Source organism: Microcebus murinus, chromosome 18 (genome assembly GCF_040939455.1).
Source record: "Microcebus murinus isolate Inina chromosome 18, M.murinus_Inina_mat1.0, whole genome shotgun sequence".
NCBI lineage: Eukaryota > Metazoa > Chordata > Mammalia > Primates > Cheirogaleidae > Microcebus > Microcebus murinus.
Window position 1 is genome coordinate 46,680,380 of NC_134121.1, and position 288,358 is coordinate 46,968,737.

Sequence of the window (288,358 nt, forward strand, 5' to 3'; positions counted from 1 at the left end):
CTGACCCCATCGCCAGCTCCCAGGACCCAGGGCCAATGGCTGGCCCCTCCAAGCTCCCAGCAACTACTGCTACTGGCCACACTGGTCTGTGGGGAAGATAGTTAGTTGGCAGAGCTCTGGAGGGTGCAAACCAGAGCTTGACTAGAAATTTCTACATTATCTCCAAGAATAGTATCAGGCTCATTCTAGCCCATCTCCCACCAAAGTCTTTCCCCCAAGACCCTGAGAGGGAGAGAACTCTCACAGCTCTTGTCATGTTTCTTAAGGAAATATTTATGCATCTGATGGTCCGATGACTGCCCCAGCAGATGGCAAGCTCCGTGCAGCCCAAACCCGGCCGTGTTTGCTCATCAGGGCTCACCTGGCAAGGGGCTGTGCACACAGTTGCTCAAGGAAAACGTGTTGAAGGAATGGACCATCCCACAGGCATATAGCACCTACTGTGTGCAGTGGTGGGGGTGGGTTATTGAGGAGGAAGGCAGGCTCCTTGAGGATGGCCCCATTCCTCCCCAACGCCTTGCTCACAGCAGGCACAGTGTTCGTGAGTGATGAGAAAAACAGAGACACCTTCCTGCCCTCAGAGCCCAGGTGAACAGGTTGGAGACAGAGGAGACCAAAGATGGCTCCCCTCGGGGAGCAATCAGGGTTCCCCTCCTCTCCTCTGCCAGCTTGTGTCCCACACACAGGGGAGTGGAAGGAAGACCCAGGAGCTCTGGCCCTGACCGAGAGAAACCACGGCAGCCACATACAGAGGTCTGGCTCCGCTTCCTCTGGCAACATCACCCCCAAGCCAGGGACTGGCCTTGGGTGAGAGCCCCAAAGGCCTCGGGCAGGCCAGCCTTGTCTAGGGGTGAGACTCAGAGCTCTGAGACAAAGGCAGAAGAAGAGGGGGGTTGAGGGGAGGAAGGTTGAACAAGAGAAAGAAAGGGAAGGAGAGAGCGGTGGTGCATGGATGGAGGGGTCGCCAAGCCCCAGGTGCCCCACGTGGCAGTGACATCCCGACAAGCTGCCAACCCCTGATCTCATCCCACTTGAGGGGCACAGTGTTATCTGAGAGGGAAACAGGAACCAGAGAGCAGAGCGGGACAGCGGGGGTGGGCGGGAGACCTAGGGGCCAAGTCTGTGCCACACGGGGACCCTGAGGAGCCCAGACAGGGTCAGTCAGTGGTCCTGCCTCCTCCCTCTGCCCCGCGCCTGCGGTTGAGGGGCTGCTGGTGCCAACCCCACTCTGGGTGCTGGGCGTTCAGGAGTCTTGGGGAGTTTAGGTGCTAGAGTAGGAAATGGACGACAGGCAAGTGAGCAGCTAGACGGACATATCTGATGTGTCGTGTGTGCGATATCAGGTCCCTGTCCAGGGCTATGCCGAGGGGTCAAGCTGAGTGAGAGGCCCTCACCCGGCAGGCGGGGGCAGCTGAGGGCTCTCGGAAGAGGAGAGTTTGAGGTGGGTCTCGGGCAGGGACATCAGACAATATTTTCCTGGATAAATCCTTCCAGAGAAGGAGGACCCTGTTAGCTGACACTGACTGGGGCAGAAGGAGAGACCCCAGAGAGAAGCTGATTCCTCAGCGCCGGAGAGGAGAAAGAAACCCAATATTTCTCGCTCGCCCTCCGCGGTCTGGCGTTGTGTCAGCGCGGGTCTCACTTAACGCTGACAGCTCCTGCGAGATGCACGGTGTCATCCCGTTCCCAGTGAAGCGAGGAGGCTCCCTGACGGCCGGCTGGCCACTGGTCCCCCTCCCTGTCGCCTTTCCTCCCTTCCAAAGGACGTTGACTCCAGGCGCTTCCCAAAGTGCTCTGGGCGACTGCAGCTCAGACAGGAGAAAGTACTGCGCCAGGGAGAAGCCCTCACGCGCCCACGGCGGCACCCGTGATCTCGGGGTGCAGGAAGGATTCGTGACGTTGCTCTGCTGTTCACAGCCTCCCTATCTCGCGGGAGGCTGCGGCTGCCCACAGGGTCCCCGCCTGGCGGTGCCGGGGTGCGAACCTGGGACCTTGCGTTGCCTCGGCCCGCCCGTCCTCCCCAGGGCTCCATCTGGGTGGGGAGGAAAGGGAGCCCCAGACCACGCGCGCCTTATCCCCAAATAAGCTCCAGGATTTCGAGGTAGCTTAAGAGCATTCACTCACGAGGACGCCTGCTTAACCAGGACCCGCAAAGATCCGGGCTGCTCCCCCACAACGCTGTGGGGCTCCGGGCGCCTAGAGGGGCCAGGGCCGGGCAGGGTCCCGGGTCGCACGCGGCTTCCTGCCTTGCTATCCGCACCGCCGCCAGGGGGCGCGCCGGGGCCGGGCACGGAGAGGCGCAGGCGCTGGGCAGACGCGGCGCGCACCTGCGCTCCGCTGTGCGTGATCACCATGTGCTGCTCACCTACCCTGCCCTCGGGCAGCGCGGGCCACGGGCTTCCTGCGTTTCCAGGACGCGGCCTGTACGCCCCGAACTGAGCGGGGCAGCTGAAAGCCATCTCGTCCCCTCAGCCCCTGCGCCCACCGCCTGCGCACTGGCGTCCAGCCTTCCAGTGGCCTCTAGGGAGCTCGCTGGGAGCCGTTCTGCCGCTCCTGTAGCTCTCAGGAGGAAGGGGAAAGCCCCCCTCTGCAGGACAGAGGCCTTGGAGCCCCCTGCACGCCCCCTTCGTACTGTCCTCCCCCGAGTCCGGTTGGTTTAGGCCTCTGGACCTTGCACTTGCTGTTTTCCCTCTGGCTCCGGACCTGGCAGCTCCCCGAATGTTTCAAACGAAAGAGAATCGCACAGTGCCTGGATTGGGAGATTTCCTCCTCCCTCCCCGTGACAGACGGGTAGCCCCATGAGGGCGGGCGGGACCGCCGCGGTATTCTTTGTCTACACCGTGTCTCGACGGGAGGTCTGGTGGTGCCGCTCCGAATACACAGTGGCCGACTGCGGTGCCCTGGGGGAGCGCACATCAAAGGGAACCTCAGAGCAGCTAGAAAGGTGGGGGTGGGTTAGGGCTGGGGTCTTCATCCAGGTCTGAGGTCCCCGATATTCACACACACCGCACAAAGTGCTTTCCACGTGCCACCCCTTTGCCCCGCCCCTTCCCTGGCCCTCGCCGCCTTCAGTGCCCTGTTCAAGCGACCGCCCTCGGGTTGAGCGCCCAGGCCTCCACCTGGCCCATCCTGGCCGGCGGTGGAGCGGATTTAACCCTTCCCCCACCAAGTACAACCTACCCTGGGGTTTGCGGTGCTGATGAAACAGGGTGTTTTCATTCGTGACTCTTGGTGCGGAGGTGCCCTCCCTGCCCAGGCAGAGACCATTCCTCTGTTCCCACCGACAGCGCAGGACCAGCAGGAGGAAGGAAATTAAACCTGTGTTGAAGGAAGGACACCTGGCGGGAGAGGAAAGGCTCAGGAATTCCCTCCTCTGGGAAGCTTTCAAGTGGGGAAAATCCCCACCCCCACCCCCATTCTCCAGGGGGCCATGTGGGGCCTCTGGCAGATCCCAGGCGGGTCCTCCTTGACTTCCCCAGAGCACAGGGCCAGCAAGCTCCGGATCCACAAAGGGCACCCTCCCACCCACTTATTTCCTGCCCCATGCACAGACCCAGGTCTCCTGATGTTCCAGGCTGCCTGGAGGAAGCATCCAGATACATGTGCCCCGTGGGGGAACGACCAGGCTTGACTACACCGTCCAGTACCACTGGCTGGGCATATCTCAGCCAGCCCATGTGGTCCCCACAGCCCTGGGGCTGGCCCCTGGGGAGACTCGAGTCCCTGAAATCTGTGGTCCACAACTCCTGGGCCATGGACCCAAACTGGTCCCAGGGCTGTTAGGGACTGGGCTGCAGAGCTCCGCTGCCCCCAAGCCATCTTCCCCCCATCTGTGGGAAAATTGTCTTCCATGGAAACTTAGGAAGAAGGGGAGGCTGCCCAGCAGGAGGTGAGGCGGGAGAGTGAGTGAAGCTTCATCTGCATCTGCAGCCGCTCCCCACCTCTCACATCACTGGCTGAGCTCTGGTCACCCCCCACCCCCCACCCTACTGTCTGTGGGAAAATTGACTTCCGTGAACCTGTCCCTGGTGCCAAAAAGGTTGAGGACCACTGCCTGAAATGACCCCGAGAAGCCATCGAGTCCAGGCCCCACTGCCCTACCACACTGAATCCACTGCAGTGTCTGGGTGGCCAGGGCAGGTAGCTGTCCTCGGCCCTTGGAAAGATGATTGTGGGGCTCTGGAACTCCCCAAGCTGCTGGGCAGGGTTTGAGCTCCAGAAGGCAATTCTGATGAGAAAACCACCCAGGAGGCCCATGGGTAGGACAGCACTCTGGGTAGGACCTAGCAGGCCTCCATCCATGATGGGGTGTGGGGTGGGGGGAATTCTACTTTTAGAGCCTTGGTTCTCAGCCAAGCCATTGCAATCCCTTTCCAGGTGGATCAGAAACAGGGTGCCCCAAACCAGCCCAGCAGGGCGTGGGGTCGTCTGTAGGGATCCCCATCTCCACAGCCACAGCCAGGTCCACTGCTCCAGCAGGTTCAGGATCTTTCTTTGCCTTGCAGCTCCTTGGCCCTCTCGGCCTCCCCCTGCCCCTTTCTTCCTCCTGCAGGTTGCTCGGGCTATTTCTCCTCACTTCTCCCCCCTTTCTCGGTTTCTGTCTCTCAGTGTCTCTGGCGGTCTCTCCCTTTCCTCCCCTTGCCTCCTCTCTTTCATGTCTCCCCCCACCCCACCCCCTCCAGTCGAGCACCGGGCTAGGAACGCGGCAGAAGCCGGTGACAAGCCCAGGCGGCTCTCCCGACCCTTGGTGCCCCCGGGGCCCGTTCCCCGCGCTTCCCGCGCCGGCAGCAGCCGCGTGCGGAGAGGGCTCGCGGGCCGCAGGGCCAGCGGTTCGAGCTGTGGGTACAGGCGGCACAGATCAAAGGCCAGGAATGTCTGGCCCCCTGGCGAGGGCCTTCCTCTAGCCGTGGCCCCCACCTAGCAGGGAGCCGCCGTTCCAGGCCTCGGCCGGACTCCGGTGGGCTCATTCTCAGACCCTTCTGCGTAGTTCCCTGAACAGCGGTCCTCGCCCCCCTTCACCTGCCTGGCTTCCTTCGCCCAGGCCAGGGCTGCTCCAGAGCCCCGGCGCCCCGGGTGGCCCGGGAGGGAAGCTGGGGGGAGACACACAGGTGACAGGGGGTGAGTGCCCCCCAAACCTGGCCACAATCTTGGTACCACTCGGGGCTGAGACCTAAATCCTGCGCTCTGGAGAGGAAGAGGAGAGAAAGAAATCCTATAGGGGCCTGAAAGGACCCTTTCCCTTTGCGGAGGGGTTGGGGTACTAGATGCATTTGGTGTCCGCACAAGGCGAGGGGTTTTAGCACCAAACCCCAGGTCGGAGCTCGCCATCAGCAGAAGGTCCCCTGGCCTCAGGCGGGAGAGTCGGCAGTGAGGGGTCCTGCGACAAGGTCCTCCGAGAACCTCAGCCAGGGCTTGCTGCGTTTCGCCAGCCCCAAATGGTTCAACCCCAAGATCCAAACGGGGCTGTGGGTGGTGCTTCTGACCCCGCCGAGGTCGGGCCTATACCCCGCGAGGAGGAGAAAGTGACCCGGCTCCGCGAGCAGGAAATGCAACTGGCCGCTGGTGTCAGTTGCAGGAAATGCAAAGGCAGCAGGAGGTCCCGATACCGATCTGATCCCTGACAAAAGACTCAAATGACACTCGGCTCTGTCCCTCGGCGCCGCCCGCGGCCAGACCTTCGAGCCTCCGCGGACTCTTCCGCGCGCCTCTCGGACACCCGGGAGGCGACCCCTGCGGCTGGGGCGAGGGCCGGCTCGCGGCGGGAGGCTGGACGCTGGGGGGGTTGCGTTTCCCAGCCCCTTGATCCTGACCTGCCCGAGAAGGGCTTCTGGAAACCTCCCTGTGGTGTCTCCTCTCGATTCCTCACGGGCCCACGTCCCAAGGGGTCGCGGTCCCCGGCAGAAAAGGAGCCACCCATGAATGCCACCCCGTCACTACGTGGACGCCCGGGTCAAAGCTTAACCCTGGCTGGCAGGGGCCGCGGCGGGCCCGGGCCGGCAGAGGGTCCAGCGTGCCGTGCGCCCCCAGGTCCGCACTGTGTCCGGGGCGCGGGCTTTGCCCAAGTTTGCTGGGCGATGCCCTTCCCGGAGCCCGAGTTGTGGGCCGGGCGGGAGGGGCGCGTGATTGACAGGCTGAACTACAGACTCATCTCTTACCTTAGGCCGCGGGCGCTGATTGGCTGCTCGCTGACATCCTCAAACCCGGCTGCTCCGCGCTGGCTCGGGAGGGGGGCGGCTGCGGGTGGAGGTGCGCTTCTGCCAAGCCCGAAAGTCATTTCCAATCTCAAGTGGACTTTGTTCCAACTATTGGGGGCGTCGCTCCCCCTCTTCATGGTCGCGGGCAAACTTCCTCCTCGGCGCCGCTTCTAATGGAGCCCCACCTGCTCGGGCTGCTCCTCGGCCTCCTGCTCGGTGGCACCAGGGTCCTCGCCGGCTACCCAATTTGGTGGTAAGACTCGCCTCTTGTCGGCCCGCGGCCCGATTTCTCGGCCGCGTCCGCGGAAGGTGGGGGACGCGGGCCGGGGGTGGGCTGCGGCAGGGCTGGGGCTCTTTTCTCCTTGCCTCCCTCCAGCCCCCCACCCGCCCACCCCTCCTGGATTTTCTGCTGGTGTCGCCTTCAGAATCCAACTCCTGGCTTCTCGGATAATCACCATTTTCCCTGCTTCCCGCTGCAGAGGCCGGAGGACTTTCCCGTCTCAGAAGGTCTCTTATTCTTAGACCCTAACCCTCCACCGTCCCAATCTGGAGGTCCCCAAAGACCCCCCATTTGCTGGCAGTTGGGTTTCTGGAAATCCAGCGCTGTCCCTGGGGCCCAGCCACTCCTCTTCTCCATTTTGGGGTCTTCATGGGCAAAATCATCCTGTTCCTTCATTGCCACCCACCTCTGCCTGCGCCTCCATCAAGAGATCTGCCCACAATAACCCCCTATGCCGTCATATTTCAGACCCCGGCGGCTTCGGGGGTCCTCCCAGGGCAGAGGGGGCTGTGGGGAGGGTTTCGTCAGATTCTCCCCATTCTGCTCTAGATTAATCTTGAGCCTCTCAAGTGAATATGGTATTTGCTGATCCGAGATGCCATTGAATTCGGCTTTGCTTCATTTCTTGCTTGCCCATCCTGGCGAAACGGGGGTTCCTTGAAAATGTAGTTGCTTAGGAGGGGTAGGCTTGTTGTTCTTTGACCAAAATCCCAATCCCCCATGTCACATTCGTTCCTTTTGGAAAACCGAGGACCGAGGAGAAAGGGAGAGGAGAATTCCGTCCCCGAGAAATGCGGATACAAAAGACATTTTAGTAACGAGGCTGGGAAGCCAGGCGCAGGGCTTGGGGGGCTGAGCACATGTGGGGGGATTGGGTGAGGGATCAGCAGCCCCTTGGGAGCCCAGCTCCAGGGAGCCCCCTTGTTTTCCAAGCGGCCCCATCGCCACTCCCCCGCCCTCCGCAGGTCCCAGGGCCAGAGGGGAAGACACACTGAAACCAGTTCTCTAAATTACACCCCGCCTCTCCCTGGTCTCCAGCCCCCTGCATTCTGGAAAACTTTAATTAAAGAATCTTCCCCTCCTGGATGGAGGAGAGCCTCGGCCTGGGGGTGGGAGGTGAGGAGGAAGAATTTGGGATCTGTGAGTAAGAAGTGTGGCTGTGGGCCCTGGACCGAAAGTCAGAGGGAAGTACCTACCCCGTCCTGCCTGCGGCCCCCACTCTGCCTGCCTCGCCGCCCCAGAGCCCAGGGGAGGGGGAGCAGAGCCAGCAAGAATTGGGGGCCACACCCCAAGAATTTCCTCCAGTGTTTTGGAGGTGGCGGCATTTTTGTCTGTGTGTTTGGAGGCCCCCGGGGAGACGGGGGCAGGGACGGGGCATGACCAAGGGTCTCTGTGCAGAGGGTGCTGGGAGCTGCTCCCAGGACAGGCCCCAAGGGGAAGCCTTTCTTCGGCCCTGCCCACCCTTCCCTGGGAGGTCAGGCTGGCCTGAGGCCTTGTTGTAAAGAAGTCCATTGGGTGGCAGGTGGCGGGTGGCGGGTGGCAGGGCAGCCCCGGATTTCGGGATGGGGGTTCTGCCAGCTGAGGGGTGGAGAAAGCTGCTGCTGAAACCAGTCCTGCCTCGCTGGCCGTTCCTGACCGTCTTCCCATTCCCGGGCCAAGGCCATGCTGGTTTTGCTTTTGCAGCGACCCTCACAGGGGTGTTGAGGGGTAGGAAGAAAAGGCTTGGAGCCCCGGGGGTGGCAGGGACCAAGGAAGAGAGACCAGGCTCCCCTGCCCTATGAATTGGAGGAGGGCGCTTCCTGGGGCAGTGCCGGTGGGTAGTGGGGGGTTCTGGTGTGAAATGGTGCCTTGGGGAGCCTCTAGATGAGGACCACCCAATAGGGAGAAACACTGGGAAAACCTGGAAGGTGGAGATGTTGGCCCTAACGTAAGGCTACACACATGGCTTGTTTGGGAATTGTGGCGGGGTGGGAGGTGGGGGACAGGGATGCTGCTTTGTCTGAGCTGAGGAGAGACGTGTGTGTGTGTGTGTGTGTGTGTGTGTGTGTCTGTGTGTGTGTGTGTGTGATGTGGGGGTGGGCAGGTCCAAGTGTGCCATGTGCGTGTCAGTGCCTGTGCCTGCCTATGTATGTGTGTGTTTTCTGGATCTGTGACCCTAAGAGGTGTCGTCTGCACACTGGTGTGTCTCCGTGTGCAGAAGTGTGTGTGCCTGCGACCGGGCAACTGTGGCTGCAAAACCATGTGGGTGTGCCCGGGCCACGGCTTAGGACGGGGTGTGCTGTGTCTTTGCATACAAGTGGCAGCAAGTGGCAGCTTCTGGGATGTGTGTCTGTGTGTGTGCGTGAGACAGAGACAGTCTAGAAGTATCTTAGCCCATGTAAAGGTCAGCGCTTGTGTCTGTTTGTGACGCCGGGCTTGACTGTGTTCATGACTGGGCATGTGAGTGTGTGTGTGTGTGTGTGCGTGCGCGTGCATGCCTTCGTGACAGTATTAGGGGAAAGCCCCACAGATGTCTTTGTGCGTGAACATCAGTGCTCATGGCCGTGACCTGATTGTGCCTGTGCGTGTGAGTGAGCCTCGTGCCCATGGCTGTGTGAGGGCTGTGTCCGGGTCTGCCTGTGATCCTGTCCCCGAGTGTCACTGGCCGTGGCTGGGCCGGTGGCTACATGTCTGTGGCCATGTCTGCAGACACGCGCCCGTGGGTGTGAGTGACCCTGAGCTGAGCGTCAGTGGGCAGCTGTGGTCCTGGAGGGAAGGTCAGGCAGGAAGCAAAGGGCTCACAAGGTGGCTGCAGGGAGCTCAGCTGACCTGGGATCCCAAGCTGAGGGGCGGGGGCAGAGCCTTCCTTGGCACCAGCTTGTCCTGTCTGCCTGGGGACTGTCGTCACTGGCTCTCCTCTCTGAGGTCGTTTTTCTTTGGTCTTGGAGTTGGGGTGGAGGTGAGTCACCTTCACGGGGCCAGGCTGGGCTGGGGCTGGAGAGTGGATGGGCCTCAGACTTCTGATCCCACTCTGGCCCCCAGGCAGTCAGAGTCCAGTGCTTTTAGCATCTGAGCCCATCCCAGCCCGCCCTCTTTGGCCCACCCAGCTCACACGTTCTCCAGGAGGGATTTACAGGGGGGACCTGGGGATTTACAGGGGGGACTCCTGTAGCCGGGGTTTCTGACCATGCCGCCCTCAAGGCGGGCACCTCCACCCCAGCAGCCTGCACTGGCCAGACGGCAGCCTCTGCTCCTGTGCTCCAGGGCCCCCAGCCAGGTAGTGGCAGAGCTGGGACAGGAAGCAGTGGCAGCAGCACTGATTTCTAGACCTCTCCTTGTCAGTCCAGATAGCTCTTGGTGGAGAAACTTGTCTTTCTTCTCCTTCTTGGGAGAAAAATGAACCTATCTTATTAGGGCCTAGCTCAGCACCCTAGTAGAAGGGGCCTGTGCTTGGGGCCAGAGCTCGCCCTACCTCTGTGTGACTGAGGACCAGGGACTCACCCACCTGGGCCAGGTTCCTCACCTTCACTCGGGGATCACCAGCTGGCCCTGCCTCACAGCGAGGGTGAAAGTGTTCTGCAGAGGACATGGGCAGGGAGCTGGGAAATAGGACACCTGAGTTCTCCGTCCACCATCCTGGGACCTATCCTCCCACTCAAGTGCCTGTCCTAAGCCCTGCCTCAGTTTCCCCATCTGTCAGGTGTCCTGCTGCTTCCCCCACCCACTCCCACCTCCTTTCAGAGGCTTGTGAACATGTTCAGTCAAACCCAGTGGGGTCAGTGGGCCGGGCCCAGGGAGGCACCTGGAGACTGCGGGGGAGGAAGGCCCCAGGCCAGGTGTTAACACTTGTAGCAGGCAGGAATTACAGCCGGCTGGGCTGGGGCTGGGGCTGGCTGGGGCTGGCGAGGAGCTGAGCTGGCTGGAGGCTGTTGATCCCACAGACAGACAGACAGACAGACAGATGGGCAGATACCAGAACGGATGGCCAGGCTTTCACCGGGTGGTCTCTCTTCCAGGGCAGCCCTTTCCCTGGGGGGAGTGTGGCGGGGAAATTAATCCAGGTCTCTGGGAAGTGAGTTAACAGCCCTCCCGCTCACTCCGCCCCCGTGATGGGTGGGGCTCGGGCGTCCAAGGGGAGCAGCATCTGTGGCTGATCTGTTGGTGTTCTTCTGACAGGATCGCATTCGCTTAAAGAGGAGAAAACAGGTCAAACGTTATAATAATTCCGGGAGCCTGAGCTGAGTTACGTCCTCCGAAGAACCTGCTTTCATGTGTGGGGGGAAGGCGTGGGGGAGGGGCAGCTGTCAGGGAAAGTCCTCCCAGGGTCGCAGAGCATTTTATCAACAGCTTTGGGGCCAAGAGGTGAGCGACAGATGGGTGGAGTCTATACATCATCCCCACCTCCACCCCAGGCATCCTGAGGGCTTCCGGTTTGGGATGTCTGCCCTGCAATTAATCCTGTCCTGGTGGGAAGACCTTTGGGGGGGTGGAGGGCCAAAGAGGCAGGAGCTGGACTTGGATGGCAAATCCTGCAGCAGGTACGTGCTGCAGCCTCCCCAGTGGCAAGCCCAGCCAGACCCTGCCAGTGCCCACATGCTGGCACTTGGGCGCATGCTCAGTCTCTGATGAAGGAGAAACTGAGGCCGACCAGAGAGGGCTCTGAGTGGAAATCTGCAAAGAAGAGACTCAGCCAAGCATCTCCCGTCCTGCTCACTGCGGAACTTAATGCTAATAAATGTCCCCAGCACTCAGGTAGATGTAAAATTGAGAAGGTAGCCTGGGAGCAGGGTGCAGGAAGGGAGCTAGGGCCTGGGGTTTTCTCCAAACTTGGTCTCTCCTCGGTCTGGGCAGGAGACAAGGGATGGGGCAGGAGAGGTGACTTTTGTCTGAGGAGGATGCGGCTCATAGACCCTTCTAGGGGGAGAGTAGGAAAAAGGAAGATTTTTCTGGCCTCAGAATATGTTGAGTCAGGGGGTGAGCCAGAGTCCTTCTAAAGTCACCAAGGAGGGAAAGACATTCTGTACCCCAGGCGCGGAGGAGGTATGGCTAACCCACCGCCACCTCCCCGAAGGGGAGGGCCATCCTGATAGCATGTCTGCACGTCCCTGCTAGCTGGTGTGTTGGGAAATGGTTAAAGCTGGGAGCGAGGACACCTGTGTCTGAGTTCTGAGTGTGCCACCGACCAGCTGTGTGACCTGAGATAAGTTCCTTTCCTTCTCTGGGCTTCATTTACCCTCACCACACTGAAGGGTCCCCTCTGCCTCTCAGAGTCTATGCCAGGGACTGATTCATTGCTGTGACGCAGGACGCTCCACAGCAGACACTCCGGGCCTGCCTTGGACAGTCCGCCTCGTCATTTCTGCAGCCCCATCTGACCTAGATCCCGAAGCTGCAGCCACACCTGCCTGCTCGCACTTCCACACCTCACCCCCAGACACTCGCGTTCCTCTGGAGTCAGGCCACTCGCATTCACACCTGGCTTTTCCACGTACTACCTGGGTAACTCAGGCCAAGTTAACCTCCCCAAGCCTCAGCTTCCCCATCTGTAAAATGGGCACAGTGATTGCCTCTACCTCGCAGGGTTGCTATGAAAAGTAAGCAAGTGAATACACATAGAGCTCTTAGAATATTCCTGGCATACAGGAAGCACTACATAAATGTTAGCTATCTTAACCCCTGTCTGCAAACTGTTGGCTCATTTAAGTATTGGATCCAAACTTGCCTCTTCCAAGAAGCCCTCCCAGATTGGCCCCACCTGGCTCTGTTTTCTCCTCATCTCCAGAGCCAGTTTGGCCCATAATGCTTGGCATTGGTGGCCAAGAGCCTGTGGCTTTATTCTTGAGTTGAAGGAGCCAGGCCAGGCTAAGCTAACTTCAGTTCTTGCCTGCCCAGGGGGGAGAGGGCGGAGTGGAGAGGGTTACTGCAGTGTCCCCTGAGCCTCTCCCCCTCCCAGAGTCTGCTGGACTCTTGCAGCCACTGCCATTCCCAGCTGGGCCCAGGAGGGGTGGGGGGCAGGCTCACCGGGGGCGTGGCACCAGGGCCGCCCGGAGCAGCCTGAGCAGAAGTTGCTCCTCTAGGAGCTGAGAGATGATTCAGAAGGTGATTTATAGACGGAAGGCAGAAAGCCTGGCTCCTGGCAGAGGCCTGCTGCTTAATTACATTCTTTGGGGGGTGGAGGTATGTGTGGGGAGGCGGCAGGGGAGAGGCTCTACCTCCTCCCCTCTGGGCCTTGTCCCTGTGGCTGTCCCAGCTCCAGCAGGGTCCTTTCTCCCGCTGCCAGGGAGGGAATTCCCTGTCCTCAGTGCGAGGCCAGGCCAGGGAGCGGAGAAGGTGGGAAGGAGGAGAGAGACGAGTCCCATCTCCTGTGACTCCTCCAAGGGAGTCATCTGGCTGGAGACTGGGCTGGAAAACGGGGCTGCTGGGACACATCACGCGGTCCTCTCCCTGCTTCTGGGCGAGGGAATGGCTAACCCCCCAGGAAGAGGGTTTCTAGAATCTTCTGAGTGTGGCAACTCCGCATGTTCCTTCCCTGCCCTCCCGCTGCCTCTGAGGGCCTGCCTTCAAGTTGGCTCCTTTTCTGTTGCTTGGTTCTCGTGGGCCACGGTGGCGAAACCCAGTCCTTCGGCGCTGGCAATCTGTTTGTCCTCTGCGAGCACAGTGGCCACCTGAGACCCACCGAGGTCCTGCGGGCGGGGTCAGCCGTGTGTGCTCATGTTAAACCAACATCTCAGGAGTCACCACGGTCCCACCGGCCACCTGTGCTGTTAACAACAGTCCTTGTGCTGTTGAGTCACGTGCCGTGTTGATACCGGCATTCCCTCTATGAACACTGACCCACCAGCAACCTGCTTGGTGACACCGCTCTAAGGCGTCCTAGTTCCGGTGCAGCCTGCACGGTGGCTCAGAAACGCAAATGCTTCACTGCTGTTCTCGGGGCTGGAAAGGTGTGGGGCGGCGGGGTGGAGTCGCCCAGGCCAACCGACAGCGTCTGTTTATCTGTTTGCAGCTTGGCTTGTACAGCCGGGAGGGGTTGGCAGGGGTCAGGATGGGGACACTAGACGGCTCTCTGGTTCCCCCTGAGGCGGGCCTTCTCAAAATGGCCTCATTATGTGTGCGGAGTGAATTCCAGAAATGTCAGGCACACCCGTTCAGCTAGGGGAAGGATGGGGACGCACACATGGGCTCTGGGACGTGAGTGCGCAGTGCGAGGGGATGGGAAGATTCTGGGCAGGGAGTTAGGGGATCGGAGACCTGGCTCTGCCACCAGCTGTGGTGGGACGTTAGGCAACTGCCATAACTGTTCTGGGCCTCGGTGAATAGGACAGTCAGAGGAGCTGCCGGCCAAGGACTGCTAGCTCCCAGATCTCAATCCCGTGGGCCGTGTTCTGTGTCCAGGTTACCTGGATATTTGGATTATCTGTACCTGGTGGGGGGCATCTACTGAGGCTGATCTCAGGGCAGGGTGGGAGGTGTAGAGCACTAACCTCTACACTCAAACAGCTGTGAGATTGTGGATGAGTCTGCAACCCCTGGGCCTCAGTTTTCTCATCTGCAAAATGGACAACGATCATAACACAGCCGCTTGCCCTGCCTACTTGCAGGGCTGTTCAGAGCTTCAGGTGGAATAATCTTTGTGAAAGCATTTTGAGAAGCAGCTGGTTCTTTCCAGAGATGTCACCTATTGTTGCTCATCCTAGGACAGGACTAAGATCCAGCCCTTACTCAGAGGTGCTAAGAATGGACCCAGTGGGGCCCTCCGAGCCTCTGAGCTTGAGGAGCTGGTATTTCCCATTGAAGAGTAAGAAATGGGACTGGACAGGGGACTTCTTGTTTTCAGCTCCTTCCTGGAGGGGTTGTGATGCCCAGTGGGCAGCGCCCAGGAGAGGGAGCAGAGGCCTGGGCTCTGAGGCGAGTGGCCATGGGGTATGCCCAGGTTCACAGCTCAGGGCGTGGGGCTTGGTGGTCCCCTGGGCCTGCTGCAGACATCAAAGGCCTGACCCCGGCTGAGCTAGACCCAGAGTGGGATTTCCAACCTGGGACACATGGTGGGAGATGTGGGTGGAGGTGAGGAGGGTGGGGAGCAGGGTCGGCAGTGAAGGGCTCTTCCGATGCCTGTGGTCATCAGGGAATCTTGGGGCCGGGGTAAGGCGTGGCAAACTGAGAGAGAGGCACAGGCCGTTCCATCTAGCTGGGCTGGGAAAACTGGGAGGACTGAATGTGTGTGCGTGCGTTGGTGAGGGGGATGGGAGCAACAGGACCAAAGGAACCTGCCCCTGGGCACAGAGTCCCACTTATCTGCCAGAGCCAGCTGGGCCAGCAAGGAAAACCAATCTCGCAGTGCCCATTAGGAATGCAAATAGGGGCTCATGACTCCAGTGAACACGCATCCCGCCTCCTGCCCGGCTCCACAACGTGGATTTCTGAGGGTGTCACTCCCTTGCTCTAAAACCTCCAGTGGCTCCCCGCTTCCTGTCTGGCACTGAGGCTCCCTCCTGGGATTTGGCCTCTACCCACCTATGCAGATGCACCTTACAACCCCCCTGGAGCCCTCCAACGTCCCACTTCAACGGGAACACGACCTCTGTACTTGGCCATTGAAGCACCTTCCACCTCCTCTCTGACTTTAAAAGGCAGCCCAGCCCGGTCCCTGTGGGCCAGGCTCAGTCTGCCCTGCTCAGCTCAGAACCCACTTGGCTAGGGTCATGTAGCTAACAGCCGTAAACAGGGGAGGGCCCTCAGAGGGTCTCCCGGGCGGAAGGGACCCTCGACCTGAGGAGGCTGCTGTCCCAGACGCTGAGACGAGCCTTGTCCCCACAGCACCAATTCCCCTAGGTTTCTTTTTTCCATCCCAGCTGTATTTGCAAATGTTTCCTTTTTGCGTACTATTTCTTCCTCCACAATCACCAGCTCACGCTATGCTTAGAAGTCCAAGGTAGTTTTAAGATTGCAGTTGGCAGGACTTGTTTCTCTACGCAGAAACGGGAATATGTGTGTTTGCCATGCACAGGTGCCTGCAATGGTGCAGGACGGCTCTGATCCATGTTCTGTTGGGCCCAGAGCCTTTTTCCTTCTACCACCGTTCAGGCTCCATTGTGAGCTTCTTCTTGGGGGTAAGAATTTACCTATTTGTGTTCTACCTTGCTCCCCAAAGGATGGTTTGAGGCAAGATTGCACCTGACCTTCAACTTGAAGGCTGCTGCTTTGGGTTTATTGACACCATGGATGAACCTCTGGGCGATCTTGCACTTGGGGACTCCATAAGTCACCAGGCTGTCTTCAAGCTGGGATTGTGCATTGCTGGCAGTGGTGGCCACGTGAGCATTTTGTTGCCCCTGGGATCGGAGGGTGACCTCCTGGGCCTCAGTTTTCTCACCTGTGAAACAGGAAGGAGACAGAGTAAATGACCTCAGATTACGTCCCGTTCTCAGCGTCACCATTCTACTTAGCCCTTTTTGCTTCTTTGCATCTGGTCTCTGTCGTACACGTGCCACAAAGCAATTGGGCAGAGTCCTCTTCTCGCCCAAGTCCAGTTCTTGTGTTTGCATCTCTGATACAGCCAAGTTGTCACTTGACTTGGACAATTCGACATCCAGCTTTATTTCTCCCCAAAGAACCAGCGTTGTTTTCTTCTTTCTGATAAAGTATGTTTGTCTTTATGTCCTGACTGTGAGGAAGCCCAGAGTCAAACTGGAAGCTCCATCCTCACACCTGTGCTGACCTGGACTTTTCTTCTCCTTTTACCTCCATCCCATGTTTCTGTTTTTATTTTGTTATTTAATCTGAAGGGTTTAGTGTCATAAGCTTCTGCAGAGCAGGCATGTTGGGTTCTCTGGGCCCGGACTGCACATAGTGGGTGCTTAGTAAATGTTTGTTGTCTTTGGAATAAACATTTGCTGTCAGGGCTTCACATTCTTTCTGGAACGAGGCAAGGCACACATGAATTAAAAAGCAAAATAAGTGTTGCCCTGGCAGGGAGTTGGCCCTGGCTGGATAGTTCTGAGTTGTGAAAACTGCAATCAGTTTCTTTCTGTCTATTGTCAGCTTTCTCCCCAGTCTCCAGGGAAGTCACTGTCTTTCTTTCTTCCATGATCTACTTCACTCCAAACCTGAAGTTGGTACCTCATCCTCCCCCTGGGGAGCTCTCTTGCTCCTGAGTGATGAGTGTGGCTTCCTCGTCCCCCAGCTCCCTTCACATCCGTTTCCTCCCGCTTCCCCGGGCCTTGGATGCCAGCGGTGCTGCTGCTGCCATTCTGCAGGTGACGGCAGGCCCAGGTGGCTCTGAGCCTCTCTCCAGCCGGGCTGCTCCCAGGCCCCAGCAGCCATCGTGACAACTACTGTCCCCATACAGCAGCCCGTGGGGAAGGGGGAAGTGGAGCAGAGGGTGGCCGGGCCCGAGACCACGCAGGACAATCCCCAGGGCCCCTCACTGCCAGCCAGGCCCTTCCATCGGCAAAACCCTAAGAGGGCCCTGGGTTGGCCTGGGAAGTGCCAAGCCTCCATCTGGGGATGGAGTGTCCAGGAGAAGCAGAGGGGAGTGGCCAGTGAGGGAGGCCAGGCCAGTCTCGCCCATGCAGCCAGCAAGGCATGCCCTCTCTCCGACCGCCTTCTCACCTCCTCGCTGCCCGAGGGCAGCAAGTCGAGGCTCACCCGCCAGCCCCTGGACTTCGGGGAAGAGAATGTCTAGCTCCAGACAGGTGGTCCTCCATCTGCATGGGGAGCCCAGGGCTTTACCCTGCACCAGGAAGGATGGATCTACGACCTCAGCAATGTCCTCGAAGCTATAGCAGCCCCACGGCATCAGCACCTTCATCCGCATTTTACCTGTGAGGAAACTGAGGCTCACAGAACCAAGCAAGTTTGGAGCTAGGACGCAGCTGGGCAGGTTTAGTGGCCAGCCAGTGACTCCTGCTTATGCCATGCCAGATGTCGTGTGCGCTGCGGAACAAAACACACGCATTAGCTCGTTCTCCCAGCAACCCTAGTAGGCAGATAGTCTTGTTATCCCCATTCCACAGGTGAGAAACTGAGGCCCTGAAACAGCCACTCCACTACCTGATGCTCCACAGCTGGAAAATCACAGCGCTAGAGTCATCACACAAACTGCCTGAAGCCAGGCCCACAGGGCTTCTCAGCCCTTCAGTGACACCACGGCACATCCCTGCCTGCCAGCAAGTCCCTCCTCGGGTCTGACTGCAGTCTTTCCTGACTTAGTCCAGGCCCAGATTCTCTTGTTTGGTCTCTGGGGACAGAAACATCACTGCAGATTTTCAGTTTGCTTTTGAGGACCAGGGTGGTTCTTTCTCTGAGCCTTCTCTAGAATATTCCCAGATGACCCAGCCTCTATGCCCTTTAACTACTTGTTCTTCGTCTTCTGGTCTCTTTTCAGCTTCTCTACATCTTTCCCAAGTCCTGTGACCCACAGAACTGCCTTCGGGCCAGGGAAAGTGAGGTCCTTCCCTCGGCTGTCCGGTTTGGAGGGTTTTCCTCTGGTGTCTCACCGCTGTGCCCTTCGCCCGGTGCACAGAGCCTGGGATCCAAGGGGTCGTACCCCTCTAGAGCCCACGCCCACCCGCCCAGACACGCTCTGGGGACTCAGGTCCTTGATGTCTCTTGCCCAGATGGCCATGAGCCTGCTTCTGGGCCATGTGGTCCTCTGCCTGGGGTTCACCCATCAGGGCAGGCCGCACTGCTCGTGGCAGAGGGAGGGCCAGGGGAGTCCATCTGCAGGGCCGGGCTGGAGCTGGGAGGGTGGGGTGTCAGCATGGGGTACAGTGGGGGTGAGCAGGCTGCAGCCTGGGGCTGGCTCCCCCGTGCCGCCGTGTTTAGTGTGAACTCCGTGGGCACCTAGACTTCCAGGTGGTGAGCGAGGTATTCTGCCAAGATAGGAGGGTAAAATGATTTTTTTTTTTTTACCTTTTTAATTGAAGTATAACATCTGCGTAGGAAAAAACGCCAACTGTTTTTCCTCGGCTCTCACCCCACAACAGTCAACACAGACGACTTCTGTGACCAAATCAATGTGAGTGGGCGGGTTTCCCCGCACACCGAGCAGGCAGTCGGTTCTGCAGCAGACACCAGCTAGGTGGCCTCCAGTCCAAGCCAGTTCTGACACTCTCTACCTGGAGATAGGGCCGGCTTTGGATGCCAAATGCAAGCCTGGGTGGTTTCACCTGTGCTCTGACCGGCTATAACCCACAGTTTCCGAGACCCCTTCCTTGGCTTCCATTAATCTGCTACAGCAGCTCACGGGACTCAGGGAAACACATTCACCAGTTTATTGTGAAGGATATTGCAAAGGACACAGATGAAGAGATGCGTGGGGCGAGGTAGGAGGAGGGGGTGTGGAGCCTCCCTGTCCTCCCCAGTGTGGGCATCACCGTCCAGGAACCTCCGTGTGTCCAGCTATCCGGGAGCTCTCGGAACCCTGTCCTTTTTATGGCGGCTTCACTACGTAGGCATGATTGATTAAGCCATTAGCCATTAGTGATCAACATAACCTTCAGCCCCTCTCCCGTCCCTGGAGGTTGGGGAGGTGGAGCTTCAAGTCCAACCCTCTAATGCTGCCTAAGTCTTTCTGGTGACCAGACCCCTCCTGAAGCTACCCAGGGGCTGCCGGCCACCTGTCAACTCACCAGCCCACAAAAAGACGTTAAGACCTCGAAGGCCAAATACGTATCTTACAATATCACAATCATGGCGGCCACTACCCAACTCGCACGCGTACAGCTCAACGAGCTGGGTTGAATATGTTACCTTTGACAGTTAACCTGACGTGGAACCTAAACAGCGGGCACAGGGCGGATGAGCCACCGTTCAGCAGTCTCAGCCCAGGCCCCAGAGACGTTGCAGCCAGGTCTGGGGACCAGGGTGGGAAACAGGTCCCAGGAGGGTCTGGCTACACGGGGTCGGGAGGAAGCCCTGTGTCCTCCATCTTTGCCGCATCGCCTTCCGTCCCTGCCCCCGCAGGCTGACTTCCTTCCACACCAGCGACACCGCCAACTCCGTCTCAGCTTGTGGGCTCTCTTGCCTTCAAGTCCCTTTTTGTTCAACGTGGAGCTTGTTTTATCCTTTCTCAGCCTCAAAGGCTCTTCCTTCTTGTTTGGTCAGTTTTGTCGTTTTTCGACAGTCTAGGCAGGAGAGCACTCAGACAGCGGATGTGACCGTGTTCTGCACCGGCTGGCCCCGCTGGGCCCCCAGCCCACCCCCTGCCACCCCGACCCCAGGCTCGCCGAGGCTGGTGAGAGAGAGTGTGGGGCTGGGGGGCAGCAGCAGTGGGCTCAGATGGCTCTGCCTTCACATCCGGTGACCTTAATCTCTCTGAGCCTCAGTTTCCTCTCTGTAAAATGGGTCACGGGGGCTGCTGTGAGGATTAAAGGATGTAACACATGTGAGGCTGACACAGGGTCCAGTGTCTACACAGCGAGTGATCTACACGCTTTGCCATCGTTAATCGTGTTTTGCGGTGTGTGTAGTTCTTGCGCTGCCTCACGTCCCCAAGCCCCTGGGCTTGCCCTGCCTTCCGTGCACTGACTGTGAAGTCCTGTCCAGTCCTCAGAGCCCAGTTCAGGCACCGCACCCCTGCTCAGCCTCCCCACGGCGCCCCGGCCCCGGCTAAGCCCCTTCCAGGCGCATCTGTGTCATGGAGGAGGCTGGGTGCCACCTGTGGGCAGGGCCGAGTCTCGATCACCTTTGAACCCCCGTCACCAAGCATAGCACGGGGGTCCTCAGGGCCAGGCAGTGGGAGGAAAGGACACTGCTGGGAGTCACTGCGCGGCCTCCGTGAGGCCCTCCCAGGAAGACCTACTGGCACTCGTCACGTATTTTCTCATAATCTCAGCTACCTCGTCACGTGCATTGTCTTGTGTTCCCGGGGCAGCCACCGAGGCAGGTTCTGCTTCCGAGGGCTTCAACAGGGAGCCTGAGCGCCCGCCTGAGGGCTGCAGGAGCATGGGCAGTGGCTCCGCTGAGCCCTCGGCTCACCAGTCGGCTCCTTCCCAGGCAAGCTGAGTGCAGGCTCGGCTGGTCCCCACTCTCTGGGACAGCAGAGAGTGCTCTGTGACCTCCCAGCGGGGCCAGCTCTGAGCTTCGAGCCTCAGTGCGGGGAGGCAGCATGGCGCGGCAGAAAGAGGGAGGCTCTGGGCCCGGACCGGCTGTGGCTCGAACCTCAGATGTGCCTCTCAATAGCTCTAGGACGTGGGTGGTTACTTAAAAATCTCCGAGTCTCGATTTCTTCCCTAAAAATTCTGATCTCAGGGCAGTTGTGAGGATGAAATGAAATAATACACAGAAACTGTGTTCAAAGTGAGTAATTAAGGATGTTCTGAAGGTCACTCCAACGGAGCTGGGGCTATAAAAATATTCTAGCCTGGGCCAGGCTTCTTTAGAACAGAAAGCTCTGAATTCCTCCCCGAACAGCAAAGGCCACACCAAGGGAAGATCACATACTCTCTATGTAGGTTCGTCCCAACTCATTCAGCTATCTGAAGAAAGAGGTGGGTGAGGGGCAGAAGTCTGTGACTCAGTGGGCCACGGGCAAGGCAGACTCTGGCCAGACCTTGTGTTCTGATGTCCTGTTCAGCCGGAATAGCCACACAGGCCTCCCGCTCTCTGGAAAGGAAGGGTACATCAGACGCGGCTGCCGTCAGACTGGGGTTCCCAGGGCTGATCCGTGTGGGCTTAATAAGGCTCTAGTGAGTGGGCTAGACACTGGCCATGTCAGCCCTGCTAAGCGAGTGGGTTTGGCTGGGGGTCCCGGAGGCCGGGGGGGATGCAGGCTGGCCGAGGGATGGCCGTCCCTGTGTACGCCCAGCCTTTAAGTGAGAGGGGTCTGCTAGACGAAGAGGAGGGACAAATGCCGTAGCCAGGAAGGGGTGGTGCGCCCATGGCTCGGCTGGCACAAACCTACCCAGATACCAGCTGCTCTCCTGCACACCGACACAAAATAGTTTTTGTTGTATAATACTTGGCACACGCCAGAGAGTAAACATAGCATATACATAGGGCATAACAACACGGTGAAAACCTGGGCCTCGCCACACCCCTGCAGGACTAGGCCATGACCGAAGCCGCCGCATCCATCCCTGGGCTCCTCCCCTCCCCTCCCCCATCTCCCTCCAGATGCGACCGTGTCCTGAATTTTATTCCACACCCAGTTTTGCATACTTATTCCATTACTTCAAAAGAATAATTTTCCCAAGTAAGAATGCCTAAACAATATATTTTTCATTCTGCTTCTATGTAGTGTTATAAAAATGGTGTTATACTGCATGCAGTCTTCCGTGATGTGCTTTGCTCCGTCTGTGTTATGTTTCTAAGTTCAGAACTGCTATTGGATCTTGCTGTGGTTCCCGCATTTTCAGGGCTGTATAATATAGTCCATCATTTGAATATACAATTTTTCTATTCTGTCTCCTGTCCGTGGATGCACCTGTCACGGTGCACAGGGAGAGTTGTTCAAGGAGGTGCCAACCTGGGAGTGGAACTTTGGTGGCAGGGTGCCCAAATGTCACGTTTTACAAGACGACGCCAAACTGTTTTCCAGAGAGGTTGTGCCCACTTGCATTCTCGTGCTTAAGTTGCTCTTCTCAAGGCCCACGGCCCTCCTTCCCCCCTGGGGCAAACCCACGCTGCCGACTCCACTCTCTCGGGCCTTCGCTGTCTTTCTGCTTGGACTCCTTTCGTCCCACCGGAAGACTCTTTTCCGTCACTTCTCTTCCTGGCCATGACCTTCCTGGGATTTGTCAAAATCCAGCTCAGAGCTGCCACCGTTCTGGGGGTTTCCCAGCCTCACTTTCACTCTCCCGGCCCTTCCCGACACCTTTGGGGGCAGAGCGGGAGTCAGAACCAGACCTCCTGCTGAGAAAGGCTTCTGGGGTCAAATACACTTAGAAATTCAAATGGCTGCTTGGAGCCTTTTGGTGTTTACTGTGCTCATTGGACTATTAGCAGCTCATTAGCATATTAGCTACACAGACAGGCCTGCCAGGGTGACCCCTTTTTCATTTGTTTAACTTGTTTTCCAAAGGTATTTAACCTCAGAGTCCCTTTTCCTCCAAAGTAGGAACTATTACCCATTTGGAAAACGTGATCTAGAAGATTCTCCTTCCTGTTTCATCTGTCAGTTTGTCCTGTGGTCTCATTTGTCTAAGCAACCAGACTGTGATTCCTCTGACGTCTTTTTAAATTATTCTGCGTGAACTAGTTCAATCCAGAGCACGCATTGTGGAGGGGCTTGAGTTGAACGAGTGAATGCACGCATATGTGAATGAATGAAGCAAGTGGCTGATCGGTCGGCCACCGCCCTGAATCCCCTCTCCTGTGAAGCAATCAGGAACCAGGGACTGGTCGGGCACAGGTGATCTTTGTGTCCAGGGACACTCGGGCTGTCTGGCCAGTGAATCACTCTCCCACTTTGGGCCTCTGTCACCCAGTGAGGCTGGAGCCCCCGCAGGGCAGGGACCAGGCCACACTTGCTTCTCTGTCCCCAGCTAGTGAATGAACACATGCATGATGGACCTCTCATCTAACCCTTCCAAGAAGGACAGGAGGGCATGTGGTCAAGTCTGCAGGCTCCGTAGCCACCCGGATGTGCCTGGGTAACCTTGGGCGATCTCTGCTTCAGTTTCTCCGTCCAAATGGCAGTGGTGATAACACACTTTCCCTACAGGGTTGTTGGGGGGGATTAACTGACTTAGTATTTGCAAAGCGCATAAACCACTGCTTGGGCCGCGATGGCATTGGTCTTCATCAGCACTATATGAATAGCAACCACCATTTATTGTGCACCTACTATGTGCCAGGGACTGTGATAAGAGCTTTATCCATATTATTTCAATTATTCTTTCCTATAGCCTCTTTGAAGTAGTTGATGTTTACATTTTTCCCAATTAGGAAGCTGAGTCCTCCCAGGGGGGCAGGTTAGTGGGTGGTAGCAATGAGATCAGGACTCAGACCGGCTGGATCACCAAGCTCTACTGCCAGCTCTGGTGTGGCCACTGATCTCATGGGAGTGGGCGGCTCCTTTGCCACTTCTCATTCATAGTTTCTCCACTGCCAACCTGATCAGTTGTTTTTGGCTTTTTTTTTGTTAGCCTCTGTTTATCCCAATGGATCCCTATGGAAATCCACAGCACTGCATGGTTGGCTTTGACGCGTGTGCACACACACGTGTGAGCGTGTGTGCGAGAGACAGAGGGTGTGAGCATGCAGGTGAATGAGAACGAGTTATCTGCAGGGACTGGGGCTTCCCAGCACCTTCATGACGGACCCAGGAAGACAAAGATGCTAAGGAGGGCTCAGTCGAGATGCCGCAGCAGAAGCATCAGCTCTGGGTCAGCAGTGCCGCAGGATGGCTGAGAGCTGCTGGGATTGGGCTGGGTGTTGTCGCCACAGCCCCTTGCACAGGGCCCTGGGTGCTGGGAAACGTTTGCAGGCAGGGCACCTGCAGTCACTTTTACCCAGGCGGGTTAGCTAGGCTGGAGACAGACAAATTCCTGAGGCCTGGCAGCCTGGACTGGGGGCTAGTTATAAAGGGTTGGGTACCACCCATGGCTTCTGGGGTGAGTATGCTGGAACCCTTTGCCCACATACCAGCTGCCTTCTCTGAGCCCGTAGACAGACCCCTCCATTCCTCCCCACCTGAGAGGTCACAGGCTCAGCTGTCCTCTTCCTTCCACAGTGGCCAGGGCTTTATTCTAGCACCATTCTGGCCACGCGAGATGTGGGTGTGGGGGCCTCACAGAGGGGATGAACGCGGTGGGGGAGAGTAGTTTGGGATGCACATTCCAGAGGCTGTTTATGGGGGAGCAGAGAAGCCTGGGAGCTTCCTTCCGGGAGGAAGCGGCTACTCCTTGAGCACCCGAGGACAGGACACGAGAGCCAAAGTGGTGGCTCAGAGGGATGAAGGGGAGGCAGGCAGGTCAGATTTCCCACCAGGCGTCACTGGCCAGGGACACCATGTGTGCAAGTGGGCTGGGAGCCTGGTGGGGGAAGGCAGAGATCTTTCTGGGCTGGAAAAAGGAGGGACTTCCCAGGATCCTATAGACTGACTGGTCTCTTGAAAGCTTGTCTAGTGTGTGTTAAGATGCTTGATTTTAGATCTTATCCTTTGCACAGTGGTACAGTGTGTTGGCCAAATTCTTTGGCCCCTTAGCTGCAAGGGATGGCCTTAGCTTTGTGCCCCGTACAATATGCAGGCTGGGCCGGGGAGCCCCATGGTGTCTTCCAGCTCTGCCAGGCCCCTGCCTGGGGGTCCAGCCTGCCCGGGGTCTGGGCTTCTTTCAGGCCCCCAGTGGTCCCCACCTCACTGCCTGTGGGGTCTACACTTACAGTGGGATCTCAGGCTCTCTTGGCCCCTTGGGTTTCAGTGTTCTATGTTACAACAGTGTCTCAGAGGTGCCCTTGCCCTTCCTTTTCTCTCAGGGCATAAAATCTGCCCGAGGGCACAATCCTTTGAGGTCTTGTGGATGATCCACCCCCGCCCTCTTCTCTGTCCTCCTTCACTTGGTCTTCCCATCTCCACCCACACAGTTTGGAGCTGGCTTGTTCCCTTGCTAATATCCTGCTGTCCCCGTGCACAGGTCTGCCTGGTAGATTTCACCCTCCTCCAGCCTAAGGACCTGGACAATGTTGGTTATTCCCCCACCGTTTCCAGTTCAGAGCAGGGCACACAGTAGGTGCTGAATTAATGCATTCTGCTGGAATGCACTGGTTGTTGCCCGAGGTTGAGATATGGACAGATGGCAAAATAGCAATGGTTTGGGGTTTGGGGTTGAGCCCCACCTCCACTTCCTGGCTGATGGTGTCCTGTCTGAGCCTCAGTTTCCTCATTTGCAAAGTGGAGACAGCATCTCCTCAGGCTGTCGAGAGGATTAATCGCAATGCTGTGTGGGGACATGCTTTGCGACTGGAAGGTGCGGGTGTGTCATCGACTCTGACCCCTCTTGGGAACTCGATGCCACGTTCATCCACATCTCCTGGGCGTGGTGTCTAGGGAGAGGTCTCGTTAACCTCCACCACCTCCAGTTCTCCGGTCACCTACACTCATGTGTCCGGTCTCACGCACAAACCCTCCCAGCCCTCAGAAGGAGGTCACCTCTTCCCTCGGGGATGCCTTGGGTGTGGGCCCGGCCTTGTCCACCGAGCAGTTGACCCCAGGTGCGGAAGATCCTGCCAACATTCAAAAGAGGCGAGGTGAGTGGGCAGGGCCTGGCGTCTGGCTTTACAGGTCTGGGTTGACTTTACGGGGCTGTTAAGGGGCTGTTAATCCGGTCAACAGCCAGAGTAGCAGGACAGACCTGAGCGTTTCCTTCCCCTCCCCCCGCCCTCCCCCGGCTCGCTCCCTACAGGCCTGTCCTCATGGATGTCCCCCCTATCAGCCCAGAGTCACCATTTCATAGCTGTGTGACCCCAGACAAGTTATTTAGCCTTTCTGAACCCAGCATCACCTGTCAAATTGGGTTCTTTGGCAAATTAAAGAATATATTCTATGTAAAGTGCTTTACATGGTACCTGGCACGTAGTCAGGGCTCAATTAATGTCAGCTATGATTATTAATAACAGCCATTCTCAGTGCCCCGGCCAGAGGGTCCCTCGCCGCCTTACCTATGGCAGTCAGTAAGTTAGCAGAGTCCTCAGACCTTCCTAACCCAAATAAATGTCCCCACCTTAGCGTATTCCCCCTGGGTGTGCGCCCGAGAACCCCTTCTCCTTTATTTCCTGTGCAGTGACTGTCCCCGCAGAGGTGCCCTCACTTCATCTCCCACCCGTGGTGACTCGGCACCCCCTCAGGCCTGGCGATCCCCAAGGGAACCTGAGCTGGGCTCATCTGCATCAACGTTGCCCCTTGTGTTGAACACACACCCCATTTGTAGAACAATTGGTAATTAGGATTTTTTTGACTTCAAATATTTGCTATTTCTGTGTATCTGTGTATTTGTGTGTGTGTGGGACAGAGAGAGAGAGGTTTCACCTTTTCTGCGCAGAGTGTTTCCCTGGGAAGAGGCGCCTACCTGCTTCTGTAGTGAACGTGAACAGGGCCCAGGACGGAACGTGCCGCGACTCTCTGTGCGGAGCGAGCGCTTGGGCAGGGACGCGCAGGCCCCAGCCTGGGTGGCCGGCGTTGTCCGCAGGGAGAGGAGGTGAGGGAGCGAGTGGGGCGGACCCTCCGAGAGCAGGGCAGGGCACAGGGGGCTCTGGAAAGTCAGAGGCCAGCAGGGAAAGCAAAGTCCTGGACAAAAAAACGTAGCCGTGGGCAAGAACCGAGAAAGGCGCGGAGGAAGGCCTCGCTCCCTTGAACCCCGAGAGTATCTGTTGGCATCAGCAGCTCTGCAGAGAGCACCTCCACCTCCTCGTGCGCCCCGCTGCAAGGCTAAGAAAACTGAACCGGGAAATCGGGAAGGAGGGAAAATAAGAGCAGGAAAAACCAGGGGACACGAGGACGGGGCAGGGCGGGGTCCCAGACAGCGCAGTAGGCTGCAGGAGGAAGGATTCCTTTTGAAATGTGCCTTTGATCTCGTCCCTTCCCGACGCGTGTGCGAGTGTGTTTTGGAAGGCACGGGAACAGGGCAGGGAGGCTGGCGTGAGGCGCCTGCTCCGTGTGTGTGGCGAGGGGCATGCCCGGACGCCGCGCCGCGCCGCTGGCTCGGAGCGCTTGGCTGCTGCAGCTGCGAACGCGGAGATGTGCTGGGAGGACGGGAGAGGGACGGTTGAGGGAGGACGTGGACACACCGGAGGTTACAAAAGCAGGGAGAGGCTGAGCCTGGCCATCTGGAAGGGCGGAGGGTGCTGGGAGCGGAGGAGGTGGGGCGGGGCAGAGCAGGGGCTGAGGAGGTCCAGCCATGGACCCGCAGCGTGGCCACGGCAGGTCTCCAAGCTTGTCTGCGACTTAGGGCAGCACTTCTCAACCTTACCTGCTCCTTAAAATCTTGGGAGGGAGGGAGGCTACCACAGAGGAGAGGGGGCACCCAGACCACTTAAATACACTGCTCTGGGGGCAGGTCCCAGGCATCATTATCTTTAAGCTCTGTGGGGACATTTACCACTTGGCCAGGGTGGAGAACCAGTGACCCACCTCTCCGAGTGCCGGAATATCCCATGATGCCCTGCACGGGTCTGCAGTAGACCCGGAACACAGCTCCTAACGGGCGCTGAGTAGGTGCTTGTCAACCCCAGGTGTCTGTGACAAGGAACCCCTTGGGCTGGAAGGACAGGAGGGAATGAGGGGCCCTGCAGAGGAATGGGTGGCCGGACTGGGGACTGAGGCAGCAGCCCTGGGGAAGGGGGAGCAAAGGAAGATGCTGAGGCTGGCTCTGGACCTCCTTGCCTGGGGGTGTGGAATGGGCTGGGAGGGCGGGGCTGCCAGCGCTTTGAACTTGGGTGGAGCCTCCCTAAATAGAGCGGGGAAGTCCAGGTGCTGGGCAGGGCTGTCTTCACCTGCGCGTCCTCAGCGCCGTGGGGGGACAAGGTGCAAAGAAGACCTCCTGGGAACGAGGTGGAAATACCCACCTTGAAAGGCAGGGAGCAGGATCATTGCCCTGAGCGCCTGGGCGTGGCCGCAGCGCCTCCCGCCGGGCCTGGCTCCAGCTCGAGTGCACCTGCGGGCACCGGTGTCCAGGCTGCGCTGTGGCCGGTCCGGGCTGGAGCCCTGGGTGGTATCCAGCATGCCCCAGCCTCGAGGTGCCCAGCTGCTGCCCACCGCTTCAACAGGCAAGACCCTACACACAGTTCAAGCCCTGCGTAGCTCTGTCCAGAAGTCCTTATAAGTTAGTTGGAGTTTTCGTTGTTGTTCCTTCAAAGTTTTATTATGAAAATTATTAATCAGAAAAATAGAAAAAAATAGCACAGTGCATATATATATGTATACATGACTCCTAGTGCAGCTGTTATTTTTTTTTTTTTAGCATTTTACCTGTTTCTTCCTCCCATACTATTTTGTTTTTGCTGAGCTATTTCAAAGTAAATTACAGTCTTCATGACCCCTACTTTCCCAAAATGTAAGGATGACCCCTAAGCGTACACCGTTATCACCAAACAAATTATTAATGCTACGTAATGACGGGGGGTTCTCCAGTTACCCTCAAATGCCCTCATGGCTACGGGTTTCAAACTAGTTCCCAGTTTTGATTACTATTGTCACTTAAGTTCCTTTTAATCCAAACCATCCCTCCTGACCCCCAACATGTCTAAAAACTGCCATTGGCTTTGGAAGAGTTCAGGCCATCGTCTTGCAGGGTGTCCCATACTCTGAGGGCGGCTAGTGGCTTCCCCATAGTGTCATTGGCTTTTTCTCAATTCCTGTGTCTCCTGACAACCGAAATTTGCCTCTTGAAGCTTGGTTAGATTCAGATTCAATATGTTTGGCCAGAGAACTTCGTAGGGGAGGTAGGGCCAAACTCATATTGTGTCAGCTGGTATCCTTCTATTGTCACACTTCTGGGGGACGTTTTTAATGACATTGTTTCCCAGACTCCTCCCCAGAGGGTCTGACCCACAGGGCTGGCGTTGGAGCCCAGGTGTCTGTATTGTTCAAAACCACCCTAAGTGACCGGCCCACCATGGGGCACAGCCTACGTCCCTGATCCTCGCAGCCAGCGGGACAATGGCAGTCCTCGGTGGTCCGAAGAGCACAGTGTGAGGCAGTAGGTGGGACAGCTGAGGCAGGTGAAGCCATCCATCTGGGTGGCATCTGGACACCCATAGGGGAGGAAGATGGGCCACCCTGGGGCAGCTCTGGGATCAGTTGGAGGTTGTCACAAGGCCAGGAGTGCCCCACACACTGTGCCAGCACAGGGCCTGGCCCAGTGTCAGCGCGTACTGAGTGGGGACACGCACTAGGCTGGGGGCTCTCTGAGGAGCCCAGGGGAGCTGCTCTAAGAGTGAGCTCCCAGCCGGGCAGCGCAGCTCTCTGTGTTCCCTACTGGGCTGCTTCTAAGATTCCAACAAAGGGTTTCCAGACTGCAGAGCTAGCAGCTGTGTAAAAAGGCCCAGGGAAGCAGCAGGACTGTCACCTGCCCCTGGCCGGTCCGCAGGGTCTGGGAGGGGAGAGGAGAATGACTGGGCACTGAGGTGGGGCCGCTCAGGGCAGCAAAAGGGGGCTGGGAGGTCCCAGAAGGGACACTATGTCTGTCAGTGAACCAGGTGCTTGGCTTAATGTATGCAAATGAGTGAAAGGATTCCTCCCTCAAAAACTCACTTTTAGTGGAGAAATAGCGAGTCAATGGACGATTCAAGTAAGTGCATTTAAGGTTACCCCTGAGGAATGTGTAAGAGCTGGGGATATGAACAGAGGGAAGAGTTTACACTGGAGACATTAAGAGGGGATTTTAAAAACAGACCTTGAGGGATGCATAGGAGTTGAAAGTGCACAAGAAGGCTGGGCAGGCTCTTGCTTGTCTTTTCCTGGAACTAGGCTTGAAGGGCAGAGCAGAGCGAGGACCCAGCAAAATCCTGCTTGAGAACCAGCAGACTTGGCTTCTCAGCATAGGCAACCTCGTTGCCCAATCTGTCTCTACTAAATATAGAAAAACGTTAGCCAGGTGCATGCCTGTAGTCCCAGCTGCTCCGGAGGCTGAGGCAGAAGGATCGCTTGAGCTCAGGAGTTTGAGGTTGCTGTGAGCTAGGCTGATGCACTCATTCTAGCCTGGGTAATAGAGTGAGTCTCTGTCTCAGAAAAAAAAAAATAATAAAAGGAGGCCTGGGCTGTGCTCTTTGCACCACTAACAACCAGTGGAGGAACCCGGGGCAAGTCACATTGCTCCTCTGGGCCTGTTTCCCCTGAGAAACTGGACTAGATGATGTCCAAGGTCCCATCCAGCTTTGACACTTTATGGCCTGATGTTGTGACGGAATAACACATTCACAGACCGATTCTCAAGCCTTTCCAGGGCAGCCTGTGCCCCGCCCGCCCTACTCCAATTAGCACGAGAACCTTCTCAGGCAGAGACTTTGATTGAACTTTGTTGAACATCTAGCTTGTACCCAATGAGCACCCCAGAGACACCTGGTCCTCCAGGGCTTCTGGAATGCTCAGCATCTCTGAGTTGGCGAGACTGGCCGTTTTGGAGGGACGTATAAGAGAAACACTCAAAACCTCTGGGCAGGAATATTGTGACCCAGGCAAGTCTTGGGGCCCCAATTGTCCCATCTGTAAAGAGCACGGCAACTGTCTGCCTGTCCGAAAGCAGAGGCGGGACCACAGCTTTTGGCTCCAAAGGGGTGGGACTCTACCTGAACACCTGCGAGGTCCCCTGGGCTCACCTGTGAGTTTCGACCTGCTTGGCAAAGTTGGGAAGATGGCTGGCTCTTGGCACATGTACTTGGGGCTGTCTCCCCTCTGTGGCCACCTGGAAACATGTGTGTACCTGTGGTCTTGGTGCCTGTCAGGGAAACCTTTTGGGGTCTAAAGAGTGAGGCCCTGCCCTTGCATCCCTCTGGAGACACCGGCGGGGCTCAGGCTGTCCCCTGCATGAAGGAAGGACTGCAGCTCTGTGGCATCCTCTGAGGGTGCCGGGCAGGCCATGGCTGCCGGACCCCTGCCTGCTGCCTGTCCCCTGACCCCTTCTCTCAGACCTCCTCCACCTGCTTCCTGCCCAGTCCCCACCCCGCGTTCCTCCCCAGGTCCCCCAGCCTGCTCCGTGCCCACCCCCAACTTGGCTGAAGAGGACAATCCCTCTCTCCCCCCCTCCTCCCCTTCTCCACTCTGATCAACTCCACTTTCCTGTAAAATGGAAAGAAAAAAAATAGAGAAAAAAAAAAAAAACCTTCACGCTCACAACACAACAAAAAACAGGTTTAAACATTTTACAGGTTTCAACATTTTTCAGGCCGCCTTGTCACATCTTATCAGATCAGCCAGAGCCGCAGGCCAGCACGGGGAGCTGCTTTGGAGAACAGAAGCTGAAACATTCCAGCCAAGGCTCTGCCCCGCCCTCCCTCCCTCCCTTCCCTTTGCTCCCAAAGAAACACCGCACGGGGCTCCCTGGGAGGGAGCACAGGCCACAGCTCCCCTCTGTCTGGGGTCTTGGTGACCCGTGGCTTTAAGCTTCTGCCCACATCCTGCCCTTCCTCCCGTGGCTGCCGGGAGCTGTGGTCCTGGGCTCTCGGGCGGTCCCTGGCAGGTGTGCCACCGCCTCTGAGGGCCCCGTTTGGCCCTGAAAGGAAAGAGGGGAGCTGCCAAAGTCTCACAGAATGTAGAAGTGGTCACTTGGCCAGCAGGGCCAGTGAGTCGTGTCAGAGTTTGGGGAGAGGGAGGTGAAGAGACTCCCCTGCACCCTGGCTCCGGTGGCCTGTCCTCAGGGTCGCCGCCCGCCGGGAAGGAATGTCGTTTTACTGTGGCTGCTTTCTTGGTGTGTGTGGGTTTCCCACCCGTGGTGGCACCGTGGCCTGGAACACCCCCTTCCTGGCAGATTCACCCCTAGACTGCCACCTTCCTCTTCCTGCCACGCTCACAGTGACCTTGGTGACACAGTTCAGGGTACCAGGTCCAGGAAGGGCTGGCCCAAGTCCTAAGGCCCAGATTCCAGCCAAGCCAACCTGGGGGACAGACCTGACCTCAGCTGGGTCCCAGGCGAGGAGGAGGAGCCGCCTTTGCAGCTCGTTGTGGGGGTAGACGGGTCAGAGCTGGCAGGTGCCACCGCATGTGGACAGAGAGGGTCTGCAGGTTTGGGATGCATGCCGGCCCTCACCAGCGAGGAGCGCAGTGGGAGAGGCAAGAGCAGGGGCGGGAAGGGCGCGACCCAGTCTGTCCAGGCACATCCGCGTCCGCACGGACCTCCTGGGACGTGGGAAACAAGCCAGTCCAGAGCAACTGGCCACGTCTGCTGGGCCGGAGGTGGGGTTTCAGGAGAGCCCTCCCCACCTTGTGGCCTGGGGCTCTAGCCCCCTGGTGCCCTTCCTCTGCAGGTGGCACCACCACTCCCACTGCCAGGCATCTAGTTTCGCTCAGCCACCCCAGAGAGCTCACGAGATGGGGCCCAAAGTCCCACTCAGCTCTTAGCTCCCAGAAAAGGTCCCCACACTGAACTTATGGCTTCTGTCTTTCCCGAGGGGCTCCAGCTCTGTCTGGACGTGGTGCCTGGAGGTCTCACCCGCCCCACAAACTTCCCTGTCCTTGTTTCCAAAGTGGCTTCCGCTCACGCTCCCGTTCTCGGTGGGCACCACCTCCACCTCCTTGGTCATGCCCAGCCAAACCCAGGCTCCGCTTTCCTCCTTCCTCTTGTTTCTCGTGTGACCACGCAGCTGCTGGGCCTTATGTGCGGCTTCCTCTCTGTTCCTGAAGCGACTGTCCTGAGGTGGCCCGAGGGCCCGTGCACTGCCACGGACCCCCGCTGACCTGGGCGGGTGGTTCTTGGCCAGCTGCCCAACAGGCTCTCAGCAGACTGAGGAGACCTGGCTGCAGTGTGCGCCAGGCCCCAGACCCTCCGAGGCACGAGTGTCACACTCAGCCTCCCAACTGCTTTCCCAGCCCGTGGTCTCTAGCGCCCGCCCCTTGTCCCATTCCGCACATGGCCCACAGGGCAACATTCCAGAGCCCAGCTCAGGAAGCCCAAATAGAACCTGACACCATGGGCCCCTTTCTGGCCACCTCCCCTCCTCTGCTCCCCAGCACGGCCCCTAGACCCTGGCTGGGGTGGACCGGCTGTTGTTCCCTCTCCCACCTCCTTGCCTGGGCTGTCCCCTGCCACCCAGCTCCACCCGAGGGCACCCAGCCATCGTCCCCAGCTCAGCAGGATGGCAGGGCCTGCTCCCCTCACTCCAGGCTGTTGCTCTGGGCCTGGCGGTTACTCAGGCTGTAAGGGACAAGTGCCGCGCCGCGGGACCAGCTCTCACTCATTCAAGGCGCCTGCAGTACCCGGACCTAGTAGGTGCTTGAGAGATGCCTGTTGGTGGGTTGCTGACCGCAGCTTCCGGTCTGGGTGCTCCTGGGTGTGGCTTCATTCATCTCCACACTCCCGCACCTGGAACCCGCCAGACTGAGGGTCGTGCTGTCACTCAGTAAGTGTGTGTTGAGTGAATAGGCAACGGATGACTTTGTTTACCAAGGGAAGACTTTAACCTGCTCCTCCCGACTCCACACTCTTGCGGCCTCTCTGGGCCCCAGTCTGGGCGCCTGGGGCTACGTCAAGACGGGGGACCCAGCAGGAGCCCCTCCAGTGTGGGGAGCTCTCCTCCCTCACCCTTCTTTCCTGCACGCGAACTAGGGTGCTCCCAACCCCTGCGGGAGATGCAGGAGGGCCATGTGGCCCGTCCGTGCCTGGAGAGAGGATGAGCCGGCGACTACTGGGCACAGCCCAGACACAGCCCCGCTTCTGATGGGAGGCAAAAGGCCCCACCAGGGCTGGAGGCGCCCTCCGTGCACCACAGGACAAGGCTGCATGTGAGCCCTTTTGGACTCAGAAGGAGCTTCCTAGCCTTGGCCCGGCACCCAGGCGCTGGGAAGGGCATAGACCTGTGCTCGGCACTCACAGGGCCCACATGCGCCAGGGAGGACGACAGACAGTCAGGGAGAGCGGTGGCTTCTGAGTCTCCAGCCTGTTCCTCCTCTGCGTTGTCCCAAGGCCCCGCCAGGCTCCCCTGTGGGCGGCAGTGATCACCTCGCCGCTCTGGGGTGGACTCCTGGGAAGCTCCCAGGTGGGTGCGTCAGAGCCCACCGGGCCCGGCCCCTTCCCCACGCCATTGGGCACACGCCTGCACCTGTGGGCCCCTCCCCTGACATCCGCCAGCCCTAAATGGCCTCTTGACCCTGGAAAGATAGTGGCCTTGAGATCCAAGGCCAATGTGTGGTTCTTTACTTCCTGCTCATTCTTCAAGCCTTCTGGAAGTTTCCATCTTCTATATTCTTCTGGAAGTTTCCATCTTCCATCTTCTTCTGGAAGTTTCCATCCTGCCCCAGGCCAGGATGGAGCCCCTCTGGACCCAGGGGCAGGTCTGGCCTCTGCCCAGTACTGCCCAGAAGCCAGCAGGTGGAGCACCTAGCAGCGGGCTGTTGTGGGGTTCGCAGAAACACTGCGGTCACTGCCCCAGGAGGGGAGAGACACGGAGGAGGCCTCCGCCTCCCTCCCCGCTCCCGCCCGCTAGCTCCCATGTCAGTCATTTAAGACAGCTGTCCCCGACCTTTTGGGCACCAGGGACCAGTTTCATGGAAGATGATTCTTCCACAGGCCGGGGGCGAGGGGCAAGGGGGGCGTGGGGCGCTCAGACGGGGATGCGAGCGATGGGAGTGGCTCACTCGCCCGACCCTCAGCTCCTGCTGTGCGGCCAGTTCCTAACGGGCCATGGACCGGCAGCCGGCGGCCCGGGCAGACTTTAAGTCTTTGGATCAGATGTTAAGGTGCCCTCTCTCTGGGGCTGGCAGAGGCGGCGAGGCCTTGCCATGCGGAAAGGTGAGGACAGGGGGCCTGTGACTCTAAGAAAGGCGTGACCGGGGGAGGCTTGGCCCTGGGAGGAGGACGGGAGCCCTGGAGCCTCTATCTGGGCTGCGGCCCTGAGGTCCACACTCCGTGTCCAGCCTCAGAGAAGCTTCTGAGAACACACACTTCCCCAGGATGAGAACACACACCCCAGGTTAGGGGCCTGGAGGCAGTGGAAGGCGGCATCCTCCCAGGGTAGGTGCTACGGTGCAGGGAAAAGAGCCCTGGTGGTGAATGAGAGCCCTGGGTTCTACTCCCACTTTCCTGCCAGTCGGCTGTGTGACCCGGGAAAATGACAAACCCTCTCTGGGCCTCGGTCTTCCCACGTAGTAGAGGAAGGGATTAGACCAGACGACTGGCTCTCGAATAGCACCCTGCAGAGGGGCTCTCGGTAGGGGCCAAGTCGAGAGGAAAGTTAAGGGATGGGGGGTCCAGGTGGCCCCTACCCCCCGTTTATTTTGCTATTTTAACCATTTTTAAGTGTGCCATTCAGTGGCACTAAGTGCATTCCAATGCTGTGCAGCCGCCACCAGTATCTGTTTTCATCGTGCCCCAGCGGAACCTCTGGCCCTATTAAGCAGTAACTCCTCACTCCCCCCTTCCAGAACCCCTGTAAGCTCTGCTGCCTTCTCCCCCTATGAATTTACCCGCTCTAGAGACCCATGCAAGTAGCATCATATAGCACTTGTCCTTTTGTGCCTCGCTTATTTCACCGAGCATGTTTTCAAGGCGCATCTATGTTGTAGCATGTATCAGAATTTCACTGCTTTTTAAGGCTGAGTAACATTCCATCTCATGGATGTTCCACGTCTTGTTCATCCATTCTTTTGTCGATGGACACTTGGGTTGTTTCCACCTTTTGGCAGTTGTGAATAGTGCTGTCATTAACACTGGCGTGTACAAGTGTCTGTCGCATTCCCCATTTTTAATTCTTTTGGGTGTGTAACCAGGAGTGGAATTGTTGGATTCTAGAGTAATTCTACTTTTAACTTTTTGAGGAACAGGTCCCTCTTTTTATCTGTTTTATATTCAAGGGAGAGGAGGGAGGCTGTGTATGATTCCGTTTGGAAATAATGGCTAACAAATAAGAGACGTCCTGAACCGGATGACCCTGTGGCCCTTCTAATCTCTAATATCCCATAATGTCACGAGGTTCCCAGGTAAAAAATATGGGCAAGTTTGGGTGCAGGGGCAGTCCCCCGGTCTGGTGCAGGGCTGTAAACCCTGGGTCATTCAGGCAAGCGGGGGTTGGTGGTGCGGTGGGCCCCCCTGCAGCGTGGGCCACTTCCTCAGCAGGGGCTCGGCCATCGCTGCGTGGAGGGCAGAGTCTGTGGGTCAACAGCGCCAGATCAGACCAGGCAGGATGTACCACATGGGGCACTTTTTGTGTCTCGCCATGTTATGTGCGTCAGTCAATTCAGCATTGGTTAGAAATCTTCTCTGCCTTGGTCTACCCCGAAGGCCCACCCTCGGCGCTGTGGCCTCAGATGGTGCTGGCGGGTTGGGGTACACAGCGGGGGTAGAGGTGGGGGTCGGATGGGGCCCTGCGCGGTCTTTAAGTCTGGCCTGCCTGGAGAGGGATTTCACCCTGAGAGGTCAGCACCGAGCTTTCCAGGAGCGCTGCCCACCCTCCTGGCTGCCCCGCCTGTCTGCGGCCCGGCCGGGCAGTGGGCGACTGGGGTGGAGGATGAGCTGTCTTCAGGGGGAGGGTGGCAGGGCCCTGGGGCAGGCAGGGCCGGGAGCTGGGTATAAATAGCCCTGGCCCAGCTGCCAGGGCCTGGCTGGGCCCTCCGCCCTCCCCCTCACCAGCTGCTGGTGCCAGGCAGCGCCCTAGCCCCCTTGGGAGCCCGGCTGCCGTCTCGGATCCTAAACGTAGGAACTTCCTCCGCGGAACCGAGGAGTCTTGTCCTGTGTGGAGGTGGAACCTCCGGATGCCTGGAGGCCTGGCCAGCGAGGGGGCATCAGACTGGCCTCTGGGAGCGGTCCTTCATTCCTGCCCTTGGCCTCGGGATCGGCACATGCCTACCACGCGCCCGGCCCTTTGGAAGGCCACTGTGCTGGTGTGTGTGTGTGTGTGTGTGTGTGTGTGTGTGTGTGTGTGTGCACGTGCTGGGGGCGGGGGCTGGGAAACGGTGGGAGGCGACACAACCTTACACCAGCAGGGCCAGATGGAATTGGGAACAAATCAGTTTGGCACTTTGCGATCAGGTTTGAATGAGGTACGGGAAGAATATATAGAGAGAGGTGACTTCTGTCTGGGAGCTCACGAAGTCTTCGGAATGCTGGCGACCCAAGAGTCAGGTGTATGCAGGGGTTGGCGCGGGGAGGTGCTCAGGTGGACGGCACGAGGGGCAGAACGCCCTGCAGGCGAGGCCCATCTAAGCAGAGCTCTCGCGCCTCGGCACAAAGAATTGAGGAGAAGGAGCCCACTGTGTTGCCCGTCCCAGGGGAGCGTGTACTTCGATAACGGGGACAAGGAGTGGTGAGTGAAATGAATGTGTCTGTGACGGTGGAATTTCGGGCACGGCAGTGTGTGGGCAGGGGGCCGGGTGGGGGGCAGGGCAGCTTCCCTGCAGAGATCAATCCACGGCCACAGCCTCATTAGCCCCAACACCAGCCCATGGAGCTGAGCGCCATCCCCAGAGGCCCTTGCTAATTGCCGACAGGAGCATCCTGGGAATGTCCTTTGCCCTCTGCGTTATCTTGAACCCTCAGCCAGATCCCAAATGTCTTCGTTTAGCCATAAGGATGGAGCTCTGATCCAGGCATCCTTGCCAGTGTTGCATGGGAAGGGGACAATTCTGATGTGTCCTAGCACATCAGGGATGGGAGGATGAGAGGAATGAGGTTGTTAACAAGGCAGGGGACAAAGATGGCCCTTTTGGGTGCTGGAGATAGCACCCAAATGCATGGTAACCATGACAACCACCATTTATCAAGGGCTTCCCATGGTGATGGCTTATATCACTCATTCTTCCTATTATGTCCATGAGACAGATGAAGAAACAGGCATGAAGAGGTTAAGCAAACCCTTGAGACCAGCAGCTAGGAAATGGCAGAGTTGGGTGAGACCATGGCACCCTGGCTGCCAGGTGCACAGTTGGCTGGACCTGGGCAACAGGGAGGAGACAGGGTTTGGTGGGAGGATGGGAAGAACTCACCAGCTGTGAGGCTGGGAAGCTGTCCTCAGAGGACATCACACGTGGGAGTCAGACAAACCCAGGGTTTGAATTCTGGCTCAGCCACTCCCTTGCATGAGTCACCCAACTTCTCTGTGCCTTGGTTTCCTCATTAAAACAGGGATGACAAGGCCCACCTTGCAGGGTGTGAGGATTAAATGAGATGCTATATGGGAGAGGCTGCAGCTGCACAGCAGGAGGGACCCAGTGGCACCTCCTTCCTGGAGATGTCTGGGAGCCTCTGCAGCCACCAAGCCGTGCCAGCCGGTGCCCAGGGCTCAGGCGCTCTGCTGTGCTGGGGAGACTCCCCGGGACCTCTGGGAGGAACTGATGAAACCAGGGAGCAGGGAGCCCCTTGGAGAGTCGGGGCGAGGTGCGGCCTCACTGCGAGTGGAAATGGAGAGCCAGCGGGCCCTCCCGACTCCTCAGCCCCCCTTCCCTGCAGTAGGAGGCGCCAACCCGCCCTGGGTCTGGCTGTGTGGCCTTGGGCAAGTAGCTCCTCTGGGCGGGCCTCTGCTTTTCCATCTGTATAATGGGCTTTGTGCTCTCTTAGGGCTCCTTTTGTGAGTTCTGCTCCTGGTCTAGGGCTCAGCCTCCAGCTTAGCTTGAGGGTGCCCAGGCCTACGGAGGTGCGACAGGTGTAAAGCAAAGGCTGGGAGAGGGTGAGGACAGAGGGGAAGAGAAGCAATGAGAGGGCAGGGGAAGGGGCAGGGGAAGGGCCCGAAGTGCCTCTCACTCTGGCCTCTGCTCACTGCCCCCTGTCCCAGCTATCCCATATGGGACTTTGGTTCCTAAACACCAGAGGCGGGAGTGGGGCCGGCCTGGGCTTCTTCTGAAGTGGGCCTTGCCCAGCCAGGATGGTGCTATGCCGAGTTGTCTACACGGAACCCTGCTCGGTTTCCCTCTGCAGTGGGTGCAGGGCTGCCGGGGCTGCTGGCAGGACAGGGCAGGGCCGCACGTGTGGGTCACGGGCATGGGGAGGGCAGCCTGAGCCCTGGGAGAGGCTCAGCTCTGCCGCTTTGCAGCCCCGCAGGCGGGGGCAGGTGACTTAGCTTCCTGGCCTCAGTTTCCTCACCTAGGAAATGGGACTGTGGCGATGATAATGAAGTTGCTACCTCACAGATCTGCATGACCACATGAGGTAACAGACACAAGCACCCAGAACTGTGCCCAGCGCATGGTGGGCCCACAATAAATGATGGGTATTTTATTACTACTGTAACTCACACCTGTGAACAGGGCAGGGGCAGTGCCATGGGTGCCACGTACCCACCAGGGCTCTGGGCTCAGCGGTTCCCGCACCCAGGAGCGAAGGCTCAGTGCTGAAGCCCAGGGTGCAGCTGGGCCAGGCCTCAAGCGCTGCTTCCCTTCCCCACGCGGGGACCCAGGTGGGCACTGCCCAGAAGGCAGGGTGGCCGCGGTTTGCCACATGGCCTGGGCAGAGTCATGGCCTGGGTTTCAATGAGCAACTCCTTAGCAGCTCTGTGGTCTGGGTGGGTTAATCAACATGCAAGTCTAAGCCACCTGCAGAACGGGGCTCTAATAATGACCCTACTGTGTGCTATGGTTGTTATTAATATAAAGATTAAATGAGGCAAATGCAAGGAAAGGGCCAGCCCGGTGCCTGGCACAGAGGAAGTCAGTAACTAGGCATTAGCAATGATAAGTCAGAACTTCCGGCTGCTCCTTTCTTCTCTTTAAAAGGACTCGTGCTTAAGATCTGGAAATGTCTCCTAAATATTACCACCCAAACTCTCCAACCTGGTTCCCCAATCCTTCCCCCCAAAATAAATAAACAAGTGGAAAATGTGGGGCTGCTCCTCCCGCTGACAACTGAGCTGAGAGACAGCCCGGGGTGGATGTCCAGAGAGCTCTGTCCCTTGGAATCTCTGTGCGTTGGCCAAGGCCAACAGCAAGCTCAAGTGTGAGCAAGTGTGCCGGGGAGCATGCGCTGATCTCCCACTGATCTGGGAGAGCCTTGGTCAAGCTAACTTACTCTCCAAACCTCAGCTTCCTCCTCTGGGAGATAGTGATGTTCTACATGTTCAAGAATTGATCAGAAATGTTCCTTATAACAAAGTGCCAGGCACATGGTAAGAGCTGATAAATGGCAGATGCTTGGTTCATCCCTGTGTCCAGCCCAGAAGCTTTTGTGTGCCTGACCCACCCCTGGGGTCTCTCCTGGATCCTCTTTCCAAGAATTCTGTCCATAACGTGTCGTGGGGGACTTGACCTAGGCCAGTGCCAGAAGCAAAGCCTTGGTCAGTGTTGGCTACAAAGGGAGAGGAGATGGGTCCCCATGTGCTCCTTCCAGCTCACCCTGCTCCTGACACAGGGCTGATTGCAACTAGCCTTGAAGCCCACTGAGACCCATGGATCATTTTCTCAGCTTTTTCTGGAAAATGTCATTTCTGCTGTTCCTGTGCTTAGGAGAAGGAAAGGAAAAGTCCTGATTCCTGCAGCACCCTGGTTTCCTAGTATTTTAAACTCTTCTCCCATATCCGTACAAGAGCATTCCTCCTGTTGACTCTCTAAAATCTGAGAGAGGGTGACAGGACATTGCTTGAAACATGAAGGGCAGAAGAATGGGGTGACTTTGACCAAAGTCACATGGTGCTGGGTGGTGGGAGTGAGATCTGAGCTCTTTTCCCTCTTGATCCTGAGCTAAACTTTTCTTGAAACAAAGCCAAGCTTCAATCTCAGGTGAGAGAAGAGGTGGGGCTCTAGAAACTTCTAGAGAACTGCAAAGATGGTCGTGGAGGCCCTGGCGGACAGAGGACCTGGTGCTAGCCATCTATTCCTTGAGGAGACATGGGAGATATGGGAGGCTCTGGGCGGGGCTGGCAGCATCTGGGGAAGAGGCTGAGGCACTGCCACAGGTGGGGTGTGTGTGTGTGTGCGTGCAAACATGCACACATGCAAGGGCAAGCTCCCTGCTGGGACTGATGCTTCTCTGCTTTTTCTGAGTTGGGGCCAGGGTCAAACCAGCCTCTGCTGCCTTCCTCCCTGGAGATTTGGGTTTCTTCCCATGAGTCACTGGAAGTCTCCATATGCCCCAGAATCTGGAACTACCTAGGAAATTGCCCAGTCAACCCCTTTAATGCCCATCAGAGAAACTGGACCCAGAGCCTGGAAGTGACATGATCTCTGCCCTAAATACCATCTTTCCAGTCCAGGGTTCTTTTCATGGCATTGCATTGCCCCCAAGTGTCCCCAGGAGAAGTTTCCGCTGGTCCCATCCCCCTATAAGCTAGACAGGCCTGGTCAGAGGGCTGACTTGCCTGAATCGGAGCTCTGCACGTTGAGGGGCAGTGTGCTCCCGAGGTCAAAGGCCAGTGTTCAGGTGCCAGCGTTCCTCCCCCTACCCCTGAGGACTCACGGAGAAGGGACGGTGCCCATGGTGGCTGAGTGCTTTGTGCATGCTGTACCACTGCTTTCTGTCTGCCTGCAGGTCTCTGGCCCTGGGCCAGCAGTACACATCTCTGGGCTCACAGCCCCTGCTCTGCGGCTCCATCCCAGGCCTGGTCCCCAAGCAACTGCGATTCTGCCGCAATTACATCGAGATCATGCCCAGCGTGGCCGAGGGCGTGAAGCTGGGCATCCAGGAGTGCCAGCACCAGTTCCGGGGTCGCCGCTGGAACTGCACCACCATAGATGACAGCCTGGCCATCTTTGGGCCCGTCCTTGACAAAGGTACTACCCCTGGGCTGGGCGGGGAAAGGGTGTCACAACCCTGTGCCCTAACACCCCAGCTCTGTGTCCAGGGTCCCCCTGGGAGGGCGATAAAGGTGGTCATGACCACAGGAGAGGCCTCCATGAAAAGTAGGTTGGGTCCCTCTTCGGACAGACCCAGGTTGTCACCATGGCTGCCACACCTTCCCAGGTGCTGCTGGGGCCTGGACAGCCGGAGATGCTCCAGGGTCCTGAGATCTGAGGGCAGGCACCAAGGAGACCACAGCCTTCCTTCCTGGTGGCTCTAGGCTCTGATGCGGCCATTTATGACATTTTCCCAACGCTGTTAAGTGCTATGCAAATAGTGCTTGGGAGCAGGGGTGGGGACATTGTCACCCCTAGGTCCCTCCCATATGTAATGTCCTCAGGAGGTGAGGAAGCGGCCTGGCTTCCAGAGGTTTCTGTTGGTCCCCATGCCCTGTAAGCTGGAGATGCCCACAAATTGAGGCACCAGTGGGGCACTCACCTCTGGGTAACTTCCCAGCCGTCTGGCAACCTGGGAGTCTAACTGGCTGTGCCTCAAGGGATTGGGAGTCACACAATTTGACCTTGAACGTAGAGGGAGGATGAGCGGGGCAAATGCTCCCAAGAAAGGGACTTGGGCTCATGGGTACTGGTTTGAAGATGAGCAACTCTGCAGAGTGTCAGTGCCCAGGAGTTTAATGACCCTAGCTGGGCTGGCTCCAGCTGCAGCTTTGCCACCCAGGCCGCCCAGCCTGGCCCTCCCTCCTCTTAGAAGAGGGGCTGTGGGCAGGGGCAGCAGTGACGGCCAGAAAGAACAGGGAGCTGAGAGCCAGCTGGAGGGTGGGGCACAGAGTTGGGGGATGAGCTGACACCCCCATTTTAGAGTGCAACCCCTATTTACCTGAGCCTCAGGTGCACAGGGTCTGGCCAACCGACAGCCAAAATGCGGGCTATTGTCGTGGGACAGGAGGGTAATTAGCAAATCAATGGATGATGATTCTGTTTACGCTTCCATTACCAAAGCTAATTATTCCTTGTTGACATAAAAGGTTTGGCCTCTTAATTGGGGCCAAGTGGCGGCGGTTTGCATTTCAAACCTGATCTCGTCGGTGTGTCAGTCTCACCGCTTTCCGGTGCCCCACCTCGGGCCGGCAGCGCTTAATCCTGCAGCCGTGCGTCTAGACGCGCTCCCCGCAGCGAGACTCGCCTTCGCACCGCAGCGGGAGCCGGGCCTTTGAGCGCCTTACCCCCGCTCCCGGTGCTTAACGTGCAGCTCGCCGCCGCGGCTCCCGGCACACGCCCTCAGCCCTACATTGCGAGAGGGCAGGTCTGTGTGGCGGGCGCGGTGCGTCAGAGGCTTTGGGGGAATTTGCGGACAGCCGCGGAGCGAGTGTCCCGCGCGGACACACACGCGCCCCAGTGCCCGGTGCGCAGAGCCGGGGCGCTGATCCCGGGTTCGAACCCAGCTTCAGGCCCACGTCCGCACTCCGCCGCGGGCCGGTCCCCGCACCCCGCTGTGTGGGCGGCCCGGGGTTAATCTCTGCCCTCCGCTTGGAGCCCCGGGTGGCGGGGAACAGTCGGTCTGTTCCGGGGCTGCGTCTCCTCCCGCAGGGCGCAGAGGACGGGCCCGCGGCGGCTGCCACCGGCTGGGCGCTCGCACTGCCCGGCGGGCCGGGGGCGCGGGGGTCGGCGGCCGGAAAGGGAGAGCCGCGACGGCGGGGCGCAGGCGGCGGCGCGGCGGGCCCGAGGCCGCTTCCCCGGGCGGGGCGGGGGCGGGCGGCCCGTCGCGGCTCCGGCGGCTTGAAAAGGGCCCAGCGCCGCCCCCCACCGCGCGGCCCGGCCCCGCGCCCGCTGCGGCCGCCGCGCCATTCACACGCCCTCTGGCCATTCGGCGCGGCGCGGGGGCGGGGGGCGCCGCTTCAATGGGGATTTCGCGGCCCGGCGCCGGGGCTGGGGGCGCGGCCCGGCCGCGGGAGCCGCCCGTTGCTACGCGGTGGCGGCCGGCCCGGCGGCCCGGGCCCGGCGGCCGCATTATGCGGGTAATGCGGTGTGACACCGCGCGAACAAAGGCGGATTGACCGGCCCAGCGGGCCCCGCCGGACGGGGACCGGCACAGCGGGGCTGTCAGCGCCGCTCCCAGGCTAATCCCCGCCCCGCCCCCGCCGCCCCCGCGTCCCCGGGGCTGGGAACCGAGCGCAGCCCGCGGCCAGGGCGCCGCCGCCACCGCGAGAGGCCGCGCGCCGGCCGGAAGCGAGGGGCGCCCGCCCTGCGAGCTCGCCCGCCGCCCCGCTCCCGCCGGGCGCGAGGGCCGGAGGGGCTGGAACTGGGCGACGGGAGCGCAGCGGCGGGGAGCCCAGGCCGGGATCGAACCGTCGGCCGGGGCAGCGCAGGCTCCAGTGCGCGGGCGGTGCAAGTGGATGGCCCCTCTGCAGGTGGCCCATGAGGGCGCTGGGACCCCAAGAGAGGCAGCCAAAGCTACCAGGGGTTCCCGGGCTTGCTTGTCCGCGGAGCTGTGTGTGATCTCCCTGGGCGCTCAGGACGCGGACATAGCCCAGGAAAGGAGGCGGGAGCCCTGGCTTCCACGCCAGCCCTGCGTCTTGCAACCTGAGCAAGGTGGCAAGTCACCTCCTGGCTCCAGGGTCGACCCCAGGAGGAGAGAGATGGTTGGACTGCAGATCTTGCAGGCCTTTGCCTCCCTAATCGTCAATGTCTGTTATCTATACAATGGGCCTACAGTGAAACTCTCCACCTCCGCGGGTTAAGGGGACGAAATGGAGCTCGCACTGGGGCACACGCAGGGTTCAAAGGTGGTTATCACTGTAATGAGGTGGGACAGCCCTGGGAATCTCCCCTTCCCCTTCCATGGACCCTGGGGCAGAACCAGAGGAACTGCCCTGTGTCTTCACCCTTCTGGGAGGGGCTTGGCATCCTCAGTCCAAAACCCCTTGCTGGGTGGAAGGCCAGGAGAATGCGGAGGGGGAGACTGAGGCACAGGCCATTGTCCTCCTGGTCAGGAACCCTGGAGGCAGGGAGAGGCTGTATCCCTTTTACAAAGAGGGTCTTGAGGCTCAGAAAAGGAAAGCGTCTGCCCAAGTGCATCCAGATGGGAAATAAGTGGAGGGGAGGGGAGGGCCTGTGTTGAGGTCCCTGGAGCTTGGGAAGGTGGAGGGCAGGGGGCCTGGGGCCAGGAAGCAGCTGTGGCTACCTTATCTCTGTAGCCTCCTGCTAGAGCTAGCAGTTGAGGCGCTGGGCTAACTAGTTAGCGGCCTGGGCCTCAGTTTGCTCGTCTGTAAAGTGGGGATACCCACCAGAGTCTGGACCAGTCGAAGTGCCTTGGGAGGACACCATGGTTCTTCCCTAGCCTCCTCCTGCCGTCTGGGGAGGTCGAGTCAGGACAGGTGCGTCCCAGGCCGATGCCTGAGCACTGCCCCCCATTCCCTCCCCTCAGCCACCCGGGAGTCAGCCTTCGTGCACGCCATCGCCTCTGCCGGCGTGGCCTTCGCTGTGACGCGCTCCTGTGCCGAGGGCACTTCCACCATCTGCGGCTGCGACTCGCACCATAAGGGGCCTCCCGGCGAAGGCTGGAAGTGGGGCGGCTGCAGCGAGGACGCCGACTTCGGGGTGCTGGTGTCCCGGGAGTTTGCAGACGCGCGTGAGAACAGGCCGGACGCGCGCTCGGCCATGAACAAGCACAACAACGAGGCGGGTCGCACGGTGAGCCGGCTGCCCTCGTCCGGGTGGAAAACTTTCTGGGAGCCCTCCGGGGACCCTTTGCCTGAGCGTCGCCCTGCCCCTCCTGGGCTGGCCTCACCTGGTCCCCCACCTCCCTCCTGGCAGCCCTGTGCATCCTGGGCTCCCACCCACACCCCACAGTCACCCCTTCTGTCCACCCTCTTTCCTCCTTGGGCTGTTGCTGCTCTGAGCCGGGGATGAGTGTGCCTGGGAATGTGGCCCCCATGGGATCAGGCCCCTGCCTGCCCATCCTAGGCACTTCGGCTGGCTGTGTAGGGCTGTGAAGTGCCCAGGGCCTGGCTTTGAATTCAGCTTCCACCCCTTCCTTTGGGTAAAAGACCTAGGACAAGTCACTTAAGCTCCCAGCCTGTTTCCCCATCTGTTAAACAGGGATAGCCTATTTCCTAGGGCTTTGGGAAATGGCCACGGTACAATGTCTGCCCGTGCTCCCGGTGTGAAGGGGAGGGGCGCAATGGTACCTAGCAGTTCTCCTGGTGTAGAGGAGGTGCAGTGAAGGCGGCGGGAAGAGGGGGTGGGGAAGGGGAGGGTCAGTCTGGGGGCCAGCCACTGTTCCTCTTCCCCAGACCATCCTGGACCACATGCACCTCAAATGCAAGTGCCATGGGCTGTCGGGCAGCTGCGAGGTGAAGACCTGCTGGTGGGCCCAGCCTGACTTCCGCGCCATCGGTGACTTCCTCAAGGACAAGTACGACAGTGCCTCGGAGATGGTGGTGGAGAAGCACCGGGAGTCCCGAGGCTGGGTGGAGACCCTCCGGGCCAAGTATGCGCTCTTCAAGCCACCCACCGAGAGGGACCTGGTCTACTATGAGAACTCCCCCAACTTTTGTGAGCCCAACCCTGAGACGGGCTCTTTTGGCACAAGGGACCGGACTTGCAATGTCACCTCCCATGGCATCGATGGCTGCGATCTGCTCTGCTGTGGCCGAGGCCACAACACGAGGACGGAGAAGCGGAAGGAGAAATGCCACTGCATCTTCCACTGGTGCTGCTACGTCAGCTGCCAGGAGTGCATCCGCATCTACGACGTGCACACCTGCAAGTAGCAAGACAGGTAGGGCTCGGGTGGGGAGGCTGGGGAGCCCTGGTGCAGGGCCCTGGGTTCGTCTCCTCATTTTGATGACCCTGTTCTATTTCTGCACTATCCAAGACACACAAGTTTCCACAGGCAAAATAGGAAGCCAGGATTTCCCAAGCTTCAGTGGGCACGGTCCTGGGGCAGAGACGTGGTGGATTTCACAAAGCCTAGGTGATAGCCAAGCGTGTGCACAGAAGCTGTAAGCAATCGATTAAAATGCTTATATAAGTCAGCTCACGATGAGCCAGATCAAATTATTGCACGACCACTAGCTATCATTGGAACCAGAAGAGGGACACTGTGGGGTTGGAAACTGGGAGATCTGACATCTGGTCCCAACTTGGTCCCTAACTTCCTATTGTTTCACTTCTCTGGGCCTCAGTTTTCTTACTGTAAAATGAGGGGCTTTAAAAATAACTGAAATAGTAAGGTAAAAGTCTCTTCTACCCCCAGGGCAGAGTCGTTTTGCACTGACCTTGACCTTAGAGGGCAAGTTTTCGCACAAGCATGAATCCTGCCAAGCTCAGAGGGTGGGTGGGGGGAAGCGGCGCATAAGCCCATATCCCGGCAGATCTGAAGCTGGGGTGGAGTGGGGATCGCTCTCACCGCGTTTATGGATGCTGTTGGGGAGGAGGAGGGGTTCAAGTTCAGAGTGACTGTGATGAGTAATGAGGGATCAAAGGCTGGTGGATTATGTTCTCAAGCTTCCCAGAGGTGGCCTGCGTGGGAGGCACAGCGCACGGGTCCTTGGATCCTAGGACCCCAGGACAGGTTGGCGTTGGTGTGGAGTGGTCCCGGAGCCCCGGGTGGAAGGTTCCTATGGCCGATGTGCCGTTTCTCTTTTTTCTGTCCCCTGAGAAGGAACATAGTATGTCGTGGCATGAGTGTGGGTTTTGGAATGAGGCCTTGCCCCGGTCCAGCTCCTGCCACTTGCCAACCGTGTGACCCAGACAAGACATTCCTCATAGACCTCTTTCTTCATCTGTCATCCTTCCCAGAGGGGCTGTGAGGAACAAGTGGGGACAGGGCTTGGGTCATTGAGGAGCACTTGCCTGCTGGGTCCCTGCTGGCTGGGGCAGAGTTAGGGGACAGCAGCCTGTGACAGGGAGAGCACCCTATTTAGTGATGCAGTTCCACACGGGGCACCCGGGAGCTAGTGGTGCCTGTCTGTGCTGTAGAGGACTGGGGGTGGGACAGGACCCTCTGAGGCACGGGCGGTACCTGACGTTGTGGGAATAGCTCTTGTTGAGGGGCAGCTCACCCCGCACATCTGGGAAGCCCCTGGGTGCAGCTCAAGTTATGCCCTGGCAGGCACGGTCCGGAAAAGTAGCAGGAGGCAGCACCTCTCAGTGGCGTCTGGAAGAAAGCCGTGTGGGCGGTGGGACGAGGACAGAGGTGAGTTCCGGCTCCACCATGCGCCAGCCGTCTAACCATGGACGCCTGGTTTCCTCGCCTGTCCAGCAGAACTTTATGAAGCTCGAGTCAGCTAGCAGACAGGGATGCTTCTCTGCACACAGACTAACAGGGAGCGTGTGAATACCATCAGAGTCATGACATAGGATAGTCACTGTGCAAAGAAACAGCACCATCACTTAGTTTCATTTACTGCTTTTCAAAATGGTAGAAGAAAAGTCAGCGAATAAGAGACCTCACAGGCGCACTGTGCAGCGTCGGGTGGCAGGAATGTTTGAAGACCACGGTGGCCTCCTTCCTCTGATGTTCACTATGGCCAGAGGCTACACGGTGTCCCCACTACCAAATGGGACAAAGCCCTGGCGATTTTGAGAGGGGGCCGTGTGGGGACAGCAGAGTTTAAAACATGAACTCGGGGCAGGGCCTAGAGGGCCGTCTGTCTCTCCTGCCCACTGCACAGGCGGGGGGGACCCTGCGTTAGTGGCTGGGGCCCAGGTCTCTGCCTCCAGAAGGCCCCAAATGTTCATCCTGTGGAGGCCACAGCGGCAGCCAAGCCCCACCAGTGGCTCCAGGGGACAGGGGGTCACAGATACAGAGCCCTGCATCCCTGCCCGGCACCTCCCCTCGTGGGCCCCTGTGGGCAGCTGAGATCAGCCAAGGGGGGCAGTGAGGTGCTGGGGTTGGCCCTCCTTGTTCAGAAAATCCACCCCAAACCATGTGCTAACCACCGATCCTGGGAAAAAAATGATACTCTCCAGCGATTTTTCTACCCATTTCTGAAATGGACAACTGATGTTTTTTTCTGACAATCTTATGTAAAGCATTACGTAGACATGGGTTCAAGATGCCACATCCAGGTAGTTCATAGTCCCCAAGCCCCTCCCGTGCTCCCTCTGGAGCCCAAACTCTGGGATGAGTGGCGAATGCTCTCCCAGTGCGGTCCCCTTTTGATGAGTAGTCAACTTGCTGCGAGACCCCAAGCAGGCTCCGAGCCCTGGTTTCCACCTTTGTGAACTGGGGGTAAGAACCACATCCCTAGCAGCGTTGTCCCAGGGACTTTAGACGGTGCACGTGGAGAGCCCGGCATGGGGCCCAAGGGCTCGTGGATCGGCAGGGGACATTCCTGGGCCACGCAGAGCTGACCTCCAGGAGCGGCTGTCCCCAAGCTTGCTGCCTGCTCTGGCACCATAAGCCAAGGATTGTCTGAGACCTAGTTACTTCTTCCTGTCCTTACATCCATGCTGACACTGCAGGCAAGACGGGAGCCAAGACACAAGCTGGCAGGGACTGCAGGGAACGGAGCCTCTAGCTCTTCTCTTGGCTGCCCCGTCAGTTTTGGCAGTGCAGGCAGGAGAGAGAAGGTGCCCTCCACGCCCTCGGGGGAGAGCCACTGTCAAATGGCTTTAGGCCACAGGAGGGGCAGAGAGTCCTGCATGGGTCCTACAGGTGTGGGAAAAACACCTTTTCTATCGAGTATAGCTTTTGTCCAGTGTCTCTGGCTAACCATTGATCAGTACCTTAGCACTGGCATCTGCAGCCACCAGATTCGTTCCTCGTCACTCCCGTTTTGTGAGCATGGGGAGCCGGAAGGGTTCTGGACAGGAGTCAAGTGTCCTGGGTGGCCCCGCTGCATCTGTCACTGACTTGCCGGGGGGCTTGGGCATGCTTGCGTCTTGCTGAGCCTCAGTGTCTGCCTGTGTGAAGTAGTCTTACCTTGGCCCTGCCAGCTCCCAGAGGACTGGAGTTGTGGGAACCCCTGCGAGATCGCCTCGTGCCTCAAATCCGTGGTCAGGGGGAACCATACAAACGGAGAAAATGGACACGTTGGTGCTTGGACGGGAAGGAGTTATTCATAATTAATTAAGTAGACTTTCTCCCGTTTGGACAGTTCATTATCAAGCTATTTGGTGCGATACAAAGACACAGTGTGTGCCGGGCACGAGCCCAGCACAGCAGTGACTGAAGTTGGGGACTGGGCCCTGGGACTGGCCGGCTGTCCCCCAGTCTCTGTGCCAGGTGGATTCCCGCACTGAGGCAGGTACCTGCTGCTGGGCTCCCTCTCAGCTAGAAGTGGGGGAGGCAGGATCGGGAGGACTCGACAGCCCTACTGTTTCTGTGGATCACGTGACCTCCCTCAAAGGCAGGCCCCAAAGTGCAGGAGAGGGTGTGGAGAAGCCACCAGCACCCTCATCACTTCTAAGCGCAAGAGAAATGTTGAGATCTGCTGGCAGCCTCTGGTCTTCGAACCCCAATGGGTGTCCTCTCTGGGGAAGGAACTTGCTCAGCCTCAGTTTCTAATTCTTCCTATTTATTTTCCCCAAGGGCGCTGGGAAGGGGTGAAGCGTGTGGCTGGGCAGAGTCAGTCCCATGGAAAGCAGGACCTGGAGCCGGGCTCAGCCCTCAGCGTCGGGCAGCAAGGAATACGGACTGTCGCCAGCTGCGTGTGGTAAAGGACCCGGACCCAGCCCACCCGTGACAGGGAGCGTCTCCTCCCTCTCTCTCATCTTACGTTTCTCACCCTCCTCTGGCTGGTGTGTGGCTTTTAAAGAATGGGGCTTTCTTTTTAGTTCTCTAGGGTCTGATAGGAACAGACCTGAGGCTTATCTTTGCACATGTTAAAGAAAATAAAAATGAAAAAAAAAATTCTACTCCAACAGAACAGGCTGGGCTGATGTGAGCTCTCGGCCTGGCGGTAACGACGTCAGCGTGGGCAAGACTTCGCCTCCAAACTGCTTCTTATGGTGACATTCCAGGACGCTTGTGAGGTGGGAGTTGGGAAGTAGGACGCACCCCTGCCGTCTCCTTTTCTCTGTCTACTCCCGTTCCAATCTGATATACTTTCACATTCTGATAAAAGCCATAGGTTTAGCCAGGATGAAGTGGTAGGGAGGTCCACGGCAGTTGTTAGAGTAGGATTTTGAGTTTTGAAGAACTAGCGGCGCAGGGTGGCCTGGTAAGCTGTTTGAAGAGCAGCTGTGTGTTCTTCTCAGTCCCATTCTCTCTATAACCCTGTTCTGCACGAGAGGCAGTCAGATCTCAAACTCTTTTCCTACCATTCTCAGTTTCCGCCGCTAATGCAGTTCCTTTTTTTTTTTTTGTAGTGGACGTTGTAAATAGGTTATGTATGGGGGCAAGTCTTCTCCAGCTCAAATAGCTTCCTAGAGAAAGAAGCGGTATCTTTGGAAGGGGCCATTCAATCCCTCCCAGCCCTGCTCACCTGCAGTCTCCATAAAAGCCACTCCAGGTAGAGCAGCTGGACTCTAGGTCACCTTAGTATAAACTAGACAAAGGGTCAGTGAGAGTCTATTCCTGAAATTTCAATTTTGTGACTAGCAGATGGGGAGGGTGGAAACGACCCCTTCGTGTCCTCTCTGGTAGGGACACGTCTCCCTGCACCCTTTCCCCTCTCGGGCCTATGTGAGCAAACAGAAACGCCACGTTCTTCACCCCAGCTCTTCCCACCCTCGCCTGCATGCTGGGATAGCATCGACCCACGCTGTTACCAAGCGTCTGGATTAGCGTTCAGAGCGGGGCAAGCAGTCACTGCTCCCGTGGGTTAAGCATCTCTCGGCCGAGCGCCCCTTGCTGTGCCTGGTCCTGTCCCATGTGCTAGAGAGCTAGCAGAGTGGAGGTGAATGGCTTTGGCGGTACCAACTGATCCAACAGCTCTGTCTCAAGGAGAATCAGAAGGAAGAGATGCAGCAGGGGAACAAAGCAGAACAAAGATTTTTCTTTTTCTCCCTTCTCTCGGTGTCTACCTAACCCCGACCTAAGATACCGGGTCAGCGATCTCCCGGCTTGTGTAGGCAGGCTTGCCAAGACGGCCGCCCCAAGCCTGCCTGCAGTCTCGAATCTGCCGGCCAGAGGCTCTGCTAAAGATTCACATCCCACCTGCTCTAGAGTCCGAAATGCCCCTCCCATCTCACCTTAGACTGCAGAGTTTTCAGTCATTTCCACTGGATAATGCTTGCTTTAAGTGAGAATACTTCAGCAGAATGGATACAAATTTTCAAAAGAGTCTTTTCATATCTATGTATTCTATATTAAAAGTGATAAAGTCATGTTTCTGGGGCGTATTCAAGTAGCTGACAAGTAATTAATAATAGTACATGAGTGCATTGTAATTATTCTCGCCGTAGTCAGGTAATAGTATCCAACAGAAATTTCCTACCAACCTGCTGTATCCAAAGTTTTGTAAAAAGTTGTAGAAGTTGTTGATCTTTTTGATTTTATATTCAAAAAGTCTCTTTTTATAAATATTATTTATTATACAATGTATATACCTTTGAGTTAACTAAGATTATATATTATATAAATATATATATATTTGGAGAAAATATATTTCATCATGCAGTTTTTTTCTGTTAAGTCATTAAAGAGAAGGTAAATGAACATAAAATGGATACATTGTACAATGTGTGGAGTTTCCAGATTAATGCTCAGGAAGTCAAGAATATCTGATTCTGAATTGGGCGGCCTCAGCTAATTAAATGACCAAATTAAGGTCATTTCCTTTGTTCCCTATACAAGATCGTCTGAGATGTCATGGACAGTGGGTCTGATCTACTACAGGACTTTCTTATAGGCTTAGTTTGCTCTAAGTCAACTTCTAACAAGGAATTTCCAACCTGGGCAGTAATTCATTTCACAGACTCAAGCATATTCAATGTACAAACTAATGTCATAGGCACTTCTCAAAGATATGACCCCAGGCCAGCTGACGGGGGGGTAGGGGGGGTAGCATTGCCTTAATCCCCTCCTCACTACATGTTTGCAACTCCAGTTATTGGGAAAATAGGATTTTCTCTATTGAAAATGAAACTTGACCAAAAATGGTCTATCCCCTGCTAGCTCCACTTTGAAAGCTAAGCTATAGAGAGGTGGGTTAGTTTCCAAGAAGACATGGTGTGCCCTGGGCTCTGGGTTGTCGGGAACAAGTGCCATTTGAAGTTGTAGAGTGGTCTGGGCAGAAAGGACCTACAAGTGGGCATGCTCTGGGGACTACCACTTCAAAAAGGATCACCTGGAGCACCAGAAGTTATGCCTTCTTAACAATGACATGCTATAACTCAGTTATATGATAGTAGACAACCCTTTGGTTTTCAGACCTACAAAAAACGTCACCTTAACTTTATCTGGCACGATGTTTCAGAAAACAGCTAAAATGTTTTTTCTTTTTCTTTTTTTTTTTTTTTGAGACATAGTCTCGCTTTGTTGCCCAGGCTAGAGTGAGTGCCGTGGCGTCAGCCTAGCTCACAGCCACCTCAAACTCCTGGGCTCAAGCTATCCTGCTGCCTCAGTCTCCCGAGTAGCTGGGACTACAGGCATGCACCACCATGCTCGGCTAATTTTTTCTATATATATTAGTTGGCCAATTAATTTCTTTCTATTTATAGTAGAGAGGGGGTCTCGCTCTTGCTCAGGCTGGTTTCGAGCTCCTGACCTCGAGCAATCCGCCCGCCTCGGCCTCCCAGAGTACTAGGATTATGGGTGTGAGCCACCGCGCCCGGCCTAAAATGTTTTTTCTTTCTCTTTCTCCTGATCTACCTCCTATTAGGAATAAATCTTATCCACCTCACTACACAGAAAAATGGTAACAGGAAAATAGAGCAGTATGCCTCGTGTGGTGGAGATGGGCTGCCTTGTGATCCGTTGAGACCTTTAACCTTAGATTAGGAATGGCCACTAGATGTCCATGAACTTCATTTTGCTCATGATATGTCTTTATTTAGCCTGTAAAAAGCTTAAGCCACAAAAACTGTTATGTTTCTGTAATTCAAGGAATGGACATGTAAGGTATACCAATCTCTTCCATAGCCCACAGTGCCGGGCATCTTTTACTTCACTTTTACATAAAGCTAATACAGGTTGAGTAGCCCTTATCTGAAATGCCTGGAACCAGAAGTAATCTGTATTTCAATTTTTTTCTGGATTTTGAAATATTTGCACATACATAGTGAGGAATCTTATGGATGGGGATCCAAGTCTAAACACAGAATTCATTTATTTTTCATACATACCTTACATACATAGCCTGTGGTCATTTTATGTTATATTTTTAATAATTTTGTGCACAAAGTTTTGACTGCATTTAGACTTCCATCCATCACATGAGGTTTCCACTTTATAGCATTACGTTGGCGCTCAGAAAGTTTTGGATTTTGGAGCATTTCTGATTTTAGATTTTTCAGGTTAGGATGCTCAATCTGTCCTCATCTATCCCAGCATCCTGAGTCCCTTTTATTTTTAACCTATAAGATTACCAACTAGTTAAGTGGTCCTTATTCACACTTATGAAGGCTATTTGTAATCCTATGAATAACCATACTCTGAGATTAAAGAGAATGCAGTTTATAGCTGTGCTTGAACATTTAGTTTCCCCATAAGCATGGCTGGTGTGCGCAAGAGTGAAGTCAACTGAACAAACGTATGGCTGCTACACTATCATTGTTTCTCCTACCTTAACAGAGAATTTTCTAGGAGACAAAAAATTACCTTACATCACTCTTATACTCATGAGATAACCGGTTGGGTGGAGACTGTATGCTGGGAAAATTTTAAACATGAGCCCTCCTTGCAAATTCTGTCTTCACCTACTCGTGTTTCTGGCCGATCACAGACACCATCTCCTCCATCTTAGGGCCACGGTGTCCGTGCAGCACACACCCTCTGTGGGCTCATCTCCAGGACCGTCTCAGGACAGCTTGTCAGCTGATGAGACACTCTAGATCATTTTGCAATAACTTCTGAAATTTACATGCTTTTTTGAACTCTCACACACACACCTTTCCCAGTCATTTCTTTGAAGAGGCTATGGACCAAGTTGCCAGGCAAGGAAAATGAAATCCTGCTTTTACCTTCTGTGTTTGGGCTGGGGTGGTTGTTTATAGCTGAATCACTGCTTCAACACGTCTGTTCATCAGGTTTTGACTATTAAACATACTTCAATCTACTCTGTGATTTTGTGACTTGTTGCTGAAACTTTATTAAAGGGGAAGTTGTTCGTTGTAATTTTTAGGATATGAAAAGACAGCCTTAAAGGAAAACATATCTCAGACTTTAACCACAACTATACACTTTTTCTGTTACATTAAAAAAAAGTGTCTCAGTGAAAATACATAAATTTAGTAAGGATAACTTTTTTTTTTTTTTTTTTTTTTTTGAGACAGAGTCTTGCTCTGTTGCCTGGACTAGAGTGCCATGGCAGCAACCTCAGACTCCTGGGCTCAAGCAATCCTCCTTCCTCTGCCTCTCGAGTAGCTGGGACTATTGGTGTGCACCACCACGCCTAATTTTTTATATTTTTTGTCGCCTGTCTCATTTTTCTATTTTTAGTAGAGACGGGGTCTCTCTCTTGCTCAGACTGGTCATGAACTCCTGACCTCAAGTGATCCTTCTCCCTCAGCCTCCCAGAGTGCTAGGATTATAGGCGTGAGCCATTGCGCCCAGCCAAAATAACCTCCTCCTTTTGAGGTTTTGATTACAAAAAAATAGCCAGTTAACAGTTCATCCACAGATGAAGACATCTGTGGCAGCAGTTAGTTGGAGCTTCCTCATAATCTCATAGTCTACTGCCCAGTACCTTCTCCAGGCTATGTGGGGTTCAGGTTAGCCTACCCTTCCCCACATAGTCTTGCTAATTTTCTGGGCTGCCTCTCATCCTAACCTGAGCCAATACTAAAGATCAGGGTTTAGGCTAAGAGATCCGATAGCTCAGAAAAATGCAAAACAATATGAAGGATACCAAAATGAACCACAGGAAGAAAACTCACTGAGAGTATTTAAGTTCCTTGGTTTGTACCTTTCATAGAAGGGAGTAATTCTAATTGAGAACCAACTTTGCTTTTTAGTTTATTACTCACCTTGTTTGTGGCTTTGGTACCTCAGTTTTTTAATAAGGCAAAAGAAGTATAAAGCATGAAGATTCTTGTGAATTAACTTTGATATGCTAATGATGTTTTTCATTTTAAATAACTATACTTTCTAAATAATTAAGAGATTTTAAAATATATAATCCATCCCCTTATGCAAGTTATAACAAAACAGGAGGGGTTTCTTTTCTGAGCCCTCTTCTTCCTACATTCCTATCAGTTATATATGTTGGTTTGTACAAAACAACTGGGCTACAGAATGTTTTCAAGTATATTTACTCTTTATTGCATTCCTTCATTTGAATTAAACAATATAATATTTATTTATACTTTTCAATATAGTTTTGGACAAAACACAAAGACATTAACCTCATTTAACAAGAGACGAAAGTTAATACAATGTGTGCTGCTTTCACGGGAGGAGGAATCAGGATACTGGCCACCAGGAATCACAGAATCTCACAAGAGAATCCACTTCTTAAAAAGCCACAAAATAAGCTAGGGAAGAAAACTCAAGACAAAATAGATATGACATACAAGTCTCTACCGAAAGCACATAGTTAGCAAGATTTGGAGATGATTTGCCTTTTACCCTGGGGACAAATGACAAAGCCACACCTAAGGGCCACTATGCCCACAAGCCTTGTAGGTGGTGTGTGGTGTAAGCACCTCAGGGTGGCTTCTGAATGCTTGTCCTCAAACTTGAAGCAGCAACAGAGAGAGAGAGAGAGAGGCATGCTCCGCGAGTCTCATCACCAAACATGATGACCTAATTAAATCCCTTCTAAGTCAGTTATGAGACAATTCACCCTCAAAAGGACTCAACGAGTTCTTCTTCCCCTTGGAAGAAGCCTGTGGAAGGTAAAGGAAGTATGTTCACGTACTGGAATGGACAGTAAAGAATTGAGGGGAGAGGGCTAGAAAATGGCTTATTTTTCTGGAGAATAGTGTTTTATTTAGATACTAGATAGTACAGATAATTTAAAATAAAGGAAGAATAAATTCCAAGTAAGTCATTAAGCCAAGGAAAAAAGCAGTGATACTAATAAGCTTTTAATATTATACTAAGGAACTGACCCACTTAGAGTTGGACACTAATTAGTGCCGAGAGGCTTGTAAATTACTTTGTTTTAATAACTCTTTTCTGTTTAGGGGTGTACACTTTTCCATACCTTTCATATGTTTTTAACATCTACCAAGAAGCAATAATTAGCATATCCCTTACCACAGAGCAAATTAGTTACTTTAAGGGGAAGTCACAGCCAACACAGTAATAATCTGACTTTCTATTAAGAAAGATCTCCTAATTGCAACTTGGAAACATCTCTGAAAATGATTGAGAACAGCATCTTAGATATTCAAAACCCTGTTTCTTCAGGCAAAGATAACAACCAGTTTTGTGGGAGAACCTTTACCAAATACCCAACTACCTTTAGTGTTAGCTCAGGACAGCTGTAAGAGGATCCCTGTGTCCCACACCTTGATTCACTGCTCCTGGCTTGTGTGCAGAAAGTTGACCTTATAGGCCAAGTGTTGTCCTGCAACATTCATTACATTTATTGAGAGTGTTCGGATGGTGAGGGTGGAGGTGGCAGAGAGCTGAAACTGTGTAGTGTTCACAAGTACAGGATGCTTTCCACATGGAGACTGAGTAAGAAGGAATCGTCTTAGCTTGCATGGAAAGGTAAGCACAGCATTCTAAAGCAAATTGACACCTTCCACGAAACACTAGAATATCTCAGTAAGCATAAGGAAGGGAGTTTTATTGCACTAATCATGCAGAGCAAGCCTGTGTTGAAGGTAGAAGACGTTCCACTTAGTCCAGTCTCGTGAGAAAGATGAGTGAAGATCCCAGGCCATCTTCAACTTGGTCACTTCCCTGGGTCACTGTGTGTTGCAAACAGTCCATTTTCAATCAAAGTCAAGGGGGCTACTGCAAAAGAAATACCCAAAACACACAAAAAAACCCAGATGAGGGTCTGCAAAAAGTCATTCAGCACAAAATCACTAAAAGCTTCTTAACTGTTTTCTCTACATTTTCTACTATTTGCTATTAGATGAGCACTTCACAAAAGAAAATGATCACAGCCCCATGCATGTAGAAGAAGGTTCCAATGTATATGTACCCTCAAGATTTTCCCGCATTGTGGCAAGGAAGGTTTGTGAAGCAGGACAGGGAAAGCAAACCAACAGTACAACCACCTTCCTTGCTTGGTCTCTCAGACCTACAACACAGCAAAGAACTCTAATAAGTGGAAGCAAAGTCATCTAAGAAAGAAACCATCAAATTTATACACATGATATAGCAACTCTTAGAATAGGCATGTGGTTTGGTTGAGGGTCTTTTTTTTTTTTTTTTTTTTTTTTTTGAGACAGAGTCTCGCTTTGTTGTCCAGGCTAGAGTGAGTGCCGTGGCGTCAGCCTAGCTCACAGCAACCTCAAACTCCTGGGCTCGAGTGATCCTTCTGCCTCAGCCTCCCAAGTAGCTGGGACTACAGGCATGTGCCACTATGCCCGGCTAATTTTTTATATATATATATCAGTTGGCCAATTGATTTCTTTCTATTTATAGTAGAGACAGGGTCTCGCTCAGGCTGGTTTTGAACTCCTGACCTTGAGCAATCCACCCGCCTCGGCCTCCCAAGAGCTAGGATTACAGGCGTGAGCCACAGCGCCCGGCCTGGTTGAGGGTCTTAAGTGTTGTATGTACTTACGCTCCTTCTTCTCTTAAGAGGGCCAAAAATTTTCTCACGCGGTATTCAGGATCCATCTAAATGCATGAGAAGAAATAAAGAAGATGGTTAATGGTACCTTCTAACGACTGGGCTCTTACTTCATACCAAGGAAAGGCTTGGTTTCACACTTCCATCCGTGCTCTGCTGAGTCACAGGAAGGTGTTACCTGCTCCTTGACCATATCAAAGCAGATGACATCACTCAGGAGGGGTGAATAGGATTGCCTAGCATGGAGAGTCACTGTGCACTGTGTTCCAAATGACCCAAGCCAGCTGGTCATGACAGGCACCTTGGCTGAGTGCACCCTGAGCTGGTGCCTGTGTGCAGATGCATAGTGCACCTGGGTGACTGGATGGGGGGCCACTCATAGGGGTGCAAATGACATCCTATTCATCTAAGGCGTAAAAGTATATAAAAGTCAGACCAAATCTGAAGAAACCACATTGAGGTTATTAAACAACTAAACAAAAGCTTATTAACTCTACATAACCAACAATGTAGCTTTTCTGAGATTCAGTATCCCTTGTATAATTTCTTCTTTGCAATTAATAAAAAAGTTGTGCTTAAACTATTATTCAAAAATGAGGAGTACTGCTGACTCCTCTGGCATAATCTCTGGATAATTTGTGTCTCCTGTGACTGAGAATATGCCACGAGTCTAAGCTAAGGTGGTGGAGCTTTGTTTCAGGTGCTTGGTTCAGGTCGTTATTATTAATGATCTCTACTGGTTTTCATTTTCTATTCATATTTATACTAATTTGTTAAAATATATTTTATTCTGCTTGGTCCACCAGAGATGTGAAGTTACCTAGAAAACGATCATTAAAAACATCATTAATTCCTGAAGATGAATTTTTGTTATAAGCAACACACCTAATTTTTAAAATATGTTTCAGGGCAGGAGTCTGTTTCCTGGGAGGGAACTCCCTGCCCTCCAGGAAGAGCTTTCAAATGTTCAGTGCAGCTGAAGGTAAATGTGCAATCAGATTCCCCCTCTGACCACTTTTTTTTTTTTTTAAAGACCTCTTCTATTCCAGAAAAACATTGAACAGAAGTTTCAAATGTATCAAAGTTAAGAGGTCAGACTACAAAGGACTAAGAAAAAGTGTGAATAGTTAACAAAAGAAACATTTTTCCTCTTTGGGAATAGAATTACATATGAATCAATTGTCAAGTTCTTTAAAAAAAAAAAAAAAGGAACTGGCTAGGGCTCAGTTGTAGTCAGTACTTGCAGTTCTTTGCCCATTAAATATATTTAATATGTGTGAGCAACGACTTACTGACTTGCCTGTAGCTATGGAATTAAAAGTCAAGAGAAAGGGAGGAAAAAAGTAATCTAGATAAATGACTTTATTCCCTCAGGTGACATCCAGTCAGAGCAGATCCTCGCACTGTGCAAGTTTTAACAGAATCATGTGTAGTGAACAGAGAGGTGACATGACTTACATTCTGCTAAACTACATGCCTCTTCGCCGAGGCTCCGTCTCTCTAAGGCAGATCTAAAGGGAATTCACTCAGCTGCACGAAATCCATTTGACATGAAGGGGTTCAAACTCAGAGGCCTATGAAGTGTCAGTCGCTGAAGATTAGGCCTGAGTGCCCCACTCTCACTTTCTACCCCACATACATAAGAAGCATTAACTTGATCACTGACCTGCAGGCATCAAAGGAGGAGGAAGGCATGGAGGTTGGGGAGAAAAACCCACATAGTTTCTTCTATGCAATTATTAAAAAAAATTGTGCTGTAACTAAAAAAAACAAGAGTAGAGTTGACTATCTGACAGATTTATCTTTTTTCAAGGAAAGAGCCAATACACCTGTATTTGCACCTTTACCAAGAATAAGCCTAAGCAAAGTGATTAGTCTACAAATTTAATTTATTGTTCAAAATGGAAAAGAAATAAATTGACTTAAAACCAGTCCATCTGAATATTCAGTAGATTAAACTTTAATGTTTCTGAAAACCACAAAAATTTTATTTTAAAATATATTTACCCCAAAAGATTAAAAAGCATTCACATCATGCTTGCAATCTGTTACTGATCCAAGAGCCTATTTCAGATGTAACTATGAAACTTAAACTTCCCCTCTGCCGCTCACTGTTCACACTGACAGAAAGGCAGGACTGATCAGTAATACATGGTGCTTAAAATAGAACCAGTCTGTCCATTTAGGACCAGGGATGGACCTATTCATTCATCCACCAAAAGTCTGCAGAGCACCCTACCATGCGTCAGCTCTCTTCTAACTGCTGTGGATTCAACAGTGAGTGAGAGCCAATGTCTCTGAACCCATAGGGCTTGATAGGGAGACATTTATTGTCCAAACTAGTATGTCAGATAAGGACAAGACAACACAGGATGAGCACATGGAGGGGTGGGGTTCCCAAAAGAGTAAAGGTAAATTGCCAGTAGATGTGAGAAAGTCCCAAAGAAGTTTCATCTGTCTTTGCCCAGGCAGCAGCCTGAGGCTCAGTTTTCTATATTATCCTGGATGCTTCAACCCTAAAGTAGTTTGCATGAAATCTCTAGGAGCCCAGGTAGGGAAAAATATACAGGCCCCAAGTCTAGTCTGTACAACTCAACTAACTTGTCTCCAAGACCCCTTTTGATCTGTGTGCCATAGCTTACTGACCTCTGCTGCACACTGTCCCTTCTCCATCACTCACTGGCTGCGTGATCTTGGATAGCTCACTGACAACCTGTGGGACACACAGTACACTCACTTCTAAAACAAGGGACACCAGAACAATTGCTCTTAGAGGTCCTTTCTAGTACTAAGATTGAGTGACTCCTTAAAACTAAAAGTTAATTTTATAATCTTTTCTTCTATTTTTGAATTTTAAGAACTGGAAAAGTTATCAATAAGTTATTGTTTGATCTCAGAGGCAGGCTACTAATACCAACCAGAGTTTGGAAATTATACAAAAAAGGCCTGGCATAGTGGCTCACACCTGTAATCTTAGCACTTTGGGAGGTGGAGGCAGGAGGATTGCCTGAGGCCATGAGTTTGAGACTGGCCTGAGTAACAAAGCCAGACCCTGTCTCTACAAAAAATAAAAAAAATTTTAAAAAGGGAAATAATACAAAAACTATTAAAACTTTGGCAAAGGAAATATTAAAACTTCTTGGTGTATCATGAAGCTTCTTTCTGTGTCTGAATCATACAGAGAAGGAAGCACCTTACCTGCAGGGACATCTCGATCAACATTAGTAACTTCTTGATTCCTATCCAGACCTTCTTCCCTTTGACTTGCTGTGCAATTGTGGTGCGTTCCTTATCCTTGAAGTTGCCCAAAAGCTACAAAAACAATGAGAATGAAAGCACTTTTACACTAAGTACATTAATATTCGTTAATTCTCACATTTACCCTTAAAAGAACAGTGAGAACTACCTGACTGTTCGAGCTGACAGGATTCTCTCTCTCCTATTTTAAAACCCAGTCTGACCTTCCTAAACTCATTAAGTGCAATCATGGAGTGAAAACTGGTATCTTAAACCCTGTTTTCCTATGGACCTCCATTATAACTTAGAGATAAATTTGCTGGGAAGAAAAATAGCTCCAATCCATAATAAACATAAGTAAAAATTTTTAACATTCCTTTCTAGGAACAATCTGTATATGTCAAGGCAAACTAAATTTAATTCTCTGACCCAACCCTGGTGTAAAAGCTGCCTAAACACGTAACCTGGATATATTTATCATATAGATAACTTCTATTTTGTTGGGAGCACACACCAACTTTATGGGTCTTGAAGACTTTAAGAGGCCTTACTGACTCTACCACTGCTGAACAACTCACTACATGATACTTTCCAACAGATCTCATCATGTCATTCATGTACACTAATGTTAATAAATATTTCAATGAAGAACATATTTTTCTAAAAATTGTTACCTTCCAAAAACGTAAGAAAACATTTCTATATTATAAACTTGTTAGTAAGATTCCTTCTATTTCTATAGCTTTTTTGAAGTTTCTGAGGATTTCTCATTGCTCCAATTTATTAAATTCAAGGATATGAGCTGAAAGCCACTATGGATGAGTGATTTTTCTATACTGTGATTACCTCACCCCTGCCCCCCCACCCATCCAAGTTTCTGGTCCATGTAATCTATGTGCTTTACTCATGCTGGGTACAGAGCAATTCATTCTTGGCAGTTTGTATGGTACCTATACCTAAGAATGGGAAATTAATTCAATGTCACTTATGATCATCTTCCTCTTTTAATTCTTGAAAGCAGATGGAGGTATAGGTTGAGCATCCCTAATCTGAAAATCCAAAATCTAAAATGCTCCAAAATCCAAAACCTTTTAAGCACCAACGTGACACTCAAAGTAAATGCTCTTTGGAGCATTTCAGATTTCAGATTTATGAATTACGGATAATATAATGGAATATTGCATTATACTTACATGTATAATACAATATTCCAAAAAAAAAAAAAAAATCTAAAATTCGAAACACTTCTGGTCCCAGGCATTTCGGATGAGCTATACTCAACTTCTAATATCCCAGGGTTCCATGTTCTAGGTTAACACAGAAACCAAACACCAGGTGCAACAGCTGTGGGACCCCTTAGCACTATTTCCGCCTCAACTCCTTTCTTATAAACAGTGTGCAATCCACGGACTCATCTTCACCTCCAAAGCTTCCAGTAGCTGCTCTCCTGTGGCAATGTTGGGCACGTGGATGGTGGTGCTGAAAGCGTTAAGCATTTCCATCTCCTGAAGAACATCTTTGCGGCTGGTGGTCCCAATGATAAGAAGCTTGCGGCCCTGATCACAGGAAGAAAACGTGTTAAAAAACACAGAAAGAGACTAATTAGGAAACTAGAGTAAGCCTGAACAAAATGCATAAAATCCATTTATTATCACAGAAATGCAAATGATTAGGCAAAAGAGAAGAAAAAAAATTCTAGAATTTCCTCATGAAAATCTAAAAAAAGGTACCAACGTAATTCAGAAAGTGGTAACATCTGAACAACTCCTTCTCATTTACATCAATAAAACAATGGATTAGTAAATCAGGGAGAGACACAAACCAAAGAGAAAGATATTGACGTGGATGTCTGTAATTCCCTCCTCAGAGTCAACATGGCACTTGTATGGTGGGAATTGGGGGAAAAAAGAGAAATGAGTGGAAAGTTGTATTGGCTTAGCAAGGCTTTAATATGCCTTCTAAAAAGAAGGAACAGGGTAATAATAGTTTACATTTATGCAACATTTAACTGTGAAAGGCGTAGGCTAAGTGCTTTACATAAGTCTCATTTAATATTTTTAAATTTCATTTTTATTTTTAACCCTCCAAAATATAAAAAATGTATAAAAACCATACCAGGCTTATGTTGCCATTCCCAATTCCCTCTCTCCAGAGACAACCATTTTCAACTCTTAGCTTTTCTTCTTGTATTAATATTTACTTATTTATCTTTAAATAACAAGAATACACTACTATTTTCAGATTTTTATTTTCAGCTTTAAATATTATTTACTGACTTCATACTATGGAAGATTTAGTATTAATTTTGGACTACCCCTCAACCAAATGCCCCCCTTCTCATCCTTCCAACATTGTTATTTCATAGTCTTTAGTTAAATCTATATTCAGTACTTATTATGATTATGTAAATATGATTTACAGCTAAGCCATATAGAGTATGATTAAATTTCCTTTCTTGGGCAACATTTTGTTTTTATTGGAGTTAATAATTGCCTTTTCCCCCTTTGCTTAGTTTACCAGCTACTTATCAAGAGTTCATCCCCTAACAAACACTGTGAGTCTCCATTCAGTATGTTCAAACACATTTGAAATTGTGTTATTTTCTTGAAGACATTCCCCTCCTGGAGTCCTCTGTCCTCATAGTTCAATCTGAACTGATTGCTTTCTAGGCTTGCAGCACAGCTGGCTGTAGTTCTAGAATTTTCCTCTCTCCTCTGTTAGATCCTCTGTATGCTTGCTTTCCTTTTTCTTAATTTATACCTTTTTGTGGTACATATACCCAGAAGCTTCCTGAGAAAGGGTGTAAGGGGGGAGTAAACTTTTAAAGACCTTACATGTCTGGAAATGCCTTTATTCTGCCCTTAATATTGTACCTTCTATCTTATACTTAATAGTTTGACCAAGTATAGAAAATAAGGTTAGAAATAATTTTTCTCTCACAATTTAGAAAGTGCTGGTCTATTGTCTTTTAATTTTTAGTACTGCTAGCCAGAAAAAAATCAATGTCTGATCTCTGACCCTTTGTTTCTAACTTGTTTTTTTTAATTTTTAATTTTTTTTCTTGCTATGTTGCCCAGATAACTGGAAAATTCCAATCATTCAGTTCTAGGGAATATCTTGGATTATTTCCTTGAGATTTCCTCCCATTCATCTCTTCTATGTCTTCCACCAGGAACCTTCAAGAGTTGGTTACTGTTCCTCTAGAACTAATCTTCTATTATAATTTTCTTACTTTTTTGCTCCTAGTTTTTATTTCTTTCTCTTTTATTTATTTATTTATTTTTTGAGACAGAGTCTCACTTTGTTGCCTAGGCTAGAGTGAGTGCCGTGGCGTCAGCCTCGCTCACAGCAACCTCAAACTCCTGGGCTCAAGCAATCCTCCTGCCTCAGCCTCCCAAGTAGCTGGGACTACAGGCATGCGCCACCATGCCTGGCTAATTTTTTGTATACATATTTTTAGTTGGCCAATTAATTTCTTTCTATGTATAGTAGAGACGGGGTCCCGCTCTTGCTCAGGCTGGTTTCGAACTCCTGACCTTGAGCGATCCTCCCGCCTCGGCCTCCCAGAGTGCTAGGATTACAGGCGTGAGCCACCGCGCCCGGCCCTATTTTTTTCTCTTTTTAATACTTTTTGGGTTAGCATCAACTTTATCTTCCAGCCTTTATATTAAATTATTTTTTATTTCTGAGAGCTCTTTCTTATTTTCTGAATATTTTCTTTTATAAACATATCCTATTATACTTTATGAATATAATATATTAATTTAGATTTCTTTGAATATTATAGATTAAAGAAAATGTTTTCTTCTGTTCCCCGCTCTGTCTCTGCTTCCTCTGAGTTCCTTTCTTCCTATTATTTTATTTATTTATTTTTTGAGACAAAGTCTCGCTTTGTTACCCAGGCTAGAGTGAGTGCCATGGCATCAGCCTAGCTCACAGCAACCTCAAACTCCTGGGCTCAAGCAATCCTTCTGCCTCAGCCTCCCGAGTGGCTGGGACTACAGGCATGCGCCACCATGCCCGGCTAATTTTTTCTATATATTTTTAGTTGGCCAATTAATTTCTTTCTATTTATAGTAGAGACGGGGTCTCGCTCTTGCTCAGGCTGGTTTTGAACTCTTGACCTCGAGCAATCCGCCTGCCTCGGCCTCCCAGAGTGCTAGGATTACAGGCGTGAGCCACCGCGCCCGGCCTTTTTCCTATTTGTTTATTGGCTGTCCTCAAGCATCTGGTATCAATGGATGACTATTCATATTTAAGAGTTAAACTAACAGCTATGTGTCTGAGGGCTTCACTGCAGGATGATCAGGTAAGACTTGGCTGATTATTGGGCATCCCTCAAAAGTCAGTATGTGTAAATTTTTCCCAGAGAAGCAGCCTCCAATCTCCTTCCTGAAGGCCAAAGCCTCACTGCCAGCATACAGGCAGCTGATGGGATAATGGGTCTGGGTATCTCACCACTCAATATGGAGACTTCCATTTAATCCTATTTACAGTTTGGCGCCTCATCAGATCCATCTCATTTAATGTTCATTATAATCATGAGAATTAAGTATGAGTATTATCCCCATTTTACTGATGAAGGTTTTGAATTGCATAGATATAAGTAATTTGTTCAACGCCAAATAACTAATCAATGATGAAACCAAGATTGAAAACCAGATCCAGACCCAAATCATACACTGTCTCTCTTCATAAAGAAAAATATATTAATAAAAGAGTTTACTTGGGAAATGGAAGAGGAATAAATCTTTAAACTTATGTCGCTAGATTTATTATATATACTCAGTCCATAGATAAGTCTTTAATACAATCATTGAACCTATTCATGGGTCTTAGAAACTCAGGACATTAAAATAAATATGTAACAAAATACCATAGAATAAAAAGAAAGGAAAGATAATTAAAATAAAATAAAATAAATATGCTATGCTAGCAAGAAAAGATTTTAAGAAATCAAAGATCAGGTGCCAAAACAATTTCAATTTGGGTTTTGTAAACATTATGCCATTACTGTCAATAAGGCACGCTAGCCTTTCTCAATCTTACTCATTGTTTTTGCCCATTTCTGTGTCAAGAATGGATCATGTGCCACTGTAAACAAAGTTGAGACCGTCTGGTCCAATTAGCCATTGGCATAACAGATGACTGCACAAAGACTATGAGATAGCAGCATCCTATGAATCACAGATTAAAGGGTCATCATTATTATTATTTGAGGAATCAACTAGCTAAAAACCAAATGCTTATCAATAGACTTCATCAAGTTCCTAGATGAATATGAAATAGACCTTGCATAGAGAGGACAGAAAAAAGATAATAATATAGAAAGGCGGAGGTATTAATACACACGAGGACGTCAGGTAGACGGAAGAAACGTGGTGGAGAAAGCTTCTTTCTCTGGAGGAGACAATACCTGAACTGAGTCTTAAGGAATGAGTAGGTTGATTAGGAAGATTAGAAGAGGAAGGACATTCTAAGCCCAAGGAGCAGAAATACATAAGTCCAAGGGAAATAACAAAAAGAAAAGCTGGGGTGTTGGGGTAATTACAAACAGGTACAGACATATAAATTTCTATTATAACAAAAAAGTGGTGCTTTTATACGCAAAGTATTTTTTAACATTAAATTCTAATGGCAAGCTTGGGCACATATCCCTGAAGCCTAATAGATGCCAAAGGCCACACATGCTGGCACAGCCTCAGTAGAGTGAAAGGTAACCGTTACTTCCCTTTTACCCTAGTTTTTTCACTCCCCCCATGCCCGCCCTAGCCCATACTTAAAACTCCCTCATCTTGCTCCTCTCTCACAGAGGGCAGTGTTGGCTCTAGAAGAATGGCATTAAGAAGCTTCTTACTCATTCCAGAAAGCTGGACTTTTAAAATCATTGCCATTTTCCTAGTGAAACTTACATTAACAGTGACTGTGTTCTTAAAAGTGTTGAAAGATTGGGAAATATAGAGCAACTTATAATGGAGACGCTAATTTATGTTTTGCTTTTCTTCTTGTTTAACAAGACTGCAAACACTGCAAAGAGGTCATGACCCATGCAAGTTCAGGTCTTGACTTGTAAAGCGTCATCTTTAGTAAAACACTAAAAACATTATCAAATGATTAAAATGTGCCGGGTCATTTTGTATATTAATTAGTGGTTATGTTCATAAGGAAGCTTTATCATGAAAAAGCAGCTCTGAATGTATTAATGTGATAAATCACACTGCATACACTTGGAGGGAAAAGCTGCCAGCAGCATGAAAGGGGGATGCAGCTTTAAAAATAAATGCAGAGTTCAACCCAAGAGGGGAGCTCCACCTTGCTGGTGTGGCTACTAGTCTTCAGCCCAAGGTGTCCAAATGTGCCCCTTCATGGAAAGCAGAAAAAGTAGAGTGATAAACCTATTTGGGGGAAAAAATTATTCCCAGCATACTCCTTACTGAGATTTGCTAGTCCTTATGCTATAAAGAAAACACCTAAATAAAATGACTATCTGCCAATCGGATTATGATAAACATTGTTCCAAGGTTAAATAAGTATTAGTTAACTAATTCTTAGTACCATAAGAAGTAACTCAGGTGAAAACATTTCCATGAAAAAGGCAGGGCTCAGTCAGGTGTTGATCCTTCAAAAAAACCACTTCTTTACATGATGAAGAATGAGCAAAGTACTAAGCAGCATCTAAGCCTTTTGCCACACAAAGGACTAACCAGATAATCCACACCCTTTCATAGGTCTTGCCCATTGATTGGCTCCAATAAACTGATTTGTAACAAAAGTTCATGTGGAAGAAAGCTTTTTTTCCCTATAAATAAAAATGCCACCAATATAATACTGCAGTGAAATGGAAGGGCTGATTTCAACCTATGAACAAAAGTAAAGTCAGTTATGCAGTAAAGAAAGGCCATTCTTTCCATATCATTCAATGCTGAGCAAGTGTAATACACCCTTGGTAAGAAGAATTAACTGTGAACAATTGGAAACCCTGAGATGGATTAAGAAGTGAGTTTAAAAGTGCAACTCAAAACTTCTGTGTGCAGGGCTTTAAACTTTATTTTCTGATTATTAGAATTTGATGTTTCTGTAAATGAGAGTGAAAAATTTCAGAATGCTAAAAATTTATAACCTGGTAAATAAAAGATGAAACAGACATCAGCCAATTGAAGCATTAACAAGAATTTATTCTTTTTAGGTACTTATGGAATTATAAAATTTGGTCTGTGCCTTCAGGGTGATTACAATTTCGATGGCAAAAGCAAATAAATTATTCAGGGACAACTACCAAGTAACACATCAGCCAATACAAACTAATAATGGCTGAGAGCCACAGCGTCTGGGGACAGTTTCCTGGAGTGGGGTTATCTGGGAAGATTTCTTTTTTCTTTTTTTGTTTTGGAAAATGTTAAAATGTATTAATAATAGTCAACAGCACATAGTTAATTAAACTAGGTATTTATTATACATAATGACAACATCTTCACTAGACTGAGTGCTCAAGGATTTGAGATGATGTGCTATATTCAGCACACCCCAAAGACTGAGATCCACTGTATTTACACCAAGCAAAGCAGCAGCATCAAGGGACTGCCCGCCTAATTCTGGGAACACAAACATTCAAAATGCATTTTCCAGTTCTCCTTTTTGGAAACCAATAACACATCTTTAGTAGCTACACATACATCTCTACCTTTAAAAACCAAATGTGCGGCTGGGCGCGGTGGCTCACGCCTGTAATCCTAGCACTCTGGGAGGCCGAGGCGGGCGGATTGCTCGAGGTCAGGAGCTCGAAACCAGCCTGAGCAAGAGCAAGACCCCATCTCTACTATAAATAGAAATTAATTGGCCAACTAATACATATAGAAAAAAATCAGCCAGGCATGGTGGCACATGCCTGTAGTCCCAGGTACTGGGGAGGCTGAGGCAGGAGGATTGCTTGCGCCCAGGAGTTTGAGGTTGCTGTGAGCTAGGCTGACGCCACAGCATTCACTCTAGCCTGGACAACAAAGCGAGACTCTGTCTCAAAAAAAAATAAAAAAATAAAAAAACAAAACCAAATGTGCAATTTCATAGATAGTACCTAATCTTAAAGTTTAAAATGTAAGTTAAAATTTATTATTTATTTATTTTTTTAATTTTTTCATACACATCCAGCCTGCGGAAGGAAAGATTTCTAAGTACTGCAGAAACATAGACAAAGAGGAGGCGCTGGCAAGGCCTTTGAGAAGGGACAGGTCTCTAATGCCACTAAATCCTATGTGGGTGGGGGAAGCAGCTGAGCCAGAGCACCAAGGGTTGAAAATGAAGTCTTTTTGGAGAGATGGGTGAGTGGACAGCTAGTAAAAGGAGAACTCAGAATGTTAAACTAAGGAAGAAGATTTACTATAAAAAGCAACAGGAAACCAAAGAAGGTTCTTGGAGAGGAAGAACTATGATGGAGAGAAAGATGACCCTAGCAGCCACACACAGGATGGCCCACCTCGAGCAGCCTGTGAGGAACTGCTGCACTAAGGACATGGCAGTAAGCATCCCCAGAAGGATGCTGTACCTCTTAAACGTGTGGTTTCCTTTTTAATGTAAGCCTCCCAGGGTTGGCAGAAAGCAATGGAGGATGGACAGGTGGCTTGATATCAGTAGAAAAAGCACAGGTTCCATCACTCACAACTGTGTGATTTGGGGTAGATTATTTAACTTCCCAGTACCTGTGTCCTCCTCAACCATAAAAATGGGATCAAAATATCCTACTTACTGGTGACAGTAGAGCATGAGGTAAAGACTGCCAGGGGTGGGAGGAGGGCCGTTGCCATCACTGTCAGAACAGGCAAGAATGAAAGTAAGAAGAGTCTGAACGGATGGTCCAGAGAGGGACCGAAAAATCATCCTCTGCCTGCGATGTCGGGAATCCATTAGGTCAGGTCTGGTGAGTGACGTGTGGGGGGCTGACAATCCCTCTCTTCCCCAAAACACAGATCAGCATAACTAGGATTATGGTGAAGCCCGGAAGAGGCTTGAAGCTAAAGATCAAATGCCCCCTCAGAGGGCCTCAAGGCAGTGTGGGGCCTCAGTGAGAAGCAGCAACCCACAGGGTTAAGAAGCAGCTTTCCTGGTAGGAGATGCTTTAGTCCATCACCTACCCTGGCTTCATTCTCAAAATGGGACTAATTCCTCATATTGCTACTTAGCTTGTATTATTCAATACAGAGACCTTTAGAAGAATTCTCCCTTACAATAGTGCTTCACTACACTTATTTACAAGCCTGAAGCTTGTTTCTAGCCGGTCAATTCCCTGGGGCAGAAACCATGTGTTACTCATCTGTGTCCCTGCAGTACTCAGCACAGCACGCTGGGAACACACAGAGAAGGTCCCTCTGCCTCGAATGCCCTTCCCTTCTATATACACACAGGTCTTTCCCTCAAAGTCAAGGATCTGCCTGAATGTCAGCTTTTCCACAACCCTATTCACCCCTACACCCCCGCTTAAAACTGCAAACCCCCAACCTCCACCCTGGCACCCTTCCTCTCCCTTCATCCTGCTCTCTCCCTCCCACGGTATGCATCACCTTTTAACAGACTAAATGCTTCACTCATTTACTATATTTACTGTATTTCTTGTTGGTCTTCCTTCATGAGGACAGGACTTATGTCTGGCTTTATTGATATATCCAGGGCTAGCATAGTGCCTTGTACAAAGTGCAAAATTATTAAATATGCATTGAATGACTCAATAATAATCCCGGTATAGGTGTCAAGGGTAGCAGATCTTTCATTGTTACATTCTTTCTTCTGGCCCTAGAAAAATACACATTACACCAAGTGTTCAACAGGAAAATAACTATCTACCATTTCAGACAGTCTATACTTCTGAGCCTCAAGTATTGAATGCTATGGTAGCAGCAAGTTTTAAATAAAATAATCTAGATTGAATGGCATGTATGCTTTGTGCCAAAAGCCAGCTTTATGCTGGCTTATCTCTTTTAGTTAATCAATTGATTAGCTATTGACTGGATAATACTGACTTCTCTAGCAGAGGAGAGATAAGATTCATGAGAAGCCATCAATTTGAGCTAGTAATATAATAAGTACTATTAAGCATCCCCTTCAACTCCTGGTTTCCCCAAACCAAGGGAAAAAATGGATGGACCATTAAAAATAACCAGGAGTCTGATCAGTGAAAGGAGAGGAATCAGGAATGCATTTCTGATTTCTCTTGTTTGAATGTCTATAACTTCTTTCTTCTTCTTCTTCTTTTTTTTTGCAGTTAAATGTTTAAATTGAATACCAAAGGAAGGATGTTTCAAATAAATCATGCTACAACTAGGCAGAAAACTACACTTAAACTTTCCATTAGATTTTACCCTGAAGCAAATTCTTAGTCTACTTCTTTGTAACCTCCCTCCTGGTGTTGCTAGCAGGACAGAGGACAGCAAGGAGGAGAATTCACGATGCAGATTGGGTATGAGTAAGAAACTTAACCCTGCATAATTTAAAATAATTCCTATAGGCAAAAGCAGACTACTTCGTGATATTTAGTACCAATTTAAGAGAAAGACACTGAACCATCAGATTTTACACTTGGAGCAACTTGTAAAGATTACCACCTAGTTTCTCTCTGTCCCCTGCTCCTCTCTCTCATGTTGTAGATGAGAAAGCTGGGCTGAGAGGTGAAGTGATCTGTCTGAGGCTCTCACAGCCTGTGAGGAAGCTGAAACTAGAGTTCAGGCCTCACATATTTTCATTGTGTTTTGCTGTCTATTGTTTTTATCTGTGTAATTTTAAAACTCATATCAGCAATGGCTCGTATCTTAATTATGAGTTATGGAGATATATCACCTAGAAATAATGACCTCTGAGCTCTTAAGAGAAAAGGTTAAATAAATTGAGAAAATAAAATTGTACTGACCATGCCACAGTATTCTCAATGCCAAAGGAAGGGTTTTATAGATGCTCTCTTCTCTCATTAGAAACTTAAATAAGGCTGGGTGTGGTGGCTCATGCCTGTAATCCTAGCACTCTGGGAGGCCGAGGCCAGTGGATTGTTTGAGCTCAGGAGTTCGAGACCAGCCTGAGCAAGAGAGAGACCCCATCTCTACTAAAAATAGAAAGAAGTTAATTGGACAGCTAAAAATATATAGAAAAAATTAGGCAGGCATGGTGGCACATGGTTGTAGTCTCAGCTACTTGGGAGGCTGAGGCAGGAGGATTGCTTGAGCCCAGGAGTTTGAGGTTGCTGTGAGCTAGGCTAACGCCATGGCACACTAGCCTGGGCAACAAAGTGAGACTCTGTCTCAAAAAAACCCCAAAACTTAAATAAGATGACCACAGATTAATTAGCAAATCCAAACTCCCTGACCTCGCATCCATGGTAGATTTTCCCTATCTATCTCAACTTTAGCTTGATTTACCTTAACTGACCCCTGTATTCTAATCAGGTCAATATTCTTCTAATTTAATTTCTACCTCTGTGATTTTTATACTTCTCTGTATTAAAATGCTTTCCAGAGTTTTCTGCCAGTTTACAATTATCTCTTATGTTCACAATGTTTTAAAACTTGCCTTCTGTCCACCCTGTCCTTGTTTAACCCTACACAACTCACTTTACTCATTCAGGCCCCAACCTTTCAGAACATGGATTTAATATGTCCAGTAATGATACCTCACTTACCTGGAGGCCAATCTGCTAAACAATTTCAACTATCTAGAACACAGCCAAGAACCAAGAAATAAGCAAAAATCCTTTAATTCATAGGACTGAAAGAACAAAATAATGTGAGGTTCAAGTAACTTTCCTCATAGGTAAGAGTGATTGACTCGTTAGGCACAGTGCCCAGCACCCATAAAACATTGAGGGCCCACAAAAAATATTCTAATTCTTTTAAAATCAGGAAAAGAACAACTTTTAGGTAAAATAAATGTTTTAATATATTATAGTAATATATTCATCTTGATACCAACAGGTGTAATATGTACTTAAAAAATTTTTTTTTTTATGGAGGAAGGGATCCACAAAAGTCATAACGTGACCTTGCTCTCAGGAAAGCTCCTCTAGCTCTCATCATAGCCTAGTTACTCTTCCCAAACGAACAACTCATGAATCCTGGTGGCTGCCTTTTTTAGTTCATAGCAGATGAAAGCAGCAAATTATACAGAAGAAGGAATCATCAAAGGTAGGCAGACTGATAGAACTCACTTGGATTTTGCAAGTAACAGCTGATAGTAAAACCATTAAAAAAAAAGAAAAGGTGCAAAAAAACTGAATAAACAGGGCATGTTGTGCCTAAGGACTACCACAGCAGAGCTCTGTGCATTCCTGCAGTTCCTGCTGAGTCTCACTCGTGGTACCACTGACCTATGCAACTGCGGTTTATAATGACGATCCTTACTCATTAACATTTATTAACGAAGTGTTTATTATACTTTACTCAGACACCAACAATATATGTGGAAATTTTTTTTCCTCTTAAAAAAGGCTAAAGTATAACAACAATTGACATTTGAAGAGGCTAAGCTTCAATTATTTGGAAAAAATGAAGCCTCTGATTTCTTATGAATTCCTGTTCTTCCCCTCCAGTGAAACCAAATATGCCATATGAAGCCTAAGAAAACTGTAAACATTCCTCAGGCACAGTGTCTACTGAATAAAATTAAAAAAAAATAAAAAAGAAAAAGAAAATGGTAAACAAAACATATCCTCAAATTCCTAAGTATCATTCTCTATGTAAAGAATAAAAATTTGCTAATTCTGGCCTAGGCAAATCATTAACTGTCTTTCCCCATTGCTGCAGAGCTGGAATTCCCTACCATGGCATAATGGCCCTGATTCAATTTTCCTTTTACTCATCTTTCAAGACTAGGATCAAGAACTACTATTTGTGAAACATTCACAGATTTTTCCAGATAAAATGGACCGTACTTTCCTTTGTGTTCCACTGGAACTGCATAACATATAAAACTAAACTACATGCATCATGTTTTCACATCTTTTTCCTACACTGGATTGTGACAAGGACACCAGCTAGACTCTGCATGAAGGAAAAAAAAACAACCCCCCTAGGTGTATGAATTAGAAAAAAGCATTCATCTGGTTGAGCAAAAAGGCACCTCTTTATCTTTTCCTCAGGGCTAGAATTGTCAAATAAAGCCCTGAGTATACGTATGCCCCCTAAATGGGATATACTGACACTAAAAATCATTTGATGTCTACATAAAATCCAAATTTAACTGGGCATACTATATTCTTATCTGCTAACTCTGGTAACACTACTCAAGGCAGATTCAGTAACAAACCAGGATGGATTGCTTGGTGGGCAGGATGTGGGCTGGATGTTAATCTCTACTTGCCACTTGACCTGTGTACACCTTATGTACAAATTGTACAACTGAACAGGTGGTCCTGGATTATGTGTCCTTTGAGGACAAGTACAATGTTTTATTCATCTGTGTATTTCTATATGTGGAATAAATGCATGTTAAATGTACATCTTAATAAAGGCAGATGTTCCTTAAAGTAGTATTTCAAACTGACACATCAAAAGAAATTTTTTTTTAAGACAGAATCTTGCTCTGTCACCCAAGCTGGAGTGCAGTGGTGCCATCACTGCAACCAACTCCTGGGCTCAAGTGATCCTCCTGCCCCAGCCTTCTAAGTAGCTGGGACTACAGGCATGTGGCACCACAACTGGTTAATTTTAAAATTTTTTGTAGAGATGGGGTCTGGCTATGTTGCCCAGGCTGGTCTCAAACTACTGGGCTCAAGTGACCCTCCTACCTCAGCCTCCCAAAGTGCTGGGATTACAGGTGTGAGACACTATGCCCAGCCAAAAGAAATATTTATGGGTGGAAAAGAAAATTCCTATCTCCCTTTTATGAAACATAAGACAATTGTCACCATCTGCCTTGGTCAATGTTAGTCACCCTGGCATTCAACCATCAGTTTAGACTGGAAGTACTGCACCAAGCTAAATGCCAGGTGGGTTTCCCAGGGCAACTGTGAGAGTCAGAAGCACTTTCACATGTTTACTTTCAGGACCACAGAGTGTCTTAAAGACATTAAATTAAATCAGTCCTAAAAGAAAAAACAAGGTTAAAAAAATATAACAGACACAGACAAGCTTAGATACAAAGGTGGACTCATTTAACTCTAGTGGTCAAACAGCAAATTAGTCCCAAAGTAACAGAATTAAAGCATTTTGATAGTTACGCTGCTAAGTCAAAAATGAAAATAATTGTGTACACATTAAGTTTACATTTTTTCCTGGTTACCATAGCAATATATGCTTATTGTAGAAAATGTGTAAAATACAGCAAACAATAAAGCAGAAGAAAATAACCTATAATCCCAGCACTTTGGAAGGCCAAGGAGGGAGGATCACTTTGAGACCAGCCTGGGCAACATAGTGAGACCCTATCTCTACAAGAAATAAAAAATTGGCTGGGTATGGTGGTGTGTGCCTGTAGTCCCAGATACTCAGGAGGCTGAGGCAGGAGGATGGCTTGGGCCTATGAGTTCATGGCGATAGTGAGCTATGATTATGCCACTGCACTCTAGCCTGGGTGACAGAGTGAGAATCTGTCTCTTAAAAAAATAAACAAAAAATAAATAGAGCAGTTGTTTTCAAGATGAAGAAATAGAACTGCCTTTTGCTTTTATTTCATTCTTTAAAAATTTCTTTTTGTGTATGTTTTAAAATGATCATCTCATAGAATAATATACATATGAAAATATTAGGGGAATGAACTTAAATTTTTTTACTGGTAGGGGCATGTGTTCAGAAAGTTTGGAGGCCCGCTGATATAAAGGGAATTACATTCAACAATGTTGGCATGTCTCCTCCAGTCCTATTTTCTTTATACCTGAAATCACACTATGAGAGTAACTGAGGATTTACGTGAAAGGTGACCTGATAGTTATGTAGCAGTTTCTGACATGGGCCCCTTCACGTAGAGGAAGGGTCACTAACTGAGTGGCCACAAGGCTTTTTGTCTCACCACTGTCTCTTGGTATTTCTCTCTGCTCCCTTCCCATATGACTCTTCTTATTCTGGAAACCGGCCCCCATCTTCCCCTTCCTCCAGGGCTGGCAGGGTCGTCAGGAGCAAGATGGTGGCAAGCTAGAGGAAAAGGAAGCTGCTGTGCTCTTTCTGTGACACTTCTAGGCTTGGTTTCTTTAGCAGTAGTCACTGGGATCCCAGTACCCTTGATATGGGTTGCTTATTCTGTTGCTTTCATTTAATTTTTATGTGAGGAAAGACAGAGTCAGTTTTCTTTGAAATGAATAATTGAGTTGTGCTTTGCAGGTATAAAAACCACAATAAATATTTATCTTATTTAATTCTCACAACTTAAATAAACAATTTATAAAAATGTTCCCACTTTACAAATGAGAAAATTGAGCCTTAGAAGTTAAATGACTGAATTCAAATCCAAGCCTTCTGATTTTAACTCCTGTGCCTTTATTTACACTGTCAATGCGAGTTCTATGTGTAAGACTAGAAAAAAAAAGGTGAAACCAGGTAAATGGCAGTCTGGGGCCTTCCTTGTGAAAAGCACTCTTCCACTCCCCAGCATGAGGGGTAAGTAAGGCTGTCAAGATCATGGGTTTCAGATCAAGTTGTGACTTAAAAATATCAAGGCCTGGTTCCATCTACATTTCAATAAATATCAGGAAAATTGATGGATTGTTCTGGATCCTTTATAAGATCCCCCTTTTGGCTCTTACCCAATAGCTGTTATGCCATGTAGCATAAACCCCTAGGAAATCTCTAAAGATCTGCATTCTTGTTTGTGGGACAGGAAGGAAAAGAAAGAAACTGTGAAACACCATTCTGTTGTCCCATGAGCTGGGAGAAAAGGGGAGTTTTGGTCACAAGGAACAGGTGGCTGCAGGGAAAGGAAGTAGTTGGACCAACCCCTGGAGCTGAGGACAAGTATAACCTGGTAGTGTCCTCTGAGATCTCACAGTAGCCAGAGCCCTGGTCCTCCCTCTACTCCTTACCCCACTGAGCCCTGAAATTTCTGTCTCTACTTCCAACTTCCTCTTATAACAGGAATTCCCAATCCCCAGAATATAGTATCTGTCTTAGGACTTAGGAAACTTCTAAATTTCAGTGAATAAGAGATGGGGAAGCAGGTTTCTTTTCCCAGTATTGCAAATGAGAGAAGTTGTGCCCAAGCATTCCAAGTGAGAGCTCTGAATTCACTTTCTATGGAAACTTGTTATATATAGCAGTTACATTCTTCAGTTTTCTTATCATATATAGCAGTTACATTCTTCAGTTTTCTTATCATACAAGCAAAAGGTTCTGTGGACTATCTAAAGGCATCTCTTTTCTTTAATACCTTTTATCTGCGTAACCCACAGTTTACAAAGGGCTTCAATATGCATTATCTTAGTTGACCCTCAATGGGGTAGGTAACGCAGGAGAAATTACCTTCATTTCACAGATGAAGAAATAAGGCATCAAGAAATGAAGGAACTAGTTCAAGGCTATGACTAGAGGATTATTTGAGCGAAGACTTAAACTCAGGTTTTACAACTTCAAGTCCAATAGAAAGGGCAAGTTCTGCAGAGATGATACTCATAACTAGACCCAAGGCACCATGGTATACTATGATGCTATAATTAACACCTTTCTAAAGTTGATGTCATACAATAGTAATTTATTTAAGACAAAGGAGCTAGAAGACGACATTCTGGCAATGAGAAAATATTTTGTTTCAGTATTACTAGCATTTCTCTGATGATTAAAATTTAGGTATTTATTTCTGAGTTATCTGAAAATGGCCAGTATGTGTGTATATATATATATATATATATGGCTTATAATTCATTTTGGTATTCATTAATACCCATTATAGATGTGCTCTACCAAAACTAAAACAAAAAAAAAACCCCAAATCCTATTTTAAAAATCTGGTTTTATTCAGCAGATAGCTGTAGCAATATTTTATAAAAAGTATTCATCAAATTTCTTTCACTGTTTTTTTGATGCATTTGAAATTAATGTACATATATATGTATTACAAATATAAATACATATATTCAATTCACATAGCACTTTCCAAGAAAATATACTGTACTAAGCAAAGTATACCTAAAGAGAATTTTATAAAATATAGTAGCCATGTAATGTCACTGACTTAATAAGTAGGAAAATTGGGCCACTAAATTGTCAATCATCATTTTTTAAATAAAGAAATGAAGTACAATGCAAAAGTCACCACATCAGTGATTACAATTAATGTGTCTGGCAAAATGACTAAACCTCTTTCCTAAAGTGGTTATATATCTTATTGAGTCATATTGTAGTCATTAGCCAGAGTTAATTTTGAACAGACAGATGTAGAGATACTCATGTTTAGGCCTGCATCATTTGGAGTCTCTTCCATTATCTGCTTATTTCACTAAGCAACCTAAAGTCTGAAGAGTTGCTTAATATTACCAAGACTTCCTAATAATATACCTGAAGTAAGCTATATTAAAATGTCGTATAAGGATTACATAAAAAGCAATTTTGTTTAGAGACTGGTGATGTTAAAACGAAACCCACAGAGAAACAAGCATGTCTGCATGAATTCCCATCCTGAGTATGCTAACAATTTCTTATTAGTTCACACCTTATTAGGTAATATTCCTAGGTGCCAGAGCAGTGAAGAAGCTATTTTTTTCAACAACTTTATAAAACTTAGCTAAATCCCTAACAACTGTTAGGTCTGAGTTCTACTTCAGTTAATACTGATATGGATCTGGAGTGATATTCTTCTGTAAAAGTTTAAAGTTCCAAAGAGTATTCCAATTGGTGAATTGCAAATGAATTAAATGTGGACTAAGATATCAACTCCTAGCAGTTGGGAAGGTGAGGTGGTAGGTACCTGGATGGCTGGGCCCCTCTGGCCAGTTGTGAGTGGCCTCATCCACTTACCAAAATGTATCATCAGATATTATCATTTTCTGTGTGCAATGATCTAAAAATGTTGGGAAGCACTGAACTGAAAAAGTATTGATTCTCCATAAATTATAAGGCTATTCCATTACATTCAGATGAGGTCTTCCAATTTACTTCCCCAAAGTGTCAAGTAAACTCAGTATTAAACAGTCAAGTAAATGAGCTAACTATTCTCACACTTGTTGAGGAAACTGAGAAGTCATGTCATTTTGCAGCCTAGGAGTTCCCTTTCAGACATTTCATTTTGTCTCCCAAAAAGGAAGAAGAAGAAAAAAGAAGCTAGCAGAAGAGATCTCTGAGGAAAATAATCAAGGACTGGTGCTGTAGGCTGCAGGCAGTTACCTGGCCTTACCACTTACTACTGCTTCCTCCTTGACATTAAGATGAAGGCTTTCATCCTCCTGATCTTAAAAAGCACATTCCCCTCCTCAACTTCCATAAATCTGCAAAACTTGAAAAGAGCCCCAGTGTCATCAAGTAAAAGAGACGGCTTTAGGAATCTCACTGGAAGGAGGGGTGTCTTCAAGCCTCTCACTGCTAAGCCGGACATTTCCTAACACTGGACAAATTGTACGTCCAGCTCAGGGAGGGTGAACTGCAGTGGTCTTTTACCCTCCAAGCCAATTGTTAGCTTTTCACAGGAATCAGCAGGGAAGCACATGTGAAACCTCTGTGTGACGGTGAGCACCCCCATGCCTTGTGTGACTCTGCATGTAGATGAAGCAGGCTGGGAGCTTTCTTAGCTGCTGCTGCTGAGTTCTCAGAGAAGCCCTTTTCTCCGGCTTGGCTCCCTGCTGGGACAGCCCTTTTCAATTTTTCTATCCCCCCTCGATCTCTTCTCCTGCAGAACACAGGGAAACTTGATTGAAATAAAGACCTAGGGAACATGTTTTATTTTCTCCTGTTCAATCCATTTTAGAAAAGCTTTTAATTGGTTTTAAAAAGATGCTAAACAAAATGTGATGATGTTTTTCAGTCTTCGTGCACTACAGATACCACTTTTTATACTTGCAAAGGGCTAATAAATCAATCATGAAATTAACTCTCTAGCTAAATTTAAAGCAAATCCACTGAATACCAGGTTCATTAAAAATCTATGCATTTACTTAGAAAAATTTAAAATTCAAAGAAAATTATCCTAGGAACTGAAATCTGACTTGAATTTTTAGTTCTACACTGAAAATCCAAGACCAAGGCAATCACAAAGGGAAAAAGGAGGGCTTGTGAACCAGTTTTAATAAGCCAATTTACAGAAGGGGAGGGGGTGGTGGGGGAGGGGTGGAAGTAGAAAAGAGAATATCTAGATACATAACAACATTGTGCCTCGAAGGGATTCTTTTATTTGAACATGTGCACACATGCACACACAATTTTTCTGTGTGAAAGCTAGAATTACAGCAAATGCAAAATTAAGGATTCTGTGACTGATATGATTATATATTGTATACATGTACAGTTCTTCCTTTTAAAGAAAAATGCCTACAACTTTTCTGTTTTCTTACCAGTAATAAATAATAATTTCTACCATGCTATGCATTTCTACAACATTCAGATGCATATACTTTCAGTATTTCATTGAGAACATCTGAAAAACCTACATGCTAATGGTTTGGTGAAGTGAATGCTTCCACTTTAGAATGACAACTATTCCTGACACTGGGCCAACCTGAAAATTTCCCCTTATTTTCTTAAGAGAATGCAAACTAATTTTAAAAAGCAAGGTGGTACAGATAAAGCATATTTTTATTTTGTTAAATATATGCCAACTAGAAATATTAAAAATATTAATTTCTCCTGCCACCGATTCACTTATATAGCAGGTCATCTAGCAGTCCAGGTCAGAATCACCAAATTCTGATTAATGATAGGCTGGTAGTCCCTTAAAAGAGACTCCCTGCCATTTCCAATCACTAAGGCAACCAGATCTCTTACTTCTTACATATTTCTATATTCTTCCTCTTCCGTCTTTAGAGAAATTCCTCCCACATCCTTTTTAATGATCCAATTCCTGTTGCCAAGATTTCTCCCAGCCTGGGCCATGTACCTTGGATGTTCACCCCTTACTTCTAACTCCCTATATAATTCTCCTTTTATCATTTAAGTAGCTTCTGAAACCATTTTTTAAAAATGTCACAGTTTTACAGTGCCATGAATGAATTGTACACCATTAAATGTGCACAATTTATTCATTTTTAGTATATTCACAGATTTGTGTAACTATCACCAAGATCAATTTTAGAACATTTTCATCACCCCAAAAAAGAAATGCTATGCCCATTAGTATCACCTCCCGTTCTTTCCATCTACCCCTCCCAGGCTTACGCAACCACCAATCTAATTTCTGTCTATAGATTTTGCCAATTCTGGACAATTCATATAAATGGAATCATATAATATGTGGTCTTTTGTGACTATATTCTTTCACTTAGCATGTTTTCAAGGTTCATCCATGCCGGTGCATATATCAGTGCTGCATTTTACTGCTGAATAATATTTCATTATATTGATATAATGAACATTTGCATTGTTTCTACTTGGTTATTATGAATAATGCTGCTATGAACATTCATGTACAAGCTTTTATGTGGACATGTTTTCATTTCCTTTGAGTATATCTAAGAGTGGAATTGCTAGGTCATATGGTTACTCAATGTTTAATCTTTTTTTTTTTTTTTTTGAAACAGAGTCTCACTTTGTTGCCCAGGCTAGAGTGAGTGCCGTGGCATCAGCCTAGCTCACAGCAACCTCAAACTCCTGGGCTCAAGCGATCCTCCTACCTCAGCCTCCCGAGTGGCTGGGACTACAGGCATGCACCACCATGCCCGGCTAATTTTGTATTTTGTACATATATTTTTAGTTGGCCAATTAATTTCTTTCTATTTATAGTAGAGACAGGGTCTCGCTCTTGCTCAGGCTGGTCTTGAACTCCTGACCTCGAGGAATCCACCCGCCTCAGCCTCCCAGAGTGCTAGGATTACAGGCGTGAGCCACTGCGCCCAGCCCTCAATGTTTAATCTTTTGAGGAACGTGCTAGACTGTTTTCCAAAGGCTGCACAATTTTTACATTCTCACAAACAGTACACATAGATTCCAATTTCTCCACATCCTCACCAACACTTGTTATTATCTGACTTTTTGATTATAACCATCCTAGTGGGTGTGAAATGGTGCCTCACTGTACTGGTTTTGATTTGCAATTCTCTGGCAATTAATGTTGAATATTTTTTCATGTACTTATGGCCATTTGAACTTTATTTTTTAATGTTTTTACTCTAATCATATCCTGTCTAAATATGAACTTTAGCAATTCTAAAATACTTAAGTCCACTAAAATGAGAAGACACTTAAAAATTATTGACTAAGCTACTTGTGAAGCAGGTATATATAAACCTCTGTGCCAGAGATGTGAGATTTAAAAGCATAAAATAATGTTTCTTTCCTCAAAAACCTTAAAATCATTTTTATAAAATAGAAACAATTATTATTAAATCTTTTATCAAAATGTTGCAGGTCATTTGTTAATATTTTCTGTTTATTTCTATTGGTATCTATTTTGGATTACAGATAACTCTTAGGGGATTTATCTCTGTTTAAATCAATGTATATAGTATTTAGCATTGAAAAGTTATTCTTCCTTCTCCCAAGTGACTTTTAGCATAAATTCTTTGTAGCTAAAAAGCTGAATATTATATAAGTTTAAATGCCTAGAAAAAGTCTCCCACTCTAAATTTTTTTTTTTTTTTTTTGAGACAGAGTCTCACTCTGTTGCCCTGGCTAGAGTGCTGTGGAGTCAGCCTAGCTCACAGCAACCTCAAATTCCTGGGCTCAAGTGATCCTGCTGCCTCAACCTCCCAAGTAGCTGGAACTACAGGTGTGTGCCACCATACCCGGCTAATTTTTTCTATTTTTAGTAGAGACAGGGTCTTACTCTTGCCCAGGCTTGTCTCCAACTCCTCTGATCTCAAGCAAATCCTCCTGCCTCAGCCTCCCAGAGTGCTAGGACTACAGGCGTGAGCCACCACGCCTGGCCACATTCTAATAATTTTAAATATGCTAATTTCCTAAAAAAGATTTTTGTGTTTGCATGAGATATATATATAGATACTGGGGAGAATTCTTTTTGTTTCAGCACCTTTAGATATATCTGTTTACATATTAATAAAAATATTGAAGAAATCAGACAAGGGATAAATATACTCACTTCTCTAAATTCAACCTTTGTATAAGTTAAAACTCCAATTACTGGGAATGATGGCCTATGGAAAGACAATTTTAAAATCCTTCCACAGTGCATATTTGTAGCAAATTTTCAAGGCTGCTGTAGGTTATGTTTCATTTTACTACTCTAGAAGTTATAAAAAACCCCAAAACCCTAGAAAATCAAGAAAAGCCCTTTACTTTTAAGTGTAAACTACACACATAATTTTAGCTGTTAAAAGTTAGATTTACCAGCTTAGCATTATACTTAATGCTATTATTATACTTATACAGATTAGTTAATACCTCTAACTTCAAATATGAAATTCCCATACAAACATTAAGGTGTTTTTAAAGTTAGTGCTTAACTCCTTTGTATTTGCCTTTGATTGGCATTTCTTCGAGGTTACAAGACAAAGAATCAATCAAGAGAATTTGGTCTTGTGACATAGCCAAGAATGCTCTGGCAGCCTCTACATAATTAACATATTTAACCAACTTTCATAGGATGGTTTTAAATTTGTTAAGCTATCAAAATCACAAGACTCTAATAGCCACATCAGTAAAAATGCAACCACATGAACCAAGATCTTGAGTATAAATTCACTGCTCAAAACAACTATGTGACACAAGAGAAATAACTTAAGATCATCTATAAAAATTTTTTTAAAAATCTGCCTAAAAGAAGTAAACTTCAATTTCCCCAAATACAAATTTTTAGGAAAACCTATAAAATGATAAATGAAATAAATGGGAACAAATATTTACTCCTTTCTACATTAATATCATAATCTCCCTGAGGAGGTAGAGGAAGGCAGGAATGTGTAACATGGTGGAGAAACGATTAAACAACCAAATCAATACTAATTGAAACTGAGATTTTTATATTTTCAGAAAATAATGCAAAAAATTCTGTTAACAAATTAATTCACCTTAAACAGAAGGCCAGATCAAATGACCTTTCAAAATCCCTTCAACAACATTATTTTTATATGTTTATGATAACCTGCTTAAAGAGAGTATACAAATATATGCAATTTACTGGAAAACTCTTTGTAAAAATATTTCTTCTTCTTCTAATTATTTACCTGAGGAGGTGCCTTTTTCAGTAACACAAGAAGAGCCTGTAATACCAGATTAGAAAATCGAGGGCCAATAGGAACATAATCTAGAAGAGAAACATTATTATGTTTAGAGATTCAATGTGCACATATCCCAAACATTCAGATATTTCTGCATCAAGAGTGAAAACAGTCCTAAATAAAAGCCATGCAACTATCTATAATAAGAAAAAATATCTCCAATAACCTAATGGGGAAAAAGACCCCCAGGTGTATTTACTAAGCATTTCTAAGAAACTACTGCAAACCATGGCCATTCAGTACTTTGACAACAAAATATGATGCTAGAAAATGAGTGGAGGGGGAAAATGATAAGGAGTTTTAATAAAACTGAAATGAGGGTAAAGCCACTAAGATTGGCCCTCAGCTGGTAAAGAACAGAAAACTTTCTAAGGACATTTTCTACCTGTTAGATTTCTACCAATACTTCTAGATTCAACATAAATGTCACCTTCTTAGCTTTCTCTGCATATTGCACATGCACCCTTGCCCTGTGCTTAGAGCTACCTGTGGGTATCAGCCCCCTGAAGTCAAAATGTGACGCCTCCATTTTCTGAATATCCAGATGTTCAGAATAGCACATTCTACTTTGCATGAATTTTTGTCAATGTATGTTATAATAGACAGGCAGCATCTTATTTTTCTGAGACCCTAATAATTCCAGCACAGTAGTAAGGGCTCAGCAAATGCTTACTGAATGAATGAACAAGCAAGTAAAGATAATTAACTATTCATATAAGTGAAAATATACTCAGAGGGCACACATTCCTTACATAGTAGTGTTGCTATGACCACACATCTCAATTGTGTTAAGATAAAGGAATTTACACAGAGCTATGAGTATGTGCCCAAAAGCTTTTAAAGAAATAATCCTATAAACTGGGCTGAGATGTATAAAACATAGCAGACCAAAAACCCAAGTCACTAGATAAAACTATCAATTTAAGGAGACCTCACAGATATCCCTTCTTTGCTTTATAACAAACATTGCCAAAAACCTTAGAAAATAAGTAACAGAGAGCCTAAAGCAAGTCTGAAAATAATGGGGAAAATGTAGTAAGAACAGTTAACTTGAAATTATTACGATACCATATAGATAGCTTAAGGAAGAAGGGATTAATCAGGTACTGGGTAGTATTTTCAGATGTTTATTAAGTCACCAGGTGGGTTTCTATTTCAAAAGAGTTAAGTACCCCATCCTGAGCCATTGTTATAATGAATTTATGCCAGATTGATTTAATTTTACAATGAAATAAAATTAAGAGTAACAACAACTTTCTGGCATTTACTTGGAGTTTACTTCTTATGAATAGAGTGTAAGGACTAAGTTGTATTCATGTTTGTATCCTGCAAGAGTGTACTTTATCATAGGAGATTAATAAATATTTTTAAAAATTACTACAAAGCACTTTGAACTTTCAATGTTTTCAACATTTATTATCCCATTTTTGTCTTCACAATTACTCTGTGGGATAAGCAAGGAAGGGATTACAGTCTCTGTTTTGAGAGAACAGAAATTGAGGTACAGAGAGCTTACAACTTCTGTTCCAAGTGTTTTGGTGAATTTATGGATCTCACTCTGATCCTAAACCCTTCTTTTATTAGTTCTGTCAAAGTTCACAAGTGGACCTCTGAGCTATAGGCAGCTCAGAGGTACTAAACTGCAAAAACATCTGTCAATGAAACTTATTAATCATTTATTATGACAAATACTGGAAGATACAAAATAAGACATGGGCCTTTATAACTGAGTTACAGTAACGGGGTATATTAACATAAATACTATCATTGAGGTCAGATATGACAGTTAATGTTATATTTCTTTGTAAGACAAAGAAAGGTATTTCTATTGCTTTATAGTTTATAAACACTAGTTAATTTTCTCTTGTAATTTTTGAGACATTAGCCTTAATGTGGGAAAGACAGTACAATGTCAGAAGTAAGGACTTACCAAGTAATCTCTCAATGTCGTCCACAACCACACAACTGAGCTGGGATTTGTACGCATCATCAAAGATCTGGAAGGAAGCAAAGCCATTTATTATCGCTGCCTTTCATAATCATGAAAGGGGGAAACAAAGTGTTCTAAGCAGAATGTACTGAATATTAGGAGGGCCAGAGATGAAAACATTAAGGAATAATGAAGATATGTTGGTGTTGACATGGGGGGAGTGGTGGGTGAGATGAAGTAGAAGAGGTGATGAAGAAACCTGGATGTGGAGGGTCTCACAAATTTCATGAGTTGAAATTTTATTATAAAGGCAATAAAAAGCCACTAAAGGGTTTTAAGCAATAGACTGACATGTCAGGTTTATGTTTTAGAAAGATTTTTCTGGTTGATGTATCAAAAAGCATTAGAGGAGAGTAATAGTTGCTTAAGATTGTGGAATTCCATGTTAGAAATGATGGTGGCCTAAGAGTAGGGGTGCTGAGAAGGCTGAGAAGTAGACAGATTCTAAAGATATTTAAGAGGTAGAACTGAAAAGACTTGGTGAATGAATGGGTATGGTGATGAGGGAGAAACTGGAGTTAAGGATCCTTCCTGGTTTGGAAACTGAAATAAAAAAGAGAGTAGAAGCTGGTTTGAAAATGGATCATGAGTGCATTTAAGGAGCAGGAAGAGAAGAGACTTTTATCGCCTCTCCACAAAAAAAAAAGAAGAGAAAATGAGAATAAGATATTTATTTCAGCCTCTTGATACATACCGTGTTTCCCCGAAAATAAGACCTACCCATAAAATAAGCCCTAGTAGGATTTCTAAGCATTTGCACAATATAAGCCTCCTACCCCGAAAATAAGACTTAGTGATGGGCACGGCTATGCAGCGGATTTGCACAACCTATGCATTTTGTTGCAGAGTGGTAAAGAAGATGAGCAGCCCTTCTCATCTGCCCCATTGTGTCAGCCAGAGGTGTTCGGAAAGGTGTGGGCAGCCCTACCAACAAGGTCGGCTCCCCTTGTCAGGTCCCGGCCATCCTGTGCGTGCTGCAAGCTGAGGCTTTGAGGGGAAAATAACACATCCCCTGAAAATAAGCTCTAGGGCAGGCATCCTCAAACTACGGCTTGAGCCTAGCACATTTATCCGGCCCTCTGGGTGTTTTTGCTGCCACTGCCCATCCTGCTTAGCAGCCGACTTGTCCCGGGCCCACAGCGCGCACTCTCCAACAGTCTGAAGGACAGTGAACAGGCCTCCTGTTTAAAAAGTTTGAGGACCCCTGCTCTAGGGTGTCTTCTTGAGGAAAAATAAATATAAGACCCTGTCTTATTTTCAGGGAAACACGGTAATGAGGGTTCCTTTTGGCTTTGAGTTGGTGCATTCAAGACAATTGAAATGTTTGGATGAAGTTCCGCAGTGGTTCTCTGTTATTTTCTCAAAGACTGGACCAACACAGGAGCCAATGTAATATCTCATAACTCAGGAGATTCAGATTCATTTTGCTTTTCAAAACATTTTTCAGAATTCTATTAAAATCTCTGATGCAAACATATAATTCTGACCATCAGGCTGTGAGATGGCAGGTTAGAGCCACAAGGGCCTGGGATACCACTGACGGGCTAGTTGCAATAGTTCCCCATTTTTCCTAAATCAGACCTTCTCGCCTCTCAAAACAAAGTACACCTTATGTGATTACAGGGACCTTACTCAGGACATTGCTGGGGTCTAAATGGATGATAAATTGCTATGTAGTACATAGTTTCACCAGCTTATCTCAGATTCTGTAATTCACAAAGCACTTCACAGTTGACTTCATGGGCTACCTATAACATTTTAGAAAAAAAATACCTACAGCAGTCATTTAATGTAAAGTAGTGGGTTTTGTTTTTGTTTTGTTTTTTACAGACAACTTTCAGTGTACTAATTACTATCAGAGGGAGAGGAGAACTCACAGCGAACCCTCTTAACAACATACTAACCATGACAAAGGCTGTACAATTCCAGTTGTAACTTGACTAGTTTCAATTGACCAGTCAACTGAAACTGCTTTGGGTAGCTACTCTGCTCTAATTTAAATATACATACACACACCCCTTTCACTTATACATACGTTCTCTTCCTTATCTAGTCTCAAGTGTAATCTGAGGTCAGCACTCTTATCCTGAACCCATGATTTCTGCCTAGTCTCTTCAGCCCCTTTCACTCTCGGCATCCTGGTCTAGGCCCCAGTAAAACACTAAGAAGATTTGATTGGCAAGTACATGGGATTAGCTGCCAAACTAAAATCTAAGTGATATATTTACATACTGAGCCAGGAAGCTTACCACAACTTTAGGTAGATAAACCCAAAACAGAGGAGAAGTACTAGAAAGAAAGATACAGGAAAAGTAAAAGTGTACAAACAGCCCCAGTTAGAACAGGAAAAACTCACCATCAGTAACAGCACACAGATACACAGTGCCTGCTCCAGATCAAATGATGCCTCAACACAGGCAGCCAGGAGGGCTGAAGCTGGAGGAAAGGGCTATGTCTTACAGATTCTTTAAAAACAATAGTCTAAAGAATATAAGGTCATCACAGTTTTATCAGGGAGTTTCCTGTAGAGCAGGTAAGATTATTAGACAATATATTAGTGTCCTAAAGTCAGATGGGAAGTCTGCAAGAAAAGGCCAAAGAAAACAAAATGGGCAGAGTTGAAGAAGGAAACAATATGGGAAAGAGTGGCACGAACAGCATGAGTTTTATGAAATAATGAACAGTCTCTCACAAAGGATGAGAAACATCTCTAGAAAACAGAGTCCCATAGTCTATTTCTAGCTGTGCATACGAGATTGTAACCATTAAACTCTCTGGTATCATTTCTCTCGCATGCAAAGATAGACAGTATGACACAAGCTTGAGGGTCGTGAGAGATAATCCAGAACGTGGGGAGTCTGGGCTCAAGGTGACAATATGCTGGATGTACTCTTGAGCACCAAGGGAGAAGCAGGCTCCTGTCACATAGGGATTAGGGGCAGGCCTTAAAGTGCTCATCAAGCTCTTAAGACACAGAGCCCACTTCTGGAACCTTCAGCCAAGCTGGGAGCCACCTGTATGCAGGGAGGGGCAGCAGATGCGCTCTGGAGTCTACATGAATACAAATGGGAACATGCCAGCATTAGCTCCATTAATCCCAGCCTTTCAGAATCACAAGCCACAGCAAAGCACGCTCTAAGGAGATTCTGGCCTCCATCCTCTGTGACCTCCTTAGTGCTCTTAGGTAAGGGAAGCCAATTTTTTTTGGTTCTTTTGGAGACTGAAAGAGTTCATCTCAATTCTGAAGTGGTTGGTTGAAGTACCTAGTTAGGAGAAATCTGATGACTATAGGAATCTGATGGCATAGAAAATCTCTAATGTAATAAATCTGTCAGCGATTAGCTGAAAGCATACTCTAATCATATTTGGTAGCATATAAAAACGTAAATGAGCAAATTCAAATTGGTGCTATCTGTAATAATCTCTAGTTTCTAAAAATAACCTGGGAGTAGACCAAGCAGACATTAGCTGTCTTCTAATGAAACTGCCTCAGGAAGTGGACCTAAACTTTTGGCAAAGCACTAAAGCTTCCTGGAGTGACCTTAAAATCTTTTATTTGTTCTTTCTGCTTTTCAGGAAAATATCTTACATTTTCATATAACATGAGCCTCAGACTGGGGTATTTTTAATAATTAAAAAGTCACAAGGTCTGAAAGTTCTGCACCACCTCCTTTGTATGCCACACAGATACCAGTGCCAAAAGACACAGTGTATTAAACAAAACAACAACAAACGCCTACCCCCCTAGCCAGCCACACAGGGACCTGTAGTCACTTCCGGAGTGTGTTCTTCTCTCAGCTAACACATGCACAAACTTCAACAAATCAGCTACATGATATATTAGGATGTTAACCAAAAACATCCAAATTCTGTTGCTTAGTAACTACTGTCAAAAGATCTAATTTCCAGCTCTGCTCTTTGTATAGACTAAACCATGAAAAGAGGAGGATTAGGCACCACGATTCTGTTCTGTGCAGACTACAATTTGCAGTGGGATTTACAGGAGGATTTTCAAAGAAGATTATTTCTTTCTTGCAAAGCTAGTGGAAAAGAAAATTTCTTCCATTAATTTTCAATCCTTTGAAAATAAGATGATATCATGTTATTAGTGGGTATAGTTTTATAAATCACTGATATCTGTACTTAATTTTATTCAAACAATTTCATCATATTTTAGTCATATCCAATTGTTCTATTTCATTTCTGTACTGATTGTGTACTTGGAAAGTATCAAGGTTAGGTAATTACTTGAAATCAAATTCTACTGGTTTGTTCTTTTGTTCATTTAATGCCACTAATAGAACTGTAAAATAGATTTTTTTTTAAGTATAGATGCACAAATGATGAAGGAGTTAAAATTGAAAATCAGAATGAAGTTTGGGAAGCAAACATAAAGTGGGAGAGAAGAGGAAGATCTGTGAATACTTCAAACACTCCAATGGAACATATGGTACCTCCCCCCAGAATGTGAGGACAATACCTCGTACATACTTAGGTGGTGTTGAGAAGTTTATCTACGGGGAAAGGACTTATTAAGCAAATTAAAAGAAGTACAAAGTGAACTTTAAGTTAATTGAGAATGAACTACTTTCGTGTATTTTAGCACCATCCACTTGCAAAAAAGATAGCATAATTATAATAAAATCTTATATATGCCTCAAAGCATGCCTAATAGCATTCTCTACTAACAAAAACTCTTTATTTGTTTAAGTAATAAAATAGTTTATAAGGATGCTCTATGAATTAACCAATTCAGACCACCTATCTTTAACAAAAATTAATGTACTACAAAATTTCTGAGCTTCACAAACTATTTTGAACAATCTTTAAAATTGAGCATTTAGTCATTAAAATGTAGCTAAAGAAATGATTGAATGCCAACATTTTGCTTATCAAATTAACAAAAAATATTTTAATAACATCAAATGTGGGTGAGAATTCCAGGAAACTTATACTCTCAAACAATGGGGCTACAAGTGTAAACTAGCACAACTTTGTGAAGGGGTGGGCTTTATAAGTCATTAGTATTTTTATATAAGAGTTTTGATAGCAATATACATGAAAAATCTTTAAAATGTTAATATTTTTTATCTTAGCAATCCCAATTCTGAGAATTTGTACTAAGGAAATAATCAGAAATGTATGTACAATAATAATAAGTAAAAATAACCACGACACTTTATTGAGTACATATTATGTCCCAGGCACTATGTGATACTTTACATAAATCACCATGTCATTTAATTCTCATAATAACACTATGAGGCAGCTATTAACATTATCTTTATTTTACAGATGAGAAAATAGTGGCTTATAGTTTAAGTGACTTATTATCCAAGGTCACAGAGCTGGTTAAGTGTGGTGGAGATGAGATGCAAATTCAGATCTGTTTGAATCCTATGCCAAGTTTCTCAGTCATATGATGCTACTATATCTAATAAAAATCTAATAAGAAAATGAGGGGTAGGAATTTCGCTAGTTTGGTAGCTCTATAGAATATTATTTATGACTGTGAAAAAAACTGGAAACAACCTAAATGTCCAACAAAAAGGGACTGTTTAAATGGATGTTATGCAGCTATTAATTTAACATAATATTGGGATAAGTTTTAGTGACACTGAAAATAGTTCATAATATTTTAAGTGAAAAAAGCAGGTTTAAAACACTGTGTTCAATGTTCTCCTTGATATATCAGGGGTATGTGTGTGTCTGAATAGTAAAGAGAATTGAAGGACAAGTACTAAATATCAATTTATTTTTATTTTCTTCTATGTTCTTTTCTATATTTTCTAAATTATGTTTATAATTAGAAAAAGCTACATATTTTGGAGGTGGAGAAACTACAAGAAAATGAATATCATCCAGGATGATAAAACATTATAAATTATTTGTGCTCTGAAAAAAAATTAAAACATTTTCTTTCCATCCTCACACTAAAAATGAAGAAGTGGGAGGCAGACTAGAACTTATACTAAAGAATGGCATTTATATTTCATTTCCAAAAACAACCTGAAAGATTTAGCATCTTTAGACTGGTTTGAGCCCTCAGGCTTTTGTCAACCTATCATTAAGTAACAATGCGAAAACTATTTGCAGGGAAAGATTTTGTAATATTTCTAATATATTTTTAAGACATTCATTTTTTTTCTCTTTTCTGAACTTTAGTTACAGTGAATAATATTTTTCCCCCAAGGAAAAGCAAAAAGTCTAATATGAATTTATTATACTGCAGAAGCAGAAATAATTTTTGTAACTTTAAGAGTACATGGATGATCTAGACAGTGAATCATGAATCTAAACAATTTTGAATAAGCTTGTATAGGCACTTATTTTTATATTCCTTAGCCTTCTACTCATCTAAAAGTCTACCTTGAAAGGCTTCAACAATTTAAAGATTAAATCATAAGTTATTAAGCCATTAATTTAACCATTTAAGCCTCTAAAATCAGCACATATTACCTTCCCCCCTCAAGTCAATTTGCAAGAGATTAAAATAATAAAAATGATAATATCTCACATTTACAAAGCAGCTTTGATCTGCAGAAGCCTAGAAGCCTAAAGTACTTTTTAAAAACTTTATAGAAAAAGTAGGACCATCCACCCACATCTCAGAGTACATCTGAGGTAGAAGCTAGCAGCTGGTGGAGAGCAATGGAGTAATTTACCCTCTGTAAAGAAGACAGATGGTAAGTAAAGGGATGAACAAGTAAAGGGATAGATAAACAAGTAAAGGAAAGGGATAGATGACTGAGGGAAATGCAAACAGAATTAGCTATTTAATAAATAAGTGGGACATTCAATGGCTAGAGATTCCAAGGGCTATTATTTAAATTTTCGTCGGAAGAAGTGGCTTAAGGGTTCCCTTTAGAGGGAAAACAAAAAACAAAACAAAAAATAGCCCCTACCTACTCTAGGAAAATTACTGGTCCGAGTTATTCCATCCAGATTTTCCTCTGAAGGACAGATACTACTGGTTTCACCTCAGAGTAAATGGACTATGATATTCTAAGAATAAAAGGACTATGATATTCTAAGTTCTTTTTGTGTCAAATAACATTTCCCTCTCTTTCACACTCGATTATCTTGATGTTTCCCTGTGTATGGCTGGAACACTGCTACAAGTCCTGCTTCCTTCATTTCAAGCACCCTACAAAAACAATTCTCTGCTACCTGCACAAACAACTTACACTAACTTCTCAAACTTAACATTTCTTGGGAGTCATCTTCTTTTTAAATATATTTTTCCTCTCTAGTCTCTTTCCTAAAGAAAAATTGAAATAATTCTATGCTACATGAGCTGAGCATGAGCTACATGAGCTGAGCATGTATCTTTATAGAGTGAGCGCCTAGGAGCAACATAAAAGAACAACCTGAGCTGTCTTATTGAAGGTGGCACTTCAATTCTCAAGATTCTTTTCCCTAATTCTGATTTTCTCATAATTCTTGGTCAGTTCATATCTATAAAAGATCAAGCATGAAAAAAAGGAATGTAAGTAAAAGAACTACTTTAGCTGGATGGAAGAAAAAATTTCCTGTCTGAGGAATTTGAGTATGCAAAATTAGATTATCACTGGAAACATGGGCTACCAAGTGAGATGAAACAGCTGTTAAGAGTCTTTATCATTGATTTTTGTTGTTGCTGCTTTTTAAAAAGATGCCTTATGTAAGATATGGACAGATGATCTTATAGTCCTTTCAGCCCTAGGATTCTGTTCTTTGTTGTTCTAACTTCACTGATTGTTTAAAGTGGCCATATTAAAAAAGAATCAAATGGCAGCTGGAGAAAGGAAAAGGATCAGGACTAAATTAAGTTGTCAGGTAGACTCTGATTATTACCTAACAAGTATTCTTTTGTAGGGGTTCTTGAGACTATCTTCCCAATGATATATCTACGTTCTTTTTCAAACTCTACAGTCAACATAATTGACCCCAAACAGTCTGACTTTGTACATTAATGAAAGAACTTAAAAAAAAAATCCTACATGTATTTGTTCTACTCTATCTACTCTTAACTATGATTCTTTCAATCAAGTTGATACAAACTTAGGAAATAGAAATTAATGTTAATATGTATTAAACACAGCATAATTTAGAAGGTAAAGGTATGCAATAAAAATGCATTACAAAGTTTAAAAATCTGCAACAGTTACTCTCTGCCACCCCAGATAGATAATTTAGTTCCACTTGTGAAGAGCATAGTTGCTATGGATTTTATATATATACATGTACATACACACACACATCCAAGAGACAGGAAATTAAAATGAAAGTAAAAATCTTGATACCTTCTTCATGGCCTGACATTTGGCTGTCTCAGAAAAGCCAATCATCTTATCAGGAGAACAGATCTTGATGAAGGGGAAGTTGGATTCCTCTGCAATTTTTGCAGCTAAAGCAGTCTTGCCACTATGAGGAGGGCCTGCATAAAGATATGAGCAAGTCAGAGGAAAAAAGCCAACCTAAGCAAAGGGAAATAAAACAAGTTTAAACTTTTATCCACAATGTACTGAGGTCTCAACTAGTTGCTCATTAACATTTCCTGACACAATTTCACAGCAGACATGTTTGCTCTTATTTATTAGCAACTGAACTTAATGGACTGATTAGCATTTCTCAAGAGTATGGTGAAATACTTATCTTCCTACTCTCTCACACAGCCTTAATCTTTCAAACTTCTGGCTAACTATATAAAGGATAAGGGTTTTTTGCTTCTCAAAAAAAAAAAAAAGAAAGAAAACACATTCAAATGCATATCAGTACTTATAAGTTCTATCAAATCATCTAACTAAAAAATGTAATTTTAGAAGATGGTATTGGGGAAAGGTAAAAACTGCCTTATTAGAAGCAAATGTGACTTAAAAAGCTAGAATTCTGAAGACTCCGGCCTTCCCATAAAGCCAAGCAAATCTACAAGCTTACCTGCATTTAGACATACCCTCCCTACCTTTCTGTGTACTGGAAGATTCGTCCCTATTCCAACCATAAACCAACCAAATCCTCCTTCCCATCTTCTCAGGAACCTGACACTATTGATAGTTCCTCTTTCTCTTTATGTTTATCCTCTTCCTCTGTCTTCCCTGAAGCCTTTCCAAAATCATTTAAGCATACTCTGGTCTATCTGAAAATTTAATAAACAAACAAAAACTCTTTTTGGACATCACACCCTTCAACACTACCCCTTCAAAATGGAACTTCCCTAAATATAGTAATTACCTTCCCTGGCTGCCTTTACTATTCTCCCCTGCACCCTCAGCAAACCTCCCCCACTACAATGGTCAGACTCCCATCAAGGTCACCAATGACCTTCATGTCACCAAACCCAACAGACAATATCTTTGTTGGCCTCTTGGGAGCATTTGATACAATTAATAACTTCCCTCTTTCTTAAGTTTCTTTTCTTGGCTTCTGTGACAGCACATTCTCTCCCTCAACCCCTTTCCTCACTGGTTACTCTCGCTCAGTCTCCTTTGTCAATTCATTCTGTTTTACTCAGTTTCTAAATGTTAACACACCTCAGAAATAAATTCTAGGCCTCCTCTTCATCTCAACACCCACCCTTTCTATAAGTGACTTCATCTACTCCCATGGTTTCAATGGCAGTCTATACACAGATAACTCCTTTTCTTTTTTTTTTTTTTGAGACAGAGTCTCGCTGTGTCACCTGGGCTAGAGTGCTATGGCGTCAGCCTAGTTCACAGCAACCTCAAACTCCTGGGCTCAAGCAATCCAACTGCCTCAGCCTCCTGAGTAGCTGGGACTACAGGCGCGTTCCACCATGCCCGGCTAATTTTTTTTCTATTTTTAGTTGTTTGGCTAATTTCTTTCTATTTATAGTAGAGATAGGGTCTCGCTCTTGCTCAGGCTGGTCTTGAACTCCTGAGCTCAAGCAATCATCCCGCCTCAGCCTCCCAGAGTGCCAGAGATAACTCTTGAATCTACTGCCAAGCAGACCTCTCTGCTGAGTGTCAGACCAGCATATCCAACAGGCCACTCAACATTTCCAATTTAATTATCCTATATGAACCTAGACTTTAACGTGTTCAAAACAGAATTCATGATCTTTCCTCTAGAAATCTGCTTCTCTGCTAATGTTCCCAATCTTAGTAAATAAACAGCACCATTTACCAAGTCATGTATGTCAGAAACCTGGGGGTCATGTTTGATACCTCTGCCCATATTTAATCTACCCAATATTTCTAAGCTTCGGCTTCCTCATCTACAAAATAGGGATAACAACAGCATCTACCCTCACAGGAGTGAAGTGAGGTTTAAATGCGATAACATGTATAAAAGTGCTAGCAGAGTAACTGGGAGACAGTAAGGGCTCAAAGAATTTTAGCTTAAGTATGAATGATGATAATCATGAAGCCTTTTTTATTCTGCCTCCTAAATATTTCTCAAATTATTCTACTTTTCTCCATCTCCACTACCACCACATTACTTCAAACCACAATAAGTTCTCATTAGGACTGATGCAACTGCTTCTAACCATTAGTCTCTACTGTATCTTTTTGCCCACCAATCTATTCTTCATCATAAAGCAGACATTATGATGTCTTTTTTTTTTTTTGAGACAGAGTCTTGCTCTGTTGCCCAGGGTAGAGTGCTGCGGCATCAGCCTAGCTCACAGCAACCTCAAACTCCTGGGCTCACGCTATCCTCCTGCCTCAGCCTCCCGAGTAGCTGGGACTACAGGCATGCGCCACCATGCCCAGCTAATTTTTTCTATATATTTTTAGTTGTCCAATTAATTTCTTTCTATTTTTAGTAGAGATGGGGTCTCGCTCTTGTTCAGGCTGGTTTCAAACTCCTGACCTTGAGCGATCCGCCCAGAGTGCTAGGATTATAGGCATGAGCCACCGCGCCTGGCCATGATGATGCTTTGAAAACAGAAATCTGATCATGTGACTTCACTGCTTAAAACCCTACAAATGGTTTCCCACTGCTCCTAAGATACAGTCTAAATCTTTTAACACAGCCTACAAGGTTTTGTGTGAACTGGCTGCTGTTTACTTCTTCAGTTTCACATCTAGCCAATCTCATCTTTCTGTTTCAAGCTCCTTCCTGCCCCAAACTTTTTCACATGCTGGTCCCTCTGCCTAGAACATCTTCCCCCATTACTTTGTTTGGCCTGTTTCTCCTCATCCTTCAGGTCCCCGTTTAATGTGTTCATCTCAGAGAGCTGTCAATCCTCGACCTTTGGAAGGAGTTAGGTTCCCTTATCATCTGGTCTCATGAAACTTTTCTGTTGTCATACTAATCATAACTGTAAATTAATGATCTGTGAATGGAATGTCCTTCCCTTTTTGTCTACTTGATAAAATCCTAACTCATCCTTTGAGGCCTAAATTAAACATCATCTCTAGCTTTCCCTGACCACCCTTATGCAAAATAACTTGCATTCACTTATACCTTTACACGTAAACACTGTAGTAGGAATTTATTTATAAGTCTTTTTTCATGACCAGACTGAACACTTGAATGTCTTTGTATCCCCAGCAACTAGTTCATGACTAAAATATAGCAAGTACTCAGTAAATATTTATTTAATTGAATCAAGTGCTATGTGGTATCATGCAGTCTATTAAGTACCACATACATTTAGATATAATCGTATAAGAAAACGAGTTGCTATCATTCACCAGTAACATTCCACCCTAATAAAATTTTAATTTGTACACAATATTGGTACACTGACTGAAATACTATTTTCAGATCATGAACAAGTTTAAGAACTGAAAACAATTCACTTTTCTGGAATGTGCTAAATGGCTTTTAAAAAATGTTGCTTTTTTTTTTTTTTTTACTTTAATGTCATCTCATCATACATTCCCACCTTCTAAAAGGACGCTGACCAATGGTGTGCGGTCACTGTTTTTTGTCTGCTGAACCAGCAGCTCTCCATCATCCAGAACTCGGGTAACTGGGTCACCCCATTTGATGATACCATTCATAATGTAACTTGCATAATCTTCTTGGTTTGTGCCAAATGCCTATTGAGGAAAAGGATAGTTTAAAGCATTTTGAACATTAGTATTAAAAACTAAGATATTAAAAAGTATAAAAGATGAATAATAGTTTCTACATACTAAAAGTATTGAGCACAACTCTGTATTCATGTAAAAAGCTTAGAAAGCAAAAAAAAACTATTTTATAATTTCTCTTTTAACTTTTTACCCAACAGGAAAAAAGAAAGCTGATTTGGGTGACTTAATGGAATAAAAGCCATAGATCCTAGGCTGAGATTTGACCAAAGCCCAAACCCTCACAATTCCTGGCAAAAAGAGTATGTTCCAATGTGCTTGCTTCTACAAAGTGTATGCAGTTTGTGGCCTTTCTGTTAAGAATAAAAAAAAAAAGAGAGATTATGGACTTATTATAGAAATTAGAAACAGCTCAGCAGACAAATACACTTTCCTAACACTGACTATAGGTGCTATGGATTAAAATGGGACATCAACTCTGTGGTACGGGATGTTAAGTTAAATGGCAGTAAGGGTAAGTTTATATGTGTAAATATAAGATTTAGAATGAGACAGATATGAGCAGCTGTAATGAAAGATTGAAGGATTAGAAAAGGAAATAAAAGCAATTACAATAATTTTGTGTTCACTACATAATAGGGCTTAAATCACTTTTTTTTCATTTTCAATTTCTAATGTCAAAGATTATAACTCCCATCAAAATAGTTGTCAAAAACAGGCAATAACTTTTAGTAATTATGATTGAATTGGATTTTCACAAGGCTAACAGGAGAATAAATAAGTAGGAAAACATAACCCAATGTACATATAAAGGTCATGTATCCTGAGAATTTTAACCTTTTAAAGATTATCACATCTCTGAAAAAGTCAATTTGTTATTACCTGATATATGAAATAATTTTAACAGTTCATTAGAACTTACACCTCACAGAAAGTCAATTTTGTAATAATGCCTCTCAAATAGTATCCAGTGGTCTCATGTCCTATTACTTTGCCACAAAAAGATTTTCAGGCCGGGCGCGGTGGCTCACGCCTGTAATCCTAGCTCTCTGGGAGGCCGAGGCGGGTGGATTGCTAGAGGTCAGGAGTTCAAAACCAGCCTGAGCAAGAGCGAGACCCTGTCTCTACTATAAATAGAAAGAAATTAATTGGACAACTGATATATATATAAAAAATTAGCCGGGCATGGTGGCGCATGCCTGTAGTCCCAGCTACTCGGGAGGCTGAAGCAGAAGGATCGCTCGAGCCCAGGAGTTTGAGGTTGCTGTGAGCTAGGCTGATGCCACGGCACTCACTCTAGCCTGGACAACAAAGCGAGACTCTGTCTCAAAAAAAAACATTTTCAGACCACTCTTTGGGTAGTGTCCTTCCATATACTAGTCCTTTGATTCCTGAGTACAGATGAAAGTCCTCATTCTTTGGCCTGCATACAGCAAATTCAGTGGCCCTGTAAAACGTTTTCAAGGAAGAATCTAACAAATAGTGGTTGAGGGGCTATTCTAGAAAATTTATACGTTGGCTGGCTTTTGTCTTTAATTGTTCAAGGTATATACTCCACATCTCATGGCAGAATATTTAAGATGTTTGAACCATAATTATAATGGTGACTCTGTATGTCTCCCTTATACAGCCCAACATTTCATTCTTTGTTTTATCGTCCAGACCCCTGGAATAAATAAAAGTAATTTTTTAGTTCTTGCTTCCTCATAGCCAAATTATTTGCCAATAAAAAAATCTTAGCATTGCTCAGTAACTTTTTGAAAGTAATTATTTTATATTTAAAAGTCACAATAGTCTTAAAAACAGGGCTAAAGCAATTGACTTTTCTCTTCAAAGGAGATACTTGCAACAAATAATATTGTCAAGAATATAACAGCCAATAAGCATATGTTCAACATCACTAATCATTAGGAAAATGGAAATCAAAACTACAATTAAATTTCATCTTATACTCATTAGGAATGACCACTACAAAAAAAAAAATAGAAAATAGTAAGTGTTGCCGAGGATGTGGAGAAATCAGAACCCTTATGCACTGTTGGTGGGAATGTATAATGGTACAGCCACTGTGGAAATTGGTATGGTGGTCCTCAAAAAATTAAAAATAGAATTACCATATAATTCAGCAATTCCACTTCTGGGTATACACCAAAAAGAACTGAAAACATGATCTTTTTTTTTTGGAGACAGTCTCACTCTCTTGCCCTGGGTAGGGTTCAGTGGTGTCATCATAGTTCACTGCAACCTCAAACTCCTGGGCTCAAGCGATCCTCTTGCCTCAGCCTCCCTAGTAACTGGGACTATAGGTGTGAGCCATGACGCTGGCTGATTTTTCTATTTTTAGTAGAGACGGGGTCTTGCTCTTGCTCAGTCTGGTCTCAAACTCCTGAGCTCAAGGAATCCTCCTACCTCTGCCTCCCAGAGTGGTAGGATTACAGTCATGAGCTACCACGCCCAGCTGAAAACAAGGTCTTGAAGAGATATTTGTATAGCCATGTTTATAGCAGTATTATTCACAATAGCTAAAATGTGGGAGGAACTCAACTGTCCATTAATGGATAAATGGATAAGCAAAATTTAGTATATATATACACAATGGACTATTATTTAGCCTTCAAATGGAAGAAAATTTTGACATGTGCCACAACATGGATCAACCTTGAAAACAGCAACCTAAATGAAATAAGCCAGTCACAAAAAGGTAAATACCATATGTTTCCCCACTTATATGAGGTACTTATTCAAATTCAGAGACAGACAGAATGGTGGTTGCCAGTGATTGTGGGAGAGGGAAAAATGGGGAGTTATGTGGAGTTTCAGTTTTAAAAATGAAAAGAGTTCTGGAGATAGATGGTGGTAATAGTTATACAACATGATGAATGCATTTAATACCACTGAGCTGTATGTACACTTAAAAATGATTATGATGGGCCGGGTGTGGTGGCTCACGCCTGTAATCCTAGCTCTCTGGGAGGCCGAGGCAGGTGGATCGTTTGAGCTCAGGAGTTCGATACCAACCTGAGCAAGAGCAAGACCCTGTCTCTACTATAAATAGAAAGAAATTAATTGTCCAACTAATATATATAGAAAAAAAATTAGCCGGGCATGGTGGCACATGCCTGTAGCCCCAGCTACTCGGGAGGCTGAGGCAGCAGGATTGCTTGAGCCCAGGAGATTGAGGTTGCTGTGAGCTAGGCTAACGCCACGGCACTCGCTCTAGCCTGGGCGACAAAGTGAAACTCTGTCTCAAAAAAAAAAAAAAAAAAAGATTATGATGGTGCATATATATTTTTTTAATAGAGACAGGGTCTCACTGTATGGCCCAGACTGGAATGCAGTGGTGTGATCATAGCTCACTGCAGGCTTGAACTTCTGGGCTCAAACGATCCTTCCACCTCAGTCTCCCAGCTAGGACTACAGGCATGTGACATTGAGCCTACCTAATTTAAAAAAATTTTTTTTGTAGAGACAGGGTCTTGCTATGTTGCCCAGGCTGGTCTTGAACTCCTGGCCCCAGGAGAGACTGCAATGAACTAAGATCATGGCATTGCACGCTAGCCTAGGTGACAGAGTACAATCCTTTCTTTTTAAAAAAAAAAGAAAAGAAAAAAAACAAACACACAAAATAGGATCCCATTTGTATCCAACTGAATGGCCAAAATTAAGTCTGAAAATACCAAGTGTTGGAAAGGATGTAGAGCCAGAAGATATCTTTTACCTTATTGGGGTAAAACCACTGGGAAAATAGTTTGAAATTTTCTTTTAACGTTGGACATACATATACCCAATAACCCAGCAATTTTATTCCAAAATTTCTAAGAGAAACTCATTTAAGAATGCTTAATAACATTGCTTGTTTATAATAATAAAAAACTGGCCACTCGCAATTGACAGGAAAATAGATAAATTATAGTAGTCATACAATGGAATGCTACTCATTAATGAAAATGAATGATGTATAGCTATAGGAAATCATATGGATGACTCTTTTATAAAAACGTATTTAAGGCCGGGCGCGGTGGCTCACGCCTGTAATCCTAGCTCTCTGGGAGGCCGAGGCGGGCGGATTGCTCAAGGTCAGGAGTTCAAAACCAGCCTGAGCAAGAGCGAGACCCCGTCTCTACTATAAATAGAAAGAAATTAATTGGCCAACTGATATATATATAAAAAATTAGCCGGGCATGGTGGCGCATGCCTGTAGTCCCAGCTACTCGGGAGGCTGAGGCAGAAGGATCGCTCAAGCCCAGGAGTTTGAGGTTGCTGTGAGCTAGGCTGACACCACGGCACTCACTCTAGCCTGGAAAACAAACCGAGACCCTGTCTCAAAAAAAAAAAAAAACGTATTTAATAAAATAGCAAGTCCCAGAAAATTACATATATATTTTATTTTATATCATAAATATAGACTAATGACAGTAATGTGTCATGAATTAAAGATTAAGATTAATCTAATTCTGTGCACCTGAGGTCCACTTAAGAAAAACAAACATACATACCTCTTTACAAACTGGGCCTTTCTACAATTTGTTTTTGTGCTAATCAGAACTCCAAATAATGGTTACTCAAATGCTAGTTGTTGTTTTATAGGAAAATGGGTTAATGACTTTATATTGTATTCTAAAGCTCTAACTATGACTATTTTGAGTATATTTTAAGAAAACTGATGCTTTTTTATAAAAAGGGTACCTAGGATAGTTAGTGATCTTATAAACTATAGCAGTTAGAGAACCAAAAGGTATAGAGCAAGAGAAAGGGATGCCTTGGAGAAGGATGGAGGAGAGAAAGAGAGAGGGGAAGATCTGAGAGTTAATTTTAAATATAATAACTGACATATGGAGAATGGACTGAATTTAGGTTTCTGTAGCATGGGATTTTATAAGAACCAATAAGAAAACTAATCCTAGTTCAATATAAAGTAAAACCTAATAATTAGAAAGTCTAGTACCTCTTGTATTATCCTAGATGGAAATGGGGCCCACTCTATTAAATGAAGTATCACAAAAATGGAAAAACAAGCACCACATGTACTCACCATCAAATTGGTATTAATCCATCCACACTTGTGCACATATGGTAGTAACATTCATTGGGTGTTGGGCAGGTGGGAGGGGGAAGGAGGGGATGGTTATATTCACACCTAATGGGTACGGTGCACATTGTCTGAGGGATAGACACACTTATAGCTCTGACTTGGCAGGGCAAAGGCAATATATGTAACCTAAACATTTGTACCCCCATAATATTCTAAAATTTTAAAAAATATATTAAAAAAAAAGAAAGTCTCAAAAATGATAGTCTGCTTTATAAGATGGTAAGCACCCTATCATGAGAAATATTTAGGTATTGGTTAATCACCCAGTCATTACAGTTATTGTATAGATGTTTCTTATATTGGATACTTCTAATACTAAAATTTTCTCATTTTATAAAACTGCATATAACCTTTTGTAATACTGGGTAAAGTGGCACTTATTTTACTCCTGAATTATTATTATTATGTTTTGGCTTATATATCATTCAATATTCATACTCACTGGTTTGATATCATTCTCCAAAGAAGCAAGGAAGTCTCCTCTTGTCACCTGCAGGCTCTCCGCTTTCTCCATGTCCACTTCCACTTTAGTACTGGCCTAAGTATAAATGAAAACAAAATGTAAGGACTTCCCAGATTTAAGAATATTTTCAGCCTAAGAATATAACACCTGAGGATAATAAAGTATATTTTCACAGATCAAAAACTCAAATCATATGTATAAGGGATTAATATCCAGAATATATAGAGAACTCCTAAAATTAAAAAAAAACCCAACCCAATTCAAAAATAGGCAAAGGACTTGAATAGACATTTCTGAAAAGAAGATAAACAAATGGCCTTAAATGAGAACATGAAAAGATACTTAACATCACTAATCATTAGGGAAATGCAAATCAAAACTACAATTAAATCTCACTTCATACCCATTATGATGATCACTACCAAAAAAAATAGAAAATAATAAGTGTTGGTGAGGATGTGGAAAAATCAGAACTCTTATGCACTGTTGGCAGGAATGTAAGATGGTACAGCCATTGTGGAAATTAGTATGGTGAATTACCATATGATCCAGCAATTCCACTTCTGGGTATATACCCAAAAAAACTGAAAACAGGTTCTTGAAGATATTTGCACAGCCATGCTTATAGCAGCATTATTCACAATAGCTAAAACATGGAAGCATCCCAAATGCCCACAGATGGATCAATGGATAAGCAAAATGCAGTATATACATACAATGGACTATCTATTATTCAATCTTAAAAATTTGACATATGCTGCAACATGGATCAATCTTGAGGACATTATTCTAAGTGAAATAAGCCAGTCACAAAAAGACAAATACCTTGCTGGGCATGGTGGTTCATGCCTGTAATCCTAGCACTCTGGGAGGCTGAGGTGGGTGGATTGCTCGAGGCCAGGAGTTTGAAACCAGCCTGAGCAAGGGCAAGACCCCATCTCTACTATAAATAGATGGAAATTAATTGGCCAACTAATATATAGAGAAAAAATTAGACAGGCATGGTGGCGCATGCCTGTAGTCCCAGCTACTCAGGAGGCTGAGGCAGAAGGATCGCTTGAGCCCAGGAGTTGGAGGTTGCTGTGAGCTGGGCTGATGCCACAGCACTCACTCTAGCCTGGGCAACAAAGTGAGACTCTGTCTCAAAAAAAAAAAAAAAAAAAAAAAAAAAAAAAAAAAAGACAAATACTGTATGATTTCCCACTTATAAGAGGTACTTATTCAAATTCAGAGACACACAGAATGGTGGTTGCCAGGACTGTGGGGAGGAGGAAATGGGGAGTTATTATTTACGGGTACAGAGTTTCAGTTTTACAAGATGAGAAGAGTTCTGGAGATGGGTGGTGGTGATAGTTATATAAAGTTATAAATGCATTTAATACCATTGAACTATACACTTAAAAATGGTTATGATGGTAAATTTTATATGTATTTTAATACAATTAAAAAATTAGAAAAAACAAACAAAACATATCTCTCAAATTCACAAACATGTATACCCTTTTTCTAAACAATTCCATTTCTAGGAATTTATCCCATGAATACATTCACAAATGTATACAGCTACATGAACAAGGATATCTAGTATAATAATCTGTAATAACAAATGATTGGAAGCATAGTAAATGTCCATCATGAGGAGGCCAATTAAATAAATTAAATAAATAAAAACAACACATCTGTGCCAAAGAACACTATATAGCCATTTTTGTAAAAAAAAAAAAAAAAAAAAGAGCCATGAGTAAGAGAAAATATATATACCGTCTTACAGAGAGTAAGAATAGTGAAAAATACATACAAAAAGAAAATACACACAAAGCATAAGAATAATGGTTTTCATCCTTGGCTGTACATCAGAATAACCTCTAGAGCCTTTCGAGATATATATTAATAGATGCCCAGCCCTATTGCCTCAGAATTTTGATTTAACAGGTCTACTAGAGTGCCCAGGCGTTTACTGTTTTATAAAGTATAACAGGTGATTCTGATACTGAACCATGTTTAAGAACCATTACTCTAGGAGACCAAGAACCTAAAACTTTGATTTGAACTCATGCTTTTTGCTTGAGAATCTATATGCCAACTCCAGATATTCTACTTAGTGCACCTGGACCTAACACTTAGACATCTGGAGAAGCATCAAGGCCTTTATCAGCACTTGGAGCTGCCTAGACCTGATGAGTGATTAAGATACCAACACATTTTTTAATGCAACTGGGCTCACTACCAATAGCACAAAGGGAGTCTAATTTTTAAATTGGTATCATGGTTTTTTTTTAAAAAAAAATCTTTAAAAAAAGGTGACTATAAAATAAAAGCATGTTAAATAAATATCAACCTTCTGTTGATTATTATAAAATGAGTCATGTTCCTTTAGGAACAGACTGCTGAGACAAATGAAATGACAGACATGGAAAAAAAAAAGCCTGTGGGATAAAAAGAACCATATCAGGAAACTGGATCAAGATGGCAAACAGAACACATTAGGTGTCTCCCTTCCTGCCCCAAATCCCATGAAATGAAAGTGAGAGGGAAAGGTTAAAAATCATGGGAGATAAATCCAGAAGTCTTAACACCAATCTAACAGGAGTCTCAGAAAGATAGGAAAAAAGGATGATAGAGAAGAAACAACAGAAGACAGAAGAGAAAAACATTTTCCACAGCTGAAGAAAGGTATGTTGTTGCAGTTTAAAGGATTCAATGAGTGGTCAGGATAAATGAAAAGAAACCTACATCTATCTACACCCACTGTTGTAAATTTTCAGAGCACCAAACATGAAGAAAAAAGTCCTGGAACCTTTCTGAGAGACAAAACCAGGTTGCCTGTAAAGAAACCAGAATAAGACTGGTATGATAACTCTCCCTGGCAACACTAGACTAGAAGACAATGAAACCACATCTTCAAAATATGTCTGAGTATCTACCCTGGAAAATGACTCTGCTATATAGATAGAGAGGGACAGGAGAGCATTTTCACAACAGTATTATTTTCAATAGCTACAACTAGAAATAATCTATATGTTAAATATACTGTTTACTCATTCATTCATTGTATTAACTGAATGCCTACCATACACCAAGCACTGTTCTAGGAACTAGAGACATAGTAAATAAAACAGACAAGGTCCCTGTCTTCACAGTCTTACATCTTAACACATTAACTACTATGTGAGTTGCATTTAACTCATGCTAGGTTTGAGCCCAGGGCCTCATGAAGCCTATGTAACTAACACGTCTGTTTACCTTGGGAGCTGTGTGGTACACAGGCAACTCACGCTGCCATGCTGCAGCATACATGTTACATGATAGGTGGCCCCCTGGGCAAAATCTTGCAGTTGGTTTGTGAAAATCTTACTTATTGGTGTTCTTATTGTTACAATTAATATTGACAATTTAATGGCATATAACTCATGCACAGAAAACAATAAGAAATAACAAAGTTTTCATTAAATTAAAAAGGATCGTTTTGTTTTTTAAGTTTTTATTCTATTTTTGTAATATAACATCATGGCCCCAAGAAAAAAAATTTTTTTCTAGTGTGACAGTCAATGTGTTAAATTATGTGGTAAGAGTCTAGAATACTGTGCATATGTCCAAAATGTACAGGCACTGACATGGAAAGCTATCCAAGACAGACTGGCAAGTGAAAAATGTAAATTACAGTACAATTCTATTAATGTTCATTTTTTTAAAAAAAGCACAAATGTATATGCATGTAAATGTAAAGAAAACAAACTATAAAGGTATCTCCCAAATGTTGGTTAACTTAGGAGATGGAAAGGAAAAGCTTGTTAGAGATGACCTTTGTCATTTTTCCCTACATGTTTTAGTATCCTTGAATCTTTTACAAAAAAATATATCCATGTATGACTTTTACACTTTCAAAAAGAGAGAAAATAATAACATTTAAAGCAGGGGTCCTCAAACTTTTTAAACAGGGAGCCAGTTCACTGTCCCTCAGACTGTTGGAGGGCCAGACTATAGTTTAAAAAACACTATGAACAAATTCCTATGCACAATGCACATATCTTATTTTGAAGTAAAAAAAACAAACGGGCAAAAACACCCATATGTGGCCTGCAGGCCGTAGTTTGAGGATGCCTGATTTAAAGAGACAAATATTCTACTTAATAGAACAATTAACATTTAAATTATTAATAGAACTTTCACTGGCACATGTAAGGCATTTAATAAACATTAATCACATTTATTTGGCATTTCTAAGTTTAAAAAAATGGTGTTATAGGAAACAGGCATCTCCATGAAAGAATTATGATAGTCCACAGTTTATAAATGTTTATAGTTCTTTCTAGTTTATAAAGTATGTTCATAGATGTTACCTCATTTTATACTTATACAAATTTGGAGACTTTCATAAGTCATTAAGGGTAGATACAGGATTTCCCTCCTGGGTCCTCTTAATAAAAGGGTTGATTCTGATTAAAACTTTTTTTTGCTGGGTGCGGTGGCTCACGCCTGTAATCCTAGCTCTCTGGGAGGCTGAGGCGGGCAGATTGCTTGAGGTCAGGAGTTCGAAACCACCCTGAGCAAGACCGAGACCCTGTCTCTACTATAAATAGAAAGAAATTAATTGGCCAACTAATATATAGAGAAAAAATTAGACAGGCATGGTGGCGCATGTCTGTAGTCCCAGCTATTCAGGAGGCTGAGGCAGTAGGATTGCTTGAGCTCAGGAGTTTGAGGTTGCTGTGAGCTAGGCTGACGCCACGGCACTCACTCTAGCCTGGGCAACAAGGCGAGACTCTGTCTCAAAAAACAAAACAAAACAAAACAAAACAACAACAAAAAACCTTTTTGACACATCTAAAAGCATTCTACAAGGTACAAACCCTTAGGAAAAAGTGAAGAAGCAAGCTCTGACAAAATCACACTAAAATCAATGGCATTACCAGCCTAATTTTAAATATCCCTTCCCTACATAACCCTAATCCCATGAATTCAAATGATGGAAACATATAGTAATATGAAAGAGAAATCTCATCCATCTTTCAATGTTTGTCAGAAAATATGACAGGTTTCAGGACTGAAGCTGGTATGAAACTTGTCTTTTTAATGATTATTAAGAAAGGACTTACCCAATGAATCAAAAGCAAATGAAGATAGCTAAGGGGAAGAGGTGTTTTAGAACAGGTTGTATTCAGGTACTCCTGATAAGTTCTAGTGTAACAAGAAGTTATATTATTGTAAGCAACCAATATTCCAATTGTAAATTATTCCTACTTGGTCATTAAAATAAATTTTCTAAGGACTTCTCTTAGCTAACTTTTAGTATTTTATCAAAATTTATAAGCTCTTATTTTCAGGTCTACAAGTCTGAATTTTTACTCATTCAGAAAACCTTTTCTCATTTGCTTGAATTAGTAAGATTTTTTTCTGCATTTTATTTATAACGGCTAATCAATATAGAAGAGGCAGCATCTTTCAGCTTATACCTGCAGAAACTAATAAACTTGTATTTCAACACTAGCAAATATCAAGTGGTCACCCTTAAATTTCATAACCTTTTAAATCTGACCTTTTAAAGTTCTTATCATTCCTCTTAAATTAAGGGTAGAAGGGACCTTAATCAATCAAAAATTCTACAGAAAATAAGAAATAATTTTATTGAAATTCTGCAAATATAACTCAGAGCTTTAATTCAGTTGGAAAGCATATGTGTGTGTGTCCTCAATTTACTTCCTTATAACAGATTAGAGAAGAAATCTGAGTTACGAATCTTCTCTACCTGAAGCAGAAATTCTTTTCAAGGTAAAAACAACCAAATGTCACATGAATTTTAGATGACCGCAAACATGGGTTCAAGTACAAATGACATGAACATCAGGTGTTCATGACCAGATTTTCCACTTGTTTCAGAAAGCCTGAAAAAAAACAGTTTAACAGGAAAGACTTGTTTAGTCCACCTAAATCTTTGTTTGGCCCTAAATCTTTTGAAAGGGAAGCAAAATAACACTAATAATGGCTTTTTATAACATGAAGAACATCATGAATGTTGTGGAAGTTTTAAAGTTCTATAACAACTTTTAATCATAAATTTCAAATTAAATAGTTATTCATCAATCACTACTTATAAAGCTATAAACATCTACAGCAATGGGAGACTAAAACTGTCTATCTTTTGTTCAGCTGAGGAGGCTTGCTGGAAAAATAGTGTTTAAAGAAAGAGCTCTGATAATACAGATTTTTTAAAAGGCAGGAAAGGAAATAAATGTTAGCAATATCTCTTTGGTCCAACGGATATTGATCACAAATCAATATGTATTACCTGAAGCTTAAACGGAATTCAACCATATGGAAAAAGTGAGGGAAATAATGTGAACTATTTGTACTACACCTTACTTGCAAATCTCTCATAAAAATGGTGGAGAAAAAAAAATAGCATTTCCCCTTGTTTGGCCAGAAACAAGAAAAGGTGAAAGCAATGTAATACATGACCAGACCTTCTGACTACAAAAATCTGCTATCTTCCCACTATTCCTCATTGCCTTGTATGTAGGTAAATCCAACATATGCTTAGAGAAAGCATGTTTCTTATTGAGACAATGGTTTAGAGTGACATTTGGGATTAGGATTACTATAGTAAAGATGAAAAATGACTAAATAACGAAAAAATCCCATGGCCAATGAATACAATAAATCTGATAACTAGTAAACTAGTTATTGTGGGTCATATCAAGATGCACAGGCTGGGTGCAGAGGCTCATGCCTGTAATCCTAATACTTTTGGAGGCCAAGATAGAGGATCACTTGAGCCCAGAAGTTTGAGACCAGCCTGGGCAACACAGTGAGATCCTTTCTCTCTATAAAATTAAATAATTAGCCAGTCACTGTGGCCAGTGCCTGTCATCCTAGCTACTCTGGAGGCTAAGGCAGGAGGATTGTCTGAGCCCAGGAGTTCGAGGTTACGGTGAGCTATGATCATACCACTGCACTCCAGCCTGGGCGACAGAGCAAGATCTTGTATCTTAAGAAGAAGAAGAAAAAAAGATGCCTTCATGTGGAATGACATGAAAGATGAAAGTATGGTAGGGAGCAATTTTCACATCATTTACGTAATTTTTCTTGAAGTCACCATCACTCTTTATAAAGACATTTCTTGTCTCAAACTCCTGTTTTTCGTTTTCTTTTTTTTTGAGACAGAGTCTCACTCTTTTGCCCGGGTAGAGGGCCGTGGCTTCAGCTTAGCTCACAGCAACCTAAAACTCCTGAGCTCAAGCAATACTCCTGCCTCAGTCTCCCGAGTAACTGGGACTACAGGCATGCGCCACCATGCCCGGTTAATTTTTTATATTTTTAGTTGCCCAGCTAATTTCTTTCTATTTTTAGTAGAGACAGGGTCTCACTCTTGTTAAGGCTGGTCTCGAACTCATGAGTTCAAGCGATCCTCCCACATCAGCCTCCCAGAGTACTAGGATTATAGGTGTGAACCAACACGCCTAGCTTAAGACATTTATTATATCAAGAAGGAAGAATGAAAAATAGGCCCTAAATGGATCCATTCTATAAAGGACCCAATATTATATTCCCATAATATCCAAACCATTGGCATTCTTGAGCTAGAAGAAAGCTGTACCTATTAAGTAGGGAAATTATGACTTATGGATATAGTTTGATTCAGAATACATGTATAAGTTTATTCATTACAAAATATTTACTGAACACCCACCATGTGCTCAGTGCTCAGTATTTTGACCTATTTAGAGTACTGGAGGGGATTCAGAGATGAATGTGATATGGACTGAAAGTCTAGAATAGCAAAACTTTTTCTGTAAAGGGTCAAACAGTAAATATTTTAGGCTTTGTGGCCCATGTACTCCCTGTTGTATGCACTCAACTCTGCCATTGTATTAATAGTACGAAAGCAGTCATAGACAATATATAAATTAATGGGTGTGGTTATGTTCCCCTCAAAAATTTTATTTATAAAAACTGGTGGTTAGATTTGGCCCATGGACCATAGTTTGCTGACTCTTGCTCTAGAACTACCAATAGGATGTACCCCAATATCTACAATATATTCAACTTAACTGTACAGGCTTTTATAATTTCCTGCCTGAACTGTTGTAAAAATTCCCCTCTCTTGTGTTACCAACTCCACTCTCCTAAATACTCCACTCGACACAGCTGCCAGAGTGATCTTATGTTTTTAACACTATGTCACTGCTATTCTTAAAACTCTTCAATGGCTTAGCACTACTCACAGAAAAAAAGTCCATACTTCTTAGCAGAGTATAAAAGGCTCTTTGTGCTATATCCCTGCTTTAGTCTCCTAACTTATCCCCACAATGTCTCTCTCTACCACCCCTCCCCTAACTTTTATGCTGAAGCAATACTAAATTACTCCAACACACCACAGTATTTTGTGTCTCTGTTCCTTTGCATATGTTGTTCCTTCTACCTAAAATGCCCTACCCCACCAGGAGACACTCATATCCACCCAGAAAATTCCTCTGTGAAGCTTCCTCTCACCTCTCAAGTTGACCACATCTGACACATTTTTACTTCCTTACCTTACATCTACTTTCTGTCACTGCATGTAGAAGATTAGACTGTGAGTTGCTTAATGGCAGGTAATTTACTTCTTTGCAGTTGTGTATTAACTCCTAGCATAGTGTCTGCATACAATAGGTGCTAAATAAATCTATTCTGAACCAAAGTCAACCAAAGGTTCCATATATGATACATTACTATTTCAAGAAGGAAAAGAGCACATCATTCTTAAAAGGGAAAATCAGAAAAGGCTTGAAGAAAGCAGTAGCACATGAGGTGGGTAATGAAAAGACAAATAACATCAAACATAAACATCCTCAATCAAGCAAAAACAAACAAACCACCACACCAAAAGCAGAGAAACTGAAAAATAAATTAATGTCTGATGACTGGTGAGTATTTCAGTTTGGCTAAAGTGTATGTAGAATCATTGGAAATACATCTGGAAAGGCCAGTTAGGGTCAGATCTAGAGGACCTGAAAGACCAGGTGAAGCTATACTTTGTTCTGTAGACATTGGAGAGTCATTGAAAACGTCTGAATGGTAGAATGATATGAAACAGGAAGGCTAATCAACATGGGTAGTGGCAGTGAGAACTGAAAGATACTGCCAAGATGGAATTGACAAAATGTGGCAAATGACTTGATGTAGGACACAGTAGAATGGCAGAAATCAAAGATAATCCTGAAGTTTTAAGCCTGGGAAATTGGGGTAAATGGGAAATAGGAGTAGGAAGGAAAGTAGTAAAAGTCAGTGAATTTGGTTATGGAATATTAAATTTGAGACCTGATAAAACATCCAGGTGGGGGTATTTAGTATGAATCAGACACTTTTAAGAGATGAGATATAAATCTAGGAGTTATTTATTTACAGGTGATAAGTAAAACCTGAAGAGGAGAGACGGTAAAAGATCAAGTATGTATCCTTGGTACATACTTCTGCCATAGTAATTATAAAATTTTTGTACTAATTTGAAAACATGTCCATTTCCCGACTCTGAATTCCTTGAGAGAAGAGGTCACGATTATCTTTGTGTCTCTTTCAAAAAAAAATCAAGTATTCAGTACATTTGCTGAATAAGGCAGCCTCATAATTCTAGTACATAGAAAATCCAACTTCCTATGACATGTTACAACTTAATACAGTACAAAGATTAAAAAAACACTTCTTTAAAAATCTTCCCCTTACATGTCTGTGTCAGCTAGTGACAACATGAGGTAGATGAGTCCATGATTACCATAGGACAGATGCTAATGTTATTTTTCTTCTTGCTACTCTGAAGATTTAGCAGTTGACAATTAATTCTTATTCCTTTTACCATCTCTCAACCATCAAAAGTCAGTATTACTCTAGCCGTTGGCATGCTTGAAAGGAAAGAGAAAGAATACTGGCATGGTATTCATAGGGCTGTAAACTCTTTATTTATTTGATTTTCCTGACCTTTATGTGTCTGTTCATAGCAGTGGACTGTGCTGCTCGCACTAGACCCTCCAGTTCAGCACCACTGAAGTTCTTGGTCTCTACGGCAAGTTCTTTGATGTCTACATCAGCAGAGAGTAACTGATGCCCTCTCATCCTTGCTGTGTGGATATGCAAGATCTGTAGTCGACCTTTTTCATCTGGCAAACCTGATAAAATTAAAATTAAAAATAAAACAGACATTTTTCTAGTCTCGAAAACATCATCAGAGGAGAGTATTATTATCCTAATGCTTTTCTTATAGGTACTGAAGCATGTAAACATCTGCTTCTCACGATATAAAACATTTCTAACAAACACTGAGTCATATAAAATTGTTCCTGCTAATAAACCCTAAATGCCACACCCCACCCATACTGATCAGTGGCAGATCTGCTTACCTATCTCCATTTTAACTTCCAGTCTTCCAGGTCGAAGGAGAGCCTCATCTATCAGATCTGGTCTATTGGTCATTCCTGAACACAGATGTTAAAACAAAACAACAAAAAAATTATCTGAGTTCAAAATTAAAATAAAATAGCCCTTTAATATATGTAAGAATAACAATTTACCTAACAAGCTAAGAGGACGTTCTACAAAAGTTAGATAGAAAACCAAATTATTCTCAAAAATAGCATTTGTTTTTGATCTGTTCTAATAAAAATACCTGAGACTCTGCGTTAGTATTTCACTATTGTACAAGTCAACAGAATATAAATGTAATGAAAATTTCCAATATTTAAAAAGAAAATTTAAAGTTCAGAGAAAGTAAGTACTCTGTCGGAGTGACAGAGAGGCAATGTGAATATGATCTCCCTAACTCCAAAGTCCCTTTCCTTTTTTGTAGGCTAGTGGTTTTCAGCCTTCATAAAATAGCAGTTTTTTTCCCCCAAAAGTCATCTTAAGAAGCAGCTCAGTACATTAAAACAGTTAAATAAGAAGTTATAATGATGATGTAGGATCTGAAGCTCGCTCCCTGGCCCTCCCTGACCCCGAAGCACCGCTGAGGACTTTTGGAAGCCTATAGGACTCAGTCTGAAAACCACCACGTTACATCATGCTGTCTTTCTCATCTGTAGGTGAGCTATAAGCTTAAACCTGCAAGTTACTAAAACCCATCTTTTATTTTTCCTATTAAGCTCAGGCATTAAAATAGTCAAATTCTTCAATATAACTTGATCCTAATTTAGAAACATTGGCAAAATAGTATAATTACAACCTCCATAGATCTCAATGCAAAACCTATATATCTAATGTTTTTGAAAGAATAGTACTTTGTTTAAAAAAGTAAACATACCAATGACTAGGATGTTGTTCAGCTGCTCTACCCCATCAATTTTGGACAGCAACTGGTTGACGACAGTGTCATGAACTCCTGTGCTACCAGCCATGCTCCCTCTCTGTTTGCAGATGGCATCAATTTCATCAAAGATGATGATATGCAAACCACTGTTAGCACCAAGCTATTAAGGGAAGAAATTATATTAAAGGTCATAATTTGAATGTATTATTAGACAAATCAAAAAAGCAAAACAAAGCTTCCAACAGATTGAGTTCTCTTCATTTTGACTAATAAATATAGCAAGTGGTTGTTGCCCACTCAACGGTGTTGGAACTGCAATCTCAGAATTCTGCAATCTGAAAATGCATTCAGGAACCTCATATTTAATAGCCATAAAACAAAATATGCATTATATACTGATATATAATGTGTATATATAGAAAGTGAATTATCAAATAACTATTAATTTATATACATTTCTTATCTCATTATTTGAAAGAACTCATATTTGTCAGACATATTTGTTAAGGCAGTGAGTGCAATTCTCTCCCATTTTCCCTCCCTGATTTTTGGTGAGAAGACTGTCCCAGAAGCAGTAGGTTTAATGTTTGTTTTATCACATTATATAGCTCAAGATTAACTCTACCCATAGGATGCCTGGGAATTGGGTAGATGGATGAAGAAACTAAACATGATTCATATTCACTTATATCACACATAAACTGATTACTTTTCCCTAACAATAAAGTGAGAATAGAGACACAATTGGTAAAACGAACTTGGTAAAGAGAGTGTGCTTCTTCTGCATAGTGATTTCTGTTTTAGCATATTGGAAATAGAGCCATCATTAAAATAAATTAGTTTATATATGTTGAACCTTTGACAGATGTAAACACCTTCGAATGCTAATAATTCATTAGGTTAATTTAACAAGGACCTTCTAATAATTTATATTAAAGTAATTAAGTCTGTTAGGGACAGAGTAAACTCTAGAAATTTTCTTTTTCTTTTTAAACAAAAAAAATTAGTGATCAACAAAACATGTGAAAATGAACGTAACCTAAATATGACAACATATGGATAAAAAAAATTAAATGATGACCATAATGAGATCAAGTATGGTTAGCATCCATTAAATCTCTGATAAGGACATAATTTTTTTAATAAGAGGCTTATTCACTTTAAGAGAACAAAGAGTTGCAAAATAAAATAGAAATAAAATTTTAAAATAAAATAAAGCCGGGTGTTTGATACATGCAACAACTTGGATGAATCTCAAAGACATTATGCTGAGTGAAGGAAGCCAGTCTCAAAAGGTTATATACTGTAATGACTCCATTTATAGGACATTCTCAAAAAGACACAACTACAAAGATGGAGAACAGATCAGTAGTTACCAGGGGTTATTGGCAAGAGAAGGGTGATCATAAAGGGACAGCATAAAGAATTTTTTGGGGGGGGTAATGTAAATGTTCTGTATCCTGATTTTGGTGGTAGTTTCATGAATCTATAGAAGTGTTAAAATCCATAAAGGTGGCCAGGCGTGGTGGCTCATGCCTGTAATCTGAGCACTTTGGGAGGCTAAGATGAGGGGAGGGGATGACTTAAGTCCAGGAGTTCAAGACTGGCCTGGGTAACATAGTGAGGCCTTGTCTCTACCAAAAAAAAAAAAAATTCATAAAAGTTACACCAGAAGAGAAAAACAAAATTTTATTGCATGATAATAATAATTATAAGCCAGAATAATAGAATAAATTCCATTATTCATATTCAGAGTACTATTCATTCTTTAATGCAATTCTATACATGATAGTTACATGTCTATCAAAGTTTCTAAAATTTAACTAGGTTTTATTTTTTTTCCTGACCATTACTTACAAATTGTTCTTCTTCCACAAATATTTTAAAACTTAATTTCAAATCTAAAAAAAATCAACTTCATTTCTCAATATCCATCTCACTTACTGAACAGATGTCTAATGATATGACAGCTTTCTTCTTATAAAAAAATTCAATACCAAACTGTTCATCTTTCCATCTATAGAAAAAACTGGGAATGAAGAATTATAAGTACAACCTTAGCTTTACCAAAGCACTGCTGTATATTAATTCTGGCCATCTTCAGTGTAAAACAAGAATACTTCTGTTTGTGACTGAAAAACTGTGAGATTTTACATTATTTTTTTAAATTCAAAGTTGTCTGCCCAATATAGCATGAAACAAAAAGCTTCTATAATGTATGAATTTTGCTGTCAATGTGCTTTATGTTGCTGCTGGCATCATGACTTCCTTCTCAGTCCAACCTCAGAAATCACCTATGTGGACAGGGACAAAGACAATAAGAACACTGTGTTTGATTAAATGATCAGAGGGTGATCCTGCCCTAAACATAATTTAGTACAATTCTGACCTTTTCAGAACCTTACTAATCTTGTTACCTGTCATCAGGTCCCTTCCCCCAACCTAGTCAGTACAATAACATCAATTTTTACAGGTGTATTTCTTAAATAAAGGCAAGTTCTTATTGCAGTAAATTAGGAATCAGGTAAGGAAGATGTCAAGATTAATATTCACAGATTAATATATTGAATCATCAATAACCTTTTTACCAAAGGATTTAAGTTTCCACAATGCAATCCTCGTCAATTCATTGGTTTCTAGCTGTTTTTACCACCTGCAAAGTCTTTCTCCATAGAAACAGAGCTGATGCTGTTGAGCCCCTGGCAACAGCTTTCGAAAGCGGCTGTTCTATATTTAACTAGTCTGACCTATATGCAAGTGTTCATCTCCATCAGCCTGGACTGTCCAGAATTACAGAGGTGATGCTTTCCTTTATTACGTAACACACATATACCCTCCATGGGGTCGTTAGCTAAGTATACCATGTAAAGATTGAGACAAGCATAACTGAAAATGCTGGCTATGACTAATATATATCTAGAAATTCTTTGCCAACTTGGTTTGTCATTAGCAGTATAATTTTAAAACTGCCTGCAAGTTTAAAAACAGCAATAAAGTTACCTGTGTAGTCATATGGAGACTATCACAACTGAGATTTTATAAAATGCTTCTTTACATGACATTTTAACTCATCTATGCCTAGTGCTTAATCCTTGCTATATCATCAGGGTCCATTGGAACCAACTGTCAGTTTTTGAGGACTTTTTTTTGAGCAGTTATAAGTATTTATAAAGATTGATATCTCATGACTCTTATTCCTTTTTAAAAGTCTTCCAAAGAACCAAAAGGAAAATATACTTTTAAGAATAGAATAAAACTAATTCTTATTTATTAAATATCTTATTTCCAAAAAAAAAAAAAAACTAATTCTATTTTACAATTATTATATGGATCCACTGGATCTTTTTTTGTAAGACACACTATGCTATTTCATCACCCTAGAAATTATGTCATCATTATTCATCAATTATTCCAAACTATGCTAAAAAAGATTAAAATAATAATATAGAAGAATGATGCAACAATGAAATAAATATCAGAATGACATCATTCTTCAGTTTTCTTATTGTGCTGCCCAAAGCACTGCATCATCTTTCAAGAAGGTATAAAAGAAGCCTGGAGATAACATCTTTGTGGCCTGATTTTAGCTTTTATTGAACACAATTGAGAATTCTGATAATTGTCTGGTCAGAATGGCAAAGCAAAACAACAGAGGAAGATGTTTTCCAATTATTAGATGAGTCAGAAGATGAATTCAAAGAGTGAGATAGCAGCACTTGAGACACTAATGAAGATGGTGAAATTAATCATTTAAAGTAAAATCTCACACCATCTGGGGGATGGACATGCTTGAAGCTCTGACTGGGGGGGGTGGTGGTGGTGGAGGAGGAAGGCAACACATGTAACCTAAACACTTGTACCCCCATAATATGCTGAAATTAAAAAAATAAAAATAAAAAAATAAAGTAAAATCTCAGACTATGTGCCTTCAGCTGGTGCTATTCTGTATATTTCTCAAACTCAAGCATCAATGAGTAAACAATATATTTCTAATCTAAGGACAAAAAGAACTTATTCAACAGAAAGTTTTCACTGTGTAATATTTTGTGACAAGAAAATAGACCATCCCATTTTGCTAAAAGGACACGTGACAGTATTCTTTCATCTTTTATGTCATTTGTGCACCAAAATTTTCCTTTTTTTTTTGAGACAGAGTCTTACTCAGTTGCCCAGGCTAGAGTGCTGTGGCGTCAGCCTAGCTCACAGCAACCTCAAACTCTTGGGCTCAAGCAATCCTTCTGCCTCAGCCTCCCGAGTAGCTGGGATTATAGGCATGCAACACCATGCCCAGCTAATCTTTTCTATATATTTAGTTGGCCAATTAATTTCTTTCTATTTTTAGTAGAGATGGGGTCTCGCTCTTGCTCAAACTAGTCTCAAACTCTTGACCTTGAGCGATCCTCCTGCCTCGGCCTCCCAGAGTGCTAGGATTACAGGTGTGAGCCACCATGCCCAGCCAAAATTTTCTTAATATAGTTTGTAAACAGAGAGATAGTGAAGGAAGGTATTACATAGAGAGGTGACCAGAAGAAATAGATGAAGTAGACATTTAAAAAATTAGACTGAACATTCTGAAAGCTGTCCACAAATCTAAAAATGAAAATATTTTACAATTATGGAATATATGATGGCCATCCTCTCTTAAACATATTTATGAGGCAATGATTTCCAAAAAATTCTTGAAGTATTATGCTTTGAAAATGTAAGTACAAGAAGAAGAACCAGAAATAATGATAATCTAGAACCTGTTAGAGATGTATTTGAAATTTAGAATCAGTATTTACAAGTTCATGCAGGACAACTGATCACCAGTTGGTTGTATTCAGAGGCTCCTGCCCATTTTGGTATACAGGTTGAACATCCCTAATCCAAAAATCCAAAATCCAAAAGGCTCCAAAATCTGAAAGGTGCATAACACCATTTATTCAGAGTCCTGAAGGGAGTTACTAAACAGTGATCTTTTAATCAAAACACAACATTGTAGGTGGCAATGGAAAGCCTGTTGTTGTTTGGTGTTGCTATTGTGTAACAGCTGTTACAGGTATTCTGGTAATTATATTGTGCTGCTTAGTTCCTCGAATACATTATTTTTCATTGTATTGATGGTGTGTCATATGTTTTACTGTTAAGTACTTATGTGTGAATAACTATAAGAAAATGATTACTTATTGGTAGCTTGTAAACTCAGAGTTAGAAATGATGGTGATGCCAAACAACCACAGACTGTCCATATGGGGTGTCTGAGATACTTACACTTTTGCTTTCTGGTGGTTGAATGTACACTAACCTTGCTTCATTAACAAGATTATTAAAAATAATGTATAAAATTATCTTCAGTCTATGTGTATATGGTGTATATGAAACATAAATGGATTTCATGTTTAGACGTGGGTCCCATCCCCAAGATATCTTATTATGTACATGCAAATATTCCAAAAACTGAAAATTCCAAACACTTCTGGTTCCAAGCATTTCAAGTAAAGGATACTCAACCTGTAAATGTCAGGAAAAAATGGAGTAAAAATTTAGTTTGCTATATTTAAATTCTTATTTAATATTTTAATAGTTTTTCATCAAGCCTTTATTCTTATGTTTGTAAATTATTTGGAAAAAAACGTAAAAATAATTTTTTAAAAGGAGTTTATTCAACTGGGTTGGTGAATGGTGGTGACTATTTTTCTTGGTATACTGAGGGTTAAAAAGATATTTGAAGCAGAAAAAAATTGTAGTATTACAGATAAATTGTAAAACTGAACTGGTTCTGGGACTCTGAAGAGCTGAAATCAGTTATTGGACTTGCATCAACCCACCAAGACCCATTTCTGCTGGAACCAATGAAGCTGAGAAAGTCAGAGTCTTGAATATGAACAAGAACTTACTTCCTTCTCTCCTGGAATGTTGGGAAGAAAACCAGGTTGTCTAAAATTGGAACAATCAAGCACCCAACAAGCAGAGTTAAAGCATTAAAAGGGTTAATATAAAGGCAATATTTAAAATTTTTTTAAGCTAGCCATGGTGGCTCACACCTGTAATCATAGCACTTTGGGAGGTTGAGGCAGGAGGACTGCTTGAGCCCAGGAGTTCAAGACCAGTCTGGGCAATAGTGAGACCATGTCTCTACAAGAAATAAAAAAATTAGCCAGGCATGGTGGCACATGCCGGTAGTCCCATGTAGCTGGGACTTTTTTGGCTAAAAAAAACAACAACATAGAATCAAGCTGTCAAATATCAAAAAATTCCTGTTACACTTATTGGAAATGCATTCAAGTTATAGATTAATATGGGCATAACTGTCATTTTTATATTATCAGTATTCCTATATATGAATATCTTATATCTCTTATTAGCTCTTTAAAAAAAGATTTTCAAAAACATTTATAATTTTCTCCTTAAAAGTCTTGTACATTTCCTGTTAGAGTTAATCTTTGGAACTTTATATTGTGATGCTGTTGTAAATGAAAAATTTTTTAAAGTTATGTTTTTCAGTATCGTTACATTTTCTTTGAGTCTTGTTATTCCTGTTTTGCTTTTCTAAAGTATCTGAGTTTTCTTTGTTTCCTTCTCAGCTCCCCCGTGCTTTGGAAAAGTTTGAGAGTTTTATACAATTTTCACATGCACATTTTACTTAAAGTTTCATGTTAGTTGATATTATTATCTTCTTCCCAAATAATACAAGGATCTTACATGGATTTAATTTACTTCCCAAATGCTTTGGCCCATATCTTAGTTCTATCCTTTAAAAAAAAAACACACCATATTAATCATTATTGTTGGTATTTCATACAGTGAATGCTTACTAAAATTTATCTTTTTTTGCACTTTTTAATTGCAAAATATGTTACGCACAGACAAAAGTTCATAAAATGTGAATATATTCCTTATTGAATTGTCACAAAATGAACATCCATGAATCCATAACAAGAAACAGAATGTTGCCAGCACCCTGAGAACACCTCTTCTCAACCAAGCACTCTTCCCCAACCTTTCCCCACAGGTAACTACAATCTGATTTTTGTGGCAATTATTTTTTTCCTTAAACACTATATTTTAGTTGAGCTTTATATAAATACATACAGTACGTACTTTTTTTTTTTTTTTAAAGAGACAATGTCTTCCTGTCACCCAGGCTCAAGTGTTCCTCTTGCCTAAAGCCTCCCAAGTATTAAATAGCTAGGATTACAGGTATAAGCCACTGCATCTAACATTCATTCACTCATTCATTTTTTGAGACAGGGTCTCACTCTGTTGTCCAGGCTGGAGTACAGTGGCATAATCATAACTTACTGCAGCCTGAAACTTCTGGGCTTAAGTGATCTGCCTGCCTCAATCTCCCAAGTTGCTGGGACTATAGGCATGAGCCAGCAGTCCCTGACTATATTCTTTTTTTTTTTTACCTTCTTTTGTGTAACATTTATGAGATTCACATCCATCTATCTATCTATCTATCTATCTATCTATCTATCTGTCTGTCTGTCTGTCTGTCTGTCTGTCTGTCTGTCTGTCTGTCTATCTATCTATCTATCTATCTATCTATCTATCTATCTATCTATCTATCTATTTTTTGAGACAGAGTCTCACTCTGTTGCCCAGGCTAGAGTAAGTGCCGTGGCGTCAGCCTAGCTCACAGCAACCTCAATCTCCTGGGTTCAAGCGATCCTCCTGCCTCAGCCTCCTGAGTAGCTGGGACTACAGGCATGTGCCACCATGCCTGGCTAATTTTTTCTATATATATGTTAGTTGGCCAATTTCTTTCTATTTGTAGTAGAGACGGGGTCTCACTCTTGTCAGGCTGGTTTTGAACTCCTGACCTCAAGCAATCTGCCTGCCTCGGCCTCCCAGAGTGCTAGGATTACAGGTGTGAGCCACTGTGCCCAGCTTACAACTATTTATTTTCATTACTAATAGTCCATTGTATAGTTATAGTTATATGATACTTCATCCATTTACTAGATATAAAATTCTAAGTTGACAATTATTTTCTTTCAGCCCCTTAAAAATGGTATTCAACAGACTTCGTGTTTCCACCATTTCTGTTGAGAAGACAGTTGCTAGCTAAGTGTTGCTTATTTAAAGGTAATCTTTCTTTGTTCTCTGGCCACTTTTAAGATTTTTCTCTTGTTTTTGATTTTCAGCAGTTTAACAATGATGTCTATAGATGTAGACTTTGATATTTCTCCTTTGGTTCATATCACTCCTGAAATTTATGGACTAATGTTCATCAATTTAAAGTTCTAAACCATTTTCTCTTCAAATACCTCTTTTGTCCCATCCTTTTTCTCTTGCTTTTCTGGAACTTTAAATATATGTGTCAGACCTTCTCATGGTATTTTTTCTCTGCCTTACTCTTTCTTCATTCCTTTCATTCATTGTCTCTGGTTATTTTCATCTTACATCTTTCAGTTTACTAATGCTCTCTTCAGATGTGTCTAATCTGAAACACATTCACTTGAGTTATTTCACTTACTGATTTTCTCATTTCCAGAATTTCCATTTGTTTATTGTTTTTATAGTTTCTTGTGTTCTGCTGAAATTCTCAGTCTTGTCTTTTATCTCCTTGAACATGATAAGTTAGTTATTTCAAGTCTCTGTACGAGAATTCCAATATCTGGAGGTCCTGTTTATATCATCTTTTGTTTCTTTTTCTTTATAGTTTGTGTCTTTGTGGAGCCAGCTGATTTTGATTATAAGCCAGACACTGATTTGAAACTGTAGAAATAATTTGTGACCTTCCATGATATTAACTTCCTCCAGGAAGGATTTATGATTCTGACAGATGCCTGGAGACACTAGCAATTTAGGAACCCTCAAACTAATTTTAGAGATTGACATGATCCGCAGCCTCTGTGAGAGTATGTATACTCCTGGTTAACTCTTGCTCCTATGGTATAGCTCTTCAGGGTCCTGACTCAAAATGAGGTATGCTTATCAGGTATCCTCTCTTTGGGGGCCATGGGCTCTGATCTCTGCTCCCTTTACTACCACTAGCCTGTCAAAGGGGTTGCTTAGCTTTTCAGCAGCTCCCTCCAGAACTGGCTTTTCCAAAGGATAAGTGAATTCATGTCTCTGGAAGTGATATGGAATAAAAGTGTTGTCTGAAAATATATTCATGATCTGTTTTTTAAAACTTTTGGTTTGTATAATCATCTATCCTTGTATTATGAACATGTGGGTAATGACATCTCCTCACATCATATACATTCCCCACAATCCCAAGTGCACCGCCATATATAAACCAAATAAAATTTACCTGCAAGTTGTTCCAAAATATAGGTCAAAGTATAAACAAGTTTGCCTCCATAACTCTGGGTCTCACTCATCATATAAGTGATAACAAACTTTTACTAAATTATATTTATGTTCACATTACCCTCCTCTGCTCCTCTTCAGCATCAGCAAAGAGTTTACGAATATTAGCTTCTGATTCTCCCACATATTTGTTAAGGATTTCTGGCCCATTGACCACCTTGGGCTCTCTTGCATTCAACATCTTGCCAATCTGTCGAGCCAAGAGAGTCTTACCACAACCTGGAGGTCCATACAACAGGATGCCTTTAACATGTTTACAACCTGAAAAGAAGAAGAAAAACAGTCTTATGTCAACTAAGTAAAATCCAAGTAAGACTCTAAAGGAAAGTTTTCTTTCTTCTTCATATGTACTTTAGAAAAAACAGTGATGCCATGAAACCATTTATATATATTAATATCCACATGCCATGAACATGAATAAACAATTCATGTTTATTATCAGTATTAATGTCTGAGAGGGAAAAAGTTGCTGGTTAAAGGTCTTTGCAAAAGCATATTTGAGCTATCATTTAAAACAAACACTTTTAGCTCTCAAAATGTCTAATTAGGAAATATTACTTATTTTCATTATCCCTTACTTTAAGGTCAGAGGAAAAAAGATTTTTTTTTAGGCAAACCTAACCCAAAACAAAACTATTACAATACATAGGCTCTAGAAACTATATGTTAGTCATAGAATAACAGGTCTATGTGTCAGTATGAGCACTGGAAAAAAGGGCAAATCTGTCTGAGTTAGATGGGTATGTAGGAATACAAAGGATCCCGATCAATGTCACAGACTTTGTGGATAAAGCTGAATGTATTACTCCATGTGACTAATAAGAGGTGAAGTGTGAGCTTCTTTAGAACATCCCACATGAAGAAATTGTTTCAAGAGTAGTATCCAATTTTTTCTAGGTAATCATAGCTAAATGCCTTAAAGGTACCATTAACAATCCAAACTAGCAAAATTGATGATCTAGACTCCTGAGGATTTCTTTAGCCAATTCTATGTAATCGCTTACTCCATTTCTTAAGATGAAGATGACCTGAGGTTTCTGTTTCCTCACATTAGGGACCCTCCCTTTTCTCTCACTTTTCTAGCAGTCTCCTAGTTAAGACATATGGCTCCTTTCTGATGAGTTTTTTTCTTTATACTATACCCCAAAAAGCATTCTGAAACAATGGATGATTACATTTCAGTATCACATTCATAACTATGGATGAAAAAGAAAACTCCTGAAAAATGCAATATTAACAGTATGTTTCCATAGAAAATGGTTTGTCCTTATTTAAAATGAAAGCATTAAAAAGTATATCTTCCCGGCCGGCCGCGGTGGCTCACACCTGTAATCCTAGCACTCTGGGAGGCCGAGGCGGGCGGATTGCTTGAGGTCAGGAGTTTGAAACCAGCCTGAGCAAGAGTGAGACCCCGTCTCTACTATAAATTGAAAGAAATTAATTGGCCAACTAATATATATATATAGAAAAAATGAGCCGGGCATGGTGGCGAATGCCTGTAGTCCCAGCTACATGGGAGGCTGAGGCAGGAGGATCACTTGAGCCCAGGAGATTGAGGTTGCGGTGAGCTAGGCTGACGCCACGGCACTCACTCTAGCCTGGGCAACAAAGCGAGACTCCGTCTCACAAAAAAAAAAAAAAAAAAAAAGTATATCTTCCTGTAATCTTAGCACTCTGGGAGGCCGAGGCAGGAGGATTGCTTGAGTTCAGGAGTCCAAGACCAGCCTGAGCAAAGGCAAGAACCTGTCTCTGCTAAAAATAGAAAAATTAGCTGGGCGCAGTGATGTGTGCATGTAGTCCCAGCTACTGAGGCATGAGGATTGATCGCCTGAGTCCAAGAATTTGAGGTTGCAATGAGCTATGATGACACCACTACATTCTAGCTGAGGTGAGAGAGTGAGTCTGTCTCAAAAAAAAGTATATCTTTAAGAAAAAAGTATAATACATTTGATAACTCACATGAAATAAATCACAAGATAGGAACAACTCTACTAGAAACTTTAGATTCTGAGAAGGAAGACCCTTCCTTTTATCCATAAAGATAAAAGGAAATAAGCCTTGAAGGCTTAGAGTCTTAACCCTTCTCATCACAGAGTAAATCCCAGCCCTAAGAACCATGGCCAAATAAAATGTCTTTGGCTCTTGACCCATCCTTCAAGCATGGGTAGCAGGGAGACAAGGAGATAAGCCTTGAGCTTCTCCTGGAGGCCAAACCACCAAGCACTGCCAGCATCTAAGTCCCAGGGACACACTGGATGAGGACTTTGGAATCTGGCTCCTAATCTTACCTTCCACACCAACTATTACCACCATGATTTGAAATTTTCATATGTATAAACCATAGCAGAGGCAGGTGGTGGCGGTGGTAGTGAAACAGGCCAGAAGAGGAGAACCAGAAAGGAGAAAATGAAGATTTGCCGAATGCCTACAAAGTATCAGGCCTTATCCTCATTTCCAATTTCTTGAATTTCTCCAAGTTTACCAATTTCCTCTTAACCACACTTCCTTCTGTAGAAAGCCATATTTTCTTTGAAGGATTCTTAACGCCCTGGCCTTTTTATACTTCTGTTATAACCATCCCTTGTGCCCTCACCACAATATGGCTTTATTGCACCTGTACATTGGCCACAGAGCACAGTTGGAGAAAATTACACCACTGTGCTCACTGATATTGCCACAACTGCATGCTATCCAATTTCAGGCCTCCTCTCACTGCTTTCTCAACGCTGCATATCCCCCTTTACTTGTCTTTGTTAGCTCAGCTCTAATTCTCCTTCTTAATTATCCAGATCTTCATTGCCCTTCTCTTCTCAAGAGCTACCCCATGCCATGAATTCTTAAAGATGACCTAGATTCCTACTTCACATATTTAAAAACAAACACAAAAACTATCAGGTATGAACTCCCTTCAGCTCTCTGCTTCTCTATCTGTAAACTGATCAGCAGACGTATTCATTCTCAACCCCAACCCCATTTCTCGTAGCAGGAGTTTTCCTTCCTTGTCTCCAAGGTTTACATTGCAACTATTTGTTTACGTACCTTATTAGACTATGAACTATCCAAGGGCAAGTACTGTCTCATTAAGCCTGAATTAAAAACACCCAGCATAACGCCTTGCACCTAGTACGTAAGCAATACATTGTTGATGTCTTTCTCACAAAACTGAAAGAATATAAGGGAGAGAAGACCATTTTTAAAAATTATTTGAAGTTTAATTTATGGAACAATGATTACTTTCATACGTGAACTAATAATAAATACCAAAAAAACATATTTGCAATAACTGAGACTTTGCAAATTTAGCAAAACAAACTAAATAATATATAAACACTAGAATCTTAACTTTGTAACTCTGGTTTTATACAAGGAAAATACTCAATTTAATGTATTTTGAATTAAATTTGCTCAGCTCTTATAAAATAAACAATTCACAAAATATTATCTACCATAAAGGTTAAGAGGAAAAGAGATAAAATACATATCCATGGAGCTTACTATATATAACATAGATTTCTGAAGTGATAGAATATATTCAATATAACAACAATAGGAATGTCATAGGAGCTCTAGTCTGCATTAGAACTATAATTCTTTTAGGATTTCAAATAAGCACATCATAAAAATACACGGACATGTAAAGACTTTCAAAATCCACATCCACAAAGGAAGTTAGTTACTTGAATAAGCAGTGGAAATGGGACTTTGTTATTACTATTATTATTATAACCTATTTTGACTTATTAAATAAGCATTGGTCTCTAATTTTAAATGAGTCATAAAAACTCTTTATAACTAATTCCATTCAACAAAAGTGTATTAAGTTCCTGTTTAGACTAGGTGCCAAGGTAGATGCTAGGGATACAAACATGAAAAAGATAGTCTCTACCTGTAGGGCATTCCTGGCTTAGGAGGAAAGACAAATAAAAATAGGCTATCTACAATATTATATGACATCATCAGAGATATGTATGAAATGTTTTTGGAATCTAGCCAAAAGAGACTGATTCTGCCAAGGTGATGGCAGAAAATTAGGGACAGACACAGGAGAAGAGGTAACATTCAATCTAGGCCTGGAAAGATGAGTAGGAGGTTCATGGTTGGGCCATGGAGAGGAAATGGCACCCCAAAGAAAGAAACCAGCATGACCAAAGGCATAGGAGTACGGACATACATGCTGTTGTCTCAGAACAGCCAGTAGTAACCTGTTGTGGCCAGAGCATTGGAGTGAGGACAGGGCAGTGCCTGGAGATGAGGCTGGCAGGTTCCTAACTGGCAGGCCTTGAACCATGCCCATGAGTTTTTAACTTGTTTCATAGGTGATTAAAACCCTATGTTTTTAGGTGATTGATCTAATCATCTTTAGGTATAGGTGATTAATCACAGAAGGTGCACAATGAGATATATGTTTAAAAGCTAACTGTTGTGGTAGCACGGAGGAAGAACTAGAGAACAAAGAGGCAGAGTGTGGAAGGCTAGTTGGAAGAATGTTGTTAACCTTTTTCTAGGGACGACTCACTAGCTGACTATAGATTTTTTGCCAGTTAAGTTTTCATACCCCTCAAGTCCTCTGGAAGCACATGAATAAATGGGCCTAGAGGCCTCCGAAGGTCACCTGCCTACCCCTGCTGATGCCCCAGCTTTCTCCTGAGCTCTTGGACATTAAAGCCTACATCTGATATCAGGGAGCCTCTGATCTCTGGCTGCTGTACTGACTGCTGGGACTTTTTTTTTTTCTTAATGTTTTACATGCCCCCTCACTACTCAGAGATCAGTACCTGGTTTAGTGAACTAAATAGCAAAGGGCAGGTATGGAAGTAGGAGAAAGCAGTAGAACTGATTTAAAATGTCATATTCTCTCATTCTATTTCTCACTTTCTTTCCACAGAATAGTCTAATGGCCCTCCCCAGAAAAAATGCACATGTATAAAAAATTTGTATACAGGAGGCTAAGGAGAGAGGATCACTTGAGGTCAGGAGTTTGAGGCCAGCCTGGGCAACATAACAAGACCCTATCTTTAAAAAAATTTTAGAACAAATTAGCCATGGTGGCACACACCTATAGTCCCAGCTACTCAGGAGGCTGAGGTGGGAGGATCACTTGAGCCCTGGGGTTTGAGGCTGCAGTGAGCTATGATTGTCCCACTGTAGTCCAGGCTGAGCAAAAGAGTGAGATCCCATTTCTTTAAAAGACTGCAGGCCGGGCGCGGTGGCTCACGCCTGTAATCCTAGCTCTCTGGGAGGCTGAGGCGGGCGGATTGCTCGAGGTCGGGAGTTCAAAACCAGCCTGAGCAAGAGCGAGACCCCGTCTCTACTATAAATAGAAAGAAACTAATTGGCCAACTAATATATATAGAAAAAATTAGCTGGGCATGGTGGCGCATGCCTGTAGTCCCAGCTACTTGGGAGGCTGAGACAGAAGGATCGCTTGAGCCCAGGAGTCTGAGGTTGCTGTGAGCTAGGCTGACGCCACGGCACTCACTCTAGCCTAGGCAACAAAGTGAGACTCTGTCTCAAAAAAAAAAAAAAAAAAAAAAAAAAAAAGACTGCATACAATTTGAGAGAATTCTTAAATCCTTTGAGGTCCATCCATGGAATCCAAATTGGTTACTGATAATGGCAAATCCTTGGGTATAATCATAGAGTAGGGGGCTAAATTGGACTAAAGGAAAAGTTTAATGAATGGATTTAAAAAAACCAAACTCCTGAATGTGTTACTGAAATCATACAGATAAGAGACTAGTATAAAAAGAGGCAACAGTCACAGGAAATAGTAGGAAAAGAAAGGAAGATGAGGGAGATATTCATCAGAGCTTAGAGACCAAATGGAAATTAGAGAATGAAGAGGAGTCAAGGATGACCTTAAGGTATCTAATCTGGGCACATGGGTAAAATCATGATAACCTCGGGGATACCAAGAAGATAGCAAGAGGAAGAGAAGCCAGTTTGGAGAACAGAGGAAATCATTACTTGTTTTAGGCTATAAAGTATTTGAGATTCTGGCAGTAATAACCATTAAAAATTCAGGTTGAAAACTCAGAAAAGACATAAACTCCTTCACTATTTTTGAATGCCTGCTCTGGGCATACGAAAAGTTTTAAACAAAAGAATGTGACAACAGGAGGCCAGGTGCGCTGGCTGATGCCTCTAATCCTAGCACTCTGGGAGGCAGGAGGATCACTCAAGGCCAGGAGCTCGAAACCAGCCTGAGAAAGAGTGAGACCCCGTCTCTACTAAAAATAGCAAGAAATTAATTGGCCAACTAAAAATATATACAGAAAAAATTAGCCGGGCATGGTGGTGCATGCCTATAGTCTCAGCTACTTGAGTGGCTGAGGCAGAAGGATTGCTTGAGCCCAGGAGTTTGAGGTTGCTGTGAGCTAGCCTGATGCTGTGGCACTCTAGCCCGGGCAACAGAGTGAGACTCTGTGTCAAAAAAAAAAGTGACAACAGGGACAAATGCTACAGTAACAGAGGATGAGGCCTGGAAAGAGGCTACTAGATTTAGAAATCAGGAAGATCATGTTGATTTGGGCCACAGATCTCTGATCACAGTCACAGTATTTGGGGTTGAGGTCCCTTCCTTTTACTCAGAAGAATGGTAGGTAGTGTAAGCAGGAACTCTGGCAAAACAGTGGAGGGATATAGTGAGAGAGCTTGTAAAGACACTTCTCTTTCTGAGGCCAGTTAAATAAAGGGGAGAAGAGGAGAAAGTGGAGTGTATGCCTTAGGTTCTGCTGACTATTCGGAGCAGGAGCAAGGTCATCTACAAAATGAGGGACGAGGAGAGGATATTGGGTAACATGGTAAAGGTCCGGAAAGAACATGGGGAATTGGGAAAATGTGTGGGGAAATGGGCCTGAGAAGACAGGTGCCATTATGTAAGTGAACTCAGCATATGATATTCAGGTCATCAAAGGACCACCTTTTTTGTTGTACTTTTATAAACAATTCATAGTGTTAGGTAAGGTTAGGTTAGAATCTTATTCAAGTCTATAAATATAAATTTCACCTAATCTGGCATAAGAATCTTGCCTTTTTTGGTTTGAACCATCTCTTTTTTTCTTTTTTTGAGACAAGAGTCTCGCTCTGTTGCCAGGGCTAGCATCTCTTTTTTTCCAAACTGAATCTTAAAGATTAACAATATGAGGTAAATAACAGGATTAATTTGAGGTCAACATACTTATATAGCTCAATCCTATTATCTAATCTTCCCTTCAAAAATGTGAGCTATCAAAAACTATAACATGACTGTTCTCAAATTTTTTTTCTCTGTTTTCCACAAAATTTGAGGCTTTAATCTTCATTTCTAAGTCATTCTCATCTTTTCTCCCTCCTCTGTAACTTACGTAACTAAGAACTATTGTGGGCTAACAGTAAAAGCATTTCTTCTTTTAATTTCCTGTGTCCAAGTACTTAAAATTTCTTGTTTTACTAACTGTTCCTGTCAATCATCTTCTAAAAAATACGAACTTTTTATACGAATGATACACAAACATATTAACAACTCTTGGTTATGGTAATGAATGGAAGGTGGTAGTGAAAAGCATAATCCAAAATGGCCCAAAATGATTTATATATATGGTTTTGGAATTTAAGTTGCTAACTATATTTGAATAGAGGAGTAAATGAAGTTCCAGGATATCAAATTCTTTCTCTCAATTAATCAGTGATACGTTTTGTGGTGGGAAGATGAGGAATTTCTTTTCCAATTGCTTCTATTTTCTCAGTGAAATAAAGATTCCAGGTCATCAGCTGTTGGTGAGGATGGAAGAAGGGAAGAGGTGGTGTTGGGGTTTTGAGGAAAGTGAAGAATTAGTCATCTCAAAGAAAAGGAAAAAAATTGATTATACTAGGGAAATACAGAAGGAATAACAGGAATACCTATTCCAAGAAATACTGAGGGCTCATTTGAGATTTGGCTCATATATTTAAAGTGGGATCTGACACCATGGTTTTGTGTTGTTCTTAAGCCATATATAACAGCCAGAGTACTAGCACAGAGTAGGCAGGTAGCTGAGAAACACTTGGGGCTTTGACACATGGAGGATTATGAGCAAAGCTGCTAAGGGAGTAAAAGTGATAAGACCATGGAGCCTAAGCTGCATGAAGAGGAAGCACAGGACAAAAGGATTGGCAAGAGATGGAATAAATGAACTGGAGGATCTACTGGGATCCAACTTGCAGGGGATGGGATGGGAGAAATGCTAGAAGTAAACAAGGAAAAACGAGAGGTAGCTAGAGAGTAGGATGCTTAAATCTGAGATCCCAAAAGTGGTCTGGTTACTGATAATGGCAAAGCCTTGGGTATAATCAAAGAGTAGGGGACTAAGTTGGACTAAAGGAAAAGTTTAATGGAAGGAGAGTTCAAAACAGTGAGAACATATTGTTGAACAAATCATCAACAAGGATGCTAAAGTCACCAACAATAAAACACACATAAGTGAAACACACGGAAGACTGAACTTAGGAGGAGCAAGTAAGCCATACAGCCTTTTATCTGGCTCTCCTGTTCATTCTCTCTAGCAGGGCAACCCTCACTCCCTCTGACTTTGTTAGTGACAGTATGTTAGTGACAATAGGAAGTATTAATGTTTATTCATATGTCATTATGTGATAGCTATTACTGAATATAAATAATGAATAATATAAAATGTCAAAGAAAAAAAGAGCAAAAGATAATACCATTGTTTACTGAGTGTAAGTGAATAAGACATTGGAACATTATATGTAAGACTACTCTACTACTAAAGAATTTAGTATAAGACTGATTTGTATCTCATTCTAGACCCTTTGCCATAAAGTATGTTTAATATTTCCTAGAATTCTGAACTACAGTAAGCTGTACTTTAATTATATTTCACAATAGGTATTTGCCAAAAAGGCTGAAAGTATGATTTGTAGTCAGGTGTAAAATAAGTGGGAATTGAATGGATTAAATAGGAAATTAGAAAATAAATCAGGTGAAAATCTCTAGAGAACGTTAAAAATTACTAAGAGCCCCACTTTTCTGACCAGTTGTTCTCAGACTTGTATTTCACAAACTAGCAAAAGAACTTTTTCTTTAAAACCGGGGGAAAGTGCTGTCATTGAGTTGTTTAGTTTTTATTTTGTAAGGTAAAGATTTCTTTAAAAAAAAAAATCAAATCTGACATCATCTGTCACCACCATTTCATATAAGAAAATACATTTTAATGTCAAAAGGTAGACATTATCTCTGAATAAAGGACAGTCTTTCATGTTAAATAAACTCAGTTTTATGTACAGTGTTAAAAATGGGGGCTCTGGGATCAACTTGCCCAAATTCAAATCCTGGTTCTTACATTTATTAGCTGGAAACAGTAATAGTAACTACCTCAAAAGGTTATTATAAGGATAAAGTATAATGCACATAAAGCACTTAGTATAATTTCTGGTATATAGTAAGAGCTAATAAATATTGGCTATTAATTAATATTAGCTTCTTTTTCTCATCCTGCTTTAGATGAGTGATAAAATGGAACCAGACTCCCAACTAGTATGTGGGAATTAGATCACGGTTAGGTGGCCCTAAAGCTTGAAAATAAATGACTGTTTTACTTATCAAATTCCTTCTGAAACTGACAGTGGCCCCTTAAAACTTTATTTAACACTGTTGTCATTTGAACTTAGCAAATTATAGTACCCATTCCATTAATGAACCTCAAGCTCCAAATTAACATAGCAATAAATAGGTCAGACCACAGCAGTTTCACAACAACTTTACTAGGCTTCAGTAAGTCAGATTTCTCTTTAGCAAGCCTCCCTTCCAGCTGGACCACTATCAATCTTGCCTGCTTCTCTTATGCCTCAGACAGAGTCAATTCATATCAATTCCTCAAGCTTTCCAAGCTCATTTAGAGTCAACATGTAAAACCATCTATAAACCCAACCTACCACGATTATCAGTTCCACATGTACACATCCCTCTATCTTTTCCCTCCCCTGTTAAAGTGTATTTCTTTTCCTAAGTTCCCCTTTACTTTCCTAACTGTAACCATTTTCATTGTCCCTAACTGCCAGATATTAAAAAGCTGACACTGCCCTTTCTTAGGAAGCTCATATCCTGCTCTGTTTGCACTCACCTAGGATGACCTGGTTCTACTGAAAGAAACGGGGGTTATTTCTGGGTATGTCCCCCAAAAGTGGATTTGCAGTGCTAGATCACTGCAGTTCATTCTTTGCTTCTTAGTTTGAGATTAGATTAGTATTACCTGTATACTCTTTCTCACCTTAATTCTAGCTACCACTCTTAGTTCAATTTGCAATCCTCCAACAACATACAAAATTTGGATACTATTTGAGGCACAGGTGTTAATAACCAGTGATTATAATCATACCAATTTGGGTGGGGAGAACTTTAAAAGGCTTTAAAGTGTATACTACAAATAGCTTAAAGTAATTTCTGATCTAAAAGTCTAAATAGAATAGGACCTTATCCACTAGGATAGGCATACCCAACCTCACTGATTAAGATGACACATGAAAATATTTATCATATATCTAATATACTAACTAATCTCTTTTCTTTTTCTTTCTTTCTTTTTTTTTTTTTTTTGAGACAGAGTCTTGCTTTGTTGCCCAGGCTAGAGTGAGTGCCGTGGCATCAGACTAGCTCACAGCAACCTCAATCTCCTGGGCTCAAGCAATCCTTCTGCCTCAGCCTCCCGAGTAGCTGGGACTACAGGCATGCGCCACCATACCTGGCTAATTTTTTCTCTATATATTAGTTGGCCAATTAATTTCTTTCTATTTATAGTAGAGATGGGGTCTTGTTCTTGCTCAGGCTGGTTTTGAACTCCTGACCTCGAGCAATTCATCCACCTCAGCCTCCCAGAGAGCTAGGATTACAGGTATGAGCCACCACGCCCAGCCTTAATCTCTTTTCTTAATTAAAATAACTCAATAAAAAATACCTAGTCTTACCTCTGCAACACAAGGAATAAACAGCAGTGTTTATTATTTACAACTTTCAAAACAGTACCTAAAAAAATGACAAATTTATCTTTGCCAAGCTCTTCTATTTTACAAAGTAGTAAAATTTATTTTCTCAAATATTACCAGAGGCACGCTGCATTGAGGAAAAATTGTCAGTCTACTTTTAGGTATTAAAAAGGGAAAAAAATATGGCAAACAAGGCCAGCTGTGGTGGCTCACACCTATAATCCTTGCACTTTGAGAGGCCAAGGTGGGAGGATTGCTTGAGACCAGGAGTCCGAGACAGGACTGAGTAAGAGCGAAATCCTATCTCTACAAAAGAAATATAAAAATTAGCCAGGCATGGTGGCAGGTGCCTATAGTCGCAGCTACTTGGGAGACCGAGGCAGGAAGATCACTTGAGCCCAGGAACTTGAGGTTGCACTTTAGCCCAGGTGACAGAGCAGGCTCAAAACAAAACAAAACAACAAAAACCTCTATGGTAAACACTAATTTTACATAAGAGAAAGCAGAATGATAAAAAATTAGAAGTGGTCTCTGTCAAATTAACATCAATATAGGAACATTTAATTCATTTTGTGGGCAACATGATCTATAAAGAGAGAAAGAAAATGAAGTGGGTTTTGAACAATGACTGATGTTTAAAGGGGAATCCCAAGTGGCTTCCAGTTCAAATGCAGACAGAATAGCCATGTTCGACAAAGAGACAGGCTATCAAAAGACTGGTGGCAAGTCAGGACATATTCATAAGCCTTGCAAGTTTCTCTATGCAGTGTGCAAGCCAGATTTAAATGCTTAATTTTAAATAGTGCATGCACTTGTAGAAAATACAAATTAACATTTGCTCTTTTGATTTAAAGTTTTCATAATTTCAATGTCTCTTCTGGTTCTTTTAAAAATTGTTAATTAGAACTATAGTCATGAATAGTTTTTTCCTTAGTTCTACTTGACTTACCATTTTAGTAGTACAATGTGATTATTTAGTCTAAAAAACAGCTTTGTCTTTCCCAGGCAAGCAATAAAGACTTGGAGCATAACTTCCATAAACTCATAATACAAGAGGGCCTTTTGTTTGTTTGTTTCAAAACTCTGTCAGTCATATGCACTGATAATCAGTATTAAAAAAAAAAAGAACAAAGTCTGTCAATCAGCATCTAAAATAGGTTATCATTTACATTTACTTATCTGTGTACTTATCAAATCTTTAAGAAAAGGAAATATTTAAGATTAAGACTACTATTCCTGACCCCATTTGGGCAGTCAAGTCATTGATCATCCATTATCTGGGCACCATTTCGTCTAGTAGAGACTTGCTATTGCCCCACCAACTTTCAAATGCCAAGAGTACACTGAGTTATGTGATGATAAAGTAGAAAGGCCTGTGCCCTGAGCACCAAGCAGCTGTGCAAGATGTCTGCCACCTGACTGGTCTATATCCAAATTAGTCAACTTAGATTTAACAGATCTTCTCATTAGATAGCCTAGAATTAAAGATGGGATGTGTGGAGCAACTCTCCAAACTAATCTTTGCTGACACCCCCACCCTTTTACGCTCACTCATAGGGTGTTGCCTGGAGTTTCATGAATTCTTGATGACAAAGATCATGTTTCTTCTGTAGCAGGTCTTGCCTTGCTGCCAACTGGCAGCATGAATCCTTACTGGTTTCTGAATTTTACAGTTTTTCCTTTCTTCTTTTTCTCCCTCTGTCCCTTAGCTTTAAGTCCCTTTTACTTGATGTTCTATAGGATCTCTGCTTCACCCTGGCAAATATCTTCTCTAGCAGACAACTTATTCCTTCTTTTCCTCTTTTCCTATACGTGGACTTTTTTTTTTTTTTTTAATTTGAGACAGAGCTTTACTCTGTCTGGAGGGTCTGCAGACAGGGTCTGCCCAGGCTGGAGTGCAGTGGCATGATCATATCTCACTGTAGCCTTGAACTACTAGGCTTACTCGAGCCACCCACCTCAGTTGCCTGAGTAGCTAGGATTACAGGCATGCACCACCAGCCACACTCAGCTAATATTTTTTTTCTTTTCTTGAGATGGGCTCTTGGTATTTTGCCCAGGCTGGTCTTGAAGCAATTCTGCCTCAGCCTCCCATTTTGCTAGGAGGCTGAGGCAGGAGGATTGCAGGCATAAGCCACCACACCCTGGATCTTCTACTCACTCTAATAGTTCATATTCTTCTGTCCCTAGAAATCACCTCCTTAATTAATATCACCTAACTGTCATCTCATCTTTCAGCTCAATCTTTCAATACTTAAAGTAGCAGCTGTTAAACTTTAATGTGCACCAGTGTCCAGTGGAGCTTATTAAAATGCAGACTTCCAGGCATCACTCCTAGAAATCTGAATTCATTAAGTCTGGAGTGGAGCTGAGGAAGCAGAATAAGGCATTAGATGACTCTAATGCAGGCCAGAGGACACTTAGAGAAATATCATTCATAGTTATAACTGACACTATATTAAGCTGCCTTCAAAGAGTTCCTAGGTTTTTATTTTTTATTTTTTAGTGTATATGTTCTATAGCTTCAATTAAATCATAAGTTAATAAGGATACATTTTTTAAAATTCCTTAACAAGTTGTACCTCTAGAAGAGCAAAGAACTATTCTAATTAAGATAAAAGTCATCAATAATAAATACAAGTTTTCCGCACTTGAGTACAGCTGGGGGAGATATGGTTTTGTGAGAGACAACTTGGGGTTTTACTCAACAGTAAATTTAATGTGTCAAGATAGACTGTAGATGTCAAAAATGTTGATGCAATTTCAGCCTACATTAAAAGACTAATAATTTGAACAAAGGATGGATAGTTCCGGTCTATTTTACAACAAGGACCATACTTGCAGTACTCCACTGAGTTCTGGATTTCACAACTTAAAGTGAAAATCAACAAATCTTAAAGTTCAGAGAAATGTGACTAGGATGGTAAAAGGCTAAAAATCAAGCTCCAAAGGACTGGCTGGAAGAACCAACCAAGCTGGGAGAATTAGCTTAGAGAAAAGATAAATCTGTGAGGTGTTGAGGTCTGGACAAGAATAGCTTTTTTCACATATCTAAAGGGCTTTCATAAGAAGTAGGATAATAGGATTATGTTTGTCTATATAGTCTCAGGGGAAGAACTAGAGCTTGTAGTAGAAGCTATAAGGATATACATCTCACCTTAACATAAAGAAAACTCAGCTTAAACCTAGAGTTGTTCACAAATGGAACGCAGCCTTAGGAGAGAGTGAGTTTCCTGTCACTGGTGGAACTCAAGCTTAGCCTGAAGAACTTGGCAGCAGTTACTCAGAAGAAATGTAGAGAAGATTCAAACAAAAGATAGGTGTGTGAACTAGATGATTGTTAAGATTCCTTGCAATACTGAGATTCTACAATTCCTTTGATATTCTCTGATAAATATTCCAGGGCAGAAAGGAAGAGGGAAACTAAAGGCCAGGAAGATAATAAAGAGGCTATTGCTGTAGTGCAAGTGTAATTTACTAAAGCTATGAAAAAGAAAAAACAATGATCCAAAAAACAAAGCAGAAAAAAAATTAGGGGTATTCAATAATGGATTTGACAAATGCATGCAAAGCAAAGAAAAAGGGGGAGAGATCAAGACTCTAACAAGGACCTAAAAATAAAAGTAACTGAGAAGAGATAACCATTTGTGGAATAGGAAACAGTGTAACAAAGTTTTGAACATTTCAAGAATTCATTTCAGTAAGAATTCTCATGGGAGATGGTGAAAGCATCTGGACATACACAGTAAAGGTAATCTAAAAATGATCACTAAATGCTTGAATAAAAGGAATTAATAAATGTATATAAAATATAGTCTTTTAGAAATGGAAATATTAAACTTCTTTGAGCAGTACAAATATGTGGTTGAAGACTGAGGGAGGAGGAAGGAGAAGGAAGAAAGGGTTCTACGCTGTGTCTGTAGTTAGATAAAATTACCATTGTCCAGAATGCTCTGTGTTTACACCCTATTTTACTTTGCTGTGTATACACCCTATACAGATTGTCCCTGACTTACAATGGTTTGACTTACAATTCTTGACTTTACAAGGGTGTGATATGTATTCAGTAAAGCTCTTTGATTTACAATCAGGTTACATCTGGATAAACCCATAATAAATTGAAAATATCATTAATCAAAAACACACTTTCAACTTATGATATTTTCAATTTACAATGGGTCTACCAGGACATGGCCCCATCACAGGTTGAGGATCATCTGTACAATGGACAAACAATTCCTAATTTTACATCTTTTCTAGATGATAAAGAGGTTGTGTTTGACAAGAAAGATGGTAAACTAAAACACCTTATTAATTTTCTTATAAAATTCACAGGAAAGACTGTCTTCTGAAAACAACTTTTGGAATTTTGATATTTGTCCACTAGTCTGGAAATGATGAGAAGGAAGTGAGAAAGGGAAGGGTTCTCAGTCCTAATGTTCATCTTTAGAAAATACTTTCAGATTATAGCTTTTATTATATGTATACAATTCATTTAATCCTATTGTTATACCACAGACATTTGAAACATCCAATTTTTATAAAATAACACATTTTAAACACTTTTATGTCAATCCACAGGAATGACTGTCTTTATACTAGAACTGTTGAACTTCATCTATTTGAGCGGATTTTGTTTGCTCACTGAGTGGTAAAAGAGGTAAGGGGGAGAAAGGAAGTACAAGTGGAAGAGTTCCCCACCAGTATGTTTTTAGATAAATGCAGATTATCTACTCACTGTTCTGCAAGTACACTTACTTAGCATTGCTGTGTATGTAAAGGGCAAACAAGTCCTTGATACTGAGAAGTGCCAAAGTATGCTGAAGGTAGAAGTAGCAAAATGATCCCTTTATAAATGTCCTTTTGTGTGAGTTTCTAGGAAGGATTGTCTTCTGTCAATGACCTTTGTTAACCCACCTTGTAGAGCTACACACATTTCTGTACTTATTCACTGAGCTAATGGAGAAGAATGGAGAAAGGCAAAAGGAAGTTCCTTACTAGCATCTTTATATCTAGAAGACAGTTTCAAATTGCAACCTTAATTTCTATATGTGATTTTTTAAGGTAAAGTACCTATGTTTATCAGTCCTTATTTCACAACACTAGGCTTTATAAATATTTGGAGGTGACAATGTATGATAAAAGTAGAGTTAGTGAATTAACCAATTAGTGAATTCTTTTCATTAAAATCAACAGAAAAGAAGCATCTTAGAAGTGGTATTGGTAAACTACCTCTAAGCAGTATGTGTCAGCACTTAGCGGGTTGTTAAGGAAGGAGCAACAAGAAGGCTAAAGAAAGAGATGTATACAGATATGTCCGTATTTACAAACTGATTATAACCACTAAATAAGTATATATTTCTTTTGGTTATACTATATGAATTGTTAAACAGTTAAGTGGAAACACCATTTATGCCAATATTTTTGTTTGTTTGTTTTGTTTTATTTTGGCAGAGTTTCGCTTTGTTGCCCAGGCTAGAGTGTGTGCGTGGCATCAGCCTAGCTCACAGCAACCTCAAACTCCTGGGCTCAAGCAATCCTTCTGCCTCAGCCTCTTGAGTAGCTGGGACTACAGGCATGCGCCACCATGCCCGGCTAATTTTTTCTATATATATTAGTTGGCCAATTAATTTCTTTCTATTTATAGTAGAGACGGGGTCTCACTCTTGCTCAGGCTGGTTTCGAACTCCTGACCTCGAGCAATCCGCCTGCCTTGGCCTCCCAGAGTGCTAGGATTACAGGCATGAGCCACCGCGCCTGGCCACTTCTGCTAATATTTTAATAGCGCAGATCTGATACTGAATTAAGAAGCATTAGACTTATTTTACTATTGCTTTCTGTCTCTTTGAAATTGGGCATTAAGTGAACACAGTATTTAATTATAAATTTGATAATATGTATTTCCAGAGGCTATTTTGTCTTTTAAGATGTTTTTGTCCCTACAAAAAATAAGAAAATATTTCTTTGATTTCATTGAGTAACAAAATACTCAGGACTTTGGGACTTGAACATTAGTAAATATTCATGATTTGTGAGAAAGCATGATATGTATAACATAAGGTCAACCACGTAAAAAATGTATACTCAAGTTATGTATATATCTATACATATAAAAGGACTATAAGGATGCATTGAAATGAAAACTGCTTATGATTTTGGATTTTTTTTTAGTTCTTTGCTTCTTATGTTCTTTATTTTTCTATAATGAGCATATTAATCAAAAAGTTGAAAAAATATCAATATTAGTTTTAAAAGAAATGAATAAATAAATGCACACAGGACTAAAGAAGTTACAGATCAATGCCAGAACTGTAGATATGGGAAGGGCTGTACTAAGTGCTTTAATATGTTCTCTTATGTAATCATTTAAAAAACTCTATGAGCTAGGTATTATTTTTACCTATTGTTAGAGAAGAGGCTTATAGTGATAAAGTGACTTTCCCTTGGAGACCCATCTGGTAAGTGGCAGACCCGGAACTTGAATACCAATCTGCCTGACAAAGCTAAAACCCCAGGGGCAGCTCAGGTACTAATGATACTGGCTCTCAGCTTTGCCTAATACTCAGATTCAGCTTGCTTGGGGCACAGCCTGGAAATCTGTATTTTTCTAAAATATCAAAAACTCTGGGCTGGGCGTGGTGGCTCATGCCTGTAATCCTAGCACTCTGGGAGGCTGAGAAGGGAGGATAGCTCAAGGTCAGGAGTTCGAGATCAGCCTGAGAAACAGTGAGACTCTGTCTCTACTAAAAATAGAAAGAAATTAGCTGGACAGCTAAAAATATATAGAAAAAATTAGCCGGGCATGGTGGCACATGCATGTAGTCCCAGCTACTCGGGAGGCTAGGGCAGAAGGATTGCTTAAGCCCAGGAGCTTGAGGTTGCTGTGAGCTAGACTGAAGTCACGGCACTCTAGCTGGGGCAACAGAGTGAGACTGTCTCAAAAAACAAACAAAAAACAACAACAATAACAATAAAAAACCTCTGATACACACCAAAGACTGAGAACCAATCTGTTCCTCAATAGAAAATACCCCTAAAACTGAAGAAACATGGGGAGCTCTTCAAAGTGGGAAAAGACAGTGCTCAGTAGGAGAAGGCTAGGCTCTTTGCTTTTATATGCTGAGGATAGGGAGGCAAGGTATCACTCAACTTCCATAGATACTTACTGAGTATTATACACTCAAGAACTATGCTAAGCAAAGTTCTTTCACGAGATGACTAAGACAACCTCTGTTATAAGCAGCTCGATATTAAAAATCAAAGATACAACTATACAGAAACAAAATTTTAAAAGAGCTATGAGCAGCCAAAAAGTAAAACAACTACCTCTATTGGGAGATATAAGTGTGGCATATCTTCCAAAGACAATCAAGCAAATAACATGGCATTTTCCCTGTCAGAACCTATGTACAGATCTTCATATTTCTCTGAAATAAGGCATTCATATGGTGGCTATTTGAGAAAAGTTTCATTTCTGGTCCATCTTCCCTTTTTACTAATGAGGAAACTGAGATTCAAAAATCACACAGTCAACGACAAACCTAAAAGTAGACTGCAAGTCTCTTGACACCCTATCCATCAGCTTCCTGTTAAACCATTATATTTCTTATATTTCTCTCTTCCAGAGTATCTACTTAGTAATTGCTTTTATCTATGTAACATTTGTACTTTTTAAAAAGGAAGTCTAAATTTGGCAGTGCATGTCAAAAACGCTTACGCTGTGAATGTTTTTTGATTCAGCAATTCCACTTCCAGGAATTTATCCTAAATATGAATGTGCAGAAATATTTAGCTCCAAAGATGCTTGTGAAACATAGCATATAAGAGTGAAAAACTGAATACAATTTACACATCAAACTATATGGGACTGATTAAATAAACCATAGCATTATCATTCTATGAAATAATGTTACAGAAGAATATTTAAGAAAAAAACCATTAACTTACTGAGTGGGGGAAACCAGTTATAAAACAGCAAAACACATTTTTGGGGTATATGTATTAATATATATAGCCAGAACTAGAATGATATACTACAATTATATATTAATATGCTTTTCCAATTTTTTATACTGATTATCTTATTCTTTTTATTTATCTGTATTTTTGAGATTTCCTATGATGAACATACAATTAAAGAAACTAGTAAAAGTAATTTCATGGCTGAGCATGGTGGCTCACACCTGTAATTCTAGCACTATGGGAGGCTGAGGTAAGAGGATTGCCTGAGGCTAGGAGTTCTAGACCAGCCTGAGCAAGAGCAAGACCCCATCGCTACAAAAAAATTGAAAACTTACACAGGCATGGTAACACACGCCTGTAGTCCCAGCTACTCGGAAGGCTGAGGCAAGAGGATCACTGAAGCCCAGGAGTTTGAGGTTGCAGTGAGCTATGATGATGCCACTCCAGCCTGGGTGACAGAGCAAGACCCTGTCTCAAAAAGAAAAAAATAAGTATTTTCATAAATAGGGATCTAAAAGGCCCTCTAAAAGCCTCTTAGGAGAAGATGACCAGGTTAAAAAAAAAAGGTGTTTTCCCCAGACTTTTGGTCACTCTGGAATAAGAATAGGGTTCAAACTACTGCTCAGAGAAAAGGTACTGTATTAAAGCTGGAGGTGTTGGTGAAAAACTCAAAGCGACAAGTCTTTGAGTATTCAATACTTATCCATAATAACTTTCAATGTCAAATTCTGCACTATTAGTAAAATGGCATATGAAAGGGATTTACTGCTGTTTACTCTAACTTCTTTTAAAAACCTGGAAGAACACCATGTTAATTCTTTAAAAAGCAGAAAACAAAACCCAAATTTCTTGCAGGTTTTTTTTTTTTAAGTATGAATATATTAAACATATTAAAGGTAGACTACTCCAAGTAACAAATCATATGGAACTCCAAGTGAAGGCTTGTTTGAATATTGGAAAAGTACTCTCAAATAATGTTTAAATTCTGGGCAGCTTTTTGCTAACATTATTGCTAATATTCTATTCTAATTCTTCTATTGTTAATTCTTCCCTTCCTCTGACATTCTATTCTCTATTTTGTCTATCAAGACAGTTGTTTTTATGAGTCAGTATATTACATATAAGAAACTGACAATATGGAACATTTATCAGTTCCTTTCTGATGGAACATGATAAAAAGTAAATATAAATCAGCCGAAGTATGAGTTCACAAATAAAAAGTATCGCTAAGTGTCCCCTTGACTACCTTATCAACAAACACTGTTCAAAATCGGTAATTACAAAACAGCATAAGAGGATAATCTTAGGTGTTACCTATTTTCAACAGCAAAGAAAGTTTAACATGAGAAGGAAACATATCTTAACATTTGATTAAAAGGATTTGGTTATAAATTTTTGCCTTTTACAGAGCTTTAAAAGCACCTTTTGGGAATATATAATACGAACAACTACTATCTATGGAGTGTTTTAGTCAGCCAGGTATCATGTTAGAAAATTTACACACATTAATGCTAGTATGTAAAGGCTAGTGTGTAATGCTAGTGTGACAATAATTCTACCAATAAATAATGTTGCAGGGAAGGGTCTCAAGGCTCAGAGAGTTTAAGGCCCAGGGCCCTGAGGCATTAAGAAGCCCAGGGTCGCCGGGCATGGTGGCTCACACCTGTAATCCTAGCACTCTGGGGGACCGAGGCAGGCAGATTGCTGGAGGTCAGGAGTTTGAAACCAGCCTGAGCAAGAGTGAGACCCTGTCTCTACTATAAATAGAAAGAAATTAATTGGCCAACTAATATATATAGAAAAAAATTAGCTGGGCATAGTGGTGCATGCCTGTATTCCCAGCTACTTGGGAGGCTGAGGCAGGAGGATTGCTTGATTCCAGGAGTTTGAAGTTGCTGTGAGCTAGGCTGATCCCACAGCACTCACTCTAGCCTGGGCAACAAAGTGAGACTCTGTCTCAAAAAAAAAAAAGGAAGCCCAGGGTCACATAAGTGATAAATAGTAAAGGGAGACTCAGTGCCAATCTTGTTCTGGTGGGCCCCAAAGCCTTCTTACTGCTGAGGAAGAAATGCTAATTTACTATTACAGGGCTTTTCTGTATACAATTTTACTAATACTATTTATCTTTTTTTAAAAAATAAAAGGTTATCATGTTTTATTATGAAAAAAAGTCCAAGATACACTATTAGGTTAAAAAAAAGTCACAGAACAGTGATAGGTATAATCTTATTTAAATAAAAAATATGTCCACACATGAGAACATACTGTCAAATACTCCTCAGTGTATAAATGCTTAGGAAAGGATCTGAAAAAATTCACACCAATCCCTTTATAGTAACTACCTCTATGAGAGGGAATAAAATTGGAGTGGGTAAAATGAAGAGAGATTTCACTGTTTACTCGGCATATCTGTGTTGTTTTATAAGGATGCATTACTTTTATAATTTGTAAAAAAGAAATGCATGTGCACACTTGCACATGCACACACACAAATATTGACCCGATGCCCTTAAATTTGAACTCTTGTTACAGCACCCTTACATAAGAATAGCACTTCACAATGAAGCAAACAGTAGCTGACAAAATATTTTCTCCTTATTTCTGGAGTCAAGTTCCATTTAGGACCAATGCATGAGATCTTTCCCTAGATAAAGAAAGAATCTAAGAGGATCTTGATAGATTTCGTAATGAATTATAAACATCATATCTGTTCAACTTTTGAAAGACATGGCTCAATCTTTACTCCTTCAATGCATCTGCTGTTTCCCCATGTGGCCTTCTGTGCTAATTTGGTCACAATGTGTCTTTTGCTTTGTATAAAGCTCTGGGATGTGCAAATAAAATATTATTCCCAAGTAGACTGTAAGCATCTTGGGGGCAGAGTTTGGATCCACCTGTCTAAGTGTTCTACTGAAACAAGATTAACCAAGCTCTTGGTATTTATTCATTTACTGAAAACTTGTAAGCCATGCAATATGCCAGGAGCAGAAAATATATCAGTGACCAAAATAAACAAGGTCTCTTCCTTACTTTATATTTATATTTATATTATGTTTGTGGGGATAGGGATATGGAGGGAGGACTTAGAATACAGACATGTAACAAGCAATTATAAAACACTGTACTAATGCCTAAAATAACATATGGAATTACTGGAACACACAGGAGGAGAAGCAGTAAAGCCAAAGCATTCTGGAAAAAGTGAGACCAAAGCTGAGGCCTGAAAGATGAACAGGAATTAGATTTAAAAATGGTTAAAAAGTACCCTAGGATATAGAGGTAAGAGACAGTAGCATGGCTAATTAGAGGAACTGAAAATAGCACAAGCTGGCTGGAACCCAAAGTACGGGGGAGGGGCAGAGGCTGAGAGATTAGGCGGGAAAATTTGGCAGGGGCCAGATCACACAGGGCTTGTAAACCATGTAAGGAGTTAAGGGGAGCTGCTAAAGAGTTTGAACCAGTGAAGTGACAGGATCTGACTTGCCTTTTTATAAAAATCACTCCAGTTACAGTGTGGAGAATGGATTAGAGAAGGGCAAGGCTGAAGGCTTACAGAGCAATTCAGGCAAGAGATAATGGTGTCCCGAAGGAAGCAGTAGCAAGGGGAGATGGAAAGAACTGGACATATTTGAAAGAGATTGAGGAGACTGCAAATTGACAGTCTATTCTGTGACTTACTGTAAATGGAGGGGTGAGGGAAAGAGAGGAGTTAAAGAAGGTGTCCAGAGTTTTGGCTAGACCATTGCCAGAGATAGAAAATATAGAAATAGATGCATGTTTAGGGAGGATGGAGGGGGCAAGTGAATTACTTTAATTTTGAATTTACTATGGGATTATGAGATAGCCAACAGGTTATACTGGTAAAAATCCAGAGCTCTAAACTGACACTGACATAGAATATGCATATTTGAGAGTTAATGACATAAAGATACTAATTGAAGCTATGGAAATGGATGTGATCAATTTTGGGGAGAATAATTAGAGTAAGGAAAGGAGTGTTAAGGAACCCCAAAATTTTAAGGGACACAGAAGAGACTGAAAGGGACAGCCAGAGAGGTAAAAGGAAAACCAGAAATGCTTGGAGAGAAACCAAGGAGGGTATTTCAAGAAAAAGTGGTCAACAATGTGCTTTCTAAACACTGATTGAAACTAACCTTCAGTAAATAAAAATGCCAGTAATTCTTCCTATCTTCTATTCAGCTTCCAGTTTCTTTTTGTGGTATCTGTGCAATAATATTCCCCACTCCCCGAAAACTAGGTCCTCCTGATTTTCTTATTTCCAACATTTTCTTACAAGACCTGAGTCTCATCTCCAATTCTGTCTCCCACAATAACTAATCACCAAATTCTGCCAATTTTATTTTTATAATCTTTTCTTCCCTTTCCATTCCTGTGGCCACCATGCTAATCCAGATTCTGAGTACTACACAACTGGACAGCTACAGTCTACTGATTTCCCAGACTATTCAGTCCTTCACCTCCTCTCTAGGGCAATCCTTTACACACAGAATAACCATATCAACTTACCCTTAAATATTAACTTTGATTGCTTTATTCCACTGCTGAAATTTTTCTAATGACTTCCCATTATAATCATTTGTTCAAAAATTTCATTCATTAGCAAGTATTTATGTGGGCAGTGCTTCTCAAACTATCCATGCTAAGGTCCAACTGGGTTTTTTTTTTCCCCTTTTACATTTCAATACTCTGCAGACCAATATTTTTGCAAAATATAATGTTAAAAACTGTGACAATGTCAAATTGCTATAAAAGCTTCTAAGTGCTTACTCTCAATTTCCAATATTTATCTTATCATGAACTGGTAACAGTAGTTCATGATCCAACAACGGTCAGCAGGTGACATTCCAAACACCCCTGCTGCTGATAATACATGGATAAAAAGACATTACCATTGTGCCTTCAAAGACCTTTGAGGACAGGACAGGCCCCCTACAACAGAGAATTATCCAGCCTAAAATGTCATTAGTGCCAAGGTTGAGAAATCCTGCCTTAGGAGTGTAATGCAAATGAATAATTATAATACATTAAGAACATAGCGAGGTTCTAAGTAAATAAAAGGTACAGAGGAAGCATAGGAGAAGCACCTGAGTCTGTCTGGAAGTTTAAACAGGGACAGTACTTATTAAAAAATCCTTATCTCCTGATTCACAGATTTCCACAACCCAACCCATCTAAGTTTTCAATCTTATTTCCTGCTCCTTCCCAACAACAGCTCTGCTAGACTGGTCTAAGTCATGAATTCTATACCTTGCTTATTTTGTTACTCTTCCCAGGATATAGACAACCATACCTGTCTCTCCTCCTATCCAAAATGACCCAGCATTTAAGGCCTCACTCAAGCTCTGCCTCTTCCATGAAGTCTTCTGTGATTCTCTTTAAATTCCTATAGGATTTATCATCTATACCTCCCATTTGGAACTTAATCATATATTGACCTTTGATATCACTTGTTAGGTTACATTGTTTAGCTTTTAAATGATTATTTAATTTTACCATTTATGTTCCATCTCCAAGTTGACAGTTTATTTAAGACAGAACTTCTCTGACAAACCCATAGCAGCCACTTCCTTTCTATATTATGCTACAATAGGTGGTAAAAAACACAAAAAGTGGCATTAGTTATTAGGCATTACAGTGCTACCACCAGCTCTTCATGTCTCTTGAGCTCCCCATAATTTGAATATATCAGATTACTAGAAAAGTCAGTTATTTACAATGCACAGGACAGCCAGAGGCTGCCTCAAAGAATGCTCTAGAGGTCCCCCCAAAGTGAAGTTAGAAGGCCCATTTTAATGGTTTTACATGATGGGCTTTCATGGGAGAATAGTATAAGGGTTAAGGGGATAGACTCTGAGGCTAGACTGCCTGGGTTCAGATCTGACTCTACCACTTACTATTTAATAGCTATGTGTCTTGGACCAGTTACTTAACCTTTCTGAGATTTAGTTTTCTACTCTGTAAAATAAGGACAATATAGTATCTACCTCATAAGGGTGTTGTGAGGATTAAATAAGTTGATATACAAAATAAGTAAAGCATAAGGTTGTTGTGAGGATTAAATACATTAACATACAAAATAATAAAATACTCAAAACAATGTCTAGCACTATATTAGCTACCATCCTCATTTTCATCATCAATCTAAATATGGGAGTATAGCAAGAGAAAACACCAACCATTTCAACTTTAGGGGTCATATGAGTTAGATTCCTCAACAGAATGGTTTTTGAAGACTGAAAACAAATTCATGCACAGTTCCTTAGATGTTAGAAACTCTGCTCTCCCTCAAGGCACCCTTCTCCCACTTTCTTCTCTAATGTTTCCTCAGCTGCTTAAAGGCCTGGATACAAATGTTGTCTGCAAGGAAGACTATTTATACCCATTACTATAATGCAAAAAGTACTGGAAGGAAATAGTTTGCTACATATCAAGAAACTGTTTTTCTCTTTGTAGTAGAAAAGGACAGGTACTCTGTCTACCTGCTAAGGGGCTACCACCAAAGCCCTCAGAATCCAGGCCCTTAACCCTGAGCTCTCCTCCTCTACCAAAAACTTCATGAAGGGAGTGGGACATCCCTGTTCCCTAATAACTTTCTGTGCTGATAGTGGAGCCACCCAGAGAAAGAAACAGACTGTGATATTATTATATCTTTTGTTTGTTGCCTTTTTAATTTATACATTAGAAATATAATAATCATAGTAAAACATTTAGACACAGAGATAAAAATTGAGTTAAAGAACAAAAGTCTCCTTTTATTCTCCATCCTAACTTCCCTTTAATGGGAGTAAACACTGTTTCCAAATTAATGTGTCCTTAGAGATTTTAATAACAATGCATTTATTTTCAATTTTATATATTTTTATTAACACAAATATGCCTCTATATTTGGAGCTATGTCATTTTAAGATTGGTTCTAGTTCCCTTACTGGTGGACATTCAGGTTAATGCTTAGACTTCAACTTTGAAGTGACCCAATTGTTGATCTGTAAGTAACTCAACTGTCGTTGCCAAGAAATCTAATCCATTGGTGATTCTGTAGACCAGGGTGAGTTGTATAATTATTTCATTATATATTACAGTATAATAATAATAGAAATAAAGTGCACAATAAACATAATGTGCTTGAATCATCCTGAAACCACCCCTTCCCCAGTCCGTGTAAAAATTGTCTTCCATGAAAACAGTCCCTGGTGCCAAAAAGGTTGGGGACCACTGCTGTAAACAGCACTGCCTCTCCAAAAGATTTATTTCTTAAAGCCTGTCTATAAATTTAAAACAATGCCAGCTGAATTTACATATAGTTTGAGCTATACGCACTACATTATTGTATCTATTCAGATATAAATTTAACTTAAAAAATTAAAACTAAGGAAAAATTAATTCAAGGTAAAAAATTTCAACTTATAAAAAGTTACCTATAGTATTTTTTATTGTATATGCTTTGTCTCTAAATTTTGGAAATCACATGGTCATAAGCCATTTTCTTCTTCTATTTAAAAAAAAAAACTATAAATTTCCCAACCTGAAGTTAGAACTAGTAAATTATTACACTCCTCATATCCAGGTATCATCTATAAGTACTTTAGTGGAAAATCAGAAGAGAGAAGTTTTGCATCTCTAACTAGTGAGCAACTGCTTTCTTTTCCTCTGCTAATAAATTACAGGCAGACTTGAACAGATGTCAGGTTGGCATTCAAAACCTAAAATATAGCTGAAAAGCAAGTTATGACTAATACAAGGAAAAAAGATGAATGTCAGAAAGCTTCATTTTTTCTCCTTTTTTTCAAATTTCAGATAAGCTCTTTAGCCTTAGGGTTCCTTTTACAGAGCCCTGGAGTTTGGCTAGATGTCTTAACCCCCATTTAAAATGCAATCTCTCCTCATGAGTGGGGGTATGAAAATGCATTTTAAGAGTGTCAGTGTTTATGTTAATCTTAGCAAGAACTCTCTCTCTCCCAAATATAGCATGCACAAAACCTTAGTGCCCTTTCTTCCACTATGTTTTATTTGCACTGTTTTTAGCATGTGAAAGATGTCTGTGTGTGATTGAAAGGCTCCTTATCTTCTTGGCAGCTCTACTTCATAGAATAACTGCAGTTTCACTCATGATATCAGAAAAGAGTTGCTTTCCTCTTGAATTTCAAAAGAAACCTTAAAAATACAGATTGAAAATGGGCTTACAGAGGGAGGCACAAGGGAAAGGAGACCAAAAAGAACACAGTGTCAGTTTCAAAGAATGGGGGCACAAGACCATAACAAGTGGCTTTCCTCCCCACTAGGTGGCCTGAACATCTACAGCCCACAGATCCTGAAGCCTTCTGTCTCTATATCCTTTTCCTTCTAGCTCTTTCCTTGGATAGATGTGAACCTATTCCCAAGATTACATTAAGAAACACTAATTCTTTAACAATATTCCACTGTTCATTGAAAAGGATTTGTTTTTTTACTTTGAGACTTACAGTTTAAAGAGAATTGCCAAGGATGCTGGAAAAATTAAGTTTCTTTGTAGAAACTCTTATCTTTGCCAATAAAAGGGCTACAGCGAGAACTGAGGTAATTATTTATTTATCCTGAGCACTCTCCACAAAACTGCATGCTGGAGAATAAGTGTGGTAACCGTATCAATTCCACTGATACCTGAATATGCCCAAGGACAGCAATCACCTGCTGAATTTATTCACCTATACTTTCCAATACCAGCTTTTGATACTAACATTTCTACTCTGGTACTCAAATAGTGCTTTCTACCAACCCACAAAGTATGGTTTTTTTGTTTTTGTTTTTTTTTCTGAGACAGAGTCTCACTTTGTTGCCCAGGCTAGAGTGAGTGCCGTGGCATCAGCCTAGCTCACAGCAACCTCAATCTCCTGTGCTCAAGCGATCCTCCTGCCACAGCCTCCCAAGTAGCTGGGACTACAGGCATGTGTCACCATGCCTGGCTAATTTTTTGTATATATATATTTTAGTTGGTCAATTAATTTCTTTCTATTTTTGGTAGAGAGTGGTCTTGCTTAGGCTGGTTTCGAACCCCTGACCTCAAGCAATCTGCCTGCCTGGGCCTCCCAGAGTGCCAGGATTACAGGCATGAGCCACCACGCCAGGCCCAAAGTACGGGTTTAAGGTAATTTCTAATTAAACATCCATTATTGTGGGGGTTGGAGGACATGCTAACTAAATATCTATTTGGTATTCACTAAGTATAAGGTATAGGTCTAGTGTTCTTTGCTAATGCTTTCATATACTCCCAAGGAAGAGTCACCTTGCTTGGGTTTGGGTGAGCCCAACTGCTACAGACAAGGGAAAAACTAAAGAGTTACACTGATTAAAACAATAATAAAAACAAAAGTCTAAATTGATATTCCCCTTAAGTAATCCCTTTTCCTATTTCTATATAGGCCTTTATCTCCCAGTTTGTTGAGCTTTATGTGACTTATAAGGATTTCCTGGATTTTAATTCTATAAAAATATAACAAAAGCAGGAAGGTATGCCCTATGTACTTGAAAGTATAATACTTCAAGATAGAAACTAACAAATTGGAAACTCTATGACAGTTATTTTCACATATATTACCTCATCTGATCCCTAATTTTATTGCATAATTGGGGTCACTGGTTAAGTCATTTAGTCCTCCTATAATCTCATCAGCAACATTCTGTATGTACCTAAACTATATTTTTAATTTTGAAAAGGCAACATGAAGTTTTACAAGCAAAAGAACCATGTTACCTAGAAGCATAATTATCAATCTCATAAACACAATGACAGAAGAGAATAAAATTTTAAATTTATCGCTTTATAAATTTGAAAAATTGATATATAGGCAAAAAATACATTTAGTTAAAATTCCTCTTTACCAAGTAATATAACTCCAGACTCCATGGTAAAGATGTATGATTTGGTCTCAAGCCGAAAGTAATGTTCTCTGTTTAAAGTAAAACAAAAAAGCTCCAACCTACGTAATTTTTTCTAATCTTTTTAAAAATCTAAATTGATTTAACCAATCATACCTAGTGTCCAAATGAATGCCGAAACCATACAGGTTTTTCTATTTAGTTAACAAAGAGTGAGGAAGAAAACAGCCAATTTTGTTCTCACTTGGCAGGGTAAAAGAACAGAGGATATGCATAAAAAGGACTTGTATAATTTTAGTTATATTCTATCCAAATGTAGCAAATTTTACTTTTATATAGCTTCATTAAAACATAATGAAAACTTTATAACCACAATGTAGTTGAAGTATAATAAAATATTTTAATATATAATTCCCCCAAAATTCAAAAGAAAAAAGAAGCCTCTATTGAAAAATAGAGAATGACACACACATAGCAAGAGAATTATTTCTCAGCCATTTAACCATTAAAAAAAAGGTAGCTTTACTGTTTTCTGGATACTGGGCTTCATTCAGGATAAAGAAAATAATATTTTTCAATTTAGCTCAAAAGCCAAGGTAGTTTTATACTTGCTGTCTTTTAAATCAAATTGATAACACATGCTTCTTGATAGCAAAAAGCCATAAAGAGAAAACAACATTTTTTTAATAAAGGACAGAACTCATTTTTTGTCTAATTAATTTAGTGTAACAATATTAGAAAAATAAATCCATAAGAAATGATTCTGGCAAGAAGTACTCACAAAATTCACATCTACAGTCCTTAGTTAAAAAGCACATCAATAACAAAAACCACACTACTATAATTTGACTTATTTCAATATGGATATCAAAAACAGATTAAATTCACTAATAGATTCCAAACCTGTTTTGATTTAATTTCAAGCTCTTTGACATCTAGCAAGGTCACAAATTGATGAATGTGAGTCTTACTCTACTTCTTTTTGTGTTATCTACTCAACCTTACACAAGGCCCTCAGGAGGGCCTGCATAATCCACAAACAGGTGACTAGTATCTGTAAAACTGTATTCTTAATGCTTTCAAACAGTGAGAAAACATTTATAATATAATTAAAACATAATGACTTACTATATAAGCAGTTATTTTTTTTTTACTTGTTGGCTGAATAGCATAAATTTTCAAAGAAATAGAATCATTACCCTCCTTCTGCACTAGGTCTCAGTCCTAAAAACCAGTAAAAATATTCCACAAGAACAACTTAGAATATTTAGAATCATCTTTTTATCTTTGCTTTTACCCAAAATATATTTAAACAATATTTTCATGTCTTGAATAAAAATACACATTATCAAGATAGTGAACTACCACATTTTAAAATGTTTTCCAAATTAGAATTCTGTGTTTTATGGACTTGGCCTTTGTATCCTTCAGCTAAAAAGTATGTTATTGCTATTTCAAGATATATAAAACTCAGGTGATGAGGGTCTCTGTCATTTTCTCTTAATCCAATTCCAAACTCGACCTTTACCCAGCGAACAGGTGTGTGCTGTGTCTGTAATTTATCAGAGTGAGCGACCAGGCAGAAAAGCTAGCAACAATAGAAGGCTAATACAATCCAAGTACTTAGTGCCTAGAAAGCAGTTCTTATCCCCACCATGATGAATATACTTTTATCTTCCAGTAGCAATTTAAAGATAAGGAATGACTGAGGTGAGGGGAGTAATCTATTTGTATTCCTTCCATTTTTTTGGAATACTGTTTTTATACTCATAGTCTGCCAGAAGCTGTTATGTTATAAATTCCTTTCTCAGATATTCTGCTGCTCACATTCCATTCCAATGTATGATATAGATATGAAAACAGTCATCATGACAACATTTCCACTGGGCAAATAAAGTCACTTCATACAGATAAATTAAAGAAACCTTCAAGAAAAAAGTGATAAATGAGTAAAGCATTTCTTTGTGTGCAATATAGAAGCTCCTATTTATATCCTGCATTTGTCTTTTAGATCAAATTTATCTTATTTAAAAACATGCCAGGTATCTATTTACTAGGTATGAAGATGTACTAACTGGGTAATGCAACAGCACAGTAAAAAGGAGCAATAGCTAATAGTAAATGCCAACAGTCTAATTATTATTCCACAGGGTAAATCTGACCCGTAGTGGATCTTTAGAGTCAGGTGAAATTTCTCAATACATCCTATAGGAAAACATTCTTAAATAAATCAATAAAATGAAGCAACCATTATTTCTACGACTTCTCCATAATATTATAATGTAATTTTTAAAGTTCTAATATTTTGAAGTTTTTTCAGAAAACATATGTTTATATTTTCAAGAAGCAAGTTAAAATAGAAAAATACTTTAGCGGGTCTGAAAAATAATTTCAAAACTATCAAAAAGATTCTTCATCACATTAATATTTTTTAACAATACTAGATTTTTATCACATTTTCCCTTTTAAACTTACCCATCTGCTCCACAATCTCTGGAGGAAATACTCGGGAAGCAAATGCTCTGCGAAAAATGTCTGAAAATTCCTTGTCCAGACCTCCTATTCCCATTTTTTCAAAGTTCCAGTCAGGATTGATGATAGATTGGCGATTTTCCTTGGTTTTAGCTTTGCCTGTATCAAACAAATATAATCAAATGTGAAACAAGGACTTCATCACTAACTGTAAAAAGACAGAACTCCCCAGGCATCCTAAATGAATAAACAGAAGCTACCCTTGTGCAAAGATGAACAATATAGTCTACGCTGATTTTCTAATAAAAAGGTTCAATTTTGTTATGTTACCTACTTTGGTCCCCATTTATGATCACTAATACATTTTAAAAATGACTAGCTAACTTGTGCTGTAGTCTATCTGTAATCAATCCATGGAACTTAGTTTCAATAACATTTAATCTATCAAGAGTTTGAAACCAGTCTGAGCAAGAGCGAGACCCTGTCTCTACTAAAAATAGAAAGAAATTAATTGGACAACTAAAAATATATAGAAAAAATTAGCTGGGCATGGTGGCGCATGCCTGTAGTCCAAGCTACTCGGGAGGCTGAGGCAGTAGGATTGCTTGAGCCCAGGAGTTTGAGGTTGCTGTGAGCTAGGCTGACACCATGGTACTCTAGTCCAGGCAACAGAGTAAGACTGTGTCCCCCCTGGGCCACCCCCCACCCCCGGCCCATAAAATAATAACCTTTAATCTAACCAAATGAACTAACTTGGTTGATTAGATGAAACAACATGTGCATATCTGATGAAGACAATACTAGCTGACAGAAATGCAAGTGAAATCTAATAATCCCTAAAGTCCTCTAAAGCAAGTATATTTAAAAATACATATATTTATCTAGAATAAGTTTGTCCAGGTAATTAGGTATATAACCCCTCAGCCTAAGAAGATGCACTCAATAAGCTTGATGCCTCATTTGCTTTTTATTCACTTGTGCACAAAAGTCTAAAATCATTTTAAAGACTTCAATGATTACAAAATTCATGTTTACAAATTCTTTCATAAGGATAAAAATTATCTAACTTAAATGTCAGAGTGCCACCTAAAGTAACTCAAGAGAACCACATTTACTATTTCAAAGAATTAAGTACCTCAGTAACCTTATTATAAATAAAAAAAGTAATAATATAGTTTTTATAAAATCAGGGAAGAAGATATCACATTAAAAAGGTTTATCCTAAGAAATGATAAATATTTAAGGTGATAAATATGTTAATTAACCTGATTTGATCATTCCATAATGTATACATGTATCAAAATACCAAGCTGTACCCCATAAATATGTAATTACTATTTTTCAATTAAAAATTAAAATATATTTTTAGAAAGTTTGTCCTAGATAGTAATTTTATGTGTAGAGTTTTGAGGTGCTAAGATTTCCTTCAGGAAGCTATCAAAAATATTTTTCTTACACTCTACTGTCCTCTTGTGGCCAAATTTACTACATGCCAAGTTATTATACTATGCAATTTTATTTTCCAATGGAAAATTTTGAATGGATTATTTAGAAATACCTACATTGGATGAAAATTATACAATTCCTTTGGGATAATATGTCATAACAAAAGGTGCACACAAATAAAATAGTAATACAAAGAAATCACTTCATAAATTTCTTGGATAACAGGAGAATATACCCTACAATAAAAGTAGAGACATTAAAAATCATGTTGTAGGAGTGTATTTAAAATGCTTGAAATATGTTAAGCAAAAAAAAAAATCAAGTTGTAAAACTGTATTAAAACAATCCAATTTTAGAGTGTGTGAGTTGTTTTAGAGCTTCTCCATATTTCATAAAATATTTTATTTTGTAATTAAGAGAAAACAATTAGGGGAAATGGTAATTTATGGACTAAGAAAAGAGGCCAGACATTCAAATGTTAAGTAACCTTAGACATAATGATATGCAACCAAAGAAAACTCTATTTTCTATTGGGGTAGATATTAACATAGTTAAATCATTGAACATAAGAATTACTTTCACATAAACAAAGGCAAAAACAAAGACCATATGATTCTCTCAATAGACACAGAAAAAGCATTTGACAAAATTCAACACCCTTTTATGATAAGAACACTCAACAAAATAGGCATAGGTGGGGCTTACCTAAAAATGATACAAGCCATATATGACAAACCCACAGCCAACATCATACTTAATGGGGAAAAATTGAAAGCATTCCCACTTAGAACTGGAACAAGACAAGGTTGCCCACTGTCTCCACTTCTATTCAGCATAGTGCTGGAAGTCCTTGCTACAGCAATCAGACAAGAGAGTGGAATTAAGGGCGTCCAAATGGGAGCAGAAGAGATCAAACTCTCACTCTTTGCTGAAGACATGATATTATACCTGGAAAACCCCAAGGATTCAACCAAGAGACTCCTTGAATTGATAAATGAATTTGGTAAAGTCTCAGGATACAAAATCAATACACAGAAATCAGAGGCATTCATATATGCCAACAGCAGTAAAAGTGAGAACCAAATCAAAGACTCAATTCCCAACCAAATCACAGACTCAATTCCCTTCAAAATAGCAACAAAGAAAATAAAGTACCTAGGAATATATTTAACTAAGGAGGTAAAAGACCTCTACAGGGAGAACTATGAAACACTGAAGAAGGAAATAGCAGAGAATACAAACAGGTGGAAGAATATACCATGTTCATGGGTCGGCAGAATCAACATTGTTAAAATGTCTATACTACCTAAAGTGACCTACAGAGTCAATGCAATCCCCATTAAAATATCATCATCATTTTTCACAGATACAGAAAAAATAATTTTATACTTCGTATGGAATCAGAGAAGACCCCGTATAGCAAAATCAATCCTAGGCAATAAAAACAAAATAGGAGGTATCAATTTATCAGACTTCAAACTATACTACAAGGCTATAGTAATTAAAACAGCTTGCTATTGGCACAAGAACAGGGACATTGACCAGTGGAACAGAACAGAGAACCCAGATATAAAACCATCCTCATTTAGCCAACTAATCTTCAACAAAGCAGACAAAAACATGCACTTAGGAAAAGAATCGTTATTCAATTAATGGTGCTGGGAAAACTGGATAGCCACATGTACAAGACTGAAACATGACCCACACCTTTCACCTCTCACAAAAATCAACTCACTCTGGGTAACAGACTGGAACCTTAGGTGTGAAACTATTAGAATTCTAGAGGAAAACGTTGGAAATGCTCTTCTAAACATTGGCCTAGGCAAAGAATTTATGAAGAAGTCCCCAAAGGCAATCACAACAGCAACAAAAATAAATAAATGGGACCTGATCAAATTAAAAAGCTTCTGCACAGCCAAAGAAACTGTCAAGAGAGCAAACAGACAACCCACAGAATGGGAGAAAAGTTTCACAAGCTACACATCCGATAAAGGGCTGATAACTAGAATCTATTTAGAACTCAGGAAAATCAGCAAGGAAAGATCAAACGACCCTATCAAAAAGTGGGCAAAGGACATGAATAGAAATTTTTCAAAAGAAGACAAATAATGGCCAACAAACATATGAAAAAATGGTCAACATCTCTAATCATCAGGGAAATGCAAATCAAAACTGCAATGAGATATCACTTATCTCCAGTAAGAATGGCCTTTATCAAAAAGTCCCTAAACAATAAATGTTGGCGCGGATGCGGAGAGATAGGAACACTCCTGCACTGCTGGTGGGACTGCAACCTCTGTGGAAAGCAATAAAACGATACAAGTAGATCTACCATTTGATCCAGCAATTCCACTACTGGGCATCTACCCAAAAGATCAAATGACACTCTACAAAAAAGACACCTGCACTCGAATGTTTATAGCAGCACAATTCACAATTGCAAAGTTGTGGAAACAACCCAAGTGCCCATCAATACATGAGTGGATTAATAAAATGTGGTATATGTATACTATGGAGCACTATTCAGTTTTAAGAAACAATGGTGATATAGCACCTCTTGTATTTTCCTGGATAGAGCTGGAACCCATTCTACTAAGTGAAGTATCTCAAGAATGAAAAACGGCCATGTGCGGTGGCTCACGCCTGTAATCCTAGCCTATAATCCTAGCACTCAGGGAGGCCAAGACAGGTGGGTCACTCGAGGCAGGAGTTCGAAACCAGCCTGAGCAAGAGCAGGACCCCGTCTCTACTATAAATAGAAAGAAATTAATTGGCCAACTAATATATATAGAAAAAATTAGCCGGGCATGGTGGTGCATGCCTGTAGTCCCAGCTACTCGGGAGGCTGAGGCAGGAGGATTGCTTGAGCCCAGGAGTTTGAGGTTGCTGTGAGCTAGGCTGACGCCACGGCACTCAGTCTAGCCTGGGCAACAAAGCGAAACTCTGTCTCAAAAAAAAAAAAAGAATGGAAAAACAAGCACCACATGTACTCATCAGCAAATTGGTATTAATGGATCAACACCTAAGTGGACATATAGGAATAACATTTATTGGGTGTCGGGCAGGTGGGAGGGGGGAGGAGGGAATGGGTATATACAAACATAATGAATGAGATGTATAACGATTAGGGGATGGTCACGCTTGAAGCTTTGACTCGAGAGGGGAGGGGAGGCATGAGCAATATATATAACCTTAACATTTGTACCCCTATAATATGCTGAAATAAGAAAAAAAAAAAAAGAAAGAAAGAAAATAAGAATTACTATACAGTTAATTGCACCATTATTCAGGTGAGTTCCTATTATTAGAGACCAAGCTGTATTGTTTTAATATAATAAAAGTCAGGCTAAAATACAAGAGTAGGACTAAACTATAAGTCTGCTGGAAAGATTTTACCTGCACATTCATCACTTAACTCAATCACTAATAGAAGTGATGACAGCATCTCATTTAATGCAAAACCTGGTGAGGGGCATTCTACAAAATAACCGACCAGTTCTCAAAGTCATAAAAGACAATGAAAGTCTGAGGAAGTGTCAGAGACTGAAGAAGACTAAAAACACAGAGCAACTAAATGCAATGTGGGATCCTGAATCAGATGCTGGATCAGAAGAGGACATAACAGAAAAACTGGTGAAATTCAAATAAAGTCTATAGTTTAGTTAGTAGCAATGAAACCATGATTAATTTCTTAGTTTTGATAATTATACTATGATCATATAGGATGTTAACATCAGGGAAGCTGGTGAGGGCATATAGGAGTTTTCTGAGCTACTGTCTGAAAATCTTCTGTAACTCTAAAATTATCTTTAAACTAAAAGTAAAAAAAAAGTGTTTCTTTTTATTTTTAGTGTGGCTACTAGGAAATCAAAAATTACATATGTGGCTCACATTCTATTTCTATTGGACAATGCAAATCCAGATGAAGGTTTTAAACTTTTTCATCAATAAATCTGACAAATAGGAAATACCCCATGATTTTGTGATAAGCCCTCTCAAGTGAGGTGCTCCTCTTCTCTTTCCTTACTTGAAAATCACTGTACATGGGTCACATATAATATTAATAATAGAGATAGTCTCACTTCATTCAGAATCTTCTAAAAACTGTAAATCTTACCAATAAGATTGAGTGATGAATTTTCTGCTTTTTCAAATGCAACTTGACTATTTCCAACAACCAGTCCCACCTCAATCTGTATAGAAAGACAGTAATTAGTAATCTAATAGCAGACTTCTGGACTCCTCAAAGCAAGGACAAAAACAAAGTAGAAATGAGGCCACTACATGTAAAACAAATATTCCAAATTATCATCTGAGTTATATTTACTTTTCTCATAATTAACTACCTTCTAAAATTCCTATGTGCTTTATTTCGGTGCCTGTATCTTTCCAATAATGTCTTTCTTAATATTTATTTTCAAAAAAATCTGCATTCAACCAAAATTACAAGTACATATATGAACAAATTTCAAATTACTATTAGGTCTGCAAATAAGTATATTTTAAGCTATATTTTAATAACAAAGCTGGCTATACAGGCAATTTTCCCCTACTATCTTTAAAGAGTACACAATACGGAAAAAAAAATCACTGAGACAATAGTTAGGAAAATTATATTAATCTATACAATTAACATCATAAAGACTACCTAATAAAGATTATTAGAAATAAAGCATACCTTCTGCCTTTTACCTGTCGCAGGCTCTCCCTTCAAGATGCTAGGATCCATGGCTTCAATATCCTTCACCAGTAAGCCAAAAAGCTTTTCATTGAAACTAAATACAAGCTATGTAGAAAAGAGATAAGGAGAGAAAAATCACTTCATAATATAATGGCATGATTCTCACATTATCATCAATGTTTTTCAAATATAGAAAACCAGTTTTCTCTTGTACACCCCTCTCCAATCTGCTCCACAGGCAAACTATTTACATGGCTAACAAGAAGAAAAGAGAGCTAACATTTATGATCTCCTATGTACCCAATACCAGGCGGTTAGGTTATATAGTTAATATTCACAAACACTCTTGGAAACAGAAATTATTATTCCATTTTATGAGTAAGGAAGCTGAGGTCCAGAAAGAAGCTAAGCAATGGTGCTCAGAGTCACAGTAAATGATGGTAAATGCCAGGAGTCAAGCCTCTGTCTGTGACTCTAAAATTCATGCTTTTCTATAACCAGTATAATTTGCCTGCTGTACAAGTGCAGAGACAACTTCTGAATGCTCAATCATTCTTTCACCACACACTTACAGAGTGTCTTCTGCAAGCTTAGCCCTCTTCTATGTGCTGGGATGTAACAGTAAATACAACAGGCAGGGCTGCCTCTCAATCCTGCCACTACTAACTACTACAAATGAGAATAAGTACAAAGAACGGTGGTTTGAGGTAAGATATTCATTTCTTCTCTGCATTATGGAGGATTTTCTTTCACAGGTTTATTGATATCTATATGCTATTGGGTTTTAAATTATTAGACAAATATCAAAGCATTTTATTTTTTCTTTAGAGACACAGTCTCACTCTGCTGCCTGGACTAGAGGGCTGTGGCGTCAGCCTAGCTCACAGCAGCCTCAAACATCTGGGCTCAAGCAATCCTTCTGCCTCAGCCTCCCGAGTAGCTGGGACTACAGGCATGCGCCACCATGCCCAGCTAATTTTTTTGATATATTCTTAGTTGTTCAATTAATTTCTTTCTATTTTTAGTAGAAACAGGGTCTCATTCTTGCTCCGGCTGGTTTCGGACTCCTGACCTTGAGCGATCCTCCTGTCTCTGCCTCCCAGAGTGTTAGGATTACAGGCATGAGCCACCACATCCAGCAGAAAGCATTTTCTATTAAACATTCTCCTAAGCGTTTTATATTAAGATAGTAAAACTAAAGGCAAAGGTAAAAACAATGAAGTTTTAGCTGGGCAATCTAAGCACAATTATTAGTCAAAAAATACATGAATCTAGCCGGGCATGGTGGCTCATGCCTGTAATCCTAGCACTCTGGGAGGCCCAGGTGGGAGGATTGCTTGAGCTTAGGAGTTCGAGACCAGCCTGAGCAAGAGCAAGACCCCGTCTCTACCATAAATAGAAAGAAAATTAGCCAAACAACTAAAAGTAGAAAAAATTAGCCAGGCATGGTGGTGCATGCCCGTAGTCCCAGCTACTTGGGAGGCTGAGGCAGAAGGATTGCTTGAGCCCAGGAGTTTGAGGTTGCTGTGAGCTAGGCTGACGCCACAGCACTCTAGCCCAGGCTACAGAGTGAGACTCTGTCTCAAACAACAACAACAACAAAATACATGAATCCAGAAGAAATACAGCATAGTCCAAAAAGCAAGACAGGTAGTCAACAAATTATCAGCTAAATGTCACCCTGAGGAGCTGCCTTGGACCATCCAATACAAAACAGTACCACAGTGGCTCTTTAATGCAGCATCCTGGTTTACTTACATCAGAGTATTTAATAGCAGATGGCATTTCTGTCTTACTTTTTGTGTTCCCCAACTACAAAGTAAGCTCTGTGAGAGTAGAACTTGTATCTATTTTGTTTGCTGATTTGTAGTACCTAAAATAGTGGCTGGAACATACTAGGTGCTATTAAATAGTTATTTAGTTCATTGTCATCTCAGCTATGTCCCTGGCTGTGTAGCCATGGGTACATCAATTACCTTCTCTAGACCTAAAATTCCTCATTTGTAAATGAGAAGGTTAAACAAGATAATTTCTGAGGTTCATTCCTATTCTAGTACTCCTAAAAATATGTACTATGTCCTTTTTCTATTGGTAATTCAGTTCCCATTTTTAAAAGCTTGATATTATAATGTATGTATTATCCAGATTCTTTGAGTCTTATTAGTCCAGATTTCTGCCATTTCAGTTAGAGAAATGAATGAATAGTAATAATAACACTCCTTTCACTCCAGTAGCTCATTCCTTCTAATACTGCTCTCATTCCCTATCTTACCTACCTTCCCATGTCAGATACTGCACGAACAGTCTAAGTAAGTGTACTTTAGAGAGCAGAGATTCTCAAACATTTTGGTTTCAGGAACTCTTTATACTCCTAAAAATTTTGAGGAGCTCAAAGAGCTTTTATTCATATGGATTATATCTATTGATATTCACCATATTAGAAATTAGAACAAAAAGCTTTAAAATTTGTTAATTTTAAAATAATAATAATTGGGACAGGTGCAGTGCCTCACACCTGTAATCCTAGCCCTCTGGGAGGCCAAGGTGGGAGGATCGCTTGAGGTCAGAAACTTGAGACCAGCCTGAGCAAGAGCAAGATCCCATCTCTCTAAAAAATAGAAAAATTAGCTGGGCATGGTGGCATGTGCTGGTAGTCCCTATACTCAGCAGGCTGAGGAAGAAGGAAGGATTGCTTGAGCCCAGGAGTTTGTGGTTGCAGTGAGCTATAATGATGCCACTGCACTCTAGCCCAGTGACAAAATGAGATTCTGTCTCAAATAAATAAATCAATAAAAATAATAAGTCCAATATATGTTAACATAAATAACATATTTTTAATTTTGAAAAGTTTTATTTTCTAAAACAAAAAAACACAAGGGAGGCTAGGCCCAGTGGCTCATGCCTGTAATCCTAGTACTTTGGGAGGCTAAGGTAAGAGGACTGCCTGAGGCTGGGAGTTCAAAACCAGCCTGGGCAATAGCAAGACCCTGTCTATATGAAAAGTAGGAAAATTAGCTGGGTGTGGTGGTGTGCGCCTGTAGTTCCATCTACTTGGGAGGTTGAGGCAGGAGGATCGCTTGAGCCCAGGATTTGGAGGCTACAGTGAGCTATGATGTTGTCACTGCACTTCAACGTGGGAGACAGAGCCAGACCCTATTTCAAAAAGAGCCAGACACTGTCTCAAAAAACAAAACAAAAAAAAAGGAGAGAAGACTGGTGCCACCACATTTTCACACATCTCACTAATGTCTGGCTAAACAGAAGACAGCTGGATCCTCATGTCTGCTTCAGCAGTCAAGGTGCTGTGCCAGCACACATGATGTAGTCTCTGCAAAACTCCACTGTACACTTGTGAGAGAACAGAGGAAAAAGACAAATAACATCTTGGTATTATTATAAAAATAGTTTTGGCTTCGCAGACCCTCTGAAGAGGTCTTGGGAACCCCCAAGGTTCACACTTTGAGAATCACTGCTATGGAGGTAGGAGGTATAAGGTATAAGGGAGGAGTCAGGAATAATTAAGAAAGTCACAAAGGGGACAAGTGTTATGTTAAGGTCAAAAGAGTAATAATTATTTATGTATACAATTTATGAACTCACACATTAAAGTTTTAAGTAAAATTTTAAAAAGAATTTCTTCCTAGGAAGTTAACAATGTATTAACTGAAGTCCAAAAAAGAGACTATCAAAAATGTTTTCAATGAGAGAAAGTTGGGGTTTCAGTTTCCCTAAGAAACTTCAAAATATATATACATATTAATAATTTACTTAAGATTTTCAAATAAGTCTGTAACCCATAAAAGTTCAGAACTACTTTTCCACAGAACTATATTAGTGAAAGAAAAAGATATGCCAGAGACAAAATAAATGTCCTACAATAAGAAAAGAAATTACAGATACATATGTCTGTAGTGTTCCCAAATTTGCAGAGGGAAAAATTGCTATCATTATATATGACATTTTTTTTTTTTTTTTTTTTTGAGACAGAGTCTCACTTTGTTGCCCAGGCTAGAGTGAGTGCCGTGGCGTCAGCCTGGCTCACAGCAACCTCAATCTCCGGGGCTCAGCGATCCTACTGCCTCAGCCTCCCAAGTAGCTGGGACTACAGGCATGCGCCACCATGCCCGGCTAATTTTTTGTATATATATTTTTAGTTGGTCAATTAATTTATTCCTATTTTTTGGTAGAGACGGGGTCTCGCTCAGGCTGGTTTCGAACTCCTGACCTTGAGCAATCCGCCCGCCTCGGCCTCCCAAAGTGCTAGGATTACAGGCGTGAGCCACCACGCCCGGCCCTATATATGACATTTTTTTTTTTTTTTTTTTTAAATTACTGTTCTACTCTCTAGTCCATATATATGACATTTTAACATAAAAGCTACCCTAGAATTTTTCTGAACAGACTTCTAGAGGTTCAGTAAACACATCTACTTCACTTTTTATCACTCATCTTGGATATGCCTGTTCATATGCAAAGTTCCTCTCATTTTTTTAGAAAAAATTAATTTTGACAAGAGCAGGGATTAGAATACCTATAAAGTTAAAAGAATAAAAGAAAATTTCAAACTACCTGTTGTCCCACTGAAAAAGTCTGGTTGTTGAACTGTTGAATAAATTCTGCTGCCATCTTGTCGGTGTCATAAGGGTTGGAGTCAATGTTTTTTTTCTGCAGGAAATCAATCTCGATGGTCATTGTGCCAATACATTGTTTGGCTTTGTCAAATGTATATAAGGAGACTAGGAAGAAAAAAAGAAGCATTTTTTAAAATCACAGGGACACCAAACACTTGCTATCATTCTAGTCACTAAACATTTCACATAAATGAATCATAATGGAACTTCATGAAAGGGGGACTTAAATGGACTTCATTGGAGGGACACACACGTACAGATTTAAAAAATAATAATAACCACTAGAGATTTTCTTCCCCCTTTGAATTAATCAGAAAATACTGAACAACACACTCTCTCTGCTATTATCCCTCACCCCACTCTTATGGGAAAATCACAATCTTTTCCACATGGCCTCTGCATCTTCCTCCTTCTCATTCAACAGAGGACAAAATGACAGTATGGGAAGCCCCAGTGGACTAAGCATGCTGTTTCCAAACAAGATTTCTGTCTGACACAACAAAGAGCTAAGGTGAAAGGTGAGTGAATTCTTTTACCCTAAGAAAGTAGGATAGGGGGCAGGTGAAAGGCTTAAGAAACAATGTTTACTAGGAGGATTTGCTCCAAAGCAAGTTAGAGTTTAACATTTCTTTTTCATTACTACTAAAATATTTACTGAATGGCTATATATCTGAGGGAACCACAGTAAGTTCCACATGTAAAGCATGTAGAACAGGGCAAGAACAAGGGCTTTTAACTCTTCTTCTTAAGAGCATCTAACAGTGTCTTTTAGGTGCCTAATACATTCATGAACAAAATTTAAATGAAACAAAAACAAAAACCCTATGGTCTCCATGCTAATAGCAAAGGAGGCAAAAAAAGCATATATACAAAGCTCTGGGTAAGGAAATTCCTGTTCAAGCCACAAAAAAGTTCTAAAATTGCTTTTAGGTTACAATGTCATAAATTTAAATATTAAAGTATTACACTTAATTTCCTATCAGGTAATAACTACTCAATCAAAAACCTTTAATTGTACAACAAAGTTTATATATCATATTTTTAGAAAAATAGGTATTAAAAGAAATTTTCTTAATGATATGTAATTACAAAGAAGCATTTCCATAGGAAAATATTCTGACTCTTAAATCAGCTTTATAATTGTCAGCTTATAAACAAACCTTTAACGCAAAAAATATTACACTGCAGTATATAGTATTGGAACCATTATAAAAGAGTAGAGTAAGCTACCCAGAAAAGTTCAAGAGGAATTTTGCATTTGAGTTTCCCCACCAGGGCAACTTGATTACATCCAGTAAAAAGAGCCTATCTCTGCTCTTCAATAAGGCTTAATGCATATACACTTTCCTTTTGTGTTCCCTAAAGACAATTGTCCTAAAATTTCCCAATGGCCCCTTCAGGACACAGTAGCAGCTCTATTAAGCAGCCTCTGCTGAGCTGACTTACCATAATATTGACCAACTTTTATTCCTCTGATATATCCCAATCTGCCTATGGCTTGCCTCATGTTCAGATGGCGTAGGCTCCTCACGTACTGGAGTTGCTACACATTATGGGTCAACTAGGTTCATTCCCTAATCTGCCAGTGCTAGTTATGCTTATTATAGTAATTATGCAATGTAATTAAATACTACAAAAACTGTTTAAATTCTGACATTCTAGAATTGACATTATAAAACTAAGTCAAAACCTTTGGGAAAACTTACAAAAGGAAGAGTTTCTTCTAAAAAAAATACTGTTAACTAGGTATGAGCAGGCCGGGCGTGGTGGCTCACGCCTGTAATCCTAGCACTCTGGGAGGCCGAGGCGGGTGGATTGCTCGAGGTCAGGAGTTCGAAACCAGCCTGAGCAAGAGAAGACCCCGTCTCTACTATAAATAGAAAGAAATTAATTGGCCAACTAATATATATAAAAAAAATTAGCTGGGCATGATGGCGCATGCCTGTAGTCCTAGCTACTTGGGAGGCTGAGGCAGGAGGATTGCTTGAGCCCAGGAGTCTGAGGTTGCTGTGAGCTAGGCTGATGCCACGGCACTCACTGTAGCCTGGGCAACAAAGCGACACTCCATCTCAAAAAAAAAAACAAAAACAAAAACAAAAAAACAACTAGGTATGAGCAATAAAATTAGAAAAGATTGGGAATGAAATCCATAAAAATCCAAAAGGATTCTGTATCCCAAATGCTTCAAAAGGTCTAAGTTCTCCATCCATTTCAAAGAGGCTTACATGGAAACTATTGGTAAAGTTTATCCATAAAAGACAATACAGAACTCCAATCTAGGGACCAAAAAAAACACCAAGAAAAGGCTTTTAACCAACTTTTCAATTAACTACCAGTCCCAATCACACTGAATAAGAGAGCTCCTACAGTTCTCACATAAGTACATAATTAATAAAAGATGGTTTTTCACACTTGCTTTGAACAAGAGGCACAGTGCTTTTGTGAGTTAATGTGGTCAAATAGCAAGAAGCTAAACAAACAAATCACTGTAGTGTAGCTTACAGTTGATCAGTATTAAATGCCTGTTGCAAAGAGTCTAGTGGTTTGCAAACAAAGCTGTTCTCTTCAAAGGGGCTGTGAGTCTGTGTGTTTCAATAGATTCAGTAAGTATCTAGAAGAATCTAAATAAATCACTGAAGTTCACTGCACCTTGATTTGTCACTGCACCTTGATCTGGAAATCAATAAGTCTAGACTAGATAAGTCTCTGTGGTTATTTCATACTCCAAATTCTGTTCTAGACTTATTACATTCTAGCCACTTTAGTTATGTACAGGATTTTCTGTAAATTCTTTGAATAAAATTGGTGTGTAATCATATTTCTCTCTTTTGGTTTCCCATTAAAAGGGAGATACCCATATTTTAAATATTTCAAAAGCCAAATAACAAGGCCAAAGGAAAGAAGAGAAAAAGCACTGAAGATCAAAGAATAAGTTCAAATCTTGGCTGAAAGTTTCAGAATATTCTGCTTCTAATTCTGGAAGCTACATTCCTTCTCAACATTTCCTAGAAAGTGCAGGTTATGTGCTACTCGAGTAACTTCCATAAGCAAGAGAACATATCTGTTTTTCCACATACTGAATATACTTACAGGTTGTAATCTTAATGTAAAAATGAATACATTGATTCAACAATTCTATTTCCAGGTGTCTATCCCCCAAATACTCTGAACATTTGCCTAAAAAGAGATCTATAGGAAGGTTCATTGTCACATAATTTCTAGTAGTCAAACACTGAAAAATGCTGGTCAGTAGGGGAATAATAAATAAAATGTAGTATACTCATAATGTGGAATACTGTACAGCAATTTTTATTAAAATAAAAACTTGACATATTTAATAAGGATGGATTGCCCATGAAAACATAATATTGAATGAAAAAAGTATACTGCAGAAAGACTTGTACAGTATGATACCATTTTGTGATTAAAGACTCCAGAACAGTACCACAATGTCATAATGTATATATACTATGCATACATATATATGTATATGTATGTATATCATCTTCATTCTGAGAAATTTGAATAAGTATACTAAAATATCATCATTATTGACTATAGTTTTCAAATGCATTTTAAAGTCTATGTTCCTAAAGAGAAAAGACCAAGCTGTCACAACAATTTCAGCAGCACCACAGGCAGTACCATGGACAGCACCACGGTCAGTCCCAAGATACAAGAGTCCTGAGGTTTGCAGTGGTCTCCAAACTTTTTTGCACCAGGGACCCGTTTCATGGAAGACAATTTTCCACTGCCGGGGCTGGTGGCGGGGGGTGTGGGCAGTTCTTACTATAGGAGTATATCTTTGTTCACAGGAATACAAAATATTTCTAAATAAAGTATTAGACGTAAAAAGGAATGATTTCTGTAACTTAATTTCAAACGGTTCAGAAAAGAAGTGTATGCATGGAAACAGAAAGAGAGAATGATAAAGAAAATATGACAATTGGTGAATTGGGGTAAAGGTTGTATACAGAAATTCTCTTATTATGTTTTCAACCTTTCTCTAAATATGAATTTTTTTCTTCTAAATTTTCTTTTTTTTTGAGACAGAGTCTCACTTTGTTGCCCAGGCTAGAGTGAGTGCCATGGCGTCCTAGCTCACAGCAACCTCAATCTCCTGGGCTCAAGCGATCCTACTGTCTCAGCCTCCCGAGTAGCTGGGACTACAAGCATGTGCCACCATGCTCGGCTAATGTTTTGTGTATATATTTTTAGTTGGTCAATTAATTTCATTCTATTTTTAGTAGAGACGGGGTCTCGCTCTTGCTCAGGCTGGTTTCAAACTCTTGTCCTCAAGTGATCCGCCCATCTAGGCCTCCCAGAGTGCTAGGATTACAGGCGTGAGCCACCGCACCCAGCCTTTTTTCTAAGTTTTAAAGACAAGCCAAAAAAAAAAAGCTGGCTTAATTACACTTGTATTTTCTTTCCTTTCCCTATTGTTTCTTTCCTTTCCCTAAAGTTGACATAAAATTATGTGACTAAAGAAGATTCACGCTTCATTTTCCCAACTTTGCCATACTGCCTAAGAGACATGCCAGTGTTTGCTTATGAGCTATTTGGCTTATAATCCATAAGCAGCTTAGTCTTTTTTAACCCCTCAAAGTCATAAATTGCTTTCCTTGCCCTTTCTTAATGAACTATGATAACTTTATAACGCACTTCATTGAAAAAAAAGATAGGGACATACGTATCACAACTATTTCCTTCCTCTTCTCATAGACCTAACCTGTATTCTGAAAAGAATGAATGTTTAAGGTCTGACAACCAGTCACAGAAAATTGTACAAATCTCAATAGCTATGAGAAAATTACACAGAAAATCTACCTTGAGTGCCTAAAAAATATACTTACCTTCTATTTCTTGCCCAATAGAAAGTCCAGCCCATTTTCGCTATAAAATAGAGAAAAAAAGACACTTAAAATCAAATCATCAATATTAGGGAAAGAGGAATTTCTAGAAATTTCAGGAACACATTCAAAGACTAAATCACAGTATACTGTTATGTGCTGAATTGTGTCCCTCCAAAAAAATATTTTGAAGTCTTAGCCCCTGGTACCTCTGAATGTGACTGTTTTTAAAAATAGGGTCTTTGCAAATGCATTCAAGTTAAGGTTAATTAATTAATTAGGAATCCACTGAATTAATTTGGAATTGATTAGATTAGGGTGGGCCTTAAGCCAATGTGACTAGTACCCTTATAAGAAAAGACTGACAGACACATATGGACACCACCACATGACAACAGAGGCAGAGACTAACGTGATACATCTATTAATACAAGCCAAGGATATCAAGAATTGCCAGCAACACCAAAAGCTAAGCACAGAACAGATTCTTCCTAGAGCCTTTAGAGAGAGCATGGCCCTACTGACACCTTGATTTCAGACTTCTAGTCTCCAGAACTGTGAGAGGATAAATTTCTGTTGTTTTATGCCACCTAGTTTAAGGGTTTTTGTTACAGTAGCCCTAGGAAACTACTGCATATGCTATAGATTATATCTGAACATCTGTCCCCAAACATACAAAGCTTGCCTTCTTACAGTAAAGCTGGCACCACTCAGTAGGATGTTCCTTTGTACAATATGATGCTCCTAAAGGTCTTATATCAGATAATACCTCAGTGCTCTAAACCTACTTCTGCAGTTAGTTTTACTATTTGTTATAGTATCACAAAAAGTAAGACATTCAATTCATGAAAACTAGTTAAAAAACTGGTCAGATATTCTATATTGAAATCCAAGCAGGGAATCAAATGATTACATGACCAAGAGTACTCTGTGTACCAGCCAGAAGATTTTTAGACATTTACAGCTAGATTTGAGCCTCTTCCAAATCCTGTCTGGTTACAGTGGCAAGAATATACAGAGACAGACCACACTGTGGTTAGGCAGGAATGGGGGGCTGGCTTGCTAGATTCAAACTTAGTGATTACCGATAACACTCCAAAGAATAGTGAGAAAAATAATTTTTGGCTGAAAATCAATAGTTTGCCTACTTATCTGAGCATTGTGTATTTTGTGGTGGATAGTTTAGAAGATGCTCCATTGTGAATATGTGCAACAACTGTGCTCCCTTCGAACTTTCTAACCATAGGTCCCATCTTCCTCCTCTCTGCCCTTCACCTAACCTAGAAGACCTCTCTGTAAATTCCCATCCCATATGTAGACAACCTGAAATGTAGCAGCATGCTGGTTAAGCCCATCCACATTTAGGTTCTGGACTTCAATCCCAAAGAAAACCTCAGGGGATAATAACAATGTATCTATTTTATGGGGTTGTTTTGAGAATTGGATAACAGTGCCTGGACTATAGTGAATGTTGTGGGGAAAGAATTTTTATAAAACAGAGAGACAAGGAGCAATGGCCACACCTCAAGTTATTTCTGGCCACCAGAATCCTAAATGGGGCTCTATAAAAGCCAGTGAACCCTGGAATATCACAATCTTTTAATTCATAGAAACAGACAAATGTGAAAAGTGGTCCTGATAATAGAGAGGCATCAAACAGAGAAAAGAGTAGTGAGTAAAAATTTCCCACAATTTCTGAGAGCTTTAAGAGCTCTTACATAGTTCTTAAATGAGTGTTTGATCCCTTTCCCTAAATCTCCAAGTTGCCTTTACATTGTTCAGGACTGTGGGGTCAGCAGCCTGAGTAAGATGACAAAGGAGAAGAGAATGCAGATTATTATTTATAGTGCTCCTATATCATGTATTATGTTTCTATGACAGTGCTAAGCAATCTAATTCTATGAATTCCACAGAATCCACCAAGAATTATAACTGTAATCATAAGCCTTCTAGTTGAGGGGGGGGGGCCCAGTGAGTTAGGTTATGATTTGAAGTTCTTTTCATATTCTTCAGTATGACACCACTGCATTATAAAATCATGACTATTAGATGTCAATTTTACAAATAAAATATTTTATATATTTTCTGTTACCCTGAAAGTTAATATTAAAATAACTTGACACTCTGATAGCTGACTGATATTACTGCTGAATTGTTTTTAAAAAATAATCAAGGCAATAAAAGGTAGCCACAGTAAAAATTGACAATTAAGAATATGTCTTTAAATTCCTTGTATAACAACTGGATGTTTTTCTTCAATATGAATCTGTTATAGGGTGATGCTTGCTTAAAAGGAATTGACTCTTTTATGAATTTTAAGAATAGAAGAGGCTGGTCCCATGGTAGTGGGTTGTCAGAACTTATTAACATTAGTGTCACTAAAGTTTGTATTCAACCCCCCACTGCTAAATTTGACTGGCTTAAAAAAAAAAGGAGAAGAGAAGAGAATAAATTAACCTCTGAGTTACCTGAGGTAAGCTGAATGCAATGCTTCCTGGAACCACTGATGGATGAGTCCTCAGTGTGAATGTGTACCTGTGATTGGGAGAAGTCCTCACAACCACATGCCTATAAGACAGAAACATGGTCAGGATTCCATATCAAAGGAAATAAAGAACATAATTTTCAAATGTGTTTCTTTCCAAACTGATGTTTGATAAGTATCAGGTGGAAATATGGCATTATATGAGTCTTGAAGGAAAAGAACAATTTAGTTTCTAAAAACTGTCAGCGATTCAAAATGTTTTCCAGACATAAAGGAGCATCTTGGGCCAAACAAACACACAATAAGTAGAATCCAGCCAAGTTATCATGCTTCCAAAAAAAGGCTATTGGAAAGAAAAAAAATTAAAAATATAACAAAGTAGAATCCAGCCAAGTTCAACAGAGTTCATCCCAAATATCAATATCATTACATTTCTAGTTTATATAAAACTGAAGCTAGCGATTCAGAGTCCTTGATATCAAGCAAAAACTAGATGAATTTCCAATCCTGAAAATTATTGCACATCCTCATAGAATAAAGGTAGGAGAACCAAAGAAAGAAGAAGTAGGATATAGCAGTCAGAAAACCCCAAAAGTTAGCTTTTAGGACTATTCATTAAATCACTTTGCAGACTCTCTCAACAGGCTGAAACAATAACCACCTATAAAATGAAAAAGATGGCAAAATAAAAAATTTCCCCAAATATATCAGCTTCCGTATAGATATCAATATTTACTATTTCAAATAATTTTGTTCTACTTCCCTGCTCAGAAATTACCCATAAATAAAATAGTCATCTCACGATAATCTCCTACACCAAATAACTAACAAGGACTATGCTTGAGATAGAAGTTTCATATTCCGTTATGCAACAGCACTTTTTTTTTTTTAAAGAGAGAGGGTCTCGCTACGTGTCCAGGCTGGCCTCGAACTCCTGAGCTCAAAAGATCCTCCTGCCTCAGCCTCCCGAGTAGCTGAGACTACAGGTGAGCACAATCGCACCCAGCTCACTATCTTTTTTAAAATTATCTTTGAGAGTGCTATAATTTTTAATGTTAATAGTTAATGTTGCTATACATATTACTTGCCACTAGAACACATGCTCCTCATATATACTATAGTTTAAGTAATCTCATGTGTACAATGAACATTTAACATATGCAAATGGAGTCCATAAACAAATTCTCACATTGATTATCTATACTTCAGTTAACTGTTGAAAGCTCTATGTTCAATTTAGCATCACAGAATGCTTAGCACTGGAAACAAAATTAATACAATGATGTAGTACAGACTCTTGCTGTGAAGCCCACAACCAGAGATGATTAGCAATTCTAATTCTGTGAAACTCAGGTTTTTACAAACAGCTTTAGAAAAAAAAGCATAGTTAAAATCCTGCCACCTTGTTTCTTATCATTGTCTTGGTATAGCCCCTTCATCTCCTTAGCTGCACAACCTCAGAAGCATAAGGATAGCACTGAACTTGTAGCAAGGTTTTTACAAGTTCTGGCAGTGGGTGATGTGAATCAGTGAAATAAATTACAGTGAAAAATGCCTTTAAGGACTACACATTTGTTGTGCTTCTTCCAATTTTCATGTCTTTTGGGTTATTATAGTAATATGGATCATAGTAGCTAATACTTATTAAGGGCTTATTAACAGACAAGGCACTGTTCTAAGTGTTTTATTTATGTAACTTAATTTTCACAACTACTCTTGAGGAAGATATTATCATTATCTCCATTTTACAGATTAGGACATGGAGGCACAGAGATGGTAAATAACTTATCCATAGTCACCTAGATTGTAACTGACAGAGCCGGGATCCAAATTCTGTCAATCTAACTCCAGAGCCAAACACCTAATAACCATGCTATATATGATTCATATAACGAGTATATTTAGCTCTGCTAAGAAAATCAGTGAAAAATAAAAAGTTATATATAAAAAGCTGTATAGGATTTTAAAAACATTATACAGTACTTACCAAAGTTTGATAAAGTAATGATTGAAATACATAACTTTTTCTCATCTGCTCCATTTTCCAACTCAGGAAAAATAAAAAATTATTTTCAAAAGTTTCCTAAAAATAACTTTATGAAAGTTTCTAAAATACCACTTAGCAAGTTAAAGAAAACAAAGTCAGATACTCACTGGCCAGACTGGAAATCCTTTTCATTCACAACTGCACAGTTGGTTAGAGATAATTCATCTGTAGGACATCTTGCAGCTTGCATACTCTATAAGAATCAATGATTAGGAAAAGAAAATTAAGTCATGTTTTATTACCTTAAAAGAATATTTTATGCCTTCCTGTCTTCTATTCTTTATCACTATCACTGCTGTGGTGAACATCTTTTGTTTTTAACTTCCAACATCTCTTCCTCTGTAGCAATAGCAAACCCTTCCTTTGGGAAACTGTTCCTTCCCCATTTTAGGTTGTTTTGTGGGACTGCCAATCACAGCACACATGCAACCATACATATTTGTCTCACTCATGGGATTTTATATTGTCAGGGTTGCATTTTGAGAGGTGTTGTCCTAGTTCTTTGGGTCCTTGCTTGGAAAAACTGCAAGCAAGGCCAGTGCAACAGAGTGATGACAAGACTCTTAGCACTTCTACTCAAGCAGCTTTGATCACAGGCTTCAAGCATACAAAGCAAAAGGACACCAGCAAACTGGTATTAGCTGAGTAGCACCTAAGTGGACACATAGGTACTACAGTAACAGGGTATTGGGGAGGGGGGAGGGGAGAGGGGGACGGGTATATACATACATAATGAGTGACATGTGCACCATCTGAGGGATGGTCATGCTGGAGAATCAGACTTGTGGGGGGAGGGGGGAAAGGGCATTTATTGAAACCTTAAAATCTGTACCCCCATAATATGCCGAAAAAAAAAAAAAAAAAAAAAAGCAAAAGGACATTTCCGTTTTAGAAGGGGAAAGAAGTCTGTCTCTGCGAGTAGAGAAGACCCTGGGGTCTTGGTCTTAACACATTTCTATTTTTATGTCTGCACCTTATGATATGCTAAATGTGGGCTGAATATTCATTATTTTTCTGGGAAAAGAGTGTTCTTGAAGCTAACGGTGCTCCCCAATTATATACTTATTGGGTAACTTCCAGGATTGCCAGGGCATTTGTAAACTGTCATGAGGCTGGTGGGTGTGATTTTTTTACTATGCTAATGTATGTTAATGGCAGGAAGGTTACCTTTGGTTATGAGCTCCTAGTTTCTGTACGTGTACCTGGCCTGGCAGGAAAAGTCCCTAACCTCAAATTCCTGCTGTTGTGGGTTTGATTCTACATGCTCATTGGCCTCCTCACATTCACACCCCTCCTCTTTTCCTATGGTTAGCACTGCTAACCTGCACCTGTCCCTAACAGTATCTACAAGCACTAGAAGGCACTCTTCCTTGCCACACCCACATGGAGGAAGACTTTCCACTCTTAGACAGTAAAACTGTCAGAGACACAGACAAACTAATAGATACCTGGAAACACAGATCTGGCAACCAAATTAAAGTCCTTGAGACCAATCCTGAATGTTGGTTATGAGCCAATAAATTCTTTTTTGCTCAAGTTTTTTGAAATTTGTTTTCTATCTCTCAAGAAAAGAATCTTGACTGATAAAAATACAATGAAGTAAATTTTATAATATATATTATGAAAAAGTATCTTTTTATTAGAGATCTCAAGTGGCTATGAACCATATCTCCTATAGATTGAGAAAAACCATCTTCTAAATATTGCTCAACAAAAATTATTATAGGGTACATTTAAAATAAAAAAATAACAATCACCCTTTTTGGTCATTAGCTACCAGCAAAACATTTCTTCATATAATGTATTTAACCAATAACCCCTTCCATCATTCTCTAGGGCTTCCTAGTGAGCTAAGGCACTCACAGTCATTGTCCATTTATGACTAAAGTGCTCATTCTTCAAACCTCAAGCCAAAGCTGATTATTCTTAAATTTTTCTACCAAATATGAATTTACAGAGGAAAATTATTGCTTTTTGCTTTGCTTTTGTTTTAAAAGGCTAGTTTTGTCATTATCTCAGTTGTTTAGGGCAGTAATCTCTAAAGTGGGATATGTGCACTTAAAGCATTTATAAAATAAATCCTTTGGTGTGTAAGAAGAAAATATTATTACTTCTATTTATATTTATTTTATACCAATTTTTATTAAAGATGAACCTCACCTTAAGTGTATATTCTGCCTTAAGATATAACCTAATGACACTAGCAAAGTCCTCATAATCTGCCAGACTTTTAAATATTCATAGCAAGAGATAAACTTCTATAATTTTTCCATTTATGTTTAAAATGATATGTTATTTAATCTAGTACTTCTCAAAAGTGTATGAAAGTAAGTGTCAAAACTGCTAAGGAGTCCATAAAAGACAAAAAGCCATGGAGCATAGTAAAAATGGCTGAAATAATACACAAAAAACAAAATTATGTCAAATATATTCTGTTATTAGAAATACAGTCAAGGCCGGGTGCGGTGGCTCATGCCTGTAATCTTAGCACTCTGGGAGGCCGAGGTGGGTCAAGTCAGGAGTTTGAAACCGGCCTGAGCAAGACCCTGTCTCTACTATAAATAGAAAGAAATTAATTGGCCAACTAATATATATAGAAAAAATTAGCCAGGCATGGTGGTGCATGCCTGTAGTCCCAGCTACTCAGGAGGCTGAGGCAGAAGGATTGCTTAGGCCCAAGAGTTTGAGGTTGCTGTGAGCTAGGCTGACGCCATGGCACTCACTCTAGCCTGGGCAACAAAGTGAGATTCTGTCTCAAAAAAAAAAGAGGCTGAGGCAGGAGGATTGCTTGAGCCCATGAGTTTGAGGTTGCAGTGAGTTATGATGACGCCACTGCAATTGAGCCTAGGCAACAGAGCAAGACTCTGTCTCAAAAAAAACCCCAACAAACAAACATACAGAGCCCACAAACAAACAAAAGTCAAGACCTTCACAATATAGAATCTTTTTATAGTCTGTAAAGAGACAGGAAGTAGCTATCCAACCTTTTTCTGGTTTTAAACCATATAGGGATTCACTGGTTACCACAAGGTAACTAGGTAAAAGATGTGTTAAACATAGATGAGTTACACAATTCTATTAGAAAAAGACTAGTGTTCCAAACTTGCTAAATATTTCTGAAGAGGTTGTAAGTAATATGCTACCAAGAAGATATTAAAAAACAAAAAACCTCACTCTGCCCCTATAATATGAAAATGTTTCAACAACATGTTAGAATCTGTTTTAGCTTTTCCAGAACAAAAAAACAAAAAGGAAAAAAGACCTGTTTTAATGAATAGAGCATTTCAAAATTGGGTATGTGAAAACATTTCCATTGCTAATTAATTCTACTGTTGGAAACAATATATATTATCTAAAAACAAACAAAAAACCCCAAAACTCATATCTGCATGCTTTAAAAAGTTAAAAACAGAATATTCTAACCTTTCAAAAAAATCATCCAAATAAAGATAGTGACTTTTTTAACCCATTTATTAGCACTATTAAAGTATGATACATTTGGTTTAATTTGCAAGGAAAACTAATAGACAGATGGAAATTTACTAGCCACATTTCAATAAAACATTTCCAAAAACAGTGGTTAAATTTGGGGAAAAAAAAGAATATCATGATTTCAAAAGTACAGCCAAATTCTCCCATTTTGGAAACAGCCCTCTCTGAACATCTGTATCACAAAATATTAACCCAAGATTTTAAAGAATAATGATATACCACTTTGCTTTCTGTATTAATAAAAATTATTATGAGAATATTATATACTTCATCTTTAACTTATCCTTTTTCTTTTTTGTATTTATGTTTTACCATATATAAACTATTAGTACTATTATCTATAAAATAACAGGGATATATATTGAGTGTACATAATCAAAATATTTTTTACTATGGGATTCATGATCAAATGTTTGGTAATCACATGAGATGAATAAAGTCTAGGGCACAAGTCTGCTTTCTGAATGCGACAGCATTTTGCCCAAGACACAACTTAACTAGCTATCTGACAAAAATGTACCAAACTTTTTTGGTTTCCTACCTTCCTATGGTCTCTTTCATGTGCAAGCTTCTTTTTTTGATATTCTCTCCCTCTTAACCCTGTCCCCTTGCCTGGCCAACTCCTACTCATCTACAATTCTCAGTTTAGATATTACTTTTCCTAGGAGGCCTTCCTGACACCTACCTCTCCCCACTAGACTGATAAACTTCAAACTTCAAATGGAAACAGCTGAGTACATTTTTATTGTCTGTCTCCATGTTTGCACTGCATATTAGACAAGAAGCTTCTCAAAGACTGAGACTATATCTTGCTCATATCTATAACTGCCAGGGCTAGTACAGGGCATACAGTGAGTATTCATTAAACACTTACTGAACACACAAACTTAAAGATCAATACAAATCAGTCTCAACTACAGAATAAACAATCCAAAAAACATATACACAAAGAACTGATCATCTCAAGGTTATTTAGGAAGTAATACAATTAAACTAAAATGACGTAATAGTTCAAAATTAAACAGAACTCATATAGCCAAAGTAATAAAAAATTTACAAAATGCTAAGTTAACCTTTTCATTTATAAACTTGTTTACTTGTTAAGTGTCCTTCAAAAAGAGTGGAGAAATCTGTAGAAGTCATCTGGCTGGCCAACTAAAACAGATGCTGTGAGCAAAAGGCTCCCTACTGGAATCTAGAAGCATCTGTGTTTTTATGATAAGCTAAGCAGGGTATCACATTTTTTTTTTTTTAACAAAGTACAAATCCCTATTAATAGTAGCTGTCTACTCGCTACAGTAATGCCAAGGGAAAATTCCACAATTTTTCTAACATCGACCTTGCCTCTAGGAAATAATAATAAAAGCCAACCACTAGGGCTATGCAGCTATTAAGAAATGAAAATACAAAATTTTATATAAGCTTAGTTGTCTGAGTTACCAGAACATTTAACTCTCTGAAGGCTGTAGAAATGTCTTCATTATAACAACCTGAAATGTCAAAAATTATAAACTTATTGCTACTCCAAAGAATGAAAATTTCAACTAACCTTTATGGAAAATTTAGTGGTATAATCATATAATTATTTATTTGAGAGCCTTTAAAGTGAAGAAAGAGAATTTACTTCTCTTCATTAAAAAATTGGGGGGATTTAATGAGGGGGAATTTTCATTGGGAGGATTTAATTTTAATTAATTTTAATAGTCATATATATCTAGTAGTTATTAAACAGTATGATTCTAAAATGCAGAAAGTTTCATTGTATAGTGTTGGCCTAGAGCAACACAAGAAAGGCCACCAGGAATACCCTTCTGCAGGCCCATGGAATCCCTCAGTGCTATAAATTCTTATATAATAACTTCTGTTAAAATTCTGAAGTCATATGGGACTAGAAGTGATGGGGTAGAAATAAGTCAAACTTGTACATCCTGTAACACTTTTCCCCAAGTTATCTAGTTATAGCTTAAGGCCCTTTATAGATACCCTGATATTCTCCATCTCAGACCAATGATTATTCACACAGATGAACCTCCTGGCATCCCTTAGTGTCTTAAAATTCCTTTACAAGTTTATATTGAAAAAGAAAAAAATATCCTATTTTGGTCTTTTGGGAAAATACCGTGCAAAGAAAAATATAAAAGGCTGACAAGATTAAACATTGGCAAAGATATGATATAGTTTCCTATAAAGCTAATGTAACCCAGCAAATGCATACCTAGGTTTTTAGTCAAGAGAAATGAAAACATATATCCACAAAAAGACCTGTATACAAAGGTTCATAGCAGCTGTGTTCATAATAACCCAAAATTGGAAACAACACAAATGCCCACCAAAAGACGAATGGATAAACAAATTGTGGTATAACCATACAATGAAATACCACTCAGCAATTAAAAAGAAACTACTGATATATGCAACAACATGGGAGAACCTCAAAACCATAATGCTAAGTGAAGAAGCCAGATGCAAAAAAAATAATTCATCTTATGTTATTCATCTTTTATTTAGATGAAATTCTAGAAAAGGAAAATTTAATGTATAGTAACCTCTCCCCCTCAAAAAATAAGAGGTTGCCTGGGGCAGTGGGTGAAATTGCCAGTGAAGAAATCAGGTGGGAAGTTTTTGAGATGATGGAAATGTTGTATATCTTGACTGTATTTTACTGTATATAAGTTATACCTCAATACAATTGAGAATAATGTTCTGATTTTTTTAATGGCTGGGAAATCTCTAATAATTCCCATTGTAAAGATTGGATAAATGCTGAAACTGAAAGGTATAGTTTAGGTACAAGGTCAAAATGAGGTCCCACACCCATGCAACAAAGACCTTGGTACTTCCATAGTTAGGAACACCTACTGGAAGAGAGAGAACTAAGTCTGAAGAACAGACTCACAAGTCTACTCCCAAGCAGTCCTCATTCCAGCTGTGGGAATAACAGAGAACTAGGAGAATGGTGAGATCTACCTCTGAAAGTCAGTCCAAGGCTACTGACCATATGGGCCTGCCAGTCTCGGGCACAAAAAGTGAAAGAGGGAGGATAAAACCTAACTGTATGTACCGACAAGGCAAAATGTCCACAATACAGCAATACGGTGTTAAGTTTCTAAAAAGTTACAAAACAGTGTGCAAAGTTTTTTTTTTTTTTTGGAGACAGAAAGTCTCACTCTGTTGCTCAGGCTAGATTGCCATGGTGTCAGTCTAGCTCACAACAACCTCAAACTCCTGAGCTCAGGCGATAATCCTATATCAGCCTCCTGAATAGCTGGGACTACAGGTGAGTACCACCACCCACTCAGCTAATTTTTCCTATTTTTAGTAGAGATAGGGTCTCACTCTTACTCTAGCTGGTCTCGAACTCCTAACCTCAAGCCATCCTCCTGCCTGGCCTCCCAGAGGCCTAAGTTTTTTGTGTTTTTTTTTTTAATTTTAATAAAAAAGATATACACTAAACTATTAACAGTGGTTACCATTGAGTAGAAAGATAAAGTGTAAGGGAAACATCTTCACTGTTTACAATTCTGAACTTATAAACCTTGTCTCAGGGAAATAATTTTAAATATAATATACTTCTATGTACAATGTGCTCCCTACAGTGACGAATTAAGAGCAACCTAAAATTCCTATTTCAAGTAATGGTTATGTAAACTACAACATATCCACTTATTAAATACCGTATAGCTATCAAAATCCACATACTACATTAAGGGAAGGTTAACATCATAGGAATATATATTTAAACTATACAACATGATTTTTTTAAAGTTTAACATACAAGCACAATGGCTTGTATGTTAAAGCTTGTAGTCCCAGCTACCAGGGAGGCTGAGGCGGAAGGATCACTTGAGCCCAGGCATTCAAGGCTGCAGGGAGCTATGATCGTACTCCAGCCTGGACAACAGAGCAGCACTCTGTTTCTTTAAAAACAAAAAAAGTATAGCAAACAAACTAAATGGAAACATATCAAAATAAAAAACAATCACTGAGTGATTTCCAGCTTTCTCCACTGATTCTAAATCTCATATATTAAGTTCCTAAGTATATCTGGTTCTATTTCTGGTTTGGTTGTTCTACTCCATTAATTATTAATATTTGTCTGTTTTCTGTAATAGCACATTGTTTTAATTAATGCATATGGCATGTCTTAATGTCTAGTTTTGTCAGATTCAAGTATCACAACATTCGTATTCTTAATGTCACAGAAGCATCTTAAGGCACACATCACAAATGTGTAAGGAGGCAGAAGGATCCCACTATAGTTTTGATCCCATCCTGCTTCCTCTTGGCTCTCCTGAATCTTGGGCCTCTCTCCTCTGAAAGGCATAGCAGACTTAAAAAGCAAAAATCCTTCTCTTAATTCTACTCTCACTTCAAACTGTCATCCTTTCTCTCCTCTTCACTACTAAACTTCTCATGTCTCCCTTCCTTGTCTCCCATTTTCTCTACTTATGGCAATCTTCAACCATTCTTTGAAATCCTTTCCAGCAATCACTTTACTGAAATTGCTGTCTTCAAAGTCACCAATGTCTAATTGCCAAATTCAGTGGCACCTCCCTTTCCTCAGTATTCATAATTTCATTTGTATCTCTTCTTTCCTCCTCATCTGTTAATACCATCATTACCCTTTAAATCATAAATTCAAAATTTCAGAGTTATTCTTCCCTTTACAAACTATTTCCCCCTACCACCATACACTCATAAACAATCAAGGGCTAAGACCTACTAATTCTACTTCTACACTGTCATTTGCATTTGATTCCTCCCTTCCAGCCTCACAACCATAACCTAGGTCAGCCACATCACCTCTCTCCAAAACACTGCAGGAGCCTAACATGTTTTCCTGGCTCTAATTTTTCTTCTCCTCCCTCAGCCACCAGACATGACCTAAAACCAAAACCGTGATTCCTAAATAATAAAGCCCAAACTCCTTATCAAGATACAGCCACCTATGCAGGACCTATCCTTATTTTTCTACTTCATCTACCTCAATATCCCACTCCAACCCCATGTACTTCGTATTCTAAATTCCAAGCCTCACTCACCCTATTCCTTTTGCCTTAATTCCCTATTCTAAACTCCTATTACCTATGAAAATCTTTCCTACCTTGCAAAGCCAAGTTTATGAAACTCCCTTGTTCCTAGTAAGACTGTATATCTCCCTTGTTTGTGCTTCTTCAAGAGTCTTATTACTACTTATTACAGGCTGCCTCGCCACTAGACTTAATTGAATAGCATGAATTTCCCACAGGATTCTATGTTCTGACTCTCCTGTGCCTTCCAGTAGAAATGCAATACATGTTAGTTGGATTTTTATTAGCATTTTTTGAAATATATTTCATAACACAAATTCATCATTTTAAAGAGTACACTTTGGTGGTTTTTAGTATATTCACTATGTTGTACAATCATCAGTACCATCTAATTCCAGAACAGTTCCATCACCCCCAAAAGAAACCCTGTACCTTCTACCAGTTAGTCTCAATTCTCCCCTCCCTTCATTCCCTGGTAACTACTAATCTACTTCTGTCTCTATGAATTTGCCTATTCTGGACATTTCATATAAACTGAATCATAAAATGTCATTTTTGTGACTGGCTTTTCATTTAGCATTTTTCAAGGTTCATCTGTACTGTAGCATATAATAGTACTTCATTCCTTTTTATAGCTGGATAACATTCCATTGTTATGATTATATCACATTTTGTTTATCACTTCATCAGCTGATAGATATTTGGGTTGTTTCCACTTTTAAGCTATTATGAACAATGCTGCTATGAACATCCATGTACAAGTTCATGTATGAACATATGCTTTCAATTCTTTTGGGTACATACCTAGATGTAGAATTGCTAGGTCATTCTATGTTTATTAGCTTTTTGAAGAACAGCCAAAATGTCTTCCACAATAGCTATACTGTTCTACATTCTAACCAGCAATAAATGAGGGCTCCAATTTGTCTACTTCCTTACCAAAATGTATTGTCTTTTTTTTTAAGTATGGCCATCCTAGTGGGTGTGAAGTGGTATCTCTTGTTACGGTTTTGATTTGTAGTTCCCTAATGACTATGATGTTGAGCATCTTTGCATATGCTTAGAGGTCATTTGTACATCTTCTTTGGAGAAATGTCTATTCAAATACTTTGCCCATTTTTAAACTGGTTTGTCTTATTATTGTTGTTAGGTTATAAGAGTTCTTTATATATTCTGGATACTAGAATATACACTAGTGTGTATATATTATATGAATAATATATAATATGTATACTTATCAGATATATGGTTTGCAAATATTTTCTCTCCTTCTGTGGGTTGTCTTCACTTGACTTGTGCTTTATGTCGTATCTAAAACAATCACCAGCTAATCCAAGGTCATGCAGATTTTCACCTATGTTTCCTTCTAAGAATTTAATAGATTTAGGTATTTGATCCATTCTGAGTTAATTTTTGTATGTGGTATGAGGTAGGGGTCCAAATTCATTCTTTTTATGTAGATATCCAGTTGACCCAGCATCATTTGTTGAGAATATTCTTTCCCCATTGAATGGTCTTGGCATCCTGGCCAAAAATCAATTGATCACAAATATATGGATTGATTTCTGGACTCTCAATTTGATTCCATTGGTTTATATGACTATCCTAATGCCAGTGCCACTCCATCCTGCTGACCATAGCTTTGCAGTAAGTTTTGAAATCAGGAAGTGTGAGTCCTCCAATTTTGTTCTTCTTTCCCCAAGATTGTTGTGGCTAAAATGGCTGTGCAATTCCATACAAATTATAAGATCAGCTTGTCTATTTCTAAGGAAAAACGCAGTTGAATTTTGATAGGGATTGCATTGAATTTGTAGATCAATTTGGGGAGTATTGCTATCTTAATGTCTTCAAATCCATAAACACAGGATATCTTTCCATTTATTTAGATCTTTAATTTCTTCAACATATTAAGTAAAATAAACTTGTATTAAGTGTACAAGTTTTACCCTTCTTTGGCTAACTTTATTCATAAGTAATTTATTCTTTCTGATGGTATTGTAAATAGAATTTTCTTAATTTCATTTTCAGATTGTTCATTGTTAGTGTATAGAAATGCAACTGATTTTTAGATATAATCTTATATCCTGCAACTTTACTGAACTTGTTTATTAGCACCAATAGTTTAGGTTGTTGTTTTTTTCGGTAAATTCTTTAGGATTTTTCTATATAAAAGATCATGTCATCTGCAAATAGAGTGTTTTACTTCTTTCTGATAGAGATGCCTTTTCTTTTTCTTGTTTAACTGCCCTATCTGACAGAAGTGGTGAGAGCAGGTATCTTTCTTTTTCCTAATCTTAAAGGGGGAAGCTTTCATTCTTCACCATTAAGCAAGAAGTTAGCTGTGAGTTTTTCTGTTAGTTGAATTTTGTTTGTTGAACTGAATTTTAAGAGTGCCAACTCATAAGGTTGCTCTGAGAATCTAACAAAAGATCTGTGAAGGTGTTTTCAAAACTGTAAAATACCATTTAAGATCTTCTTATTCAGTGACATAGTACTCTTACTCTGAAAAGTTTTCTACAAATGTTAAAGAACTCAAAATGCTAGTAAAGCTTTTTTTTTTTAAGTTTTCAACATCCTGATGAAACCTTTGCACATGTTGTTTTGAAGGGAAAAGAGAAAGGGGAAAAATCCATAGAGAAGGAATCAGAATGAAGATCCAAGGCCTACAGCCTCTCCCCAGTCCCAGTGAGAAACTGCAAACCTAATAAGAACAAGAATCAGGACATTCAGGTAAAATGCAGAAAGTAGAAATACAAGACAGGAAAGAGGCAAGAGGCAGCAGAGGAAAGAATATTTGATTTTATGGAAAAAGTCAGCTGTAATTCCAGTTGCTCAAAAACAAATGAAAAAGCAGTGAGACAACTGAGAATATTAGAAGGCCTAATAAACTTCACATCTGCGAAGCTGCATAATCTATTGACTTAACATTGGTAAGTCCATATTATATTTATCTAAATTGCTAGTGTTAATTTGAGTCACTATAAATAAACATAACATGCTAATAATTCATGATGTGTGTTTGTAATATTGAGGTTTCTCATTTAATTTAATAAATTCAGCTTACTAAAATATAAGCACAATATAATGGCACTATTTACAACATATTATATTATTTAGAAATGAGTAGAAATAATTATTTATAAATAAATGGGTCAAAAATCAGCTGTTGTAAGGCAAAAGGAAATGACCAGCCTACTTCTGTTCCATGGAACAAATAGTTAATAAATACCTATAATGACCCAGGCACTGTGCTAGGTGCAGGAGATGCTCAGATTAGCAATGAAGCACTGACTACTTTTTATATTTTTTAAAATATTGAACAGGAATAAAATATTTATAAAATATAGGCAACATATAAAACACCATAAAACAAATACTGTGTACACACCACTCAGTTTAAGAAAAAGAGTATTACCATTTCTTTAAATCAAGTTTTTATTGAAGAAAAACATATGCACAGGAAAGTACATACATCGAATGTGTTTGATTCAATGAATGTCTACAAAGTGAACTCACTTAAGGTAACCAACACCCAGGTTAAGAGAAAGGACATTACCAATATCCCATACTGTCCCTCCCCTAGTTACCATCCCTTTACCTCAAATCACAGATAACTACTATCTTGATTTATATCATCAGAGATAGAAATCATAAACTAGTTTTGCCTGTTTTTGAAAAATTCATAAAAATGGAATCATACCTATATTCTTCTGTGTCTCACTTCTACCCTTCATTTATGATTAGATTTATCCATGTTGCATATAGCTATAGTTCATTGTTATTGCTTTTTATGGTATATAAGTATATGAATATACCATTACTTATCCATCTGAGTTGTTTCTAATTTTTAGTTATTATGAATACTGTTGCTATAAATGTTCATACATATATTTTAAATAACATATGTATGCATTTCTATTGAATATATTCCTTCTGCCCAACCCCAGGAGCAGAATTGCTGGGCAGAGGCATACATGCATATGCTCAGTTTTAGGGAATTCTGACAAAGAGTTTTCCAAAGAGGTTATACTCATTTATTTTCATCCCTACCAACAGTGTATGAGAGTTCCAGCTGTTTCACATTCTCACTAACACTTAGAATTGTCAGTATTCTTATTTTAATTTTGTGGTGAATATGTAGTGATATCTCCCTGACATTTTAATTTGCATTCTCTGACAATTAATGAGGTTGAACACCTAACATATGTTAAGACAAGTTATTCGTGACATGTCTGTTTGAATCTTTTTCCTTTTTTTTTTTTCTTTTAAAGCAGGAACCTCACTCTGTTGCCCAGGCCAGAGTGGAGTGGTGTCATCATAGCTCAACACAGCCTCAAACTCCTGGGATCAAGTGATTCTCCTGCCCCAGCCTCCTGAGTAGCTAGGACTACAGATGCGCATCATCATGTTTGCCTAATTTTTCCTATAATTTTTAGAGATGGGGCCTCATTATGTTGCCTAAGCTGGTCTCAAACTGCTGGCCTCAAGTGGCCCTCCTGCTTCAGCCTCCCAAATCCTGGGATTACAGGTGTGAGCCAACACATCCAGCCCTTTGCCCATTTTTCTGTTGGCTTTCTGTCCTTTCTTTTTATTATTGATTTGTTCTTATTTATATAATCTAAGCACAAGTCCTTGTCAAATATATGTATGTCACATATCTTCTCCCACTCTCTTCTTTTTCTCTCAGTGGTGTCTACTATGGACTGAATTGTGTCCGTAGCGCCACAATCCTCAAATTCATATATTGAAGCCCTACCCCAATTCTGACTATTATGGAAAGAGGGACTTTAGGAAATAAGGCTAAATGAGGTCATAAGGGTAGGGCCCTAATCCAACAGAACTGTGGTCTTACAAGACAAGGAAGAGAGAGAGAGATCTGTCTCTCTGCCCTGTGAGCCACAAGAAAGCTGTGTGCAAGCCAAGAGCCCTCACCAGAACTCAACTTTGCTAGCACCGTAATCTCGGACTTCCAGCCTCCAGAACTGTGAGAAAATAGATTTCTGTTGTTTAAGCTACCCAGTTTACAGTATTTTGTTATGGCAGCCTGAGCAGACTAAAAGAGAGTCTTTTGATGAACAGTCTTCAATTTTAATGAAGTCCAATTAAACATTTTTTCTTTTAATGCTGTTTATATTGTTTAAGAAGTCTTTGCCTCACCCAATTTTTCAGCTATTTTGCTGTCAATTATTTCTAATTTACCTACATTATGGTCAGAGATTACACTGAGATCTGCCCCTTGGATGTGGTGTTCAATATTTATCAGTTATAAATACTGTTAATTGTATCAAGTCTTCTAGATCAATGCAATGCAGAAGTGCTTTCTGTGCCATCCAATATAGCAGCCATTAGCCAAATGTAGCTAATAAGCACTTGACATGTGGCTAGTGCAACTGATAAACTGAATTTTTAATTTAATTTATACCCATAAATATTTTGTCTTTTTGATTTATCAATTACTGAGAAAGGTCTAAAACTCCCCATTATGGTAGATTTGTCAATTTCATCTTATAGTTTCATCATTTTATCCTTTGTATGTTAAGGCAACTATAATATTAGGCTTATACAAGTTTGGAATTCTTTTTACCTTTATAAATAACTAAATCTTTTATCATTATTGAGGGACCTATCTTTAATTATCTCTTGTTTTAAAGTTCATATTGTCTGATGTTAATACAGTTACACTACTTCTTTTATGGTTAGAATTTGCCTGATAAATTTTTTCCATCCTTTTGCTTTCTACCTTTCTATATCCATATGTTTCAACTGTCTCTTGAAAATTACAGCTGGATTTTGGGTTGTTTCAATAAGTTTGTTTGCTTGCATTTAAAAACTCCAATATAACATTATTTCTCAGAATGAAGCATTGAGTTTTGATTTACATTTACATTTATTTTGATTTATTTCTACATTTTATTTTTGCTCCTCTTTATCCCACCCTTCCATTTATTTTTCACTTCTTCCTTGCCTTTTTAAACTTCCATTTTCCCCTATAAGTTGTTTATATTTCTATTCTTTTAGTAGTTACTCTCAAAATACACATACATAGCAAAGTCTAAAGATAACTGAATAGTATTACCTTTCTCTTGAACAGTATAAAAGCTATAAAATACTTCAATCACTCCCTGTCCTGAGTTAGATGCTATTGTCATGTATTTACTTCTTTTTAAATCTCAATAATACATCATTGTTTTATAAAGCTAACATTTATTTCAGTATATCCATAGATTTACCACTATCTTTGCTCTTCAAACCTTCTTCAATCTCAGATCTTACATCACTGATCACTATTTTTTTATCTTAAGAAAATTGATCGGAATTTCCATTAGTAAGGAAGGTTTGCTGGTTACAAAGTTTCACTGCTTCTTTGCTTTTTTTTTTTTTTTTGAAACAGAGTCTCACTCTGTCACCCCTGCTAGAGTGCTGTGGTGTCAGCCTATATCACAGCAACCTCAAACTCCTGAGCTCAAGCGATCCTCCTGCCTCAGCCTCCGGAGTAGCTTGGACTGCAGGCATGTGCCGCCATGCCCAGCTAATTTTTTCCATATAGTTCTGGTAGGCCAATCAATTTGTTTCTATTTCTAGTAGAGATAGGGTCTCGCTCTTGCTCAGGCTGGTTTCGAACTCCTGATCTCGAGTGATCCTCCCCCCTCGGCCTTCCAGAGTGCTAGGATTACAGGCATGAGCCTGTTTCTTTGCTTTAAAATGTCTGATTTTGGCCCCATTCTTTACCAGGCATACAATCTTGGTTGACAATTTCTCTAAGCATTTGGAAAATATTATTCCCTGTCTTCTGGCTGTCACTGTTACACTCAGGAAATTAGCTAACAGCCTAATTATCTATGAAAGATGGCATCTTTTATTTTTTCTCTGATAGCCTTTAAGACCCCTCTCTCCTTTGCTATTATGTAGTTTCTTTAAAAGATGCCTAGGGCCAGGTGCGGTGGCTCACACCAGTAATCCTAGCACTCTGGGAGGCCAATGCAGGCGGATAGCTCGAGATCAGGAGTTCAAGACCAGCCCCAGTCTCTACTAAAAATAGAAATAAATTAATTGGCCAACAAAAATGTATATGAAAAAATTAGCTGGGCATGGTGGCACCTGCCTGTAGTCCCAGCTACTCAGCAAAGCTGAGGCAGAGGAATCCCTTAAGACCAGGAGTTTGAGGTTGCTGTGAGCTAGGCTGACGCCATGGCACTCTAGCCAGGGCAACAGACTGAGACTCAAAAAAAAAAAAAAGATGCCTAGGTGTGAATTTCTTATTTTCTTTTTACTCTATTTGGGATTCTTTAGCTTTCTGAATTTGTAGATTGGTATTTTTCATCAGTTCTTTGTCATTATCTCTTCAAATATTGCCTTTGCCACATTCTTTTCCATGCTTTTCTCCTCCAGAATTCTGAGTAGACTTGACATTCTTACTCTATCCTCCATGTCTCTTAATTTTTATTACTTTCCATTTCCTTGTCTCTATATTGCAGTTTGAATATTTTAGAAATTAGAGCATAAAGCTTTAAAATGTATTAATTTAAAAAATAATAATAATTGGGCCGGGTGTGGTTGTTCACGCCTATAATCCTAGCACTCTGGGAGGCCAAGGCGGGAGGATCACTTGAGCTAAGGAGTTCGAGACTAGCCTGAGCAAGAGTGAGACTCACCTTTACTAAAAATAGAAAAATTAGTCGTGTGCTGTGGTTCACACCTGTAGTCCTAGCTACTTGGGAGGCTGAGGCAAGAGGACTGCTTGAGCCCAGGAGTCTGAGGTTGCATTGAGCTTTGATGACGCCACTGCATCCTATACAGGGTAACAAAGTGAGACTATCTCCCCCCCAAAAAAAAAAAAAAAAAATCACTTACTGAATAATATCTCCAGGCCAGGATCTATTCTAAACAACGGGAACTAAGTCTGCTACCATCTCCCAAAATTTTGTCAATATTTTTCTCCAGGAGAAAGTAACTGGAATAACTAATTTTTTTTTTAAATTCCCAAACACAGAGGTTCTTTAAAAAAGCCAGCATTAGTGATAATTGCTATTTTCATTGCTTAGCAAAAAAAATCCACCAGTGAAGCCCTAAAAGTCTTTATTATCGACTGATTTTAAAAATAAATAAATGTTGGTTTGTAAAAATAACTTTAACTTATTTCCTACCTGAAATTAATAATTTTCCCACTTCCTCCTCTACGGAAGATCTATATGGCTAGTGCAAATCCACCAGCACTTTAAGCACCTCATTCTGAATTTAGCAAAGGACCAAAATACCCTGCATTACTCATAAACATCTGATGCTAATTCACTGGGTTTCAAATCTATAGAGCACAAGTTGTGATAAACCATTAGCACTTTTTGACTTAAAGTCAAAAAAAGGAAAAGAAAATCAGTTTCTTGGAGTCATTCAGCTGAATTTTATTAAAGTGCTCTTTGTGTCTGCCCTTGTAAAATAGAAGGAAAAAATGTAGGTCAAAATCAATAGCAATAGGTAAAAAGTATACATATTTTTTAAAAGGAGACGGGATTAAGTTGCTCCTAAAATTCATATGCAAAAATGCTAAGAAATGCAAAATGAAGAAAAATAAGGAAGAAGCTCACTCTATGAAATGGCAAAAATACAGTAATTTTAAAGCTATGGTAATTAAAACAGTGGTATTGATACACATATACACAAACAGAATTATGAAACAGAATAGAGCCCATGCTCAGACCCCTACATATAAGGGAACTAGATATAATACAGAGATAGCATTACAAATCAGTGCGGGAAAAGGATGAACTCAATAAATGATAGTCGGACAACTGGTTGTACATATGGAAAAGATAAAATTAACTTCATAATTCACAACAAACACAAAAATAAATTTCAGATGAATTAATCACCAAACTGTGCAAAGCAAAATTTTAAACCTTTTAGAAGAAAATCTTTATGACTTCAGGGTAGGTAAAGATTTCTTGAAAAACACATAAAAGCACAAATCATAAAGGTAAAAAATGGGGAATTATAACTATAATAAAATTTAAATCTAAAACTCTATAAATAACATGAAAAGATCATCACCATCTTGGAAAAGCTATCTGCAACTAACAAAAGATTAGAATCCATGGCATACCCTATCACCTCAAAAACAAAAAACAAACAAACTCTACATGGCCGGGGCAGTGGCTCATGCCATAGGGAAAGCCGAGGCAGGCAACTGAGCTCAGTAGTTCAAGACCAGCCTGAACAAAGTGAGACCCCGTTTCTACCAAAAAAATAGACAGAAATTAGCTGGACAACTAAAAATATATATAGAAAAAATCAGCCGGACATGGTGGCACATGTCTGTAGTCCCAGCTACTCAGGAGACTGAGGCAGTAGGATTGCTTAAGCCCAGGAGTTTGAGGTTGCTGTGAGCTAGGCTGATGCCACAGCACTCTAGTCTGGGCAACAGAGTGAAACTCTGTTTCTATAAATCAATAAGAAAAATACAAACAGCCCCACAGAAAAAAATGGATAAAGGATATACAGAGGTAATTCACAGAAGAGGAAATTCCAATGACCAATACGAAAAATGCTCAATCTCACTAGTAATCAGGATAAATCCAAAATTAAACTATGAGACAATTTTACACCTATTATATTGTAAAGGTTAAATATGTTGCAGACGATGAGTAATGGGCACTAAGATACTGCTAGTGAGACTAAACTGGCATAGTTTGGTATAAATAGGCAAAGACCACTATAACGTCACCCAGCAATTCTATCTATAAATATATATCCTAAAGAAACTCTTGCATATGTATGCAAGGAGACACATAAGGTTGGGCATGTGTCACTAGACAACTTTGTTATTGCACAAACATCACAGACTGTATTAGGTCATTAAATATGAAATGTCCAATTTTGAACCAAAAGTTTAGTTTATTATATGTCAAACAAGAAGCAGTACAATTAATTAAAGTATGTGTCTAAACTATCGACACACTTGTCATCTTAATGGTAGCTTGTTTATGACAGCAGCAAAGAAGCCTGGAGAACTTGGCGATGAAATCACAAAAGGTATTTTTCACAGCTTGTTGAGAATTTAATATTTTTTCTTGTAAGAAGTAGTCCAAAGTCTGGCAGAAGTGGTAGTCAGTTGGTGTAAGGTCTGGTGAATATGGTAGGTGACAGAGAGTTTCTAAGGCTAGCCTCTGTAGTTTGAGCAGCGTTGTTTGTGCAACATGTGGTTGAGTGTTGTCTTGTAAGAGGATTGGCCTGTCCAATCTTGGCTGCTTAATCACAAACATCCTCAACATTTTGTCCAACTGGTTGTACAAGACATCCACTGTAATTGATAGACTAGGTTTTATGAAGCTGTAGTGGATAATACCAGTGGTGGACCACCAAACAGACACCATTAGCTTTTTTTGATAAATATTTTGTTTTGGACTGTGTTTCAGCACTTTATCCAGTCATTGTGCTGAACACTTGTGATTATCAAAAACATCTACTTTTTATTACATGTAACAATACTGGTGTAGAAATGGTTTGCCTTCATGTCATGACAGCAAAGAAAAGCAAGCTTCAAGATGATTTTTCTTTTGACATTTGTTTAATTTATGTAGTACCCATCTATCCAGCGTCTTTACCTTGTCTATATGTTTTAAAGGGTCTAATATTGTTAGAATAGTAACATCAAACCTTGTTAATTTATGAATAGGTTTGAGATGAATTCACTTCCACTACAATTTTTAGTCTATCATTATCCACCTTGGTCTCAAGTCATCCATGTGGCTCATTTGTAACATTAAAATTACCAGAATGGAACTTCTTAAAGTACTGTGTGTTCATTAGCCACATCCTTTCCAACATTGTGTTAATATTTTGAGCTGTCTGTGTTGTACTGGTTTTACGACAGAACTCATATTTGAAAATAATACAAATATTTATCTTTGGTTGTGTAAAAATTGTTTTTAAAAACTTTGAAAGATAACCACAAGTCAAAATATGCGTTTGAGAGAATGTGGATGTACCTTCATATTAAAAATAAAACAAATGTCAAAGTGAAATGGAACAGATATTAGCTGTCAAACTTAGTACTTAAGGAAATCAGACATTTCATACTTAATAACCTAATACACAAATCTACATATTACAGCCTACTACACACTTGGGTGTAGCCTATTGTTCCTAGGCTATAAATCTATACAGCATATTAGTATACTGAATACTATCGGTGATGGCAACACAATGGTATCTGCGTATCTAAACATACCTAAACACAAAAAAGGTACGGTAAAAAATATGACATTATACTCTTAATGGGACCATCATCATATTTGTAGTCCGTTGTTAACCAAAATGTCATTATGCAGTCCATGACTGTACAAGAATGTGCATTCCAGAAAAAAATAAAATGGAAAGCTGCCTAGGCCAGGCACAGTAGCTCACACCTGTAATCCTAGCACTTTGGGAGGCTGAGGCGGGAGGATCAATAGAGGTCAGGAGTTCAAGACCAGCCTGAGCAAGGGCAAGACCTCATCTTTACCAAAAATAGAAAAAATTAGCAGATGTCATGACATGTGCCTATAGTCCCAGCTACTTGGGAGGCTGAGGCAGGAAGATTGCTTGAGCCCAGGAGTTTGAGGTTGCTGTGAACTAGGCTGACGCCATGGCACTCTGGCACTGATGATAGAGCGAGACTCTGTCTTAAAAAAAAAAAAAAAAGAATCAAGAAGACCTTCAACAAATAGTGGGCATGCCTGCTCTGACCTCAAAAAATGAATTGTAGGCGGCTCGCGGGCCTTGGGCTTCCCCGGAAGCATGAGCCCTCTCGCCCGCAGCCGCCGGCGCTGCGTGGGCCGCGGACGGTGTGAGCCGGGGCCCCGGGCGCGCAGCCTCAGGATCCCCAGCGCCCGCAGCTCGGGCGCCCGCGGCAGGCGATCTCTGGGTGACCACGTCTGCGAGGGACTTTGCTATCCGTCTGCCAGGACCTGGGGAGAAAGAACCGGCAGCTCCCTATCCCTTCCCCCTCTGCCAGCATTTCGGGCACCCTGCAGGGACTCATTTTGGGGTTCCCACTGACTTCCAGGAAGGACGGGAGTCCTTCTGTGACCCGAGCTCGGGCCACCACCTGTCTTTGCCGCAGTGACCCTTCTCCCATGACCCTGCGGTGCCTTGAGTCCTCCGGGAATGGCGCGGAAGGCACGCGGAGCCAGTGGGGGACCGCGGGGTCAGCAGAGGAGCCCTCCCTGGAGGCGCGCGTCTGGCGAAGGCCCTGCGGGAGCTCGGGCAAACAGGATGGTACTGGGGAAGTATGACTGTTAATGAAGCCAAAGAGAAATTAAAAGAGGCACCAGAAGGAACTTTCTTGATTAGAGATAGCTCGCACTCAGACTACCTACTAACAATATCTGTTAAAACATCAGCCGGACCAACTAATCTGCGGATTGAATATCAAGATGGGAAATTCAGATTGGACTCTATCATATGTGTCAAGTCCAAGCTTAAACAATTTGACAGTGTGGTTCATCTGATCGACTACTATGTTCAGATGTGCAAGGATAAGCGGACGGGCCCAGAAGCCCCCCGGAATGGCACTGTTCACCTTTACCTGACCAAACCGCTCTACACGTCAGCGCCACCTCTGCAGCATCTCTGTAGACTCACCATTAACAAATGCACCGGCACCATCTGGGGATTGCCTTTACCAACAGGACTAAAAGATTACTTGGAAGAATATAAATTCCAGGTATAAGCGTTTCTCTTTTTCTAAATATGCCTCACGTAGAGTATCTCCGAATGCAGCTATATGTAAAAGAGAACCAAAACTTGAGTGGACTGCTCTGGATGACTACACGGAATCCTTTCTAAGAACAGCTGAAGTCAATCTAATTTAAATGTGTCCGAGGTAGCTAGGTATTTAAAGCCCCCCCTTCCCCTCCCCAGATATTTTCACCAGAGGGATGTTTCCCTTCCTAAGGCGGACTGAGACCAGTTGTTGTTTTAAATGAAAAATAAAATGTCCCAAGTCAAGGCTGAAGGAGCATTTATCAGAATGCCTTGCCTTCCTGAGGCTCCTTTCCATTAGGTCAAAGGTCCAAGCTCTAGTAGTAAAGAGCTGCACCTAGCAGTACTGAAGAAGTGGAAGGAACTAAGCTGACACAGGCGTAACTTCAATTTTATGTGCTTGGTGATCAGAATCTACTTTAGGACATTTTATATTTTGCATTCTGATGTACCTAGGAGTTTTGTTAAACAGATCATGTGTGTGAGTATTTATCCTTTATTTTATGCAATTAACCAAATCAACCAAAAAAGTGACCACGAAATCCTGTATTTGTCTTTTTACTACATGTATGAACTCTCTCATGTGAATGAGTACTGTAGTAATCCATTTTAAGGGAGCCTTACTTCAGAAATATTTCAAACTGGTGCAAATAGAAAAGACTTTTTTCTTTTCCTTTAAGGCTAAAGACAAGAATGTCATGCTATACAGGTGCAACTCAATCTTTGTTAATAAAAACCAGTGTAGATATAGACATTTTACCATTTAAAGTAGCTGTGTCCCAACCTGTAGCCATTCGTTTTTTGGAAATGGCTTTAGAAATTTCCAGGTTGCCCTTGAATTGTCTAACCACAGACATTAGCAGATGTCTCCCTTCTACCATGTAGAATACTTTGACTTAATTTTCTTCCAGATATAGGGGGATACCTGCCTGTTTTTCCAAGTGTTTATTTACTGCTGTTATTATTTGATTAGAATGTATTAAATAAAAAAACTTGACTTTAAAAAAAAATGAATTGTAAAAGGGTAAGGTTCAACTGACAACTGAACTTAGGTTCAGTAAAACAACTGAATACCTCGAAAAGGGCCACCTGAAATCAGCAGCTGATTTTAAAAAAGCATGAGAGTTAACTAACTACAAGCTTGGTATGAGCCAAGAGTGTGATGTACTACACAAAAAAAGCTAATAGAATTTTAGCCTTATTAATAATGGTAGTATCCAGCCCAAGAGAACAGTAGTTCAAGTAAATTTTTCTCCGATTACCATGTTCTATTCTGAGCACATTTTAGAAAAAAAGTTGATGAAACAGAGCATTTCCAGAGGAAGGTAACCTAAATGCTTATCGGTTTGGAAAATGGAATATATCAGGAATCGGGGATGTTTAACTTGCAAAATAGAAAAATCTGAGGAGATATGTAAACTGTCTTCACATATCTGAGAAGCTACCAGTGGGGAAAAATGTGTTCAGATCTATATAGCTTTAACCAGAAGAAATAATATCTACGTTTAAACGTTACACGGAATTCCATATAAAAAAGATCTAACAGTTGAATAATGTTAAAATGGGCTAGCTTAGGGTAATGTACCCTCTATCACCAAAGTATTCAAACAGAGATTATATTCATTTTCAACAAAATATACTGATCATCTAGGTCCTGGGAAGTATGCAAAACACAGATGATACGTAAATAACTAACACGGAAGGTAAAGTCTAGTGGTAGAAGCAAGTAACACCATCAATACATTTAAAATGACAAAACGATAAACCTGTAAGGAAAGGAATACAGTTCTTTAAAAGTATATAACAAAGGATCCTAACTTACAGTGTGGATTCAGAACAGCTTCCCTTGAGTAGCTGAGTGATATCTGAGTAGGAGGTAAATGGTTGGAGGCAGAACATTACAAAGGAAACAGTACTTATAAAGACTTTATGATAAGAGAAACTACCGTAGGTTCAAGGAATTGAAAGGCTTATATATTACATAATCTGAGCACAAAGTAAGAGAGTGAGTGGAGAGAAGTAGGGACAGAACCACAGAGAGCCTTGAAGGCCTTGCTAAGTATTTGGCCTTCTTCCAAAAGTAATAGGATGCTGCTGAGAAGGGGTTTAAACAGTAATGGGCATGCAAAGCAACAATCAATGTGGAGAATAGATTGGAGGTGGGCAAGAATGCTATAAGGAGACCACTTGGGAGTTTCCTGCAGTAGTCCAGACCAGAAATGATAGTAGCTTGTGAAAAGGAGATAAAAATGATTGGAGAGATTTTTAGGTTAAAATGACAGAACCCATGTCACTAGTACAGTGGGTGACTTGCGTATATACAGTTTAAAGCAACAATGTCTCCAAGCCAGATTATTTGGCCCTAATTAGACCTTTTTTTGGGGGGGTGTGGGGTGGGGGGACAGAACTCCGTGACAAATTTTGCTGGGGGGCAGAGGATGAGATGAAAAAGAGGTATAAAGGGTAACCCACTCTCCCCCCCACCCTAGGTTTCCAGTCTATACAACTGAATGGATGGTGGTGCCATTCAGTAAGAAAGGAAACAGGGAAAGTAAATATGGTCCCTGATTTACAATGGTTTCGGCTTACCATTTTTCAACTTTGTGATGGTGCAAAAGTGATAGGCACTCGGTAGAAATTGTACTTTGAGTACCCATATGACCAATCTGTTTTTTACTTTTAGTACAGTATTCAATAAATTACATGACATTCAACATTTTATTATAAGCCTTGTTTGAGATGATTTTGCCCAACTGTAGACTAATATTAATATAAGTGTTCTGAACATGTTTAAGGTAAGCTAGATTAAGCTATGATGTTCAGTAGGTTTGCTATATTAAACGCATTTTCAGCTTATCATATTTTCAACTTACAATGGGTTTACTGGGAAGTAGCCATATTGTAAGTCAAGGAACATCTGTACTAGTTAGGTGGGCTAAAATCCTGGGTTCAGATTTGAACAAGCTGAATTTGAAGAGCCTTGATTTTAAACAGGCAGCTTGACATATTAATCTGGAATTTAAAGGACATGTCTGAACCGGGGGGTAAAATATTAAGAATCACTGGCATATAGACAGTTGTAGTTACAGGCTTAGAAGAGATTGCCTGAGCAGAAAATAGAGAGTGAGAAGAGGGCCTTTGAAGAATACCAGCATTAAATAACAGGGCAATGGAGGGTGAGTCTGCAAAAGAGAGGAATGAGTCAAAACAGGAGCATCACAGAAGCCATGGGAAGAGTGTTTTCCATTAAGGAGGCAGTGGTCAACAACATCAAATGCTTCTGAAACACCAAATAAGGCAAGGACTGAAAAATATCAATTAAGTTTAGGGGCATGGTTCAGCAGGATAATAGGGCCAGAAATCAGACTGCAATGGATAGAGGGGTGAGTAGGTGGTAAGCAAATGACAATAAATATAGACAACTCTATCAAAATCTCTTGCTGTAAGGTGGAAAGCGAGGTGGCAGCTGTGGAGGTGGAGGGAGGGTTTGCTTTAACATAGGAGAAGCTTGAGCATGTTAAGAAGGAACATGTAAGTATGTTATTCAGGAGAGGGGTTCCTGATAAGGGAAAAGATAGAATCTAAAGTATAGGTATAGGAATTAGCCTAAAATAAAAGGAGAGACTATGGGGAAAAGGAAGAGAAAGAGGCTGAACTAAATGACCTTTAAGGTCTCTTCTGACTCTACTATCTCATGACCTACAATTCCTTTTGGATAGGGTATTTACATGTATGCATATTTCAGTGCAAACTTATTCAAATATTCTGGTCTAAATGGATCAGTCAAGCATATCCTTAGCCCCTAATGACGCAGTTAATGTCCCCAGGTTTATGACCAGTATAATCACTGGGCAGGATCCATTGCTCAAAGAGCTTTTAGCTCAAGGCACACTGCAATACAGCACTGAACCAGCCCTATCTCTCCTCGACAAACCCGTCCCACCCCGCGATCCTCAAGGCTAAAGGAGGAAGTAAAATTTAAAGCCCTGAAACTACAACATATTTTGCCGCATTCGACTGTCATTCATAAAAACAAAACGCAATTCCCCAAATCCATCCCCACTCCAGGCGAAAGCCATTCCTGCCTGACCCGACAGGTGACAGGTCCCCCAGATGGCGGGGGTTTAACAGTAAAAGTCGTTAGCACCCCCTCCTCTTTCACAAGACCTTTTATTCGTGAGGAACCAGACTTGGGTTCCTGCGGATCCTTCCCACACCCCTCGCCCAAATGCAGCAGACAGACTGCCGGCAGTTATTCCGGCGGCGGCACCTAATGAGCGCCCTCGGGGGGCTGCGGAGAAACCCCCAGAGCCCGTGAGGAGGGGGTCCACCGGCCACGACCCTGCGGCTGCCTGGAGGACGAGGGAGACAAGGCCCAGGGGGTGGGAAGGGAGGATGAAGGGAGGCGCAGCAGACGCGGGTAACCCGGGGGTCATCTCCCCTCGAGCGGGACGGAGTTTCTGAGGAGGGCTAATCCTTGCCACAGCACCCCTGTCCTCTCAAGATCCGCTCTGGCCCCCCGCCCTTCCAGCGCCCCACTCACTGCCCAGACTCACTCCCTCTCCCCTGGGGCCGCCGGAGCCTCGCAGCGCCCGCGAGCCCCGCGCCCCCGTCTCGAGCCTCGGCTCTCGAGCCCGCACTCACCCGGCCCGCCATCTTCGTGGACACGTCCGGCTCCCCGGCTGCAGCTCAGCGCTCAGCAAAGCCCGCCCCCGCCGCGCGCGTCCCCGCCGCCCGTCCTCGCGCAGGCGCGCAGCCGCTGTGAGGCCGCGCGCGTCCTTGGCGTCCCGCCCCGTAGGACGCGCGCGGGCCCGGCGGCCGCCGGGGACGCGCGAGACGGGCGGTGCGGCGGCGCCATTTTGGACACGAGCTCTAAGAGTACGCGTCCGCGTTCCGCTCGCGCAGGGCTCCTTCGGCGGGTCTCACCACAGCCGGCCATTTGCGCCGGAACTTGTAGCAAGGCCTTTGACGCTGTTTAGCCACTTATCTCTTTGCTAGCTGCTGTTCGCCCTTTAATGGCAATTTGCTCTGCGCTTCCATACTCACTTAAATGAGGTAGCGCGTGACTGGCCTTCCCCTAAGGAAGGTCAGTACCAAGTTTTGTTCTGAATTCAAGTTCTGCTTGGATTTAAGCTTTTACGTGTAGACATGCTTGTTTTCCTAGTTCCTGGAAATTGTCAACATATCATTTTAATTCAGTTTATGTGTTCCCAGGAAAAATTAATGTTTGCTTCAAATTTGAAAGTGAATTGTGATTATTTTTATATGTTTTATTTTACTATTAAGTCTTTATAAAGACATTATCTTTAGCGATCTTTTTCATTTCCCAGTGTTGTTCCATTTTATACAATATATGTGGTGGAACTTGAATAAAATATGCCCCCAATTTGGCCTTTTTAACCTCGATGTCTCCACAATATCATTTCTTCACTGGAATCTCAGAATAGCTAAATTCAAGCACCCTGCAAGAAGAAAGTGACTGCCCTGTGGATTCTCTGATGCTTTTATTGAGCCCTGCTATCTTGCATTTTTCTTCATATTTGCACAAGACAATAAGGAATGATAGGATTTGTTATCTTTCATTTCTAACAGTTAAGTGGGAAAAATAGCTTTTTTCAAACATGAGGAAAGGAAAGAAAGAATTAGAAGAGATGGGCATGCTTAGCAATTTAAAATTGAGTTCAGAGAAAACCAAAGAGTAACCGAGGATGGGCCAAGGCAGAAGAAAAAAATTCATGCCAGTTTCATAAACTCTCCCACTGAACCTGAGAACCAGGTGCTTTGTTGGCCAAATCAGATGTTAACTAAATCATGGTTGGATCAGAGAGATAGATGGGAAACTGGTTGTATTCTGATATATTAATTTGCAGAAGCTGTAGCAAATCTTAAAATTGATTGACAAGTCAGGAAGCTTAGGTTCTTGTCCTCATCCTTGTCTGCCACTCACCTGCTGTGTCCCTTCACCTCTCTGAGCCCCTCCCCTTCCCTTATTGTAAAGTGAGAGATAAAACTAGATAAGCTTAACAGTTGTATTTTACATTTTTTATACTTTGAATTTGGACCTATAAATCAAAGATATTTTGTCCAAATTAATTACCAGATGCAAAAGATGACACTGGTTCTCAGTCCAATGATTTGATATTGTTTTCAAGTTGAAGAATAATGCAAATGTGTCCATATCACTGATTGATTGGTCTTATTTTACTAGTTAAAGAGGTTGCAAGTAGAAATGTCTTCAATGTCTCCAACAAGAAGGAATGTTATCATCTTGGAAGGATATGCCTGCTGGAAAGTTTCCAGTGTCATCATATGTGAATATCCACCCATGGTAAGAAGCCCTTTGTATCCTCTTAAAAGTGGTAAAAATTAAATAAAGTCATGTGCACAGCCCTACAGGGTCTACCAAAGAAATTGCAGGCAGATGTAGCTCTTGTCCTTAAGGTACTTAGCATCCAGCAGGAGGGGAAGGATTCTAAGACATTGTTCCAGATATTCCATATGTCTCTGCATGCCATTTGTGCCTTGTTCTGACATTCAAGGTCATCTTAGAAACAGTGGAGCTGATTCTGCATCATTTTCTGAGCAATCCTTGCAATGATAGTTGATAGGCAACAAATATTCTTGCTGCCCCAGATCCACTCCCCGCTTTTCTGGTAACACTCCCCCAGTTCATGCAACCTTGGAAGGATTCTCAGGCAAAGTACCATGCGTGCCCTTTTCTGGCTCAGGAGTGAGCACAGAACTCAGGTTCAATCAATCAGAGGCTCGCTCTCTCTTTCCCCCAAGCAACTGCAATCTTGACTGTCCTGAGGAAGAAAGACAGAAATATCTAGAGCTCATTTACTGCAATGATGACACCCTGAAGTTTTCTTGATCGTTAGTTTTCCTGATCCCTGGAGTTTACATGATTTCTGTCTTCTGCTAAATCTTATTGTCCCCCTTTGTCTTGATTTCTGTCAGTCACTTCTTTCTCTTCCTAAAAAAATACCTCCCTCAGCTCTTCATTGATCCCTGAAATCCTTTTAATATGCTTTTCTTTTACAGTGAGAAAATAAGTAAGACATCTAACACAATGATTTAAATTTATCCTAAAGTATAAATGAGGCTGGGTGCAGTGGCCCACCCCTGTAATCCTAGCACTCTGGGAGGCCAAGGCAGAAGGATTGCTTGAGGCCAGGAGTTCAAGACCAGCCTGAGCAAGAGCAAGACCCCATCTCTACCAAAAATAGGAAAAACATTAGCCTGGTGTGGTGGCACGCACCTGTAGTCCAAGCTACTCAGGAGGCTGAGGCAGGAGGATCGCTTAAGCCCAGGATCCTGAGGTTGCAGTAAACTATGATGGCACCACTGCACTTTACCTGGGGCAACAGTGAGACTCCTGTCTCGAAAGAAGTGTAAAAGACTAATATCATTTTCTAAAGACTGGAGGGCTTTGGGGGCGGGGGCAGGAGGTGGCACTAGGGATATCGTCAGTGAGGAAAGGTACCTCAAAAGGTGGGGAGAGATGAAGACATGATGAAATGGAGATGGCAGGACCCAGGATGATGAACAATGAGGTGTGGGATTAAGGAGCAGGTTTGACCAAGGTCATCTCTTGCTGAACATAACCCTTTGTGATCCAGTGTGATGGTTAATTTTGTGTCACCATGGCTGGACATGTTGTCCAGATGTTTGATCAAATATTATTCTGGATGTTTCTGCAAGGGTGTTTTTGGATGAGATTTACATTTAAATCTATAGACTAGGCCGGATGTGGTGGCTCATGCCTGTAATCCTAGCACTCTGGGAGGCCGAGGCGGGCGGATCGCTTGAGGACGGGAGTTCAAAACCAGCCTGAGTGAGACCCCGTCTCTACTAAAAATAGAAAGAAATTAATTGACCAACTAAAAATATATATAGAAAAAATTAGCCGGGCATAGTGGCGCATGCCTGTAGTCCCAGCTACTCGGGAGGCTGAGGCAGGAGGATTGCTTGAGCCCAGGAGATTGAGGTTGCTGTGAGCTAGGCTGACGCCACGGCACTCACTCTAGCCTGGGCAACAGAGTGAGACTCTGTCTCAAAAAAAAAAAAAAAAATCTATAGACTTTGAGTACGGATTGCCTTCCATAACATCTGTGGGCCTCATCCAATCTGCTGAAAGCGTGATAAAATAAAAGGCCAAACTCATCCAGAGCAAGAGAGAATTCTCTAGCAAATTGCCTTTGGACTAGAACTGCAACTCTATCATGGGTCTCTAGCATGCCAGCCTCCCTCATCAGATTTTAGACTCCCCAAGTCTCCACCATCACATGAGCCAATTCCTTAACTAAATATTTTCATATATATACACACACACACACACACATATTCTATTCTGTTTCTCTAGAGAACCCTGATGAATGAATATACTCAGTTTTCTGTCAGTGACAATGATGTGGTTCCAGCTATTACAAAGTAAAACTTGGTATCGCCTGTTGCTCCTTGGTAGGTAACCAACATCTACAGGTGAAGGTCTGATTCAAAGACTTGAAGACAGTGCACAGAGATAATTTTATGTTCAAATTATGTACCATTAAATATTACTTAATGAGTGCTCCATTGGAATGGAACTGAGTAACATTTTGGTTATATAGACATTTTGGTTGTAAAGATTATAGTAGCAGAATTTAGATAGGGAAAAATAAATTTCTTCTACATTTTGAGGAGTGAGGGCAATATTATTAATAAACAACATAGAAGCGAACTCATTTACTGTAATCCACTTTATTTAACAAAGCAGTGTGGCTTTTTGGTGCTTTTCATATTAACCAAAGGAAAACTATCTTTAGTCTGTGGAAACTGTAGGGTTAAACAAATGGTGGTGGGGACAGAGATAGGAATTTCTAGTCACTGCAGGGCTGATTCAAAGGTCTTCCATCAGGATTGTATGCAGGTGTTTCAGGGAACAGTCCTATTCGGTGAATTCACCCTGCACTGTAATTGTCAAAAGGCATCTTGCAGACTGAGTGAGTGTGACAAGGACCTGCACTGCCCCTCTTATAGAACATGTCATTGTGAAGCAAAGTTGGTCTTTAGAGCTCCTTTTACATCCTTCCCTCTGCATCTCCTCCTCTCTTCCCCAAGTTCTTTCATCATTAGTAACTTAATATATTACTCCTCCCAGGAGTATTTGTAATTCAAGAGAATATTGCTGGGAGAGCAATGCCTAACCTAAGGAAACAAACCTCTAACAGCAACATTTCAGTGCCTGTGACACTCTGTGGGGAGCCATCTGGGGGTAGAGAGCCTTATTCTTGCCCCTCTAATCATAACCCACAGGTCAGCCACCCGTGCTGTGCAAGCCCAGGCCTTCTGGGAACCTGTGAACACTGAAATTTACAGCCCCATCACAGCCACTTTTAGGATGACGGAGTTGCCATCTGTTTGTTTTCTGTCAGAGAAACCTAATTCCCAAAATGATGGATGAAGCTAGAGAATGGAGCAAAATGGAAAAAGGATAAGGGATTTTACAAAGAAAAGGCCAGCTGACGCAATGCAGTATTCTAGTTGCAGCCAGTGGGGGGGGGGGGAGGTGTTTATTTTAAATGAATATATCTTTTGTCTTTGCAGGATCAAGGACAAACACCTAGAGTCACAAAAATTAATTCATTCTGGAAACTGTGAGTGGGCAGGAGAGATGATAGAATCCTCCATGGAAAGGAAGGGCTGTTGCTATGGAAACCAAATGATCCTTTAGTGGGAGCCCCAGTGCACTTGCCAGGCTGCCTAACCCTGCATATTAACACTGTAGGGCCAGAAGGCTGCCTGCACCTCTTTGAAAAGGGATTTTTCAAATATTGTTTTGATGAGCTTTTGTGTGTCTTGGGAAAAGGAAGTCAGAATCTCCTGCGAAGGGGTGAGTTGCCTAGAACCTTGAAACACTAGGGGCCCACACACCACAGTGGATTGGGATAACTGTACTGGCTACCTGTGATGTTTCTCAGGAAGGCTCCTGAGAGAAAGTGAAGATGTGTCTTAAGGATTCTCCTAAGGGTGAGTTCACTGGAGGGCTGTTCTAGGGCAAAGAACATGTATAGCCGGGCTTTCCAGAAGAGGAAGAAGATATCCTGTGAGCAGAAGTTTTATCAGAATGGAGCAGTATGTCCAGTACCACTTGGGGGAAGGTGTTCTGGGCATTCTGTGTGACATTTAAACCCTCAAACTTCAGTATTTTTATGTGAGGATTAGATAATTATCTTAGAATACCTAATACATTCAGCAACAGACCCAGCATATACACAGTATATACTATCATGCCAATACTACTATTATTAAAACTAATCCTGGCCGGGCGTGGTGGCTCACACCTGTGATCCTAGCACTCTGGGAGGCCGAGGTGGGCGGATTGCTCGAGGTCAGGAGTTTGAAACCAGCCTGAGCAAGAGCGAGACCCCATCTCTACTATAAATAGAAAGAAATGAATTGGCCAACTAATATATATACAAAAAATTAGCCGGGCATGATGGCGAATGCCTGTAGTCCTAGCTACTTGGGAGGCTGAGGCAGGAGGATTGCTTGAGCCAGGAGGTTGAGGTTGCTGTGAGCTAGGCTGACGCCATGGCACTCACTCTAGCCTGGGCAACAAAGCGAGACTCTGCCTCAAAAAAAAAAAAAAAAAAAACAAAAACGAATCCTAATAATACTATTAACCAATTTTAGTCTAACCCAGAGATGGAGAGTTTTTCCCAAATAAGAGGTTTCTCAGAGTGAAATTATCTCTCTGCTTCTCCCAAGAGCACTTTGTCCTTTGAATGCTTTACAAATAATACTATATTGATAACAAGTGTTTTCTATTAAGAAAAAAACATTAAACTAATATCACCATAAGCAATTCATGTTTACTGAGTCACTGAAGTTTGAGATTGATAAGCTTCTTTGCCTTGGAAGTCAGTAGGACATGACATCATCTGTAGTAGATGAGATAAAAATACTAGTAAACATTTGGATAAAATAACAAGTAATCAAAGAAATGAAGATTAAACTAACATGAGTTTTTTGTGTTGTTACCAAATTATTAAAACAAAACTCACCAAAAACCTACCTTTAAAAAAAGTCCATATTTTAGGTTCACAAAAAAATTGAGGAAGGTATGAAGATATCCCATCAATTCCCTGCCCCCATAAATACATAGCCTCCCTCACTATCAACATGTGGTACATTTGTTATAATTGATGAGCCTACACTGACAGATCATTATTACCCCAAACCCATAGTTTAGATTAGGGTTCACTCTTGGTGTTTATACGTTCTGTGGGTTTGGACAAATGTACAATGATGTGTCCACCATTATAGTATCATAGAGAATAGTTTTGCTTCCCTAAAAATCCTGTGTGCTCCACCTATTCATCCCTTTCCACTAGCCCCTTGAAACTACCAGTCTTTTAACTATCTCCATAGTTTTGCCTTTTCCAGAATATCATATAGTATGTAGCCATTTCAGATTGGCTTCTTTCACTTAGGAATATGTATTTAAGTTTCCTCCATGTCTTTCCATGGCTTGATAGCTTATTTTTAGTGTGGAATAATATTCCACTTTTGTGATGTACTACACTTTATTTATTCACCCACTGAAGGACATCTTGGTTGCTTTCAAGTTTTGGCAATTATGAATAAGCTGCTATAAACATCTGTGTGCAGGTTTCTGTGTGGATATGATTTACTTATGCCCAACTCTTACTCAGCTCCTTTGGGTAAGAGTATGTTTACTTTTGTAAGAGACTGACAAACTGTCTTCCAAAATGGCTGTTCCATTTTGCTTTCCACCAACAATGAATGAAAGTTCCTGTTGCTCCACAAAAACCCACTTTTTAAAAAAGAGCTTAATAGATGATGAAGTAAGCATGGCTTTCAATTGGTTGATGGAAATGTAAATTTGTAGAATATACTCAGAAAACAATTTGACAATGTAATATGTATCAAGAGCATTAAGCATCTTCATGTTGTGACCCAGTTATTCCAACTTAGAAATTCTTTCATAAAACATAGCAAGACACTGGGTGCAGTGGCTCATGCCTGCAGTCCTAACACTCTGGGAGGCCAAGGCGGGAGGCTCACTTGAGCTCAGGAGTTCGAGACCAGCCTGAGCAAGAGTGAGACCCCATCTCTACTAAAAGTAGAAAAATTAGTCAGGCGTTGTGGTGTGCACCTATAGTTCCAGCTACATGGAAGGCTGAAGCAGGAGGATCACTTGAACCCAGGAGTCTGAGGTTGCTGTGAGCTAGGCTGACCCCGCTGCGCTCTAACCCAGGGAACAGAGCAAGACTCTGAGTCAAAAACAAAACAAAACAAAACAAAAAACATAGCAAGGAATACAGGAAGAAAAAAGATGTTCTACTAGGATCAAAAGAATCTGTTAATAAAATAAAAATTTAAAGATTAAAAAATGAAAAAAACAGATACTTGCTATAAGATTTTTCATAATAGAAAAACTTAGAAACAACCTAAATGTTGAACTACATGAAAATTATTGAATAAATTCGGGTACATCTATATGTTGGAACATCAGCAATATCAAAATGTTTTTAAAAATGTTAAATAATGTGGAAAATGCTCAATTAAAAATGTGAAGTGGAAAAAGAAAATTTTATGTATTCATAATCTGTACTATGTACAAATTGCATAGCAAAATGACTGAAATAGAAACAAACCAAAATGGTAACAGTGATTGCCTCCCACCCAGGCCCTTGGTTGGTAGGATGGGTGATTATTTCCTTTTCCTCCTCTTCCTCCCCATTCTCTCTCTCTCAATGCCTTTTTTCCCATGTACTATGGGAAATTACTGTATAATTTTTTATACTCAGCAAAAATATACTTTAATTATTATTATTTTTTTGAGACAGAGTCTCGCTTGTTGCCCAGGCTAGAGTGAGTGCCGTGACGTCAGCCTAGCTCACAGCAACCTCAAACTCCTGGGCTCAAGTAATCCTTCTGCCTCAGCCTCCCAAGTAGCTGGGACTACAGGCATGCGCCACCATGCCCGGCTAATTTTATATATATATATATATTGGCCAATTAATTTCTTTCTATTTATAATAGAGACGGGGTCTCGCTTTTGCTCAGGCTGGTTTCCAACTCCTGACCTTGAGCAATCCACCCACCTCGGCCTCCCAGAGAGCTAGGATTACAGGCGTGAGCCACCGCGCCCGGCCTAATATACTTTAATTTTTAAGGAGTAGAAACCCTTCTCATATATTTACTCTCATATATACACTGACTGTAATCAGAAGAGTACAGTATTGTATTTGGTTAAAAAGATTAACGTGTCAGATACAGCTTTATTATTATTTTTTTTTTGAGACAGAGTCTCACTTTGTTGCCCAGGCTAGAGTGAGTGCTGGCGTCAGCCTAGCTCACAGCAACCTCAAACTCCTGGGCTCAAGCAATCCTCCTGCCTCAGCCTCCCGAGTAGCTGGGACTACAGGCATGCACCACCATGCCCGGCTAATTTTTTCTACATATATTAGTTGGCCAATTAATTTCTTTCTATTTATAGTAGAGACGGGGTCTCACTCTTGCTCAGGCTGGTTTTGAACTCCTGACCTCGAGCAATCCGCCTGCCTCGGCCTCCCAGAGTGCTAGAGCCACCGCGCCCGCCCCAGATCCAGCTTTGAATTTCTGCTAGGCTACTTAATTTTTCTTTGTAAAACGGGAGTGGTAACAGTTTCTAACTCACTGGGCCTTATGGGCACGTAGGTATAGTTCCTGACATAGTTCCTGGCACATATTTTATGTTTAATAGATGTTAGTTATTCTGATTATTTCAGTTATGTACCATTTACAGGCGTTTGTAACCTTTTTAGCTAACCAAGTTGTCATTTAGGCAACCTAGTTACAGAAAGTACCTCAGAAGTGAGGACTGTGGTTCTGCGACGTCTTGACGAAGGTGCAGGTGGCTAGCATTTTCCTCACCTATTAAAAATCTGCTTATAGGAAGGACGGAAAGCTAGCTTCAGGCTGAATAGGAAACCTTCCTTCAGCCTAACTTCGGTGTCGGTGTCTGGGCATTTGAGGCGGAACACAGCCCCAAACTAGTTTCTACTTTTAGCTCAACCGCGGCAAATCTCCTTAAATACCACTATGAATTTGGCCTTTCCCACGTACCAGCATCTGATTGGTGTGAATGCTCCCCGGTTAGTTCAATCCCTGGGTTTTTTCCCAGTCGATTGGCCGTGCAAATGGGAAACCCTTTTACTTTTCCGATTGGTCACACGCAGCATCCGGCACGTGGGCGTTTCTTGCTGGGACGCGATGAGCTGTCATTGGAAGATGAACCTGAGAGGGGTGCCTCCTCCCGCCGCCCTTATTGTTCTTTGCATTGGTCAGACTTGTCGTCACTCACAAGATATCGAGCTCATTGGTTAAGAGCTCCAAGAGGTGGTGGGTGATTGGTTGGTTGCTGTTCCTGCTCCCACGCCCGTAGCAGTTTTGCTGAGGGGAGCGGAAATCCGAAAGGCGGCAGAGTTGGTAACTGTGTGAGTAAAGGCCTTCAGAGCCGCGACTCACCGCGATAGCTGAGTCGCGGGGCTGACAGGAAGGGACGGCAGCACTCAAGGCCCCCCTGGATTTCCGCTTAGTCAGCGGGCAGAAAAATGGAGTGCGGCAGTGGCCTGTGGAAAGTGGTTGGGCCGTGCTTTTCCTGCTCCGCCCTCTCTAGGGCCGGGGCAGCGGGGAACCGAGAGCGGCATGGTGGGTTGCCCTCCCGAAGGCCCCAGGTTGAGAAGGTAGCGGCCTGGCAGCCCGGGTGCCCGCCACGCACGCTGACCTTGCCACAGCCCTTGAGGTCTAGCTGTTGTTTTTCCCTGATGGACATCTGGTGCTTGTGGCCGGGAGGGTGAGCGTGCCAAAGAGGCCGAGTGGTCGGCGGCCTCTTAACTCCAGCCGGTCTCCAGCGGCGCTGGGGAGTGTGGGCCGCGGGCGCCTGCGGCACAGAAGTGCGAAGAAGAGGAAAGCGAAGCGAGAGAGAGAACAAGGTGGTGTGCTCTGTGCGGTTGTCAGGGGGAATCAGGCACCACCTGTCTCAAGGGGCATCTAGGCGGGAAGAACCTTCCCTTCGCGAGCATGCTTCTTAAGGTTTTCCTCGTCTGTAAGATTTGTCCTTTTCCGGGAGCGAAGAAAAGGAATCTCTAGTTTTGTTGCCCTGAAAGATTTTGAGTGCTGCAACGCACTGGACTTCTGTAGACCTATAATGGACCTTAGGTGAATCATTAAAGCATTCGTCATTCTTTGGTCACCTATTCCGCACTGCGTACAGGGTAAATTCTGTGCTCGCTTTCTCTGGTCGTAGCTGAAGTGGTGTGTACTTGAACATAATCCATGATGTTAAGCTACTGTGGGAAACTTGAATTTCTGGGGTGTGGCTTTTGGAATTTGGTTACCTTTGAAGGAACTCAGGAAATTTCATCCCAAAATATGACTCTTTGGTATAAAGAGTATTTTGAATTAAAGGCCCTTAGAGACCAACAGGCCCTTGGAAAAGGCTTTCTATCTGCATAACCAGAGGGACCCATCAAAAGAACAATGGAGCCCAGTGCAGTGGCTCACGCCTGTAATCCTAGCACTCTGGGAGGCTGAGGCCAGCGGATTGCTCGAGGTCAGGAGTTCAAAACCAGCCTGAGCGAGACCCTGTCTGTACTATTGACGGGGTCTCTGTACAACTAAAAATATATATATAAAAGAAATTAGCCGGGCATGGTTGCGCATGCCTGTAGTCCCAGCTACTCGGGAGGCTGAGGCAGTAGGATCGCTTGAGCCCAGGAGATTGAGGTTGCTGTGAGCTAGGCTGACACCACGGCACTCATTCTAGCCTGGGCAACAAAGTGAAACTCTGTCTCAAAAAAATAGAATAAAGAACAATGGAATTCCCTTCCCCTCCCTGGTACCTCAGTATATTGCGGGAAAGAAAATCAAGAATGCAACCAGACCTGGCCCAAATAATTTTAAATAGAATACCTGTCTCTCAAGCTTAATTTAATTTGCAAAGAAAATCATTTACAAGTCGGTCTGTTTCCCCCATCCATTCATCCTCCCTAGCAACCATTTATTGCCTATAAGCAGAATTACCTACATTCCCTATCTTCTTACCTCTAAAAAGAGGGTATAAAAATATCTGTATCCCCTTGGGATATTGAGTAATCACTCTGATTTTTCCCATGTGTGTGGGGTGAATAACCTCTTCGTCTTATTAATCTGCCTTAATTGTGAGTCTATCTTTCAGTGAATTTTGGTCTGGGGGAAAGGGAAAGTTTCCTCTCGCCCCACACCTTCCTTCTGAGGTCACTAGGGTATGGATGAATAGGAGATTGGGTATTCTTGTTGCATCTTCCCCCTGCCCTGCCCAGGAGTAAAAGCTTTCTGTGGTTAGCAATTTAAAAGGAAAATAAATCACAGTCTCTGGAACTAGGATGTATGTCTTTTTCTTTTGGAAGATCTTTATAGACTTCCCAGAGCTTGGTTAAGAGGTGTAGACACGTTACTCCTGTTAAGACTTTAATTAGAATGTCAAGCTCACACTTCAAGTGGGCTGATCTGTTAAAAGAAAAAAGATTGTAAATTTCTGTAAAGCTAGTCTAACTTTACTATTGCCTTCCTTTATGTAATCTACCATGCTGTCCACTGAAAAATAAAATATTGAACATTTATGCTATTGGAAATCAGTGTAATGATTACCTTTGGTGGAGTAATGACTGGGAGGAGGCATAAGAGAGTCTGGTCTGATAGTCATCTTTTTTTTTTTTTTTTTTTTTTTGAGACAGAGTCTCACTTTGTTGCCCGGGCTAGAGTGAGTGCCGTGGTGTCAGCCTAGCTCACAGCAACCTCAAACTCCTGGGCTCGAGTGATCCTTCTGCCTCAGCCTCCCCGGTAGCTGGGACTACAGGCATGTGCCACCATGCCCGGCTAATTTTTTATATATATATCAGTTGGCCAATTAATTTCTTTCTATTTATAGTAGAGACGGGGTCTCGCTCAGGCTGGTTTTGAACTCCTGACCTTGAGCAATCCGCCCGCCTCGGCCTCCCAAGAGCTAGGATTACAGGCGTGAGCCACAGCGCCCGGCCCATCTTTTCTTGATGTTGTTAAACAGCTATGTTTGGTTTGTGAAAATTCATTGAACTTCACAGTTATCATGCATGTTTATTATCTGTATGTAAATTATATTTCAATAAAAAGTTCTAAAAATTAGGCCAAGCGTGGTGGCACATGCCTGTAATTGTAGCATTCTGGGAGGCCAAGGTGGGAGGATGGTTTGAGCTCAGGAGTTCAAGACCAGCCTGAGCAAGAATGAGATCCTGTTTCTACTAAAAATAGAAAAATTAGCTGGGCATGATGGCATGTGCCTGTAGTCCCAGCTACTCGGGAGGCTGAGACAGGAGGATTGCTTGATCCCAGGACTTTGAAGTTTCAGTGAGCTATGATCATGCCACTGCACTGAACCCAAAGTTCTGAAAACTGGTTGAGAGTAAGGTGATAGTTACTTCAACAGAACCCTGGATGCTGTGGTATCTCTTAGCAGTCATATTTCCCATGCTGAATTTCCTAACCTCTGGAATTTCTTAGGTTCTTTTCTGGGTCATCTACTAGCCAAAGGCAAGTACTAAATTTCCAACAGATACTGTTATTTAACCTGCCTTAAGGACTTTGCTTCATATTGCATGAAATAAATGGCTTCTCTACTTCATAAGTTCTTATTTCAAGAGATTTAGCATGAGGTGTAAATGTATTTGTTGTGGCATTGCTTCCGAATCTAAGATGACTGAAGCCTGCCACCATAGTGGCAGTATTAAGGCTGTGCTTCTGCATATCCCACTTGATGCTGCAGTGGAAAATATAATTTTCTGACAAGGCATCACAGGCTTAGTTGCATCTCCCTTTGAAAACAAGATGGACTACTCATTGGCCAAACTGTGCTTAAAATTGTTTAACTTTTACTAGGAGTCATTTCTAATTGAGACTTGTATTTTATGTATATTGCTTCTGTGTCTCTGCAAAGAGCAATTATTTGACTTGCTTTTCTTTTCATGTTATAGAATTCAATTACAATGGGAAACGTTTTTGAAAAGCTGCTTAAAAGTCTATTTGGGAAAAAAGAGATGAGGATTCTTATGTTGGGTTTGGATGGAGTTGGAAAAACCACCATCTTGTATACATTGAAGCTGGGAAAGATTGTGGCTGCTGTCCCTACGACAGGTATGTTAATGACCTGTGGCAATTCCAGTTTACAATTTAGTGTGTTATATTTTTACACGTTTCTTATGTTATTGAATATTTCTTTTTGAAAATCTTATCTACTCCAAGAGCATAAGCTTTTTGAGGCCAAAAACCAGGTTATATATCCTTTACTCATTGCTCCCAGCATCTCTAGCACATTCCCACGTTCACAAGAGAGACGTGTGAACACATTCAGGTTAAGCAAATTTAATCCTATCTGCTCGGCAAAAATGAAAAAGATAGGCCAGGTGTGGTGGCTCATGCCTGTAATCCTAGCACTCTGGGAGGCTGAGGAGAGAGAATTGCTTGAGCTCAGGAGTTGGAGACCAGCCTGAGCAAGAGCAAGACTTCATCTCTACTAAAAATAGAAAGAAATTAGCTGGATGACTAAAAATATATAGAAAAAATTAGCCGGGCATGGTGGTACATGCCTGTAGTCCCAGTTACTTGGGGGGCTGATGCAGAAGGATTACTTGAAATCAGCAGTTTGAAGTTGCTATGAGCTAGGCTGATGCCACAGCACTCTAGCCAGGGCAACAGAGTGAGACTCTGTCTTAAAAAAAAACAAAAAAACAAGAAAATGAAAAAGATAATGATTTAAACAGTGAGGGTAGTTATTCCCTCCATTCCTTTCAGTTAGTGTCCCAGCAGAAGCCTGAGGTGGGAGCTGGAACTCTGCTGGTGCCTCCTTGTCACTCTCGGTTCCAGCTGGCCTTCCTTAGTGGAAGCATCTCATCTCTCCACACCAAGTGTGTTCCTGGTGTTAAAAGATGGTGTGTGATTTCTTTTCTTCACTCTGGCTCAAGTCAACTATGGTTGACTTGATGGTTGAGGTGATGTCCAGCTAAGTAGAGAAGATTTGGTCAGATTTGGTAGTGGGGCTTTGCATGTGAGAAAGTGGGATCTGTCTAGGATGCCTCCCCGGGTTTCAGCTTGTACAATGAGTCAACGAGGGGATAACTAGTAGAGGACCAGGTTGAGGAGTAGGGATTTAAACTCAGTTTTTTTACAGATAACCTTATTTTGGAGCTTGAACAACCAAAGTTGTTAGATTATGAGCCTGAAGCTCAGAAGAGAGGTCTGAGCTTGGAGAATACAAATCTGAGAGTTGTCAGTACAGAGATGGTAATGCAGCCCTAGGAACGAGTGAGATTGCCTAGGGAGGGATGTGGAAAGAGGAGAATGGATGCGACAGGCCAGAGTCGTGGGGACTCCATCGTTGTAGGACCAGTTAAATGTGGCTGAGTTCTCAGATTGGAGAGTAGAGAATATTTGAGGCACCTGTCATGAGTGGAAGAGTAAGGTAGCACGTTCTCTTTGTAAACTATGGATCTTTGACTAGCAAGGTGTTTTGTACATTGAAAGTACTATCCAAATGTTAGTTGAAATTATTTTGAATTGCTCAACCAGAAAGTCATAATTAAAAGTTTTCTTTTTATTCCATTTAGGTTTCAATGTGGAGACGATAGAATATAACAATATCAGCCTCACAGTCTGGGATTTTGCTAGCCACGTCACAATCAGACCTATGTGGCGACATTATTTTAAGAACACAAATGGTAAAGATTATCCAGTCTGTACCCTTGGAACTGTTTCTATAAATTGTATATAAAGATGGGGCCAGGTGCAGTGGCTCAACGTTTGTAATCTTAGTACTCTGGGAGACCGACATGGATCACTTGAGCTCAGGCATTTAAGACCAGCCTGAGCAAGAGTGAGACATCGTCTCTACTAACAATAGAAAAATGGTAGCGTGTGCCTGTAGTCCTAGCTACTCTAGAGGTCGAGACAGGAGGATCATTTCAGCCCAGGAGCTTGAGGTTGCAGTGAGCTATGATCATGCCACTACACTAAAGCCCAGGTGATAGAGTGACACCCTGTCTGAAAAAAATTAAATAAAAAATAAAAATAAAGATGGATGCTTGTAGCAATACCCTGTAGTATTCTGATTTATTTGGACTGGCCGTCATTACCTCTCTTCTGATGGCCTCCTAACTTACTAAGAAGGTTTCTTTTTGAGATGTGGTCCCTATGTTCCTAGAAAAAGTATGTGGACTTTAATGTTCTGTATAGGAAACTTCCCTTAATCCAGAATGGTTAGAAAATGGTTATCCTGATAGTTTATCTTTCAGCTTATTGACAGGTAAATGTGACTTAGATAAAGTACCGGTTTGGGAAGAATTTGAAATCAGTTAACTCTTTTAAACCTGTTGAGAATGTCTAAAAATTATGCCTCTGGGGAGAAATAGATAAACAGGCATAGATAGAATCCCAAATCCCGAATCCTGGCATCTGTGGCAACAGTCCCTTCTTGCTGTCCTACTGTCGTACCAGCACATGAATAGGCACGAATATCCCAGATCAATACCTTGTTTCCTTACCATTGGTTTCTTAAAAGTAGGGATTTTAATGTACTCCCCAATCAATCTATTTGAGTTTTTTCATTGATTATATTTTAGATAAATGACACCTTACTGAATATTGCCTATTAAGATATCTGGGACTGGTCACATACAGTCATCCCTAGGTATCAATGGGGCTTGGTTCTAGAACCTCCTTGGATACCAAAATCCACAGTTTCTCTATTTTCTTATATAAAATGATGTGATATTTGCATATAACCTACATACATCCTCTGGTATTTTTTAAATCATCTCTAGATTACTGATAATACTTAATATAATATAAACGCTCAGGAAATAGTTGTCATAATGTATTGTTTTTTAGTGTTTGGTTTGTTTTTTTTTTAAGACAGAGTCTCACTTTGTTGCCCAGGCTAGAGTTAGTGTCATGGCGTCACCCTAGCTCACAGCAACCTCAAACTGGGCTCAAGCAATCCTACTGCCTCAGCCTCCCTAGTAGCTGGGACTACAGGCATGCACCACCATGCCCGGCTAATTTTTTCTATATATATTAGTTGGCCAATTAATTTCTTTCTATTTATAGTAGAGACGGGGTCTCGCTCTTGCTGAGGCTAGTTTCAAACTCCTGACCTCGAGCAATCCGCCTGTCTCAGCCTCCCAGAGTAGGATTACAGGCGTGAGCCGCCGCGCCCAGCCTGTATTGTTTTTTAATTTGTATTTTTATTGTATTGCTATTCTTATTTTTAAAATTTATTTTTTTATATCAGCATATTATGGGGGTACAAATGTTAAGGTTACATATATTGCTCATGCCCCCCTCCCCCCTAGAGTCAGAGCTTCAAGCATGACCATCCCCCAAGCGTTGCACATCTCACTCATTATGTTTGTATATACCCATCCCCTCCTCCCTGCTCCCACCTGCCCGACACCCAATAAATGTTATTCCTATACATCCACTTAGTTGTTGATCTGTTAATACCAATTTGCTGGTGAGTACATGTGGTGCTTGTTTTTCCATTCTTGAGATACTTCACTTAGTAGAATGGGTTCCAGCTCTATCCAGGAAAATACAAGAGGTGCTATATCACCATTTTTTCTTAAAGCTGAATAGTACTCCATGATATACATATACCACATTTTATTAATCCATTCATGTATTGATGGGCACTTGGGTTGTTTCCACAACTTTGCAATTGTGAATTGTGCTGCTATAAACATTCGAGTGCAGGTGTCTTTTTTGTAGAGTGTCATTTGATCTTTTGGGTAGATGCCCAGTAGTGGAATTGCTGGATCAAATGGTAGATCTACTTGTATTGCTTTAAGGTATCTCCATATTGCTTTCCACAGAAAGTGGAATAGTTGAAAGTTGAATAGTTTGCAGTCCCACCAGCAGTGCAGGAGTGTTCCTATCTCTCCGCTTCCATCCCAACATTTATTGTTTGGGGACTTTTTGATAAAGGCCATTCTTACTGGAGATAAGTGATATCTCATTGCAGTTTTGATTTGCATTTCCCTGATGATTAGAGATGTTGACCATTTTTTCATATGTTTGTTGGCCATTATTCTGTCCTCTTTTGAAAAATTTCTATTCATGTCCTTTGCCCACTTTTTGATAGGGTTGTTTGATTTTTCCTTGCTGATATTCCTGAGTTATAAATAGATTCTAGTTATCAGCCCTTTATCGGATGTGTAGCTTGTGAAAATTTTCTCCCATTCTGTGGGTTGTCTGTTTGCTCTCTTGACAGTTTCTTTGGCTGTGCAGAAGCTTTTTAATTTGATCAGGTCCCATTTATTTATTTTTGTTGCTGTTGTGATTGCCTTTGGGGACTTCTTCATAAATTCTTTGCCTAGGCCAATGTTTAGAAGAGCATTTCCAACGTTTTCCTCTAGAATTCTAATAGTTTCACACCTAAGGTTCAAGTCTGTTACCCAGAGTGAGTGGATTTTTGTGAGAGGTGAAAGGTGTGGGTCTTGTTTCAGTCTTTTACATGTGGCTATCCAGTTTTCCCAGCACCATTAATTGAATAACGATTCTTTTCCTCAGTGTATGTTTTTGTCTGCTTTGTTGAAGATTAGATGGCTATATGAGGATGGTTTTATATCTGGGTTCTCTGTTCTGTTCCACTGGTCAATGTCCCTGTTCTTGTGCCAATAGCAAGCTGTTTTTATTTTTTTTTTATTTTTTTTATTTTTTATTTTTTTTGAGACAGAGTCTCACTTTGTTGCCCAGGCTAGAGTGAGTGCCGTGGCGTCAGCCTAGCTCACAGCAACCTCAAACTCCTGGGCTCGAGTGATCCTTCTGCCTCAGCCTCCCGGGTAGCTGGGACTACAGGCATGCGCCACCATGCCCGGCTAATTTTTTATATATATATCAGTTGGCCAATTAATTTCTTTCTATTTATAGTAGAGACGGGGTCTCGCTCTTGCTCAGGCTGGTTTCAAACTCCTGACCTTGAGCAATCCGCCCGTCTCGGCCTCCCAAGAGCTAGGATTACAGGCGTGAGCCACAGCGCCCGGCCAGCAAGCTGTTTTAATTACTATAGCCTTGTAGTATAGTTTGAAGTCTGGTAAATTGATACCTCCTATTTTGTTTTTATTGCCTAGGATTGATTTTGCTATACAGGGTCTTCTCTGGTTCCATACGAAGCATAAATTATTTTTTCTATATCTGTGAAAAATGATGATGGTATTTTAATAGAGATTGCATTAGCTCTGTAGGTCACTTTGAGTAGTATCGACATTTTAACAATGTTGATTCTGCCGACCCATGAGCATGGTATGTTCTTCCATCTGTTTACATCCTCTGCTGTTTTCTTCTTTGGTGTTTCATAGTTCTCCCTGTAGAGGTCTTTTACCTCCTTAGTTAAATATATTCCTAGGTACTTTATTTTCTTTGTTGCTATTTTTAAGGGAATTGAGTCTTTGATTTGGTTCTCACTTTTACCATTTCTTTAAATTTTTGATTCAAGGTTGGTTGAATCCGTGGACACAGATGGCCCACTATAGTTTTTACACCTCGATTCTCATGTAGAGCATTAACCGTATGGCATCTACAAATTACTCAGTTTAAAATTTACTTGGAATCTATTAGTTTTGAAAGTTCTACTGCTGATGGTGTTTTCATTTCACGTATTTGATAGTAAAGATTTATATTTGTCAGTCTTTCCAGACCAGACACCCAAGCTACTGTCCTTTTGTATTTTATATCATGTTTTAGCTGTTACCTTTGGCACTTAAGTCTATTTGCAGTTATCTTCTCAGGCTATAGATTTGAGAATATCTTTCCTTAAAATAGTGCATTTATTTCTTTTTACCTTTTTTTAGTGGAAAATTTAAAACAAATATGTAGGCTGGGCATGGTGGCTCACACCTATAATCCTAGCACTCTGGGAGGCCGAGACGGGCAGATCACTAGAGGTCAGGAGTTCGAAACCAGCCTGAGCGAGACCACCGTCTCTACCAAAAATAGAAAGAAATTAATTGACCAACTAAAGATATATATACAAAAAAAAATTAGCCTGGCATGGTGGTGCATGCCTGTAGTCCCAGCTACTCAGAAGGCTGAGGCAGGAGGATTGCTTGAGCCCAGGAGATTGAGGTTGCTGTGAACCAGGCTGACGTCACGGCACTCACTCTAGCCTGGGCAAGAAAGTGAGACTCTGTCTCAAAAAAAAATAAATAAATAAATAAAACAAATATGTAGAGGGAGAGGATAACATAATGAACCCCCATGTACCCATCACTTAGCCTCAAAAGTAATCAACATTTTGCTCTTCCTGGACATGATGCCTTTTACTCATTCATCCTTTACTGTTCATTTCCAGTAACACCTTTTAAAAAAAGAAACATAATCTCCATGCCATTATAACATCTCCAAAATTAATAATTTTTTAATACCTAGTACCTAGTCCTTATTCAGATTTCCCCAATTGTATCAAATATATCCTTTCTACATTTGGTTTGTTTGCATCAGAAATAAAGTTTACACATTGCATTTTGTTGCTATGTCTCTTTAGTCTCTTATTCTACAACAGTCTCCCCTCCCTTTTTTTCTGTGCCTTTTATTGTTTTAACTGTTTACTCCGCATTCTGAATGTGGCTGATTATTGTGCCATTTACCTTGTTTGTCTATCTATGGATTTCCTATAAAGTGGTGGTTTATTCTAGAGGTTTGATTAGATTCTGGTTCATTTTAAGGGCAAAAATACTTCCTAAGTATTCTTCCTATCCTGACACAGAAGTTTGCTTGTCACACTTAAAAACTTTTTTTTCTCTTTTACAATATTTTTATTGTGGTAAAATATACATAACATAAAGTTTCCCATTTTAACTATTCTTAGGTATACAATTCAGTGGCATTAAGTACATTTACAGTGTTTTGCAACCATCACCACTATCCATTTCCATTTTTCATCACCCCCAACAGAAACTTGGCACCCATTAAGCAAAAACTGCCCATACTCTCTTTTTTTTTTTTTTTTTTTTTTTTGAGACAGAGTCTCACTCTGTTAACTGGGCTAGAGTGCCATGGCATCAGCCTAGCTCACAGCAACCCCAGACTCCTGGGCTCAAGCAATCCTTTTGCCTCAGACTCCCGAGTAGCTGGGACTACAGGCACAAGCCACCATGCCCAGCTAATTTTTTCTATATATTCTTAGTCGTCCAGCTAATTTCTTTTTTAAGTAGAGACAGGGTCTTACTCTTGCCCAGGCTGGTCTTGAACTCCTGAGCTCAAACTATCCTCCCACCTCTGCCTCCTAGAGTGCTAGGATTACAGGTGTGAGCCACCACGCCCAGTCCCCTTTCCCTCTTTCCCCCAGCTCTTAGTAACCTTTATTCTACCTTCTGTCTGTGAATTTGCCTATTCTAGATATTTCGTATAAGTGAAACCATTTTTGTCTTTTTGTGTCTGGTATCTTTCACTTAGCACAAGGTTTTTAAGGTTCACTCATGTTGTAGTATGTATCAGAACTTTATTCCTTTTATGGCTGAATAATATTTCATTGTATGAATATACTGCATTTTGTTTATCCGTTCATCTGTTTATGGACCCTTGGTTGTTTCCACTTTTTGGCTATTTTGAATAGTGTTGCTGTGAACATTGATGTATCTGTTTGAGTATCTGTTTGAGTCCCTACTCTCAATTCTTTTGGATATATATACCTAGGAGTGGATTTGCTGGGTAATTATGTTTTTCTTTTTTTTTTTATTGTGGTAAAATACATTAACATAAAATTTGCCCTCTTAACCATTTTTGGTGTTTCTTTTTTGTTCTTGTTTTTTGTTGTTGTTTTGTGAGACAAGCTCTCACTATGTTGCCCAGGCTGGTCTCAAACTTCTGGGCTCAAGTAATCCTCTTGACTCAGCCTACTGTGTAGCTGGGACTACTGCTGTACTCCACCATGCCCACCTAGGTTTTAATCATTTTTAAATGTATTGCTCTGTGGTATTAAATACATTCATAATGTCGTGTAGCCACCATTATGGTTACACCATCCATCTCCATAACTCTTTTCATCTTGTAAAACTGAAACTTTATATCCATAAACAATAACTCCCTGACCCCTCTCCCTCCAGCCACTGGCAACCAGCAGGCTGTCACACTTTTTGTGTTGCCAAATGGTTTCAGGCTGATGGTATCAGCCTAATTCTCCCAAATTAAAGTTCTCTACCTTTTACCTAATGATTTTAGCATCCATTAAAGACCATTGCCTAGATCCATTATTTTGTTAGGAATTACAAAATGGTGATTTCCTCCCTACACCTTCTTATTCCTTTTGAATTTATTAGCTGAAATTCTTTTAAATCAAGAATTTCTTTTTTTTTTTTTTTTTTTTTTTTTTTGAGACACAGTCTCACTCTGTTGCCCTGGCTACAGTGAGTGCCATGACGTGAGTATTACTTGGCCAATTAATTTCTTTCTATTTATAGTAGAGACGGGGCCTCGCTCTTGCTCAGGCTGGTTTTGAACTCCTGACCTCGAGAAATCCGCCCGCCTCGGCCTCCCAGAGTGCTAGGATTACAGGCGTGAGCCACCGCACCTGGCCTAAATCAAGAATTTCTTTATCAAATACTTGGTTTCCCTGAAATATAGTTTATACAAGAAAGGCAGGAAAAATTCTTCATTCTTTTCCTTTGTGGATTTTTGGAGAAACCACTTGATACCCTAACAACTTCCATGGTGACACTTATATTTTTATATTGTTGTGTTTCAATCTATTGCAGATAATATTTTTTTGATACTCAGAGTGTCCATGTATCTTGGATTGGCACTAGACAACTTGGCCAAACCATTGCAGTTTCTCATCCATAATAAAGCTAGAACATGTGGGCTTGAACCACAACTCTGCTATGAAACCTTGGGAAAGTTAAGTAATCTCTTTTGTCTCAATGTCCTCATCTTAAAATGGAGATAATACCTACTGCCTGCATCACTGGGCTTAAATGAGATTGATTTTCTGAAATGCTTAGTTTTGTGGCTAGAAGGTAGCAGGCACTGAGATAGAAACCCAGATTGTTTCTTCATCATTCTCTGGCAGGATTCCTTTTTTAACCCTATTGAGACTTTTCACATTCAAATGCCAAGTTGAAATGCCTTTTTTTCTTCAATCTCTTTATAACAAGCCTAATTTTGCTGAATTTCAGTAACTATTATTTTGATGGCAGGGAGCTAGCTATATTCTAGGATGTTGGGGTGGGTAATCTAGACTTTTCATGAAGTAAAAATTGGGAGCTATTTGAAGAATGGATTTGCTGTCTCTGGCTCAAACAAATGTCTCAGCTATGAGTAGTCTTAGATGCTGTCCCCTTTTTTTCCTGCCAATTTCTAAGGATCAGGCTGTCTTTTAATTTAAATTTTCTTCATCAGTATGTCAAATATGACAAAACATAATGGATGCTTTTAGCTGTCTATTAAGACATTTGATTTTGTATGTTTCACTTGTATAGATTGAAATTTGAACTGTTTATGTGATTTCTTTTCTTTTTCTGTTTTTCACCCTAAACCCAGTCCCTATGTGATTTCTATTTTTTTTTTGGAGACAGAGTCACACTTTGTTGCTCAGGCTAGAGTGAGTGCCGTGGCGTCAGCCTAGCTCACAGCAACCTCAAACTCCTGGGCTCAAGCGATCCTACTGTCTCAGCCTCCCGAGTAGCTGGGACTACAGGCATGTGCCACCATGCCCGGCTAATTTATATATATATATATATATCAGTTGGCCAATTAATTTCTTTCTATTTATAGTAGAGATGGGGTCTCGCTCTTACTCAGGCTGGTTTCGAACTCCTGACCTCGAGCAATCCGCCCGCCTCAGCCTCCCAGAGAGCTAGGATTACAGGCGTGAGCCACCTCGCCCGGCCCCTATGTGATTTCTATATATGTGTATATGTATGTGTGTGTGTGTGTGTGTGTGTGTATATATATATATGTAATATATAAAATTGTCCATTAGTTATTATGTCAAAAGATTTCTCTCCTTGATTTTAGGTTCAGTTATTTCAATTTGTTGAATGGCAACATACCTATATGGTTCAAAATTCAGAAATAAGAAAAGGATACATAGTCTTTCCTTGGTGTCTGAGGGGGATTGGCTCCAGGACCCCCAGGGGGATACCAAAATCTAAGGATGCTCAAGTCCCTTAGATAAAATGGTGTTGTATTTGCATATAACCTATGCACATTCTCCTGGACACTTTAAATCATCTTTAGATTACAGATAATGCCTAATACAATGTAAGTCCTTTGAGACAAAAATGTGAAGTGGCTGCCAAAAGAACTAATTTGATCATAGGATGTATCACCAGTAGTGATGGTAGCCCAATTTCTAGGATATGGATGATAATAAGCATACCTACTGTGTATCAGTCAGAACATTTGGGGGATATAGATCTACATGGGCAAAGTGGAGGGATTCAAAAGTGACAGGATAGCAAAGGCATTAGACACCAGGTCATATGAAGGCTAGACTATGTAAGTGCTATGTAAATAGTTGTTATACTCTATTGTTTAGGGAACAATGGTGAAAAAAGTCTGTACACATTCAATACAGGTGCAGCTCTTTTTTCTGAAGAATTTTGATCTGTGGTTAGTTGAATCCATGGATGCGGAGCCCATGCATATGGAGGGCCAACAGTGAAAAGTCACTGTCTCATTCCTGTCCCTTAATCATTCAGTTCCCTTTCCCTAGACAACCACTTTTATTTCTTGTGTATCTGTCTAGACATTTTATGCATATACAAACAGCCATATATGTATATATCCCCTATTAAAAAACACATAGTATACTCGTCATGTGTAAATATAGCTTTTATAGGTTCTCTTAGTTCAGATGTGTGGTCGGTCTGATGCTAGGTTTTTAGGTGAGGACTTATATAAAGATGGTATAAACTGCTATCTAATATTATAAAGCTTTTATTAGGAATGGCAAATGGATAGTATGTCAGCTTCCTCCCTGTCAGTTTTGTATTGGTGACTAAGGATTTTGAATTTCTTGATAACCTGGCTTGCTTAGCTATGATCCGAGACCAGAACTACTGATAGCCTATCAAATCTTCAGGGGAGTTCTGAATGTTTTGCATTTTTTCGTTTTCTAACCTGATGTGATATAGCAGACACGACTTTGACTCACATGCAAGCCCCAAATGTGCAGAAGCTGCAGGAGCACAGGCTGCTCCAGGGCAGCTGCTTCAGGCATGGGCCTGGGAAGCACAGAGGGAAAGGGAACAAGGCTAGCACCGGTTTCCTCTCCTAAACATAGTCATGAAATCTCATTGTAAAAGGGAACCAAGAGGTCATCTCATCCCACTACTGTTTGCCTACCAGGGTCCCTTACGCAGTGTCCCGACAAGTTGGTAGCTTAAGCTGGGTAGAGATATCTCTGGTGATAGGAGTACCTCCTGAGGTAACTCATTACATCTTCAGTTCTGCTGACTCTATTATGCTGACTTCCTGTTGTTTTCACCCACAATCTTCAGTCCGCCTTACAAAGCTGTGTAAAACACTTTGAACCTCTTTATGTCATAGCCTTTCAGCTATTTGAGGATAGCCATGCGCCCCCCACTGCGTCTTTTGTTTAAGTAAAATCTCCCCAGTTATATCAACTATTCTTCATATGACCTGGTGTCTAATGCTTTTGCTATCCTGTCATGTTTTGAATCCCTCCAGTTTGCCCAGGTATGTCTCTGTCCCCAAAATGTTCTGACCGATACACAGTAGAGTAAGCTTAGTTTCACCCACATCCTAGAAATTGAGCTACCATCACTACTGGTGATACAGCCTATGATCAAATTAGTTTTTTTGGCAGCCACTTCACCTTTTTGTCTCAAAGGACTTACTGTCAGATAAACACCAAGTTATCCTTATCATTATTGTCACATGAACTGCTGAGTGAGTCTTCCTAACTGTAAAGATTATATATCCTTTCATATTGATTGTGTTTGGTGAAATCACACACATAACCAGTGAGAAGCTATAAAGATATATAAATAGCTGCTCTCTTTTCAAGTTCAGATTACTAACATGCTTGTGATTTCTTTCCAGGTCTGATTTTTGTGGTTGACAGTAATGACAGAAAACGGATTGGTGAGGCCCAGGAATTACTATTCAGATTGTTAACGGAAGATGAGCTCAGAGAGGCAGTTTTATTGGTGTTTGCAAATAAACAGGTGTGCTGTTGGTTTTCAGAATCCTGGAACTATAATGTACTGCCAAATGTCTCAATTAAAATTATAGATATTTAGGCTGGGCGAGGTGGCTCATGCCTGTAATGTTAGCACTCTGGGAGGCCGAGGCAGGAGGATTGCTTGAGATTAGGAGTTTGACACCAGCCTGAGCAAGAGTGAGACCCCCAACTCTACTAAAAATAGAAAAAATTAGCCAGGCAACTGAAAATAGAAACAAAATGTTAGTGAGGTATGGTGGCAGGTGTCTGTAGTCCCAGCTACTAGGAAGGCTGAGGCAGGAGGATTACTTGAGCCCAGGAGTTTGAGGTTGCTGTGAGCTAGGCTGATGCCACGGCACTCTAGCTTGCACAACAGAGCAAGACTGTCTCAAAAAAAACCCCAAAAAAACCCCCAAAAATAACCATACATACATACACACACACACACATAGAAAGAGATTTAAATTAGATGCTTGCCTCCCTCTTCCCAGTTTTTATTAACCATAACTTCTCCCATCATCTCCTTTTTAGAATGTCTTAAATTCATTCATTTACTTGACAAATGTTAATTGAGCATCTACTAAGTTCCAGGCTTGATTTTAGGTATTGGTTATATATCAGTGAACAAGACAGACAAAAATCCTTGCATTCATGGATACAAGATGCATGGATGCAAAAATCCATGCATTCCACTAGCATACTTGCTGGTGGAAGGAGAGTCAGTTGATAATGAACATGTAATGTGTTGGGTGGTAGGTGTTGTGGAAGAAGGTAAAGTGGAGTGAGGGGGCAGGATAGGAGTGGGGAAGGACTGGGACTGCCTTTCAGACAAGATGACATCTGAGCAGAGACCAGAAGGCCAGAAGAGAGGGAGCCATGCGATTGTAAGAACGGCAGGGCAGCTAGTGCAGCTGGAACAGAATGAGCAGGAGAGCAAGGGAGGTGAGATTGGACCATACAGGGCCTGTCGTCGAGGAGGATAAAGGCCTTCCTCTATAGTATATAAATGTAAAGCAGTAAAGGAGGCATGGGAGGAGGGCCAAGTTTAGAACTATCCATCCTCAGGATTCTAAGCTGAACTAAGCATGAGCTGTCATGGAGAAGGATAAAGGCCTTCTATAGTATATACATATAAAGCAGTAAAGGAGGCAGGGGAGGAGGGCCAAGTGTAGAACTATCCATCTTCAGGATTCTAAGCTGAACTAAGCATGAAAAAGAAGGTAAAATCATGTGGCATTGTACCAGCCGGAGGTGACCACTGTTAGACTTTGATGTTTCCTTCCACTTTCCTTTCATGAGTCTATTTGTTATATAATTGAGATCATACTGTTTTGACAATGTTGCATCTTGTTTTGTCACTTCAGATTTATCAAGCACATTTACTCTTGTTGTCCAATTCTTTGTGAAGATGATTTTAAATGGTAGATGGATCACAATTCATTCAACCATTATCTTACTATTCACGTTTGATGTCAGTCTGGAGTTTTTACTACTGAACATAATGACCATCAAAAGAAGAAAATAATGAATCTGAGTATTTTTTGTTTGGTTGGGTGTTTTGTTTTGTTTTTGTTTTTGGTCTCACTCTTGTCACTCAGGCTAGAGTGCAATGGCCTGATCATAGCTCCCTGTAACCTTGAACTCTGGGACTCAAATGATCTTCCTGCCTTAGCCTCCTAAGTAGCTAGGACCACAGGGCCCACTATGACACCTGTCTAATTTTCTAAAAAAAATTTTGTAGATAGACTGAAATTGGGTCTTAGCTATGTTGCCCAGGCTGGTCTTGAACTCCTAGCCTCAAGCAATCCTCCTGCCTCCCAAAGTGCTGGAATTATAGGTGTGGGCCACCATGCCTAGCCCTGTTTTTAACTATAAAACCAGAACTCTTTATTGTTAAATTTCTTATATCTCTTCCAGAGATACAACTTTCTATGCCTTAATAAGCAATTACATGATTATATTCCTATTTAAATTCCAGAGATCATACTATGCATTCTGTTTTGCAACCTTCTAGCATATCTTTGAAGACTTCTCATATCAGTACATCTAGATCTACCTTTCTCTTTAATGCTAATTTACTCAAATTTAGTTTGAGCTTATTCTGTGCCAGGGACACTTCTAGGCACTTGGGATACATTGGAAGACAAGATAGACAAAGATTCATGCTCTTGTAAAGCTTGCATTCTATTTAGGGGAGACAGATAGTAAATAAAAAACATATAAATAAGTAAATTTTATAATACAGTAACATGTGGTGAATGCCAGTTGAAAGGATAGAGCAGACTAATTAGAAGAGGTGTCTGGTTCTGAAAGCCTTGTGGATCATGGTAAGGACTCTGGCTCTTACCCCAAAAGGGAGCTGTTGCAGAGTTTTGATAGAAGAGTGATTTGAGCCAACTTTCACTGACTGCTGCATTGAGAATAGGCTTTAGGAAGTTAAGAGGAGAAGCAGGGAGACCATTTAGAAAGTTATTTCAGTCATCCAGGTGAGAAGCAATGGGTTCAATCATGGTAATAGCTGTGGAGGTGGTAAGTGGTCAGATTCTGAATGTATTTTGATGGTAGAGCCATTAGGACATCCTGACAGATTGGCTGTGACATTGAGAAAGAGAAAAAGTAAGGATGATTTCAAGCTTTTTGGCCTGAGCAACTAGAAGGCTGGAGTTGTCATCAACTGATACAGAGAAGATTGTGGGTTAGGGCACATTTGGCAGGGAAGAGCATGTTTCATTATCTGGACACAGCGTTATAAATTGACTTTTGAATTTTCTCTTTCAAGGATCTTCCCAATGCTATGAACACAGCAGAGATAACGGACAAGTTGGGCTTAAATTCCTTCCACTACAGAAACTGGCACATTCAGGCTATTTGTGCCACCAATGAAGATGGGCTTTATGAAGGTCTGGACTGGTTCACTAACCAGCTTGCAAATCAGAAGTGATGGGAAGTGATCCATTCCCTGCACATTGTGGCAAAATCATCTGGCCTGTTCTTTGTGCACGTGCACATGTGAGGAGCCACGTGTGCTATGTAGCTGGGGGCAGGGGCAGCTTTCTCACATCGTCCCTTATCTACCCTATATGAACCGTGCCTTATCTACCCCTGTAAGAACTGTGCCTTATCTACCCTATAAGAACCATGCCTTATCTACCCTATAGGAAAACCATTATTATATTTTTAAAAAAACAATGTTAGAATGCTACCTTCCATTTCAGTAGCTTTGATGATCATTTTTGCAGTTGAAGGAAGAGTCCAGAGGGCTCACTGGGACATGATAGCCAGGGTGGGCTTCACAGGGGAAGGGAGGAGAGTGGACTGAGTTCAGTTCTTACAGTCCTGGTTCTGATGCCTCTGCATACTTGGAGTCCTGTTAGCCTTTGGTGCCCTTCTGTAAAAAGGAAGGAATTGTCATTCTTTCCCATCACTGTGGGAGTTAGCAGCTCACTTTTCCGTGCTTTAAAGCAGATGATCCTCAAGGAAGAAAATGTACTTGCTTACTGCAAGTGTGAAGAGGTTCAGATTGGAACTTTTCCCTTAACTTATATTTTAGCCCAGACTTCCTGGTTTAACCTGCTGTATTTAAAGAAATCAGTGATCTTTTTCATTAGAGTATCAACAATTTCATTTTCGTAGCACTAGGAAAATACCCAATCCTTATACTAGTTCCTTCCCTTATTTGCCAAATGGAGACTTTTGGGGGCACTAACCCAGCATGAGGCTGTGAAGCTCTTTCCCAGAGCCCCACAGTTCAGTGAAGGGTTGAGTTTGTGTTTTGGTGTCAGTGTCCTGGGTTCGGCTTCCACGTCCCTGCTCCGTGTTGAATGTTTTACACACAAAGCAGGAGGCTCACTCCTGGGACGGAGTCATCCCCGGTATAGTTATCTTACTCCAACTTAAGGTTTTGGTTAGTTTCTGTTCCCAGAACCACATACCTATGAATTCTGAGAGCTTGGGAGAGAATTAAGAAGTTAATTTTGGGGATGAAACTCCTCGCTACCCCTTGAATTGCCCCCAAGTTGGTGCTAAATTTTGCTATGAAAATATCTCTTGTCTAGACCACTCTGCATGGCATTACCTCCCTCTTCTGGATAACAATAATATCTTATGAACTATTTGGAAACATGTTTTATGTTTTCCTCCAGATATTAATAAAAATGACCTGGAGATGAGCTAAGTTCACTCCGTAGTCTAGAACTCTTTTGCCCAGACAACTGTTGGCCGTATTTGTACGTGAACACTTTCTTTAACCTTATAAAATTCCTTTTTCAAAAGATATATATTCAAATTATAGAGAAGGGGAATGTGAGTTGAATTTTAACAAAAGTAAACCTTGTTTATTGATAATAATGAAGTTGATATTATGGGGGAAAATTCATACCATAAAATGTGTGGTATAATTTTTGTTAAATATTGACTTTAAAGATTTTACCCTACTGTGTATCAGAACATTCTGGGAATATAGATATACATGGGCAAACTGAAGGATTCAAACAGTGACAGGATAGCAAAGGCACTGGACATCAGGTCATGTGAAGAATGCAAGACTGGCAACCAAGCCAGTCACCTTTCTGCTGCACGTTGCCACTAGGTGGTGCTAGTGCTCCATCCCAGCTGACCTGCCTGCAGCCCTGGCTGGGGTCTACCACCAGGTTTCCAAGTGTAGGGGAAACCATCTCCTTGCCTGTAGTAAGTGCCAGACACCAGGAGAGACCCAGAGAACAGGGATATGCCTGGAAGAGAAAGGTGAAATAGGCACTCAGAGCAGAGGACATTTGAGTGTCAATAATAATGAAGGTGGCAGCAATAATCATGGCTACCATGTATTGAGCATGTTGGATATTGTGCTGGACACTTTACCTATATATATTATCTCTGAACTTCACACCCAGCAAGGCCTGTATATTATATCTGCATTACAAAAGGGGGACACTAACCTTCAAGAAGAAAAAGTGACTTGTTGGAGGCCACATGGCTATGATTCAAATACAGGGCTGGGGCACCAGGACCCACATCCTTCTGAGTACACACTGCTGCCTTGGAATCTGCCAAATACGAAGACACTAGCCCCCAGAGCATGGCAGAGGGAGAGGGAAAGAAGCAAAAGGTGCCCAGTGGTAACATCTGGGGAAGGCCCAGAGCCCAGGAACATGGAATAGCATGTGTCAGGGTGGTGTGAGCTGAATGGACAGAGAGAGGATGGAGATTGGTGGGAAGGCCAGAGCACAGAGAACTGCTCTTAGGCCAGTGGAGACCACAGCCAAGTGAGACCTGGATCTACCCTCGATGCTGATAATCTCTGGGAAGCAAAAACTACAATCACAAATATTCTACAATTGGATTGTGGTAATAGTTGCATAACTGTAAATTTACTACAAACCATCAAATTGTTCACTTAAAATGGGTGCATTGTGTGGTAGGTAAATTACATAGGCACTGAGAGAAGAGGAGAGTAGCATCTCAGAGTAGAAAGCCTGACCGATGGCTATCCAGCCTCTGCTTGAATACTTTCAGTGCCAGGAAGCTCAGTACCTCAAAGCAGCCCATTCCAATTTGGAATAAGTGTTTCTTATCCTTAGAATGTTGAAATCTATCACTTGTTCTTATCCTGCTGTGCAAAATAAACCTCTTTGCTTTGCCATATAATGTTTCTTTGAGAGTTTGGGTCTAGTCATTGCATTCTCCCAAGTCATTTTTATCCAGACAGAAATAAATCCCCAATGTTTTTCATAGGACAAGATTCCCAGACAGATCAAAGAAGGTTGCTTTGATCTGTCAGCAACCCTCTTCAAATGTGAGGCTCCATGGTGGACCTGAGATCCTGCAGATGCCAGCCCAGTGCTGGAGTTCACAGTTTGGATCCTACAGTTAAAAGACTCTGGGTTCAAGTCCTTGTTCCACCACAGGCCAGCTGTGTGACCATGGTTAAAAATATCTCCCCCTCTGAGCTTTAATGTCTTCCTCTGAGTTATTGTGAGGATAGTGCTGTCCCTCACTTTCTGGACAAGGGAGAGCAATCCAAGCAGCAAGCTGTCACAACTGCTAATAAGCCGAATCGATACACAGAAACCATCAGAGAAGGGTCTGTCATTTCCGCCTACCAGGCTTTTCTCCCCAGTCTTTGGTATAGGGGGTGAGGCAACTGGGGGCCACAAACACCTGCTGATGTGCCTGACTCAGATGCCAGGAAGTTATTTGCTTGCCAACTTAGTCCCTCCATTCTCTTTCTTTCCCCAACATTTTTATTTGAAAAATTTCAAACAAAGTTGTCGAAAATAGTATTTAGAAAATCTTCACCTAGATGCAACAACTGCTCACGTTTTCTCTGTAGATCTCCGTTTACATATACTTCCTTTGCTGTTTCGTTTGAAAATAACATACAGACATCTCAACCCTTCACTCCTAAGAACTTTGACATGGATCTAAGCGTGAGGACATTTTCCAACAGAAACACAAGATTATTTTCATACCTAAGAGAACCTGCAATAATTTCTCAATGTCTTCTTATTTCCGGTCCATATTCAAATTTCATCAGCTATCTCCTCTGTTGCAGTGGTTTTTATTTTTTCAAACCAGAATTCAATTAAATTGCAGCCATTATATTTGGTTATGTTTTCTCTACTCTCTTTTCATCTAGCGTACTCTCCCCACCTATTTGTTCTTCATGGCATTTTTTTCAAGAATCTCTTGATCTTGAGTCTGCAGAAATGGTGCCAGTGAGAATGGCACAGTGGCAGTGGAAGGGGGGTTTGGGGACACTTTGCAAAGGGGGATCTTCAGTCGCATTCAAGAATAAGAATGCGAAACAGAGGGTATGGCAGCCTAACTGTTCGCAAGCCTTCATGGGGAGCGTTCATGAGGGACAAGGCTTTGTGTTTTGAAGGACACTGAAGATTCAGCAAAATTACAGGAAATTGCTATGGAAGAAGGAGAAGGCTCAACCATCGCAGGAATCCCAATTCAAAGATCGGTACCCAGATCATCCGAAACATCTCTATTTAGCTGAAGAGGAAAGACTCAGGAAGCAACTAAGAAAAGGTGACCGGCCTTTGCTTAAAGAACAGAACAGCACTGACCAGGCTTTGTCTGAAGATCAGTGTAGCTTTGACAAGCCTCAGGCAGAAAAGCAGTGTAGCAAGACAGTAAAGTCCTTTAATAATCCAAAGAAAAATAAAAAGAAAACATCAAATCAAAAAGCACAAGAAAAATATGAGCAGGTACAAGCCAAGTGTGCTGCTAAGAAACAAGAATTTGAGAGAAGAAAACAAGTGACAGAAGCAGCTCAAAGGTGCTACAAAAAGAAGAAAATGGAAGTGTTCAAAATATTGAACAAAAAGACTAAAAAGGACCAACCAAACTTGAATTTACAGATGGATTATCTTCTTCAAAAAATACAAGAAAACAATTAAATCAGATATTTTTTGCCTCACAGGTTAAAATAGCTGCTATCTGTTGAGTTCTTCTTGTGTGTAATGGGAACCTCCTAACAATGAACTTGATTTGTAAACATAAACTGGATTGCTAAAGTCTACTAAATATAAAATGTCCAGATAATTTTGTTCTTATAAAAGAAACTTTTCTATATATGCTCTATATAATATGTTTCTTATTTATTTGCCTCTGAAGGAAAGTTGGCTTGAAGTACTAAAAAAAAAATTCAATTTGGGAGACAGGCTCAAGCATATAATACTTTTGTACCATATGAAATTTGCATGAAATAAAATGTTTTAAAAACAAGGGGGAAAAACAGAATTTCTTGATCTCACCCTTTGTCCACCTCACAAACCTGTCCCCAAAACTAACCCCAAGGTGGAGCCAATTAGACTATATATTACTCCACTCCTTACTTTATTTCTAGGCTTTTTTTTTTTTTTTTTTTTTTTTTGAGACAGAGTCTCACTCTGTTGCCCTGGCTAGAGTGCCATGGTGTCAGCCTAGCTCACAGCAACCTCAAACTCCTGGGCTCAAGCAATCCTCCTGCCTCAGCCTCCTGAGTAGCTGGGACTATAGGCATGCACCACCATGCTCAGCTAATTTTTTTTATATGTATTTTTAGTTTGCCAATTAATTTCTTTCTATTTTTAGTAGAGACGGAGTCTCGCTCTTGCTCAGGCTGGTTTTGAACTCTTGACCTTGAGCGATCCTCCTGCCTTGGCCTCCCAGAGTGCTAGGATTATAGGTGTGAGCCACCATGCCTGGCCTCTAGGCTTTTCTTATTACTGTCTTTTCACTTGAGGAAGGGGCTCCCAGACTGGGACAACTTAGGGTGGGGCTTACACAGTTCAGTCTTAGCCAGGTCCAGGGCTCTATCATCTGAAATCTAAGTTGGTTCTCTTCTCACCTCCTCCTGAGGGTCCTAGGAGTGTAAACACCCTGCAGCCTCTTCCACCAACATTTTTTGTCTCTATTGATGTTGCCCTCAATTCACTGACTACGCATTCTTATTTCCACTGTCTTAATCTTACATACAAAACAGAGCTTTTCCCCTTCAAGTACAATAGATATCCCTTTTGATCAGAACTACACCAGAAGTTTAACGAGATCACTTATATAAACAGCACAGTAGCAGCATATAGTAAGCACTCAATAAATATAAGCTATTATTGCTGGGGCAGTGCAAAGGAGGACTCTTCGCTCCCTCCATTCTCCTGCGTTGCCTAGGGTTGCAGCTGTGTTTTGGCAGCCACCTCACACTAATGAAGCACGCTGGACTCGTGATATTTCAAACCTGCAGATCTCTTTTGCATGAAGTACAGCGAGGCCAGGCCTCTCTCTTCTGCATTTGTGCAGCTGCTTTTAGGAACCTAAAGAATAACTCGCATTTGTCTCCTTTCATTCCATCTAGGCTTTGGCCCATCATCCTAACCAGTTGGCTTCATTTTAAATCTTGGATTTTGTCACTGAATGTATCAGGTCTCCCTCCAAGTTTCGCTTCCTGTAAATTTGAAACCATGACTCACAAGTCATCATCTGAATTGGTGATAAGAAATATTGAATGCGACGGGGGCATGCCATGAGAAACCTCCCTCCAGCTTGAGTCATCCATGTCACAGCACCTATTTACCGAGCACCTATAATGTGCTCTGTGGTGGACACTGTTCCATTCTCAGATGTGGGTGTTCAGCCATCTACAATTTGGCTAATCACACTTTAAATCTAGCCCCTATTTCTTCATCTTGCCCATCAGGAATCCTGAAAGATTCTGTCAGGTGCTTTGCTAAAATTAAGCATACAATATGCATAGCAATGCCTCCATGTACCAATCTATCAACAATGGAAATGAGGCTAATTTGACTAATTACTCTTAGTGAGCCACACTGGCTGTGAGTAACACCTGCCATCTTTTGTAAGGGCCCACAACCTATCTGACTGCAGATCAACATCAGACAATCTTTAATTTCTGGAATCCTCCCCTTCCCCCATCTCTCTCAAACCTGGGCACATTTGCCCATCTCCAATTTTACCCCCAGTCTTTACCCCAGCTTCCTGGTTTCTCCATATTTACCTGAAGGGGCTTTACAATCACACAGGAAAGTTGTCGGATATATTTAGTTGGAATCAAGAGAATTAAGCTCACATAAAGCAGAAGGGCTCTCCTCGAGTGCTGTATGATCTATCTTGGATCCCAATTACCCCATAATCATGTTTATTACCCTTTACAGGTTGAAGATTATTCTCTTTAATAAAGAAAATAGGAGAATGTTAGGAGAAAGGAGACTTTACATTTTGCAGTCTTTTATTAACATTACATCATCTGTTTTGAACAATGGGTTTATCTCTTCCCTGTTATTCTGGCTCTGAAAAAAATTTTAGCTTTTAAAGGCAGCTTTTGTTACCTTTGCATTTTATTGTAAGTCCCTGTCATTCTGGGATTCAATAATAATAGTATTAATACCACTTAACATTTATTGCATACTTACTGTGTTTTAGACACTGTGCTAAATGCCTTGCACATACTCATCTCATTAATAAACATTTCTGAAACCATCTATCCTTGTAATTTGTCCTTTAGTTTTTCTCATTCATGTCCTTTTAAAATCTGAGCTTAGTTATGAATTCTCAGTGCAGCCACTTGCGTTTCTTTAAAAGCTGCTCCTCTCTGCCTCCTCCTAGATGAGTGGGTCCTCCCTCTGAGGCCAGGACAAACTGGGTACCAGATGAGTCCAGCCTTCCAAGACTGCAGGAGGGCTGGGTTACCTGGGGCTGGCCGAACAATGCAAGGCCTTGTCTCAGGGCAGCTGATAGCCATGTAAGGGAAGAGAGAAGTCAAAATTTAACCTTAACGGATGCAAAGGGTGGAAAGGTGGGCTGAGCATTGGGCCCTAGGGGTGCAGAGGGAAGAAGTCCAAAGGCTAAAGTCTGGGGACACTGAGCATGTGTCTGGAAGTGGAGAGAAGTCGTCCAGATGGAGGAGCTGTGAACAGTGTGGATCTATCATTTCGCTTTTCAACAATGAGGGTCAGAATTGAGCCCAGCAGAGTGGCTCTCCCCTCTACTTCCTCCACCTGCCTAGGACGGAGGCTGGCAACAAGCAGACTTCACCAGATGCTCTACTTTTAGCAGAATGAGTCTTTCTGACAATTTCCCAAGAGCCAGATTTCCTCATTACTCCTGGATCTTGCCTTTGTTCTGTTCCATGATTTGCATTAAAAAAAAAAAAGTAGATATAGCTTCCTCATTGTACTGTCAACTTGTTGAGATAAGGGACAGTGTTTTTGCAAAATTCTCTCCCAGGGCCAAGTGCAAGATAGAGGTTCAACAAATACTTGGTGAGTTAATGAATGAAATCAAAGTACTCTCCTTCTGCTCCTCTGGCTGGGTGGCATAGGGAATAGTCCCAGAACAATATGATTTATGTTTCTTTCTCCTTTTAACTGGCCTCAGAAATTCTCTATCTCCATAAGGCATGTGCAGATGTCCCCAGGTGTGTGAATTTCCAGGCATGTATTTTGCACACAAAGACGCCTCAATATATATTACTCTTTCATCTTACTGAAGACCTCAAAAAGGACTAGCACCCCAAAGGAGCATGGAGTTCTCTTTGTAACTTGAAGCAAACTTTGTATGGATGAGTATGCAGTAGGCAATTAAAAAATGCTTGCTGACTAATTAGGAAGCATAAATAGGTAAAAGGGGTAAATTAGTAAGAAAGAGCTGCAGTGTATATAATCAAATAACGAAGTTCTCTAGAACAGTCCAATCGGCCTCTGAGGGCTCTGTGCATAGGGAGAGGAAGTGCTGGCTAGCTAGGCAGATCTGCCTTCTAATTAGGCTTCAATCAGGATAATATTGCAATTAGCTGGGGATATTATAGCAGTTAGTTTCTATTCTTAGAACCAGCTCCTGGGAGATTTAAGTTGGGTGGTAAAAGAAGGTTGTCCCAGGAATAAATTTACGGTGAACCCCTGCTAAGTGAATACTGCACGTGTGGCTAATCGAACCACCCATGTAAACTTGATCCGATTGCTTCATTTCGTCTCAATGCCACTTACACATGGGCTCAGGAATTTGGACGGCCACTTAACAGAGCATGGCTCAAGAAATTATAGTTTTCAAATTTCAGGAAAATTGATGAATTTAGACAATTTGGGTATCTTCTCCTCATCAGGGTAGACAGCCTTGGCCTCTGAGTTCTGGCTGACAAGTGCTTGCCGCTGAGACAGGCACTGAAGGCAGCAAAGAAATAATGTCCCCAATTATCCTTATTGAGATGTTTAAAATCCACCCCCGCCCCCCCCAATCCTCTTTAAGTAGCTCAATTTTCCGTGTGTCTCAATCTGCTGGCAGACCCAGGCGGATGTTGTGTCTGGGGATGTAGCTCTTGCTGGTGGGGCAGGTAGGGCTTGGCAGCTGGAGGCAGCGACAGAATCAAGCCAAACATCTCTGGCTTTCCTCTTCCGCCCCCCACGCTGCTTCTCTTTCTTCTGCATCAGGAGAGACGGCTGTAGGGCCCCGAGTCTTTTGTCAAAGAGCCTCAGCTGGAATCCTGCCTGGCTCTACTGCCAGCTGGTTAGAGGATTCCAGCTTTCTGAGCCCCAGTCTCTCCATCTGTGAAATGGGTGTGATAATATCTGTCCAAACCGTTTCAGGATATCGTTGGGAAGGAGTGGTGCCTATACGACCCCCCTGAGGTTTCAAAGAGTGTGGGTATCAGTTTTGCCCAGAATGTTTACCTTAAAGCTGATGATAATCACGGGCTCTCAGGACAGGCCCAGGAAGCCCACCCCCCATCTCCCCACCCCCGTACTCCTGTCCCAGCTAACACGGGCTGCCCTGCAGATGGCGCTGTGGCCAGAGAATGCTGCCGGCTATCAATCAGGGCAGCTTTGATTAGACCTGAGCATGTTTGGCAATATAGGTGGGTCCAGCCTGGCTTTCCTTTCCTTGCATGGCCTGGGTGTGTGTCCCTCGCAAAAGATCCCTATTGTCACATTCGGTTTCTCATAAGGCCAGTTACCTGCTAAACTAGCAACCCTCTATTTCTCCTTTCTGCCCTCTCCCCTGGATAGAGCAGTGGGTCCTGCCTCCCTCCCCCTGCCCCCTGCAGCCTGTCCTGCCTGGACGTGCCCATCTGTGGGCAGACCGGGCCTGCCTCCCCAAACCAAGCCACTCAAGCCCCACTTGGCCCCCAGTGAGCCCCTGCAGCATGTGTCTGTAGCCCCCTTAATCCCAGTGGGGCATCCTAGCCTTCAGATGCAGATGACTCCCGTGGGCTCCCATCCACGGATGGAGGCTGCCAGTTCTGTCCTTGGAAACACGCTTGTTCTGACTTAGTTTCCCATCAAGATGAAGGCAGCCAATGCCACAAGAGAGAAGGCCCCAAGATCCCTGTGCTGTGCTCAGGAGACAAAGGCCTACCTTTACAGCCCAGCCTAAAGAGCGAGGCCCGCACATCCAGATTGGAAGCTGAGCTCCACCGCTTAGCGTGTGACAACAGGGGCTTGTTACGGAATGCCCTAAGCCCCCCTTCTCTGCCTAGAAAAAGAAGAGAGTGACGCCTGCGTTATAGGACACAGTAGTGAGGATCGAATGACACAGGGCATGCAGTAGGCTTGGTGTAGTGCCTGGCATGTGGGAATATTCAAATGGTGGTGATTATTGTTAAGTGAGGAGCAGATGTAACGGGGTAGGAGGTATCAGACCTGGGAGGACACAGGATAGCTAGTGAGGGAGGGGCATGCCAGGGAAGAGACGGTGGGTTCCAGAGAGGAAGGTTTCTTGGTGACGCTGGAAAGCCGCTAGGGAGCCCACGCTTACTCCGCTGACCCCCTGGGGCAGCCATGCTGGCGGGGATCTGGGCATCGCACAAAGTGAGCCAACCATCTGGCCAGCTGTTTCTACAGCGAAGAGGGGGTCTCAGAGGCTCTGGGAGCCCAGCTCCTTTGACCCACCACTGGCAGTAGAAGCCAAGGCTTCCAGAAGGCCACCACCCTCCCCGTCAGTAACTTCCCAGCCAGTGAACTGCAGCAGCACAGGCTTGGGTCTCCAGGAGGCCGGCGCCGAGGCCAGAGGGCCAGAGCCTGCACTGAGCACGTCACGAGGGGGCTGGGTCGCTGATGCTGTCCCCTGAGGGCACTATCTCCGTGTCCCATGAAGACTGCTCCTTACCACCACTACGATATTTATCACAATACGGTTACAAGTACAGTGCTGAGGCCACACTGCCTAGGTTCATGCATTAGCTGTGTGACCTGACCTTGGGCAAGGTACTTAGTCCTACTTGGCCTCAGTTTCCTGGACTGCAAAATGGGGTTGTGAAGGGTCGTCAAATTAATTCTTGCAAGGAGGTGGCAACAGTGCCTGGACTTAACAAGGGCTCCATAAGTGTTATCTGCCACCATTGTCATCTCTGTGGCCATCTGTGTTTAGGGTCTGGGTCTCGGGTTCACGTCTGTGTGCCTGGTGCCCTAGTTGCCCGAACATTGCAACTTTCTCTCCCTTTTTAAAATCAATCTCTCTCCTCTGCCTCCTTGTCTTTCTGTCTGTTGATTTCCTCCTCTCTCTCTTAGCACATTATTCACTCACCAAATGTGTGAAGTGCCTGCCATGTGCCAGGCACTGAGGAGGGCGTGGGGGACAGAATGATGGACTCTCTGAGGGCCCACGGCCGGGCGGAACTGCAGTCTGTCCTCTGCCGGTGTTTTCACCCCACCACAGTGGAGCCAGAGTCTGGACAAACCCAGGCACTGAGGACTGAGCCAGCGCAGCCCCCACAGGAGCTGGGGCTGCCATCACGCTCAGCTTCCAGGGAGAGCTGGGGGGCTCGGGGGGAGGGAGATCCTCCTTCCCAAGGTGAGACAGGGGCAGCAGAGGTGAGTCTGGCTGGGAGTGAATGGGGCTGGAGGCTGACCGCTGGTCTGTCACATCCAAAAACTCCTTACCCAGGGACAGTGTGCCTCTGCCCTGCCAATGACAGGGCCATCACGCACAGGTCACCACCAGGTTGTGCAGGACCAGACACTGCTGCCTCTCCGTAGGTAGGGTGACAGATGTCACAGGAGCTTGGGATGCTCTGGGGGAGAACTGGGATACCCGCCCTTGCAATCATGTCACAAGTCCCCAGAGTCATGCGAAAATGTTTTTGCCTCTGGGCCTTCACATCGGCTGTTCCCTCTGCCCAGGCTGCTCTCGCCTATCTTGGACCTTCTCCATCTGACAGTGTCCCGTGTATCCTGAAGACCCAGTCCCTAGTCACCTCCTCTGGGAAGCCTTCAATGCTGCAGGAGAGAGGGAGGCCTGGCCTCTTCCAAGTGAGCCTGCTGCCCCGCACATACATGTACTACCATGGTTGTTGCATGGAGTGATCATTATTTGTTTAGGTGTCTGTTCCCACCCACCATGGGCAGTGAGTTGTTGAGCTTGACGGCCAAGTCTCAGCTTTCTCTGCAGAGCCGAACACATAGTTGGCACTCAACAAATGCACGCCGGGGAATGGATTGTCATGGCTGTCGCCATCCACCTCAACACAAGTCTTAACACTGGGCAGATCCAATCCCTGCTTGAAGCCTGGCCTAGAGCAACAGGGCTGCTTTAGTGGGGGGTTTGGGTTTGGAAGGCCTGCTACATAGAAGGATCTAGAATGAGGAGGCCTTTTCCTATTGAGGATGTTGGGGCTGAAGGAAAAACTTCTCCTTTTTTTTTTTGAGACAGAGTCTCGCTTTGTTGCCCAGGCTAGAGTGAGTGCCATGGCGTCAGCCTAGCTCACAGCAACCTCAAACTCCTGGGCTCAAGCAATCCTCCTGCCTCAGCCTCCCGAGTAGCTGGGACTACAGGCATGTGCCACCATGCCCGGCTAATTTTTTCTATATATATTAGTTGGCCAATTAATTTCTTTCATTTATAGTAGAGACAGTGTCTCGCTCTTGCTCAGGCTCAGGCTGGTTTCAAACTCCTGAGCTCAAGCGATCCACCCGCCTTGGCCTCCCAGAGTGCTAGGATTACAGGCGTGAACAACTGCACCAGGCCAAAAACTTCTCCTTCACCCTCTGAAGGTTCACTGAAAAATCAACTCACAAAAGGCAGATTAACTAGACAAAAGGCACACACATTTATTAATAGGTACCCGGGAAGAACCACAGAATGATGACCTGCTCCCCAAAGGGGCTCAGAAGCTTATATGCCAGCCTGGTGAACAGGTTATGGGAGAGGGAGAGGAGGAATTCTGTTGAAGGGCAATAAATGATTATTAGGGAGAATGAATGGATCTGGGAACTTGTAAATAGTTCTCTTTGGGATTTGAATGAACCTGAGAGACGGTTATCTTGTGAAAGGGTCTGTGCAGGTATGGGTTCATTCTTGGTCTTCTTTTCTGCAATAGATAATGAGAAAACAGGGAGGGGAAGAAAACACCCATTGTTCTCTTTAGTGAGTCCAGACTTCAGGCAGATAGAGGAAGTTCAGAGCACAGCTTCATCCTGTCTTTGGGAGAGATGGTGGGCAGTGGGGAGGGGGTCAGAGGGACCTTGAGGGTCTTCCTCAGTTCAGCATGCCAAAGTGCCATATTTTGGGGTATTAGTTTCTGAGCCCCAACAAGGACCAGGATCTAAGCTCTTGTTTCCTAATAAACTAGGAGAGACGGTTTGAAATGGTCTCTAAATGCACATGATGAGTTTGGGCTTAGAATTAGTGTAGCCTCCTGTTCCCAACTAAAGGGACTTACACAACTTGAACTACACCCGCTGGAGGGCTAATGAAACAGGCAGAAATCGGGGAGGCTCAGAGGCCACAAAGGGAAAAAAAACAAAAACAAAACCAGTTTAATTTCAATTTCTAATGCAATAACATAAAGTGTTCCACTTGTTTGCTTTTAAACTGGAAAGCAGAGAACATCAAATGATTTAACAAATGAAGGAAGTAATTAGGAAAACATTTCTTCAGTTCTATGTGGTGGCAAGTTTGGAAAGAGAGACTCCAGGCAGGAGAGAATAGGAAGGGGAAAGGGAAAGTAAAGAGGGCAGTGGGGGGTTGGGGAGAGGGAGGGGCAGAGAGAGAGAGAGGAGTGTGTGTTGAGGAAAACCAGAAGAGATGAACATAGAAACACTCTCTTTCTCTCACACACACACATTTTGATCTTACCAAAGATTTGCCTTTTAAAATTGATGTTTTATGTATTGCTAATTTTTCCAGATTAAAAAAAAGAAAAGAAATAAAATAAAATTGATGTTTGGTTTTGTTTGTTTTAATTATTTTTAAATTGTAAGAGAGCAATTTTGAACGCATCTCTCTCGTTTTCTAACTTCTAGAATAAGGAGTTGCCAACGAGAAGTCGAATGCCATCCTTAGCATTGCTCTTGTTGAATATAATCTGCTTCCCCTACACTCTGGAAACTTTCAAGATCTTCTTTTATCTTCACGGACATAACCATGAAGTCAGTGTGGTCCTCTCTTCATTCTCTGTGTTGGGCTCAGTGGGCTTTTAAACTCTGAAGAAGCAGATCATTCCGACTTGGGGAGTAGCTTTGTATTATTTCTTTGCTAATGGTCATGGTCCTCAAATTTGACTCAGAATAAACTACTTTAAATTATTTTACAGAGTTTGGCTTCTTTTCTGTTGACAAAGGGAAAGTGATCCAGGGGAAATTTGAAGGTGTTGGTGCTGTTTAACTGGGAGAGGGGGCTCAGGAATGGCTTATCATTTGCATTCAGATTCCCTGAAGGGGCTTCTGTCCAGATGCATCCTCCACTGCCCTATTTTGTGTTAGTGTGAACTTGCAAGCGCCCAGAAAAGAGGGATGTTCAACTTGAGGGTGGGGTAGGGAAGAGACTTAGACTATATTCATCAGGATCGGTTAAACTATGCCACAGTAACAAAGAAACACAAATATCAGTGGCTGAACACAACAAAGATTCATTCCTCCCTCCCTTCCTCATCCTACTGATGCTTGGGAGCTCCCTCCACAAGGTGACCCAGGGATCCAGGCTACATCTGCCTTGTAGCTACGGTATCCAGAACACTTGGCTTTCCAAGGTTCTGCAGAAGACAAGAGAAAACTAGAGTCATGCAAGATGCTTTTAGGGGCTGTTACCGAAAACTTGGCACTTGTCCTTGAGGCCAAATCAGAAGAAGGAGGACAAGTGGTTTGAGGGGGAAGGAAAGATAAGTTTTATTACTTTGCCGGCAAAGGAGGAAAAATGGTAGACCTTCTTATCTCGAAATCCAAATTTCCTGAACATAAGCAGAAATACAGAGCTTTCAAAGGGACGGTTCTCAGCTTTAGGCAATTACTTTTCAACTACAGCTGATAATTCCGATTGCAGCTGAAGACAATCTCATAACTTCTGCTCAGGACCTCCCTTTACAGGTCTGGGCCCGGCCATTTCCTGGTGCGCAAATAGCAAAAGACTTTCCCTGCTCCTCCCAACCACTGGCCTGAGGCAGGGACACAGGTTTTAGTTCTCAAAAAGGAATGGAGGATGTTTTAAAGAGACAGAAAATACTTTTGCCAATTTTTCAGGCCATTCCCTCTGTTACAGGGCCAAGGCAGGAAGTGGTGTATGTCACTTCTACCCATATCTTATTGGCCAGAACTCTGTCACATGGTCCCAAATTACCTGCAAGGAAGAATGGGAAATGTGGTCTTCCTATGTGCTTGGGGGGAGGGTACAGTGTGGTGAATATGTTATATTGTCTCAGCTCTCTGCCTACCAGGTTTTTGAGGAACATGCCAACCTTCAGGGGAAGGGGAGATAGGGTCTCTACAAAGCCTGAACAAGAGGACATGATGTTCAGTTAGAGTAGAAGAGATGGCAGGCAGACCTAAGGAGAAATTTCTTTTCTTTAAGGGACCCAAACATTAGAATGGGCAATTGATGACAGGTGTGCTATGGTTTGAATGCATTCCCCAAAGTTCATGTGCTGGGAATTTAATCCCCAATCCCAGGGGACCTTTGAGAGGTGGGACCGTTAAGAGGTGATTGGGTCACCCCTTAAATTGATTAGTGTTGTTACCTTGAGGGTGGGATTGTTGTAAAAGCGAGTTCGATCCCCCCTCTTGCACGCATCATCTCACCATGTGATGCCTTCCACACGTTACAACATAGCAAGAAGAAGATCCTCACTACATGTGGTCCCTTCTTTAATCTTGGACTTATCCCACCCCAGAACTGTGAGTCAAATAAACTTCTATTGTTTATAAGTTACCCAGCCTCTGATAGTCTGTTATCATAGCATAAAATGGACTAAGACAAGATAATCTATCCTTGCAGATCCCTGAGAAAAGAGTTCCCAGGCATTCTTGGATTTACCTGCTTGAGAGATGAACCAGCTATCTTTGAGATTACAAATAATCCCGAGATCCTATTCTCAAATACAGGGGCCTGAGCATTTGCAAAGCTGGAGTGTCAGGACAAGGGATGGATCCAGTTTTGTGAAGCCTGAAGGCATTGTGGATGCCGTCTATAAGAAAAATAATACAAAATTGTAGACACAAAACTGAGTACAGGGCCCAGGAAGGGGGCTTTGCAAGTAGAGGGCCTCAAGCATAAACTTCTTAGCTTCCCAATAAATCTTCCTCTGGCCAGGACAGGATCTTAGTCCTTTAGAGCTAGTAAATTTCAAAGCAAGTCTGTGGCTCTTCCAGATTCTAGATCATCCCAATTTTTTTTTTTTTTCAAATCTGTAATTCAGCAAAAATTTATTGCATGCCTTCATGTGCAAGGCATTGAGTTGGGCCTCTTCCTTTCAAAGCAAGTCTGTGGCTCTTCCAGATTCTAGATCATCCTCATTTTTTTTTTCAAATCTGTAACTCAGCAAAAATTTATTGCATGCCATCATGTGCAAGGCATTGAATTGGGCCTCTTCCTTACCGGCCTCTGTCTCAGGACTGAGTTGGACGCTAGCCCAGGGAACAGCAAGTCCTGACTCAGGGAGCTCCTGAGTCTGTGCAGGTAGCATCGAGGCAGAGGAGGAGGAGGAGGAGGAGGATGGGCACAGAAAGCCAGATGGGAGAGCAGGGCCACATACGATCTGAGGACACAGGTGGTCCTCTGCAGACATCAGACCCCTGTGCTCAGAGAGAAACCCATGCTGTTCTCTGTCTCACTTCTAAAAGGAAATGTTCCCGTAGAAACTGCACAGAAACCTTAGAGGCCTGTGCTGGACTAGAAGGCTCAGCTATCCCTGAGGCCCGTCTGTCAGACACGTCGCCCCTCTTCACTGGGCTGATGTCAAAGTCACCACGTAGAGTCCGCAGCCAAGCACTTGGACACTCAGTCTGGAGCCCGACTGTCAGCTCTCTCCACACAATTGTTCCTGGCACTGTCTGTGCCTTTTTGGGCTGATCGAACTACAGCATCTGGAAAACTCCATACCAATGCTAGGACCTGTATACAACTTCCAAGTGTTTTCCTTTCTCTTCGAATGTTTAACCAGCAGAAAATGACAAACCCGCAGTGGTTTCTGCGGCCCTCCTCACCTCGTCAGATGGTCAGGCCTTGCCAGGGACTTGCCAGATGACCTTACAGGAGACCTTTATCTCCCTGAACCTCTTTTTCCTCATCCATAAAACTGAGAAAATAACCCGATGAAGGGCTACTTTTGTCACTGCGATCAGCCTGGGTCTGGGGGCAAGGAGGTGGGTCACTGACATCTCACGGTCTGTCTTCTGTCAACAGCACAGGTCCAGCCAGGGTCCCAACCAGTTAGAGGTGGCGGAGATAATTAGGCAGGTCAGAGCACTTGGACGCCCCAAATTTGCTTTATGGTTTATGATGTTCTTCCGTGATTGGGACTGACAAGCCTGGGTGGGAAGGAATAGAAACAGCCAAACTTCTTAAAGTGATTTGCCTGAAAATGTTTATTTAGAGACACATTGTACTGAATGTAGACCTGCAAATGCATTTTAAAAGGCTTTCTAATGAAGCAAATGCAAAACAACTCACGCCAGACAAAGCTCCATGGCAGAGCAGCAGGCAGGGGAGAGCGGAGGCGTTCTCAGCCAGAGCAGGTGGGCGGGGGAAGCGGGCGTGGGTATCAGGGTGGCCCAGAAAGTCTGCAGAGGGGTGGTCTGGGCTCTTCTCCAGGCTTTACTGTGACCCCCGTTTCCACCCAGAGACCCCAGTGCCCTACCTCTACTTCCCAAGCTGCCTGGGCCTTCCTCTACTGAGGTCCAATTCAGGGACCTCATGGATGTACTTTGAAATCCGTTGATATTATATGCAAAACTTTATGTGTGAAGAAAAAATCCAATGTGGCTGGACTTAGAATTTGTCCCTGGGAGAGAGCTTGAGCTCTTACCTGTTCTCCAGTGGGTTCAGGATCTGGAGCAGAAACCCTCCATGTAGACCACGCGAGGGGCAGGAAAGGGCAGGTTGGCCAGCACGTGGTTCCAGCAGGGCCACTGCGAGGGTGGGGGGTGCAAGCCACCTCCAATGTAGAGTGGGCCGGGTCCCCAAAGGAGGATGGAAAGTCGAACTCCAGGATGCAGGGTCCCTCCTGAGGTCTGTGCCTATGCTCGTCATGTGCCCAGCCAGCAGTCAGGAGCCTCCTGGGGATGACCACATTCAAAGTCCCCATTTGGCACCCATGGTGCACTTGTTGGGGACATGAGGAAGGTCAGACACAGTCCTTGTCTGCCTGTATGGGGTCCTCAGTCTAGGAAGCTGGGAGAACAGACAGGTGCCCAGAGAAATTATTAATGCAATACACCGCAGCATGTACCATAAATGAGGGTCAAATAAAGAACGGGGCAGCACCGAGAGAAAGGATGGCTCAGCTCTGTCTGGAAGCCGGACGGCCACCCAGAAGCATGTGACGTGCGCCTTACGGTCAAACATCAGGCTGTGTGACGTCTGAATCTCAGTTTCTTTATTGGGATGATGTAACAAGAACTTTTCACAGCATTGTTGAGAGAGTCAAATGAAGTCATGACCACATGGTGCAACCATGGATTGGACCTTCACATGGGATTTGGCATTTGGAAAGATCTAGAAGGGCACTGAAAGCAGCAAGAGCATCGTGGGTGGAGGCTTGGCTCAGCTGCAGCACTTGGTGCTGACTCAGCAGTGTGTCCACGCGGAGCCTCCGGGAGACTCCCTTGTGAGCATCCAGCAGCGTTCAGACGCAATGACTCAGCAATTCCTGAAGGCCTGGGTGGGTGCCGGCGATAGAATAAGCAGAGTGTTTATCAATCAGGGCTGCTGATAATCACAATAGTAATCGATGCTAAAAATGATCAGGAGCTTACTCAGTGCCAGGTTCCATATGGTGTGTACAGATTGACTCACATAGTCATTGCGTCATGCCAGTGGAAGAGGCTTGCACGGTCCCCTCACCAAGGGGCCGCCTGTCACCTTCATTTTCAGTTTACTTCTCCCTCCTCCCATTCTCACTCAAGCCTGCTCACCCCTACTCCCCACAGGCCATGACCCTCTCCTAAAAGCCCGAGGAAGTCAGAGCCAGAAGAGACCTTGGAGACCCTAGTCTACCTCCTTGTCTTACAGAGGAGGAACCCAAAGCCCGTTAGAGGAGGGGACGTGCTCTTCTAGACCACAGAAAAAGGGCCTCTGAGTACCCAGTGCGGGGTAAATCCAGCCAGGAGGCTGGTTCCCTGCAGGGACTGCCCACGCATCCTGGGTGGGGCCTTCGGGGCGAGTGTCAGTGCGGTGCCGCCACACACTCCCTGGGACTCATGTCTCTCCTTCTGGGCCGTCATTTCCCCGGTATCCCAGGCCACGTGGTCTCCCCTCAGCTCAAGCGGCCGAGGTGGGGACTCGCGCCTCTCCAGGGCTCTAGCTCAGGCCTCAGTGGGTGCAGGGGGCACCTGGGAGGTCCAGGTGCAGGAACTTAGAGACATGAAGTGGCCTGGTCACTGGGCAGCGCTGGGTGAGGGACAGAACCCTCCCCTGCCCTTCGGCCACCCAGGAAACTGAAGCCATCGAGTGCTTTGAGACCAGCTCAGTGGTGGTGGTGCCTGGGCTCCCCTGGTCCTCCAGATCCAGGCGGTTCCGTCCTGCCTTTCCCTGGCCAGTCCCTCATGCACCTGCTGAGGCCTGAGACCCCAAGGTAGGCCTGCCGGTGCCCAGGAACACTCACTTTCCCTCCTCTGCCTCTATGACTAGACGGCTGTCCTCCACACCACCTGACCCCGTCACCATCACGTCCCTTCCAGGTGTAGCCTCTGCTCTTGCCCAGCCTCCCGGGGCCCTGGAGGGGCCGGATCCCTTTACCCTGGCCGTGTGCTCCTTCACAGCCACTGCAAGGTGACCCTGCCTTTATCTGCCACCACAAGAAACAGATTCTTGTGTGTGTGTGTAATAAAATATACATGAGATTTATCACTTAACCATTTAAGTTCATGGCATTAATTACATTTACGATGTTGTGCAATCATCACCACTATCTATTTCTAAAACTTCTTTCTTACCCCAAACAGAAACTCTGTACCCCTTAAGCAATATGTCCACATCCCCCTCACCCTCCAGCCCCTGTTGACCTCTTCCGACTTTCTGTCCCTACAGATTTGCCGATTCTAGGTGCCATGTATAAACGGAAGTGTGCAATACTTGTCCTTTTGTGTCTGTCTTCCTTCATTTAGCACAATGGCAAGGTTCCTCCGTGTTGTGCATGTGTCAGAACTGCATTCCTTTTGCTGGCTGAGTAATATTCCACGCACGTACGCATCTGGTTTATCCGGGCACCTATTGATCGGGTCATTTCTGTCTTTTTTTTTTTCAGCATATTATGGGGGTACAGATTTCATTTCTATCTTTTGACTATTGTGAGCGATGCTGCTGTGAGCATCCATGTACAAGCGTGTGTTTGAGCCTCTGCCTTCAATTCCTGTGGGTACATACCTAGGAGTGAAGTGCTGGCTAGGATAGTAGTTCTATGTTTAGCTTTCTGAGGACGTGCCAAAGCGTTTTCCACGGCGGCAGCACCATTTTACATTCCCACCAGAAATGTACAAGTGTTCCGATTTCTCCACATCCTGACCAACAATTGCTATTTTGGAAATAAGATTCATTTTCTTTTTGACAAACAGCCTCCTCCGGGTCATCCCCAGCACGTTTCTGTTCCCTTTAGAACCTGACCTCAAACAGCCCTTTCCACAGCCCGGGGTCCCTCAGCCCAACCGCTGCTGCGGTGGTCTTGGGCGCAGGTGCTGAGGCCACTGTCCTCAAACTCGAGTGCCCGTCAGAATCGCCTGGGGGGCTTGTTCAAACACAGATTTATGCGCCCACCCCCAGAGTTTGATTCTGCAGGTCTTGGGGGGGCCCTGGTCATTTCTGACCACCTCCCGTGCGATGCTGATGCTCCCAGTCTGGGGACCACTTGAGCACCACAGCTTGGAGGCATCACTTCTCACAGTTTGCCCCAGGAGGTCCCAGCTTTGCTCTTTCACACCCACATTTGCACAAAACAACAACCGCACACCTCAAGGTCTTAGCCTGGGGGTGGTGCCAGGGAGAGAGAGGAGAGATTCCTTCTCTTCCCTGGTTCCCAGACCCTCAGCCCATCTGTCCTGCTCCTTCCAGAAAGTGGGTGTCCCTCGTCCTGCCTCTGCAAACAAGTCGGGGCCTTTGCCCACAGTGGCACGAGAATTAAGGCCTCAAGTGAGCCTTGGATCAGCTTCCATGGACTTCCCACCATGGAGCTGCTCTGGGGGAGGGACTGGTATTTTATCAGTGTGTTAAATGGCCGACAGGAGCTGAGTGTGCTGCAGGATTGCCCTGCAATGCCTCCCCAAGGGCTGGGGTGGGAGAAAAACAGTGAAAGCCTGACCTCTCCTCCTCCAGGGGCCAGAGCCTTCTCTTGCAGGCCTGTCCAAGGTCGCCAGCCACTATCAGGCTCCCTCCCCCCTCCCCCCAAGCTCTAGCTTTGGAGACCTTGGCCGAGCCTCGGCCTCTGATTGGGGCACACAGTTTCTAGCACCTCCGATCTGCCCATTTTGCACAACAAATCACTTCCCTTATCTGGGCCTCAGTTTCCCCATTGGTCAAATTAAAGAGTCCACAACAGTAATGGTTTTCAAACTGTGTCCACAGAGCCCTGGGGTTCTGCTGAGGGCCAAGGTATACCCGAGTCCATGGCCCTGTGCTTAATGAGAGTGACCCCGCTTGGATTTATTTGCTATCCTGGGGTTCCATGTACACATGTCATTTGGAAGACAAAGTTCTGCTAACTCAAAAATCGTCACCTTAGATGATCTTGAAGGTTTTCCCCTCTGGTTTTGTCTTCTCTATTCTGTAGTTCTTTGACCACTGCGTCTCATGATATCAGCCTTGAGTCTTCCTTGAGCTTCTGAAACTCCGTGCTCAGCAATGCGTGTTTCTTCCAGGACAGGGACGGGCGTTGACAGCCTGGGCCGGGTGGCTACTGCCGTAGTTGACTGCCCATTTTAACGGGGCATCTCCAGCCAGGTAGAGGGGGCTGGGGCGGGAGAAGGAGGCTTGAGTAGCCACCATGAACCTTTCAGGGAGTATCTGTGTTTTCCACCAGGAAGATACCATCTGCAAAGGAGTGGGAACACGTTTCACAGGCCCTGGGACAGTCCCGAGTGAAACACCAGTGAACTCCCAGGCAGGTCCAGGGGAGCCGTGTAGAGGGTGTTTTCCGGCTGTCAAATTGCCCTCACGTGCCTCAAGCTGGTACAGGGCAACTAGTAAGCATGACGGACCAGCCTGGAATACCAGGTTGGCAGGACAGACGGGGACATCCCTGGGTCGCTTCTCTGGGAGCCAGAAAGGTGTCAGGAAGACAGTAAAGCCCTGAAGCCCCGACTGGAGGCTTCTCAGGCTGGATACACTAGGGGGAGGACACCTCCAGTGACGCACCGTACATGGTAGCAGTGTGGCCACTGCAGAGGCGCTGGGAATGTTCAAAGGGAAGAAGGAGGATGGGAGCTTCCCGACAGCATCGTAAGTGTAGAGGGTGCGCCCAGGCACTTGGGGGAGGACAAAGCTCCCACCCGAGCCTCCCCAGGTCTGGCTCTGCTCTGGCACTTGGCTCTGTAAATCTGCCCAAAGGGCCTGACAATGGAGTAGAAAGGGCTTCGCAGCCAGACAGAACTGGGCTTCAGTCCTAGCTCTGCCAATTCTTAGCTGTAGGACCATGGGCACCTTACCTGAAAACTCCTAACCCTCAGTTTCCTTATCTGTAAAGTGAGAATAATATTATCTGTGGGTGTCACTGTTTGTTTTCTATCCCCAGGACGTTCTCCCTTTGTCCTTCGATTTTGTGTAAGGAAACATGCTCAGGGGAAGAGGGCCCCTCCTGCAATCTAAGTGGATAAACTACAATTGATCTAATCCAAGCATGGCCATGTCATTTTCTTTTTGTTATTCATCGGTGTAGTAGAGGGCATGTGACCCAGTTTTAGGCAATGGGATATAAGGGGGAGGCTATAAAGGGGATGGTTCTGAGAAAGATTTTTCTTCCTGATATCTCAAGAAGTCCTGTTCACATCTTCCTATCATGAATGAGGTTGGGTGATGATGTGATGCTTGGAGCTGTGACAGCCATTCTGCAACCATGAAGTGAGAAGCCTAAAAAAGAAAAGATAAACCACCAAGGATGGTGGAACATAAAGATAGAAAGAAACTGGATCTTTGATAATTTTGCAGAGCTGTTGCATCAACCATGGGATTACCTATCGCTCCAGGCTTCTTATCTGAAAGTGAAGAATCTTTATTCCATAAGACATTGGCAGCTGAGAATGCTGTTACTTGTAGCTGAAGCATTCCTCCCTGTAATACAGCAATTTCACAGGGTTGTCGTGAGAATCAAACAAAATAGTAATTATGCAAAAATTCCAAGCCTAGGACTTGGTTCAGAGTAGGTGTTCAATACATGTTAATTTCCTCCCTCTCCTCTATTTTAATCTCCTTAGATTTTACCCTATTCTACCACCCTCCCAGAATTGTGCTAAGAAACAAATGAGATAATTGTTATTTATTGCCACAATAATGCTGTGTAACAAATAGCCACAAAACCTCAGTGGCATACCGCAATAAACATTCTTTAGCCCACACCTGGGAGGCACTGCCAACTTGCATGACAAAGGGTGGCTGCCCAAGTCTATGAATATACTAAAAGCCGGTGAATTATATAGTTGAAATGGGTGAATATTATGGTATGTGGATTACATCACAATGAAGCAGCTAAAAATAAGAAAAAAAAACAGAAGGATGATTCCAGATTAAGGAGGATCGTGAATCACTCGGTGATGGTGTTATCTCCCGTTTCCTACACAGCCGCTGGGGCCCCACCATGCAGGACCATTCAAAACCCAGAGGGTTAAGGGTTTCTCTGCCCGTCCTTGGAAATAATCACTGATTTTACAATGAACTCCGTGGGGAAATAAGATTCTGTTAATAGCAATTCACTGTGCGGATTGTTTGCAGAAGCACGAGCTGCAAGGGCAGCAGAGTTTAGGCAAGGGCGGGGCTCTCAGTGCATGGAGGGAAGTGGAGGCACCATGGGAGAGGCGGGAACACCATCCCAGGCCTCCCCCCGCGGCCAGAAGGTGGCGCTAGGGGCGTGTGTTCTGCTGTGCATTTGCAGAGTCGGGGTGCATGGGAAAGGGGGGAGGTTAACAGGAGAGAGCAGTGAAGGGCTGAGTGCAGGACCTAAGGAGAGAGATGAAGGGAGCCGGGGTTAGAGCTCGAGAAGAGGAGGGTGAAGGGCGGTTTCATAACCACTTTCAGGAAACAAGTGGGTAACTCACAGCAAGGGGCCCGGGTCCACGGCTGCCCTCCTGACCCTTTGAACTTGAGTCCTCAGGAAGCAAAGTGGCTTTCACAGGAAACTGGCAACTGCCCGCAGCATCCATGCCAGTCCATGGGTACCTAGTTCAGGCTGACATGAGCTTCCCCCTTTCTCTGGAACATTCTCACCCCACCCCCTTTGGCTGCCCCATTTTTACTTCGAGGCTCCACAAAGCCATCTCCTTCTGCAGAAAGCCTCCCTTGACCCTCTGGGCGCCCCTTTGTGCATCCCTGGCACCCTCTAGCTGTCGCTTATACTGAATCGAGTTGTTCTCATGTTAGACGCTAAGCTTCCTGTCCCAATAGTCCCAGAGCACTCACACCTGGCATGTGCCTGGCCAGGATGGGTCTCCATAAACGTGAAGGGAAGGAAGGAGGGAAGGGAGGGCCTCATTTCCTGGAGGGGCTGGCGAATCTGGCACAGGGGGGCCCTTTCTGGGGCAGGCAATGACCACCCCAAGCTCTTACCGACCGTTGGCATTGCCTTGGTGCCCCTGTCCCAGCACTGGGGGTCTGCAGACATCGTGGGCCTGTGGAAGTGACCCAGGGAGTTCAGGACACAGGGATCAACACGTGTGAAAGGACGGGGACGAAGCAGGACTGGGCAGAGGGAGAAGTGGGGCCGTGAGCCCAACACAGGCTCAGCCAGCCCCGGGGAGCTCTGGAGCGAGCAGTGTCCGGCACCATGCCCGGTGTCGGGGCGAGGTGGGGAGACTCTGTGCCCGCCTCACCCAGTCACTGATGGCGGCTGCCCTGGGAGGGCCTGACCCGAGGCAAAGCTGCCCCTTGCAGCTGAGGCCGGCCCGAGGAGCTAACCGCCCGCGGCTGTTGAAGATGTATGTCGAGGGCACCCTGAGCCTCTCTAGGGAGCAGAGTTTTGAGCTGGGTCTTACCCAGTTTGGGAGGCAACACAGAGGGCAGTCGTAAGCGCAGGCTTTAGAGAGAAACGGAGCTCCATTTACCAGCTGTGCGACTGGGGGCAGGTTCCTCCATCCCGCTAAGGTTTGCTTTCTCCTTTGGTAGACTCCAGGTGGTAATTACACCTGCCTCATAAGAGTGTTGTAAGGATTAGAAGGGATTATGCATATTAAATGTTCAGCATTGCTCCCGGCACAGAGCCAGAGCTAATAAACGGCAGCTCTTAATAGTGTTTCTGTTTTGTCTTGGTGTGAGATCTACTTCGGTGCCTTTTATCCAGTTCGATGGGTTTGACTAGCAAAGTTGGAGGCAGGAACCCAGGCGGGAGGATAAAAGGCACCCCAGGCATGGGCAATGGTAGAACAAGGCCCTGGGGTAGCAGGGATCGAGCTGTGATGAGACCCAGATCTGGGACCTGCTCAAATTGTCACTGTGTCCAGACTGCCACTCAGAACCTTCCCTTCCTCCTCCCCCAGCCCCTGAGCCGCTGTTCCGCCATGGTCAGAGTGCTCACCGCGTCCTGCTGGTTTGGGGAACGGCTCAGTGTGGGGCAGGCGTGCCCTGCGTGGTGGCAGCCTCCAAGGCGTCTCCTACCCTTGTAAACTGTCTCCACGGACAAATTTCAATGACCCCTATATATTTTTTTATAATCCTCTCCCTTAACTAACTACTTGACCTTGTGAGTCGTTTCCTGGAAATGATGAATTTTCTGCAAGACAAGGGAGTGGAGATTTTGAAGACCCCTGGGCAGACTTCCCGAGGACTCATCACCCCCCAAGATCTGCCCCCCATGCCCCTTGTTAGAGCTGCCCCAAGGCACAAGATCCCTCCCTTAAAAGCCCATGATCTCCATTACTCTGACAGTCAAATCTAAGGCAGCTTCTCCCATTAAATTCCTTTTTTTCTTGACACTCCTCATTGTCTCAAAAATGGGATCTTTGTACAACAAGCAACTGGCCCTAGGCTGGACCCCCTTGTGGTTTCCATAATAATTATGGGGGCTTGTCGGGGATGGCATTGCTCATGGTTTGGTGGCTGCAGAGTGGGGAGAGACCAAAATCCCTAAGCAGCTGCTTGGCCACATTTGCCGGAGGTGGCTTTGGACTCTCCCACCAGCTCTGCCGTCACTGTCCCCCAACCCAATCATGACTGCCTCTGCAGAAAGGACCTTTGGATTTCGACATTTGTGTCCAGATGTGTGAGTGCTATTTGAAGGCACGCACAGTGAGGGATGCCCCTCTAGATTTGGGGGAATTTCCATTTATTTTGGGTGGATAAGCCCCCAACTGTTTGTAAGAGTGGGAACTAAACTGTTTGGATTTGGTGCTCCCAGGGCTAATTAGGTGAAAGTGCAGATTGTTTGTTTGGAACCTCTTGAATTTCTCTTTGAGTGTCTGCCTGCATCGGTGTGTGGCCTTACATGTGGAGCCTGTTAAGCTCTTTGTCTCTATTTTGCTTTTGGTCACTTTAAATTTGCTCTTGATGGTATCATAAGCCCAGTCCAAGGTCTGGGAGGTTAGAAGACATTTCTGTGCTAAGGTCTAGGTAGGAGATGGACAGACTGGCCAAGATGGACATCCATGGAGGCAGCCTGGCCAAGATGCGGGCATGCCTGCTATTGGACAGGCGAAGAGAGGAACAGAAGCATAATGCATACAGATTTATGTGAACTTCAGAGCATCTCATGGCTAGAGTTCTGAGATAAAAAGCTATTGAAAGTTTGCGTGCATGTGTGTGCTCAGATGTGTTTTGTGTATGTACGTGTATTGTATGTTATGTCTACATGGTACCAAAATTGGCTTATAAATCAAAGGAGCTCTCATAAATTATGTACATAAGCCCAAAGGCTTTTCGAGTTCATATGAATTTAGTAAACTTTGGTATTTTTTTAAAAAAATTATTGATTACCTGTTTCTGAATCCCTCTTTCTATCATCTGATATTAACAGTACTGTTAGGAATTTAAAGCTACCCTAGGAGTTGTAGTTATAAGAACTTAAATCAAATTGGGAGCCTTCAGCGGTCCCTTTGGTCTGGCTCATTCTTGATCTGTTTGTTGTACTGGTGGCAAGGGAGCCTGTTATGTGTACTTTGTGTTGCCATAGCAAAGGCCTTTGCCTAAGAAACTTTGAAAAAGAATCCATGAATTGTTAATTTTTGTATAGTAATTATTCTTAGAATCCAAAGAGAATCTCAAAACCATTTTACTCTTTGGAAGTATCACATGTACGCAAATTTGCACTTAAGTAGGAAAATGGTTTCATACCATTCAGATTGTTTTTCAAATAGCTTGATCTTGATCCTTATGTAAAAAATGTTATGACTCTGTGATGTAGTTTGGGATGCCAAGGATTGATGTTAGGGGTTTATTCAGTCTACAGTCCATTTATTGACGCCACGTCAATAAATTTTATTTTGGGACCATCATAGTTTAGAAAAATCTAATTAGTTAACATCTTTAAGCAGGATGTGCTCTAAAACTTCCACTGTATTTATAGAACTTAAAGATGTTACATTGTTCAGAATAGCAAGTCCTACTAGAATACTTACGTTTGCTATCTTGGTGGGTTTTTTGTTAAGTTTTAAAGGAAAAATTATAGCTATATATGTATATATTTTATTTTTTTCCTTCACCCCCCCAAAAAACTATATTTTGTGATTGTTTCCTGGTCTATGTTTTAAAATTCTTTTCCTTCTGTTTCCCCCCAATTTTGTTTAGGAAAAGATGTTTAGATATTAAATTTGTTTAGACATGGAATGACTTTATTGAGGACACAATTGCATTGGATGTCTATCTCATATTCACAGGCTATCAAAATGGTTAACAAGAAAATAAAATGATAACTAGAACATAAATAAACTGCTAAAATAAATTAGGTAAATGCAAATGAGATAAATGCTTATGGCAGAGCATTCAAGACTTCATGCTTCCTGGGTTTTCACTAAGGTTTGGGTTAAAATTTCTGGTTAATATATGTGATACTATATACAAAGTATGACAAAAATAAATACATAAGATATATTTTTATAGGAAAAATTATAAAATGGGCACAAAACACTGCTCTTTTGTAAAAAGAATAATTTTGTTTAATTCAGAGTTTATATAAAGGGTTTTATAAAACAAGATAAAAAACTAGTAAGTAGGAAAGAGAGATGTGAAACCAAGTTGTCTAAATGGGTTTCACGATCACAGTGCCCAGGCATTTTGAGCCTTTTAACATCTTTGCCAAATGTCCACAAAATCTAGATAATTTGAATGTTAAGCTATCTGTAAGCTTCTGTTTTCCTGTCATTATCAGATCTAGGCAGGACTTACAACCTTTTTTGTTTAGAATGTTGCTTGTTCATTATGATATTCGGTCTCTAAATTTTGGCTGGACATAGTGGCTCATGCCTGTAATCCTAACACTCTGGGACGCTGAGGTGGAAGGATCACATGAGGACAGGAGTTCAAGACCAGCCTGAGCAGGAGCCAGAGCCCGTTTCTATCAAAAAGAAAAACTAGCTGGGTGTGGTGGTGCATGCCTGTAGTCCCAGCTATTCGAGGAGGCTGAGGCAGGAGGATGGCCTGAGCCCAGGAGTCTGAGGTTGCTGTGAGCTATGGTGACACCAGGGCACTGTAGCTAGGACAAGAGAGTGAGACTCTGTCTCAAAAAAAAAAAAAAAAGTCTTTAAATCCATAGCTCAAGGATTTGGTTTTAACAAATGCTTATGTTTTATATAGCGAATTTCTACAAGTCTGACAGTAGCTCGTTGCTTATAGATAAGTTAATTTTATAATCTTGCTTTTGGCATTTGGTGTTTTTTTGCTCTTATGTTGCTTAACAGATTTTAAAGGTTCATAAATGCCTGTCCACCTCCATTCTCATCTGGCCTAGAACATTTAATTGGCTGTAAGTCTTTTGACTTTAAGTCCCTTAGCCAAAGGGTCCCCCCAGACACGGTGGAACCGGGGCAGGTAGCCATACAACCTTAGCAAGGATGGGACAAAATAAAAGTTAGGCTGTCAACACTGCCTCTGGAAAACCTCTGCCAAAAGGAGGGAAATGTAAACCCTAAGCACTTCCCCCTGCCAACTAAGTGGACCCCCCCCCTCTTGTACAAGCCCCCCCCCCCCAAAAAAAACCCTTAAAACTGAGTTCCTGGCCATGAAGGGAAGGGAGGTCAAACATGCATCATCATTATACCCCCAATCTGCCGGTCCCCCGCCCCCAAAATACCTGGAGCCCAGGTTTGTTCTAGATCTAAGGGCAATAAAGCAAATGGTGGAGGATATTCACCTTTTGGTACCTAATCCTTACACCCTCCCTATTACTCTATCTGGAAATCTTGCCTGGTTTTCAGCCATAGATTTAAAAGGTGCTTTGTTTTGCATTCCTCTCTTGCTTCCAAATCCCAAGAACTGTTTGTGTTTGAATGGGAAGACTTATAAAGTCTAAAGCCACATGGCAGTACTGCTAGACTGTCCTTCCTCATGTTTCAAAACTACCTAACAATCTTCAGGAAAACTCTTGCTAGAGATTTGGGGAAAGTAGTTTTGGGTAAGGGACTGGTTTTACAGTATGTAGACGATATCCCGGTGGCCAATGAGACTGAAGCTGAATCAAGGCAACATGCTGTAATCGTATTAAATTTCCTGGCTAACAAGGGATATAAAACATCTCACAAAAAGCTCAGATCTCACTTCACACTGTCAAATACTTGGGGTTTGAATTGTCTCTTGGAACCCGGAAGCTGTCAGTTGCATAGCAGTGCCTGCCACCCCCGAGCAGTTGTGAGGATTCTCGAGTATGGTGGCGGGTTTGGCTGGATTCGGGTTCCTAACTTCAGACTAAAAGCAAAACCCCTCCATGAAGCCTGAAAGGGGAGGGAAAAGAACCCCTTACTTGGATTGAGGATTGCCACAAGCCGTCCTTAAATGTAAAAGAAAAATTAGTGACTGCCCCTGCATTGGGCCCCCTGGACTTTTATAAGCCTTTTGATTTGTTCATTCAAGAAAGGCACAGATTGGACTCAGGATATTGACACAAACTTTTGGGGATCATAAACAACCAATAGCCTATTTCTCTAGGCAATTGGATGTCGTCACAAAAGGATGGCCGACTCGTCTGAGAGTAGTGGCTGCTACTTGTGATCATGGGAAGCTGAAAAGTTTATCCTCGGCAACCAGTGACTGTTCACATCATGCATTATGTATTGCCCCCACTAGAACATGAGGGAGCCTTTTGGAGAACAGCCAGCCAGTTGGGTAAATACTGGCTACTTTGTTAGATAATGCTAATATAACTCTGTAAAATCCAGCCACCTTGCTGCCTACAGACTCTTGTTCCCCAGTCCATGACTGCATTCAAATTATTGACCAAGTGGCTGCTGGTGTGGATGCAGAGGGAAAGGAACACTTTTATGCCGTTGGTGGGACTGCATACTAGTACAACCTCTATGGAAAGTAGTATGGAGATAACTCAAAGAACTAAAAGTAGACTTACCATTTGATCCAGAAATCCCACTGCTGGGCATTTACCCAAAGGAAAAAAAGACATTTTATAAAAAAGATACTTGCACTTGAATGTTCATAGCAGCACGATTCACAATTGCAAAGATGTGGAAACAACTCAAGTGCCCATCAATACATGAGTGGTTTAATAAAATGTGGTATATGCACCATGGAGTATTACTCAGCCATAAAAACTGGTGAACTGATACCTCTTATAATAACCTAGATAGAATTGGAGACCATTCTTCTAAGTGAAGTACACAAGAATGGAAAAACAAACACCACATGTACTTACTACTAAAGTGGAACTAATGGATCAACACTTACGTGCACATGTGTAAGTAAAACTTAATGGAAATCAAGCAGGCAGGAGTGGGGAGGAGGGCATGGGTAAATTCACACCTAATGGGTATAATGTACACTATCTGGGTGATGGGCACACTCATAACTTCGACTCAAACTATATAAAACCAAATTATTTAACCAAAATGTTTATACCCCCGTAATATTCTGAAAACAAAACAAAACAAAAACAAAAACAAATTATTGACCAAGTGTATTCTACTCACCCAGATTTGACTTTAGCCCCCGTTGGACCCAGATGAGGAGCTCTCTATGGACGGAAGCAGCTTTAAGAAACAGGAACAATGCAAAGCTGCATATGCTATGGTTACCAGCCAACAGGTAGTAGAGATACAAGCCCTACCCCTGGGGACAGCTGCCCAGACAGATAAATTAATTGCACTAACTAGTCAGATTCTAAGTGTGCCCTTATGGTGGTACATGCTCATAAAGCTATTTGGAAGAAACAAAAGTACCTTACCTCTGAAAACAAGAAAGCCATTTAATTTGTGGTTAAATATGAACCACAAATTGAGCTATTAAAAGCCGTTTCACTGCCCAGAAAGGCAGCCATGATGCATTGCCTGGACATCAGTGAGGGGGATGGGTACTTCTTTTGACAGACCTTACTTCCTTGGCAGGGAGAAGTTGGCAACTCAACATGGTTACAGGCCCACTGATTTAGGTCCTCTTCATACCCCAACTCTGTCCCACTTCCAGGAAGCAGCCAGACAGCTCAACATCCGGATTCTCCAAGATTGAGGAATGAAGAATAAAGAAGGAGGGAGTTGTAACCAGTTCCATGAACAAATTTCAGTGACTTCTATGTGTTTTTTTAGTCCTGTCTCTTATCTGCTTGACTTTTTGAGTTTTTCCTCAGAAATGGTGGATTTTCTGCAAGACAAAGAAGTGGAGATTTTGAAGGCCCCTGGGCAGACTTCCTGAGGACTCGCCATCCCCCTCCACCTGCGCCAGTGTGCACAGCCCCTTGTCAGTTACACCACCACCTGCCCCAAGGCAGGGGCCCCTCCTTCAAAAGCCCATGATCTCTGTAAGTTACTTGGGGAGATGGATTTGGGGCAGCTTCTCCCATTTTCCCAAAAAGATATTTTTCATATTAAAAATTCATTTCTTCCTTGGCAATTCCTTTATTGTCTCAATAATTGGATCTTTGTGTGGTGAGCAACTAGACCTAGGCCGAAACCCCCTCGTGATTTCAATAACACCCTGCACAGCACACAATAGGCATAGCTGGTCAGGCAGAAAAGAAAGTGACTAAATAAAAGAGACGGGGCGGGGAAGAGCCATGGCAGGAAGGCCACGGAGCTGCTGTTTGATGCCATGGGAAGCCAGATGCCATGGTTGGCTGGGCTGGGGCTTATAAACAGGAGCTTCCCAGGTGTCCTTGGGGACCTGATGCTGCTCTGTCCCGGGGGCCATTTGCTCTGGGAAGAGGGGTGTCTTGGCCCCGGGCTGGGACAGGAGGGCTTCCCTGTCCATCACTGCCACATCCTTCCTCGCCTTCCTGCAGCAGCCCCTCCCCCTCACTGCTGAGCCTGGGCCCAAGGTGCCTGACCCCACAGCAGCCCCTCTACCTGCCATTCCTGGGCAGCCTGCCCACAGCGAGAGAGGGGTGACGAGGAGAGGACAGGCTAGTGGGCCTGGAAGGGGAATGGGTACAGTTGATTTGGGGACCACCCGACGAGGCCCCAGGTGATGGTGGCGGCATTCAGAATCCTGGTGTCACTCGTGCAGTGGTCCTGCCGCAGCATCCCAATGTCCACAAGGGGCCTTCCTGGGACTTGTCTCGTTCAGGCTGCTCAAGCCGAGCTCTGAACCTCTCTGTTCACTCTCTCGGGGTTCAGAGATCTTTTCCCAGGTGGGTTTTTCAGCTGGTCCTGATGTGTCCTAACCTGCCCACGCCTGACTGACCCCACCTAGAAAAGGAAAGGGGACAGAGTGGGCCTGTCCCCGGGCTCTCCTTGGCCGTCCCTGAGGTGGGGCGTTTGGGGGTGGTGGAGAGAGCGCACTGTGTGCTTTCTCCCCAAGGCTGCAAACCCAGCCGGGGGTGCCACCCCGCTCTCCAAGCTTCAAGGTTTGTCCTCCTCCAAGGACCCTCTCCCCAGGCCAGCGCCCTCTGTCCCTCGTCCCCCTCGGGGAGGAGAGGCTGCAGAGCCATCTGCATGCGGAGAGCGTGGGATTGACGTGCCGATTTTAGTTCTGTGGGAGAAGTCACAACAAGGGCTGTAATTTCTATGCAGTTTCTCCCCTGGATGAGGCGTCTGTTGGCGGGCGTGAGGAGGGGCTCGTCTGAGCAGGCAGGGCACGGATCTGGAGCCAGTGTCACGCGTGTGACAGGACCTCATCACCGCTTTTGCCTCCTGGGCCTGTCCTCCCTCTCTCCTCCCTCTCCGGATGACTCTCACGTGGCCTCCAGCCCTCTGCACCCTGAGCGTGGAATCAGACCAGCACGCGGGCAGTCGCCACTCGGGGCTGTCTGAGCCTGGTCGTCTCCTCGATGGCCACCCTGACCCCAGCACCTGCCGTCAGCTCGGCTGCCACTCCAACCCTGCGCTGCAGCCCCTGCCATGTCCTGGAGCTCCAGCGATGAACAGGGAGCACCCCCCTTCGGGGAGCCAGCTGCCTGGGCGGGAGGGGAGGCACAGAGACCAACACGAGATGCCCCGCTACTGGCAGAACGCACAGGGCCTTTGAGGGCTCACGGAGGGAAACCCTCATCTCTTGGGGGGCAGTGACTGGCAGAGCTGGAACTCGGACAATTGAGGTTTTGTCCGATAGAGAGGGTGTGACATTTGAGGAAAAAATGGTTTTAGACTGTGCCGAGAAAAACGTGGTTACATTTAAGAACGACAGGACGTGCCCTCCTGCGCACAAGACGCTCGACAGGAAGAATGATCATTTAAAGGAGGAAGCTCCCAGGTGGCAGACGTACTAATACCCTGCTCCCCCGTGTCCGCCCAGCCACAGCAGGCAGTTCCAAGCTGATCTGAGGACACCTTTGTTGTCCTTGTCCTGGACATCAAGGGTGCCGGCGACAGTTCTGGTGGCTGAGGGTGCAGAGAGCAGGGGGCGCTTCACCTGAGTCTAGACGGGTGGGCAGGAGTTTGCCAGGCATTTTGCATCCTAGGTCCTCCCCTCTCCTCACCCAACCCCAGCCCTGCTCAGGAGGGAGGTCACTTTCTGGTCACCTTTGTATCCCTAGGGCCTACAACAGTGCCCGACCCCAGGAGGAGAGCAAGAAATGCTTATTAAATGAATGAAAGAGTGAATGAATGAATGTTTTTCTGTCTGCAATATGTTCACCTTCTTCTTGGCCAGTCAAGGTGTGTCCTTCCTTCTATGCTTACCTCTTCCTGTGGTCCCCCAGATGGCCCTGCCCTGAGTCCTCAGCTCTTGCGCTGTGTGCATGGCCCGTCTCCCAGCCAGGCGGTGTTCTTCTGTCCTGCAAAAGGACGTAGATGGAGTAGGTGCTCTGTCACACCAGGGGGATCAAACGTGCCCCGGCCCCTGGGGTGGGAAAGAGTCGACACCGCTGTTGCTGCTGAGGTTTGGGGTCTCCCTCCCCACCCTCCTTCTCTCCCCTTCATGGGGCCAGACCAGAGGAGCTTCTTGGAGGCGGTGGCCCCTCCATAAGTGCTACCCACTTGCCCTGCTTTCCTCACTGTCCCCTTTGGGTCACTCCCAGTTGGCCGACACTCCTGCAATTACGAACGCTCTAGGGGTCTTCAGATGTGCCAGCCCAGCCCCTGCCCGCCTTCTGGTGGCACTCCTCACCGGGCACGGAACCCAGGTGGTTCTTGGCTAAGAATCGAGGTGAAGCGTGCGTGCGCCCGGGCTGTCGGAGCTGGGGGATGATTAACGATGTTCCCCAGGAAGGGTTGGACATTTGCACTTTTGTCTAGTGGAGGATTATTTTAATCAGGAAGTTACTCTTGCCATCCAAAGAAGCAGAGCAATCTCCTCCCACGCTCACCTAAGGAGAACAGGGCACAGGGCACCGTGCGGGCAGCATAACCACAGAGCACCCAGGTCGGAGAGTGGAGCCTGCACCCCACGGAGGCAGCCACGCCCTGGCACTGTCGGAAACTGGCACCTTGCAGACTGTATCCCAAAGGGCACCGGCCTCCCCAGGAATGTCGTGCACAGGCACAACTCCTCGCTTGGTCCCCTGCACTGTTGTCCTAACGGTCGTGTTGTAACTCTTGGTGGAGGGGGTGCTAGACTGTGAGAGAACCTCTACAACTGGGTTCTGCTTTTTAAAATTTATTATTATTTTTTGAGACTAGGATCATGAACCCCTGGCCTCAACTGATCCTGCCTCCTCTGCCTCCCCAGTAGCTGGGATTAGGGGTGTGCCACCATGACCAGCTCCCACACTCTTCTTCATGGATCTCTTTGCTCTCCTTCTGTGCACGGGAGCAGATGCTTTTGTGCCTGCAAGTCACGCCCGGGTCCTCTTCCAACTCAGATGCTGCCCGTGGTGGGCAGCATCCGGCTAAGGCGGCTCCACCTTGCTTCTGCCCTATCCCTGGCAGAGGGCCCAGTCCTTGCACAGGTGCGTCCTGGAATGGTGGGGGAGGGGAAGGGGCAGTCTTCAACCCTCCCATCCAGTGCAGCATCTGAAGGCATTGGGCGCTCAGGGACCGTGGACCGCATAAATGAATGAACCAGGGACTGGACACATGGTGCGTGCCTTTTGTTCTTTAGTTTGTTTTTCCTCTCCTGAAATAATGCAAATAATAATTACTATTATTTTAAGTAGAGACGGGGCCTCATTCTTGCTCATGCTGGTCCTGAACTCCTGACCTCAAGCGATCCTCCCTCCCCAGCCTCCTGGCGTCCAAGGGTTACAAGCGTGAGCCACTGCAGCATCCTGCATGCCTTCTGTTGATCCTTCCCTTGCCATCAGCCGGCCTACCTCTGACAGCCTCTTTTCCTGTGAAACGGAAACAAGATAATTAGGCTTTAGAACGTGTAGAAATGACAAGTAAAAATGTGAGTAAATGACTCAGGTCCCTTGTGTGAGGAGAAAAGGTGGGAACTGAAAGTGCTTAGTGCCTATTCCATGCCAGACTCTTGATACATCACTTTAAAATTTTTGACAAGCCAGTGGAGTAGGCACTCTCCTTATCTTAACATTATGTAAACTGAGGCACAGAGTGGGTAAGTACTTGGCCTGAGCTTTTACAAACCCTGCTCAGTAGACCCAGGATTTGAGTTAAGCCATCCTCACAGGTGTTTGCTGTGTTTTAATTCACAGTTTCCTGACTCTAATGGTGTTGAGCATCTTCTGTGTGCTCATTGGCCATCTGCGGCTCTTGTTTCCTTAATGTCTGTTCCAATGTTTTGTCCATTAAATTTTTTATTACCTTGTTACTGAATTTTGACAGTTTAATAGTCCGAGTACCAGTCCTTTATCAGATATATGCTTTGCAGACTGTTTCAATCAGTCAGTGAGCCTGTCTCTTCATGTTTTTAGTAGCATCTCCTGAAGAGCAGGTTTTTGCGTTTTGACATAGTCCAACTTATCAATTTTTTCTTTTATGCTTGGTCCTTTTTGTGCCCTGGACCCAGAATCTAAACCCAGAGCTGTGGGTGTCAAAGTCCTTCCTCTTGTTACATTTAATGTAGTGCAGCCGTCCTCAAACTACGGCCCGCGGGCCACACGAGGGTGTCTTTGCCCGTTTGTGTTTTTACTTCAAACTATGATATGTGCAGTGTGCATAGGAATTTGTTCATAGTTTTTTTTAAACTATAGTCTGGCCCTCAATGGTCTGAAGGACAGTGAACTGGCCCCCTGTTTAAAAAGTTTGAGGAGCCCTGATGTAGTGTTTCCGCAAAATCCGTCCTCAGACCAGCACGAGGCTGGCACCACCGGACTCAGCCAAGGGGCTTGCTTGAAATACAGATTCTGAGTCCCTACCCTGGAGAATCTGCTTCTGTGGGTTCAGGCCGGCCTGGGAATCCGTGTATTTAACCAAGTCCTCAGGGATGGGGTGATCAGCCAGGTGTGGGGGGGCGCTTTAGACCCGGTTGCTTCTTGGTTCTTTCTAGCTGGGTCCTGCAAGGGGCTGCCGATAGTGTCGTGTCTGGGTCTGTTTCTGACGTGTTCCCTGCCGCCCCTCCAGCTCCTTAGCACAGCACTTGACATTCCCAGAGGCTTTGAACTAAGCGACCCACTCTCCACCAGCAGGGGGGAGAGGCCACCCCACTCCGCAGCTGGCACTGAGCGGGGCCAAGTGGAAACCCTGTCATTATCGGCCATGGCACGAAGTGCTCTGGTGCAGCTCTCCGGGCCACCCCGCCGTGGGCGGCCACTAAATCCGGCTGCCTCACCCTCCGGCCCAGCCCCAGGGCTCCGCACCTGGAGAGGCTGCTGTTTTAAAGTGGCTCCACCATCAGCTCGCTGGAGTTGGGGACTCTTCAGCAAGTGAACAGCTGGGGCAGCCTCCACACAAAAGAAAACTGTCTCATTTGCAGCAGGGGGTGGGAGAACAAAGTGTGTTTTGGATTAAGAGCAACACAAACATCTAGAGGTTTTAGCAACTTTCTCCGGCACGTCAGATGTGACCTGCTTTCCCCCAGCAGATGGGGAGCAATTCTGAAGGGGTAGAAATGATCCCCCTCCACACACACACACACACACACACACACACACACACACACACACAGGGAGTAAGGAAACTAAGGTCTGTGGAGCCAGGACTTTATATTTTATTTAATCCTTCCAATAACCCACAAGGTCACTGTTATTGTTCCAGTTTCACAGATGGGTAAAGTGATGCTCGAAAGGTTATAAGGACAGCTGGGATGTGCTGGCTGCACAGCTGAGTTGTTGGCTATTAGTAAATAATGGTATTAATATTTCCATTTTGCAGATGAAGAAGCTGAGGTCCCGTAACTTGCTCAAGTTCACAGAGCCAGGAAGTGGTGGAGGCGGGACTTGAACCCGGGTCTCTCTGCCAATGCAGCCCTGGGTTTGCCAGTTTGCCCCGCAGCCTGGTTTGGGTTCCCCTCCCACCCTCCCTCCATCTGTCCCCCGGACTTATTCTGGGTTTGCACGTGTGGGGCTGACTCACAGGGAGCAGGAGAGCCCGTCCTCCGGAGTGAGAAGGCAGATTTTATTTCTATTCAGAGCATCTTGGGCTGGTGCTGGGAGAGCCGCCAAACCCAGCTGACACATTCTCCCCTCCCAGAGCTGCTGGGTGGGTGGGCAGCCCCCGGGGGCTCCAGGGGACCTCGTGACACCAACTCCTCAGCTGCGTCTCGGTGCCGAGGGAAGGATGGGCTTGCCTGCTTCCTCTGCCTTAACCACAATCTCTTTCCCCGAGGGAGTTCACTGGGGCTAAAATTCCAGTTGCTAAAACTTTCTTACTTCTCTGCTCTGGTCCAGAGCCGAAAGGAGCTCCAAGAAGCCATTTGTTCCAGCTCACCTGAGACAATCCCAATTGTTCCCATTTCACAGATTTGGTCATCGAAGCAAGCCAGCTGTAACTCCTGTTTGAATCATCCTCTTTCCTGTGAGCCCTGCAATGTTTCCCAAATGTTCTTTCTCCCATCAAACCATTTCTCTCATTAAGTGACGACAAGAGACACAGGGGTGCTTGTTACCTGTCTCGACCACCGGCCGTCTGCTGTGACAGTTCTGCAGCGGAAAGTTAGAGCCGGGGCCCAGGAAGCGGCCCTTTAACAAGCCCGCCAGGTGACTCTCGGCTCCCGGGAGACGCCTGATGGAACGGGAAATGCTGGCAAAGACAGACCCCCAGTGGATGCCAGGATCGTCCCCCACTTCAGGCGCAAGACCCCGACTGACTCTGTCTTAGCTGTGCCCCACATTGTAGCAATTGCTGCTGAAACTTGGATGGGTCTTACGTGTTTGGCTGCTAAAGAAGCAACATTTCTCTCCATCCCAGTGCGGGCTATCAGGGTGGGCTGGCAGGACGGTGTGGGTGGGCCTGTACCCTCCTGGCCGGTTCTGCTGTATCCTCCAGGGGATGTTTGCTGAGGACCATCAGAGCCCCGATGTATGGATTTCGGATTCTCCCTTTAGCCAAAGGCTCCAAGTGCTGAGGGGCTGCCCGCCTGCCAGAGGTCTCTGGCCTGTTCATTTCCGTTCTGTGCAGGAAAAGCCAAAAGCGTTGCAAGGGTGGTTTGTTTCAAGTTGCAATGGTTTCATAGTATGTTCAAAAACTCTTTGAGACTTCCTCCAGAAGAGGTGGAGCCCAATTCCCCTCCCTTTGAGTGTGGCTGCCCTTAATGACCTCTTTCTAATGCATAAAGTGACTTGGGAGACTACGTCACAGAGGGCTCTGTGGCTTCCTTCTCTTTCCTGGACCACTCGCTCTGCGGGAAAGCCAGCGCCATGTTGGGAGGACACTCAAGCAACCCAGTGGAGAGCTGGGGAGAAACCGAGGCCTCCTGCCAATAGCTAGCAAAGAACTTCGGCCTTTTGCCAAGAGCTCCATGAATAAGCCACCGTGGAGGCAGATCCGCCAGCCCCCGTCAGGCCTCTGGAGGACTGCCACCCAGGCCGATGTTTTGTCTGCAACCTCATTAGGGACCCTGAGCCAGAATCACCCAGCCAAGCTGCTTCTGAATTTCTGATTCACAGAAGCTGTGAGACAATAAACGCGTGTTGCTCTAAGCTGCTAGGCTGTGGGTCACTTTTCAAATGCAGCAACAGATAACTAACACACAAGGCAAGAGCAGCAAGCTTCACCTGTAGGCGAGGTGAGAGAGCCGACGTAGGTGTGATACCCGGGAGGCCAGCATTTGTTGGGATGGACGGCACTTCGGCATGTGCCCTGCCATTTGCTGCTAGTGCGTTACTACCCCTGCGGCCCATGTCAGGACACTGGGGCTCAGAGAGGTCAAATCACTTGGCCAAGGTTGCCCAGCTGCTGGGTGGCCCAGGTGGGATTTGAGCCCACTCTCTCTGGCCTGGTCCATGATTTCCCCCTTTCCCATGCTGCCTTAGGGATCTGGGTGACCTTCGGGCAGCCCCTCACCTTCTTTACGTGGAACTCGAGCAGACTCCGTGTATCAGTGCGAGGGTTGACCCTGGTGCCCCTGCCAGGACTCTCTTGGCAAGTGTGAACCCAGCCCCACGGCCTTTGCCCTGCAGGGCACCCCAAAGCAGGCGGCCTAACGGCTACAGGGTGAGGACGTGGCAGCCTTTGGCGACATCGGCGCCCGTTCCCACACAGACTGTGTGCAGAGACCCCACCGTCACCCCCTGCCTTGGCCTGCTCCTCCCGCCACCTCCACCCGGGCTCCTGCTCTCCACCCACACCGATGCCAACAGCTGGCGCCTGTTCAGGAAACATGTGCTGGGGGTGACGCACCTTGACCCTATCCTGCCACCCGGAGAGCAGGATAGAGGCTGTCACCACCGACGAGGTCATGCTGGGGACAGCCGTGGCTGTGGGGGCAAACCCAGCCCTCAGAGGGGGGCGCTGCCCTGGCAGGGTCAGGCCAGAAGGGCAGGGCAGGGCTGGGCACAAGGGCCTCAGGACGCTGGCTGCTCAAAGCTCCTGCTCACCCCCCGGGTGTCGCTCTTGGCATCTCCTTTTGCCGGCCAGGGCAGGGCCCCCTTGGGGATCCCTCTGCCCCAGCTCCATGCAGGCCTCCAATGGGACACTCCTCGGCTACCTCTGTCCCATCTGCAGCTTCTACCGTAGTCTCAGGGGACAGCCCCCATTCCCTGGCACTTGCGGGTAGTTGAGCCGCTGCTGGGAGCTCCCTGCTCCACCCTCTTCCTGGAGAACCTCCACAAGCGCCTTGGTGCCCCTCGTGAGAGCCTGGCGCCCTGACCCTGCTTTTCAAGGCCCCCCCGAGCTCTTCCCTGCGCCCTGTGCCACACAGTCCCCTTTTGCAGCAGCCTCTCTCTAAGTGGTTTGAGTCACGGGTCGGTCCCCAGGCCTTCTCGGCCTGAAACCATGTCTCTGGACACCCCCAGTCGCCCCCTCTCATCTCCCACACTAGAAGTGGAGGGGAGGCAGATGGATGGGGGTCTGCACAGCCTGAGGGGCGAGGTGTGGGGCCGGGCAGGGAGGGCAGGCCCCAGGATGGACAGATGGACAAGGCATGCAGCTCTCCCTTTTCCTGAATGGCCACAGGAGGAAAGAGGTCGCCGCCCCATGCCTCTCTCGGAGATGCTGAGAGTGTGAATGAGAACAGCTTGCAAGGGGCTCTGCCGCGCACGGCCTGGTGCGGAGACCTTTCGTAACCTTCTGCACCTGGCACTGACCCAGAGGACAAGTCATGTGACCCGCGTGGCTATGCCCTTTTAGCCGTCCCGGTGCATGGCTCACAGCCCAAATCCCCTCATGCCCTGCAGGGCTCTTACCCTGGGGACGGGCGTGGACTCGTTTGAGGGTGGGGCCGGTTCTAAGATGCGTTGCACGTGTTAAATCTCTGGCTGTGTGCACATGTACGTCTTTTTCCCGGATTGTCCAGCTTCTCAGAGGGGTTGTGACCCCCGAAATGGTCTAACTTGGTGCAGGCTATCCAGTCTGGCCCCTCCTGGGTGTTTACTCCCAGCAAATCTGGTTTCCAAGTTTAAGGCTGTGAGCATCCACCATGGTGAAGTGCTCGCCTCTCCAATTCGAAACCCTGACACTTCACCTGCTGCGGTAGGTTTGCGATCAGGCATACGGGCAGATACCTCCTCTATTCTTACCCTCCTGCCAGGCAGACCTCAGTTTCCCTGCACCCAAAGTGGACCAGCATCGTGTGACAGCCACTCTCCAGGCCACCAGTAATGCTCCTAGTGAGAGGTAAATCATCTACCCTGTGCAAACATCCTGTGACTGAGCAGCCCCTTCCCAGAGGTTTGTTTTGTTTTGTTTTGTTTCAAACACATGGGCAGAATTCCACCTTGTATGGAAGTTTTAGTGTGTTTCCCAGCACTGAAGTTGGCTACCTAACATGAAGTATAAACAGGGTTGCTCACAAGCTAATGGCCCTGATCATGGCAAAATTACTTCTGTCTTGATCCCGGCTAAATTTCTTTTCAATCCTTCTTTAACTCGAGGGCTCAACTGCCCACAGCCTGCTCATGAAAGCCAAGCAGCAAAGAGGGAAGGTTTCCCCAAGGATTGCCCTGTCCCAGTAGAACTGTACTTTTTTTTTTTTACATGTAATAAGTTCCTGGACATGTCTAAGAATATAAAATGTATTAAAGTTGGATGATGATCTTCTGCTATAGGAAAGCAGTGTTACCGAGTGATTAAGGACTTGGACACTGACTGCGGTACCATGGGTGTAAATCTGTCTTTTCCCAGGTGTGTGGCTCAGAGACCTCTCAGTGCCTCAGTTTCCTGAAAATGGGAATGATTATAGTAACTACCTTGTAGAGTCCTTGTAGATTAAGTAGTATAATATATTTAAAGCACTCAGAACAAGTCTTATGCACTGTATGTGTTAACAATTATTGTTGTATATTGTAAGGTGGGTTTGTACTCAATGAACTAAAAAGAAGGATCGACTCCCTTATATTTTGTCTCTAACAAGACAATCACTGACAATCTGTTTCCAAGACCTTGTTTTCTTTCCCTCACAAGTGATTCTACTCAACCAAATTGAGTGCAATGAACCCTTGGCTGAAACTAAACATTTTCCATTTTCAGCATCTTGAAACTTTTCATTTTAGTTTCAATTGCATTAAGTTTGCAAGAGATTTTGTTTCTTATTACTAGTGCTTACACTTTTATTTTCCCACTTTTGCTCATTTTTATATCAATAAACAAAACATTCGAACAATTGCACCAACATGTTGTACGGTACAGGCCAAATGGAATGGCGATACTTCAAAGATGGGACTGCTGACAGGTGGTTTGTGCCACCTTATGGCATCCCAATATACCTGCCCGTGGATGTGAAAAAGTCCACGTTTGGTGAAGGAAAATCAATTTAGGAATGTCAAAGTCCAACCTGTGACAGTGGTCCTGGTTCCAAAGCCAAACACCATTGAGGTCGAGACATAGATCTGGGTTCATGTCAACGATCTGCTTGTTGAAAGAACAGCTTGTTACCATGAAGGAGGAGACAGACATTGTTCCCTGTAGTAACAGACCCATTCCCAGAGAGCTAGCTATAAAGCAACTATTCATAGCCTGAGTCATACATTTTTTATTTTTTGAAATCCATTATAAAACTACAATGATGTTCTACTGGAAAAATGGATAGTTTTGAAAAGTTTTGGTGGAGAGGGCCAGGTCTGTGTCACGTTGGGATTGTAGTGAGAGAGATTCGAAAGCACTTTTAGTAATTGCTGTTCCTTCCTGCACAAACAGGGGAGGCTTAACAGGGAGCCGCTCCGGAGGATGAGGGTGAGCTCTGCAGCGCCCCCTGCTGAAGTTGCGAGGTGCAGTGATCGCTTTTCCTCTGGACAGCGTCTGGCCTTAGAGCCGGCACTCTCACCCATGCCTCCTCTTCTTTATTACGCATTTCGTTGTCTCCTTTTACGATTGGGGTTCAGTCAGCTAGTGTAGGAGTTCTTCACATTCCCGACAGGTAGAGTTTGTGTAGCTTCGGTTTTCTCTTTACTTTGGTGGCTACTCTCTAGAAGTCGGGGGGATACGTGTGAGTCTGAGCAATATGGCTGGCACAGAACCATGGAGAGCGGCCTGATGCTGCCGAGGCCTTCACAGCTTGACACGGCGGCCAGGTGTGCAGAAGCAGCCGCAGGCCCCCGAGAGGTGGACGCCATCACCGGAGAGGACTTCATAAGGACAAAACACAGACTTCCTTGTGTCTCCTCTCTTGCTAATAATGGTCCTTACTATTTTTCATTCTGGGATGTCAGCTGTTTTGGTGACAGAGAGCTTGCTAAATGGACAAGGAATGGTGACTATTATAATATTCAAGTGGCGTTTGAATCATATAAACATTTATGAATGTTTCTTCCATTTCTACCCCTAATGCTGCCATGCCAGGGTCGGTTACTACAGTGAACAATGTCTGTCTCCTTCATGGTAACACGCTGTTCTTTCAACAAGCAGATCCTTGACATGAACCCAGATCTATGTCTCGGCCTCAGTGGTGTTCTGCTTTGGAACCATCAGCACTGTCGTAGGTTGGACTTTGACATGTGAGGTCAACAATGCCTTCTAAGCTTCTACTGATCAGCCTGGGCGCCACTGTCCCTCCATGATCCTGGGGACTCTAAGGAGAGTCCAGTCCAGTGGTCCTGGCCAGATCTGGAATTTCACCACTGACTTGCTGTGCTTTATGTTTCTCCAAACCAGAGGGCTTCTCGCACCTCCTGGGGGCGGGGGGAGCTCAGCTTTATCCTCACAGCTCTCATGAGCCTCCGTGCAGTTCTCTGATTGGGTGGTTCCAGGAACTCATGCCTACCTCCTTTCTCGCTGCTCCCATGCCATTGTCAGAGCTGGCAGAGCACATCACCTTCCACAGTGGGAATGGGCATTTAACACGTGCAATGCTTCCCTTTGAAAGCACCTTAACTGGCGTGTTCTAGAAAATAAACCATTGTCCACCTTCATCGATCCTGGAAGCTCAGACTTCTTAGTAAAGCTCATTTACTTCAGAAGAGGGTATGATAAAATCATTCAGGCCCACTTGGAAATCCATTATAAGGGGTTCTGGCATCTAAAAGAAATTATTTTGTGATTATGAGGGTAATGCATGCTCATTGCAAAGAATTAAGAAAATACAAAAAGGCACATAGAAAGAAATAAAATCTCCCAGAATCTTACCTTTCAAAAATAACCATGATTAGCATTTAATATACCACCTTTTTTTCTGTGCACAACTATTTATAAAATTACACAGTAATTCATCTACAATTTTGCAGCATGCTTTTTTCACTTTACACAACCAGAACATTCCCCCATGGCATCATCCATTCTCCAAAAACACCATTTTAATGACTACATAATATTTCATTGTCTGGTTGTCCCAGGATTTATTTAGCCGGTTCTCTATTTGCAGGTGTCTAGGCGGTTTCCTATTTTTCATGATTATAAATGATGCCGTGGTGAATATTCTTGTCCGGGAAATCTTTATCTGGGTTTCTGATAATTTCTTTAGAAGAGATTCCAAGAAGGGAAATGATGGCATCTCCATCCTGCTGTGGGCACCTCTCTCCTTCCAGATGCTCAGGAAGGTGGAGTGGCTGCTCCTATCACCCCCTGCATGGGTGGCGTTGGCTGCCTCAGAGGCATCCTGAGCCCTGGACAGAGAATCTTTATTGGTGCTGGGGGAGATGAAAAGGGGCCCCCGGTTCTCTCCAGGCAGCTCCCAACTATTCACCTGAGCCCGCTCCATGCAAAGCAGAGCTTCCCCCTGCAGGAATCATCTCACAATTAACTTAGAACTAAAGCATATTTAATTAACCATGGAAACCCTCCCAGCCATCTGCCTCTGTTTTTATTTTGAGGAAAATGGCAGATCTTTTTTTCCTTAGCTCCCTCTTTTTGGGGATGGAGCTCATTTCCAGCATCTTGGTTCTTGTATGCAGCAGGGTCCCCTGCCTTGCTGGTCACCACCACCAGTGGCAGAGTCGGGGGGTGGTGGAGGGAGGCCAGGTCAGAGGTTGCACAGGACTGGGCTTTGCATCCCAAGGCTGGAGCCCCTGCCGGGGGGTGAGCCCGTTGGGCAGAGGCGGCACCTGCCCACTGAAGGATAGGCCGTTCAAGCCTGTTGGCTGCTGTCCTAAAATTACAGGGCTGCAGAGTATCAGTGTGGTAAGGGACAAAGGCCAAAACTCTCATTTCACAGATGGGGAAACTGAGGCCCAGAGTGGCTGTAGGTGGAGCCTGAGCACACAGACTCTCAGGCCCCTTCTTTGTTCCTCTGTTGGAGCCTCGAGGGAGGGGTATGGCTTTGATTTCTGAGCACTCCTACAGGGAACCCTAACGGCTGTAACAGCCCACGGAGTTGGAGCACTTTTAAATGTGCACGATGCCTTCTGAGATCACATCTCGCCGAGTACTCAACCGGAGCGCCAGAGACTCCAGGTCACGTGACGTGCTGTCGCCACACAGCTGGGGAGCGTGGAGGCTGGGGTGGAAACGAGAAGGGCTGTGGTCTGAATTCCCAATGTATCACGGTGGCTCTCTCCCCGTGGCCTTCCCAGAGCTCCCGGACTGAGGGAACGTTCAGTGAAGCACCAGTCCGGTTATTTCCAGTGACATCACCTCTTCCTGGAAGACCTCCTGACCATCCTGCCAGGCTGAGTGGGAGGGAGGACTGGTTCTCTGAGCCTTCAGCACCCACACATGCCTCAGTACGATGCCCTCAGGCTCTGGACTTCTTGCTGTGCCCCAAGTTCCAGCAAAGGGCCTGGCATCCCAGTTGGTCACCAAGTGACCTTGCATTGAATGAGATCAGCTCGAACTCGGGTGTGATTGCTTCAGCAGCCACCCCTCCTCCTTCCCTCAGGGGTCATCCGAGATCCTTCTAGGGAGGTGAGTGTCAAGTGTCACGTGTGCTTTGAGATGGTCCCCGAGGGCTGCCATATGGACCCATTCATGTGCCCAGCTGGCCGTGTGCCCCAATCCTGGGGCTGTCAGCAGGGCTGGAGCTCTAGCCCACAGCCCACAGCCAGGTAGCACCACCTTTAATGGGTGGACAGCCGGGTCTGGAGAGGGACAGGGACATCTGCCACCAGGTAGCCTCATGTGTTTGGTAAATCACACCCACCGCCTGAGACATATTTGCTCCACTGTCAGATGAGGCAGCTAAACCTCATCTAACATTCGAGCACCAATGCTCCATGTCCTATGCCTTTATTTGTAATGACCCCTGGCAGGGCCCAGGAGTGGCAGCGTGGGGACCAGAGCAAAAGCATTGAGAGTCACCTCCAGCAAGAAGTCAGGACCAGTTAACCAAGACAACACGTACCCCGCATGTAAAAGACAGAAAAGTGCCAGCTTCCAAGGGTGCCTGGATTTGCTTTAATGTTCCTGCTGGGCTGCAAATCTCTCTCCTTTTAGGATATAAAAGATTTGCTCTCTGAGATTCATCTTCAATCACTCCTCAATCTCTCCAGCCACTCCAGGCTGCATGGAAGGCAAGAGAATCTGTGTGCTGGTTAAGGAAACTGTAGATTTTCCCCCAGAGCTGCGGCTGGTAAACCCGAAGCAGGTCTTGCTCCGCTGAGATCAGATTCACCAGGAGAAGCTCTGACGGTGGGCTCCGGGTCCGCCCAGCCCAGAGCCACCCTGCCGCAGCGCCCTGTGCACCTCCTGGGCCACCTGTTCTCTGCAATACAGTACAATTTCGGGTGGAGAACGTACCTTTTTTCTCTCAAGGGCATGACCTGAAAAAACAAATCAATGGAGGAAGATGAAAGTCAAATGCAGCTTCATTCAGAGAGAGAAATAGAAACTGTTCCAGTCATTTGCTTTTAAAAATCAAGAATAGGGAGCATGTAACTCTCTCTGGTAAATACAGCCAGTAATGAAAATGCACTTCGGTTACGTGGTGCGGCTGCTTATGGGAGGTGGGGGGAGGAGGAGGAGGAGGAGGAGGAGGAGGAGGAGGAGGAGGAGGAGGAGGAGGAGGAGGGCAGTGGGAGAGAAGCAGCCAGAAACAGGGTCCTAGGAAGAAGGAAAAAATCAAAACTTGGGGAGAGAGAGAGAGCACACATGGATGACAGAGTCACATTCAAAGAAACACAAACATACAGACAAAAGAGAGAAGCGTGCACACAGGATATGCAGAGACAGAGACGGAGGGACCAGAGCAAGACAAAGACACATGAAGAGGCAGAGGAGAGGGCGACAAAGTTGGGGCACTGTTAGCAAAATAGCTGTTTCAAAATAACCAACACGACAATCTAGGGATGATTTTTTTTTTTTAAAGAGACAAACATTACCAGAATTACTTCTTTTTTTTTTTTCAGAATTATTTTTTAATGTGTTTTCATTCCTGTCTCCCTTTGGGAAGCACGGGCCTTCTTCAAACCCATTTTCCCCATTTGCCATGCAGAGAGCTCCTGTTAGCAGTAGCAGTTCCGGGCAGGCAGATCTCACACCTCGTGCTGCAGCCTTCCCGACGCCTCGCTGGGAACCTTTAAAGTGCTGTTGTGTTTTCACAGCTTCAGACCTTTGTGGTCTCACCTCGGAGTGTAGCTAAGTGGCCACATGCAGCTCAAGCCCGTGCAGGCACACCTCTTTGGTTCTTTTGGAGGCCACCAAGGCAGAATTGGGGATGATTGAACCAGGGCAGGACCTTCAGGACGGGTCTGCTGAGCAAGCCGAGACGGCAGCGGACGTGTCGAATGAATGGGAAGCACGCCGGGCACTGCAGCCACGTGACACCCCATAATAGCTTCCCAAACCTGCCAAGCACTCTCACACCTCGCTGCCAGGAACTCCTCTTTCCTCCCCTGCCTCTGCCGCGTGAACCCTTCCCGTCCATCGTTCATCCATCAGTTCATTGTCTCCAGCATCTCCTCTGTGGATCCTTTTCCAACAGCCTCCAACTCCTCTGGTCCCCGTCACCATTGGGTGCTACCTCCGCTGCAGGCCTCAGTGTCACCCGTTGGTGCAGCTTCCTCCCCCTCACCCTGCTATTGGGGCCAGGTGCTCTTTGCTGTGTGGCACCGTCCTGTGCATGGCGGGAGGCTTACCGGGTCCCCTTGCCTCTGCCTCTGGATGCCAGCAGCCTCGCCGCCCCAGCTGTGACTACCCAAACCGTCTCCGGTCATTGCCAGATGTCCCCTGGGGGACGAGATCACACAGAGGACACTGGGTTACAGCGAGTGTTTGTGTGTCAGCCCTCTAACCACGCTTTGCTCTAAACTCTACAACAATCAACACAGAGCAAGACTTCTGTGACAAAATGTGGGGTTTTTCCCCACACACAAAACAGCGGACACCAGCTAGGTGTCCTCTAATTCAATCCCGACACTGTCTACCTGGAGATAGTGTCAGATCCCACAGGGTGAGGGCTCAGTCCCCAGGATCCCCCCTGCCCCCACCAGTCGCAAGTCTGGGCCTCGAGCTTCTGACCCACCGGCTTCAAGCCGAGGCTCCCCGACCCCCTCCCTCTTTGGGTGCAGTGAATTTGCTGGAGGGGCTCACAGAACTCAGGGCAACACTGAGGTTTACTGGTTTATTATCATGGACATTACAAAGGATGCAGATGAAGAGATGCATGGCTGAGGTACAGGGGAAAGGTGCAGAGCGTCCGTGCACTCCCCGGTGCCAGCTTCCCTGTGTCCAGCTAACCAGAAGCTCCCGAATCCAGTCCTCCTGGGTTTTTATGGAGGCTTCATGACATAGGCAAGATTGACAACCGTGTAGACATGTGATTGGACAAAAGCACATGGTCTGCACCCAGCACGGCCGTCTGTTCAGATTCTTCCTGGCCTCTCTGTGCAGCATCCTTCCTCCGGGGCCGGGGCAGGACCCGCTCTGGAATGAGGGTCTCTTGACCCACAATCAGATTAGAGAGGAGCACAGGAGAAGCCAGAGAGAGAGGTTTTATCTCCTGGGGCCTAACGCGCCCCAACATTACAACAAGGACTATGGGAGTTATGCACTGGGAACTGTGGACGACAACCAATACATATATCATAACACGTCATCGTTATTACGTTAGCATTTGATGTTTGCTGAGGGTTTGACAAGGCCAAAGTCACCTTTCTTTAAAATATGGTCTGTTGCCCACTGTCCTCCTCTGCTCCTTTTCCCCCTGCTTCCAGCTCCCCCAAAACCTGAAGCTGAACTGGCCGAGCCCTTCTCCGGGGAAGATGGGCCCTAACGTCCCTGTGCGAGTGCAGGGCAGCATGGAACAGGGAGTGTTCCTGGTGGGGTCCGCTCCCTCCCAGTCTTTGGCTCTGAGAGGAGGCGCTTCTCACCTCCCCAGCCCTGGGGCGCACATACTGGAGGCCCAGAACCTCCTCTTGCCACTGCCAGATGGCCATGTCCCTCCTCAGCAGCTCTCTCCCCGAGGGAGGCCCAGCGGGGCAGGAAGGAGGGACAAGCAGAAAGCAGCTCCATCTGTACGCAGTGCCCCGCCCCAGCCCCCGACAGCGCGTGCTGTGTCCGAAAGCCTGCGTCTCCCCTGGACTCTTACAAGGACCCTGGGAAGTGGGTGAGGGGGTCTTGCCCACCCCATTTTTCAAGTAACAGCCTTGTTGAGATAAAATTTACATACCCTACAATTCACCCTTTTGAATTATACATTTCAATGGTTTATAGTGTATTCACAGAGTTGGGCAACCACCACTATTAACCAATTTTGGAACATTTCATCACCAAAAGAACATTTTAATCACTCCTATTTCCCCCTCCTGCCAGCCCCTGACAACCACTAATCTACTCTCTGTCTTCATGGACATTTCATTTACAAATGGATTTACACACTACGTGGTCTTTGTGTCTGGGTTCTTTCACCTTAGCACCATGTCTTCAAGCTTCATCCATGTTGCAGCATGTACCAGTACTTCATCCCTTTTTATTTTTAGTACTTCATTCCTTTTTATGGCCAAGTAGCATTCCATTGTAGGAATATACAACATTTTGTTTATCCATTCATCAGTTGATGGACATTTGAGTTGTTTCTACTTTTTGGCTATTATGAATAATGCTGCTGTGACCATTCAAGTATATGTTTTTATGTGCTCATACATGTTCAATTCTCTCGGGTGTAATCCTAGGAGCGGAATTGCTGTGTCATTTGGTAACTCTATGTTTAAACTTCCAAGGAACAGTACATTGTTTTCTTCAGCAGCTACCCAACATACAATCTCACCAGAAGGGTATCAGGGTTCCAGTTTTTCCACGTCCTTGCCAATACTTGCTATTACAGGTTGAGCATTTCTAATCTGAAAATCTGAAATCCCAAATGTTCCAAAACCTGAAACTTTTTGAGCACCATGACACCACAAGTGGAAAATTCCACACCTGACTTCATGTGACCAGTCACAGTCAAAACACGGTCAAAACTTTGTTTCATATTAAAAATATTGTATAAAAGTACCTTCAGGCTATGTGTATAAAGACGTATATAAAACATAAATGAACTTTGTGTATAGACTTGGGTCCCATCCCTAAGATATCTCATTATGTATATGCAAATATTCCAAACTCTGAAAATTTTTGGTCCCAAGCATTTCAGATAAGGGGTACTCAACCTGTACCTGCCTGACTATAGCCATCCTAATAGGTGTGAACTGGTGTCTTGTTGTGGGCTCACTCACTTTACAGACGAGGACAATGAGGCCCCAGAGGGGAAGCGACCTGCCCAGGTACACTCAGCCACAGGCAAAGCCAAAATTCAAACGGGGCCTGGCTCGCTTCCAAGTCCATGGTTTCTCCTGTTACATCAGACAGCCCTACAGCCCAGTGCTTTTGTCTGTGCCTGGCCCAGTCTCTGAGTCCAAGTGGCTCTAAGGAGTCCCGCCAGTCACAGGATAGTGCTGCTTGTGGCCATGGTCTGCCCACCTGAAGCTGACCCCCTGGTCCTCAGTCACCCTCCCAGCCAACCCGCCCGCCAGAGCCCGCGGAACTCCTACTGTGTTCCCAGCTCAGGAGAGGTGAGTAGATGAAGGAGGGCATAGAGCTGCTCTCAAAAACGGACTGATTGCGCAAGATGTCTCATCAAATGAAAGATGAATTTTCAGCCTCTAGATTTACAATGTGCAGGAAAAGGGCAAGAAATTGACCCGGGGCAGAGGCAGGAAAGAGCGATGGAAAAGGACCCCTGGCGGGAGGCTTGGAGGGGGAGGGGCTGAGCCTGTTTCAGGGAGATTTGGCACGGCCAGGAGGGAGAGGCGGGTGGACTGCTCCCAGGGATGGGGTTTAGAGAGGAGCTGAGGAGCAGTTAAGAGGGAGAAATAAAGAAAGGGGTCAGGAGAAGGGGGGAAGAAAGAATGAAGGCCGTCTGTGTAATAACACCAATATACAGCTTTGGTTTAGCGAGCTGCTCAGATGGCCCGGTGCTGAGCGCTTTGCATGCCGCACAAGATAAGTATTAATATCCTTAGTTTGCAGACAGGAACCTGAGGCCCAGAGAGATGAGGTGCCTTAGCCAAGGATGTACAGCTAGTAACTCCCAGTTGGACTTAAACCCGTTTCCATAAGCTCCCAAATACCTAGCGAGGGAATAGCCGAGGAAGCTTATGGGGGACGTGCCGTCAGGGGTGCTGGAAATGGGAGCCAGGCTCAGCCCCTCCTCCGAAAGGCTGGTATTTTTGGAAATTGAGATGCTGCAGAGCTAATGGTTTTTCCTGGAACGGTGTCAGCCTGTTTGGGGTTTTCACACTTCCGTCTACAGTCTGAGCCACTGATGTGTGCTTACTTATTTATTCTTTTTTACAGGAAAAAAAATAGCCAATGAATTTTTAATCAAATTGAGCTTGAGTATTTGGCCAGTGAATCAGAAAGTCTTCTAAGGTGGGGACAGAAAATGCATCCCCGTCTCTCCTTAGGGAGGTAGAGCTACCGCAGGGAGCCCCTCCCAGGGGTCTGGGACAAGAGGACCGAACATTAATCCCACAGGATGAATTTCTGTGGCAGGATCTCCAAGCCCTCTGGGGAATTGTGTCTCTCAGAGGACAGCAGCGGAGGCTCTGCTGGTGACTAGAACACCGAGTGGCACGGGCCAGAGTGGCACAGGTTGGAGTGGCACGGGCTGGAGTGGCACAGGCTGGAGTGGCACGGGCTGGTCCAGCCCAGGAGCTGCAAACATCCTCTGTAAAGGGCCGATACCTGCAGGCTTTGCACGACACCTGTGATCTCCATCGCACATTCCTCCTTCCCCTTCCCCTTGGCTTTCCTCTTCTTCTTCCAGAACCATTTAAAAATGTAGAAACCATTCTTAGCTCATGGGCTATACAGAAACAGCCTGTGGGCCACAATTCGCCAAGCCCTGGTCTAGCTGTATCTTGGAAGCTAGCTTGGATGAACGGCTTAACTTCTTGGAGCATCATATAATATTTATCGAACACCTACTGTGTGCACAGATCCATACAGGTGCAATGGAAAGAACACAAAGATAAATCGAGAAGCTTCGCTCTCACTGCTGTGCGTGTGATATAGGGGAACGGCAATGAATCTGGGGCCAGAAGAACTGGATACCAAGCCCACTCCAGTCCCTGAGGAGCCTGCAGAACCGCATTTGTAGAACAGGGACAATGATGCATTCTTTGCAGGATTAAACAAGTCTAGGATAAAATAATTAAAAGTACTGTATGATAGGAGCTATATTTAGAAAGTTGAGGTTACACACACCTGTGAATAGTTGACTGATGATATAAAGATTGTAGAAAGCTGTGATGCCAGAGATTTCACAGGTTAGGAGAGAAAAGAGGTTGATTGAGATGCTGTCATATGGGAATCATTATGCCAGGTACTTTCACCTGTGTTAGCTGTGAGTGGTTTAGGCAGGGTGTCAATTAGGGTTGGGTTTGGCTGCTTCCTACAGGAAACCCAGAGTAACTACAGCCTAACCAAGAAAGAAATATGACTTTCATTTAAAGTGGAGGGAGGCAGTCCAGAGCTGGTAGGGTACCCCCATAACCTCAAGAACCCAGAATACTTTTCCTTCACTCCATCATCTTTGCACATAGCTCCCATCCCACAAAGTCATCTCATGGTCCAAAGTGGCTGCTAGACCTCCAGCCATTATATCTGCATTCCAGGCAGGAGAAAGGAGGAAGGAACCAAGAAGAAGGGGCTAAAGGGCATATACCAGAGGCCTTTCCAGGAAGCTTCCTGGAAGTTGGCTCCAAATACTGCTCTTTAGATCTGAGTTGCCATACCTAGCAACAAAAGAGGCTGTGAAAACTAGCCTTTATTTTGGGTGGCCACATGCTCAGTTAAAACTACAAGGTTCTGTTTTTAAAGAAGAGGGGAATAAACACTGGGACAGGCAACTGGCTATGGCTACCACAGGTAGAAAGCTCGCAAAAAGGACAGGGTCAGGGAAGGCTTTGTTGAGGGAGCGAGACTGAGCCTGGCCTGAAGTCGTGGGCTGTGTTTTCAGGGGTGGAGAGGAGTGCAGAGGGCGTTCCAGGCAGGGGAAGGAATGTGAGCAAAGGGGGAGTATGGAGGGCGAGAGTGGGCGAACGAGGCTAGCCTAGGGCACTCCTGTAGAGGGGGTTTGAGAACTAACACTTGGAAAGATAAAACAATACTGCAACCAGCTGGGGAGGCTACCACCTCGGGTGACGCACCCCTCCTTGGCCACTCTGTGACTCCCAAGAAGCTCCTCCTCTCCTTCCCCTCCTCCCCTTTCTTCAACATGTCACCCACACAGCCTCTCCTGCCAGGGCCGCTGCTCCCGGGAGGTGGTCCCCAGGTCCTCTTGGGGAGGTGTCCGCCGTACAGCTCAAGCCCACCCATCTTTCCCTGCGTCTACCCGGTCCTTGGAGAGGCTTGGCATGTTGGCCTCACTAAACCCCGCACGTGGGTTGTTCCCTGCTTAATACTCTCTCTTCTCTCGGCTGCCGACACAGGCTGCTCCGGTTGGTCTCTCGACTTGAGACTTTTTCAGGTGTGAGTTGAGTCCTAGTCTCTGTTCTGCCCGCTCTGGGGGTCGCAGGTCAAGTTCTCCCACGATATCTCTCATCCCAGCTCCGTGGTGGCATCTGGCTGGTGGGGCACCCGTACTTGGCTCAGGGAGATGGAGACGGGGAGGCCTGGGGTCCCCACCACCAGCTGAGAGGTCTGAAAACCCCCCACCTCCCTCCAGTGGCCTCGGGGAACCTCCGGCCGGCTCTTTGGCCCAGCCACGGCGTGATGGGGGTGGGGTGCAGAACCAGCGAGGGGCCGGTCTCAGCAAGCCCTGCCCAGACGGCCTGGCGTCCCCTCTGCAGTGTGTGCGCTCTTCACACCTCAAGTTCCCCAGCTTGGGACCTCAGGTGAGATTCCAAACAGCAGGGCGAGTCCCCATCGAATGTCCCATTCAACATATTACATGTATGGACTCCTGACCATGTGTCGGGCCCATTAACTCACTGCCCACGAGGCTGTCACAGGTGAAGAAACTGGCAGGAGAAGGGCAGATGAGGACTGAATGGTACTGGGGAAAGATCCCAAGAAGTGAGGCCGGGAAGGGGGTGCAGACTGTAGCGGCTGCAGTGCCCGACCGAGAGGCGCGGCCTTCTCCTCTGGGCTCGGGAGCCACCGACGGGCTCTGAGCACGCTGGGATGTGATCTCAACTGTGGTTTTGGAAGTCTGATCTCGAAGCAGAGTGCGGGATGGATTGGAAAGAGAGGGGCAGCCACCTTCCCAGTAGAGTGTGAGTCCCGGGAAGGGGCTGGGGAGGGGGAGGGGGAGGAGGAGGAGGAGGAGGAAGGTAAAGGGAAGAAAGGAAGGGGAGGAAAGAAGGTGAAGAAGAGGAAAGGGAGAGGATTTGATCACTCTCTCCCTTTCTTTGCTCAACAAGAAACACACAATTCCTTAGTTTCCCCACATGTGAGAGGGGCTTGGATAAACAATGGTGGGCCATCTGTGGTCCCTGCAGGAGCTCCCAGCGTGGGAAGGAGAGGAGGGAGGCCAACGGATGTGTGCAGGGCCCTCGGGAGCTTATGAGGGCCTTCACAAGTATTATCTCCCTTGACCCCTGCACTTGTTCTGTGAAACAAGCAGGACCCTCTCGTGCCCATTTCACAGATAAGAGAACTAAGGCACAGGTTAACTTGCATGGGGTTGTACAGCTGGGTTGGGGCAGAGCTGGGATTCAAATTCAGCGCTCTTTCTGCAACATCAAGCACACAGGGGCAAGGTGCCCAGAGCTCTGGAGGGTGTGGAATTGGGCAGAATAAGACAAGGCTGGATTCTGGAGTCAGACTGCCTGGATCCAAAGCCTGGCTCCATCCCAAGCTAGCTGTGTGAGCCTTGGGTGAGTTTCTTAACCTCTCTGTGCTTTAACTCCTTCATCAGCAACATAAGAAGAACGGAGCCTACATGGAGCCTGAGGCTCACGTGAGCTACAGCTCAGGCCGGCCCCTAAGTGAGCCCCTAAGTCACTCTGCCAGTGACTCTGCCATGACCCTTCTGTGTTGAGGTGGGTGGCAGGGAGCACGCTCCCCGCAGAGGCAATGAGCCCCTCAAGGGGAAGTGGCGGGACCCGGGCCACTATTAGGGCCTCATCTCTGTGCCCAGACCCCCTCTGTACGCTGCACTTAGCCTTTCGCTTCCTCTCCTGCATCCTTCGCCCACCCTCTTCTTCCTCTCCCTTTCTTTGTGCCATCAAGTTTCCCTGTCTTCTCTGCTGCTCCTTGCTCAGTTCTGTTGAGAGCCCTGGGGGGGCGAAGACTTTGCTGACACCCCCCTCCCCACTTCCATGTGACTGCGGGCCAAGAACCAGTCTTCCAAATCGCTTTGACGTCCACTGAGGAGCATGTTCCAGAAATATCAGCTGTTCGCCAGGTCTGCTAAAGGACATGTTCGGAGCACCTGGCTTGTCCTGGGGGGAGAGGGGGAGAGGTTTCCGCAGGCAAATGTCCCCCCTCCTCACTGCTGCTTCTCCTGATGCTCAGTCCACAGGATCTCTTTTTTATTAAAAGAGGAGAGAGAGAAAGAGAAATATTAGAAATATTATTACAACCTGCTCCCTGCTTTCACAGAAGGTAATCAGGAAAGAGATGAGGGAAGAGCTGGGCTCTGTGGTTATCACAGCTATTAGTGGGAGATTATTTGTTCACCGGCCTGTGAGAAAGTCCCCAGCCTTGGCAAAGGTAATTAGCAGCCTAGGTGGCCGGCCAGGTCGGGGCACGGGGGAGGTGAGGCTGTCATTTCCAATTTACCAGCCTCCATTTGCTGCTTGGTCAAGAGGTTTAAATGAAAAGGTTAATTAAGAATCAGAGGATGTGCTCATCAGGTTAAGTCATGTATACACAGCACGAAGGCCATGTCTATACATGACAACTGCTTTAAAAAACCAATTCAATTCAGCATGCATGTGTTGACACACGTGCCTCCTCCCCCCCAGCACAGTCACAACTTCCCTGGATTAGGTGTGCACTAGGCTCTTTGTTATGGGTTGGGTGTGGGTGCTCATTTGGAAAATAGGACTCCCCCCACGAACGTGTGGGCTCCAGTCAAACTAGCTACCTGCCTGCTGTGTGTCCCCTGGCAAATCACTGTCTCTGTCTTGGGGCAGGGTACAGTGGATCAGAAATTCCTAATCATAATGATCTGTGGGTTGGGAGGGGTTATAATAGAACCGTCTTGGACAATTTTTTAAACTATACCCCCTGCAGATATGTGCTGTCCTCCTAATATCGTCCAAGTCTGTTGGTGCATGGAGTGATGCTGCAGAATGTCACTTTGATCCCTCCTTCAGGACTGAGGTCCTCGCT

General features: G+C 43.7%; 3 protein-coding genes, 1 long non-coding RNA gene and 3 pseudogenes across 7 annotated transcripts; 5 read left to right on the forward strand and 2 right to left on the reverse strand.

The window, feature by feature from the left end:
* The first annotated feature begins 6,227 nt into the window (after window positions 1–6,227).
* Window positions 6,228–52,374, forward strand: WNT3 (Wnt family member 3). Its single transcript, XM_012751088.2, has 5 exons — window positions 6,228–6,447; window positions 41,490–41,731; window positions 45,183–45,448; window positions 46,051–46,538; window positions 50,298–52,374. The coding sequence occupies exons 1-4, from the start codon at window positions 6,368–6,370 to the stop codon at window positions 46,528–46,530; spliced, it is 1,068 nt and encodes a 355-aa protein (XP_012606542.2). The 5' UTR covers window positions 6,228–6,367; the 3' UTR covers window positions 46,531–46,538; window positions 50,298–52,374.
* A 5,211-nt stretch (window positions 52,375–57,585) lies between these two features.
* On the reverse strand, window positions 57,586–202,611 carry NSF (N-ethylmaleimide sensitive factor, vesicle fusing ATPase). 2 transcript variants are annotated; one of them, XM_012751065.2, is made up of 21 exons: window positions 202,496–202,611; window positions 176,699–176,784; window positions 174,528–174,627; window positions 172,063–172,102; window positions 167,148–167,314; window positions 162,576–162,683; window positions 162,015–162,090; window positions 156,455–156,610; window positions 125,247–125,446; window positions 115,874–116,039; window positions 114,978–115,052; window positions 114,559–114,746; window positions 104,587–104,682; window positions 98,905–99,061; window positions 95,354–95,487; window positions 87,009–87,075; window positions 85,025–85,104; window positions 63,228–63,362; window positions 61,768–61,881; window positions 58,561–58,616; window positions 57,586–57,779 (listed from the first exon to the last, which is right to left on the reverse strand). In XM_012751065.2, the coding sequence occupies exons 1-21, from the start codon at window positions 202,505–202,507 to the stop codon at window positions 57,758–57,760; spliced, it is 2,235 nt and encodes a 744-aa protein (XP_012606519.1). In that variant the 5' UTR covers window positions 202,508–202,611; the 3' UTR covers window positions 57,586–57,757. The 2 variants fall into 2 exon arrangements, with proteins under 2 accessions (XP_012606519.1, XP_075850761.1); XM_075994646.1 differs by lacking the exon at window positions 57,586–57,779 and adding an exon at window positions 57,842–58,071 and having other exon boundaries at window positions 202,496–202,581.
* On the forward strand, window positions 197,209–197,819 carry LOC142861961 (suppressor of cytokine signaling 2 pseudogene; annotated as a pseudogene).
* A 6,076-nt stretch (window positions 202,612–208,687) lies between the features above and the next one.
* Window positions 208,688–212,120, reverse strand: LOC105863669 (uncharacterized). Its single transcript, XR_001150572.2, has 2 exons — window positions 211,970–212,120; window positions 208,688–208,776 (listed from the first exon to the last, which is right to left on the reverse strand). It is a non-coding gene; the product is annotated as an uncharacterized LOC105863669 (long non-coding RNA).
* Window positions 212,121–212,202: 82 nt separating this feature from the next.
* LOC105863667 (ADP-ribosylation factor 2-like) lies at window positions 212,203–232,438 on the forward strand. 3 transcript variants are annotated; one of them, XM_012751075.2, is made up of 5 exons: window positions 212,243–212,340; window positions 215,893–216,052; window positions 217,522–217,632; window positions 227,975–228,099; window positions 230,875–232,438. In XM_012751075.2, exons 2-5 carry the CDS (start codon window positions 215,905–215,907, stop codon window positions 231,034–231,036), a joined length of 546 nt encoding a protein of 181 aa, XP_012606529.2. In that variant the 5' UTR covers window positions 212,243–212,340; window positions 215,893–215,904; the 3' UTR covers window positions 231,037–232,438. The 3 variants fall into 3 exon arrangements, with proteins under 3 accessions (XP_075850763.1, XP_012606529.2, XP_012606528.2); XM_012751074.3 differs by having other exon boundaries at window positions 212,248–212,838; XM_075994648.1 differs by lacking the exon at window positions 217,522–217,632 and having other exon boundaries at window positions 212,203–212,838.
* Window positions 232,439–232,571: 133 nt separating this feature from the next.
* LOC142861962 (putative uncharacterized protein encoded by CRHR1-IT1) lies at window positions 232,572–233,738 on the forward strand (annotated as a pseudogene).
* A 119-nt stretch (window positions 233,739–233,857) lies between these two features.
* On the forward strand, window positions 233,858–235,965 carry LOC105863666 (thyroid transcription factor 1-associated protein 26 pseudogene; annotated as a pseudogene).
* The last annotated feature ends 52,393 nt before the right edge of the window (window positions 235,966–288,358 follow it).

Bases quoted from the DNA above. Each gene is read 5' to 3' on its own strand.
- WNT3 (XM_012751088.2), top strand. From the start codon at position 6,368: ATGGAGCCCCACCTGCTCGGGCTGCTCCTCGGCCTCCTGCTCGGTGGC. The intron at 6,448-41,489 runs GTAAGACTCGCC...GTCTGCCTGCAG, and splicing joins GCCGGCTACCCAATTTGGTG to GTCTCTGGCCCTGGGCCAGC. The intron at 41,732-45,182 runs GTACTACCCCTG...CCCTCCCCTCAG, and splicing joins TGGGCCCGTCCTTGACAAAG to CCACCCGGGAGTCAGCCTTC.
- NSF (XM_075994646.1), bottom strand. The intron at 125,447-156,454 runs GTAAGTTTAAAA...TCTTCTTTTCAG, and splicing joins AGAGATTGTGGAGCAGATGG to GTTGTAAACATGTTAAAGGC. The intron at 87,076-95,353 runs GTATCAAGATTT...GCTTCCTTCCAG, and splicing joins AATGTCAGGCCATGAAGAAG to ATCTTTGATGATGCGTACAA.
- LOC105863667 (XM_012751075.2), top strand. From the start codon at position 215,905: ATGGGAAACGTTTTTGAAAAGCTGCTTAAAAGTCTATTTGGGAAAAAA. The intron at 217,633-227,974 runs GTAAAGATTATC...ATTTCTTTCCAG, and splicing joins TTATTTTAAGAACACAAATG to GTCTGATTTTTGTGGTTGAC. The intron at 228,100-230,874 runs GTGTGCTGTTGG...TTCTCTTTCAAG, and splicing joins TGGTGTTTGCAAATAAACAG to GATCTTCCCAATGCTATGAA.